Source organism: Cryptomeria japonica, chromosome 10 (assembly GCF_030272615.1).
Source record: "Cryptomeria japonica chromosome 10, Sugi_1.0, whole genome shotgun sequence".
NCBI classification, from domain to species: domain Eukaryota; kingdom Viridiplantae; phylum Streptophyta; class Pinopsida; order Cupressales; family Cupressaceae; genus Cryptomeria; species Cryptomeria japonica.
In genome coordinates, this window is record NC_081414.1 from 756,047,133 (window position 1) to 756,335,490 (window position 288,358).

Genomic DNA, 288,358 nt, shown 5'->3' on the forward strand with positions numbered 1-288,358 from the left:
CATGGTCATACGCTGATATGCCTGGATTAGATCCGGATCTGGTAATGCATCATTTGACAGTCAAACCGGGGGCAAAGCCAGTAAAACAGAAATTAAGGAAAATGCACCCGCAAGTGGCATTACTAGTCAAGGCAGAGCTGGAAAAATTATTGGATGTCGGTTTCATATGCCCAATTGATTATCCCGAATGGATCTCCAATCTAGTACCTGTCAGTAAACCAGATCGCAGCATAAGGATATGTACAGATTTCAGAGACATCAACAAAGCTTGTCCGAAAGATGACTTCCCATTACCAAACATTGACTTGATCGTTGATCTCACAGCAGGTCATGAAATGCTATCTTTAATGGACGGATTTTCTGGATATAATCAAATCAGGATTGCGCTTGAAGATCAACATAAAACATCATTCACTTGTCCATGGGGAACCTTCTGTTGGAATGTCATGCCTTTTGGGCTGAAAAATGCAGGCGCTACTTATCAAAGAGCGATGACCACTATTTTTCATGATCTCATGCACATAACAGTGGAAGATTATGTTGATGATCTCTTGGGAAAATCAATAGACAGAGATACACACTTGGACATACTTTCAGTTGTCTTTAATCGGCTGGAAAAATACAAAGTAAGATTAAATCCAAAGAAATGTGTCTTTGGAGTAACCTCAGGGAAGCTCCTAGGATTCATTGTGTCTAAAAGAGGAATCGAGGCCGATTCAGCAAAAGTCAAGGCTATCTTGGACATGCCGCCACCGAGGAATATCAGTCAACTTCGATCTTTACAAGGGAGACTCCAATCCATACGAAGATTCATAGCACAACTTGCAGATAAGTGTAATCCTTTCCAGCACCTGCTACACAAAAACATCAAGTTCAAATGGGATGAGAACTGTCAACAGGCTTTTCAGGCGCTCAAAGACTATCTTTTGAACCCACCAGTTTTGATGCCACCAATTCAAGATCAACCTTTGTTACTCTACATATCAGCTACTCCAACGGCATTGGGGGTACTCTTAGCACAACAAATACCTGACGGCAAGGAAAAAGCAGTATACTATATCAGTCGCACACTGGTGGGATATGAGCTAAATTACACACCAATCGAGCATGGCTGTCTCGCTGTGGTCTTTGCTTCACTAAAATTACGCCATTATATGCTCACTCACAAGATTAAGTTGATTGCTAGAATTGATCCACTAAAATATCTTCTCAACAAAGCTACACTTACTGGGCGGCTGGCCAAGTGGGTAATGATCCTAAGTGAATTCAACATCGAGTACATAGACAGAAAAGCAATAAAAGGACAAGCAATTGCAGATCAATTGGCAGATGCTCCCATGATAGATGATGTTCCTCTACAGTCAGAATTTCCAGATGAAGCAATTTTAACAATATCACATGTGAAGCCATGGCAACTATACTTTGATGGCTCATACACACAGCATGGAGCAGGAGTGGGTATTCTCCTTATAACTCCCCAAGGCGATTCTATACCAAAGTCATACCGCTTATCATTTCCTTGCACCAACAATATAGCGGAATATGAGGCATTAACAACTAGATTAAGAATTGCAGTTCAATGGAAGATTCAAGAACTTCGCGTTTTTGGGGATTCTCAACTGGTCATCCGTCAAGCAACTGATGATTACCAAACAAAAGATGAAAAGCTAATGCCTTACAAACAACTGGTAGATGATTTGAAACAACACTTCACAAAGATAGATTTTGAGCAGATACTAAGAGAATAGAATCGTGTTGCAGATGCCATGGCTACGATTGCTTCGCTCATTGATCTACCACAAAATGAGACCTGCTATGAGTTCCTGGTAGATAATCTGTTGATTCCTTCATACGAGATCACTCCTACTGAAATGATATGTGTTGTTGGTCCTGAATCCCAGTTATATGGTTCCATATTCACATACCTTCGCGACAATATCTTACCTCCCGATCTATCGAACAACCAACGCCGCACTTTCATTCGCCAATCCTCTCGATATGTCATTCTAGCTGATATCCTATACCGACAAGGTCTAGATGGCACCCTTCTTAGATGTTTAGAGAGTGATGAAGCTCAGATTGCGTTACGAGAAGTGCATGAAGGGATATGTGGTCCGCATACTAGTGGTCCTACCTTGGCCAAGAAACTCATCAGGACTGGATATTACTGGCCTACTATGGAAAAGGACTCATATCAGTTTGTCAAGAAGTGTAGGTAATGTCAAATTCATGGAGACCTTATACATGCACCAGCACAAGAACTACAACCACTCGCATCTCCTTGGCCCTTTTGTCAGTGGGGACTCGATCTCATAGGCAAGATTCACCCTCCTTCTTCCAATGGTCATAAATTTATTATCACAACCACAGAGTATTTCACAAAGTGGATTGAAGCCATGCCTCTCACACAAGTTACAGGGAAACAAATTGCTACCTTCATCCTGAACTACATCATTTGCCGATATGGGATTCCTACTTCCATTATTACTGATAACGGGCGTCCCTTCAAAAATCAGGATGTTCGTGAACTCTGTGACCGCTTCCATATCTCTCATCATTTCTCCACACCATATTACCCCCAAGGTAATGGCCAAGCTGAGGCGTCTAACAAAACAATTCTCAAAATCCTTAAAAAGACAGTCGACGACGCTGGCCGTAACTGGCATATCCAACTCAATCCTGCACTTTGGGCCTACCGTACAAGTGTCCGCACACCTACAGGAGCTACACCTTACTCACTTGTCTACGGCGCTGAAGCCATCTTGCCTATTGAGGTCAAGTTACCTTCTTTACGGGTCTCTTTGAGAAACATAATCAACGATGAAGATTACAGGGTCTCTCGCTTACAAGAACTAGAACTGCTGGAGGAACGAAGACATACTGCTTTTAATCATCTCAAGGCTTACCAACAATGAATGAGTCACAGCTACAATCACAAGGTCAAGCCTCGCACATTTGAGGTAGGTGACTTAGTCCTCAGAGAAAACCCCAAGAATCAGCAAGACAGAGATAAGAAGGGCAAGTTTGAACCAAACTGGCTTGGTCCTTACATCATCACAGCAGTATATGGATCTGGGGCATATCAGCTCTCTACTACAGAAGGTGAACCTTTGGAGGATCCTATCAACAGCATGCACCTTCGCAGGTTCTACACATAGCTCATCGGAATATCCTAATTCAAAAATACAAAAAAAATCAAAAAATTTCAAAAATACAAAAAAATTTATAAAACAAAAAAATCGTTACTTGGTGAAAACCTGGCAAACAAGCGCCTTGTGACACAAAAAACATTGAAAAATTGAAAAAAGTAAAGAGAAATAATTTCGTCCAACGGTGAAAACCACTTCGGTGGCGCCCTGGGCAAGTACCATGGTGAAAACTGGGTCACCAGCGCCATGCGTAGAGACTTTGCTCCTCTCTCCTTTAGGATTCTCTTTCATCTTTCACTTTACACACACTCACAACCTATTCGTTCATAATAAACTTACCCATTCCCATCATGGCTTGTTATTGATCTACCTAAGATTGGTTAGCCATTCATAATAAGCATTCCTTTTCATCCCTTTCCATCCATAATAAATCAGATCCTATCTGTGGCTAAGGCAAATCCTACGTCTAGTGATGGGTGTGGAACTGAGAACATCACATGTTTTGAGGAGTATAGTTTCTTCCAGCTTTCTTCAGTCTATTCGTGCACAATCCGCAATAAAGCAACATCTGCATCACAGATCCGCAATAAAGTTTCATCTTCTCCGCAATAAAGTATCAGTTTCATGGATTCAGTCAGTTTCAGATGAGACATAGCAAAAACAATGGGCTTCAACAAATCAAATCTTTCAACAGACTCAGACAACATTATGGTTTAGTGCTATCTATCCTTTATGTGAAAGTGAACATTGTGACCACAATCAAATAAGACTTATACAGGTGACAAGAGACACTAAACTTGAGGACTACAGTGGATGTTGGTGTCGAGTCTTGGTTTTCTTTTGATTTTATCTTTTGGTGACATGTCTTTTAGCTTTTCCAGGATGTCTTTGACTAGAGCTTCTATCTCCAGGATGTCTTTGACTAGAAAGGCGAGGATGGGGTATCGTCACCTAGTTGCATTTTCTGTATGTGGATTGTCTCTTAGTAATGCTATGACTTGTCCAAGGATATGAGGACACTGTGAGTCTAGTATGAACTGGGGCATTCCTTGTTTGTGACTGTCTTATCTCCATGCAAATAGGTACAATGACTTTCTGGGTCGAACATATGCCTCGATTGTCATAACCTATTTTGCCATAATAAAGCTCAATGATGATAACGCACAAGAAGCTCTTTCACTTTCATATCTTCTGTCTTCCATCCCCCTTTCTTGATTGACTTCCATCGTCCTTCTCGAGTCTGTGTAGTCTGCTATCACATGACTGAGTATAATGACACACCAAAAACATTTGCATTTCATGTAGCTGCACCTACATTACCACATATAAGAATTTCATACACACATATAGATATCACAACTGCGTCACATCCTGCACACAACACCTGTTAGCACAATTTACATTTGCATTATCATATTCATCTGCATGACATACATTCACATTTTCATCCTGCATACACATATAAAACAAAAAAAAAATAAAAAAAATATTGCATTGCATCATATACATATTTGCATCCATATCATAAGCATCACATAAGAACATCTCATCACATAGGTGCACATGCATATAGCTGCCGCAAAGATGCATCATCTCATATATATATATAAAGTGTCATGATACAATGATGTCAAAATCATATGGCTACAATCACCCGCAGGTGTCTACATCATTATACAAAATGATACAAAACTGATACAGAGGAACTCACTGATCACTCCTGCCAACACTATTGGTAGTGCTAATCCTATCCATGTCATGGTATCCCATGCCACGTGTCCTACCCTCATCTCCAATCTTGGATCCTAGAACACTCATCTAAGGGCATCCTTGTCTCCGTCTCGATCATACGGAATCAGCTCCCCATCAATCGGTATCTGCATAATCCTATATACATCCTCCAGGGTGACTATCATCTCACCCATCGGCAGATGAAACGTGCACGTCTCAAAGTGCCATCTCTCAGCCAGTGCAGTCAGCAAACCCATGTTTGCCTGAAACTCAGGCACATACAACACATGTCTCAAACCCATCTCCTCAATGGCAGCTCTGTCCTCGAACAACAACTCAGGTCGCAACCTCTGCGTCGACGGGAATCTCTCCCGTGACTCTAACATAGGTAAATACTCCTGCAGTCAAGCAACTCAATCATGTCAGTCATGGTGGCATTCACTGTTCATCACAAAATGCTACTTTTTATCTAAATGCATATGGTTATCTATCCTAGTGACACTCACTTTTCATCACACAGTGTTGCTATTTATCCTAGTGGTACTCACTGTTCATCACAAAGTACTACATGTGTGACACTCCTTGTTCATCACAAAGTGTTACTCACATTTGCACTCCCTGTTCATCACAAAGTGTTGCTCATACTTTGGGTACTCCCTATTCATCACAAAGTACTCTATCTTGGTACTCACTGTTCATCACAAAGTGCCTTGATCTATCCTAGTCTTCCTAGAGGACCTGCTTGAGTGTATCCCCTCAGCAGCTTATCCAATCGACAGCGTATGTTCATCACAGAACTGCCGATTTGACCTAGAAGATACAAATTCATACTTTTCAAACGCAAACACGCTTACATGACATAAACGTGCATTTATTACATTACCTAGCATGCATTAATGACAACAATAAATGTGTCAAAGTACGAGGAGGTTTGGTGGTACTTACTGGCTCTCCTGCCTCTGCTGGCCTCTGGAATCAGTGAACGCGGTCGAATCTGTGAACAAAGGCCATCGCTACTAACTGCTGCTGCTCTTTTCTCGCTCTGTACTGTGATCTTGTAAGGGTGTGGATGACAATGAGGATATCTTTTGCCTGTGGTCTATCTTATAGCCTACCCTAGCCCTCGCCCTCATTTCCCGAGTCAGTATTCTTCATCCTGTGACTTTGTCACTTTATTCGGTCAACCCATTCTAGCCTTTCTTTCTTATCGAGAGATTGTCTGCAATCTTTTCAGACATTTTCATCCAATCTCTCAAGGGGGCATATTATTCCCATACTGGGGCAACTCTGTATCAGTTCATCTTATCTTCTTTGAAACAACGCGACAAGCCGCATTGTCTCAAAGAGGGGCAAAATGTAGACACCTAAAATTGTCATGTTTAATTAAATAAATATTTTATTTATTTAATTATCTAAGCCTAATTCTTCTATTAATTAAATAAATCCTTATTTATTTAATTAATTCATTTATCCTCTTCTAGCCTTATTTCTTATTTAAATAAATACATTTATTTATTTAAATTACCCCTTTCCTAAATTAAATAAATATTTTTATTTATTTAATTGTCTTATTCTTCTATTAATTAAATAAATCTTTATTTATTTAATTAATTCATTATCTTTTTCTACACATGACACATGTCATTCATCTCTTAATTCCTACACTACCTACCTCTTTCATTATTTTGGTATTTCTTCTACCTACCCTCTAATCCTAGCCGACCTCTCTTTTTACACCTCTCAATCTTAACCCTCCATTTCTTATTGTGTCTTCTATTTAAGGAGATGATTCCTTCATTGTCTAACCCTAATGACTAATCAACAATTTTGGAGTACTTGGCTACACTACGATCCTACTTGCAACCACATTCCGTTCTTTGTTGAGCTCTTGTGCATATAAAAATCTGAGAGCAAATATATCAAGCAAGATCAATGGAGATAGGAAGAATGGAGATCAAAACCCTATTGGACATGTGATGGTATAATCTTTGTGATTTTGAGTTATTTGCATTGTCTTAGGTAATCTTCATATGTTATGGTGGATCTTTGTTTATTGTTAGGCTAGGGTTTAGTGGTTGGATTCATTTAGCCTTTCAATATTGTTATTATTGTTATCCATTTTCACCATAAATAGCTACTATAAAGACAGATTTAGCTTTCAAAGCATCAACATCATCTGCATCATCATCTGACAAATCTGATTAGAAAGCCTTTTATGCAAGAGAACTTGAGGAAAGTAGGAAAGAACTTGAAGAACTAGAAGAACTTGAAGCACTATTTGCAAGGAAAATACCTAAAGGTCCAGTTGGAAGTAAGTATGAAGTTAAAGCACCTTTTAAATGTTTTAACTTCAATAAGATTGGTCATATGGCTTCAAGATGCCCTGATAGACATTCTAGACTAAGAGAAGAAGCTAGAAGGACATACAAACCTAACCCTGAATATCAGAGATACAAATTCAAGAAAAATAAGGACAAATCTTGTTATGTAGCTCATGAAGGAGTCACTGATGATTTTGATGAAGATCCGACAGACAATGGATGGGTTTTTGTTGCTATAACAGAAGATCCACCAGCACCTGTAGTGCAACCGGTAGAATAGGCCTTGGCAGCTAAAATTGAGGTAAAAGATGAATGGATAATTGATTTTGGATGCTCACATCATATGATAGGTGACAAAGGAAAATTCTTGAAATTTCAAGAATACAATGGGGGTTTAGTAAGATTTGGAGATGACAAAGCTTGTCTGATCAGAGGTAAGGGTTCAACATCTCTTGTTGTTAAGCATAACACTGATAATGTCTACTATGTTGAAGGTTTAAAGCATAATATTTTGAGTGCTGGTCAATTAGTTGAGAAAGGATTTCAGTTACAATTTAAGAATGGAAAATGCAAAATCATGAATAGAACTAGTTTAGAAATTGAAACCGATAACCAGACTAGAGGTAATAACTTTCATTTGAATAACAGTGAAAAGACATGCTTGATTGCACATATAGATGAAAGTTGGTTATGGCATAGGAGACTCTGTCATGTAAACTTTGATTGCATGGTAAAGATCAGTACTACTAAGGCAGTTAGAGATTTACCTAAGATTGTCAAACCTCATAAGACAATATGTAAGGAATGTCAATTTGGAAAACAAGCTAGAGCTAGTTTCAAAAGTATTCTTGAAAAATCAAATAATGCTCTTGATTTAATTCACACTGATTTATGTGGTCCAGCTAGAACTAAAGCCTACAAGGTGATATATATTTCATGCTAATCATTGATGACTATTCCAGAATGTGCTAGGTTACTTTTCTTAGAGAAAAATCAGAAGCACTTGGAAAGTTCAAACTGTTCAAAGCAATGGTTGAAAATGAAACCGATAAGAAAATCAAATGTTTAAGGCTAGATCAAGGAGGAGAATTTACATCAAAGGAGTTTAATGCATTCTATGAAGTGAATGGAATCAGAAGACAGCTATCAGCACCCCGGACACCTCAGCAAAATGGAGTTGTTGAAAGGAAAAACAAAACTATCTTGGATGCTGCTAGAAGTATGCTATTAGAAGCAAATCTACCACATGTATATTGGAGAGAGGCAGTAACTATAGCGGTCTATACATTCAACAAAGTTCACATCAAAGGTGAAACCGGTAAGACCCCTCATGAACTATGGTTTGGTATTACTCCCACTCTTAAGTATTTCAGAATATTTGGAAGCAAATGCTACATTAGAAGAGATGAGTATATTGGGAAATTTGATCCTAGAAGTGATGAAGGTATATTTTTAGGTTATTCATCTAAGAGTAAAGCATATAGATGTTTTAACAAGAGATTGTAGAAAATTGTTGAGAGTATAAATGTAAAGATTGATGAACAATTCAGAGGAACTTCAAGGTACATAAATTTTGAACCGGCAACAAAAATTCTAATAAATGAACCTACACCGGTACAAAGTGAAGATCCAGTTACACCAGTATCATCTGAAAATTCCACTATGACTGAGGAACAGCAACAAACAAAGACACCCTGGTATGTAAGACTGAATCATTCTAAAGATCAGATAATTGGAAACAAGCATAAAGGAGTTATGACTAAAGGAAGATTGGCAAATGAAGAGGTATGTCTTATTTCTCAAATTGAACCATCATCAATTAATGAGGCATGTGAAGATAAGTATTGGACTAAAGCTATGGAAGAAGAGTTAGAACAAATTTAGAAAAACAATACTTGGACATCAGTTCCCCGGCCTAAAGATAAAAATGTAATTGGAACTAAATGGGTATTCAGAAACAAACTTAATGAGGATGGTAAGGTTATCAGAAATAAAGCAAGACTAGTGTGTAAGGGATATTCTCAAAAAGAAGGAATTGACTATAATGAAACCTTTGCACCAGTAGCTAGAATTGAGGTAGTTAAATTATTTTTGGCTTTTGCAGCACATAAGAACTACAAAGTATATTAGATGGATATTAAATGTGCATTTTTCAATGGAGATCTTGAAGAGGAAGTTTATATTGAACAACCTGATGGATTTTCTTTGATAGATGACAAAGATATGGTTTGCAAGTTAAGGAAAGCTTTATATGGATTAAAGCAAGCTCCAAGAGCTTGGTATGCAAGATTGGATAAGTATCTTTTGAAGATTGGTTTTTCTAAAGGTAATGCTGACAGTAACCTATACTATAAAATGACTAATGATGATATCTTGGCTATTGAAGTTTTTGCTAATGATATAGTATTTGGAGGAGAAGATGGATTGTGTAAAGACTTTTCTATCAAAATGCAACAAGAATTTGAAATGTCTATGATTGGTGAAGTAAGATTCTTTTTAGGATTGCAGATTTCACAGACTGAAAAAGTTATATTTTTTAGTCAATCAAAATACTTAAAAGAATTACTTAAGAAATTTGGAATGGAGAACTCTAAACCGGTAAGCACACCTATGACAACAAATGACAAATTATCACAAAGGGATGAGTCTACACCTATGAATCCAACTAGGTACAAATATATGATAGGAGGTTTACTGTATTTGACATAAACCAAACCTGATATTATGAATGCGGTATGTATTGTTTCAAGATTTCAGAGTAATCCTAGAGAAAATCATGAATCAACAGTAAAAAAGATTTTCTGGTACTTACAAAGCACCCCAAATCTTGGATTATGGTATCCTAGAGATGAAAATTTTGATCTATGTGCATACACAGATGCAAATTGGGCAGGAGACATTGATGATAGTAAAAGCACCACCAAAGAAGCATTTTTTCTTGGAAACAAATTAGTTTCTTGGTTGAGTAAGAAACAGAGTTGTACATCTTTATCAATAGCAGAATTAGAATATGTTACAGCAGCAACTAACTGTACACAGGTACTTTGGCTCAAATAAATGTTGAAAGATTTCAAGGTAAAATGCAAGGAACCTATAACTATCTATTGTGACAACACTGCAGCAATTGATATATCTAAGAATCCGGTATTACATTCTAAAACAAAACATGTTTCTATCAAACTAGATTTTCTAAGGGAAAAAGTTGAAGCAAAAGAAATACAACTAGTTTATGTGAATAATAAACAACAACTTGTAGATATTTTCACTAAACCTTTGCCTAAGGAGACTTTTGAGTATCTCAGAGAATAGCTTGGGGTCATACCCCAGCAGTAGGCACTTAGAGAGTTGATGTCTATCATCAACAGGTAGAATTAACAGAGATATATTTTACTCCAGCTTTGATGAGGAAGCTACTTCTCAAGGGGAGTAGTTGGTATAGTGAAATTGGTTGGTATTTTGTATGTAACAATTGGTATGTTGTAAAATTTGGCATTTGATGTCAAAGGGGGAGAGATATCTATGGAAAAATACATTATCTTTTGGGAAAAGAATTGGTATGGAAAATCTTTGAAAATCACATGTTGCTCCCAGGGGGAGAGATTTTAATTTCTGGTTATGATCTTTTTGGAGATTGTTGGTTTTTGGTACTTGGCATTTTTGTTTTGGCACTTTGATGGTTTTTCCATCTTGTGTTGCCATCAATGCCAAAGGGGGAGATTGTTGGTATTTTGGTATGGTTTTGTCATTGATGTCAACACCTACTAAAAGCACTTTGGAGATCCAGCAAACATTTACTGGCAAGGAAGTAACTATTACACAGTTATTGGTATATGGTACACTGGCAAGATATAATGATCACCGGCACTTGGAATGGCATGGAAGACACTTGGTAATGTCAAAGACATCATGTGGACATATTATCTTGGAGATTTGATCATTAGTATATTCATATTTGAATATTTGCTTTTACCGGCAAATAGATCCAGGGTTATCCAGGGTTACACCGACATGCTTATCTTTTCCAGATCAGCATGGCACACTATGGAGAAGATTAATTAATATTGTAAATGCATTAAGCCGACATGTTCAATCGATTATTGCATCAGATATTATATTGTTTGTAAAATGTTTTTATTGTAATATCTTTTAGAGCCGACCTACTAAAATTGGTCTTAGGTTATGGTATAAATGTAAGATCTTAATTGTAAGATCATGTGTGGAATGCGAAGAAGGTATATTGTGAAGGGATATGTGAGATTAAGAAGAGATATACACAAAGACATCATTTGAAGGTGAAGCTAGGTTTTTGTGAAGGCATATTAGCATTACATTGGTACTGAATCCATCATATGAAGATGCTTTTTTAAGCAGTACACTCTTATTGGATTTAACCATCCAACTGTAGTCAGTGTGACTCCTATTTGTGTTTGAGTAGTGAGCTCTAGGTGCTTGGCCTTTCTACATGTGCAGACCCCATTTATGTACACTTACTATCTGCAGTAGTATCATCTGATTATGGGTAAGGTTTCCCACCATGGTTCTTCCCCTTATAGGGTTTCCACATACAAATATTGGTGTCATGTGTTGTGGATGATTTGATGTTTTGATTTCATGCATTAATCTTTACTAGTATTACATTTATCTATTACATCTGTCTACCGGTATAACAAACTATCTTTACCGGTATTAAAGCAGTAATTGATTAAGTTGTTTTTGGTTTAAAGTTTTAGACAACTGATTCACCCCCCCCTCTCAATTGTCCCCGGGACCTAACACCAAGGACCATGTACCATTCTTTTCTATCTGGTCAAGTTCCTCTTCCATTGCCTTGATCCAGTCTTCATCTTTATGTGCCTCTTTAAATAATTTAGGCTCAAATTCAGAGATCATACAAGAATTTTCTCTGACCTTTCTTCTTGTAAGAATTCCTATATCCTTATATCCTATGATCTGCCTTGGATCATGATTCAACTTGACATACCTAGGGATGATCCTAACAGATTCCACTTGCTTTTCTTCATCATCCTCATCTTCATCAGCATCAGCATCTAAAGGTGTAGGAACACATTTATTGGTACTGGGCTATTTTGCAATCGGTTCCCAGAAGGTTACTACCGGTTCATCTCCTACTTGCTCACTGTCGATTTCCTCATATTTCTCAGAGGTTTCAAAAACTCTAACATTGATGCTTTCAACAATTCTCTGAGTCCTACTATTAAAACACTTGAGAGCTTTACTCTTGGTGTAGTACCCTAGGAATATACCCTCATCACATTTAGCATCAAACTTTCTCTGATGTTCACTCCTCTAGATATAATATTTGCTACCAAATACTCTAAAGTAGCTTACCACTGGTGTCTTACCAGTCCAATACTCATAGGGTGTTTTATCCTTACCCTTTTTGATCAATACTCGATTCATTGTATAGACTGCAGTGCTCACTGCTTCTCTCCAAAAGGTGTGCGCAACCTTCCCTTGGATCAACATAGTTCTAGCTGCTTCAACCATAGTCTGGTTGTTCCTCTCTGCTAGGCCATTCTGCTGTGGAGCCCGAGGGGTAGAAATTTGCCTCTTGATGCCATTCTCTTCATATTATTTGTTGAATTCACTGGAAGTAAATTCTCCACCTTGATCAGTTCTAAGGCATTTTATTATCTTACCACTTTCTCTCTCTACTAGTGCTCTGAAGGCTTTGAACTTTCCAAAGGCTTTAGACTTGTCCTTCAAGAATGTGACCCACATCATTCTTGAGCAATCATTAGTACGAATTATAAAATACCTATCTTCCTGCACACTCCTAGTTTTCATAGGACCACACAAATCAGTATGCACAAGATCATGTAAATTTTCTGCAGTGAAAGATTTACCTTTGAAGGTTGAGGAAGACATTTTCCCCAGTTGACACTCTCTGCATAAAGGATTTTCCGGTTTGCTCAGCACAGGCAATCCTCTAACTGCCCTGATCTTACTGACCTTCACTATGTTATCAAAATTCACATGACAGAGTCTCCTATGACATATCCAGCTATCATCAAACTTAGCCATAAGACATGTACTGATATTTGCATTCAGCTGAAATAGGTTTCCTTTGGTCTGCATACTGGTGGCCATCAGTTCACCATTCTTTCCTTTGATTTTGCACACTCCCTTTTTGAATTCCACAATGAGTCCATTGTCATTCAGCTGAGCAACACTCAAAAGGTTGTGTCTAAGACCTTCTACCCAATACACATTATCAGCACTGCTTTTTCCATTCAGAGAGATAGACCCTCTGCCTTTTACCATACATGGTGCATCATTGCCAAAACGGACCACACCACCATCATACTCTTCCAGAGATAGAAACTTACTCCAGTCACCAATCATATGGTGAGAAAACCCACTATCAATGATCCACTCATTGGAATGATCAAAGTGGGAGACAAGAGCCTTCTTGTTTGACACATCTTCCTTGACTGCCACAAACACAATATCTTCACTTTCTTCATCTTCCGATTCTTCATCAGTGACACCTTCATCAACTACTACGAAATAGTTAATCTGGTTTCCTCCTTTGAACTTATTGAACTTCTCCTATCTATCCTTGATATCACCATTAGGGTAGTTTACAACAATGTGTCCTATCTGGTTACAAGAAAAGCATTTTATAGGAAGCCTCTTGGCAAGAAGAGCTTCAAATTCCATCAGGATCTCCTCATCATCCATTTCTCTACTTTGTCTTGGTTCACCACTGGTACTAGCTTCTTTGCCTTTTCTAGATGGTGCAGCAAATGCTCTAAAGGTTGTTTCAGTCTTCTGAATACTACCATCATAATTATTTAGCTCATAGGCTGTCAACTTTGCAATGATGGAGTCCAGGGATACCTTTGTCTTGTCTACAGACCTCAACTCCTGAATAGCAGCAATCCTTATTGAATAAACCAATAATAAGGATCTCAGAACTTTGCTAACAATAGTGGAATCTTCTATTTTACCACCTGCACTCTTGATATCTCCTACAACCATTTTGATTCTTATTCCATATTATTGAATGGTCTCTCCTTCAACCATCTGCATGTCTTCAAACTTTCCCCTGAGACTTTCTTCCTTTGTTTTACATGCTCATCACCACCATAGACATTCTCAAGTGCATCCCATACTTCTTTGATTCTCTTTATCCTGAACATCAATAAACTCAATGTCAGATAAACTGCTGATTAGGGCTTCCATGACTTGCCCATTCTCTTGAATCTCTCTCTTTTGATCATCGATGAGAGTACTGGTAGGGATTACATAAGCATTCTCAACATAGCTCCAGTGTTGAGCACCCATGCTTCTGATGTATATCTTCATTCTATCCTTCCATATTTTAAAGTTATCTCTATTGAACTTTGGACCTTTCCTCTTCATCATTAGACTAGGATCTTTCCCTCAAGTGGTTAAGATTAAAACATAGAGGACCTAGAAGATGCTTTAATACCAATTGATGAATAAATGATGAATAGTTAGTACCAAACTAGTACTGAGAGGGGGGGTGAATCAGTATAAACAAAAATGACTCTTCCTAAACTGATTTGATTGCAGACAGTGCACTTGACTGAAAATCACTAAAACCGGTCTAAACCAGATTACTACCGATTAAACACAGTGAGACGGTGAAAGACCTAAACTGGTAACACTTAGCTTTCCACACAATCTAAAATCTTATTTCCACTTCACCCATATGCCTACACTGGTATTCTACAATAAGAAATATAATAACCTGCTAGTTCAACATGATTTACCACTTGACAAAAAATAACAAAGCATCACATGAAACCACATCACTCATGACACACATATTTTTCACATGGAAACCCAAATTGGGAAAAACCACAGTGGGGATGAATACCCACAAGTTGTTATTTGAACTCTTTTGAAGTCCGCTCTGTTAGGAGCCTGGTCCAGTTAAAGACTATTACAATAGGTTCTGTTAAGAACCAATCCTACTAGGGATCACCCAGTTAAGGGATGGATAAATACCTGGTTAAGGGTTAAACCCTGTCAAAGGTTACCTTGTTAGAGTATTTTAAGAACTCAATGATTTTGAGTCACCCTGTTAAAGGATTTACAACAAGCTAGTTAAAGATACCCTATTAATGGATTTTCCAACTGTTGAAGTGGTTAGAGATCAATAGATATTACAATGATCTGGTAACAACACTCAATGCCAATGCAGATCTGCTTCAGTTCCTTCCTTCTGCAATCACACTCTATAGGTATCTATTCACTTATCTGGTTTGGCAAGAATCGCTCATCTCTACTCTCAGATACACACACAACATTTTCCAACAACTTCAACATGAAACACAACATTGACCTTATAGGAAATAGATAGGTTGGTAGGATAAACCCTAAACCCTAAGCATTTGGATTAAGCAATTCAGTCAGTTCAATCCTGAGCATTGAACATTTTGCATTGAATACAACGATCTTGAATAGATCTCAAGACATTCTCCATTGTTCATTTTTTACTGCTTCTTGGAGGCAGATAACCCATCACGCGTTCTCCACCATTTACAGAGACTTCACACATTCTCGAGGTAGATAGGATCAATCTCCTTCATGCAAGATCCTTCACACACATAAGGGTGACATGGCAACACAATCTGTTCTCCATTACAATGCTAACTCATCGCACAACTTGATTGGTTGAATCACACAAACTAAGAACACTTCAACCAAAAACCCTGAAGCCAAGACTACCAACCAATAATCATACTATATGAAGCCTTGATATAAAACATTCCATATACCGGTTCACTTGAATAGACATTCCACTTCACTTTATCACATATACCGGTTCACTACATTATATCGGTTCTTTTCACTTTTTCACATATACTGGTTTACTACATCATACCGACTCACTCTTCAGCATATTGACATCAATGACAATCATACAATATCATCATGACATCAAACTCTGCACATATGCCAACAAGGATTTATTTAATAGGTTCATTTTCATAGTCCCCTTTGATTATTTAATTCAAATTAATTAATCCTCCCCAACTTTAAACTAGTTCTTCTAATCCTCTAATTAATTAAAACAAATCAATTTATGAGTTGTTGAGAATTAATTAGTCTTTTCCTATTATTTGAATTTTTAAATTCAAATTACCCACATGCCTCCTAACTTCTAACTACCTAACCTAACCATCCCTCTAACCTAAATCATTCCACCTAACCTTGGGTTTGCCTAACCCTATCCTATCTTGCACATTCTAACCTCCTTATCCTAACCTCCTATGGTGTGGATATTTTCTTCTTGAGACACATGGCACTTTGGCCACATGTCTCCTCTCTTGGACACTTGCCCTTTTATGAGCAAAGCTCCTTGACACTTGTCACCACAGAGATGACAAGTGTCTCTTCCTCCAACCTCTTCTTCAACCTCCTCCAATTTCACCTTTGATATCTTCAGACTCAATCTTGACCATTGATTCCTACCACCTCACCCCTGGCCTTGGAAATCCTATAAATATCCCCCATTTTGGAGCAATAAGGATCCCATCTCATTTTCATCTTATGCATTGTTACTATAGCAATATCATTTGAGAATTTTTATTTTAAGCAATTGCATCTTAGATATAGTTTAATTTGATCATTTTATAGCATAATTATTGAATCATGTAGCTTAATCAATCTCTTTTCTAGCTTAGTTGCATCATCATCATAGCTTAATCATGCATATCATTAGCTTAATTAGTCTCTTGGATAAATCTATCATAATCAATCTCATCTTTGCATATCATTATCATTTCAAATCCTCCATCTAGGTGTAGTCAAGTCATTGGGATTGCTTATCCAAATTTGAGAACAAATCCATACTTGCATCTCTTAGGAGGTGATAGGTCACTTTGTTATGGTTTATCTTTGTTTGCTTATTATTTGCTAACCATGCTTGTAATGATCTATTGAGTGTTTTGTGTTGCAGCTACAGGTATCACACATCACCGGCACGACATTTTGGCACCCACCGTGGGGCCAAAAATCTCATTTTTGGCCTCTCAAGCATCATCAAATCTTCATTTTTGGCTGGGTCAAAATCAAAATCTTGTATGAGTTCCTTTGTGCACTCAAACGAGAATTTGTTCTGACTCGTACGAGCTTTTAAGGATACTGAATTATCATATGAGCTCTATTTTGCACTCGTACGATCAGGTAAATAGTGTCATACGAAATTATGCTTCTGTGTTTTTAAATCAACTTGCATTTTAGGGGTTTCATACTTCAATTTGGTTATTACTAATGCTAACCCTAGTCTGTTTTGTGAGTTTTTCAGTAGCCTAACTAGTTTTTATACGATGATTGTTGAAGATTACACTTGGCAAAGCTTCATTTCATCCAAACATCATGACTACTAATGCATCTATTTTGCAGGTTGCCTAGGAGGAATCAACCAAACTTTATGTCTTCTTTAAACTTTCTAGGCACACTTATTTTTGCTAATGGAAATGAGAAATCATGTATTATGTGTTTTGATGATAAGCGAGTATGTTCTCACCTTTCTTAGGTGATTAGAAAGCTAGACTCATCCTTTTCTTTTATTAGTGCATATCTTTAGCGGACATGCCCTCCCAAGTAGCTAATAACTCTAAGCCATTAAGGCCAATGAGAGGGGAACAACCCAAGTGGGAATGGCTAATGCTAAGTACTTCAACACACTATAAAATAAATGTAATTTGATGAAAATCAAGTCAACAGAAGTGCTCAGGAATAGCTCTCCTCCGTACCTTCAGGTATATCAAACCTTGGTTTTCAAGGCTGGGATACTTCTTAATTGAGTATGATACCCCAACGCGCTGAATGGATCCCTTACTAGTTCTGCTTAAATTAGAAGCTACTTGATTCACCTCCGAAAGGGTGATAATATTTGTGCAAGAGAGATAGTATCTTTCCCAAGAAACTTTCCATATCGTGCCCCCATTAGCATTTGGAGTCGGATAATATGGTGTTGAGAATCCATTGCGTGAGACTTAGTGGTCATATTCTAATTAGCTATTGGGTGTGTACCTAAGCTTTTAAGAAAAGGTTCTCTCTCAGCTAACTTCCTTAGGTAGCATAATGTTCTTGAGGTCACTTATCATATCGCATTTTTTTGGTGTCTTCATCCCTAAAATAGAAAATCAGACATTTAAAACTGGAAAACATAAGCAAAACATCAAACTTCAATGATAAAAAATCTATCCAAACAACATTTTTTACCTTTGTTCTATCTTGAGTTGTATGAGCTTTTGTTTTATTGTACGATCCTTCTTATCTATCATATGGTTTAGAAAAAAAAAATCGTACGAGGCCTCTACTTTATCGTTTTGCTTAGTGGGAATTATCATACAAGCTTCTGCTTTGTCATATGAGATTCCTGATTTGTCGTATGGGCCTGTATGTATTATCGTCTGAAGCTACTTAAACTATCATACGATTTTTTGTGTTTGTTGGTCCAGAGTTGTCTTCTTGCACATCTTTTTTAGGTCTGTCATATTTACTCGGTCAATTTATAGTGATCATAAACACCTATTATCTATCATTTTGTGCTTAGATTGTCTTCTCTGTTCTCTTGGTCAAGTTATCATTTGTCAAAATGAATTCTAAAACTAAACACCTCAAGATTTTCAGTTACTCACCCTGAACAAGATGAAAATCTAAACATCTCAAAGTGCATCATCACCCCCTTTGATAAACTGATCACCCAAGATAGTTTATCATTAGCATCTATCATCCTTTATCACAAAACTACAATGTTTGGTCAGGATAATCTTGTCCCACATCGTAGGATATATCATTCCTATTGGACATGGTTTTTTATCAAATCATCATCATTGCACTCCAAACTTGAAGATCGAAAAACTTGCAAACTTTTAAATACTTGAACCATCTTTTTGTGTCATATCACTCTATCACATTACATTGACAGTTGATCCCTTATCAAAACAACTTTTAGACAATCGAATCCTAGCACAATATCTAAGACAAATGTATGCCCGTTTTAACCAGAGCTCAGAGATGAAAAATCGAAGAGACAAAAATTGAAACATTGGAAATAACTAAAGAGCATAGAACCATGGAACATGAAGATGAAATACAAGTTGAAGAAGAAAGAATAGAACAACATGTCAGAGACATCAAAAAAATCCCCAATTCGATAAATTTATGGAGAAAATATTGGAGGGAGACAAAGAAAAATACGTCCTAATGTTAGCAAGAATTGGTGCTACACTCCCCCAAGATTTTGATGTGAATAAATTGACACAAAAGAAAAGTGACCCTCCTCCTAGTAATGAACAATATGAGGATATTTTTTGTCTTAAAATGAATGACACATCAATTCCTAGTAACACCAGAACCAATGAAGAAACCTACATTCCCAAAAGAGATGAAGTAGAAATTTTGAATACCGTTCAACCCAATGAAGATACATGAAGGGATAGAGATGATACAAGAAGAGATCAAAATCCTCCTAGAATGCAAAATCATGGTTATGCAAGAATAAATCATGTTGACAATCCTATCACAACTCTCACGCAACAAATACAAACACTATAAACACAAATTCAAGATATGCAAAGAGGAAATGTTAGAAGATACTCACTTCAAGAAATCTATCCTTATCCATTCGACAAAAATCTAAACATGATACCATTTCCTATAGGTTTTTAAACTCATAGATACAAAAAATATGATGGAAGCACCGACCCTCAAGATCATATATGAGAATTTTGCACAATGAGTATGGAGTTTGCACATGAGGATACTGTTAGGATTCCCAAAGATACTGAGAGGGGGGGGGGTGAATCAGTATCTAACTGGTTATAGAATTTACTTGATTTAAAACATGTAAAGCATATCAATACTATGTATCGATAAACCAGAAATAACACAATAAACAAGAATAACAACATCCACATGAAAAGAACACCATAACACAGTAGTTTAACAAGGAAACCCGGTGTGGGAAAAACCTCAGTGGGATTTTTGACCCACAATATTCACTTACTGGCCAATAAGAGAATATTACTGTTTTACAAGAGGGGCCTGCACATGCAGGAAGACCAAGTGCCTAGACCTCACTGCTCAATTACAAAGGAAGTCACACTGACTTACAAAAATGGATTATACAAATCCAATGTCTTGTACTGCTTCAAATTACAATCTTCTATGCCAGATCCAATACCGGTTTTAGCTCCGCTTCATACATAAACCCTTAACCTATAATTCACATATTAGGTCTACATAATTTTGCCTATCACCTTATTACAAAATGTTCTACATTGATCTCATACATATATACGTCATGTTATAACTTTCCATGTCGGCTTACAATGATTTTCAATTAATTACAAAATATATTATAAATAAAATTCCTGTCGGCCTAGGTGTCGGTATCCTTCTTTCACTATCGATGTTCTATGTGTCGGTGTAGAGTTTGTCGTTGTTGGTGATGGTAAATTGTCTTACTGATATCATATGATTGCAAGGTTTCCATCAATGACAAAACCTTCAATCACCTACAATTTCTCATCAGAGTGTGCATTTTCCAACAATCTCCCCCTTTGGCATTGATGGCAACACTCATGAGAAAAATCCAAAAAGTGTCATCCAAAAAGAATTTGCCAAAATTGTCTTACCAAAAACTGTGTGCCAAACATATGTGCTCCCCCTGAGCTGATGGTGTCTTCTGCTAATCATTTTTCTCATTACCACTACTCCTCCTTTGGCATCAATGACAAAGGTTGTCAAGGTGTCAACTGAGTGTGGTTTCTAGCTTCATCCCTGTAACCGGTTGGTTACAATCTGAAAAAGGTCTGCCAGTACCAGATTCAGGGTCTCAGTGAACCATTCACTATCTTTTAATGCAGCCTCTGTCCTCTAAATTGTATCGATGAGGTGTTGCATTTACTGTTTTGGTGTCTTCTGTCCTTGAACCAATGCCTTAGATATCTCTTTTCTCAAGGAGGCGAGGTAGTCCAATTTTGGACTAAGTCTCCATTTTAGATCTTTTGCCTTTCCTTTTATTCTTTCCTTCTCTCTTTCAAATTTTTGAAGTTCCTCCTCAAAACCTATTATTTTCTGCTAAAAAACTGATAATGGTTCAGATGAATTAACGAAATTGTCAGCTAATTTTTTTATTTCTTCCTATTCCATACTGATCTTCTTATCTATATCTACTGTCAAAAAGTTTGTTTTACATGTATCTCTATACAAATTTCTAAATTATTTTAGTGTTTTACATAGTGCCGGTAAAAGAGTGTCAAATTGTCTCATGCACATCTTTATTTCCTCTTCAAAGAATTTATGTTTTTCTTTCTCAATTCTCTCTTTAAATGCTTCCTCATTTATTTGTTCAACTATCACAGTGTTGTCAGTAATATACTTAGACAATGTGTCAAGTTGATTTAAAGAATCTTTATTATCCACACTACACTTGGGTGCTATCATTTTCAAAATTGGGATTGTATCATCAATAGCTTTGTATGCTTGTGCACTGCACTGTTATTTTCTTGATTGAATCCAATAGAAATTATGTCAAATTTGTTGGTCTGAATTCTACCATGGAAGAACCAACAATCTGTATTCCGCTGGTGTGATTAACTTCTTTTCTCATAGTGACCTCTAGTAGGTCAGTTTGTGTTTGCATTTCTCTAAGCAAAGGTTTGGGTTTCTCAGTAGTTGTCGGTGGCGCTGTCTCTGCATGAACCTATTCTTGTGAGGGAGCCTGTTGCTCTGCCTGTTTCTCAGTGTTGTTCACTGCCGGTTTTTCTTCTATGTTGCTTGTTGTCAGTGGCTCAGTAGATGAATCATTATGTATATATATGGTTTTTGCCTTTCCAGTGTCTGAGGTCACTGTAATGTTTTCTACCGGTGGCTCTGTTGCCACATCTGATTTCCTAGTTGATTCCTTATCTACCACAATATTGACTTTCTGAGTGTCAATGTTCATTGTATATAACACCTCAGAATAAGGGTTTGTATCCTCATGTGGTGTGTCCATACTTTTAGTAGCCGATTGATTGTCAATAGTAACTACCGGTGGAGTATCTAGAGGCGATGGGGATAAGTTGTCTGTTATTTTTATACTAGGTGGTCCACCAACATTACCTTTTCCCTTATCCTTTTGATATACCTTGATGGGTTTAGGGCTTCGATACTCTTCCTACTTCTCCTTCTCTACAAGGAATATATCCCATGCATCAACAGTTTCTTTTGTTACCTCATTCACTCTACCTACCATTAGTGCTACATGTCGATGAGTAGTTGAAAATACTAACCGATTAGCCTCAGAGATTAACTAGTATATCTCATCAGGTGAGTTGACAAGATATACAACAAGTAGTTTTTCAATCTTTATTTTCTTATCAAGCTCAACAATAGCTAGCCTTCTAGCTTCTAGTCTTTTATACAGATCTACCAATATTTCATCAACAATTTGCATCAAAAATTTCTTAAAAAATATCTAAGTATAAGATTACATTGTTCTCTACTTTCTCCTTGTCATCAACCGATAGTGTGTCATATAATTTGTTAATGTTTTTTAGCTTTCCATACTCTATTATTTCATTGAGAAGTTTATCAATGGGAGCAATAGTTTGTTGAGTCTTCTTCTTAGGGGTCATCTTCTTCTTTGGAGTTAATTTCTTTGTTGGGGGCCTCACTGTTTGTTGCTTCTATTTTGTTTTTCTAGGAGAAGGTGAGGGTACCGGTGAAGTTTTTCTCTTTCTTTCAACTCTTTTGATATAGCTGGTATGTCACTTTCTGAAGAAGTTCCAACTGGTGAAAGGTGAGTTTCTGGTTGAAGTGCTTCTAACTCTTTTTCAGTAATACCAGTTCATTTTAGTACATCTTCCTTAATATATTTTGCTTGCCAGGTTCCTTTTCTAATAGTTGCCTCAACCTTCTTAACATTTTTCTTTGATTGAATTTGTTTTTCTATAGTTTCAGCACTACCAAATACTTTTTCTTTAGGTTCCTTAGGGACTTCCAGGAGGGCTTTTGCATAAGTTTCTATTATGTTGTCATCAGCTTCATACCCCATTTTAGTTACCCAGATGGTTCTAGGAATAACTGCTTCCATCCAAATCTCATCCTTCTTTATTACAAAACAAATTTCATCCTTATATTTGTCCACAATTGCTTGTGACAATCAAACTCTAGTATTCATTCGAGCCTTCAATGCCTGAAAATACTCATTTATGTTCTTTTCCCTATTCTCTCCCATGTTGTTCAATAAATCTAACAATTGTTTGCCTACTGGTATATCAAAAACAAAATTTCAAAATACCAATATCAGGTACTTGTTTGGTTATGTACAACATCAGACAAACAAGTAGGTTTCCAAATCTTCCAAATCTGAATGTTCCCTTTTTGTCTTTCTTTATCTTTCCCAAATTATCAATCAGTTCATCTTTAAGCCATTCTCACACATCTATTCTTGCATTATATTTTACCATATCATAGGCACTCTTAATGCATAGGCTAGAGACTGAGTTCAACCTATTAGCATGTGTAGCCTTGTAACCTAAGATCATACTGATAAATCTGAGGTTTACATCCTTCACATCGTTTACCCTAAGTGATCTCTTACCAGATGTTGCACTGGTTAGATTTATCACTAAGTCATTTGAGACCTTCTTAGTTTTGTCTGGTCTGTTACCAGTGGAAGGTAACCCTGTTACAGCTTTGACAGCTTCCTTAGTAATCTTGTGAATAGAGTCCAACCAAAAGAATTCACCATGAACCCTGCTTAACACAATTCTTATGATATCCTTGGGAAAATCTGGGATACTAAGAATTTTTGTAAAACCTAGGGTTTCTATTATCTTGTGTTCAGTTTTGACATTTCTGGATTCATCACAAATTACAGATTTATACATATTTTTGATTTCATCATCACCTAATTCCTCTATATGACAATGTATATACATTCTAGGGTCTTCAGCATAAACTACTCCCTTAAGGATTTTAGAGAATGCACCAATGTTATCATCTTTCTTAGCAATTTCGGGAACCAGTTTGAAGACGGGTCTAGGGCGCTTAACTACCTGAACAACAGTAGGGTTTGCAATGAATTCAGGAGTGGATGAAGAAGCCATGGTTATAAATACCTTTATCTGCCTTAAGGAATGATTGCTTGATGAATTTGCTTCACTAAGGGTGCCTTCGCTCAGAAATTTTCGTGCTCTCGAAAGTTTGAATGCTCGGTGAATGAAAATGGAGCCAAAACACTTTCTTTATAATGTTATTTTTGCCATTTACCACATTTAATGCTTGTCATTTAAGTAATGACTTAACATATCTACCGGTATAGAAGTAATTTCAACTTCTTACCATCAACCGAGGGAATAATGGCATGTTTCACATTTAGTTGCTAAACCCTCAAGGATTTTCTTTCAGTTAGATGAAGAGTCTCCTGCCGGTGGAGTGTTACTCTGTTCTACCGGTGGAGGAGTATTCACATCAACATTCTGATCTGACTTTCTAATCCATTGTTTTGAGAATTCTTTCTTAACCTCTTCAACCTTTTCTTTACCTTTCAAACTAGGACCTTTGTTATTTGCCGGTGGCACCTTACTTCTACAAAATTTTGCAATATGTCCAATCTTGTTACAGGCATAACAAGTCACATTGTTTTTCTGAATAGCTTTCCCATATCCTATGCTGGTATGTGTTCCGCATTGATTAGATAAATGTCCAAATCTTCCACAAACATAACATCTTACATTCATTCTACAATTCTTTGAATTATGACCAACTTTGTTGCATTTAGAACATTGACCGGTGGGTCTATTAGTGCTTTGATAGTTTCTAGATCTACACTGATTTTCTCTATGACCATACTTGTTATAATTAAAGCATTTGCCATTAAATTTGTAAGCATTTGGTTGTCTTACCAGTTTGCTATGATCATGTGTGTTTGTAGTACTGGAGCTTTCACCAACTTCAAAGCCAAGGCCATTAGTGTCACCATTAGGTTTCTGATTTTTAGCAAGTCACCAAGTTCTTTTGAGATTTTCTTGAATTTCTCCTCGTGTTGCTTTGCAGTAGCCAGTTCTCTTTCCAAGATACCTTTCTATCTCATGAGTTCATTTGAATCATTTTGTGCATGCATTAGATCTGTCTTCAACATATCATTTTCATGACTAAGTCTTGTGTTTTCATTTCTAGCATCATTCAATCTTCTAGTCAAGTCTTCTTCATTTTTCTTTCTATCTTCAATTTCTTTACAAAATCTCATAGTCATATCTTGCATCTCATTCTTTGTTGTACTGCTTTCTTGTCTTAGCTTGTTTACCAAATCATTAAGAGTTTCCTTTTCATCATTCTCATTCTACATCTTTTCACAAAGTTCTCTTCTCTTATTTCTTGCAATGGTAAGATTTTCTTGAAGTGCTTGAATAATATCCTGAGTAGCCTTTAGATCATCTTCAAGTTTGATATTTTTCAATTTTTTTGCATCATAGTCTGAAAGTGTTGTTTCCAATTGTTTCTTCAAGTTTCCCATCTCTACCGGTGTCAAGATCTTCCTAAAGCTGTTAGACTTCTGAAAATAGAGGACCAGGCTCTAATACCAATTGTTAGGATTCCCAAAGATACTAAGAGGGGGGGTGAATCAGTATCTAACCGGTTATAGAATTTACTTGATTTAAAACATGTAAAGCATATCAATACTATGTACCGGTAAACCAGAAATAATGCAATAAACAAGAATAACAACATCCACATGAAAAGCACACTATAACACAGTAGTTTAATGAGGAAATGTGGTGTGGGAAAAACCTCGGTGGGATTTGTGACCCACAATAATCACTTATTGGACAATAAGAGAATATTATTGTTTTACAAGAGGGGCCTGCACATGTAGGAAGGCCAAGTGCCTAGAGTTCACTGTTCAATTACAAAGGAAGTCACACTGACTTACAAAAATGGATTATATAAATCCAATGTCTTGTACTGCTTAAAATTAGCATATGCTATGCCAGATCCAGTACCGGTTTTAGCTCTGCTTCATACATAAACCCTTAACCTATAATTCACATGTTAGGTCTGCATAATTTCATCTATCACCTTATTACAAAATGTTCTACATTGATCTCATACATATATGAGTCATGTTATAACTCACCGTGTCAACTTACAATGATTTTCAATTAATTACAAAATATATTATAAACAAAATTCCTGTTAGCCTGGGTGTCGGTATCCTTCTTTCACTATCAGTGTTTTGTGTGCCGGTGTAGAGTTTGTTGTTGCTGGTGTCGGTAAATTGTCTTGCCGGTATCATATGATTGCAAAGTTTCCATCAATGACAAAACCTTCAATCACCTACAATTTATTATTGGAGTGTGCATTTGCCAACAGATACCTACTTAATGAGATTATTTCCGAAAAGCTTAACTGGACTAGCTATGGAATGGTTCTCCAAACTTCCACCTGGAATCAGATCATTCTCAAAATTGGTGGATAAGTTTGTTTCACAATACCCTTACAACATACAACATGAAGTAACAATGCTAGACCTATGTAACACCAAATAAAAGAGTGGAGAACCTTTCATGACATTTTTACAACGATAGAGATGGTTAGCTTCACAATATCCTTGTACAGTGCCAAAGTATGAAAAAATGGACATATTCATCGACAAAATAAATGATAAAATGAGTTATCATCTAAAAATGAAAGGAAATCAAAGTTTCGGAAAGATGATTGATAATGGAATCAGAATGAAAGAAGCCATGATAAAGAAAGGTGAGTTGAAATATACAAAGATGGAGCTCATCCTCCTAACAACACTAATAACAACAATCACAATGATAAGCCAAAGTTTTGGAATAGAAATCCTAATGTCGTCAATGATGGAATAGTGGATAACAATAATGTGAAACCAAAGCAATGAGTTTTTAATTTATCCCATCACTCAGTAGTGGCTCAGGAAAACAATCATCACCAAAAAGTAGCTATCAAAAATTTCTTTCGAAGGCAATTTACAAATATTGGTGAACCCCTTGGGTTAGCACTAAAGACACTTCTTGCACACAAATTGATTACTTTACTAGAAAAAAGGAACTACAAACCTCAATTAAAACCACCTTGGTGGAATGATAACCATTATTGTGATTTCCATTGAATCAAGGGACATCACACAGATAATTGTCAGCAATTGAAACATGTCATCCAATATTTGATTGATAATGGAGTAATAACTATGGATGGACATACAACAAACAAATCTCATATAGCTTTTAAAACTCCGCTTCCAAACTATGAGAAGGGTGAATCATCAACAACAAATAATGGTAAGGGTAAAGTGAAGGTAAACTATGCTCATACATATGATAATGTGGTAAATGTGATTGTAGTTAAAGTAAAGCAAAATCAAGAACTTGCTCATGCTATCAGAAGAAGAAAAGTTAAAGTTGTTTTGTTGGGTCCTACAACAAACATGTCATCCACTACCAAACAATACAATCTAGTGAATCAATCACAAAAAAAACCCGCCCAAATATCCATCTTGGAAATTTTAAAGCTTTCACCTGCACACAAAGAAATTTTTGAATGAGCATTGGTAGATACAAGAGTGTCTAAAGATCTGGATATAGATCAATTCCAAACCATGGTGGGACACCTCACAACTCCTCACTGCTTATCATTCACTGAAGAAGATGACATGTCCCTACAACATCCCCATAATGCTCCCTTGCATATCGAAGTCATCATTCATAAGACGCGCGTTAAACATGTCCTAATAGATGGTGGAGCTGGTTTAAATATTTTCTCTTTGAGTCTAGTCCATGCTTTAGGTTATTCAGAAGATGTAGTTGATCCCTAGATTAAGGTCATCATAAAAAGCCTATGATGAAGAAGAGTGATCCTCTAAAGGAATTGTGATTTTACCCATCAGAGTGGGACCTTTGCAGAAAGACACAGCATGCCAAGTTCTAGACTTAGACTTATCATATAACATACTCTTGGAGAGACCCTAGATACATGAAATACAAGTTATGCCATCAACATATCATCAGTGCTTAAAGTTTCCCTACAATGGGCAAGAAATCCCGATCTTAGCAGATTCAAATCCATTTCAGTATTGTAGTAATCTCAAACCATCTCAAGGAGTCATTGATCCTCATAATAGAGAGGCATCATTTTAAAACACACAATCTAAATAAAATTCATTTGCCTCAATTTTATCAAGTATGGAAAAACAAATGCAACTAAGAGATCGAGGGAATGGAGAATATTCAATATCACAATTACCCCTTTCTCCTAAATCCTTTGGAAAATCATCAATCTCTAAAAAAGAACCAATTGTAAAACATCTTCTGATATTTGATGGAACATTTGTTAGTGTTGGAACATTATCAGAGAAAACATAAGACAAAGATGTGCTACAGTGGTTGTACAAGGATGAAGAAGTTCAACAAAAGATCAACAATGTCCGCATACCTACAGAAAATTATGGAAAAAGATTTAACATTCTAAGAAAGATGGGATACACTGGAATAGGTCCTATAGGGAAAAGAAAAGAAGGTATATCAAAACCTATCCAACCTTACACTCAGTAGGCTATAGACAAAACAAGCTTAGGATATGGACTGTTAGGTCCCGAATACAATTGAGAGGGGGGGGGGTGAATCAGTTGTATAATAAATTCAAACCAAAAACTTATTAACCAACTTAATGCTTAATATTGGTAAACCAGTTAAGTATGCCGGTAGACAGTGTTAACAATAAATTGCTATACCGGTAATATTTAATGCATGAAACATAAACATAAACTCATCCACAACTCATGACACCAATATTTGTACATGGAAACCCTGTAAGGGGAAAAACCATGGTGGGAAACCTTACCCACAATCAAATGATACTACTGCAGATAGTAAGTGTACAAAGAGGGGTCTACACATGCAGAAAGGCCAACAGCCTAGAGCTCACTGCTCAATCACAAATGGGAGTCACACTAACTACAATTGGATGGTTAAATCCAATAAGAATGTACTGCTCAAAATAACATCTTCATATGCTGGATTCAGTACTGGTGTAATGCTGATATGCTTCTACAAAAACCTAACTTCACCTTCAAATGATGTCTTCGTGTATGCCTCTGCTTGATCTTGCATATACCTTTACTCAAATTTTTTTCGCATTCCACACTTGATCTTACAAATAAGATCTTACATTTATACCATACCCTAAGACCAATTTTAGTAGGTCGGCTCTAGAAGATATTACAATAAAAACATTTTACAAATAATATAATATCCGATGCAATAACTGATTAAACATGTCGGCTTAATGCATTTACAACAATAATAAATCATCTCCATAGCGTGCCATGCTGATCTAGAAAAGATAAACCTACTGGTGTAACCCTAGATAATCCTGGACCTATTTGCCAGTAAAAGCAAATATACAAATATGAATATACCAATGATTATTTCTTCAAAATAAAGTGTCCACATGATGTCTTTGATATTACCAAGTGTCTTCCATGTCATTCCAGGTACCGGTGAACATTATATCCTACTGGTTAACCATATACCAGTAACTATTGCACAAAAATCTGCTTGTTGGTGAATGTTGCTTGATCTCCAAAGTAGGTGTATTCAGTAGGTGTTGACATCAATGACAAAACTATACCAAAATACCAACAATCTCCCCCTTTGGCATTGATGGCAACACAAGATGGAAAAACCATCAAAGTGCCAAAACAGAAATGCCAAATACAAAAACCAACAATCTTCATTTCTCCCCTTGGGTGTAACAATACCAATTTCTCATACCAATTTTCTTTAAATGTGTTTTTCAAAATCTCTTCCTTAAAATCTCTTTTTCTTACCAAAAAGATAATGTGTTTTTCCATAGATATCTCTCCCCCTTTGACATCAAATGCCAAAGTCACAAAAGGTCAAGTTCATACAAAATACCAACCAATTCAATATACCAACTACTCCCCCTGAGAAGTAGCTTCCTCATCAAATACCGAGATAAAAGATTTGTCCATTTAGTTCTGTCGGTTGATGACAATCATCAACTATCTAAGTCTCTACCAGTGGTCGTATGACTCCAAGCTGATCTTTGAGATACTCAAAAGTCTACTTAGGCAAATTTTTTGTGAAAATATCTGCAAACTATTCTTTAGTATTCACATAAACCAGTTTTATCTCTTTTTCTTCAACTTTTTCCCTTAGAAAATTCAGTTTGATAGAAACATGTTTTGTTTTAGAATGTAATACCAGATTTTTAGATATATCAATTGCTGTAGTGTTATCATAGTATATAGTAAAAGGTTCCTTTCATTTTACCTTTATGTCTTTCAACATTTGCTTAAGCCAAAGTACCTGTGTATAGTTTGTTGTTGTTGCAACATATTCTGATTCTGCTGGTAATAAAGATGTACAACTCTGTTTCTTACTCACCTAAGAAACTAATCTCTTTCCAAGAAAGAATGCTCCTCCAATGGTGCTTTTTCTATCATCCACATCTCCTACCCAATTTGCATCTGTGCATGCACATAGATCAAAATTTTCATCTTGAGGATACCATAATCCAAGATTTGTTGTGCCTTGTAAGTACCGAAAAATCCTTTTCACTGTTGATTCATGATTTTCCCTAGGATTACTCTGAAATCTAGAAACTATACATACTACATTCATAATATCAGGTCTGGTTTGTGTCAAATACAGTAAACCTCCTATCATAGATTTGCATCTAGTTGGATTAACAGGTGTAGATTCATCCCTTTGAGATAATTTGTCATTTGTAGTCATAGGTGTGCTTACCAGTTTAGAGTTCTCCATCCCAAATTTCTTTAGTAGTTCTTTCAAGTACTTCGATTGACTCAAAAATATACCTTTATCAGTCTGTAAAATTTGTAATCCTAAAAAGAATTTTATGTCTCCAATCATAGACATTTCAAATTCTTGCTGCATTTCAAGAGAAAATTCTTTACATAATCCATCTTCTCCTCCAAAGATTATATCATCAACAAATACTTCAATCATCAAGATGTCATCATTAGTTACTTTGTAATATAAATTGCTATCTGCATTTCCTTTAGTAAAACCAATCTTTAAAAGATACTTATCCAATCTTGCATACCAAGCTCTTGGGGCTTGTTTTAATCCGTACAGAGCTTTTCTTAACCTCCAAACCATATCAGTGTCATCTGTTAAAGAAAATCCATCAGCTTGTTCAATATAAACTTCCTCTTCAAGATCTCCATTCAAAAATGCACATTTAATATCCATTTGATAAACTTTGTAATCTTTGTGAGCTGCAAAGGCCAAGAATAATCTAAGTGCCTCAATTCTAGCTATCGGTGCAAAGGTTTCATTGTAATCAACTCCTTCTTTCTAAGAATATCTCTTACACACTAGTCTTGCTTTATTTCTAACAATCTTACCATATTCATTAAGTTTGTTTTTAAATACCCATTTGGTTCCAATTACATTTTTATATTTAGGCCGAGGAATTAATGTCCAAGTATTATTTTTCTGAATTTGTCCTAATTCTTCTTCCATAGCTTTAATCCAAAATTTATCTTCACATGCCTCATTGATAGATAATGGTTCAATTTGAGAAATAAGACATACCTCTTCATTTGCCAATCTTCCTCTTGTCATAACTCCTTTAAATTTGTTTCCAATTATCTGATCCTCAAAATGATTCAGTCTTACATACTGGGGTGTCTTAGTTTGTTGTTGTTCTTCAATTACTGTGCAATCCTCTGATGATACCGGGGTAACTGGATCTTCATTCTGTACCGGTGGGTTCAGTGTAGGTTCATTTGTCACAATTTCTGTTGCCAGTTCAGAGTCTATATACCTTGAAGTTCCTCTGAATTGTTCATCAATCTTTACATTTGTACTCTCAACAATGTTCTGCAATCTTTTATTAAAACATCTATATACCTTGCTCTTAGATGAATAACCAAGAAATATTCCTTCATCACTTCTAGGATCAAATTTGCCAATATACTCATCTTTTCTAATATAACATTTACTTCCAAAAATTCTGAAATACTTAAAGAGTAGGAATATTACCAAACCATAGTTCATGAGGGGTCTTACCAGTTTCACCTTTGATGTGAACTTTGTTGAATGTATAGACAGTAGTGCTTACTGCCTCTCTCCAATACACATGTGGTAGATTTCTTCTGATAACATACTTCTTGCTACATCCAAGATAGTTTTGTTTTTCCTTTCAACAACTCCATTTCGCTATGGTGTCTGAGGTGCTGATAACTGTCTTTTGATTCCATTCACTTCATAGAATGTATTAAAATCTTTAGATGTGAATTCTCCTCCTTGATCTGATCTTAAACATTTAATTTTCTTATCGGTTTCATTTTCAACCATTGCTTTGAATAGTTTGAACTTCCCAAGTGCTTCTGATTTTTCTCTAAGAAAAGTAACCCAACACATTCTAGAATAATCATCAATAATTAGCATGAAATATCTATCACCTTGTAAGCTTTTAGTTCTAACTAGACCACATAAATCAGTGTGATTTAAATCAAGAGCATTATTGGATTTTTCTGGAATACTTTTGAAACTAGCTCTAACTTGTTTTCCAAATTGACATTCCTTGCAAATTGTATTATGAGGTTTCACAATTTTAGGTAGATCTCTAACTGCCTTAGAAGTACTGATTTTTACCATGCAATCAAAATTTACAGGACATAGTCTTTTATGACATAACCAAATTTCATCTATATGTGCAATTAAGCATGCCTTTTCACTGTTATTCAAATGAAAGATATTACCTCTAGTCTGATTACCGATTGCAATTTCCAAACCAGTTCTATTCATGATTTTGCATTTTCCATTTTTAAATTGTAACTGAAAACCCTTCTCAACTAATTGACCAACACTCAAAATATTATGCTTTAAACCTTCAACATAGTAGACATTGTCAGTGTTATGTTTACCATCAAGAGATATTGAACCCTTACCTTTGATTGAACAGGCTTTGTCATCTCCAAATCTTACTAAACCTCCATTGTATTCTTGAAAGTTCAAGAATTTACCTTTGTCTCCAGTCATGTGATGTGAGAATCCTGAGTCAATAATCCATTCATCCTTTGATTCAACTTTAGCTGCTAGGGCTTGTTCTACCGTTTGAGCAATAGGTGCCGGTTGATCTTCTATTATAGCAACAAAAACCCATCCATTGTCTCCTGGATCCTCATCTTACTCTACCAGAAGACACATATTTTAGCCAACAACAAGAAGAATATGAAAAAAGACAAGAACAACTAGAAATTGAAAGAGAAGAAACATCAGCTAAGCAACAAACACAAGAAAACATGAAATGGGAAAAGAAGCAAGCTTCAAATCAATAGGAAAAAAAAACTAAAAGCACCTCTCAAGGAGCATTAATTCTGAATCAAAACAAGCATGAACCTAGTACTAATCAAGGAGAGCTCATAGCAAGGTTAACATAACTCAATCTTAGTCCCGAGGAGGCTGAATATGAAAGAAGAAAAGATATAACAAGAAAAGCTAAAGAAACAAATCAAATACTATATGAACAAATCTGTAGATTGCAGGCTGCAAGCGATATAGATTCTAATGAATGGGAATGGGATTCCTATCACTCTGAAGAATCATCTGAAGAAAATTGCTTTGAAAAAGATGTAGAAGTCGATGTAGTTAACATGTATGTAGGGAAAACATTAGGAACTAGTTCACTTGAATCAGAATCACATTCGGTTGACTTGGACTTAATAGAGGATGATCAGGAACTTCTTGTGTGAGGTCATTATGATGAAGTACCATTCTAGACATTGACATACATATTGAAAACTTTGATACATCCATCATGACTCTTGATACTTTTGAAACATCTCAACCCAATGACCCCCTACCTCTAATCCACCCTGAACTTATTGATTGGGAAAATGAAAGACATACTGCCATTGATACCTTTCTGAATGACTATGTCATATCTGTATATCTTAATGCAATCAAATGCGCAACAACTCTCACCAGGAATTTCAACAAAGCATCTTCTAGTCAAGTGGGTGCCAAATCTCCTAGTCATAAATAAAGAAAACAATATTAGGTCTAATGTTGAAAACCATTTCTTGGCAACATTAGATCATGAAAAAGTAAAAAGAAAGGACGCATCGAATGGTGAAAACCTCCTTGAGGTGCCAGAAGATGGGAGATTTGACACTTTACCTACGCACTATCAAGAAAGGTCATCAATTTTGATCGAACCAATAGAGGTAGTTAACATTGGGACAACAAAGCAACCAAAGATCCTACATCTAGCAACTTCTCTATCAGAAGAAGAAATGCAACAATATATAGAATTATTGAAATGATGGCAAATCAATTTCAACTGGTCATATGCAAACATGTCAGGGTTGGATCCAAAGCTTATTATGCATCACTTGAATATCAGTCCCGGAGCTAAACCAGTCAAACAAAAGTTAAGGAAAATGTATGCACATATCGCTCTCCTGGTCAAAGTAGAACTAAAGAAATTATTGGATGTAGGATTCATCAGATCTGTAGCATATCCTCAATGGGTATCCAACATCATTCCTATTTCAAAACCAGATAAAAGCATCAGAATATGCACAGACTTCAGAGATCTTAAGAATGCATATCCAAAGAATAACTTTCCTTTTCCTAACATTGACATAATTGTAGATTTAACTACTAGACACTCCATGTTTTCTCTAATGGATGGTTTCTTTGGATACAATCAGATTAAAATAACACCTGAAGATCAAGAAAAGACAACTTTCACATGCCCATGGGGTACTTTCTGCTGGAACGTCATGCCTTTTGGACTAAAGAACGCAGGTGCTATATATAAGAGAGCTATGACAACAATATTCCATGACATGATGCATACATTCATGGAAGACTATGTGGATGACATGTTGGAAAAATCATACAACAAAGAAGACCATATAGGAATACTAGAAAAGATCTTTGATAGGTTAGAACAATTTAAGCTACAACTCAATCCTAAGCAATGTGCCTTTGGTTTCACTTCAGGCAAGCTATTGGGGTGCATTGTTTCAGCGAGAGGTATCAAAGTAGATCCAACTGTTGTTCACCAAATCTGGTTAACCCAAGAACACCTACAAATCTATCTATGAGATAGCCAATCTCAATCAATGAAACACTTCAGGGCCTAGACAACATAACATTGGACCCTAATTGATCCTCCTGCACTTTAGGTTCTGCTAGACATAGGGGGGGACACCCTTTTGATGTACTAAATACAACAATCACAAATATATGACTGCATCAACAATAAACAGATAGATCATTCCATAAACTCACCCAATTTAGAAACACACCAAAAATTGGCTAGATCTGTATAAATCATAGATGAAGACAGAGATTGGAATGAAAAGAACACACCCCTAAACATAAAGGGAAATAGATTTGTCTTTTAAAATGTTGATTTGAAACTATCCCCAAATATGCAAGACCAGTGCCTTGTTCATTGGGCCACAGAGTCACACACATAACTGCAAATGTAAATCATGTTAGGGTTCCCACAGATACTGAGAGGAGGGGGTGAATCAGTATCTGACCGATAATGAAATTTTCTTAAAATTGAATATGCAAAATATAAAGTAGCAGTATACCGGTATGCAAGAATTAATGCAAATAACAGATTCAAAAGCATCCACATGAAAAGAACACCAAAACACAAGATATTTAATGAGGAAACCTGGTGTGGGAAAAACCTCAGTGGGATTTGTGACCCACAATATTCACTTACGGGCCAATAAGAGAATATTACTTACAATAGGGGCCTGCACATGCAGGAAGGCCAATTGCCTAGAGCTCACTACTCAATAAGAAACCACACTTACTTACAATGAGGATTTACACAAATCCAATATTCTGTACTGCTTTACAATAGCATCTTCAATGCCAGATTCAGTACCGGTTCTTGCTTTGTTCTTTACATATACCCTTGACCTATAATTCGCACATTAGGTTTGCCTTATAATTTATTTATTGCTTTCTATCCATATCCTACAAATGCCTACAATGATCTCTTTTATATACAAGAGTCATTTTACAATTTGCCAAGTCGGCTTACAATGAAAAACAAAATATTACATATCAAAAATCCTGTCGACCTCTGTGCCGATATACATATTTCCTTCTGTACTGGTGTACATCTTTTGTGCCGGTGTACATCTTCTGTGCCGGTTCCAGTGTAGATTGATTTTGTTGATGCCGGAGCACTATTTTGTTTGAGTAATACTTTGCCAGTATAATGTCTTGCCGGTGCCATAGGATTGCAAGGTTGCCTAAGTAATGTTTTGCCAGTGCCATAGGATTGCAAGGTTGCCATCAATGACAAAACCTTCAATCACACACAATGTCTCATTGGAGTGTCCATATGCCAAAAATTTCCCCCTTTGGCATTGATGGCAACACTCATGAGAAATTTCAAAAGGATATCCAAAAATGTGTAGACCCAAAAAAATGTTACCAAAAATGTGAGAGCTCCCCCTGATCATGTGATCCTTGTGTTTTGAATTTTCTCATCTACTACTCCCCCTTTGGCATCAATGACAAAGGTTAGTAGATTTTGTAGTTGTACCAATTCATAACCTCAACCTTGTAGTTGGGTAGTTATTATCTGAAGAATATCTCCCAAAATTAAGTTTATGCCATCCATAAACTTCTTGCTCTCCTTTATTGCTATCTTAGTTCTGTATAGTGTATTGGTGAGATGTTGCAAGTGCTCTACTGGTGTTTTGCTACCTTGTGTTAGTGCCTCTGAGATTTCCTTACACAGAGATGCTAAATAGTCCAATCTTGGACTTAGTTTAGATCTCAAAAATTTTGCCTTGTTTAATATTTTCTCTTTTTCTCTTTCTAATTTGAGCAATTCTTCCTCAAAATTTGATATCTTTTCCTCAAAAACTGATAATGTATTAGGTGAGTTACCAAAATTATCAGCAAGTTTATTGATCTCTTCCTGTACCTTGCTCATCTTTTTGTCTACATCTGTGGTCAAAAAGTTTATCTTATAGGTATCTTTGTACAGAGTTTTGTACTCTTTCAATAAATTGCATAGTTTCGGTAGAAGTGTGTCAAATTCCCTGTTACACTTCTTTATTCCTTCCTCAAAGAATTTTTGTTTCTCTTTTTCTACACTTTCCTTCATAGTTTCTACCTTTGTTTGCTCAAAATTTCCAGAAATATATTTACAAAGTGTATCCAACTGGCCTAAAGAATCTTTGTTGGCTATATTACAATTGGGAGCTATTGATTTCAAAACTCGAATTGAATCATCTATCGCTTTATAGGCTTGTGAGCTATAATCAGTTATTTTCTTGATAGATTCGAGCAATACCTCTATTACATTTGATGGTGACCCAATAGACTGAGTGCCGGTGGAAGTGACCATGCTGGTATTGACCTCTGGTAGGTCTGTTTGTGTCTCCATCTCTTTAAGCACAGTTTTTCCTGCATCATTTCTTACATGTGGCATCTGTTCTGGAGCCTTTAGCTCTGTTGGTTGCTGTGTTTGTGTTCCAGATTCCACCTTTTTCTCTGAATCTGCTGCCGGTTGCTCTTTGTTTCCTGTTGCCGGTTGCTCTTTGTTTTCTGTTGCCGGTTGGTCTTTGTTATCAGATTTATCTGTGGTATCCTTATCTACCACTATGTTGATTTTTTGACTATCAACATTCATAGTATATAGGACTTCAGGATTAGGATTATCATCCTCTGTGTCCATGCTCTCAGCTACCGGTTGATCTTCTGCAGTTGTTGTTTTTATCGGTGGAGTATTTAAAGGAGGTGGGGGTAAGTTGTCTCTAATCTTGATACTTGGTGGTCCACCAACTTTACCTTTCCCTTTGTCCTTTTGATATACCAGAATAGGCTTGGGATTCCTATATTCTTCTTGTTTTTCTTTTTCAACCAAAAATATGTCCCAACCATTTTCTATTTCCTCTGAAACTTTAGTAACTCTACCTGCCATTAGTGATATTTGCCGGTGTGCAGTGGAAAAAACTGTCCGGTTGGCCTGAGCTATCAAATCATCAATTTCCTTAGGTGAGTTGACCGGGTATACTGCAAGTAATTTTTCTATTTTAATTTTCTTATCCAACTCAACTATTCCTTCTGGCCTCAAGTCTTTTATATAATTCATCAGGAATTTCATTTAGGACTTGCATCAAAAACTTTTTATACATGTCCATGTGTAATATAACACTTTCCTCGATTTGTCCTTTCTCATCACCTGATAGGGTGTCATAGATTTTCCCTATGTTTTTCAATTTACCTTCCTTTGTGATCTCATTCAATAATATATCAAAAGGGGCCAAGTTAGTGTTTGTCTTCTTCTTCCTTTTGGGGGTCAGCTTTTTCTTAGGTGTGGCTTTCTTGACTGGAGACCTCATAGCTTGTTGCTTTTGTCTTGTCCTTCTAGGTGAAGGAGTGGATACCGGTGAGGGGTCTCTTTTCCTAACAACTCTTTTGAAAGTTGCTAGCATATCTCCTTCTAAGGAGGTATCTACCGGTGATAGATGAGTTTCAGGCTGTTTAGCTGCCAACTCTTGTTCTGTTATGCCGGTTTTCTTTAATACATCATCTTTTATGGCTTTTGCTTGCCTGGTTCCTTTCCTCACAACTGCCTCAACTTTCTTTACTCTCTTTTTAGATTGAATTTGACTTTCGATGGTCTCAGCACTACCAAATACTTCTTCCTTTAGTTCATTGGGGGCTTCCAGAAGTGCTTTGGCATAAGTTTCCACTATGTGGTCATCTGTTTCATACCCCATCTCTGTAACCCAGATTGTTCATGGGATGACTGCTTCCATCTAGATCTCATCCTTTTTGATTACAAAACATATGTCATCCTTGTATTTGTTGACAATTTCCTATGATAGTCTGATTCTTTTATTCATTCTGACCTTTAGTGCTTGAAAATACTCATTGATATTCTTTTCTCTGTTTTCACCCATGTTGTTGAGTAAGTCAGACAATTGTTTTCCTACCGGTATGTCAAATCCAAAATCCTTATAGCCTATACCGGGAGCCTGTTTGGTTATATGTAACATTAAGCATACAATCAAATTTCCAAATCTAAAGGTTCCTTTCTTATCCTTCTTGATTTTTGCCAAATTGTCAATTAACTCATCTTTTAACAATTCACAGATATCAATTTTTGCATTGTCCTTAACCATGTCATAAGGACTTTTATGCATAAACTGGAAACAGAGTTAAGCCTATTTGCATGAGTTGCTTTGTAACCTAGAATCATGCTAATGAATCCCACATTTGTATCGGTCACATCATTAACCCTCAATGATCTTTTGTTGGATATTGCACCAGTTAATTTCATTACTAGGTCATTGGAGACCTTCTTGGTTTTGTCGGGTCTAGTACCGGTGGAAGGTAACCCTATTACTGCTTTCATAGATACCTTTGTAATTTTATGCACTAAGTCAAGCCAAAAGAATGAGCCATGTACCCTGCTAAGAACTATCCTAACCACTTCCTTGGGAAATTCAGGAATGCAGAGGATTTCAGTGAATCCTAGGGTTTCAACAATTTTATGTTCAGGTTTCACATTTCTGGCATTGTCACATATAACAGATTTATACATGTTTTTTATTTCTTCATCACCTAATTCCTCTATGTTGCAATGAATATACATTCTAGGGTCTTCTGCATAAAAAACACTCTTTGGAATTTGGGAAAAAACACCTGTATTGTCATCTTTCTTAGCTACCTCAGGAACTAGCTCAAACGCGGGCCTAGGTCATTTTATAACCTTGACTACTGTAGGGTTTGCTATGAATTCAGGTGCAGAGGAGGATGCCATGATGATAAATACATTTTTCTTCCTTTGGATGGATTGATTGCTAAAGTGCTTTGCCTCGATGCTCGGAATGCCTTAGCTCGGAAATCTTCGCGCTCTCTGAAAGTTTGAATTCACGGTGAAATGAAATGGAAACAAAAACCTTATTTTATAAAGTCTTTTCTACTACCTACCACATTAATTGTTTGTCGGTAATGTATTAACTCAACTTTATTTGCCGGTAATAAAGGATTTTCAACTTCTTTTCTCTAACCGAGGGAATAATAGCACATGTGTTATTAAATTGCCAAACCCTCAAGATAATGTTCTTGAATTTGATGAAGAACGTCCTACCGGTGGAGTATTGCTCTGTCTTGCCGGTGGAGCATCATATTGTCCTGCCGATGAAGCATTTGTTGGTTCTACCAGTGGAGGAGTAACCCCAATATTTAGATCACCTTTCCTAATCCATTTCTTTGAAAATTCTTGCTTAACCTCTTCAACCTTTTCTTTACCTTTCAAGCTAGTACTTTTGTTATCTACCGGTGTGCCTTTACTTCTATAGAATTTAGCAATATGACCAATCTTGTTACATGCATAGCAAGTTACATTATTTTTTTTAATAGCTTTCCCATAATCTATGTCGGTTTGTGTTCTGCATTTATTTGATAAATGACCAAATCTTCCACAAACATAACATCTTACATTCATTCTGCAATTTTCAGAGTTATGACCAATTTTGTTGCATTTGGTGCATTGACCGGTGGGAGGATTGATGTTCTGATAATTCCTAGATCTACATTCATTTGCCCTATGACCATATTTATTACAGTTAAATCATTTTTCATTGAATTTGTAAGTATTAGAGGGTCTTACCGGTTTGCTTTGATCCTGGGTATTTGCAGTACCGGAGCTTTCTCCAACTTCAAATCCAACTCCACAAGTGTCACCTTTGGGTTTTTGATTCTTCAATAATGTACCAAGTTCTTCTGAGCTTTTCTTGAATTTTTCTTTGTGTTGATTTGCAGTTTCCAATTCCCTTTCCAAGATCTCTTTTTGTCTCATTAGTTCATTCGAGTCATTTTGAGTATGCATCAGATCTGTCTTCAACATGTCATTTTCATAGCTAATTCTTGTGTTCTCATTTGCTGCATCACTTAGTCTTCTGGTCAATTCTTCTTCATTCTTCTTTCTGTCCTCAATCTCTTTGCAGAATCTCATAGTCATATCCTGCATTTCATTTTTTGTTGTCATGATCTCTTGTTTCAACTTGCTTATCATATCATTTAGTGATTCCTTTTCATCATTTTCATTTTGCAATTTTTCACAAAGTTCTCTTCTCTTGTTTCTTGTAACAGTAAGATTTTCTTGAAGTGCCTGAATAATGTCCTGAGCTGCTTTTAAATCATCTTCTAATTTGATATTTTTCAACTTCTCTGCATCATAGTCAGTAAGAGCTCCTTCAAGTTGCTTCATCAGATTTTCCATATTTACCGATGTCAAGATCTTCCTCAAGCTTTTAGGGTTCTGAAAATAGAGGACCGGGCTCTAATACCAATTTTTAGGGTTCCCACAGATACTGATTGGGGGAGTGAATCAATATCTGACCGGTAATGAAATTTTCTTAAAACTGAATATGCAGAATATAAAGTAACAGTATACCGGTATGCAATAATTAATGCAAATAACAGAATCAAAAGCATCCACATGAAAAGAACACCATAACACAAGATGTTTAATGAGGAAACTCGATGTGGGAAAAACCTCGGTGGGATTTGCGACCCACAATATTCACTTATTGGCCAATAAGAGAATATTACTTACAATAGGGGCCTGCACATGCAGGAAGCCCAACTGCCTAGAGCTCACTGCTCAATAAGAAGTCACACTGACTTACAATGAAGATTTACACAAATCCAATATTCTGTACTGCTTTACAATAGCATCTTCAATGCCAGATTCAGTATCGGTTCTTTCTCTATTCTTTACATATACCCTTGACCTACAATTCGCACATTAGGTCTGTCTTATAATTTATTTATTGCTTTCTATCCATATCCTACAAATGCCTACAATGATCTCTTTTATATACAAGAGTCATTTTACAATTTGCCAAGTCAGCTTACAATGATAAACAAAATATTACATATCAAAAATCTTGTCGGCCTCTGTGCCGGTATACATATTTCCTTCTATGCCGATGTACATCTTCTGTGCTGGTGTACATCTTCTATGCCGATGCCGATATAGATTGATTTTGTTGATGCCAGAACACTGTTTTGTTTGAGTAATGCTTTGCTGGTATAATGTCTTGCCGGTGCCATAGGATTGCAAGGTTGCCTGAGTAATGTTTTGCCGGTGCCATAGGATTGCAAGGTTGCCTGAGTAATGTTTTGCCGATGCCATAGAATTACAAGGTTGCCATCAATGACAAAACCTTCAATCACACACAATGTCTCATTGGAGTGTCCATATGCCAACAAATCATAGATGCAAGGTTGTTTTCCTCAAACAAGATATTCATGCATTAATACCTTATACTAATGCATTATTTGATTCATTCACAAAATTATCAGATCTGGATACATATTTCATCATTTATGACTGACTACAAAATTTAAAACCTTCATTGAAGGATACCTACAAACAACTACAACAATCTCCTTGAAATTGACAAATTTCATCCTCCTTAAGGATTCAATTCATGACAATAAAATACATGCCTAGAGACAATATTGTGTGGAATTTACTCATGCCTAACACAATTAAGACCTGCAACTAGAAAACATCTCCATGACTTCAATGTTATCCCTGTACCCTGAAACAAACCAAAGAATTTTACACATTTGGGTCAAGAAGTTCATGACTGGAAGCCATGAAAACTAGAGCCACTCTCATAGAATTCTGGAACCCTTAGAATGAGAAGAAAATGAGAGTAAGAAAGAAAAGGGAAAAAAATAGATCTGCATAACACACTGCCAAGTGTCCTTTTTTCTAACTGAATTTCAATCCCTTTCTCTTTCCCATGAAATATGCTCTGGAAATATCTGATGTTTGTTGAAACAAACTTCATAACTACATTCCTCATTCCGAGAGCTTTCCGGTGATATATTATACTTGCCATTTCGGACAAAAATGGACCTCTGGGCGAATTAATTTTGAATATGGCTTTGTCATTTAAATTTTTCGAATTTCTTGTATAGTTTCAACTATACATTTAATTTTAATTTTTCACCCATTTTTGCCTCTGATTTTGGCTTGACGCCCTGCCACATGGTAATCTCTGATTGGCTTGTGGGGTCCATTGGGCGCCACCTCAGATGACACCTCATCCATCTACCATGTGTCGGGCACCTGACTGCCTCGTCACTGCCACCTTATTGCCACTAGACTGCCCTCTGTGCACCACTGGGATGGGACCCACCTGTTGGACCGCCAACTCGACCTGCCACTTGGCTTTCGCCATTTCACAATGGCTAACCTTCAAGCATCTTCGGGTCACGAAGTCATGTGAGCCGTTGATCTCCATCAAACTTGTATGCTCTTTAACCCCTTCGCGATCTGCCTGGGTTTTTCGCTATTTTGTGAACCTTAACTCACGAGCATCTTTCCTTCGTGAAGTCGCGTCGACCATCGATCTCCTTCAACCTGCTCACCAATTAAGTCGGCCTTCCTCTGCAAAATTCTCTTGCCTCGGGAACTATGCCTGCATGGGGCCCACTTGTCATTGTTCAGTCAGCCTCCTCGGTGACCTTGGGATCCACACCCATGTGCATGGGGTCCGCTTGGGTGCCCATCAGCCTCTTGTGTCAAAATCCCTTTGTGGCTTTGACATATTAGATGGGTGTCTTATTTCTTATAAATAGGAAAAGTTCCTCTTGCCCAGCCAATGTGGGATTAAGGCTCTATGCCTGGAACTGCACGTTTTGAGGGTTTTCTGAGACTTTTCATGGTGTTTGTTTGAAACTACTAACGCTGCCCCCTTTACATTTACTTGAAGGCTTCAAACGTCTTTCTATTCTCCATGATTGCTAAAGAATTCATTTGCTACTCACTACATTTGTCTTAAAAGTTCCAAGTGTTGAAACACCATGCAGAGGGAGGAGGAGAGGATGTTGACACTTGCATTGAACTTGACACTTAATAACCTTTTCAACATGCCCAACACCACGCATGGTATCTTTCAATGTGCATTTTTCTCAGAGGTTCCCAGATTCCCTCTTCACCATCCACGCAAGGACTTCATTTTTGCTCATGGCAGGGAGGATTGGCACTTATTTGAAAAGCTTTTTGCATTTCAACACCATACCATGTACCACGCAGAAGGATGTTGTTGCTATAAGTTTGCATTTTTTAGTTGCTTTACAACACATACACCTGAATTTTGCATTAGTTGGAGTTCTTTTAAAATTCTACCCACACCCATGCCATGCAGAAGGAAAAGTTTTCTATAGCCCCTAAACTATACTCCATGTGAAGGGAGGATCGGCCTTCATTTGCTGATTGAATTTCTTCAAAATTTTAATGCACACTTACATACCACGCTGAGGAAGGAGAGGATTGCTGACCATTGCATTTGCTTGAGACTTATGCTACTACCAAACATCACGTGTTGCCTGTGATTGCCAATTTGTAATTTGTATAAATCTGAAAACCTTTTCACATGATCATGCGACACCACACCATGACAGAAACGGGGAAAAGAAGACAATTTACAATTCATTTGAAAGTCTCTGCAGTTGCTACAACGTTTCATATGAAGAGGATGTTAGCAAAATCACAGAATTTGGCTTTGAGCTGCCAAGGCATTTGCCAAAACTCTAATGGTCACGCCTTCCAATTCTTACATCCATCTGTAATGGATGAGACCCATACAGATTGAGACACCAACTTGTGCTTCCAAAATCGAACACAGTGATACATTGGCTACAGATCCTTCACCAATTTTAAGAATGTAGTGCTTTGGTGTGAGGCCAAATTTGTCCCCAATTGTAAAGGAAATAGTTGGCATGCTCGACATTTTGTCACAATAGCATCCTACTTCCAAACACGATTTCTCCTCCTTCCTTGTTTCACTTTATACTAAAATCATATAAACATATGGTTTAAGATATCAATTTAAACCTTGATTCAAAAAACATCGTGAAGCTACAAGTCAGGTCGGGCCCCAAAGTGGGTCCGACTAAAAAACAATTCGTTTTCATGCAACTAACCTTTGAAATGCTTCAGGAACCTTAAACATACCTCTGGAATCGATCGACACCATTTTCGGATCATCAAATTGAGTTTTGCAACTTTCAGGCACTTGCGCCACATTTTCCCATTTAATCGCGAAGACGTAATTTTCAAACCTGTCAAAACACCTTTTTGGACCTCGCCATCTGACAGGTGTGTACTCTGATATATAAGGATGAACTCTACCAAGCGGTTTCTCAAAATGATTCCCGAGTGGAGAAATATTAATTTCTGAAAATGACCAACTAGCTTTGTCGACACTGCAGACCTAATGAAGTCAATGTTCTGGCAACACATGATGCCTTTCTCAAAAATATCAAACGACCTCTGTAGACCCTCAAATCTGAGACATAGGTACCTTGAAGTACATATTAAATCTTGGAACTCTTAGTTTGACCAAAATTCTGACTGGGTGCAAATGGCGCGCTCATGAAAATGGCTACTTTAACTGATGCGGCAACAAAAGTACGGATAACTAAAAAAGATGGCTCAATAGACCCTTTTGAAAACCGATCAAACGGATTGGTAGATGCTTGAAATTTGAAACATGACTCATCATTTATACCAACAATAGCCCGGAATAAACATTTTGGCATAACACTCACTGAGGCTACTTTTACACTTATGCAAAACAGGGCTCCGACTAGGCGCTAAAACAGGGACTTGTCAAAACATGCAAACTGCAAACAGTTCAAGCTTGGTAAATTAAGCAAATGGATTCACGAAGACTTGAAATTTTGCATGCTGACTCAAATTTATACATACAATTCAATCCACTTATAAATTCTTCATGACGATCAACAAGGCAAAAGATGTAAACACCCAAAGTAGGCTACTCAATAAAATCTGCATTTGTGCCTAAAATGCACTTTCAACTCACCCCTTGAAATGGGTACCTGGTAAAATGATCCAAACTGAATTCTGAAAGTTGCACATCATTGCATAGGCCAAATGAAAGGTGTACAACAATTTTCCAAGCCTTACCCTCTGAAAATCAACTGGCTCCATTTTACCCTCTCTCTAACTAGGCCATTCAAACTAACTCATTTGGAAATGCAAAGCAAAAATTTGAATTGGGCCTCAAAACTTGACTCAATTTTAATAAGTCCCAACACCAACTAAGGTAAAAGCAATCATGGATATGGAATCTCCCAATAATATAAGTCAACTAAGATCACTCCAAGGAAGACTCTTGTCAATCAGAAGATTTGTTGCTCAACTAGCAGATAAATGTCAACCATTTACTCATCTATTGCATAAAAATGTTCATTTCAAGTGGGACCATCAATGTGAGGATGCATTCAACACAATCAAGGCATATCTCATGCAACCACCCATCCTTATGTCACCAATTCCAAGAAAGTCATTATTACTCTATGTATCGACCACCGAAGCATCATTAGGAGTTCTGCTTGCACATCAGGATAATGAAGAAAAATAACGAGCCATCTACTACATCAGCAGAACATTAGTGGGATACGAGATCAACTATTCTCCAACAGAAAAAAAAACATGCTTGGCGGTAGTTTTTTCTTCTCAAAAATTAAGACACTATCTACTATCTCACTCCATCAAGTTGATAGCTAAAATCAATCCAATAAAGTATTTACTTAGCAAGGCAACATTAACAGGATGATTAGAAAAATGGATCATGATCCTAAGTGGGTTTGATATTGAGTATGTTGATAGAAAAGCTATAAAAGGACAAGTCATTGCAGATCAACTAGCCGAGGCACCACTTCAAGATAATCGTCCTTTGCAGATTGAGTTTCTTGATGTTGATATCCTAACAGTCACAACAAAAACATGGCAATTATACTTTCATGGTTCATATACACAACATGGATCAGGAGCAGGTATTCTATTTATCACACCACAAGGTCATACAATCCCAAAAGCATACAAATTAAGCTTTCCATGCACCAACAATACAACAGACTTTGGTTACAGGTATCAAAATGGCTATAGAATGGAACATTACACAACTTCAAGTCTTTGGAGACTCTCAGCTCATCATCAATCAAATCAATGACGATTATCAAACAAAGGGCGAAATGTTGATGCCTTATAAAAAGATGGTTGATGATATCAAGAAATACTTTGTACAAATAACATTCCAACAGATTCTAAGGAATGACAACAAAGCAACAGACGCCATGGCTACACTTGCTTCTCTCCTTCAGACATAGGAAAATCAACAATGCTATGAATTCTTGGTAGAAGAGTTATTTTACCCTACTAATAATTGTCTAGATTCCCAAACTATCTATCACCTTGTTGGGCATGATTCCTCTCGTTATCATCAAACTTACACATACCTGAAAGATAATATCCTTCCTCATAACTTATCAAAAAATCAAAAGAGAAAATCTATTCGCCAATTCTCCCATTATACTCTCATCACAGATACCCTATTTAAACAAGGTCTAGACGGTACTCTTTTAAGATGTCTTGAACAAGAAGAATCTAAGAAGGCCTTACATGAAGTCCATAAGGGCATTTGTGGCACTCATTCAATGGACTTACCCTTTTGAAAAAACTCATACACTTGGGCTATTATTGGCCAGCTATGGAACAAGATTTTCTTCAGATAGCTAGAACATGCAAACAATGTCAGATCCATGGGAATTTGATTCATGCACCAGCACAAGAACTTCATGCTTTGGCAATATATTGGCCTTTCTATCAATGGGGTCTTGATCTAGTAGGAAAGATAAATCCTTCTTCATCTAATGGTCACAAATTCATCCTTGTAGCTACAAAATATTTCACAAAATGGATTGAGGTAGTACCTCTCACAAATATCACAGGAAAACAAATTGTTGCATTTATCTTGAACTACATCATCTGTCGCTATGGAATACCCATGACCATTATCACTGATAATGGGCGACCTTTCAAGAATCAGGATGTATAAGAGCTATGTGAGAAATTCAAGATCCAACACATATTTTCCACACCCTACTATCCACAAGGGAATGGGCAAGAAGAAGCATCAAATAAAACTATTTTGAAAATCCTCAAAAAGACAGTGAATGATATTGGAAGAGATTCGCATATTCAATTGAACCCTACTCTATGGGCCTACCATAACAGTATTTGCACACCAACAGGTGTCACATCTTTCTCTCTTGTTTATGGATCAGAAGAAATAGTGTCAATAAAAGTAAAGATACCTTCTCTACGAGTATCATTAAAAGGTCTTATTCCATATGAAGAACAACAAGTATCTAGACTGCAAGAGTTAGAATTGATCCATGAACGAAAACAAAATACCTTTGATCATTTATAGGTATATTAGTAAAGAATGTGCTGAAGTTATAATCACGGGATCAAACCACGAGTCTTTCAAGTTGGGGAACTAGTACTAAAGTAAAATCCACGCAACCAGGCAGATGGAGAAAAGAAAGGAAAGTTCAAACCAAACTGGTTAGGTCTGTTTGTGATTACAACAGTATTTGGGTCAAGAGCATATCATCTATCAACACAGGATGGAGATCAGCTTGAAGAACCCATCAATAGCATGCATTTGAAGAATTTTTATGTCTGAAAAAGAAGAAAAATAAAAAAATAGTGAAAAAGTAGAAAATCCAAAAAAAAGTGAAAAAGCAAAAAATCCAAAAACAATGAAAAAACAGAAAAATCAAAAAAAAAAGAGAAGAGAAAAAGCAGAAAATCCAAAACCAAATCAAATATGAGAAAAATTACAATAAAAACATATGGTGAAAACCTAGCAAATAGGCATTATCTGTTAGCTAGCTTTTCCATCTATTAGTTCATGCATCCTTCTGCTTGCATTCATTTCCATTAGTGTTGTTCATATCCATAATAAATCCTTTGTACATATGCATACATCCCGGGTGGCTTCTTGCCATGGTTTGGATCATTGGGTATATCATAATGAATTTGTTTCTAAGCTTGGGGCAACATCCTGCACCTAGTTGGGGATAAAAATTTTGATCATTTTGAGCTTAATGAAATAGGTAGAACAACAGTTAGACAACTCTTATCAAGCAAAAACTGATACATATCCAATATTGAACACGAGATCAAATTATCAACCATCAAAATATCACAAAATCAGTCTAAGTACATGGATGATATCTTTTGGATAATGATTTTAACATGATTGTTCAACTTTTCTATCTTAATTTTTGCTATCATGATTTCTGAGTGACTCCAGGATGTCTTTGACTAGAGAAACAAGGAAGGAACATGATATTTTTCTTATCTACTATCTGTAAATTAATCATTGATATGTGCAAATTTGTCTCGGGACATGATCATCAGAGTATCATCGAAGACATTTCTAATTTGCATATTGAAATAATTAATACTGCCTATTTTATGCAAGCAACACTTAGGTCATCTCAGTTCAATTATACCTCGATGCTTGTGCTAACTTGCCATATCAAAATCCAAGAAAGTCATGCTCAGGTCATCATGGTTTAATTATACCATCGATGTTTGCACTTACTTCCCATATTTAAAAAGCTCAATGATGACAAAACACAATAACCAAGTGACTGATCTAGTCGTCGCGTTGCATTTCATTTGCATTTAGCTTGCATTTCATTTTTGCATGGGATCCTACATGCTCATTATATCCAAGGTTCAATCTCTTGCAAGAATCATCAAGGTATCATCATAAGTGTATATGCAATCAGAATGATGACTCATCTCTATCCAGATATTATCGACTCAGCAAATATCTTATATTACTCTGCCCTCAATAGAACCAACATCAGCATATCTAAATTTTCCTGCAACTTGATATCAACAAACTGTCAGTTCTTTATCCAATCAACCTTATCAAATCTATCAATCGATCACATCTCATCTATTTTATCATGTCTTATACAGGATGTATCTTTCTTGGAACTAGACATTTTGATCATGTCTTATACAAGATATGTCATTCCTGAAACCAGATGCTTTGATCATCTTTGTCTTATATAGGAGGTGTCATTCCTGAAACCAGACTGAATCTCGATCTTATCAATATAATCAATCAATATATCTCAATAATCAAAAACCACATCACCGTGATCGTAGAACTCGCATTTTCATCAACCACAGTTGCAGAAATCAAATCATTTCTAATCAAGATATCAATTTCACAAAAATCTAAACACTCCAAAGATCAATTATCTCAATTGATCTGCTGAGGGGGCATCATTGTATCGCAATTTATCAATCAATAGCTAGGGCATCCTATCGAACCAATATCATCATCAAAATGAGATTATTCTTTGAATCAACGTGTCATCACACCTCGCTTCAAAGAGGGGCAAAATGTATACACCTACAAATGGTCTGAAATAATTAATTAAATAAGCAATTATTTAATTAATCCCCCTTCCTAATTTAATTGAGTTCATTAAGAAATTTGATTAAATTCCCCGTTTCATCTACTTATTAATAAATCTAAGGATTTATTTAATAGGTTCATTTTCATAGTCCCCTTTGATTAATTAATTCAAATTAATTAATCCTCCTCCACTTTAAATCAATTCTTCTAATCCTCTAATTAATTAAAACAAATCAATTTATGAGTTGTTGAGAATTAATTAGTCTTTTCCTATTATTTGAATTTTTAAATTCAAATTACCCACATGCCTCCTAGCTTCTAACTACCTAACCTAACCATCCCTCTAACCTAACTCATTCCACCTAACCTTGGATTTGCCTAACCCTATCCTATCTTGCACATTCTAACCTCCTTATCCTAACCTCCTATGGTGTGGATATTTTCTTCTTGAGACACATGACACTTTGGCCACATGTCTCCTCTCTTGGACACTTTCCCTTTTATGAGCAAAGCTCCTTGACACTTGGCACCACAGAGATGAAAAGTGTCTCTTCCTCCAACCTCTTCTTCAACCTCCTCCAATTTCACCCTTGATATCTTTCGACTCAATCTTGACTGTTGATTCTTGCCACCTCACCCCTCGCCTTGGAAATCCTATAAATATCCCCCATTTTGGAGCAACAAGGATCCCATCTCATTTTCCTCTTATGCATTGTTACTATAGGCATATCATTTGGGCATTGTTGTTTTAAGAAATTGCATCTTTGATCTAGTTTAATTTGATCATTTTCTACAATAATTATTGAATCATGTAGCTTAATCAATCTCTTTTCTAGCTTAATTGCATCATCATCATAGCTTAATCATGCATATCATAAGCTTAATTAGTCTCTTGGATCAATCTAGCATAATCAATCTCATCTTTGCATATCATTATCATTTCAAATCCTCCATCTAGGTGTAGTCAAGTCACTTGGATTGCTTATCCAAATATGAGAACAAATCCATAATCACATCTCTTAGGAGGTGATAGGTCACTTTTTCATGGTTCATCTTTTTTTGCTTATTATTTTCTAACCATGCTTTTAATGATGTATTGAGTGTTTTGTGTTGCAGCTGAAGGTATCACACATCATAGGCATGACATCAAGTACACTGCCTAGAGCTCATTCTTCAAAAACATTCAGGGCTACAAACCAGGGAAGGCTCAATATCTTACAATTAGATTTGTATCACATCTAGAAGATCTTGAATTGATAGAATAGCATCTTGGAATGCCTGGTTACAGTTCTGGTTAATAACATAACGAATTCCTCTTCTTCACACTTCTTATCTACCTCTAAAAGATTAGTACTTTATTCTCACATACACTCATCTAGAACACATTCAATTACAAAGATATTACATTTATATATACATGACATCAACATTGGCAAGATCAACAAGTTCGACTCAATACACACCACCTAATTAAAAAAATTTAATCACACATGCTACAATATCACATGCAGACCAAGGAATGTCAGCTAATACATAGCATAGACCCATATCACATGCCTCAAATGCAAAAAACCTCCAATAATTATGCATCAAAAATATGCAATACACTACAAGCATTTGGATGGCCACAAATATGAAGAATACTATCACACAAAATAAAATCATGAATTACACACAATGATCATTGCAAACCACCAACACAAAAGACATGATCCAAAAACATCCACAAGAATCATCAATTACTACCTCAACATCCACAACAACACCAATTACTAGAATCACATCATCATCATACCAAACTTCAAGAACACTAACTACAATGATTGACAACCTGGAAAAATAACTTGCAAGCTCTAAACCATGAACCATTTGAATTGAAGTCACACATCAATGTCCCAAACATATCTCTAGATCCACATATCAAGATATTGCAATGCGGATAAATGCAGATCAAAATAGTGACACACTGTATCCACTAAACAATTGAGAAACCAGCCATAACATAGATATCCATAACTAACTCAAATCTTCAAGCTAACCTCTAACAATTGCACTGAATCATCTATACACAATCCTCTACAAGTCCTTTAATCCTCAAACTAAGATCCTCAAAATGTTGAACAAACCAACATACTGAATTCACTAGATCACTATCACAGACGGAGAAATATGTTGACATCAATGACAACACATCTCTCATATATCATTAAAGCACATATTTGTGACATACAAATAGAAATCTATAGCAATATCTCCAATCATCCAACACCTTACTCCTCTATCCTACCTCAAGCCTCCATCCAATCTTAAACCTTCATCCTATCTCCACCCACCATCCACTTCATCCTACCTCAATCTTCCACAATCCACCACCTTCCACTCCATCATACACCAAAAGATATTCATATGACCCATCATACCTTAATTTACCATCATCCAACCCATCTTATCTCAATCCACTACCCTCCATTCCCTCCTCTAATCCACCAAATTCACTTCTAACTCCCACACCTATTTGTTAGGGTTCCCACAGATACTGAGAGGGGGGGGTGAATCAGTATCTGACCGGTAATGAAATTTTCTTAAAACTGAATATGCAGAATATAAAGTAACAGTATACCGATATGCAAGAATTAATGCAAATAACAGAATCAAAAGCATCCACATGAAAAGAACACCATAACACAAGATGTTTAACAAGGAAACCCGATGTGGGAAAAACCTCGGTGGGATTTGTGACCCACAATATTCACTTACTGGCCAATAAGAGAATATTACTTACAATAGGGGCCTGCACATGCAAGAAGGCCAACTGCCTAGAGCTCACTGCTCAATAAGAAGTCACACTGACTTACAATGAGGATTTACACAAATCCAATATTCTGTACTGCTTTACAATAGCATCTTCAATGCCAGATTCAGTACCGGTTCTTGCTCTGTTCTTTACATATACCCTTGACCTACAATTTGCACATTAGGTCTACCTTATAATTTATTTATTGCTTTCTATCCATATCCTACAAATGCCTACAATGATCTCTTTTATATACAAGAGTCATTTTACAATTTGCCAAGTCGGCTTACAATGATAAACAAGATATTACATATCAAAAATCTTGTAGGCCTCTGTGCCAGTATACATATTTCCTTCTGTGTCGGTGTACATCTTATATGTCAGTGCCGGTGTAGACTGATTTTGTTGATGTTGGAGCACTATTTGTTTCAGTAATGTTTTGCCAGTATAATGTCTTGCCATTGCCATAGGATTGCAAGGTTGCCTGAGTAATGCTTTGTCGGTGCCATAGGATTGCAAGGTTGCCTCAGTAATGCTTTGGCGGTGCCATAGGATTGCAATGTTGTCTGAGTACTACTCTGTCGGTGCCATAGGATTGCAAGGTTGCCATCAATGACAAAACCTTCAATCACACACAATGTCTCATTGGAGTGTCCATATGCCAACAATCTCCCCCTTTGGCATTGATGGAAACACTCATGAGAAATTTCAAAAGGATATCCAAAAATGTGTAGACCCAAAAAAATGTTACCAAAAATGTGAGAGCTCCCCCTGAGCATGTGATCCTTGTGTTTTGAATTTTCTCATCTACTACTCCCCCTTTGGCATCAATGACAAAGGTTAGTAGATTTTGTAGTTGTACCAATTCATAACCTCAACCTTGTAGTTGGGTAGTTATTATCTGAAGAATATCTCCCAAAATTAAGTTTATGCCATCCATAAACTTCTTGCTCTCCTTTATTGCTATCTCAGTTCTATATACTGTACCGGTGAGATGCTACAAGTGCTTTGTCAGTGTTTTGCTACCTTGTGTTAGTGCCTCTGAGATTTCCTTATGCAGAGATGCTAAATAGTCCAACCTTGGACTTAGTTTAGATCTCAAAAAATTTGCCTTGTTTATTATTTTCTATTTTTCTCTTTCTAATTTGAGCAATTCTTCCTCAAAATTTGTTATCTTTCCTAAAAAATTGATAATGTATCAGGTGAGTTAACAAAATTATCAGCAAGTTTATTGATCTCTTCTTGTACCTTGCTCATCTTTTTGTCTACATCCATGGTCAAAATGTTTATCTTACACGTATCTTTGTACATAGTTTTGTACTCTTTCAATAAATTGCACAGTTCCAGTAGAAGTGTGTCAAATTCCCTATTACACTTCTTTATTCCTTCCTCAAAGAATTTCTGTTTCTCTTTTCTACACTTTCCTTCATAGTTTCTACCTTTGTTTGCTCAAAATTTCTAGAAATATATTTACAAAGTGTATCCAACTGGCCTAAAGAATCTTTGTTGGCTATATTACAATTGGGAGCTATTGATTTCAAAACTGAAATTGAATCATCTATCGCTTTATAGGCTTGTGAGCTATAATCAGTTATTTTCTTGATAGATTCGAGCAATACCTCTATTACATTTGATGGTGACCCAATAGACTAAGTGTCGGTGGAAGTGACCATGCTGGTATTGACCTCTGGTAGGTCTGTTTGTGTCTCCATCTCTTTAAGCACAGTTTTTCCTGCATCATTTCTTACCGGTGGTATCTCTTCTGGAGCCTTTAGCTCTGTTGGCTGCTCTGTTTGTGTTCCAGATTCCACCTTTTTCTTTGAATCTGCTGCCGGTTGGTCTTTGTTATCAGATTTATCTGTGGTATCCTTATCTACCACTATGTTGATTATTATCCTCTGTGTCCATGCTCTCAGCTACCGGTTGATCTTCTGCAGTTGTTGTTTTTACTAGTGGAGTATTTAAAGGAGGTGGGGGTAAGTTGTCTCTAATCTTGATACTTGGTGGTCCACCAACTTTACCTTTCCCTTTGCCCTTTTGATATGCCAGAATAGGCTTGGGATTCCTATATTCTTCTTGTTTTTCTTTTTCAACCAAAAATATGTCCCAACTATTTTTTGTTTCCTCTGAAACTTCAGTAACTCTACCTGCCATTAGTGATATTTGCTGGTGTGTAGTGGGAAAAACTGTCTAGTTGGCCTGAGCTATCAAATCATCAATTTCCTTAGGTGAGTTGATCGGGTATACTACAAGTAATTTTTCTATTTTAATTTTCTTATCCAACTCAACTATTCCATGCCTTCTGGCCTCAAGTCTTTTATATAATTCATCAGGAATTTCATTTAGGACTTGCATCAAAAACTTTTTATACATGTCCATGTGTAATATAACACTTTCCTCGATTTGTCCTTTCTCATCATCTGATAGGTTGTCATAGATTTTCCCTATGTTTTTCAATTTACCTTCCTTTGTGATCTCATTCAGTAATATGTCAAAAGGGGCCAAGTCAGTGTTTGTCTTCTTCTTTTTGGGGGTCAGCTTTTTCTTAGGTGTGGCTTTCTTGACTGGAGACCTCACAGCTTGTTGCTTCTATCTTGTCCTTCTAGGTGAAGGAGTGGATACTGGTGAGGGGTCTCTTTTCCTAACAACTCTTTTGAAAGTTGCTGGAATATCTCCTTCTAAGGAGGTATCTACCAGTGATAGATGAGTTTCAGGCTGTTTGACTACCAACTCTTCTTCTGTTATGCCGGTTTTCTTTAATACATCATCTTTTATGTCTTTTCCTTTCCTGGTTCCTTTCCTCACAACTACATCGACTTTCTTTACTCTCTTTTTAGATTGAATTTGACTTTCGATGGTCTCAGCACTACCAAATACTTCTTCCTTTAGTTCATTGGGGGCTTCCAAAAGTGCTTTGGCATAAGTTTCCACTATGTGGTCATCTGTTTCATACCCCATCTCTGTAACCCAGATTGTTCTTGGGATGACTGCTTCCATCCAGATCTCATCCTTTTTTATTATAAAACATATGTCATCCTTGAATTTGTTGATAATTTCTTGTGATAGTCTGATTCTTTTATTCATTCTGACCTTTAGTGCTTGAAAATACTCATTGATATTCTTTTCTTTGTTTTCACCCATGTTGTTGAATAAGTCAGACAATTGTCTTCCTACCGGTATGTCGAATCCAAAATCCTTATAGCCTATACCGGGAGCCTGTTTGGTTATATGTAACATTAAGCATACAAGCAAATTCAAAAATCTAAAGGTTCCTTTCTTATCCTTCTTGATTTTTGCCAAATTGTCAATTAACTCACCTTTTAACCATTAACAGATATCAATTTTTACATTGTCCTTAACCATGTCATAAGCACTTTTTATGCATAAAATGGAAATAGAGTTAAGCCTATTTGCATGAGTTGCTTTGTAACCTAGAATCATGCTAATTAATGTCATATTTGTATTGGTCACATCATTAACCCTCAATGATCTTTTGTCGGATGTTCCACCAGTTAATTTCATTACTAGGTCATTGGAGACCTTCTTGGTTTTGTCGGGTCTGGTACCGGTGGAAGGTAACCCTGTTACTGCTTTCACAACTACCCTTGTAATTTTATGCACTGAGTCAAGCCAAAAGAATGAGCCATGTACCTTGCTAAGAACTATCCTAACCACTTCCTTGGGAAATTTAGGAATGCAGAGGATTTCAGTGAATCCTAGGGTTTCAACAATTTTATGTTCAGGTTTCACATTTCTGGCATTGTCAGATATAACAGATTTATATATGTTTTTGATTTCTTCATCACCTAATTCCTCTATGTTGCAAAGAATATACATTCTAGCGTCTTCTGCATAAACAACACCCTTTGGAATTTTGGAAAAGGCACCTGTGTTGTCATCTTTCTTAGCTACCTCGGGAACTAGCTGAAACAGGGGCCTAGGTCATTTTATAACCTTGACTACTGTAGGGTTCGCTATGAATTCAGGTGCAAAGGAGGATGCCATGATGATAAATACATTTTTCTTCCTTTGGATGGATTGATTGCTGAAGTGCTTTGCCTCTTTGCTCGGAATGCCTTAGCTCCGAAATTTTCGCGCTCTCTGAAATTTTGAATTCATGGTGAAATGAAATGGAGCCAAAAACCTTATTTTATAAAGTCTTTTCTGCTACCTACCACATTAATTGTTTGCCGGTAATGAAGGATTTTCAACTTCTTTTCTCTAACCGAGGGAATAATAGCACATGTGTCATTAAATTGCCAAACCCTCAAGATAATTTTATTCAATTAGATTAAGAACATCCTGTCGGTGGAGCATTACTCTGTCCTATCGGTGGAGCATCATATTGTCCTGCCAGTGAAGCATTTGTTGGTTCTATCGGTGTACGTTTACTTCTACAGAATTTAGCAATATGACCAATCTTGTTACATGCATAACAAGTTACATTATTTTTCTAAATAGCTTTCCCATAACCTATGCCGGTTTGTGTTCTGCATTTATTTGATAAATGACTAAATCTTCCACAAACATAACATCTTACATTCACTCTATAATTTTTAGAGTTATGACCAATTTTGTTTCATTTGGTGCATTGACCGTTGGGAGGATTGATTTTCTGATAATTCCTAGATCTACATTCATTTGCCCTATGACCATATTTATTACAGTTAAGGAATTTTCCATTGAATTTGTAAGTATTAGAGGGTCTTACCGGTTTGCTTTGATCTTGGGTATTTGCAGTACAGGAGCTTTCTCCAACTTCAAATGCAACAACAGAAGTGTCACCTTTGGGTTTTTGATTCTTTAATAAGGTACCAAGTTCTTCTGAGCTTTTCTTGAATTTTTCTTTGTGTTGATTCGCAGTTTCCAATTCCCTTTCCAAGATCTCTTTTTGTCTCATTAGTTCATTCGAGTCATTCTGAGTATGCATCAGATCTGTCTTCAACATGTCATTTTCATAGCTAAGTCTTGTGTTCTCATTTGCTGCATCACTTATTCTTCTGGTCAATTGTTCTTCATTCTTCTTTCTATCCTCAATCTCTTTGCAGAATCTCATAGTCATATCCTGCATTTCATTTTTTGTTGTCATGATCTCTTTTTTCAATTTGCTTATCATATCATTTAGTGATTCCTTTTCATCATTTTCATTTTGCAATTTTTCACAAAGTTCTCTTCTCTTGTTTCTTGTAACAGTAAGATTTTCTTAAAGTGCCTGAATAATGTCCTGAGCTACTTTTAAATCATCTTCTAATTTAATATTTTTCAACTTCTCTGCATCATAGTCGGTAAGAGCTCCTTCAAGTTGCTTCATCAGATTTTCCATCTTTACCGGTGTCAAGATCTTCCTCAATCTGTTGGGCTTATGAAAATAGAGGACCAAGCTCTGATACCAATTGTTAGGGTTCCCACAGATACTGAGAGGGGGGGTGAATCAATATCTGACCGGTAATGAAATTTTCTTAAAACTAAATATGCAGAATATAAAGTAACAGTATACCGGTATGCAAGAATTAATGCAAATAACAGAATCAAAAGCATCCACATGAAAAGAACACCATAACATAAGATGTTTAATGAGGAAACCTGGTATGGGAAAAACCTCAGTGGGATTTGTGACCCACAATATTCACATACTGGCCAATAAGAGAATATTACTTACAATAGGGGCCTGCACATGCAGGAAGGCCAACTGCGTAGAGCTCACTGCTGAATAAGAAGTCACACTAACTTACAATGAGGATTTACACAAATCCAATATTCTGTACTGCTTTACAATAGCATCTTCAATGCCAAATTTAGTACCGATTCTTGCTCTGTTCTTTACATATACCCTTGACCTACAATTCGCACATTAGGTCTGCCTTATAATTTATTTATTGATTTCTATCCATATCCTACAAATGCCTACAATGATCTCTTTTATATACAAGAGTCATTTTACAATTTGCCAAGTTGGCTTAGAATGATAAACAAGATATTACATATCAAAAATCTTGTTGGGCTCTGTGTCGGTGTACATCTTCTGTGTCGGTGCCAATGTAGATTGATTTTGTTGATGCTGGAGCACTGTTTTGTTTGAGTAATGTTTTTCTGGTATAATGTCTTGCCGGTGCCATAGGATTGCAAGGTTGCCTGAGTAATGCTTTGTTAGTGCCATAGGATTGCAAGGTTGCCATCAATGACAAAAGCTTCAATCACACACAATGTCTCATTGGAGTGTCCATATGCCAACACTATCATTTCTCTCCCACCTCCTACCACCATCTAAAACCTCCCATCTATTAAGACTATCCAATAATAATCCCCATCACCTACTCATACTCTCATTAAAACTCAATCCAATGAACCTCTCATCCTTTCATCCACTCCATCTAAAGAGTCTACCTAATCACCCCTCATCAAACCATCTACACCAATCCCATAATGCCAATATCTTGTTACAAAGCATATTGACATATTTATTAATCCAAATCAAGATCTATTGTTTCACCTCCCTAATCTAAATATCCCTTATCATCCCCCCATCCATGTCAAGATCCTCATGTCCCATATATTTCAATTTTTGATCCCCCATTTCCTCATATCCAAACCATTCCATCACGATCACTCTATCCCCTTTGTTCACTTATATTCATTCATGGCAGTTCACTCACAACAAAAGAACATCTCGTATACACCACCCTTTCTCCTCCATTTAATAAAGGACCCATATCTTGTTACATAGAGAATAAGTATCCTATTTTAGATAAAATGATCAAAAATGAACTATCAAGGTAAAGGCTTATGCCTACATGAGCAAGTTAGTTTGGAGCCCATCCATGTCAAAGCATATCTAGGATCTCACAGTCTTGGTTAAATATCTCAAGTCACATCATCCAAAAATGTTGGTATGTAATAAATATAAAATCTAAGTATGTTTCCAAAATATATCTCTCCCATCTTCTCTTCACTCCAAATAATTTTTTGCCATCCCCCCTCCATCATATAAACCCCAAAAATCCATCCATCTCTCTCGTTCATCCTTTGAATCCATTTTGGGTCCCTATATCCCAATATATCACCCACATGCTAAATCCATTTTGGTCCCTTATATACCACAACACGATGCTCAATCTTTCCCTACTCGTCCCCTCATACACAGATCTTGTATCCCCATCACCCATCATAAACATCCTACTCCTTTCATTCATAATCAGGATCAATAAAAGTACATATCCCCACACTCCATCCAACATCCTACATCCATCACTTCACCCATATTCCCTCCATCTCCTTCACCTTTGCACACTCCTTCCAAGGCTACTAGTAGTAGTTTGGATGCCAAGTCACAAATGAATAAAGATGATCATGTCCACTCAAAAATACATGCTCCAACAAATCAAAATCTGATACAAAAATACAATCAATCCCAAAGGCCACAATGGCCCACTAATGTAAAATTAAAAAACAATGTGGATCCCCAAGGAAAAAGCAGCAATGTGTCCAAAATAGAAATTCTTAATGGCATCCAAAGTTACTAATCCACTAGATAAACATTCTCCCCCTCCATCTCCTAAGTCTATTTTGGGTCCCTATGTCCCAAAGTTACCTATCATAATTCCTCCATCATATCCACATTCTATATCCATCTCCCCTCCACTCATCTCACATCCCCCACAACATGTTCCAATGTTGGTCCTGACAACATCCACACATCACACACTTTCCCTCATTCCATCCAAACACTTTCTATAACTATATCCCTTACACCACATAAATTCCCCATCAAAAGCATCTAATCCAAGCCTTTGCATAATCCACTCATTCCTAATAAAATCATATCAACATCTAGTGATCATTCTAAATGAACTCCTATTACCTTGATATGAAACTTGATGCTTGAGTCCTCTACCCATCTCCCTTATCACCTATCCACCAACTCCATTTATGTTGGCATATGTGCAGAGTTTGATGACATGATAATATTGTATGTTGTCATTGATGTCAATATGCTGAAGTATGAACTGGTATATTAAAGTAAGCAAACTAGCAAGGGAACCGGTATGATGATGTGAACTGGTATATGTGAAAAAGTGAAGCGGTATGTTTGTTCAAAGTGAACTGGTATGTTGGAATGTTAACCGGTATATGGAAAGTTTTGTATCAGGGTTTCATTTGGTATAACTACCGGTTGGTAGTCTCAACTTCAAGGTTTCAGGTTGATGTATTTCAAGTCTATGTGATTTGATCGATGACATCCTATGATGGGTTAGCATTGAAATTAAGATCAGATCGTGTTTGCACATCAGCCTTATGCACGTGAAGGATTTCCTTGAGGATCTTGCATGGAGATTGATCCTATCTACCTTGGGAGTGTACGAAGTCTCTGTAAACAATGGAGAGGGCATGATGGGTTATCAACTTTCAGAAGTGGCATAGAACGAACGATGGGGAACATCTTGAGATTTGTTCAAGACTATTTTATTCAATGCAATGTGTTTGAATGGTCAGGATTGGACTGACTGTATTGATAACCTAAATGTTTAGGGTTTAGGGTTTATGCTACCGACCTATTTGTTTCCTATAAGGTCGATGATGATTTGCATTGTGAAGTTGTTGGAAAATGTTGTGTGTATCCAAGTGAAGAGATACTTGATTCTTGTCAGACTGGAGAAGTGTGTTGATACACGCAGAGTGTGATTGCAGAAGCAAAGGAGCTAAAGTGGATCTACCTTGGAATTGAGTGATGTTATTAGATCAGTGTATTACCTGTTGACTTCTAACCATTTCAGCAGTTGGAAAATCCCTTAACCGGGTAGATTTAACAGGCTTTGTGTAAATCCTTTAATAGGGTGACCCAATTCAATGAGTTCTTCAAATCCTCTTGCGAGGTCACCTTTAATAGGGTTCTAACCTTTAACTGGGTATTTAGCCATCCCTTAACTAGGTGATCCCTAGCAGGATCGATTCCTAGCATAATCTATTGTAAAGTTCTTAACCGGACTAGGCTCCTAACAAAGCAGACTTCAAAAGAGTTCAAAGAACAACTTGTGGGTATTCATCCCCACCGTGGTTTTTGTCCCAGTTGGTTTTCCACGTGAAAAATCAATGTGTCATGTGTGATGCCTTTTCATGTGATGATTAGTATTTTCTGTTAAGTGGTAATGCATGCTGATCTAGTGGTCATTATATTTCTAATGTATTACGTGTTTATGCATATGGGTGAAGTGGAAAGGAGATATTAGGTGTGGTCAATATCTAAGTTTTAACTGGTTTATGTCTTTTACAGTCATTCTATGTTTTACCGATAGTACCATGTTTTAGATTGGTGATACTATTTACCAGTTAGTTCAATCTTTGCAGTTAAAGTGGTTTAAGGAAGTTTTTTTGTCTATACTGATTCACCCCCCCTCTTAGTATCTATTGAGTAATTTCTATTTATCATTATTCATCAATTTATCCTCATCCATCTCCATCCATAAATTTCCTCCCAAAAAGAAAATAAATAAATAAAGAGAAAAATTCATCCAATGGTGAAAACTTGGCAAATAGGTGCCTTGGACAAGTACCAAGATGAAAACCTAGCAAACATGAATCATGTGTAATTCCCTTCATCCTTTTTCTCTCCATTGTTGGGGGAAAGTTATTCTAATCATCTAGCCATTACCTCCTCCATATCCATCTCCCTACCATACCAAACATATCCTATCTACTTCACTTCCTCCATCCCCACTTGCATCTTGATAAAAAGAAAAGACAACCAAATATACATGCTTTGGACACCTCTTGGCCTCAATTTCCCCATCCTTCAGCATACCTTCATATTCCTTATTCACCCATCACCTTATGTTACATTTAGTTCCCTCAACTTCCTATCCTCCATCTTATCATATCCATCCACTGATCCTTATCTCCCAGTTCCTCTATCCCTTCATCCATAACCTAATCTTCTCCTAATCCTCATCTACCTCCATCCCTTCATCACTCATCCTCTCATCTCCTAGTTGTTGTAAATTTGGAATTGATTATGTGTTGCATTGATGTTTGGTCATTGATGGCAACACCGGTTGTTTTGGTTGTTTACCAGTTTTCGATTGATTTTGGTAGAGTGGTTGATTATGATATTGATCTAGTAGGATCCAGTATGTTTTTTTTTTTGTAATTGGTTTGGATCTATCATTCATGCTATTTAGATGTGTATCATGATCAATTGGTTTAGGATTTGATGACTCAGGAGCTATCATTTGTTCTAGTAAGACTTTTGCTCACCGGTAAAAGTTTTATCGACAGAGCTTTGTTGAAGATCTTTTGATTCACATGATAAGTGGTGTTTGTGTGACTTCTAGATGGCTTTCAGGATGTTGTTGGTTATCTTGTCCCTGTTTGATTTCATTAGTGGTGTTGGATTTAGTTTATGGTGACTTATTTTGGGTCCGGTGTTATCTAGGTTATGGACCGGTTTCTGTAACGTGTTGGAGGATGTTCCTGATGTGTCATTGGCGGGATTTAATGATTGGTTTACATTATTTTTGGCTTAAGATGACTTGGTTGATCATTGTCTTATGGTTTTATGTTATGAATTTATTGTATTATCTTTTAGGTGGCTGACTTAATTGTTTAGGTCCTGAGTTGGTATAAATATGATGTAAGATCTCTTTGCAGATAATATATAGGTCGATAGATCAAGGTTATTGGATGATATGTGTGTGAATAATGTTGTAATTATATGAAAAAGGTTTAGTAGATCATAGGTGATCGAATTTGGTTTGTAAAAGAGGTTTAAGGCCCTTGGTATTGAGCTTAACCAAAACTATACTTAGGCATAGGAGATGTTATACTTGCTATTCACTCATCTTTTTGGATTGTAGTCTAATGTTTATGTAGTCAGCAAGGCTCCTTTTTGTGATGAGAAGTGCGCTCTAGGTTGTTGGCCTTCCTTCATGTGCATGCCCCTCATATTGTAATCACATACTTACTGCAAAAGTATTATCAGATTGTGGATAGGTTGCCCAACATGGTGTTTCCCTTTACTGGGTTTTCCACGTACAAATATTAATGCCATGTGTTATGGATGAATGGTAACTACTCTGTGATTTATGTTTATGTTTAAATTCTTTATAAGTCATTCTGGTATTTGGTTTATGTATTTTGGTATTAAGTTTATGTGTTCCGATAATAACGATTTAAATGCTTAAAGTTCTATAATCTGGTGACAACTGATTCACCCCCCCCCCTCTCAGTTGTCCTTTGGTTATCTGAGATGTCTAACAATTGGTATCAAGGCCTGGTCATCTTTGCATAAGCTTAACCACTTGAGGAAGATCCTTTGGCACCTAGCAGTTCAAGTTCATCTAGTTCATTTGTTGCTATTCTTTGGAGAGAAATTCCTATGCTTGATGGAACAAATTATAGGGTATAGAAGATTCAGATGGAGACTCATCTAAGATGTCTTGGAAGAAGATGAAATGATTACTACTTTTGTGGAGAGAGTTAATGAGATTGTTTTGGGAATTCAATGTTTTGGTGGATCTTAGAGTGAAGCTGTAATAGCTTCTAAATTATTGAGAGCTTTGCCACTGGTTTATAAGATGAAGGCTACTACAATTAATGAGCTTAGAACTATGTAAAACACATTTGTTAATAGGGATACTTTGGTTGGGAAATTATCTACTTTTGAACTTGAGAAATTTGGATCTTCTGGAAATTTTAAATCTGAACTTGCTTTTCATGCATCTGCATCATGTACTGGTAAGAGTGATTGGAAAGCTTTATATGCAAAGGAACTAGAGGATATGAAAAAACAAGATGAAGAGTTTGAGAAAATTGAAACCTTATTTTCTAGAAGAGTACCTAAAAGACTAGGAGGAAGTAAGTATGAAGGAAAATCACCTTTTAAATGCTTTGCATGTAATAAGATAGGTCATTTGGTATCTAGATATCCTAAAAGGAATTCAAGATTTGAAAAAAGAGAGAAAATATTTTAGGTCTAACCATGATTATTAGAACAAGCATAAGTACAGGAAAAACAAAGACAAATCATGCTACTATGCAAATGAGGAAGGTGTGACTGATTCTAATGATGAACCGAAACAAGATTCAGCTAGTCGATCTGACAATGGAAAGGAATGGGTATTTTTGGCTATCCAGGAAGATGATCTGGTACCTGAAGAGAAAACCCTTACTGATAAAATTGAAGACAAGGTTGAATGGGTAATTGGTAGTGGATGTTCACATCATATGACTAGAGATAAAAGTAAGTTCTTATCTATGCAATAATTTGATGGTGGTCTTGTTAGATTTGGTGATGACAAAGCATGCATGATCAAGGGAAAAGGAACAATATCCCTGGACGGTAAGCATAACACTGATATGCTTATTATGTTGAAGGTTTAAGGCATAATATTTTGAGTGTAGGACAATTGGTGGATAAGGGATTTTAGTTACAGTTCAAGGATGGAAAATGCAAGATTATTAATAGATCTAGTTTGGAAATTTCAACCGGTACACAAACTAAAGGTAATATCTTTCATTTGAACTCCGGTGAGAAGACATGTTTGATTGCATAAATTGATGAGAGTTGGCTATGGCATAAGAGGTTGTGTCATGTAAATTTTGATTGCATTGTGAAGATCAGTTCTACTAAGGCAGCTAGAGATATACCTAAGATTGTAAATCCCTATAATCCAGTATGTAAAGAATGTTAAATGGGAAAGCAAGTCAAGATTTCTTTTAAGAGTATAGACAAGACAAATCTAATAATGTTCTTGATCTTATTCAAACTGGTTTGTGTGGTCCTACTAGAATCAAAAGTTTTCAAGGTGATAGATATTTCTTCCTAATCATTGATGATTATTGTAGAATGATGTGGGTTACTTTTCTAAGGGAGAAGTTTGAAGCATTTGCAAAGTTTAAAATATTTAAAGCTAAAGTATAGAGAGAAACATGATTGAAGATTAAATGCTTAAGTTCATATCATGGTGGAGAATTCACATTTGGTGAATTTAACAGTTATTGTGAGAAGAATGGGATAAGAAGATAGTTATCTGCACCCCGGACACCTCAGTAGAATTAAGTTGCGGAAAGGAAGAACAAAATTGTAGTGTCATAAATTGTACACCCTTGCTAGGGTAGTACAATTTCACACTTAGGTTAGCACCCACCTTAGTTTGTTTTGCATCTTGCATTTCTCATTCCCCTTTAAGAATTTAATTAATTAATTAAATTTAATTTAAGGTCATGTTTCATCACTTTACACATTATAAATTTGGGCCCTTTACCCTAGGCATGCCCCTTTACATCTTATTCCTTCAATGAATCATTTAATCATAAACCCTAATTATGTCTTATTTTGACTATTTAGGCGTGATTTCGCATATCAAAAAATCTTGAAATCACAACTTTGGGATGCACTCTAGTATCATCATATCTAACGACCCCAAAAAATTGGTGAAAAGTTGGTCAGACAGTGGTGGGAATGCACATGGTCCACGGATTTTTCCCCAAAATTTCTAGAGTATAATCCTATGATATAATAATTCTTAACCCCAAAATATCAGTGTGAAATTAAAATACTAGGTCAGCCTAAACATAAAATTCTGATCTAGGGTTTCATACTTAAGAGCTCTCTTTCTTCATTTGAAGGGATTTTCTTCTAAGGATCTAAGGGAAGGTTTTTTGGAGTTTTAGAGTCTTCTTTGTAGCAAAAGAGTAGATCTTTGAAGTCTTCAAAAAAATTCAACATTCATCCATCAAACATTCATCAAGCATTATTTTATCAATTGGGGGATTTTGAAGATGTAAAAGAATAATAGGAGATCATCGACTGATGAAGATCACCAACTAACAATTGGCTTGTACCTCTCCCTTGGGGTTGGGTATGGTTTTATGCTATTTTCATGTCTTTGCATAAGCTTCATTTTGATTCACATTCATGTTTTAGATCACTTTTCATTGTTGATTTAGATAATTTACTTTGTCAATTATAGGAAATTAGGGTTTACTCTTTAGGGTTTCTCCAAGTTGTTTACTTTCATTCTTAGGATCTTGCACACACAAAAGGTTCTTGCACACATATTTTCAGTACATTATTAGCTATTTGTTGAGGTTTAAATCACCAAAATGGGGGTTTTACTAAGGCAAAACCCTTTATAGACACTCCAAACCCTCTTTTTCATGTTCAAGTATAGGTTCAGATCCAAGCATCATTGGAATTTTTTTGGAGTGGAAGAGCACACAGGGATAGTTCTAGGTTGTAGAGCTTGGAGAAAACCACAAGGACAAGTGTGTGGTGTCCTGGTCCTACCTAGGATAATGGTGTGGCATCATGGTCCTGCCCTCTATCAGTAAGACTTGGCAAACGAGTACTTTGCAGGTCTCAAAATCCCTCCTGTTAGTTTCATCTCGAGAATTGTAGAATAGGGACAGTGGCATGGCACCCTGGTCTAGGACATTTTTCTCAAATATTAGACATAGGTGCACCTCTGATTTTTCCTTTTGATATGTACTTTTCAACAATGTATCAATTGTTCTTTGATTTGCATTCTCAAATTAGGTTTTGTTTACTTACTTGCTTTCTAGGTTAGATTGTATTTTGCATCATCCCTCTCTCTCATTTATAGTAAAGGAATAGAAAAACTAAGAGGTAATCCATGGCTCTCTCTTTCTCATAAGAAGTAGTCAATGTGCGCTACCTGTCTAGGCTCTTTTGTATCCATGAGTGTGTATGAGAGTGGGATTAGGGTTTCCATACTTAGTCTCACTTTTTCCCCTACACATCTTTAGTGAACCCGATGTGAAATCTAATTTTATTTGCATTGCATTGCATTGTTAGATATAGATCTAATTTATTTCATTTTCTTTAAAAACATATAAAAAATAGAAAAAAGAGATAGGTTTCTTTCATGTTCCTTGCATTGTGTGTTTGGGTTTCATGCAATTTTCATTTCAATATGTTAGATTTCTATTTGCAAGAAGTTCATGATTTTGAAGATGTATGCATTTTTTTTATTATGAGTTTCGTAAGGATGAACTAGATGAAGCTCTAGATGAGTTTTTGAATCCTAAGCCTTCTAAACCCTCATTTTGCCAAAAGTTAATAAACCTTGTTACTATGCCATTTCGCAGTGATGAGAAAGATAAGTTGAATGATTCCTCTTATGGGTACATTCCTATCAAATCCTCCACTAGATCTAGCAACGTAGCTGATTTCCATGATTCCCTCTATGATGGTAGGTCTCCTTTTGAGTCTAAAGATAATTCTTTCAATCAATTTGATCATACTTTATTGGATGATGCCCTTGATGACTTCATATCTTTGCCTAAAATTTCAAACAAGAATAAAGCATCTAAAAGGTTAATCAATATGATCAATGTGAATGAACATAGAAAACCACTTTTTGTTGTCCAAGGTGCTTGTCCTTCCCCAAGTACACCTCTTCCTAATCAACCTCTTTTCACGGTTCAAGGTGGAAATAGTTGTGATTCCTTTAGCACTCCGAACAAACCTATTGTAGACACCCAAAAATGGTCAACGCTTGCAAGGTCATACTTTAACATTTACGCATTGCCTCATTTTAGGTTTTTGCGTCGCATTAACATTTCTCCTATGTCACGCACTTGGTCTTTATCATTTGCGAACATCGAGTCATTCTTCTATATTCTTCAATCATCTCGTCCTCGAATTTGGTCTTGTCGATAACATTATCTAGTCATGATTCTGATCGATTTTACTCTGTCACATCAATATGCACATTCATTTGTCATCATTTTGGACATCGTCAATCCTAATTAGGGTTTTGTCCTCCTAGCAATCTTATCAATATTATCATCAATCTTATCATTTTGGACATCGTCAATCCTAATTAGGGTTTTGTCCTCTTTTCAATCTTGTCGATTTATCATCAATCCTTCAATCTTGTCATCAATCGCTGTCATGTGCAATCTTGTCATTTTGCGATCAATTTGTCATTGATCGTGGTCGTTATCAATCTTGTCATCTTGCAATCTATTTTGTCATCGATTCTTGTCCTTTTGTCAATCTTGTCATTTTGCAATCATTTTGTCATCGATCATTGTCTATCTCAATTATGTCAATTTGGATCAATTTGTCATTGTTCCTCGTCAATTGGCACATTCAATCAAATCATTTTGTCGCATTGGTCATTTATCAATCCAAAATCAAATCATGACATTAATTATCTTCAATCAAGACCTAATTGTCATTTTCGCATTTCTAATTCGTCTTCTAGGGTTTTATGAGTTAGTCATTTAACCTAATTCGCCATTTCTTCCTCTAGGATTACTAAATTACTTGTTAATCCTAAGTCTTCTTATTACAATTAAATCTTTATTTAATTGGCTAATTATTCTTCTTTGTGAATTGATTAATAAATGAAAAATTATTAATTAATTCACTAATTCCTAAATCCTATTTTTCATCAATTTCTAATTCCAATTTCCTAATTTGTCATCAATTTCATTTTCCTATTTTTTCAAATTTCTAATTTCTTTTCCCTCCTATTTCATCTCCTAATTCTATGGGAGTGGCATTTCAATTTGTCATAAATTGTCATAATTGACAATCAATCAATTTGACATAGAATGTGTCATAATTTTTCATCAAATTGTCAATCAATCAAATTGTGCATGGAAAGTGCATAATTTGTCATATTTTGTCATATTGATTTGCAATTTCCATTTGAATTGCATCATGCTAATCTTGTCATTTATCCAATTTCTCTATAAATTGGATGTTTTTTTCAATCAAAGCCCCTTGGAATCTTCGAATCCTTAATCCTTCGAATTCTTAATCAATAATCCCTTCTAATCCTTGGATCCTTAAACCCTTCAATCACTTCATGAATTCCGAATTGCTATCAAACTACCGAATTTTCGTTCTAGTACTCTTGAGCTTTTTTGCTTTCAATTGTGAGAGCACTTGTAGGTGAGATCCACAAACCCATTGAAGAGGAAAGAACAACAATGGAGCCACATGGAAGGAGTATTCAATCTTACATCTGGTTTGCATAATGTTTTCTTTTGAATGCTTCATTTTCATACCTCTATTGAATGTACTTTGGAATTAGGTTCATTTCAATGAGTTTTCTTATGATTGAGCTATCATGTCTAGTGTTTTGATCTACTTATCTTGTGATGATTCCTAATTTCTACGCTACATTAAATGGTGAACCCGACGTGAATACTAACCTTCTAACCATCTTACTGTGTTTTGGAGTGCTTCTAAGCTGATTTACAGGTCAAAAACTCAAAAACAGGGCCGTGCAGGGTATTCTGGAGACTTCTGCGCTTGTGTGAATCATCTTGCGCCTGTGTTGAAGAGTCTTGCGCCTGTGTCAAGACATTCTGCGCTTGTGTCAGACATCTTGCGCCTGTGTAATGTCTTCTGCGCTTGTGTAAAGTCCAGAACAGAGGTAAAAAATGCAGTTTTTACTTGAAAATTTTTATATGTTTTAGTAAATTGCAATTTTGAGGGTCTTCGGTGCATTTCTGGATAAATATGGTGTCCGTAAACATTATGAGACATCATTGATGTTTCTGAAATTTGGTTCTAGATTATTTGAATACCTTTCCAACGCATCAAACGGTTTGTAATTTGGAGCTAGGATGAGAAAGTTATGCCTTCTCAAAGTGGACTGAAATTTTGATAGTTTTCATAAATCAGATCATCTGTGCTTTGGATTTTGGTACTAATTATTTGTGCAGGATCTTGGCATACGCATGACAAAGACTAAAAATCAAACTACTAACATGTGTTATGCAGATTCGATGGTCAAAGACAACAAATCAAACTTCTGACATGTGTTTTGCAGGTTGCCTTGGAGAAACAACCAAATTGTGTGTTTGAGATTTTTAATTAGGCACTTAGTGATTTATAAATAGGTGGAAATGAACCTTTGTTTGCTTTGATTGTTAAGTATGACATTGGAGTAGGAGAGTATGCTCTCATCCTTCTTAGGGTGATCAGAAATCCAGATCTTCGGTACCATACTTGTGTTGTTGATTGTTTATCTCCATTAGAGGGCTTGCCTTCCCGACCACTTTGCTTTTGCAAGCGAGTGATAATCGTGAGAAGGGGATGACCCAAAGTGAGTATGGCTAGAATTCCTTGGCATTCTAACTCACTATAAAAAAATACCTGATGGGCGAAAGCTTTGAAGGAAGTGTTACGTGGGAGTTGTAGTTACTTGGGAAGTGATGCCCCTTGAAACTCTTTCTCATATCAACATCTAAGTAGGACCTCTTGGTCTAAATCGCACTTGCGTGACTACATTTGTTTGGTATCTTGATGGGCTTAATGTCTCAATCATGCTTGCATGACATCAAGGAGTAATGCTTAACAGAAATCCTTACTACATACCTTGTTTTTAGAGGCCAAAAACCCTTCTAGTTGCTTGAGAAGGACAAATTCGGATACTTGGAAGAGATACTAAGTTCGCCATGGGGAGATTCCATGGGGACTGATGCTTGGCTGCCCTGAGAAGTGAGTGCCGTGGAGGGGAGCCCGTGGGGTCAAGCATCTATGTATTCTCCTTGAATCTCATAATGAGTCTACCTCTCAAGTACCTAATGTCTTTGCCTACCCTAGGGAATGTGGAAATGAGCATGATTGTCTTGAGTCTAAATTGCAATATCTTGTATTCTTTGATTGTCAAAAGTTGAATCCCATTTCAAAAGCAAAACACATTGATCAAAACAAGTTAAGCACAAGAGACATTCATCCAACAAATATTCAACAAGATTCAAAGATCATATTCCTAAAGCATGGTTATCCAACATTGTTCAAAAACTTGTCTCAACTCTTATGTCACTTACATTTAGGTTCATCCTAGGTTGCATTTTTCAAAGTCATTATCAAGTATCAAAGTTAGGTTTCACCTAAGTCATACTTCTTTTGCATATCAATAAAAGTCATCCATTTGCATATGTCCTCTTGCATTAAAGTCATACCATTTTCATACATTTGCATTTGCATATCCCAAGTCTCTTCATTAAGCCTAAGTCATTGTCATATCATATTAAGATCACTTGCATATGTCCTCTTGCATAAGAGTAATATCATTTCATAATTAAACCTTAGGTTTCATCTTAGGTGGACATTGTCATACATTTGCATTTGCATATCCCAAGTCTCTTCATTAAACCTAAGTCATTGTCATATCATATTAAGATCATTTGCATATTAATTGTCCTTTTGCATATAGTGTCAAACCTAGGTCTTGTCATACTTGAGTAATCCAAATCTTTGATAAACCCTAAGTCATTGTTAAGAAGTCTCGACCTTATCAAGTCTTTTGTCCTTTTTGTCATCAATATCATTTTGTCAAACCTAGCTTAGTATCCAAGCATATAGGGGAGACATTGTCATTTTGTCCTTTGTCCATTAAGTCCTTTTGTCCTTTGAGGTCTAGACATCATTTCAATTTCCTAAGGGTCCATCTCCTAGATTTGCATTTCAAAAGTTTGTCAAAATCTTCAAAACAACCAAAAACATAGATTGCATTTTCATCTATTTAGTTCGCATTTAGTTACATATCATATATTGTCTTTGAAAAATTCCAAAATTTTTTTTTTTTTTTTTTGCATAAGTGACATGCCTGTTGAGATAAGATCAAGATCTAAGAAGATGAGTGAATCAATGTATCAATCCATGGATAACATAGCAAATTTGTAGTTTCAAACTAGTCAAACAGTGCAAGTTGAAGGTTCATTAAACACATCTCTACCACCATATGGAATGGTTCAACTTGGACCACCTCTATTATATGAACCAGTGTTTGTACCCATGAAACCAGGACATGGGAATGTTTCACCAACTCCAAGAGGAAATGCACCTTTCGATTGGAATCAGTCCAGCTTGCAACATGAAATACAAACATTGTATGAAGAACAAACTCTCTCACAAAGATTTATTTCAGATCAAGGCATTCAGCAAGAAACAAATCCAAATATTTTACCAAATTCTTCATCAGATTTCGATGTCTCTGATGATGTTGTTATGTACCTTAAGGATCCAAAGTTGACAAAAAAGATGGATAAATTCTTGAATAAGCTCTTTAAGAGGTTCCCACAAAAATATCTTGACATGATGAGTAATGTGACCTCCTCAAGTAAGCAAATTAATGTGCAAAAACGACAAGGCGGTGAGTTGTTAAGTTTCTCTCCGCATCCAAATGATGAAAATGTGCAACAAGAACTCCAACCCACCTTGATGAGTAAACGTGCTTCAAAGGCATTGACAGTGACTATTCCTCAAAAGTCCACACTCAAAATAATAAACAATCCATTGTTTAATGCAACACCTTTAACACCAGATCAAATGAAGGCCACACAAATGTTGATGACAGGTGTCCCTCAACAAGAAGTGATTCCTCGAATACCAAAAAGTGGACCCAAATCTAAGATGCAAGAAAGCTTTATGATTGGAATGTCTGATCTTGCAAATGTTCAAATTGCCTTTCCTTCATGCCAAAGCATTAAGCCCTTGCCAAAATCCTCCATGCATATCCAAAGTCCAACCTCATGTCAAGAGGATAATTTAGAGCATGAAGAAATGAGTCCTAAAGCAAATGAAGATCAAGATCCTGAAACCTTATCACCCCATCCAATTGTTGACCAAGATCCCATTTCCCCAGACACTCATAATGATTCTCCTATTCTTGTCCATCATATCCAAAGTCCTATTAACACTCCATTCCTTGAGCAAGATCAAGATATCCCAGTTCATCCAATCCCAAACGATCCCATTCCATTTCATGAACACGATATCCTTTCAAATCCCATTGACATTCCAGATATCCCTTCCATCCTTTCCGATGATCCCATTGAAAGTCAAGAGCAAAGCACCTTTAAAGAGGAATCCAATGATATTCTTCCTTGTCAAGATCAAAGTATCCTTCCAAATTCATTTCCAACACAAGACCCTATCATTCCTTTAGATCCTCCACAAGATCCACTTGTTCCTCCATCTCCTCATCCTAATCCAGCATATCCACTCCAAGAGTGCATTTCTTTTGGTGATCCCATTATTCCTCCCATTCCATCTCTTGAAGAGCCCATCATTGAACCATGTCCACTACATAATCCTAGTCCCCCTCATGATCCTAATCCCCCTCATGATTCTAACATGTCAGTGCAAGATGTTCATGAACCCTCGACATGCATAATGGGTTCTTCCACTTTGGTGCAATCCGATCCACTTCAAGATCTCATTGTTTCTCTCATATCATATCCACCTCATAATGGACTCGCGTCTTCTTCCCAAAGCAAAGAGTATCCTACAAGTCAAGATATTCATAAAGGCAAAGGAATAGATCTCCATAAGCAAGAATCCTTTCATGTGAAAGATTATACTAATGGTCATGGCTACAAAGCTCACACTCAAGGCGTTGGTATCCCTTCAAAGTCAAAATCCAAATGTCCACCTTCCCCATCATCGCTTCCATCCATTCTAGGTCCCTATATCCCTCCATCTCCTATGCAACATCAGCAAAGGCACACATCTTGGAGAACTTTCCATCAATCCCACAGGCCTCCATATCATTCCCATCCACACCAACATTCATTCCCTCTTCCAAGCAATTTGGATGCCAAGTATAAGCATCATAAGTCTAGAAATCCACATGTATTCACAGATCAACATGTCCAATCTAATCGACATGTCAAAACAAATAAAAATTTGATCTATAAAGAAAAAGAAATATCCCATAGGCCACAAAGGCCCACTGAGAAAAATAAAGCAAAGTCAAAATATATATGGGTTCCTAAATCCCTTGTGCAAGCAATGCACTCCAAGGAACCACAAAAGCATGAAAAATCAAAAACCATGTGGATCCCTAAGAAGCTCCTTGAAGCACAAAAAGAAATATCCAACTTGGCATCCAAAGTTGCTATTCCTCCATCCAAACATTCCAAGTCTATTTCTCCATCACCTCCTTCATCAATTTTGGGCCCTTATGTCCCAAAATCCCACGCTATTCCTCAATCAAAATCTCAATATCCAACACCCACTTTTCCTCCATCAGTCCATCACCCCTCAAGGTGTGTGCCAATGTCGATCTTGCCTTCATTTCCATCCACTCAAGCCCAATTCTTCCAATACCCTATCCATTATCCAATGCATATTTTCTATCCTTCCATCCAATCCTTTGCATAAATCCTTGCCTTAGTGTCATGTCATTTTCCATGTCCTTATCCTACCAACATCTTTGAGCATACTTTTAAAGGTCATGGTCTTTTTTTTTTTTTTTTTTCAAGGCTACTATCCAAACAAAAAGACGCTTGAGTCCTTCTTCCATCCCCTATCATTTGTCCATCTTCTATTGAAAAAGTCAAAAAAAATTCAAAAAAAAAAAGTGAAAAAAAAAAAAAAAGAAAGACAAAAGAAAAAAAAAAGTAAAGAAAAATAATTCGTCCACTGGTGAAAACCTGGCAAACAGGCGCCTTGGGCAAGTACCATGATGAAAACCTGGCAAACAGGCGTCATGTGTAATCTATGAACTTCTTGCACACCACACTTGGGGGCAGTTTTCCTCCTATCATATCCTTTTGTCCTTAATTGTTCCATTATCCTATCAAACCCATGTCATACTCCTTCATATCCTTTTGTCCTTCATTGTTCCATTATCCTATTGAACCCCTGTCATTACCCTTCATATCCTGTTGTCCCTCATGTCCAGTTTCCCTTTCCACTTTTGATCTTGACAAGGCTGACGATCATCATGAGCATCATGCATCTTGTTTGCAGCTTTTAGTCTATCATAGTTTTTGGTCATTTATCCATTTGCTTATTATAACCTTTCATCCATATTCCCTATCTTATTGCAACTTTCTGCCACTATCCCTTAGCCAATGTCGACTTTCAGTCCATGTCCCTTATCCATTCTTGGTCTTGCTTATCCTATCCATATCTTATCACTATCCATACACTCTTTTTCATTCCTTGATCTTGATCTGACGTAAGGACGTGAAATGCAAAATTTAAACATGGTTTCAAAAACCTCTTGACATGTCCATCATGCCATGTTCCTGTTATACATTGTCATATCCAGTCTCTTGTCCCATCACGCCATAGCCCTTGAAATTGCATCCGTATTGTCTCCATGATAAAAGGCCTTTGTCTTCTCTCTATCCACCATCATTGCAGCAAGCCTATTTATCCATTTGTCATATTCCTTGAATTGCTAGACGCTGGGGGCAAAATCATTCAAAAGATCATAAAAATTGAAAAATGTCATGAAAAATCTCATAAAAATTGAAAAATGTCATGAAAAATCTCATAAAAAATTGAATAATGTCCTGAAAAAATCCATAAAAATCAAAAAACGTCCTGAAATAATCCACAAAAAATCAAAAAACGTCCTTAAAAAAATCCAAAAAAATTGAAAAATGTCCTGAAAAAAGTCAAAAAATCAAATAAAGTCTTGAAAAAAATGAACACAAAAAAATTGTAAAACTCCAAAAACCAACATAAACATTTTGCAATAAAGTATTCCCTTTATGCATTGACAAACCACTGAGCATTCATCTAACGACAATCAATCCAACACTGCGCTTTAATGAAATCACGCTTTAACAGATGAACCTTTTCAATCAAACCAAACATTCAAATTGATCAAAATTGTCTTATCAATCGAATATCAGTATCCAAATCATTTGTCTTTGTTCCTATTATCATGGGTCTTATACAGGGTGTGGTATACTCGAAACCAGACTGTGTCTTGTCTTAGATGGGGTACCACATTTCCTGAAACCAGACAGCATGATCGTCCTATCAACACTTTCAACTTTTGACAACGAAGATCAAGATGTTTGTTTGTTTGTTTGAATTTGCGCATTTTATCTTTTTATTGATTTATCTTCGATCATGTTCCTATGTCGCTCGATGATGTCACTGAGTGATTTAGAGTGACCGGGATGGTTCATGATCCTTTTCTTTTGATTGTGATTGTCGTTTGTCTGTGATGTGTCTATCTTTCGCAAATCGGGTTGCATTTCAGCTCTGGCCTTCAATGCCATGATGCTACGCATCCATTTTGCTAAATAAAAATAAAGGTTCTCACCTACAAAGTGCATTACTGAAAGCAAGTTTTCATCATCTCTCACTGTCTTCTATCTCATTTCTTCTTACTAACACTTCTTCCGTCCGGTCGGATAGTCAGTTTGGTCTAGTGCTCCGATATCCACGCACATATGCTACATCCTGCATTCATTTGGTTAGTACATTTGCATTCCATCACATATTACATCAAGAATTTTTCATTTCATAAATACATCAAAAAAATACATAAAAATGCATCCATACATGTTCATAAACCAGTGCATAAGTCATCCATACATGCAAAAAACATAAGTCATAACATATTGCATCCATCATATCGATGCATATCATATCACATATCATAATAATATCGGAGTACAAAATCGGACTACCTGTCCTAAGTATGGCCCGCAGGCTAACTACAAAATGTCAAACTACATAATGTCCACTATCTGTCATAAGGAGTACGTGCCTCTGTCACTGGGTGCTCCCTCTGTCTTCCTCATCCCCGCAATGTCCCGCAAACGAGTCAAATTCATCAAATTGAAAACATGGGTTTTTGAGATCCATATCACTGCTCCCACATCATCCGATTGTTTGTACGTGCATACACGTTCTCCAAGGTGATCCGCCGTTGGAATGTTCGCCATCTGTCTGCAAGTGTCCTTGTCCAGAGCAACAAATCCTCCTCTTTAGCTAATGCAAATGAGTCATTTTCACCCTCTTGGTCCCATTTATAGCTCTTTGTCATTGCATAGATGGACGTGCGTCCTCTCCATCTTATGTTGGTCGTGGTCTTGTGCCCCTTAAATTGCTTGTCTGACATGCATCTGATCTCCGATTGTCAGTCTGTTCGATCCTGTCATTTTTATCGATCAATTGGCCTCTTTTCCACATGTTTCCGGCCAATTCCTTGAGGGGGCATGCATATGTCATTGTTATTGTCTGGGGCATTTAGTTATTGTTCTTTGAAACAACGCTCAGAATCGCATTGTCTCAAAGAGGGGCAAAATGTAGACACCCAAAAATGGTCAATGCTTGCAAGGTCATACTTTAACATTTGCGCATTGCCTCATTTTAGGTTTTTGCGTCGCATTAACATTTCTCCTATGTCACACACTTGGTCTTTATCATTTGCGAACATCGAGTCATTCTTCTATATTCTTCAATCATCTCGTCCTTGAATTTGGTCTTGTCGATAACATTATCTAGTCATGATTCTGATCGATTTTACTCTGTCACATCAATATGCGCATTCATTTGTCATCATTTTGGACATCGTCAATCCTAATTAGGGTTTTATCCTCCTAGCAATCTTATCAATCTTATCATCAATCTTATCATTTTGGACATCGTCAATCCTAATTAGGGTTTTGTCCTCTTTTCAATCTTGTCGATTTATCATCAATCCTTCAATCTTGTCATCAATCGCTGTCATGTGCAATCTTGTCATTTTGCGATCAATTTGTCATTGATCGTGGTCGTTATCAATCTTGTCATCTTGCAATCTATTTTGTCATCGATTCTTGTCCTTTTGTCAATCTTATCATTTTGCAATCATTTTGTCATCGATCATTGTCTATCTCAATTATGTCAATTTGGATCAATTTGTCATTGTTCCTCGTCAATTGGCGCATTCAATCAAATCATTTTGTCGCATTGGTCATTTATCAATCCAAAATCAAATCATGACATTAATTATCTTCAATCAAGACCTAATTGTCATTTTCGCATTTCTAATTCATCTTCTAGGGTTTTATGAGTTAGTCATTTAACCTAATTCGCCATTTCTTCCTCTAGGATTACTAAATTACTTGTTAATCCTAAGTCTTCTTATTACAATTAAATCTTTATTTAATTGGCTAATTATTCTTCTTTGTGAATTGATTAATAAATGAAAAATTATTAATTAATTCACTAATTCCTAAATCCTATTTTTCATCAATTTCTAATTCCAATTTCCTAATTTGTCATCAATTTCATTTTCCTAATTTTTCAAATTTCTAATTTCTTTTCCCTCCTATTTCATCTCCTAATTCTATGGGAATGGCATTTCAATTTGTCATAAATTGTCATAATTGACAATCAATCAATTTGACATAGAATGTGTCATAATTTGTCATCAAATTGTCAATCAATCAAATTGTGCATGGAAAGTGCATAATTTGTCATATTTTGTCATATTGATTTGCAATTTCCATTTGAATTGCATCATGCTAATCTTGTCATTTATCCAATTTCTCTATAAATTGGATGTTTTTTTCAATCAAAGCCCCTTGGAATCTTCGAATCCTTAATCCTTCGAATTCTTAATCAATAATCCCTTCTAATCCTTGGATCCTTAAACCCTTCAATCACTTCATGAATTCCGAATTGCTATCAAACTACCGAATTTTCGTTCTAGTACTCTTGAGCTTTTTTGCTTTCAATTGTGAGAGCACTTGTAGGTGAGATCCACAAACCCATTGAAGAGGAAAGAACAACAATGGAGCCGCATGGAAGGAGTATTCAATCTTACATCTGGTTTGCATAATGTTTTCTTTTGAATGCTTCATTTTCATACCTCTATTGAATGTACTTTGGAATTAGGTTCATTTCAATGAGTTTTCTTATGATTGAGCTATCATGTCTAGTGTTTTGATCTACTTATCTTGTGATGATTCCTAATTTCTACGCTACACCTATCATTATGGATAAAGGAAGGAATCCCACTAAGAGTCCTTATAGATATGCTAGACAACTAACTAAGGAAATTTACAATGCAGATGCCCATACCTATAACATAAGAAACAACAGGAAACCTAATCCTCCTCTACCTAATCCTCAACTCATTATTCCTCTAGAACCTTGTATTTCACAAACCCTTGGTAAGGAATATGTTCTTGTTGAACAACTTAAAGCTACCCCTACCAAGATATCTCTTTGGGATTTTCTTCAAAATTCCTTGACTCATCATGGAATGCTACAAGATGCCTTGAAAACATTGAATGTCTCACCTACAGTGACATCCAATAATATGGCTTCCTTGATTCAGTCTACTACATCACCTAAGGCTTAGATTGTGTTTACACAAGATGAGCTACCTTCTAATGAAATTCAATAATAGTATGATCTATTAATGATTGTGGTTATCATAAATGATAGTGCAATAAGATGAACACTAGTGGACAATGGTTCTAGCCTTAATGTTTTTAGCATTAATTTGTTGCATAAGATTGATATTGATATATCTCTTATTAAGCCCGATTCTCTCACTATCTATGGCTTCGATGTTGTTGCTAAATCTTCACTAGGTATCATCACCTTGCCTGTTAAGGTAGGTCCTATTACTTTACCCACTCCTATCCATGTTTTGTCTGGAGAGTTGACATACAACTTGCTGCTAGGGAGACCTTGGATTCATAGCATGCAAGTTGTTCCCTCTACATTGCATGGGCAAATCAAGTTTATTCACAACAACACAACATACAACTTGTTAGGTGACACAAGATTGTAGGCTTGTTTACAAACATCAAGTTCTAAATCCTCTTCAAACAATTATTCCCCATCTTAAAAAATTCCTCTAAATATTCTACTCCAATTAGTGTGACCAGTTCATCAAACCTATCTCGTATATCTGGATCGATCCATAATACTTCCTCAAGTGGACCTAAGGTTCTTGAGGAAGAGTCTTCTCAGCCCGACTCTACAATTGGTAACAATTTGTCTCCTGAGAAGATTCTTGCAGAAGATGATTAGGGATCCCTTGATTTCAATCCTTCTTTCATAGGGGAATACAAGATTCCCCTACAAAACCTAAGCTAGAAAAGAAGAAAGAAAAAAGAACCTAAAAATCAATCTACTTTGTCTGGGCCATTGAGTAATAACTTTGTTGTGTCTTCTCAGATTTCATCTCCCTTAGTTTTTGGCCTAGAGGATTTTGATCCTTCACTTTTTGAAAATCCTCCTTCTTCTTCAGAAATGACTAACCTTTATGGTCCTAGTTTTCACATCCTAGCTAGGTGTGGATATAATGGAAATGGATGTGGTGCTCAAGAACAAGGGATTAAGGTTCCTTTGGAAAACAAATTTCATGATATGACATTTGGGCTTGGTTATTACCCTTTCAAGCATAGTAAAGCCTCTAAGAGACCATCTATTAATGTTAATGTCATTTCTACTTCTCTCTCACTAAAATATCCAGAATATATTGACTGTGACCCTTCTTGTGTCTTTTCTTTGGATGTTTTTTCTACTGATGATTCCTTAGCTGAATTCTTGGGAGCTTATGACAACCTTCCTAGTTATCACTATAACAGTAGTTTTCCTTATTGTCTAAATGTGGAAGCTTACTTTGGGAAAGAAAGAAATAATGATGAGATAGTTAAAGAGTTTCCTCAATTAAAAGACACTCCTCAACAAATAAATCTCCTAATAAATGACACCATTGATATCAAGATGGATCCTTGTGTTGAAGACAAGATCATCAAGATAGGGAAATATCTTGACGAAGAAGTAAAAAAACAATATGTTGAGTTGTTACATGAATTCCCTGAGATCTTTGCTTGAATATATTCTGACATGCGGGGCATAGATCCTAAGATTGTCATCCATAACATTGTCCTAATTCCTAATGCTAAACCTATGAAGCAAAACATTTGAAAGATTCACCCTAAGGTGGCATTACTTGTTAAAGCTGAGAATGAAAAAAATTTGGATGCTCAATTCATCTGTCCTACCGATTATTCCCCATGGATCTCAAACATTGTGGTTCTAGCTAAAGCTAAAAATAAGATTAGTATGTGTACAGATTTTCATGATTTAAATAAGGCCTCTTTAAAGGATGACTTTCCTCTCCTGAATATCGATATAATAGTGGATTTGGTAGTAGGGTATTCTTTATTATCCTTATGGATGGTTTCTCAGGATATAATCACATCTTCATCAATCCCCAAGATCAATATAAAACTACTTTTATCACTCCTTGGGGTACGTTTTGTTGGATTGTGATGCCTTTTGGATTGAAAAATACAGGCGCAACCTATCAGCATGCTATGAATCTCATCTTCCATGATTATATGCATAATACCTTAGAATATTATGTTGATGACATCTTATCCAAATCCATTTTTCGTACAGATCATATTAAGATCCTTCGTCAAGTTTTTGAGAGAATTCGTAAGTATAATATGTGTTTGAATCCCCCAAAAATGTGCTTTTGGTGTGGATAGTGGCAAACTATTAGGATTCATAGTTTCACATCATGGCGTTGAGGTGGATATGAAGAAGATAGATTCTATTGTTAACATGCCACCTCGTAAGAAAGTCTTGCAACTAAAAAGTTTGCAGGGAAAAATCCAAGCTATTGGTAGGTTCATCTCTCAACTTGTGGATCATACCTTTCCCTTCACATAATTGCTTAAAAAGAATATCACTTTCCAATGGAATGAGGATTGTCGTCAAGCATTTGAAGACCTAAAAGCCTATTTGGCCAATCCTCCTATTCTTCAACTTGCTTATCCTACTAAGCCTTTTCTTCTATACATTGTTTCTTCCCCTCAAGCTCTTGCAACCTTATTGGAAAAATATGATAAGGATGGTAGAGAGTGCCTAGTTTATTACATAAGCCACACTCTACTCAATTATGAAGTCCAATATTCTACGATAGAAGGATAGTGCCTTGCTTTAATCTTTACAACCCAAAAGTTGAGGCATTATCTCTTGATTGTTGATATCCATGTTATCATTAAATTTGATCCTCTTAAACATATTTTCTCCAAAACTGACCTTTCCAGATGCTTAGCTAAGTGGGTTATGATGTTGACCAAGTTTGACCTTAAGATTTTCTGACAAAAGCCAATAAAGAGTCAAGCATTGACTGATCATTTAGTTGATACTCCTTCACCCTTCTTCCTACCTAATCCAGAGTCTTTTCTTGATGAATACATTCTTTCCATTGAAGTCGATGAGACTTGGGAACTGTACTTTGATGGCTCCAAGTGTCATACATGATTGGGGGTAGGGGTGGTCTTAAACTATCCTAAAAATAAGCCTATTCCTTTATCACATTGTCTCAATTTCTTATGTACCAACAACATTGTTGAAAATGAAACTCCCCTTATCGGCATCTAAATCATGAATTCTGGACAACAGGTTGATTCATCTCTACTGACTTAGTGTCTCCTTAGTATTAATGCCTAAAAACCTATATTCCTCTTCTACTAGTTGTTTATAACCTCTTAGTAAGAGTAGGACAGAACATGACATGATGAAACCTGAAAAAGTAAATAACATGACGAAACCTGACAAAGTACATGACATGACGAAACCTGACAAAGTAAATGATGGCCCTACGAAGTTCAATCCTCTTTATCCTAGGTTAATGGTATGGCTCGAATTAAAGAAGCCTTGGCATTGATTGTGAAACATCTACATATTTATGGAGATTCTCAACTAATCATAAGACAAGTGATAGGAGTTTATCAAGCTAAGCAAGACAAATTATCACAATATAAAGATCTAGATTTATCCTTGTTGTAAAAATTTGATTCTTATACCATGGAGCCTCTTCCTCGAAAAGATAATCAAAATGTTGATGCGATGGCATGTGTTGCCTCTCTGGTGTCTCTTGAGTACCCCTTGGTAGATCTTAAATTCACTATTCACAACCTTACTTCCCCGACTATTGTTGATAATCCTAGTGATGTGCCATATTGTTGCATTATAGATCTTGATGAATGGTATTCACATGTCATGATATATTTGAGTGATGGTACCTTTCCCAACTCTATGAATAAGAATGATCGGGCTAGGATTCATAATTTTGCCTGCTAGATACATTATCCTTTCTAAAGTTGTTTATAGGAGGAGTTATAACAGTCTTCTTCTTTGATGCTTAAACAAGGTTGAAGTCCCTATTTCTCTTGAAGAAGCACATTTAGGTTCTTGCGGGGAGCATTTTGGGGGTAGATCCTTAGTTCAAAGATTGCTACGAATGAGATATTATTGAAAAACCATAGAGAGGGATTCCTTTGCATTTGTTAAACAATGACATTAGTGTCAGTAACATAGAAATTTAATCCATGCCTCTTCCCAAGAACTCTGATCACGGGTAGAATCTTGGCCCTTTTCTACATGGGGTTTGGATCTTGTTGGTAAAATATCTCCTCCTTCATCTCAAGGACATACTTTCATCATAACTACCACTAATTACTTTACGAAGTGGGTGGAAGCCATTCCTCTTCGATCCACTACTACTAAAGTAATTTGTCAATTCATTTTGGAAAACATTATTTCTCAATTTGGGATACCTTCTGCCTTAGTTTCATATAATGGAACGTCATTAAAAAATAAAGATGTGAAGAAGTTTCTCAAGAAATATCATATTAGAAATAAATTTTCTACACCATATTATCCTCAATCAAATGGTCAAGCTAAGTCTTCTAATAGGATAATTGAACAAATTCTTCAAAAGACTGTAAACAAACATGTTAAGGATTGGCATACTCAATTAACCTATGCTCTATGGGCTTATCGCATGAGTGTACATGTTGCTACGGGTTGTACTCCTTATAGTCTTGTTTATGGTGTTGATGTCATTATACCTTTGGCATTAAAAATTCCTTCTTTGAGAGTTTCTCTTAGGGGTATAGTGGATGATGATTCCTATAGAGAGAAAATACTTGAACAACTTGAGATGCTTGATGAATGACATATAAATTCCCTTGAGCATATTCAAGCATCTCATAAAACTTTGCAATGAAGCTACAATGATAAGGTTATTCAACATTCCTTCTCTATAGGGGACTTAGTTCTTTACGAAAATTAGCGCAACATGAATGGCTTACCTGAGGAGAAAGGAAATTTCATCTCTAATTGGCTTGGACCCTACATCATTGTGGAGGTCTATGGATCAGGTGCTTATAGGATAGCAGATGTGGAAGGTACACCTCTCAAGGAACCCATAAATTCTATGCACCTTCATAGATACTATGCCTAATTTTTCTTCTTCTCTCTCTCTCTCTAATCTTCTTTCTATTATCTCTTTACGTCTTTTTCTTTAAAATTGGGTAATACGCTAGTATGTCTCCATTAAAAGTATGTAAGATAGAATGATGTTATATTGTTTGGTCTATATTACTTCATTTTTGACAAGAATATTTCATTACTTTATTGTTTGTCTAGGATTATTTTTATGTAGATTGTAATTGATTTACATTTCATATGTGCTAGCATGCTATACAATTTCTTATGTTTTGAGTAGAATTATATCATGTTGTGTTTAATTAAAGTTAATTAAATAACATTTGTTAAATAGTTCTTCAGCTTAATACATTCTTCTTTTACATCATCAAAGTAGCATTTGATTAAATACTTAGTTATTTAATTAAATCACACATGTATCAATTTAATCATGAAGCATTGAGAAATCAATCACATGGAAATTAAAATTAGAAATCCATGCTCATTACTCAATATGTTACTTATAATCTAAGTAATGCATATATTTTTAAAGCATTAAAAATAACATAATCATGAGTGTCGCCATATATACATCAATACATAAAAATCATCTCCTATCCCTAGGACTAGTAGTTGGAGGATGGTGGCTAATGAGTTGAGACATTGGCATATTCTTATCCTTAGAACTCTTGAGATTTTGTCATATTTTGATTTACATAGTAGTAATGATGTATCGGAAGTTTACTATATGTATTTCATATGTTAGCCTGAACCTATTAAAGAATGTTTTGTCTTTACCATTATATTCCTGCAGCCATGTGATTCATTCTTGTTGCCATGTGGATTGTTTAGGGCAATATCATGTGTGAAATTAATAGATGTCTTGATTAAATAAAATACATATGTATGTTCTTGTATGTTATTTCTTTTGAAGTGCAGGGATTAAATAATGTTGCGGTGGAAGCTCGCCTATCACACCAGTTGCAGGAAGAGACATTCTAGAAGATGACTGAAAGATCGAAAAGCAGAAATGCTGAAAAGCATAAGGAACGACATAGGAGAAGCAATCATGTGATACTACTGATGTCTAACTCAATTGAACATTGGTGTTGTAAATACTGCCATAGTATGTTATGAATATGGTTCGGTTTAAATCCACATTTTCAGTAGCTTAACTCCAGCTATCTCCTTTCTCGATTAGTTATCCACCTCTTCTCTTCGGCATGATTTGTGTTGTCTAAGTATATGATTTCTTTAAAAATAAGCTCTTCATCTCTTCTCAGAGGTTAGATAGAAAAAAGAGAGAAAGTAGAGCAGAGGATTTTCACAAGTGTTTTTGAGTTTCTTTTCATGTTGAATCATGTAATGACTTCCAAAGAATGATGAATAGAAATATGTTATTCTGAGCACCTGGAGTTGTTTTTGGGAAGCCTAGAATCACTCACCCAAGAGGGCCCACTTGGTGAGTGATTCCTATGCATTTGTTATGATTAGTCTTCTTTCCTTAGTTGCAGTAGATGTTCTTGCATTGACTATTCTTGTAGCCATTGGAAACAGATCCACTGACTGTTCCTGCAGCCAAACCAAAACAGAGTATTTTTTGTTTATCAGCATTGAACTTAGCTAGTATTTCTTGAATAAATTTATGTTAATGCAGAAGTTTTCTTGTAGCCTTTCAATAGTTTCAATTCTTTCTTATCTTTTCTGCATAATGTTAGTTGCTACAGTAATGCAGAGTAGTTGTTGTAGGAGCTTAGTGCATATATAGTGCAGACACATTTCAAGTATTACGTCCCTAGGTTGACAATCAAATGAACACTAGCTATATAAATAGTGGCTTTACCAAGTGAATGTCCAAACTTCGGGTTGAGACTTCAACTAGAGTTATTATTCTTATTGTTGGGTTGAACATTTTTGGCACCGTTGTCAAGGATGTTGTCAAACTAAGAACTTGTTATGGTTATTGTCTTTTCAGTTTTCAGTTAATTGTTTTTCTGGCATTCCTGATTGTTTGAATTTTTTTTATGAATCTGCATGCATAGGCGAAGAAGAGATGTTCTAGGTAGATTCTTGCCCAATCATCCTAATCATGCAGAAATTAATTCTTGAGATATAAATCCTTTACTGAACTTTATCAAACCCTAGAGCATTTGAACCACCCTAAATTTGAATTTCCAGAAGGCAGTCTTCAGGTCCTATTTGGACCCCCAGAAGAAGAATTTCATATAGTAACTCCCCCCACAAGTCCAATGCAAGGAAACCCACCTCCTGGTGGAAATAATCCACCACCACCACCTTTGGACCCAACGTTTGAGTTCCCCATATCTGATCAACATGATAATTCTAATCTCAAGAACAATCCAACTTCTTCCCTCCCTAAATTCTATGGATTAGTGACAAAGGATCCAAACACATTCCTATTTGAGTTTGATATTCTCTGTAGGAGTTTTGATTATACTACAGATTCCCATAGAGTCAAAATATTTCCTGGCACTTTGAAGGAATCATCTTTAAGATAGTTTATGAGCTTGGGTAGTAGCACAATCAATACATGGGATGAGATGAAATGATTGTTTCTTGCAAAGTATAAAGATTATTGTAGAGGCACTGATCGGCATGGGGATGATATCTTTAGAATGACACAAAAAGAAGATGAGAGTCTTGAATATTATCTGGAAAGGTTTCTGTTTAGTGTCAAAAAGTCCAAGCATAGTACTCTAAATGAAGATTCCCTCAAGTTGATATTTTTGAGGGGAATCAATGATGAATGCATTGATTCTTTGGATCTTATGGGAGGAGGTGACATTACCCAGTCCACATGGAATGAAATAGGACAAATTTGTAAGAAGTATTCTAGATCTGCTTCTAAAAAGAATAGGCGTTTCAAGCCAGGAGTGCCTTCATTAACATCTGGTACTAGAGTTTCTAGAATAAAACTTAGCCATTTGTTGAAGGATTTTAAGAAAGACATCATAAACAATATGGCTACTCAGTTGGATACACTCTCAACTAAGAAGAAGCATGAAGAAGCTGATGCATTTCTTGTAGAATTCTGCCCTCATTGTAGACAACGGAAAAAGGACTGCAGATGTAAAATGGTTGCAAATCTTGAGGTTCCTGACTTCAAGCCAATACAAGGTGAGGATGAGAAAGTTTTCTATGTTGCTCAAAGAAGGCCAAATTTCCAAAGACAAGCTATGCCTCCGGATCCACTTTCTTTTTCTGGTTATAGTGGAAATTCTTATGTACCAAATAATCAATGGCAATCACCATATGCTCAAAAATTTGGTAATTATCCAAATTGGTATGGTTCTCAAGGCCAAGGGCAACATTTTGCTAATCAAACACCACAGTGGTAGCAGCCATGGGGGAATTGGTATCTACCTCAAGGCCAAGAAAACCAGTTTCAAAGGAATTGGCAACCTACTCCTTAATGGAGGGGGAGTTAGCCATGGACCACCCAATCTTCTGGTTATCAACAACCTACTCAATAGCCACAAACACCTACAATAATGCCTCCCCATGCAACCAATATCGCTCCACCTAAACCAATGCAGTTTCCCACTTAGCCAATGCCAAATCCTAATATTAAATCTCAGCAACAACAAGAAGTTTATTCAGCTGACCCTAATCAATACCTAACCTATTCTCTATCTATAAGTGATATTCACCTCTGATCTGGGACAACTCTTCCTAATCTATCTCCTCTAGTTATCAATGAGGTACAAGAAGAACAAGAAATCTCTAATCCAATAGACACAATACCTCAGAAGCAGAGATTACCACCATTTCCCTAGAGATTGCAAGAAAAGGAAATTCTTACAGAACAGGAGTAAGGTTTTGATATCATCGATCAACTGAAACATGTATGTGTTAAAATTACATTGTTGCAAGAAATAAAAGATGTTCCTATATATAGTAAGGCACTTAGAGAAGCATGTCTAAAAAAACCTGGCAGGAAGAAGAAGGATCCACAAACAGTGCATGTGATGGGTCAACTGGTAGATATTATGTTAGGAAAGGTTTCTATTCCTAAATATTCTAATCTTGGTAGTCCTGTAGTGAATATAGTCATTAATGGTAGCCAGATAAGGAATGTTTTAGTTGATTTAGGTGCAACCATTAATGTAATGACAAGAGAAGTAATACTTCAACTTGAAATTAATAGTCTAAGGCCTACACCCACAATTCTACAGCTTGTTGATAGCTCTACAGTGCGACCAGATGGTATGATTGAAGATGTGGTTGTTATTTTGGATTCTTGGGAATACCTTGCAGACTTAATGATTATGTCTCCAAAGGAAACATTAAGGGGATATCCGGTGATTTTGGGCAAACCTTGACTTGCCATGACTGATGCATACATTGGATGTAGATCAAGGGATATGACTATTTCAGATGGGAACTCTACCAAAACATTAGCTTTGCATTCTTCTGCATAGCCCCAGTTTGATCAACAAAAAGTTGTTTGGCCTACTTTGGGAGAAGAATATGAGGGAATTAACTCTATTAATCACCTTATGATGATTAATCAGGGGCCATTCATGCAATTACATGATCAAGACTCAATTCTTTATAAAATTATGACAAATGAGTTGACACAAGAACAACAATTGTAGGAGTTGGTACCAAATATTGCAGATTTGGACTTTCCTGTAGCCACTGATATATTGCATACTCTATTGCCACATGAAGTTTGTACTTCCCATTTTTCTGATATATCCCAAATTGATCTTACTATCAAAATAGAAGTTTATTTGCATAAATGTTTAAATATTAATAGTGATCTTTCATATACTCAAAAGGTAGCACTAGTGGACTTGCATAAAATTTCATAAAAATGCCTTTGCATGGGATTACAAGGACATGCATGGAATAGATCCAACAGTTTGCACCCACCATATCTATATAAAATAAGAATGTTTCCCACTCAGACAACCATAAAGAAGAATCAATCTTGCATTAAAAGAAATAGTTAAAGAGGAGTTGCAGAAGTTGTTAAAGGATGGGTTTATCTATCCTATCTCTGATAGCCAATGGGTATCACATTTGGTAATAGTTCCTAAGAAAGGAGGAAAATGGAGGGTATGTGTTGATTATAGAGCTTTGAACTTACCAACAAGAAAAGATCATTTTTTATTGCCATTTGTGGATCAGGTGTTAAACTCTTTGGCTAGGAAGAAATATTTTTTCATTTCTTGATGGATTCAATGGTTACAATTAGACTCAGATAGCCCCGGAGGACCAAGAAAAGACAACATTTACTTGTCCTTGGGGCACATATGCATATTTTGTTCTTCCTTTTGGATTGTGTAATTCTCAAGCCACTTTTCAAAGAGCAATGATCAGTATCTTTTCAGATATTTCTCAAGACATCATGGAAATATATATGGATGATTTTACAACTTATTGTTTTGAATTTGAAGAAGCATTGGGGAACCTAAACAAAGTTTTACAGCGGTGTGAAGACTATAGTTTGTCATTAAATACTGAGAAGTACTTCATCATGATGGAGGAAGGAATAGTCCTTGGTCATCATATCTCTATAAAAGGAATACAGGTTGACCAAACAAAGATTGAAGTCATTCAGACTATCAATGCATCGGTGAAGCAAAAAGATGTAAGAAGTTTCCTTGGTCATGCTAGATACTAGATAAGGTTTATCAAAGATTTCAGTAAAATAAGTCCCTTATATTCTCTACTTACCAAGGATATGGAATTTAGATGGACCTCTTCATGAAATGAAGCTTTCTTGAAGCTTAAGCACGCTTTGACCCAAGCACCAGTTCTTAAAGGTCTGAATTGGTCTTTACCATTTCAAATTCATACAGATGCATCTGATTATGCAATAGGAGCAGTATTAGGACAAAAGATTGATAATTTGGAAAGTGCAATATATTATATTAGCAAGAACTTGTAGGGGCCTGAGTTAAATTACACAGTCATTGAAAAGGAAATGTTAGCAGTTATATATGTACTCAAAAAATTCAAGCACTATATCACAGGGTATCTCATATTTGTGCATACTGTTCATACTGCAATCAAATATCTCATGAATAAGCTTTTAATTACTGACAGATTAGCTCGTTGGTTATTGTTGATGCAAGAATTTGATATCACAGTTGTTGATAAACCAGGGAAGTCCAATGTGGTTGCAGAATATCTTTCAAGACTTCAGTTATAGGAAGATTCTATAGCCATAGATGATTCTCTTTCGGATGAACATCTATTCCTTATACAAGCCCACACTCCCTGGTATGCTGATATTGCTAACTATTTAGCTGCTGCTAAAATGCCACTTCATTTCTCTCCTAAAGAAAGAAGGTTGTTAGTAGAGAAAAGCTTTAACTTTTCATGGATTGTTGATTGTCTGTTCTATATTGGACCTGACCAAGTCATGAGAAGATGTGTAAGAGAAGATGAAACATATGATATCCTGCATGCATGTCATGATGAGCCGTGTGGAGGACATTTTGCTGCTAAAAGAACAACACTCAAAATACTGAATACAGGATATTATTGGCCCACATTATATAAGGATGCAGCATACTATACAAGAAAATGCGATAGATGCCGGCGCATGGGGAGACCTACTAAATTTGATGAGATGCCATTGTATCCACAAATATTAGTTTCACCATTTGATAAATGGGGATTAGATTTTGTTGGCCCAATTGATCCACCTTCTAATGGAAAATCCTACATTTTAGTATGTTCAGATTATGTAACCAAATGGGTGGAAGCTTGTGCCATGACACATGCAAGAGATAATAAAGTGGTTGAGTTTCTGTATGAGGAGATATTTACAAGATATGGAGTACCAAGGGAAATTGTATCAAACCAAGGCCCACAATTTACTTCAACATTGATTGCAGCCTTGGTCAATGAATACAATATAAGGCACAAAAAATCTACTCCATATCATCCACAAGCTAATGGACAGGTAGGGGTTACAAATAGGGAGCTTGAGGCTATTCTTACCAAGACAGTAGTTGTTCATAAAAAAGAATGGTCTCATAGGCTTTTTGAAGCAATTTGGGCATATAGAATAAATTGGAAAACACCACCTGGTTTTACACCTTTTGAGATGGTGTATGGGAAAACAATAATGATGCCTATTGAGTTTGAGCATAAAACTTTGAGGACAGCTTTGCAATTAAATATGACACTTTCTGAAGCACAAAAGAAACGTAGTCAACAATTGACTGCTTTGGATGAATGGAGAAAATTGGTTGTCCAACAGACAAAACTGATACAAAATTAGAGAGAAAAGTGGCATGATGAATACATCAAAGAGAAAAAGTTCAAAGCCGGTGACTGGGCAATATTGTATGACTCCAGATATAAAGATACTATGGGAAAGATGCAAACCAGATTGTTAGGTCCATATGAGATAGAGGAAGTTTTCAACAATGGAGTTGTTCATTTGACCACAATTGACACAGTTCAGTTTAAGCTTTTGGTACATGGTCACCAATTGCGTCTTTATCATAAGCCAACCAACAAAGAGGAGTTCCTGTAGCACTTTGCTAAAAAGGATCAAACACAAGTTCCTGCAGCCACTGATCAAGTTCCTTCAGCAATTAAGAAAATTAATGGAGGTAAGGTTCCTATAGCCACTACAGTGAACAAGCTTGCCACCTCATAATTCTCCTTGTGTCATTTCATATTTCCATGTCTTATGGAAATATTCTTCTCCAAAAATAAAATTCCCATCCACGTCATCCCATCTCATTTTCTTGTCTGTCATTTCATTTCATTTCGCCATTCTTCTTGTATGACTACAGGTATGTACATATTGTATTTTATTTTAATTACATATTTATGATTTCATTATGATTATTTCCTTTCCTAAATCTGTGTGCACTTGCCTACATCCTTTCCGCCCATGAGGACACGTGCCAAAGTAAGCTGGGGGGGTGTTTTATGGTTTGATTTCCAAAATTAGTAATTACTCATCCTTTTTGGTACCTTGATTTGATTACTTGCCATCATTTATTTAACAAGATATTCTTTGGCACAAGAAAGTAATAAACTCTACTGCCAAATTTGGAGATATGTAAGGAAGTTTTAGTTTTCAGTCTCAAAGAATATTTTGGTTCTCCATTTCTCAGCTGTAGAGTTTGCTACATTAACAGAGTAAGAAATGGGCAGAGATCCAATCCGCCATGAACCGACAGTCCATGATGCATTGCTACAAGATTATCTTTATGAGCATTATTTTAGGCAGCATAGTTGGATTGTTTACTTTCTGAAAATCAGGGATTATAATGAAGAAATTGTCGTGGAGTTTATGCATTCATTCAATGAAGGAGAAGCTACTGTTAAAGGATTAAGGGTCATTGCTATGGAGCAACGGATAGCTATGGTTACAAGGTTGCCGTAGGAAGGATAATTTTTTCTAGAATCAAAAGATGCCGGAAGTGCCAAAGCAGAGTTTACACTTCCCACAGATGGACCTCTAACAGTGGACAAGCAAGGAACTGGGAGGGTTTCCCTAGCAGCAGAGTGGCCCTAGGTGGCTTTATATGTAATGAAATACATTGCTTGTGAAGGGAGGTATTCAAATTTACATTCACTCCATTTCAAATTTCTTAGTCATTTACAGCATGGTCGGAGAATGAATGTCCCTAATTTTCTATACCACCTCATTTCCATAAGTGCCAAAGAAACACAGAAGAATGGAAATCATTTTGTCAGCCATCATGGTTTGATTAAATTGCTTGTAGAACATTCTCTTAGAGATGTTTCACAAATGGAATGAAGGGTATTTGAAGACATATTGCAGTTTTTGGGTTGAAGATGCTCCTATTGTAGATGATCCAGTAGTTGAAAAAGGAAACATTGAAGAACCCTCTTCTCCTATTATTTCTGTAGAGAATGAATTTCTCACCACTGAAGGAGTTGTGGCTATTATGGAGGAAGAGATGGTTGAGACAAATGTGGAGTAGCCCTCCACCTCTCTTCAAAGAGAATAACCATCTTCTAAAAGAAAAGGGAAGGAATTGGAAATTATTGATGTAGATGAAGAACCTATGGTTAAACCATAGGCAACTCAAGTTTCTCCTGCAGCCAAGAGGTGTAGCTCTAAAAGAAACACTCCTATAGCAAAGCCACAGGTAGAAACAATTCATGGAGCCACTCCAAAGGTTTATGTGAGAAGGACTCGGAGTAAAACCTAGAAGGCCCGTCTAGCAGGTGATCCGACAGAGGTTATTTCAGTGGAAACATTAGAAGGTGATAGTTCTGACACTAAATGTTTAGTACAGATTCCAAGCTAACAAGATGAGAGGGGGGGGGTGAATCATACAAACTTAATCTTCCATAAAAACAACAGATTTAACCTCAGTAACCTTATCAAAAAAATAGTAAAGCATGCAAACTCATAAACAGATAAGATCACAAAATATATAACACCAGATTTAATGTGGAAACCCAAATAGGAAAAAACCACAATGGGATTCCGGACCCACTAAGAAATATACTCTTCTAGAGTATGCTTAGTTAAAAGCAAATCCTGTTAAAGATTACAAACACATTGCCAGATGTGACCCGGTTAAGGGATTTCCCTCAGATCTGTTAGGATCTTCACTTTGTTAGAAGTGACCTTGTTAAAGGATTTCAAACACTCAATCAGAATGTCACCTTGCTAGAGGGTTTTACAAATAAGACTGTTAAGTCCACTTGGTTAAGAGATTTTCTGTTACTTCACAAAATAATAGTAGTAAAAATATATCTGCAACTTCACATCTAAAAATGCTAAAGAAGATTCTTGTTTGTTCAATACAATCTAGTCATAGGACTTATCTTGTCCTTCTGCTGGGCTCTATACTCTATTAATCAAACAGGTCTTCAAGCTTCTGTGTTTGGTAATCACTATGTAGCATTCATATGCTTACATTTGCCCACATACATTGTTTATCAACAATTCCTTATTTATAAACAATTTGCTAACCGCTTAATCTCCTTGATCACATTTCCCATGATCAATCATAGCCATCAGATCTTCAAACTTGACCAGGTTCAATGTATCCTTCGATCTGAAAATTTTTTACCTCACCTTGGAACTTGCATATATTTCTTGGAACTTGTGTTAAGGTATTGCGGTTCAATCTGAGATGTAGATCTTCCAGCCAATCTTTCATTGCCATAGATTCTTAACAAACTTCATAAACGTTGTATCAATCATTTAATCATATCCAGCTCATCAGCTTCCATCATTAAATAACGCTTTTATTCATTCAATGCATTCTGTTATTACTCGGTTGCAACTCGGTGAATACTAAACTTCACTTGGTAGACATTCCGCCTTCATTAACCGATAGCGATAACCTTAGGGTTTACCGACTAGGTTCTTTGCTCGGTAACATAGTATAGTATTAACCTTACAATTAATAACATATATAGGATATCAAAACAATCTAAACATCATGATCTCATCATTGTCTAACTCGGTAATAGTTGCCCAGTAAATAACTTATTCCTCCCCTTATTCATCATATTCTTTCTGTGTCTTTTACCGACATCTTAATTCTCTTCAAATCATACTTCTTAAGATATGGCAACATCATACTGAATTAGAAAATCAATTTCTTGACATCAATGACAAAATAATAATTTTAAGACAGTAAACATCCTTAATCAGTTATATCCATAATCATCAACAACCTTCTCAATATCCTCATTGAAATGCCAACAATCTCTTATTGTGATTGGAATGCCAACAATCTCCCTTTGTCTATTATAATGCCAACAATCTCCCCCTTTGGCATTGATGGCAAAACCAATTTATTTGACCTTATTGATTTGAATTTGGATTGCTGTGAAATGCTGAAATGCTCTCCCTTTTATCAGATTTCTCCCCCATACATCAGTTTTCTTCTCCTTTTAGTTCATCAGTCTTCTCCTTCATATAGCTTCTCCCCCATATAGTAGTCTTCTCTCCCTTTGACAACAATGCCAAAAAGTAAAGAACTAAAACATGATTTCTTCCACTAAGAAGTGAATTCCTTGCTGTTATGTATCTACTTAGTCTCATTTAGAGCATTTTGTCTTCAATTCCTATTCCCTGTCATATTTCCTGCACACCTTTAGAAAACTTCCTAAAGTGTGTAAATCAACATCAACTCCCAAAAGATATTATGTAGAGTCATCGAATTGATGCTTTCACCGAACTCGGTCAGTGAGTGGAAGATAGGGGTAGGACCCCTAACTTGCTTCTGAGATACTCAAAAGTGTCCCTTGACAGTAGCTTAGTGAAGATGTCTGCTATTTGTTCCTTTTTGCTAACATACTCCAACAACACTTTCTTGTCTTGAACTTCTTCTCTAAGATAATGATATTTGATAGAGATGTGCTTTGTCTTAGAGTGCATAACAAGATTCTTTGAAATGTTAATGGCACTAGTATTGTCAAAGAATATAGTTACTGGCTTGGTAGCTTTCTCATTTATACCTTCCAACAGTTGTTTGATCCATGCTATATTGGTACAATTCAATGCTGTAGCAACATATTCAGCTTCTGTTGTTGACTATGGAACACAACCTTGTTTCTTGCTAAGCCAACTCACTAGTCTTTCTCCACTTGTGCTTTTCCTGTCATCAATGTTGCCTGCCCAATCAACATCAGTATAGACTTTTAAATCAAAATAATTTCTCTTGTGATATACTAGGCCATAATCCTCAGTGCCTCTCAAGTATGTGAAAATGCTTTTGATTACTGTCATGTGTGTTTCCTTGGGATCTACAGAAAATCTTGCAACTATACCTACAACATGTGCTATATCTGGTCTGCTGTGAACAACATATTGCAACTTTCCAATCATAGATCGGTAAAGTGTCTCATCAACAGATGTAAATTCATCATTCTTTGATAGTTTACAATTGGTAGTCATAGGAGTGCTTATAGGTTTTGAATCCTCCATTCCAAATTTCTTCAAGATTTCCTTTATGTACTTGGACTGGGTAATGAAAATCTCATCTTTCATTTGCAGTATCTATATACCTATAAAATACTTTATTTAATTGATTAGTGACATCTCAAATTCTTTGCTCATTTCATTTTCAAAGTTCTTACATAAAGAGTAATTTCCATAAAATATAATGTCATCAAAAAATATGGTTGAGATCAGTATTCCATTATCATCATCCTTCATGCACATATTATTGTTTTCACTTGTTCTTATAAAACCAATTCTGATTAAATAAGAGTGCAATCAAAAATACCATGCTCTAGGTGCTTGTTTCAAACCATACAATGCTTTGTTCAATTTACATACCTGATCTTTATTGTCTTCAACAAATCCTTTAGGTTGTTCAATAAAAACTTCTTCTTCTAATATATCATTCAGAAATGCAGATTTGACATCCATTTGATATACCTTGAAATTCTTGTAAGCAGCATATGCCAACAATGTTCTTACTCCTTCAAGTCTTGCCACAGGTGCAAAAGTCTCACCATAATCAATTCCTTCTTCTTGATCATAACCTTTGCAAACTAGTCTTGCTTTATTTTGAATGACCTCACCTTTTTCATTCAGCTTGTTTCTAAAAATCCACTTAGTACCGATTACATTTTTGTCCTTCGGTCTTGGGACCAATGTCCATGTGTCATTCTTCTTGATTTGATCATTCTCTTCTATCATAGCATTTATCCAATCTTCACTATTAAATGATTCTTTCACTATTCTCGGTTCAAATTTAGATATCAGACATGTGTTCTGTCTCAGTTTATTCCTTGTCATCACTAGATCATCCTTATCTCCTATAATTTGGCTTGATGCATGATGTCTTCTGACATACTTGGCTAATATAGGCTCGGTAGGCTCTGTATGATCTTCTTCATCACTCAGTAACTGGATATTCTCTTCATTTCCTTCAGCAGTCTTCTCAGTGGAACTTCTCAGTTGAGCATATACAAATCCTTCATAATCTTCTAGTTCCTTGGAATTTCCTTCATCATTTTTTTCTGCAAATTCATCAATTTTCACATTTGCACTTTCTACTATTTTGTTAGATGATTTGATCAGACATTTAAATGATTTTCTTCTAGAAGAATAACCTAGAAATGTTCCTTCTTCACTTTTCTGATCAAACTTACCATTTCTGTCATCTTTGTGAACATAGCATCTACTTCCAAAGATTTTAAAATAACTTACATTAGGTTTCTTATCATACCAGATTTCGTAAGGTGTCTTCAAAGTTCCTTTCTTCAGTTGTACTCGGTTCAGGGTGTAAACTACTGTGCTTATTGCTTCTCTCCAAAATGTTTGTGGCACCCTCTTTTCAATCATCAGGGTTCTGGCACAATCCACAATAGATCTATTTCTTCTCTTAGCTATTCCATTTTGTTGTGGAGTTCTCGGTGCAGAGACTTGTCTTTTAATACCATGATCATTGCAGTATAAGTTAAACTCATCAGATGTGAACTCACCTACTCTATCTGATCTAAGACATTTTAGTTGTCTTCCTGTTTCATTTTCAACTCTTGCCTTGTACCATTTAAACATTTGAAAAGCTTCTGATTTTTCTTTTAAAAACATTACTGACATCATCCTTGAATAATCATCCACAAATAATATGAAATACTTGTCACCGTAATAACTTTGAATTTTCATAGGACCACAAAGATCAGTATGCACAAGATCTAAAATTCCCTTAGAAGTGTAGGACCTACTTGTAAAGCTTGATCTTGTCATCTTTCCCATCTGGCAACCTCGACACATAGCATTCTCAAGTTTCTCAAGAATCAATAGACCTCTTACTCAGTGCTTCTTACTTATTTTGATCAGATTATCAAAATTTACATGACAAAACCTTTTATGCCATAACCAGGTATCATCTACCTTTGCATAAAGACAATTCTTCCGAGTTGAGTCAAGGTGAAATGTGTTACCTTTTGTTTGTGTCCTGGTAGCAGCTAACTTTCCATGCTTGTCATGAACTTTGACAATTCCATTCTGAAACTCTAGTCGGTAACCTATATTGTTTAGCTGTGCTACACTCAAAAAATTATATTTCAAACCTTCAACCCAATAAACATCATTGCATTTAGCATTGTCAAGAAGTGTTATGGATCCTTTACCTTTTACTGGACATGGTGCATCATTACCAAATCTTACATATCCTCCATCATAATCTTCTAATATAACACACGTGTGTTTATCACCTATCATGTGATGTGAGCATCCACTATCTATGATCCAAGAATCATTAGTATTTATATGAGATATTAAAGATTTTTCTTCATACCTTTCCTCATCTGATCCATCCTTGATAGCCACATAAACAACCTCCTTTGTATCAGTTTCATCAGATTTATCTTCATTAGATTCCTCATCAGCTATTAGACATGTCTTTTTATCTCTTCTCCTGAAGGCTCGGTGTCCTTTGTAATGATTATCTTTCTGTCTATCATCTCGGTACTCTCTCTTTTCACTAGATTCTTTGTCAAGATAGTTAGAAGCCATATGTCCAATTCTATCATAGTTAAAACATTTCAAAGGTAGCTTTCCTTTATACTTAACTTTTCCTCTCGGTAGCCTTCTAGCTAATAATGCTTCAAACTCTTCTTGCTTTTTGATTTCCTCATACACTTTGTGCACTTTTTCCATATTCTTACGAAATCTTTCACTTGCTGCACTGTGATCCCCTTCAGAGTATTTACTCATTGTATCATTGTAGTCATCAGATTCATCAATATGAAAAGAACTGAATGCAGATTCAACTTTATTTACCGAAGACCCACTGTTATCAAAGTTACTTAACTCAAATGCATGTAGCTTATTGATAGTAGCATCTAAAGAAACTGACATACTGGGTACAGACCTCAATTCATTGATTGCAGATACTTGGATTGCATAAGCTAGTAGAAGGGTTCTTAACAACTTACTTGTTATATCCTTTTCTTCAATAGTTCCACCTGCTCCTTTGATTTGATTGACAATCTCTTTTAGTCTTGTACTATACTGGGTTATGTTCTCACCTTCATTCATCCTCATAGATTCAAGTTGTCCTCTTAGACTATCCACTTTTTCTCTTTGAACATGTTCATCACCACCATACACAGATATGAGCTTGTCCCACATTGCCTTGACATCATTGCAGCCTTCTAGATCATTAAACTCTGAGTCGGTCAATGCAGATGTTATTTCAATCATTGCTTGAATATGTTCTTGCTTTTCCTTTATCTCTTCCATTGTCAATGGATAGGTGCTTAGTGTAATGAAATCATTCTCCAGATAATATATAGCATACTCTCCAACTCCTGATAAGTGCAACTTCATCCTTTTCTGCCATGTAGAGAAACTTGACTTGTTCAGCTTCGGTGCATCCCTCTTATACATCTTTGGATCTTTGCCTCAAGTACCTTTAAATTTTTATTTCTAGAGTCCAAAGCTCTGATACTAATTGATAGTTATGATACTAAATTTTTAGTACAGATGCCAAAATAACAAGATGAGAGGGGGGGGTGAATCATACAAACTTAATCTTCCATAAAAACAACAGATTCAACCTCTGTAACCTTATCAGGAAAATAGTAAAGCATGGAATCTCATAAACAGATTCGATCACAAAACATATAACACTAGATTTAACGTGGAAACCCAAATAGGAAAAACCATTGTGGGATTTCGGACCCACGAAGAAATATGCTCTTCTAGAGTATGCTCGGTTAAAAGAAAATCTTGTTAACGATTACAAACACATTGCTAGATGTGACCTGGTTAAGGGATTTCCCTCAGATCTGTTAGGATCTTCACTTTGTTAGAAGTGACCTTGTTAAAGGATTTCAAACACTCAATCAGAATGTCACCTTGCTAGAGGGTTTTACAAATAAGAATGTTAAGTCCACTTGGTTAAGAGATTTTCTGTTACTTCACAAAATAACAATAGTAAAAATATATCTGCAACTTCACATCTAAAAATGCTAAAGCAGATTCTTGTTTGCTCAATACAATCTAGTCATAGGACTTATCTTGTCCTTCTACTAAGCTCTATACTCTATTAATCAAATAGGTCTTCAAGCTTCTGTGCTCCGTAATCACTATGTAGCATTCCTGTGCTTACATTTGCCCACATACATTGTTTATCAACAATTCCTTATTTATAAACAATTTGCTAACCGCTTAATCTCCTTGATCACATTTCCCATGATCAATCATAGCCATCAGATCTTCAAACTTGACCAGGTTCAATATATCCTTTGATCTAAAAATGGTTTACCTTGCCTTGAAACTTGCATATATTTCTTGGAACTTGTGCTAAGTTATTGCGGTTCAATTTGAGTTGTAGATCTTCTTGCTGATCTTTCATTGCCATAGATTCTTAACAAACTTCATACACATCTCAATCATTTAATCATATCCATCTCATCAGCTTCCATCATTAAATAATGCTTTTATTCATTCAATGCATTCTCTTAATACTCGGTTGCAACTCGGTGAATACTAAACTTCACTTGGTAGACATTCCGCCTTCATTAACCGATAGCGATAACCTTAGGGTTTATCGACTAGGTTCTTTGCTCGGTAACATAGTATAGTATTAACCTTACAATTAATAACATATATAGGATATCAAAACAATCTAAACATCATGATCTCATCATTGTCTAACTCAGTAATAGTTTCGCAGTAAATAACTTATTCCTCCCCTTATTCATCATATTCTTTCTATGTCTTTTACCGACATCTTAATTCTCTTCAAATCATACTTCTTAAGATATGGCAACATCGTACTGAATTAGAAAATCAATTTCTTGACATCAATGACAAAATAATAATATTAAGATAGTAAACATCCTTAATGAATTATATCCATAATCATCAATAACCTTCTCAATATCCTCATTGAAATGCCAACAATCTCTTATTGTGATTGGAATGCCAACAGTCTCCCTTTGTCTGTTATAATGCCAACAGAAGGGAGCCCTACAAATGTTGAAACTCAGAAGGAAGATTTTGTTGATAGACTCTCAAATCTAGCATATGTCACAGAGCAGCTTGAGGAACCTGTGCCTAAGGTAACACCTATTAGACCTCCATCATCCCTAAGCAGTTTATCTATTGCATTAACATTTTATAGACAATGGTAAATAGGGAGGGCTAGATTGCAAGGGGTTATTGACAAACAAAAAAGAGAAATTGAAAAGAGGGATAACAAAATTGAAGAATTAGAGGCTAAAGTTGATACAATCACTAGTATGGTCCTCGAATTGATGCAATGTAGGGCACTACCAAGGGTTTATAGTCTGCATTTAAAGGAGTAGTATTTAAATTTTAAATTGAACCACATTTTCAAGGACCTTAGCCCCTCTTTAGAAGCCCCTGAGGAATTCTATGATGCTTACCACACTTCTCTAGCAGCTATGAAATTTTTTTTTTGTGAATTTTATTTACATAACTATGTTGTAGCTTCAGATAATGAGTGGAATCCTTTGTTATATATTGGTGATATCCATATAAAAGTTTTAATGTCATGGATTCAAAATGAGATCAACATCAGGGCACAAGCCAGAGCATACAAGGATTTTGAGTTTGATTTTCCATTGCCATTGAGGAAGGAAGAAAAATAGCCAAGAGTTCTTTATTATGAATGGCAGAAGTTACTGGTAAGGCAAGATGTTAGGAATCTAGTGCTGTCGATGAGGGAAGAAATATACCAAGCATATGAGCATTTAGTTCAAACTAAAAGTGTAGCTGCAATTGATAGTTTAACTCAGTGCTGGAATAACTTGCCAGAAGAATTGAAGTAGAGAGAGCCTCATTCACTGCCAAATTTATAGGTAGCTATGAAAAGAGTCGCTAAATGTATACAACTGGGCAAAGAGAAAATTAATAACTGGGTACATTTGATCTTTCAGCTTCCTATTCTTATGTGGCCACTATTGGGATGTAAAACTATAGATAAGCCCTATGAAGTAGTGACAGAAGAAGCTAGATGGTCCAGGTTAGAAAAGATGAAAGGATTTTACTGGAATTTAGCTTTGAGAGGAATAGGTCAAGGAACCATTGGTGACCTAAGAGTTAGTGCAAGAATCAGAAATTTTCCTCTTGCTGGAGGATCAACATGATCTTAAAGTTGGGGGGCATGATGACTTGAGGCATTGGCATATTTTTATCCTTAGAACTCTTGATATTTTGTCATATTTTGATTTACATATTAGTAATGATGTATTGGAAGTTTACTATATGTATTTCATATGTTAGCCTGAACCTATTAAAGCATGTTTTGTCTTTGCCAGTTTATTCTTGCAGCCATGTGATTCATTCCTGTTGCGATGCAGATTGTTTAGAGCAGTATCATGTGTGAAATTAATAGATATCCTGATTAAATAAAATACGTATGTATGTTCTTGTATGTTATTTCTTTTTAAGTGTAGGGAATAAATGATGCTGCAATGGAAGCTCGCCTATCATGCTAGTTGCAGGAAGAGACATTCTAGAAGATGATTGGAAGATCAAACAACAAAAATGCTGAAAAGTGTAAGGAATGACATAGGAGAAGCAATCACATGATACTACTGATGTCTAACTCAAGTGGACATTGGTGTTGTAAATACCGCCATAGTATGTTATGATTGTGGTTTGGTTTAGATCTGCATTTTCAGTAGCTTATCCAACTATCTCCTTTCTCGATTAGTTATCCACATCTTCTCTTCAGCGTGATCTGTGTTCTCTAACTAGATGATTTCTCTTAAAATAATCTCTTCATCTCTTCTCAGAGGTTAGATAGAAAAAAGAGAGAAAGCAGAGTAGAGTATTTTTCACAAATGTTTTTGAGCTTCTTTTCATGTTGAATCATGTAATGACTTCCAAAGAATGATCAATAAGAATATGTTATTCTGAGCACTTAGAGTTGTTTTTGGGAAGCCTAGAATCACTCACCCAAGGGGGGCCACTTGGTGAGTGTTCTTATGCATTTGCTAAGATTAGTTTTATTTCCTTAGCTATAGTAGACATTCTTGCATTGACTGTTTCTGTAGCCACTGGAAATAGATCCACTGATTGTTCCTGCAGCCAAACCAAAATAGAGTAATTTCCATTTATCAGTATTGAACTTAGCCAGTATTGCTTGAATGAATATATGTTAATGCAGAAGTTTTCCTGTAGCCTTTCAATAGTTTCAATTCTTGCTTATCTTTTCTGCATAATGTTAGTTGTTCCAGTAATGTAGAGTAGTTGTTGCAGGAACTTAGTGCATATATAGTGCAGACCCATTTCAAGTATTACATCCCTGGGTTGACAATCAAAGGAGCACTAGCTATAGAAATAGTGGCTTTACCAAGTGAATGTCCAAACTTTGGGTTCAGACTTCAACTAGAGTTATTATTCTTATTGTTGGGTTGAATAGTGGCTAGATGCCCCCTCCTGATCTGGGCATGTGAGTGGCCCCATGGGGTTGTATCATGATACGGACCACGAGTGACTCCATGAGGAGATCCTGCAATCCATCTCCATCATGATCCCTTGGTATGTGGATGCCTCTGTCTGTGATGCCGCTAGGTCATGTTGTCCATCATAATATATCTCGTAGGACCTCAACCTTCATATGAATAGGGGAGAAAAGCTCCTTTTTGTTGGCAAATGCACACTCCAATGAGATATTATAGGTGATTGAAGGTATTGTCATTGATGGCAACCTTACAATAATGTGATACTGATAGGCAGACATAGGAACTGTCACCTGCACCGAAAAGGAATAATACCGACACCTTGGCTGACATCAATTTTGTATAAACATATTTTGTAATTAATTGTAAAATCTTTTGTAAGCTGACATGGTGGATTGTAGTATGACTCATATATGTATGAGATCATTATCAATCATTTAGTGAAGGATATTATGTGAAAGATGAATAGAAGGTAGCAGACCTAATATGCGAATTATTGGATAAGGGTTTATGTTTGTAGCAGAGCTTAAACTAGTACTGAATCTGGCATAGGAGATGCTAATCTGAAGTAGTACAAGACATTAGATTAGTATAATCCATTTTTGTAAGTTAGTGTGACTTCCTTTGTAATTGAGCAGTGAGCTCTAGGCACTTGGCCTTCCTCCATGTACAGGCCCCTATTGTAGCAGTAATATTCTCTTATTGACAAGTAAGTGAATATTGTGGGTCACAAATCCCACCGAGGTTTTTCCCACACCGGGTTTCCTTATTAAAATATTGTGTTATAGTGTGCTTTTCATGTTGTGGTTGTTATTCTTATTTGCTGCATTATTTCTAGCTTACCGATACACAGTTTTAATATGTTTTTCATGTTATAAGACAAGAAATCTTAATTACTGGTCAGATACTAATTCACCCCCCCTCTCAATATCTTTGGGAATCCTAACAATTGGTATCAGAGCCTGGTCCTCTATTTTCAAAAGCCTAACAGCTTGAGGAAGATCTTGACACTGGCAAAGATAGAAAACTTGAGAAAGCAATTGGAAACAACTCTTTTAGACAATGATGCAGAAAAGGTGAAGAATATAAAACTTGAGGATGATCTAAAGGCTGCTCAGGATATTATTCAAGCACTTAAAGAGAATTTTACTATTGCAAGGAACAAGAGTAGAGAACTTTGTGAAAAGATGTAGAATGATGAAGATGAAAAGGAAACTCTTAATGATTTGGTAAACAAGGTAAGACAAGAAATTAGTACAACAAAGAATGAGATGTAAGATATGGCTATGAGATTTTGTAAAGAAATTGAAGATAGAAATAAGAATGAAGAAGACTTGGTTAGAAGACTGAATGATGCTAGAAATGAAAACACAAGACTCAGTCATGAGAATGATATGCTAAAGACAGATCTAATTCACTTAAAACATGAGAAAACTGAACTCATGAGATAAAAGGACTTCTTGGAAAATGAATTGGCTACAACAAATCAACACAAGGAGAAATTCAAGAAAAGTTCAGAGGAAATTGATGACATGCTGAAGAATCAGAAACCTAATGGTGATACAAATGGCCTTGGCTTTGAAGTTGGTGAAAGCTCTGGTACTGCAAACAATCATGATCATAGTAAATTGGTAAGACAACCTAATGCTTACAAATTTAATGAGAAATGCTTTAAATGTAACAAGTATGGTCATAGAGAAAATTAGTGTAGATCTAGAAATTATCAGAACACTAATACACCCACCGGTCAATGTTCTAAACTCAACAAAGTTGGTTATAATTCAAAAAATTGCAGAATGAATGTAAGATGTTATGTTTGTGGAAGATTTGGACACCTATCTAATCAATGCATAACACATACTGGCATAGGGTATGGGAAAGCTATTTAGAAAAATAATGTGACTTATTATGCTTGCAACAAGATTGGACATATTGCAAAATTTTTCAGAAGTAAGGCATCACCGGTAAATAACAAAGGTCCTAGCTTGAAAGGTAAAGAAAAGGTTGAAGAGGTAAAGCAAGAATTCTCAAAACAATGGATCAGAAAGTCAGAATAGAATGTTGATGGGAATACTCCTACACTAGCAGAACAAAGTAACACTCCACCGACAAGAGACTCTTCATCTAACTGAAGGAAAATCCTTGAGGGTTTAGCAACAAAATGAAAAACATGCTATTATTCCCTCGGTTGATGGTGAGAAGTTGAAATTACTTCTATACCGATAGATGAGTTAAGTTGTGACTTAACTAACGAGCATTAAATATGGTAGTTGGAGAAAATAACATTATAAAGAAAGTGTTTCGGCTCCTTTTTCATTCACCAACCATTCAAATCTTTGAGAGTGCAAAAATTCCTAAGCGAAGGCATCCTTAGCAAAGAAGTGAAGCAATTCATCCAAGCACTCATCCCTAAGGTAGATTGAGGTATTTATTACTATGGCTTCTTCATCCACTCCTAAATTTATTGCAAACCCTACTATTGTTGAGGTTGTTAAGTGCCCTAGACCCGTATTCAAACTAGTTCCTGAAATAGCGAAGAAAGATGATAGCATAGGTACATTCTCTCAAATTCCTAAGGGAGTAGTATATGTTGAAGACCCTAGGATGTCTATACATTATAATATCGAGGAATTAGGTGATGATGAGATCAAAAACATGTATAAGACTGTGATTTGTGATAAATCTGGAAATGTCAAGCTAGAACACAAGGTAGTAGAAACCCTAGGCTTTGTGGGTATTCTTAGCATTCCTGATTTTCCTGAGGATATTATAAGAATTGTTCTAAGAAGAGTACATGGTGAATTCTTTTGGTTGGATTCGATTCATAAAATCACAAAAGAAGCGGTAAAAGCAGTAATAGGGTTACCTTCCACCGGTATCAGACATGACAGAACAAAGAAGGTAACAAATGACACAGTGATAAACCTAACAGGTGCAACGTTTGACAAAAGATCTCTAAGGGTAAACGATGTAAAAGACATCAATGCCAGATTTATCAGTATGATCTTAGGTTATAAAGCTACAAATGCAAATAGGTTGAACTCAGTTTCTAGCCTATGTATCAAAAGTGCGTATGATATGGTTAATGATAATACAAGAATAGATGTATGTGAATGGTTCAAAGATGAGCTGGTAGATAATATGAAGAAGATCAAAGGAGATAAGAAAGGAACATTCAAATTTGGAAATTTGCTTGTTTGTCTAATGTTGTACATAACTAAACAACTTCCCGGTATTGGTAGAAGCGATTTTGGTTTTGATATACCGGTAGGAAAGCAACTATTGGATCTATTGAGCAATATGGGAGAAAATCAGGGGAAAAACTTAAATGAACATTTTCAAGCATTGAAAGCTCGAATGAAAACAAGAGTAAGACTGTCACAAGCCATTGTAGACAAATATTAGAAAGAAATTTGTTTTGTAATCAAGAAAGATGAAATCTGGATGGAGGCAGTTGTCCCTAGAACTATCTGGGTAATTGAAATGGGCTATGAAACAGACGACAATATTATTGAAACTTATGCAAAACCCCTCCTTGAAGCACCAAAGGAACCCACTGAGAAAGTTTTTGGAAATGCTGAAATAATTGAGAGTGGAATTCAGTCAAGGAAAAGGGTTAAGAAAGTTGAGGAAACAGTAAGGAAAGGAACCCAATAGGCTAAAGCAATTAAGGAAGATGTTTTGAAGCAAACTGGTATATAGGAAAGTGAGTTGGAAAGACTTCAACCGAAAACTCATCTTTCACCGGTTGGAACTTCCTCTGAAAGTGATATACCAGCGATATTTAAAAGGGTAGAAAGGAAAAGAAAACCCTCACCGCTACCCTCACTGGTACCCTCACTTGCACCTAAGAGAACCAGAGAAAAACAATAGGCAGTAAGGCCTCCAGTAAAGAAAATGACTCCTAAGAAGAAGAAGGTAAAAAAAGACATTGCTCCACTATAAGCTTCTTAGTGAAATTACAGAGGATGGTATACACTAATAAATTTGGGGTCAAATTCTGATAGAGGTTTCCGATGGACTAGGAGCATTGTGTGAAAAGTTGATTTTTTTAAAAAAAAATGCCCGTGTTTGTCGGAATTCCGATGACCTATGCCCGTGTTTGTCGGAATTTCGACGACTTGGAGCATTTTATTAAAAAAAAAAACACAATGCATTTTCATTTTGAAAGCACAAGCGGCGATTGTCTTGCCTCCCTGCCCCCCACCGTCGGAGCTATCTCTGCACAAGCAAGGTAAGGTTTTATTTGCAATGAAAGGAACTCTATTTTGTGAATTAATCCATTTTGTGCATAATAATAGCGGTTTATTCCTTCCTTAATATATTATCGCTCAGGGCTGCGGGAACCATGCCCTCAAAATGTCTTGATTCCCACCCACCTTAGAATTGGACTATGCTATGATCGTTAATAAGCAGCAGATCTCTTTCTTTAATTGGTTCTAATCACCAGAATCATTTAGTCTACATGCAGTCTCGAACGGTAGATAGGTAAAGTTCGCACCAGATCAATCCAATCCAAATCTTACCTGCAATCTTAAAATTCCATGAAATGACATCTCTTTGAGGTATTCCATCATACAGTTCACATGCCATGTGTATGCCACCCCATTTTCCGATTTTTGTTATTGGAGCATTTGTAACTAATTTCTGACAAAAATCCCCTTCGATTATGCTTTGATGGATGTCCATACCTTGTTCGAAAGCTCCTATTTTGGCACACACAAGGAGGATGCTAGCAAACATTGCATTGAGATAAACATGACTATATTTCATTGAGATAAACATGATTGTATTTCCCTTTGTATTGATCTAGGGCTACTCATTAATGTATCTATGGATTTCCCTTATTCACTATGTTGTGACAGTCATTTGCAGATTTGGGACTATCATCTTTCATAATTTGATGTCTTTAAGATGTGGGTACATTGCTTGACAAGAAAAGCCCAAGCATTTGTGAAGTTCAAAGAGTTTAAACCCCTTGTTGAATGGTCATCCAATTGTTCTCTAAATGCAAAATTCTCAAGTAAATGAGAAATTCACTCAAAATGGTTTATCCACAACTAAAAGAAAACAACGAACCACTACATATATGCATCAACAAAAGAGTGTTGTATAGAGACCTAATCATGCCTTCATGGATATGTAGATCAAGTTCCTACATTTTGGACAAAAGCAATTCACACAATAATATATTTGTTGAACACACCCACCACAAAGATTTGGTTATGCAATAATATATTTGTTGTTAACTTTATCATGGAGGATTTGGTTATGCTTGTTACAATCAAGGTTTGACCAAACTAATTCTTAAATATACAAATGAAGAGTGTGGTTGGTTGGTGACTAATTACTCTTTTTAACACCATTTACAAGATCATATCTAAGTCAAGTGTCTCAAGAATAAAGCTACTACTAAGAAGATAGTTTGCCTAAAGCAAATGGGTTTCTTGGGTGGCTATTTATTGTAGATAACTTAGTTCCTTCATGAGAATCAATCAATTTGGAACATGTATAACTCATATTTGTGACATGTCACTAATGCAATTCCTTAGTACTTGTTTGAGTACTATCTCCTCTATTGTTTTCTATCCACTTTTGTGTCCTTCTTAGAACAAATAATAGATTAATGAGAAGGTGGAAAAGGTGGATTCACCTAAGAGGGAGTGGATTTTCCCAATAATATGTTAGATTCTCCCAAGGATGGATGGACTATACACTTGAAAGGTAGATGATTAAGGATGATGACAAGGTGAATTTTCCTTAGAATGATAGGGTTGATTTTCCTAAGAACAAGTAGATTCATGTAAACTAGAGGATACAAATTGGGACAAAATAATGGAAGGAGACAAAAACTAGATAGATTCACCTAAATGGGAGTGTAGTCATCTAAGGATAGGAAAAATTCACCATTTGTGTAAGAAAGATGGATAAGATAAATGATTTATGTGAAATAGATTCACCTAAGAGAAAGTAGATTCACATAAGGATAGGTGGATTTTCCTAAAGATGAAGGGATAAGACTTAACAAAAAGAGGACTTAGGATGATGACAAGGAGGATTCATTTAAGGATATGGCATATTCACCTAAGGGATAGTGTATTCTCCCAAGAAAATGGAAAATTTATTGATTGGTGGAATGACATACTAGATCAAGGAATGATACAAGGGTAGATTCACCTAAATATAGGGTAAATTTAGCTAAAAGGGTACCCATGAGATTGTGGTACTGAGTACCTATCTATGGATGGTGTATTTGGATACAATTATGATGAAACCATGCTTGTGTATGATGAAACAAAGTCCAGATCTCTATTATAGGTCCAACATAATCTCTATTATTTGAGACACCATTTTATTAGCATATCCAATTAGGGTAATTTATGGGTTTAATTATGGATCATGTTGTCTATTTCCATGCACTATTGAGCTTATTTTGATGTATTGTGATTATTTTAATTTTGAAGTTATAAATAAATTATGTTTGTACCTTAGAAAGGGTAATTCCAATTGATGTTTGGGCAGTTTATTTGAAAACTTATGGTGATTATTGCCCAATGTTATGTAATGGAGTTATTTTTACACTAAGTAATTAACTAGAAAAATGAATTTGTATTGTTGTACAAGTATGATGAAACCATGCTTGTGTGTTTACATGTTTGTGCATCCTATTGAGAACCAACCTCGTTGTTGAGGAACTCAATAAATGTGGTGTTAAGTAGAAGAATGGAAAACTCAAGAAGCTATGGTGACATATTGTGGCATTAGTAGGGATTATCTCTATTGACCACACCTTTCAAAGATAGTATCCCCTAGTTCTCCTCATAGAATGGACCATTGGATGGCTCATAGTGGTATCCTATCCTACATTTATCTTGATGGCATTGTCGATAGTTGGTATGTGGTTCTTGGTATGGGTTTCCTCTTACCCTATTATCTTATTTATATCTTTGTTCCAACATGTGGAGATTGATTTTTGTCATGCTATGATGATTTTCATGTTTGCATGTGTTTTGACATTATGCAAATAGATATGATGTCACACCATACTTATGTTTTGATATAGTGTAGGTGATGGTTACAAGTTGTTGATGGTAGCGATTTGGGTTCAAAGACACTATTCCACACACACACACAAATATTTGAAGATACATTTTATATTATTCCTTCTTAGTGGCGATTAGTGTTGGAAGATTTGCACACATGTAGAGAGGAACTCATGTTAGATACAATAGGTTGTGTTTGATAACATATGAATGTGCCTCATGATGTATACATATAGCTTTGGTGTGTGACATGCATGCACATTTTTCCATAAGACACATTGTTGTGTGGCATGTGCCCTATGCATGTCTTCTTTGTGAGGCACGTTGCTATGTGCAATGTGGCCCTAGGTATGTATTCTCTATGAGGTGTATTGCCATGATATGTTAGGATTTGTAGTGTGCAGGCCACAAATGCATGCATGAGGGACTATTATTATAGTCATGTTTTTTGGGCATGTAGCCTAGGCATGTCTTCTCCATTAGGTACATGGCCATGCCATGTGGGAGTTTTTGTGTTCATGCCACAAATGCACACATGAGGGACTATTATTGAAGTCATGATGAATCTTCACTCTATTTAGCCACAATTTATAGTCGTATAGTTATGTAATGTGCACTTTTAAGTATTGTGAAGTTTCCTTCAATTATTGATGATCTCTCATCTTTGTTGCATGGGCCAACAATTTTATTTTATCTTGTTTGAATTAGTTTAATCACTATTGTGAGTTTTCTCTATTGTGTAGTTATTGTGGCTATGTTTGATTTGCTATTGGAATTGAACACATTTATTTGACTTATTATTGGTACTATTTTTTCTTTCTTTCAATATTTATGATCTTTGGTAGTTTAGTGAAACTCTTGCTATTTTTAAATGTTGCCTTCTTTGTTCTGATGTGATTCCTCACCAAGATCGACATAGATAACCTTGGATGAGTGTATATAAGGAATCAAACATTGGGAAAATTTGAGGATAGGGGCAAGTGTTTGTTGTATGGGTAGCTACGATCCACTTGTACATTCTTAGTGATTATTGATGGCTATGTCTTGGAGGCTCATCCCATTAAACAAACAAGGGTTGCATGTGGATTCAAGACCATCATTTCATATGGTTCTTGGTTACTTTGTGAGACCATGACATCCTCTTAGACCAATATGTGAGCCTTGTATTGTTATCCTTGCAATGTGGATGAATAAGTGTATGTTAAAATAAATGCTTTGCATGCCATATAGTTGCATATGAGTTGTTCACATCATCAAATCATGATTTAGAATATGATTAATTGTTCCATTTTGATGTGATTGGATATGATTAGATATAATTTCATTGAAGAAACAAGAACTAAGCAAAATTATGCAAAATTGACAAGATTAAGCATAAACAAGCAAATAATAAAGAAAAAAGCTAACATAGAGGTACATATTTGGAAATAAGACTCTAAAATGAACCTAATCAGTTACCTATAGGGAGAATGAGGTTAGAGATAATCTACCTATATGGAAAGTGGTTAAACTCTACCTCTAAGTGGCTCATCTTGAGCATTGCCGGTATATGGGCATTGATGGCATATTATATTTGGTTCTATCATTTTTGTGGGTGCAAAATTAACAAGGCAAAATAGTATTAGTGGGATCATGATCTCATCAAAATGGTTTTGGCTTTGCATTTATAATAGCACATTGATCACACCTTACGAAAGGTTCAAATCTCATACATAGCATCCCAAAGTAAGGTCAATAATGATGTAACTTAATGCTTAAAATGGAGTTCTAGGTAGTCATATACCGATCATTTCCAGGATTGATGCTTAAACTAGAGTTCTGGGTAGTCATATACCCATGGCATAGGGTAGGGGTGACCTACAAATAATGCTAGTTCTAGATACCTGTTTGCTTGGTGTATAACTTGTCAAAATTAGATCGATTGGCTACAGGTCTGCCATAAAGTTTCCAACTTATCACCAATGAAAATACAAGAACCAAGGCTTAGAATACTCAAAAATGTCTCTCAGAAAGTCTGCAACAGGCAAACTTTTAGTAAGAATTTGCAGACACAATGCTCAGAAATTCACACAATTAGCTACCTTAAATACGTTCTCTAATAAGTTCAATGTTTTAAGATGAAAAAGAAGAGTTAAATGGTTTTGGTTCGATTTGCAATTTTTGTGAAGCTTTTGCACTGAAGTTTCCATAGCCTGATTTTTTTGCCTGTGAAGAAAGACCATGTCAGATAATATCATCGAAGAACAAAATAAGGAGACAATTGCTAGATTACGGTCTAACTTGAAAAGAAAAGGTGATGGGAAATGTTATTGTCCCTGCAAAATTTGTAAGGGCTTAAAGACTAGAAGACTTCTAATCAAAACAACTAAGAAACATTGTAGGCAGCATGGTCACATTGAAGGGGGACATGATTATCATCCACTGGTAAGTTGTTCATTATATCATTTTAACAATTTATATACATAATAAATCACTTGATAATGAGATCATGATCATGGTTTATTTATGTTGATCATTTTTATATAGGCCGAGCACCCCAGGGCACATGATATGGACCAACACAACCCGAAGAATATGGTTTTCGAAGTGGAGGAACATGGAGGTGTGAATATCGAAGCTGAAGATAATGATCCCATGGAAGATGACAATCATGCACCAGAAAACACAATTGAAGATGATGGTACAAATACATTGATCCATGACACATTTAGTACTGGCATAGCTGATCATGATGATCAGGATGACCTTGATGTTCATGATTTACCTCTTCTTAAGAAGGCATATGAGCCCCTTTACAAAGGCTCCCAAACAACTCTTCTCTCTGCTGTATTGTTGTTGGTGAACTTGAAGGTTATGAATGGTTTATCCAACATAACAATCTCACGTATGTTAAGGTGTGTCATACATCTCATTACAGTTAATAAATGGTGAATCATGTACCATTAATATTATTTATATTAACACCTCAAACTTTTTTTTTTTGCTGTAGATTGATAGGTGAGTTTTTCTTACCACCATCAAATATTCTACCTCGCTCATACCGAGAATTATCTGCCATTATGAAAGATATTGGAATGGAGTATCAAACAATAGATGCTTGTCCCAATGATCATATTATATATCATAAACAACATGAATTTGGAATAGAATGCCCTGAATGTCATATTAGTAGATATCGAACAGATCAAATAACAAAAAAGGTGTCTCGCAAGGTTCTTCATTATATTCCCATTATTCCATGTATGCAACGATTATTCAGGTGCACTAGCTTGGCATAATTTATGGATTACCATGCACGCAATAGAAGTCGAGATGACATTATTTGAATGCCTGTGGATGGTTCAACATTTATGGACATAGAGGAAAAGTGGCCACACTTTAAAGAAGAACCTCGTAATCTCAAGCTTTCATTGGCAGTGGACGGTGTCAATCCATTTGGAGAGTTGAGATCTGTTTACGCGGTGTGGCCTATTTTTGTTATCAACAATAATATTCCTCCATGGATGTCAATAAAGAGGGAGCACATAATGTTGGCAATGATTGTTCCAGGTATTTTATCATTTAATAGTCATCTACATTTAATTATAAATATTGCAGTAAAATGGTCATAATAATTATGTAATGTTTTTGTTCATTCCACTAGGCAAGTACCAAGTTAAAGATATGAATGTATATATTGAGCCTCTTATCGACGAGTTGCTGGAGTTATGGAATGGTGTGACCATGTATGACATCTCTAGACCAATAGGACAAAGACAATTTCAATTCCATGCAATGCTTGTATGGACAATACATGATGCCCCAGGGCTAACACATTTTTGTGGTACGTTATAGTGTTCAAGTTGCGCATGATAATTATAATTATAAAAATTAACAGATTTAATAGAATTATACATTATCTTGTAGGTCTTCAAACAAAGGGAAAATTTGCATGTCCAGTTTGTGGTCCAAAGATGAAATCCCGTCATTCAAAAAGTTTAGGAAAGCAGGTGTTTGATGAGTATAGGCACTTTCTTCACAAAAATCATAAGTACCGGAATACTGAAAAAAATCTTTTCAATGGGAAAGAAGAGACTACATCAAAGCCATGAAGAATGACTCCTCACTTATGGAAGTTGGGATATAATAGAATTAATCGTCAAGGTAATGTCATTCCATCTAATGGTTTATGTTTGGAATTTGAATTTTTCTATCGTGTTTTGTTTACTAATGATGTAATTGATGATACTGAAGGTCGTCAAGGCATGGATGACCACCTTCCAAAGGGACTAAAAAGTTATCCCAGACAATTCAGTAGGTTGCCTTACTATGAGTAGCTACAAATTGTGCATTTGTTTGATACAATGCATATTGGAAAGAATATAGCAGAGACATTATGGAAAATATTGGATGGAAGGTGTGACAAAGAAAAAATTGTCAAAATTTGTAGTGATATTGTGGAATCCAATCATGAAATGAAAAATGTCATTCAATCAAATAGCAATGGAGATCAGATTAATATAAGTGCCCTTCCTTGGTTATTAACGGAGCAAAAAAGAAATTCTATAAAAGAAGTCATACAAAAAATTCGATTTCCCACAGGATTTGCTGCAAACATAAACAATCTCATATCAAAGAAGAGTGAATTTGGGCCAGGGATGAAAACGCATGATTGGCATACCTTCATTAAGGTAATTCGTGTTCTTGTGTATTTACTATATATTTGTATATTGCGCATGTACTTTTCATTCTATTATGTTAGAAAACAATGAAAAGATCATTTTATAATTGTTGCAGTATGTTCTACCTCTATCTCTCCCAGACCACTTCGACAATAATATCAAGCAAGTCATATATGATCTTGGAAAATACATGAGGTAAGTAGTGATTTTTGTTCAATTTGTTGTATAGATATTATATTTGCCATTTGTTTTACTTGTTATGCAATATATTATATATTATTTTGTAAAGTCTCATTTATATATTTTTGTGTCTTCAATCTCTTTTAGGTGGTTGTCATTTAAAGAAATCCACAAGGAAGATATAAAATATTGGAAGAGAAAAATCCCTCATATAATGTGTGAAATGCAAAAGTGTCTACCTTCAACGTTTTTCAATGCACAAGAACACTACCTCATACACCAAGTTGAGGAGATCAAATTGTGTGGACCTGTACACACTAGGACAATGTGGATGGTTGAGAGGCACTTGAAATTTTTGAAGGCTTTGGTTCGACAAAGAGCACATCCTGAGGGTTCTAAGGTGGCGGGATATATGGTATACCAAACTATGGTGTACATTACTGAATATCCTCCTAAGTTTGCAGCAAAAATCCATGTAGATCGCATTTGGGATCCCAACCCCATTAATAAATTCGAAGGGGAGTACTTGATGGGGAAAGGTAGATTGAAGAAAGTGAGAGGTAATTATAAGATGTTATTGTAGTAAATTATTTCTTCATCTTATAAATAAATCAGTTGTAAGTGGTCTATTAATTATTTGTATAGTTGGTCGGGAGTGGGATGCGCTACATTTGTATATTGCAAACAATCTTGATTGGATGATGGTGTGGATTGAACAATGTCAACATTCTAGTCGCACATTAACATGGGATGGTGTCACTTCATTGGTTAAAGAAGCTCATCGTAATGGAGATTCCAATGTTACACAAAGGGAAATTGATTTAGCATATGGTTTAAGAGATCAATAGGTATGTATAATTTTATTAATCACCCGTATGTTTATCAACTCATGATGCAATAATTTTAATATGTTAGACATATTGCAAGTCAAACACCACAAGGCTATGTGCTGCAATGGTCATAAATTTTGCATCAAACAGTTGGATGACACGAAGAAAACTTGTGATTTTGGGATAACTGCAGTCTTTGAGGTGACCAATATTTCATCTAGAAATGACATACATCCTCAAGAGTCTCAAAATCGATACTATGGCATTTTGGATGATATACATGAGTGTGACTTTAATTCCTTCAAATTAGTTCTATTCGTCGTCAAATGGTATAGGCTACGACTAAATAAAAATGATCCTGATAGAACTATTATCGAACATGATAATGGATTTACAATGTTTAATACAAGGTCGTTTGAACGAGTTGGGGATGAGCCCTATGTTCTTCCAAGTCAATATGAGCAGGTATTTTACTAAGAGGTTCCACATAAACCGGGTTGGTCATTTGTTGTTAGACATGATCCAAGAGGAAGGCCGATAATGTATAATGTGATGGAAGAAGAAGATACCGAAGAAGTAGAAGATGATATAGATGATGATCATGATAGACAATTAGTTGATGATGTTCTTGACTAAAATGTACACGAAGAAGAAGTTGATGATGATGATGATACTGCTGCTAATGATGATCGTGATGGTGATGGTGATGGTGATGGTGATGGTGATGGTGATGGTGATGGTGACGGTGACGGTGATGACGATGGCGATGACGAACTCAATGGCGATGACGACGACGATGACGATGACGATGATGATGATGATGATGATGATGATGATGATGATGATGATGATGATGATGATGATCATCATCATCATCATCATCATCATCATCATCATCATCATCATCATGATCATGATCATGATCATGATGGTCATGATGATGAGTTGGATGAAGAAGAAGATCAATGACATGAATGAAATGTATGGGATGCGATTATTATATTATCTATTTAATATTGATATCTTGATAGAAATTGATTTGACTTATATGGTTACATAAATAATTCATATGTTTTGAATTCTAATGCCATTACTTAATTAATTCCTGATGCACCTCTAGCTATGTGATAGATGGTGATTTAAAATACATATGTGATGGATTACATGCTTATGATGATACATGTGACATTTTTTGAACTTTGTGTTTATTTATGGAATGTGGAATACTTATTAGCTATGTGATGGATGCTGATTTATGATACGTATGTGATGGATTACATGTTTATGATGATACATATGTGATTCTTATGATGCTCAATTACATATATGATGATACATATGTGATGCTTATGATGCTTATGATACTGCAATATTTATTGTTTATCAAATTACAAATGTAATGCTTATGATGCTCAATTGTTGGTGCAGGAACCTAAACCCCTTTGACGAGGATCCTGCATAGTCTCATGGATCAATAGGTATAAGTCAATACACCTTATAGAAATAATATATTTTTTAAAAATTACAAGAAACAAAACTTCCTCCGTTTTTCAAACCTCAACATTAGCAGCAAATCTAATACAGTTATCAATACTTGAGGCCCTAGTTGGACTTACTCAAATTTTAATCTCAACAACAACTTTATGGCCGACTTCTTCATCAATATTACCCTCATTTGCAAAATATCTCTCTCATTACCAACTAACTCTCTCATTTGATGGTGCACAGGTATCACCAAATAGGTATTTGTCAGATGTGTCTTCCTCGAGTGAGGGAAATGCAGGAATAGAAGAGGAAAGTGAGACATGTAGTAGATCTCAAATAGGGAGATCAACTAGAGGTCAAAAGATTAGAAGAAAATTCAATAAACGCATGAAATTTTTTCTTGCTCAAGGGGGGTCATGTTCTTATGATGATGAGACCAAAGGCGACATTGAGGTGCCCTTGAGGTACAAACATCTACAGAAACAATGTGTACCCAAGGAACTTCCTCCAATAAACACTAATTTTTGTGTTAATGAGAGGATATATCGCATAGCACCTTCATCGTTACATGGTTTAGGCTTATTTTCCATGGACATCATAAAGGTCTGTTACAACGAAGTTGCTGAATTGATGGAGTTTGTTGGACCTTGTTACAATTATAATGATTGGATGCGGATTGTTCAATATTAAAAAAGTATGTGTAGGTATGCACTATCAGCCAATTATATACAACAAAAAGATAATGATCAAAGTAAACGAGTGGCTGTATACATTGATGGAAGGCCAAAAGCAGCAGGGAATATTGCAGGTTTTACAAATAGTACATGACCTAGGTCAACTAATAAGCAACCCAATTGTATATTTGAGGCACGTGAGGGAAATTGTGTGTTTATATGTGTGATAAAATCAATAAGTGCAGGGGAAGAGCTGCTAATCGATTACAATTTGAATCATATAGATACAAACAAAGTTACTATCATGGGGGTGGTAAGTACTATATATATACCATTTAAGCCAACTTCCAATGGTAAGTACTATATATATACCATTTAAGCCAACTTCCAATTAATGAATCCAATAAACCATTGTATTATTAAGTTTTTTTGCTAAGTCTATTGGTTCATTTCGCTAACGTTTTTATATTTTTTCTTTGTCACAGGGCCACATGGATCCACCACATAGCACAGATAGGGGTGTAGGTCCCGACACTTCTACGGAGCAGGTAAACCTCATTGTAATTGTACAAATTAGATAGAAGCAAACTGTTACATTATGATCTTTTCTTTTGTGTTTTGAAGTAATTTTGATAGTGTTAATTATATTCTTGTCACAAACAAATGTTCGGGATAAGGGAAAGGATCCTACAGTACCTCAGCACCTCCATAGGGATGTGGGGCGCTTGATAGTGTTATGTGCTGATGACATCGCACTTAGCGCAAACCCTATACAATTGGTACAAACAAATATTAGAAAAATTAGCCAAGAGATTATTGATTTGGCAACCATAAGCCCTTAGACTGATGAGATAACAGAGAGGGTGCAACTATTGTTGCAGACAGTGGAAAACTTGCAAGTAAGCAGTAATGAAAGCTTTAATCATAACAAAAGTTCAATAATGGTTTATATTTTTTTCTCTTTTGTGTCATTAACTAAAATGTGTATGTGTTGTTTTTACAGAAATTTATAAGGCCTCATCATCCTGGTGGCGATGATTAGGGTATTGCGGGTATTTCAGGTGATGACCATGTTCTATATATTAAAACCACTCCTTTGGACTTGTGAACTTGCTTTTTTAATGTTTTATATATTTAATATATTACTCTTCAGGTGCTGACATGGGTCTGAGGTCAACCCCAACTGTATTGCCGACTGCAATGTCGGCAACATGTAGCATGCAGACATCATCTGTTGCACCGGCTCGTGTTGACCCGCCCACTAGTGGTAGATCCCTCTTTTTCTCTCTCTTTCGTTATGTGTTTATTACCCTTGAAGTGTTCTTTCTTGGAGGCATTTCATAGTGGATTCATTTACTGTGGCAGGAGATGCACATGAGGATGCGCCAGAGGCGACTACTGGTGATAACATACCATCATTTCCTGGATCTTCCTATATTGCTAGTATGGGAACGTTGCAAGCCACATTGGTACTTTAAAATTATTATTATATATAGTCTAATTGTAATTTACTTACTAATCACTCATTTTGGACTAAGGATCCCATGTTTTTTTTTGCAGGAAATGATATTTTTTATAAAAATCTTAATGACATTACATTGCAGATATTTGGGCCCACCGTACGTAAAAGGTGGAACATCATACTTGAACTAACCCTTATCCACTATTTTGATTTCATATCATTGCTAGAATATTTTTCCTTTTATCCATTTCTTGAACTGTATCAAAGGTAGCTTCAGTTTCTTTCTAATTCTAATAGGTTTGTTTTTGCTTTAAAGGTGGAATGACCAAGAAAAAAAGTTAAAAGATGAACTCACAAACCGTATGGTAGGGCTGTTTGGAAATGACACATTTGACAAGACTAAGCTCTTGGAAAAAGCTGGCACATATCTAAAGTATGTGAGGGACCAATACAGGACACATTTAGAGAAGAACCTAAAGTATGAGCGTCCCCCCATGATTCTAGGGAGGGAGTGGAAGGACCTGATTTTGGATGCAAAGGAAAGAATTGAAAGGAAAAAAGGAAATACACCACCAGACGCCAGAAGAAGGTATGTGATACTATTAAGAATGTGAATATGTACTAATTATTCATTATATTTATATAATCTAACATATTTCAAACTTTTCATAGATTGAGTAACACGTCAAAGGCAACCAAGGCAAGACAAGAAAAGCATGGGCAACACAAACTTGGCTCTGGTGGTTATATGAAACTTGCCGCACAAATTGTAAGAATCAGTAAATTAAGTATCACATCAAAATATTTATAAATTGTAAACAATTTTTTTTTTATCAAACAATACACGCAAAATTCACAATACTAAGCAAAAATGCAGGGCTCTGAATTCAATAGAGCACCCATAGAAGATGACAAGAGAATTGGCTACTAGCAAGGCTATATAGCTGTGGCTGAATGGCTACAAGAATTGAGTGGGCAAACACAAGATTCTGATGCATCTATCACAATGGTAAATAAGCTAAATGAAAATTATTTCAAATTGAATACTTAACCAATAATCTATTTGATGTTAAGTTTCAACATAAAGTGACTATATTTTTTTTAAATAAGCAAGCAATGATAACATTGCGCGTGACATTGGAAGTCTGGATGTGCATCCTAGTAGTGGAGATATTCATTTGCTATTCAAATTTTTTTATGTAATTATTAATACAATTAAACATCTTAAATTGAAAATTAGTGTAGTAATTAATGTAACCTTTATTGTTAATATTTTAGAGCATGTAGTCAATGGTGACCAAGTGGAGCATGATCTGGGTAGACAACATCAGGAACGTGATGTTCCCCAATCAGGTAAAGAGGACCACTATTATTCCTTTAAACAAATTTAATTGCAATTGGTGTATTGATTAATGTAACGTTTTGTATTTCAACTCCAGAGGATCTAGAGGGTGTTCAGCATGTCGAGGTTGAGGCTAGACAAAATGATGTGGAAGATGATGTGGCCCTATCAGGTAAAGAGTATAACGGTTGTGTTCTTTAAATTAATGAAATACTTGTAACAATAATAAAAAAATATTTTGAATTTAACCCAATTCTTTGTTATTGCAGAGGACCCCCCTTTGGTTCAGCATCCTCATCCTTTGTATAGGACTAGGCATACATCAAGAGCATGAGAAGAGGGTAGAACATCCAAAGATGGGGGAAATGATGAAGAAGACGATGCTCCACTTAGACTTTACATAGCTTCAAATAAAAAACAAAGAAAGAAATGATTGTAATCTACCTTATTTGTTAATGATTGATTTTTATGTGTTAATGAATGTAATTATGTGCTAGTGAATGTTTATGAATGATATGTGTTGATGATTATTGATGAATGTTGCGTGTTAATGATAGTTAATGAATTTTATGTGTTAATGAACGTTATGTGATAATGAATGAAAGAATGAATGAATGTTAGATGTTAACGGGGAATTTAGAGTGATGTTAGGGGGGGGGGAGGGGCCAAATGAGCTTCCACCTTCACGTGGTTGGCCCTGTTAAGTAGAGAATATTAAATTATTCTTGAAACAAAGCAAAGCTCAATAAGATAACACACTTTTCAATATTTCATTATGTTGCACAGTTAATCTTATTGAATAATGTACGTATATTGAATCTTAATTGCAGGGTCCAACAGAGCCAACACGAACAACACCATGGTGTGACTGCAAAAGTTGTGAATATGCCTCATCATGAATAAAGTTGAATTAGTGCATTCTCTGTAAAATCTCAAATGCTCTATACTTTGGAAGTTTTGAAATTTTTATGATCATATCGGTCCCCTGCCTAAAAGGTTTTTTCCTTGATTTGTTTGTGATACACATTGAGAGATTTTTGTTTTCCTTTTATTTATGCATGTCTTAACCATTCTCCACATGCTTCCCATTCTTATTTAGATTGTTGTATTTTTACATATGTTGGAATTTGTAGTTCCACGTACATGTTTTCTATGTTCTTTGTAACTATATGAAAAGGTGTAAAATGTGGATATAGTCCAAAATCTTGATTACCAACGAGCTATTGTTGTTTAATAGTTCCAGTGTTTGTATTAATTGAAATAGTTTAACCCTTTTAACATGTTTCATAGCAAACCTGCACTTTGTATGCAATCTTATTGTTATAGTTCAATTACTGAGGTAATGTTATTTTCAAAAGTATTCTGATGAAAACAAAATTGGTTTTCATTTATGTATTTTATTAAAATTTTAGAGTTTCCTCATGAACATTTAAACTTAGAAGGATTTAAAAATTCAATACAAGAGTACTGGACATAATTTCTGGAGATAGAACTGAAACTCTCTCCCATGACTTCAGATTGTTTCCATGCTCTCTAGGCTAGTAGCTTTCAAACACAAAACATAGGTCTTCTAAATTCTATCCCAACATTAATTAGTTCCTTTCTCTTCTTTTTCATCCTTTTGGAAAGAGAATTGGAAATTTTTAGGAACAAAATCACCCTCTCATTGTATTCAAAGTAGATGCATAGCAAAGCTAGATGCATCAATCGTTAAATCATAAACAAACACAAGCTCAAAAATTGTGTTACCAAGTACACTTGGAACCTAGCCTGTAACTAACTAGTTCATACTAGATATTGTTTGTGCATGGTATTCAATTCTATTAGAATCTACAAAATAAATATTAACCTAGAAATTAATGTAAGTGATAAGATTTTTAAAATTGTTAAATATAAATGATAATAAAATCAAAATAGCATAACATAGTTGATTTCATAAGAGAGAAAATGAAAAAGTTCACAATATCTTCACTCGATATCCAAGATTTTTAATCCCATGAGGATGAAGATGAGGATGAGATAGAAAACCAAAAGACAAGGAATTGTTTATCCAAGTTTCCAAATTTTTGAGGATAAGGAAAAAAACATAATCCTATGAAAGAAGGAGAATGTGCAAGTCATTATCTCAAGTTAAAAGAAATTAATTAAGTAAACTAAACAAACAAATGCAATATCATACTTACGATAAAACATATCCACTTGGTGAATAAAATGGTACATTGGCACACACCCTTAAGTGCAATTGAGGTAAGAAGAAATGGGTCACAAGGTTAGGTATCCATGTAAAATATGAAATAACCCCAAATTATAAAGAGAGTGTACCCTCTCGAAGTAGAGACTAGAAAATCCATAGGACAAAACTCCATCCCAAGTGACATATGTGAAGGATAATATAGACCCACCCCATCCCCTAAAGTTGGTGCCTCCACAAAGAAGAGAGAAAAGCAATGCAAAATGTTGAATGGTGAATGTTGTAGTAGGTTCATTTGCAACAAATGATGCACCTTCCTTTCACAATATGGAAATCTTGAGTTGTCAAATTGTTGAATTCCCATTCAAGTGGAATGTAGAAAGGAATTCAGATGTATGGTTTTTGAAGCGACTCATGTGTCTTGATGTTGATGTTAAGCTGTGATTGTTCCATAGAGGATTCAGGGACTACAATCATTGAACTGTGAGACCTTAATTAATGTGAAATAGAATGTGTCATGTTGCATGATATGGTGGGGATAGAACAAATGAATTTACAATGGGAGATGATGTAACTCGATGGACATTGTCATCAATGAGAAGACAAATATTCTCAATTGTTTCATCAATATTTAAAAGGTGAGAGTCCACAAACAGATGTGAAATGTTTAAGTAGGCCTCGCAATGAAGTGGATCTCATAGACACGAAGAATCCTATATAGAGAATCATTGAGAGCCCTTGAAGAAGAAAATTTGAACTTCGATGAAGCAATACATGATGGAGGAATATATTGCAAGAGGAAATCAAAGTCATTATGGTGTCATCTAGATCTGAAATGTGGTCTACTTTTCAAAAAAGTAAAGATGCTTGATAGGAATGTGTCCTAGTGGGGTGAATCTAGAAGACATATAATCCTATTGCAAAGAATCATGGAAAGTTCTAGAAGAAGCAACTTTTAATTCTGAATAGCAACGTGTATAAGAGATGTTCTCATTTGTAGATGGATTATCAAGAGGAGGATCACTAGTCCATGGACCATGTCATTGTTGTTAAATACCTATGCTTTTGTTCATAGTCACTTGGTGTAGGAATGAATTCAATGAGATAGGGTAGGAGATCCTACATAATGTAATTTTTCACTATCCCTTGTTTCGAGTACAAATGGTTCTCTGAATTTATCTTGACAATAGAATGTCGGAATTTAATACCATAATCCATGATGAAAACTGCCAAAAATGGAAATTTATCTTAGTTCGTAATTACAAAATGCTTTTTTATAGGCCTCTCGAAGATTAAGTACATCAAATTGAGACTTTATAAATTGAGTGTATGTATTAGCAATCTCCCAAATTGTTCAATGGTCTCCAAACCTTGTCAATTTTTTATTTTTATTTTAACTCAAATATGTATGGTATAGGCATATCATTGGTTGTGTGATTTTTTTTTTCCTTAAATGCTTCTACAACCAAAAGAGACAAGTTTTAGATGAAAATTGGGTCTTATGGGCTTTTTTGACACAATGGTAGGTTCTTTAGACCTGAAAATGCCCCAAAAACTAGTCAATTGCCTTAAGTTACAAACAAATCCTTGTTTGTGAGCATGCTTCTTGATCTCCAATTTTGGTGGAATGAAAGATAATATTGAATTTCTCAAGCCTTTTGGATGCTTTGAAACCACCAAAAAAAAGCTACTTTGATCATAGAAATGTTGTAGTGACTTGGATAAAAAAAGAAAACTAAGTCTAAACTTTAGAAGTTAGTTTTTTCTTGTCAAATTGTTTTCAATTTTCAAATCATCCAAGGATGCACGAGGAGTATATTTTGTTATGAAAAGATAAAAAAAAAACTTAGAATCTTTTGAAACCATTGAAACATGGGGACCCCTTCCCCCCCTCCAAAATCCCTATTTTTTCAGGATGAAATACTTAGGGGAAACATCCCCTTGCCACACCACTTAGGGACGTCCTAGGGATTCCAAGGAGTATCTTGACCATCTTGAGGATGCCTATGAGTCTCCCATGGCCCCCAATTAGAAACTCCAATTCTAAACAAAAATGGTGAAATTATTGTGAAAATGTCATCCATATTAAAGGTTTGGCAATGCCCCCTAACCTTGATGGGGGCTCTGCCCCAAACCCCCCACAAGGGGCACTACCCATTGACCCCAAACCTCTACCCACCATTCTTATTGTTAATGTAATCATTTCCATTTTTTTATGTTGACTAGTTTAAACACTTAGTATGCCAAAGTTTCATTTGCAATTCTTATACTTATTCCTAGTTTGTTCCCAAAGTTCCAAAACTCTACCACCATTGTTAATGTTCAAATTTCAATACAATCATTGACATATTTTTAATGTTTATTGTAAAATTTACATAGTGTGGAAAAGTTTTATTTATAGTTGTTATACTTATTCTATACACATCCTTTTATAATTAATTTTTTAAGTTGTATATATATTTGCATCCCAACCTACCCCCTTCGTCATCCCCCTGTCGTCCCCAAACTTAAGCCCTTGGTATGTTAAGTTATGAAAGCTCACAATAGTTTCATTTGATATGTTAATCAAGGAAAAACCTACAATATATAGCTTCGAAGATTCCAAATCCATGAGGATCATGAAGAGGTAGAAAACCAAAAAAAGAAATTGCTTATCCAAGTTTCCAAATTTGTGACAAGGAAAAAGTAGAATCTCAATCAAAGAAAGAGAATGTGCAACTCATTATCTTATTCTACCTAAGTAAAAATATTACCTAATTAAGCTTTTTAATACTGGAATATCACACTTAGGATAAAACATATCCAAGGTAAATAAAATATTACATTGATAGGCTTCTTTGGTTGCTCTAAAAGTGGTGCCTTATGAATTATGTTCTTGGATACTAAAGTTTCCAAATTCTGGGCACTCTTGATAGCTTCTTGTAGAGATTGTGATTCGAAGGCTTTAACCAAACCTTTCAATGGTTTCTGTTGATGTGTTTTTTATGCACTATGCAACACAAAATAAAATACTAAGTATTCTATCCTCTCTTGAACAAAATCCTCCCAAGTGCTAAACTACATGATCAAATGGGATGACTCCAAGATTCCAATAGTCAGGTCTTGACTTTATATTGCAGATAGACTCAATGATTGTGATGTGATATCTATTGGAATCACAAGGGGGACTTACATTGCTTGGGTCAAGACCTATCCATTCTCATGTTTCATGATTGATTTACACTTCATGATTTAGGTCATCCTTGAGCAACATCTTGACTTAGCCAAATTTTGTTTTTTGTACCCTAATTCTTTAATTTTGACCCATTACTAGCATTGCCTTAGGTTTTATTGGAATTCTTGCTTCTCTAGTATGGGCACATTTCTAGGGTTCATTCACACAAATTGCTCTTGATGAGCAAGCTAGTATCATGACCATGACTTAAACAAAATGTTAACTTAGTCAAATTATCTCCTCCAAACTTCTATGAGTTCATTGCCTTCATTCTTCATCATTTGGATGTCTTTTGTCATTGGAAGGTAATTCTTGACCACCATACCTCCATCTTGACCTATGCTATACCCTAAAACCCTAGAAACTAGTCATGTTTACAATTGAGATCTTGGTGACTTGATCACTTAATACAACTTAATCATGCAGGTCTCATCTAACTCCGACTCCAACACTTAAGAAAATCAACCCTAGCAACCAAGTACTTTGGGAAATATCTTGCAACTTGACAACATGGGTAATGATGGAGGAATGGAAGGTGAGACCTATAGAGGTGAGAGAGAGAGAGAGGGGGTGAGAGGAAGAGATAATGACCTGGAGAGGGTAGAAAAAGAGAAGTAGAGAGGGAGAGAAGAAGAGAGGGATGGAGAAAGAGACCTAGAGAGGGGAGAGAGAAGAGAGATAGTAGAGAGGGATAGATAAGAGAGATAGAAGAGAGATACCAATGTCAATCTTTTTCTATAAAAAAAATTTTTCCGAAAAATCGGCCTATAGTCAAAATTTTGACTCCAAAGGGTAAAATTCCGACAGAGGGGTGCCATCAGATGCTGTGACGGCCTCCAGGAGAGTTTCGACAAGGATGTTGTGCATCCAATGACACCCCTCTATCAGAATTTTACCCTTTGGAGTGAGAATTCTGACGATAGGCCGAGATCGCGACGGTATTCTTTCGGGGTATGAGCATCCATGGTGGCCATCAGAAAGGTTGGAGGTGATGTCGGAATTGTGACAACCACAAGGATAGTCGGAACTTCTGACACAAAGTTTTCGATGATATTTTTTGTCAGTAGTGTGATAAAATTGTGTCAGAATTTCGACGATTTGCCGTCAAAATTTTGACCCAAATGTACTAGTGGTAAGTTGAAGAACATTAGCAAACTGTATAATACACTTTCTGCTGATGACAAAGAAAGCATTGAAAACAGTGTAATTTTACACTTAGATATTTATAAGAAATTTTTGATGGAAATAGTTGATGAGATACCAAATGAGTTGTATAGAAGACTAGAAACCTAAAGGGTAGCCATCGTTGAACTAGATAAGAAAATTAAGATTGAGAAACTACTAGCAGTTCATCCAATTAACTCACCAGAAGAGATTGATCAATTAATCAATGAAGCTAATCGAATTATATTTTCAACTGCTCACTGACATGTAGCATTGATGGCTTGCAGAGTAAAAGAAGTTTATGAAGAAACAGTAGATGGATGGGACATATTCTTTGTAGCAAAAGAGGAACAGGAAGAACTAAAAATACCAAAGACTATTAGAGTATACCAAAAGGACAGGGATAAGGGGAAAGGTAAGGTAGGTGGTCCTCCAAGTCTTAAAATAACCGATAGTGTGCCCCCACCTCCCTTAGATACTCCTGGTATATACTACTAATAGTCAACCAGCCACTAAGAGTATGGAGACTCCATTAGAGGATACAAATCCTAAGTTTGAAATTTTGTATATTGTAAATATAGATACTCAAGAAGTAAATGTTGTGGTTGATAGATAAACCACTAAGGAAAAGAAGAAAGATGTGACTACTAAGTCACCAGCTGAAGATGTTGAGGTTGAGGTAAATGAAACTGTAAATATAAACATACAAAAACCTACTCAGACAGAGCAACCAACAGAGGATACCACTAGTAAACCATTAGAGAAACCGATCGATACAATTGAGAAATAGTCAGGAGAACCGGCAATAGACCGTGTAGGGGTACAAACAGAGAAACTGAAAGTACATACAGAGGCTATAAACTGACTATTGAGAGCACAGAAAATCCTTCTGAGACACAGATGGAGAAACTAGAATAGGTACAGGTTGAGACACAAGTTCAGACAGAAACAGTGCCACTGGCTAAAACTGAAAATCCCAAACCTTTACTTATAGAAATGCAAACATAGACTTACCTACCATAGGTTGAATCAAGAAAGGTGATTACTACAACCAGTAGCATGGCTATTGTGAAGATAGTTGGATAGACATCTGGTACTTCTATGGCAGAATTCTGACCTACAAATGTAACAGAGGTATTATTGGATTCAATAAAGAAGATCACAGAATGTAATGCACAAGCCTATAAGGCTATTAATGACACCATCCCCATTCTTAAATTGATAGCACCAAAGTGCATTGTTGATAATAAGGATTCTTTAGGTCAACTAGACACATTGTCCAAGTTCATCACTGGCAACATATTGACTGTTGATCAAATAAATTAGGACACATTCAAGGAAAGGATGATTAAAGAAAAAGAAATCATTTGAGGAAATTGTGAAGAAGGATAAGGAGAAAATGGATACATTATTACCAGAACTTGGAGAGAAAATTTTTGACCTCAAGAAACTATATAGAGACACTTGTAAAACAAATGTTCTAATAGAAGACCTAGACAAGGAAATCAACAAAGCACAAGATAAGATTAACAATCTTACTGACAATCTGATAGGTACATCGGACTCATTTTTGGAGATAGAAAAGAAAATTGCTGAGCTAGAAGAGAATATCAAGAAGTTAGAGAAGGACAAAGAAAGAATAAAGGATAAAGAAAAGGACTTGAAATGTAGACTTGGTCCCAAACTAGATTACCTCATTTTTTTGAGAAAAGAAATATCTAAAGCTCTGGTTCCCGGACTTAAGACACTAGAAGTGAAAATGCACATACTCACCGATACAGTGTAGAGAACTCAAGAGGCACTAAAAGATAGCAAATCATTCAGTAATGGTTTAAATTTGGTTTTGATAGATATTTTTCAGATTGTAACCCACCAACTTCAAGAATCTAGGTAGGACTTCACTAACAGCGAATGACAACCTTTGTCATTGATGTCAAAGGGGGAGTAGTAGAGATGAGAAAAATCCAAAAGTAGAGATCATCTGCTCAGGGGGAGCACACATCTGGTACAATTTTTGGTACAGTGTTTGGCAAGATTTTTGGACTTCAATTTTTAGATACATTCTTGAATTTTTCTCATGAGTGTTGCCATCAATGCCAAAGGGGGAGATTGTTGGCAAATGCACACTCCAATGAGATATTGTAGGTTATTGAAGGTATTGTCATTGATGGAAACCTTACTATCATGTGACACTGGTAGGAAGACACAGGCACCGTCATGGGAAAACTCTACATCGACATACATAACACTGACACCAAAAAGGAAGAATACCACCACATTAGTGAACAACAATTTTGTATAAACATATTTAGTAATTAATTGTAAAATCTTTTGTAAGCCGATATGGTGGATTTTAATATGACTCATATATGTATGAGATCATTGTAGATCATTTAGTGAAGGATATGATGTGAAATATGAATAGAAGGTAGCTGACCTAATATGTGAATTATTGGATAAGGGTTTTGATAGATCTGATACTAAATGTTTAGTACAGATGCCAAGCTAACAAGATGAGAGAGGGGGGGTGAATCATAAAAACTTAAACTTCCATAAAAACAACAGATTCAACCTCGGTAACATATACTTCAGTAATAAAACCAAAACTGTTAAACATGCATACTTAAAAGCATATAAACATCATAACACTCATAACACCGGATTTAATGTGGAAACCCAAATAGGGAAAAACCACTGTGGGATTTCGGACCCACTAAGAAATATACTCTTCTAGAGTATGCTTGGTTATAAGCAAATCCTGTTAAAGATTACAAACACATTTCTAGATGTGACCCGGTTAAGGGATTTCCCTCAGATTTGTTAGGATCTTCACTTTGTTAGAAGTGACCTTGTTAAAGGATTTCAAACACTCACTCAGAATGTCACCTTGCTAGAGGATTTCACAAATAAGACTATTAAGTCCACTCAGTTAAGAGATTTTTTGTTACTTCACAAAATAACAATAATAAAATATATATGCAACTTCACATCTAAAATGCTAAAGCCGATTCTTATTTGCTCAATACAAACTAATCATAGAACTTGTCTTGACCTCCTACTTGGCTCCTCTGTTATTCAAAATAGATCTTCAAGCTTCTATGCTTGGTAATCACTATGTAGCATCCCTGTGCATACACTTGCCCGCATACATTGTTTATCAACAATTTTCTATTTATAAACAATAGCTAACCGCTTAATCTCCTTGATCACATTTCCCATGATCAATCATAGCCATCAGATCTTAAAACTTGTTCAGGTTCAATGTATCCTTTGATCTGAAAACATTTTACCTTGCCTTGGAACTGGCATACATTTCTTAGAACTTGTGCTAAGGTATTGCAGTTCAATCTGAGTTGTAGATCTTCCTACCAATCTTTCATTGCCATATATTCTTAACAAACTTCATACACGGCTTACCAATCATTTAATCATAGCCAGCTCATCAGCTTCCATCATTAAATAATGCTTGTAATCATTCAATGCATCTTGTTATTACTCGGTTGCAACTCGATGAATACTTAACTTCACTCGGTAGACATTACGCCTTCATTAACCGATAGCAATAACCTTAGGGTTTATCGACTACGTTCCTTAGGGTTTACCGACTAGGTTCTTTGCTCAGTAACATAGTATAGTATTAACCTTTCAATCAACAACATATGTAGAACATCAAAACAATCTAAACATCATGATCTCATCATTGTCTAACTCGGTAATAGTTGCCCAGTGAATAACTTATTCTTCCCCTCATTCACCATATTCTTTCTGTGTCTTTTACCGACATCTTAATTCTCTTCAAATCATACTTTTCAAGATATGGCAACATCATACTGAATTAGAAAATCAATTTCTTGACATCAATGACAAAATAATAATATTAAGACAGTAAATATCCTTAATCAGTTGTATCCATAATCATCAACAACCTTCTCAATATCCTTATTGAAATGCCAACAATCTCTCATTGTAATTGGAGTGCCAACAATCTCCCCCTTTGGCATTGATGGCAAAACCAATTGATTTGACCTAATTGATTCGGATTCAAATTGTTGTGAAATGTTGAAATGCTCTCCCCCATACATTAGTCTTCTCCTCTTTGTCTTCAGTCTTCTCCCCTATAGTAGTCTTCTCCCCCTTTGACAACAATGCCAAAAAGTAAAGAACTAAAACATGATTTCTTCCTATGAGAAGTGAATTCCTTGCTATTATGTATCTATTCAGTCTCGGTCAGAGCATTTGTCTTCAATTCCTATTCCCTGTATTTTTTCCTGTACACATTTAGAAAAATTCCTAAAGTGTGTAAATCAACATCAACTCCTAAAAGATATTTTGTAGAGTCATCGAATTGATGCTTTCACTGAACTCGGTTAGTGAATGGAAGATAGGGGTAGGACCCCTAATTTGCTTCTCAGATACTCAAAAGATCCTTTGGTAGTGGCTTGGTGAAGATATCTGCTATTTGTTCCTTTTTACTAACATACTCCAACACCACTTTCTTGTCTTGAACTTCTTCTCTAAGATAATGATATTTCATAGAGATGTGCTTTGTCTTAGAATGCATAACAAGATTCTTTGAAATGTTGATAGCACTAGTATTGTCACAGAATATAGTTATTGGCTCAGTAACTTTCTCATTTATACCTCCCAATCAACATCTGTATAAAATTTTAAATCAAAATCATTTCTCTTGTGATATACTAAGCCATAATCCTTGGTGCCTCTCAGGTATCTAAAAATTCTTTTGATTGTTGTCATATGTGTTTCCTTGGGATCTGCAGAAAATCTTGCAACAATACCTACTGCATGTGCTATATCTGGTCTGCTGTGAACAACATATTGCAACTTTCCAATCATAGATCGATAAAGTGTTTCATCAACAGATGTAGATTCATCATTCTTTGAGAATTTACAGTTGGTAGTCATAGGAGTGCTTACAAGTTTTGAATCCTCCATTCCAAATTTCTTCAAGATTTCCTTTATGTACTTAGATTGGGTATTGAAGGTCTCATCTTTCATTTGCAGTATCTGTAAACCTATAAAATACTTTATCTCACCAATCAGTGACATCTCAAATTCTTTTCTCATTTCATTTCCAATGTTCTTGCATAAAGAATCATTTCCACAAAATATAATGTCATCAACAAATATGGCTGAAATCAGTATTCCATTTTCATCATTCTTCATGTACATAGTATTGTTTTCACTTGTTCTTATAAAACCAATTTGGATTAAATAAGAGTGCAATCTCTCATACCATGCTCTAGGTGCTTGTTTCAAACCATATAATTCTTTGTTCAATCTACATACCTTATCATTATTCTTGTCTTCAACAAATCCTTCAGGTTGTTCAATAAAAACTTCTTCTTCTAATATACCATTCAGAAATGCAGATTTGACATCCATTTGATATACCTTGAAATTATTAAAAGCAACATATGCCAATAATGTTCTTACTCCTTCAAGTCTAGCCACAGGTGCAAAAGTCTCACCATAATCAATTCCTTCTTCTTGTCCATAACCTTTGCAAACTAGTCTTGCTTTATTTCGAATGACCTCACCTTTTTCATTTAACTTGTTTCTAAAAATCCACTTAGTACAGATTACATTTTTGTCCTTCGGTCTTGGGACTAGTGTCCATGTGTCATTCTTCTTGATTTGATCAATCTCTTCTATCATAGCATTTATCCAATCTTCATTGTTGAATGCCTCTTTCACTATTCTCGATTCAAATTCAGATATCAGACATGTATTATGTCTCAGTTTATTCCTTTTCATTACTAGATCATCCTTATCTCCTATAATCTAACTTGATCCATGATTTCTTTTGACATACTTGGCTAAAATAGGCTTGGTAGGCTCTGTATGATCTTCTTCATCACTCGGTAACTGGATATTCTCTTCATTTTCTTCTGCAGTCTTCTCAGTAGAACTTCTCGGTTGAACATAGACAAATCCTTCATAATCTTCTGGTTCTTTGGAATTTCCTTCATCATTCCTTTCTGCAAATTCATCAATTTTCACATTTGCACTTTCTACTATTTTGTTAGATGATTTGATCAGACATTTAAATGCTTTGCTTCTAGAAGAAAAACCTAGAAATGTTCCTTCTTCACTTTTCTGATCAAACTTACCATTTCTGTCATCTTTGTGAACATAGCATCTACTTCCAAAGATTTTAAAATAACTTACATTAGGTTTCTTATCACACCAGATTTCATAAGGTGTCTTCAAAGTTCCTTTCTTCAGTTGTACTTGGTTCAGAGTGTAAACTACTATGCTTATTACTTCTCTCCAAAATGTTTGGGGTGCCTTCTTTTCTATCATCAAGGTTCTAGCACAATCCACAATAGATCTATTTCTTCTCTCAACTATTCCATTTTGCTGTGGAGTTCTCAGTGTAGAGGCTTGTCTTTTAATACCATGATCATTGCAATATAAGTTAAACTCATCAGATGTGAACTCTCCTCCTCTATCTGATCTAAGACATTTTAGTTGTCTTCCTATTTCATTTTCAACTCTTGCCTTGTACCATTTAAACATTTGAAAAGCTTCTGATTTTTCTTTTAAAAACATTACTGGCATCATCCTTGAATAATCATCCACAAATAATATGAAATATTTGTCACCATAATAACTTTGAACTTTCATAGGACCACAAAGATTAGTATGCACAAGATCTAAAATTCCCTTAGAAGTGTAAGACTTACTTGTAAAGCTTGATCTTGTCATTTTTCCCATCAGGCATCCTCAGCATATAGCATTCGCAGGTTTTGCAAGACTTGGTAGACCTCTTACACGGTGCTTCTTACTTATTTTGATTAGATTATCAAAATTTACATGACAAAACCTTTTATGCCATAACCAGGTATCATCTATCTTTGCATAAAGACAATTCTTCAGAGTTGAGTCAAGGTGAAATGTGTTACCTTTTGTTTGTGTCCTGGTAGCAGCTAACTTTCCATGTTTGTCATGAACATTGACAATTCCATTCTGAAATTCTATTCGGTAACCTGTGTTGTTTAGCTGTGCTACACTCAACAAATTATATTTCAAACCTTCAACCCAATAAACATCATCACATTTTGCATTTTCGAGAAGTGTTATGGATCCTTTACCTTTTACTGGACATGGTGCATCATTACCAAATCTTACATATCCACCATCATAATATTCTAATATAACAAACTTGTGTTTATCACCTGTCATGTGATGTGAGCATCCACTATCTATGATCCAAGAGTCATTTGTATTTATATGAGATACTAAAGCTTTTTGTTCATACGTTTCTTCATCTGATCCATCTTTAATAGCCACATAAACAACTTCCTCTGTATCAGTTTCATCTGATTTATCATCATTAGATTCCTCATCAGCTATTAGACATGTCTTTCTATCTCTTCTCCTGAAGTCTTGGTGTCCTCTATAATGCTTATCTTTCTGTTTGGCATCTCGGTAATCTCTCTTTTCACTAGATTCTTTGTCAAGATAGTTAGAAGCCATATGTCCAATTCTATCACAGTTAAAACATTTCAAAGGTAGCTTTCCTTTATACTTACCTTTTCCTCTCGGTAGCCTTCTAGCTAATAATGCTTCAAACTCTTCTTGCTTTCTTATTTCCTCATACAGTTTGTGCACGTTTTCCATGTTCTTACGAAATCTTTCACTTGCTCCACTGTGATCTCCTTCAGAGTATTTATTCATTCTATCATTGTAATCATCAGATTCATCAATATGGAAAGAATTGAATGCAAACTCAACTTTATTTACCGAAGACCCACTGTTATCAAATTTACTTAACTCAAATGCATGTAGCTTACCAATAGTTGCATCTAAAGAAACTGGCATATTGGGTAACGACCTCAATTCATTGATTACAGATACTCAGATTGCATAAGCTGGTAGAAGGGTTCTTAATAGCTTACTTATTATATCCTTTTCTTCAATAGTTCCACCTGCTCCTTTGATTTGATTGACAATCTCCTTTAGTCTTGTACTGTACTGAGTTATGTTTCACCTTCATTCATCCTCATAGATTCAAGTTGTCCTTTTAGACTATCCATTTTTTCTCTTTCAGCATGTTCATGACCACCATACACAGATATGAGCTTGTCCCACATTGCCTTTGCATCATTGTAGCCTTCTATATCATTAAACTCTGAGTCGGTCAATGCAGATGTTATTTCAATCATAGCTTGAATATGTTCTTGCTTTGCCTTTATCTCTTCCATTATCAATGGATAGGTGCTCAGTGTAATGAAATCCTTCTCCAGATAGTATACAACATATTCTCCAACTCCTGATAAGTGTAGCTTCATCCTTTTCTGCCATGTAGAGAAACTTGGCTGGTTCAACTTCGGTGCATCCCTCTTATACATCTTTGGATCTTTGCCTCAAGTGCCTTAAAAAAAAATTTCTCTTGGAGTCGAAGGCTCTGATACCAATTGATAGATCTGATACTAAATGTTTAGTACAGATGCCAACCTAACAAGATGAGAGGGGGAGGGGTGAATCATACAAACTTAAACTTCCATAAAACCAACATATTCAACCTCGGTAACATATACTTCAGTAATAAAACCAAAACTGTTAAACATGCATACTTAAAAGCATATAAACATCATAACACTCATAACACTGGATTTAACATGGAAACCCAAATAGGGAAAAACCACTGTGGGATTTTGGACCCACTAAGAAATATACTCTTCTAGAGTATGCTCGGTTAAAAGGAAATCATGTTAAAGATTACAAACACATTGCTAGATGTGACCCGGTTGAGGGATTTCCCTCAGATCTATTAGGATCTTCACTTTGTTAGAAGTGACCTTGTTAAAGGATTTCAAACACTCACTTAGAATGTCACCTTGCTAGAGGATTTCACAAATAAGACTGTTAAGTCCACTCGATTAAGAGATTTCTTGTTACTTCACAAAATAACAGTAATAAAATATATTAGCAACTTCACATCTAAAATACTAAAGCAGATTCTTATTTGCTCAATACAAACTAGTCATAGAACTTGTCTTGACCTCCTGCTGGGCTCTATACTCTATTATTCAAAACAGATCTTCAAGCTTCTGTGCTCGGTAATCACTATGTAGCATCCCTGTGCATACACTTGCCCGCATACATTGTTTATCAACAATTCTCTATTTATAAACAATAGCTAACCACTTAATCTCCTTGATCACATTTCCCATGATCAATCATAGCCATCAGATCTTCAAACTTGTCCAGGTTCAATGTATCCTTCGATCTGAAAATGTTTTACCTTGCCTTGGAACTTGCATACATTTCTTGGAACTTGTGCTAAGGTATTGTGGTTCAATTTGAGCTGTAGATCTTCCTGTCAATCTTTCTTTGCCATAGATTCTTAACAAACTTCATACACGACCTACCAATCATTTAATCATAGCCAGCTCATCAACTTCCATCATTAAATAACGCTTGTAATCATTCAATGCATCTTGTTATTACTCGATTGCAACTCGGTGAATACTAAACTTCACTCGGTAGACATTACGCCTTCATTAACCGATAGCAATAACCTTAGGGTTTACTGACTACGTTCTTTGCTTGGTAACATAGTATAGTATTAACCGTTCAATCAACAACATATGTAGAACATCAAAACAATCTAAACATCATGATCTCATCATTGTCTAACTCAGTAATAGTTTCCCAGTGAATAACTTATTCTTCCCCTCATTCATCATATTCTTTCTGTATCTTTTACCGACATCTTAATTCTCTTCAAATCATACTTTTCAAGATATGGCAACATCATACTGAATTAGAAAATCAATTTCTTGACATCAATGACAAAATAATAATATTAAGACAGTAAATATCCTTAATTAGTTTTATCCATAATCATCAACAATCTCTCATTGTAATTGGAATGCCAACAATCTCCCTTGTCTGTTATAATGCCAACAGGTTTATGTATGTAGCAGAGCTTAAACCGGTACTGAATCTGGCATAGCAGATGCTAATCTGAAGCAGTAATATTCTCTAGGCAGTAACCTCTAGGCATTTGGCTTTCCTGCATGTATAGGCCCCTATTGTAGCAGTAATATTCTCTTATTGGCCAGTAAGTGAATATTGTGGGTCACAAAACCCACCAAGGTTTTTCCCACATTGGGTTTCCTCGTTAAAATATTGTGTTATGGTGTGCTTTTCATGTTGTGGTTGTTATTCTTATTTGTTGCATTATTTCTAGCTTACCGGTACACAATTTTAATATGTTTTTCATGTTATAAGACAAGAAATCTTAATTACTGGTCAGATACTAATTCACCCCCCCCTCTCAATATCTTTAGCAATCCTAACACTTGTGTCATCCTGCACTCCTCTGGGATTTGTATGCTATCTGTGAGGAACTAGGAATGTGCACAATCACAATAAATTTTGTCACTACATTCTGAATTAAAGAACGCCACTCCTGGATGGTAGATGCAAGATAGAGAGAAGTTTTTCATCAGTAACATTCTATATCATCAAATCTAAAATAGGTAAGATACATAAGTTAATCAAAAAAAGGGCACCTTACTTTCATCTCCCTCTCGCTAGTAGGGATCATGGAAAGGGATCTCCTAAGACAGGAAACTGCTAGGCTCTCCAAGCTCATACTATCTCTGTACACTTGGTGTGGGCCGATAGGGATCAAGATGAGAACCCCTTATGGGGTCTCTCTTCACCTGCAGTGGGAAAATTGGTGGATCTAGGGCTCTGGTATCCTCCCTAAAGTGATGAGGAACTGTACCTGACTCATCCTCCTCCTTGTCCTCCTTGTCCTCCTCCTCATCATCACCTCCATCCCAATCTCCCTCTCTAGTATCAAGATCGTCTCCATCTCTTCCTGCCTCCTTCTCCTCTGTGTCGTCAGCCTAATCCTTTGAATCCTCTTGGGATGCATGGGATCCCTCTCCATTTCCTGACTATCTCCATGGTCTGGGGTTCCCTCCAGGGAAGTCTACTTGGAAAATGGCTCCAGGGTATGTCCTTCCCCACCATGTGATGTACTGTTGGTGCATGCTTGAATCATCTCTATAATTTGTCGCTATGTCTTGATCTAACCTATCTGAATCTATGATTTCGATCTCATCACTTGTAGGCCTAGGAATGGCTCCTAGCCTTCACATCACTCGTGAGTGTTAGATGTATACAAATGTGTTAGTAGGAACACATTGCTCAAACCCAAATTGCCACAAGACTTGGTCAAAGTAGAAGGGAATGACTATGTGGTTGTATTGTCCCTCTAGTGGATGGTTCCTCTACATGTTGAACATCTGTCTATGTATCCCTGCCCACATGGGCATCCTAAGGTAGGGTCTCCATATGATCTTTCCTGCTATCAATCTATCCAAGCTCAACCTCCAATATAGGAGATCATTGAATCACCACTCACACATAAGAGGATAAGCATATATCCTAGGCTACTCTGGGACTAGCTCTATGGGGGCTCCACTAGGCCTAGTGTAGGTAATATGCTCAAACATCCCCACCTATAGTAGCATGCATGTTATTAGGTTTCATCCTTGTGCGAACACATACTCCCCAAGGTCATGATAGAGATGCACAAGAATTCTCTGACCCCAAGAGTATACTCTCCTATGTCTCTCCATAGCTTGTATGGTGTAGATGAGTCCTCCATGCATATGTGTGTTGTACCCATTAGGCCACACAGCTAATGCAAGGGTCACAATATGTTGGCATGTGTGCAAAGTTGGATGAAATGATCATATTGTATGTTATCATTAATATCAATATGCTGAAGTATGAACCAGTATATTGAAGAAAGGAAATTGGCAAGAGAATTAGTATGATGGTATGAAGTGAACCGGTATGATGATGTGAACCGGTATATGTGAAAAGGTGAACCGGTATATGCAAAGTTTGTATTGGGGTTTCATTTGATATGACTACTAGTTGGTAGTCTCAGCTTCAAGGTTTTCAGTTGATGCATTTCAGGTCTGTGTGATTTGACCGATGATATTCTGTGATGAGTTAGCATTGAAATGAAGATAAGATCATGTTGCCACGTCAACCTTGTGTGCGTGAAGAATCTCCTTGAGGATCTTGCACGAAGAAGATTGATTCTACCTACCTCAGGAATATGGAAAATCTCAGTAGATGGAGGAGAGTGCGTGATGGGTTATCAGCTTCCAGAAGCGATGAAGAACGAACGATGGAGAATGTCTTGAGATTTGTTCAAGATTATTTTATCCTATGTAATGTGATTGAACAGTCAGGATTAGACCGATTGTATTGTTAACCTAGATGCTTAGGGTTTTAGGTTTTGGCTACCGACCTAATTGTTGTCTATAAAGTCGATGATGATTTGCATTGTGAAGTTGTTGGCAAATGTTATGTGTGTATCCAAATGAAGAGACACTTGATTCTTGCCAGACCGGTGTAGTGAGGAGATCTCTAGAGTGTGATTGCAGATGTAAAGGAACTAAAGTGGATCTACCTTGGCATTAAGTGTTGTTATTAGATCAGTGTATTACCTGTTGACTTCTAACCATTTTAGTAGTTGGAAAATCCCTTTACCAGGTAGCTTTAATAAGATTTTCGTAAATCCTTTAACAGGGTGACTCAAAATCATTGAGTTCTTCAAATCCTCTTACGAGGTAACCTTTAACAGGGTTTTAACCTTTAACTGGGTATTTAGCCATCCCTTAACCAGGATCCCTAGCATGATCGGTTCCTAGCAGAAACTATTGTAAAGTCCTTAACCAGACTAGGCTCCTAACAGAGTGGACTTCAAAAGAGTTCAAGAACAACTTGTGGGTATTCATCCCGACCGTGATTTTTCCCAGTTGGGTTTCCACTGTTGGCATTTTTGATGATTATGTTGTGATTATCATTAATGGACACACACTTGCCTTGAGATCACTTTTTGTATGTATGAGTTATGCTCAACTGGTATTTGTTCCAAACCGGTATTATGTATTATAGTCTTTAGACTATTAGTGTTTTTGCAGAAAGTGTTTACCGATCTCAAACGGTATGAAGAGCCAAGCGGTATGAAGACCTCAAGCGGTTCGAGGATCTCAAGCAGAATGAAGGAACTAAAGCGATAGTTATCATTTTCCCAGTCTTCATTTTTGTCAACTGGTAATCGGTTTAATATTTAAACTGGTATTACTCTTTGATGAGTTACCAACCAGTAATTGGTAAAAGTTGTATGAACCTGTAATACTTTGTGATGAGTTACCATCCACTGACACTTTGACAGTGATTTTGTTCCGTATTACCAAATGAGTCTAGATGCAATGAACCTAGGAACTTGCAAAGTAATCCTATTGGACCAACATGAAATCAGATTCCTTTTTAAGGACATCATGTCTAGGGTTTTAGATGAGAGAGTTGTTAGGGTTTTTGGTGGTTGATGAGTATTTGTATGTGTGATATTAAAAGAGAAGATCAAGTCTATGTGCTATAGCAGAGTGTGGATTTACTGAAGACTGAAGTAATCTTGAAATGTATTAGCAATGAGCTATCATGGATCTAACCAAGCAGACTATGCTATTTGCTAGATCATTCACTTGTTGATTACTCACATCTTTGATAAGTCTGAAACCCTTAACTGGGTAGGCCCAGAAAATGCTTTGCAAATCCTCTAACAAGATGGTTCACAACTGTGGATCTGAAATCCTCTCACAAGGTAGTCTTTAATTGGACTTATCTCCTAATAGAGATTGAGATTCCTAATAGGATCTCTTCTGGTGAAGAACATTGTATGACCTTAACCGGTCTGGTTACTATTCTACAGATAGTTACTTGTGAGTTTCATCTCACCATGGTTTTTCCCATTTGGGTTTCCATGTCAAAATCTATTGTGTTATGGTGATTGTGCTTCTATGGGTGAATGCATTATTTGTTGTTTGGTTTGCATTTGTGTTAACCAGTTTGTTAGTAAAACTGTTATACCGGTTTACTGCTAAACTGTTTAAGTGTTTGAGTTCAGTAATTTTTGGTATACTATTTCACCCCCCCCCCCCTCTTAGTATTCATCATCCACGTGAAAAATCAATGTGTTATGTGTGATTCTTTTTCATGTGATGCTTTAGTGTTTTCTATCAAGCGGTAATGTATCCTAATCCAGTGGTCATTATATTTCTGATATATTACCTATTTAAGCATATGGGTGAAGCGGAAATAAGATATTAGGATTTGTGAAGATCTAAATGTTACAAGTTTATGTCTTTCACAGTCTCACTATGTTTTACCGGTAGTGCCCTGATTTAGATCGATGATGTTGTTTACCAGTTAGTGTAGTCTTTGCAGTTTAAGTTGTTAAAGAAGTTTTTGTCTATACTGATTCACCCCCCCTCTCAGTATCTATTGAGCATTTACTGTTCATCATTATTCATCAATTGGTATTAGAGCGTCCTCCAGGTCCTCTGTTTTATAAGCTTAACCGCTTGAGGAAAATATCCTACTCTAATGATGAAGAGGGAAGGTCCTAAGTTCAACAGAGATAACTTTAAGATATGGAAGGATAGAATGAATATATACATTAAAAGGATGGGTTCTCAACACTGGAACTATGTTGAGAATACTTATGTTCTCCCTACCGGTACTCTCACCGATTATCAAAGGAGAGAAATTCAAGAGAATGGGCAAGTCATGGAAGCTCTTATCAACAGTCTACCTAATATTGAGTTTATAGATGTTCAAGACAAAGGCAATCCCAAGGATGTATGGGATACTCTGGAGTCTATCTATGGTGGTGATGAGCATGTAAAGTAGGCTAAGGAAGAAAGCCTTAGAGGAAAGTTTGAAGATATGCAGATGGTTGAAGGAGAGACCATTCAACAATATGGGATAATGATTAAAATTGTTGTTGGAGACATCAATAGTGTAGGAGGTACAATGGATGATTCCACCATTGTTAGCAAAGTTTTGAGAACCTTATTACTGGTTTATGCAATAAGGGTTGCCACTATTCAGGAGTTGAGATCTATTGACAAGACAAAGGTATCCCTTGATTCTATCATTGCTAAGTTGACCACATATGAGCTAAACAGTTATGATGGCAGTGTTCAGAAGATTAATTCAGCCTTTAAAGCATCTGCTACACTATCTAGAAAGGGAAAAGAGGTTAGTACCTATTGTGAACCTAGACAAAGCAGAGATATGGATGATGAGGAGATCCTGATGGAATTTGAAGCTCTTTTTGCGAAGAGACTTCCTAAGGGAACTGGAAATTACTGAGGTAAGCTGTCTTTGAAATGATTTTCTTGCAATAGGATAGGACACATTGTTGTCAACTATCCTAATAGTGATAATAAGGACAAACCGGAGAAGTTTAAAAAGTTCAGAGGAGGAAATAGGAGAAATTGTCTTGTTGCAGTTGATGAAGGTGTCACTAATGATGAATCAGAAGATGAAGAAAGTGAAGACATAGTATTTGTAGCAATTAAGGAAGATGTGTCAGACAAGAAGGCTCTCATCTCTCGCTTTGATAATTCTAATGAGTGGATTATTGACAGTGGTTGTTCTCACCACATGACTGGTGACTAGAGAAAGTTTTCATCTCTCGAAGAGTATGATGGAGGTGTAGTCCAATTTGGTAATGATGCACCATGTATGGTAAAAGAAAAATGGTCCATCTCTGTAAATGGAAAAGCAACGATGATAATGTGTATTGGATAGAAGGTCTCAGGCATAACCTTTTGAGTGTTGCTCAGTTGAATGATAAAGGGCTCACTCTAGAATTCAAAGATGGAGTATGCAAAATAAAAGGAAAGAGTGGTGAATTGATGGCCACCGGTATGCAGAACAAATGTAACTTATTTCAGTTGAATACAAATATCAGTCAATGTCTAATGGCTAAGTTTGATGACAGTTGGATATGGCATAGGAAACTCTACCATATAAATTTTGATAACATTGTGAAGGCCAATAAGATCAAGGCAGTTAGAGGATTGTCTGTGCTAAACAAACCAGAGAATCCTATGTGCAGAGAATGTCAACTAGGGAAAATGTCTTCCTCAACCTTCAAAGGTAAATCTTTCATAGCAAATAATTTACTTGATCTTGTGCATACTAATTTGTGTGGTCCTATGAAAACTAGGAGTGTTCAAGGAGATGGATACTTTATGATTCTTACCGATGATTGCTCAAGAATGATGTGGGTCATATTCTTGAAAGACAAGTTTGAAGCTTTTAGAAAGTTCAAAGCCTTCAGAGCACTAGTTGAAAAGGAAAGCGGTAAGAGGATCAAATTCCTTAGAACCAACCAAGGAGGTGAGTTCACCTCTAGAGAATTAAATAAGTACTGTGAAGAGAATGACATCAAGAGGTAACTATCTGCCCCCCAGACTCCAAAGTAGAATGGCCTAGCAGAAAGAAACAACCAGACTATGGTTGAAGCAACCAGAATGATATTGATTCAAGGGAAGGTTGCTCACACTTTTTGGAGAGAAGCGGTGAGCACTGCAGTCTACACTATGAACCGGGTACTCATCAAGAAAGGTAAGGATAAAAGTCCTTATGAGTATTGGACTAGTAAAACTCTAGTAGTTAGCTACTTTAGAGTGTTTGATAGCAAGTTTTATATCAACAGGAGTGAATACTAGAGCAAGTTTGATGCAAAATGTGATGAGGGAATATTCCTAGGATATTCCACCAAGGGCAAAGCTATCAAGTGTTTTAACAATAAGATTCAGAGAATTGTTGAAAGTATCAATGTTAGAGTTAATGAAACCTTTGAGAAACCTGAGGAAACTGGTAGTGAGAGAGTTGTAGATGAACCGGTTGCAAAACAACCTAGTACAAGTAACAGTGGACCTACACTAGTAGATACTGATGTAGATGTTGATGAAGATGAGGATGAAGAGGAAAAGAAAGAGGAGTCAGTTAAGATCATTCCTAGGTATGTAAAGCTGCATCATGATCCAAAGAAGATCATAGGGGATAAGGATGTAGGAATACTAACAAGAAGAAAGGACAGAGAGAATTCTTGCATGATTTCTGAATTTGAGCCTAAAACATTTAAAGAAGCACACAAAGATGAATACTAGATTAAGGCTATGGAAGAGAAACTTGACCAGATAGAAAAGAATGGTACATGGTCTTTGGTACCCAGACCGGAGCATAAAAATGTTATTGGTACCAAATGGGTTTTTAGAAACAAACTGAATGAAGATGGGATAGTGGTAAGAAACAAAGAATGATTGGTATGTAAGGGATATGCTCAAGAAGAAGGAGAAGACTATGGAGAAACCTTTTCTCCAGTAGCTAGATTGGAAGGAGTTCGAATGCTTCTTGAATATGCAGCCTTCAAGGGATTCAAAGTGTATCAGATGGATGTGAAATCTGTATTCCTGAATGGAATACTTGAAGAGGAAGTGTATATAGAGCAACCAAATGGGTTTACCCTATCAGAAGACAGTGATATGGTGTGTAGGCTACATAAAGCCTTGTATGGATTGAAGCAAGCACCTAGAGCATGGTATGAATGTTTACACTCACATCTTGTGAAGATTGGATTTATAAGAACAAGTGAAGATAGCAATATCTATCTGAAGTTAGGAGGAGATCAGATTCTGATTTGTGAAGTGTTTGTTGATGACATAATTTTTGGTGGAGATGACAAGATGAGTCATGCATTTGTAGATCAGATGAAGAAGGAATTTGAGATGTCACTAATTCGAGAGATTAAGTTCTTCATTGGACTACAAATTCAACAAATGAAAGATGGTATCTTTATCACTTAGTCCAAGTATGTCAAAGAGGTGTTGAAGGCCTTTTGCATGGAAGAAAGCAAACCGGTTGGTATACCGATGATGACCAGTTGTAAATTGTCAAAAGAAGATGACTGTGCATTGGTGAATGAGAAGGATTACCGGTCAATGATTGGTAAGTTGCACTATGTAGTATATAGCAGATTGGACATTGCACATGTAGTGGGCATTGTTGCACATTTTCAGAAAAGTCCAAGAGAATCCCACTTGGTAGCAGTCAAGCGGATTCTTAGATATTTGAAGGGAACTATAGATTATGGACTGTGGTATCCATACAGTAATGATTTCAATCTCAAAGTGTTTAATGATGTTGATTGGGCTGGTAATGTGGATGACCGAAAGAGCACAACCGGTGGTGCATTCTTTCTTGGTGGTAGACTAGTCTGATGTATGAGTAAGAAGTAGAGTTGTATCTCTCAGTCTATAGTAGAAGTAGAATATGTAGCAGCATTTATGAACTACACTCAGACAATTTGGATGAAGCATGTATTAAGTGGTTTCAAAGTCCCTGTATCTGAACCGGTAAGTATATTTTGTGATAACACAAGTGCAATTAATACTTCCAAGAATCCGGTATTGCATGCTAGAACTAAGCACTTCAAGCTCAAGTATCATTTCTTGAAGGTCAAAGTTTAGAACAAAGAGTTTGTATTGGAACATGTTTCCAATAAGGAGCAGTCAGCAGATATATTATCCAAGCCTCTACTGAAGGCTACATTTATCTATTTAAGAGGTGAATTAGGGGTGCTAACCCTTCAAGAGGTGAACTAAAGGTATGTGCTCCACATCAGTCAGGTATTCAATTGTCAAATATTTTTAGGATCGGTGTGTTGAAGGATGATACTCCTCAGGGGGAGAAGCATAGTGGATCATGGATGTTGTACCTCCACTTTGGCATTGTTGTCAAAAGGGGAGAAGATGTGAAGAAAAGAAGATATCTACAGTATTGGCTACACATAATATGGAAGAGATTGGGAGAAGATGTCAAGCGGAGAGATATCTTTGTATATTGCCATGTATATTACCATCAATGCCAAATGGAGAGATTGTTGGCATATGTGCAAAGTTGGATGACATGATGACATTGTATGTTGTCATTGATGTCAATATGATGAAGTATGAACTAATATATTGAAGAAAGAAAATTGGCAAGAGAAGCGGTATGATGGTATAGAGTGAACCAGTATGATGATCTGAATCGGTATATGTGAAAAGGTGAATCGGTATATGCAAATTTTGTATCGAGCTTTCATTTAATATGACTACCAGTTGGTAGTCTCAGCTTCAAGGTTTTCGGTTGATGCATTTCAAGTCTATGTGATTCAACTGATGACATTCTGTGATGAGTTAGAATTGAAATGAAGATGAGATTGCATTGCCACGTCAGCCTTGTGCGCATGAAGAATCTCCTTGAGGATCTTGCATGAAGATTGATTCTATCTACCTCAGGAATATGCAAAATCTCAGTAGACAGAGGAGAGCGCGTGATGGGTTATTAGCTTCCAGAAGCAGTGAAGAACGAATGATGGAGAATGTCTTGAGATTTGTTCAACATTGTTTTATCCTATGTAATGTGATTAAACAGTCAGGATTGGACCAACTATATTGTTAACCTAGATACTTAGGGTTTTTGGTTTTGGCTATCGACCTAATCGTTGTCTATAAGGTCGATGATGACTTGCATTGTGAAGTTGTTGGCAAATGTTATGTGTGTATCCAAGTGAAGAGACACTTGATTCTTGCTAGTCCAGTGCAGTGAGTAGAGATTTGCAGAGTGTGTTTGCAGATGTAAAGGAACTAAAGTGGATCTTCCTTGGCATTAAGTGTTGTTATCAGATCAGTGTATTACCTATTGACTTCTAACCATTTGAGCAGTTGGAAAATCCCTTTACCGGGTAGCTTTAATAGGATTTTCGTAAATCCTTTAACAGGGTGACTCAAAATTATTGAGTTCTTGAAATCCTCTTGCGAGGTAACCTTTAACAGGGTTCTAACCTTTAACTGGGTGATCCCTAGCGGGATTGGTTCCTAGCAGAACTTGTTGTAAAGTCCTTAACTGAACTAGGCTCCTAACAGAGTGGACTTCAGAAGAGTTCAAGAACAACTTGTGGGTATTCATCCCCACCATGGTTTTTCCCAGTTGGGTTTCCACGTGAAAAATTAGTGTATTATGTGTGATGCTTTAGTGTTTTCTATTAAGAGGTATTGTATGTTCATCTAGTGGTAATTATATTTATGATATATTACCTATTTAAGCATATGGGTGAAGTGGAAATGAGATATAAGGATTTGTGAAGATCTAAATGTTACTGTTTTATGTCTTTCACAATCTCACTATGTTTTACCGGTAGTGCCCCGATTTAGATCGGTGATGCTATTTACCAGTTAGTGCAGTCTTTGCAGTTTAAGTTTTTAAAGAAGTTTTTGTCTATACCGATTCACCCCCCCTCTCAGTATCTGTTGAGCATTTACTGTTCATCATTATTCATCACAATCATGAGTAGCCTCACTAATGGAATCTTTCTAGTAGGTTGTAGGAGCCAACAAAACATAATACGACCCCTTGTCTCACTGCATATCACTCTCCTCACAACATATACCTACTCTCTCCTATAATCCTCCTTGGTCTGGTCGGATCAGTATCTCACTATTTCTCCTCTAATGGGAAGGTGCAAAATATGGTATACATCCTCAAGGGTGACTGTCATCTCCCCCATAGGTAGCGACAATGTTGAGGTGTCTGTATCCCACCTCTCCATTAGTGCCATTAGCATCACAGAATGGAATTGGATGGCCAACATGGTCATCGCATCCCACAACCCCACTATGTGTAGAAAATCCCTCTCACCTACTGTCAATCTTAGGATCTTCTCTCGAAGGCTCCAAAAGGTGAGACCGGTAGTATGCTCACAGATGTATGGTAGTGTCTCCAAAATGCAAAGAAATCTATCATGGGTAATCGATCAATCATATATCATCATCTAACCAATACAATCATTCTATAAACTCTAGCATTCATTGTTGGTCGCCTGGAATAGGGACCAGGGCGCCATACTGAAACCATGATGCTCTACTAGAACCATGGAACCCCCTTGGGACCATGGTGCCCTAGGAGGACCAGGGCACCCTAGGACCCCTAGTTGTTCAAAGGGGGGCCCTGACCTGGACTAGGTGATGACATCATCACTTCTAACAATATAGAAACATGAAAAAGTCAAATGCAGTCAACGAAAGGTGTTCACCTTGTCCAGCAGTCGACCGATGAGTATAGACTGGCACAAGATCTCCATCCACGTAGGTTGCTCAAGTTAGCATCAATGCATGATGGCTTGAATGTGGGCTCCTTTGTAGTGAATAGTGCCAAAAAGTCAGAAAGTGACAAATGAAAGTGTCACTTTCATATTTATGTGTTATGCACTTTTTGACTTTATGTTGTTAAGTGAAAACCCTAATTTCTATATTTTTTTCTTCAATCTATCATATCTTGAGCTAGGAAGCTTCGATTTTCACACTGTTGGTGGCATTGGAATCGTGAGTTCACCCTCTCACTCTACATTAGTTCCATAATATGCTTGAATAAGTAATCAAGCCTTGTTGCAAACTTGCTTCGTCAAAATATCACAATTTGTTATGAAAAACATGATACCCTGTTTCACCTCACTAATAAGCAAGCCAAAATAGGGAGCATATAGCTACCCATGAATTTCATCACCTTCCTTAATAAGAATTATGTGATTTTGTGATCTAACATGTGGTTTTGTAGGGTGTGGTTCCTAACTGTGTACTACAGATACCATTGTGGGATTCATTCTACAACTTATGGATATATCCTTTTTCAAATGATGTTTACTTTTATGTACTTTATCTTTCATATGCACATAGTGTCATATGACCACTAAAGTGGGGGCTAAATATAGTTTCATAAATTGTACACCCTTGCTAGGGTGGTACAATTTCACACTTAGGTTAGCACCTAACTTAGTGTGTTTTGCATCTTGCATTTCTCATTCCTCTTTAAGCATTTAGATAATTAATTTAATTAAATCTAAGGTCATGTCTCATCACTTTACACATTATAAATTTGGGCCCTTTACCCTAAGCGTTGTTGGTATTTTGGATGTGTTGCATTGGTTTTGTCATTGATGTCAACACTTGTTAACACTTGTCAACACTTACCAATACTTGGAGATCTTTGGTTATGTTCACCGACATGTTCAGTGACTTATGCACAGTCACTGGTATCTGGTTCACTGACATGTTATATTGTTCACCGGCACTTGGAATGACTTGGAGATTACTTGGTTATATCAAAGACATTATTTGATTACTTGGTTTTGGCGATTTTGTTATTGATCTAATCAGATTTGTATATTTGCTATTACTGGCAAATAGGTCCAGGATATGCACTGGAAAGAATATCTATTCCTGATCAGCACGACATGTTATGAAGATGATTTATTATTATTATAAATGCATTTGAGCCAACATGATGCATCACATATTGATTTATTTGTAATTAATTTTATTGTAATATTCTTTGTAAGCCGACCTACACATTTGGTCTTAGGTTTCAATATATATGTAAGATTTCATTTGTGAGATTGACATGGGAATGTAAGAAAGTGAGAATAAGGTATATGCGAATATAAGCAGAGCTATACATGTAGACATCATTTGAAGATTGAAGGAAGGTTTTGAGAAGATAATCAAAGCTTAACCGGTACTGAATCCAACATATGAAGATTCTATTTTGAGTAGCACATTATCATTGGATTTAATCATCCAATTGTAGTCAGTGTGACTCCCATCTTGTGTTTGAGTAGTGAGCTCTAGGCAGTTGGCCTTTCTGCATGTGCAGACTCCATATTGTACACACATACTATCTGTAGTAGTATCATCTGATTGTGGGTAAGGTTTCTCACTGTGGTTTTTCCCCTTACAAGGTTTCCACGTAAAAATATTTGTGTTATGTGTTGTGGATGTTATTGTATTTCTATTTCATGCATTAAAATTTACCGGTACTATAATTAACTGCTAAACTGTCTATCAACATTAAAGTTTAGTTTACCGGCATTAAGCATTAAGTTTGGTTAAGTCATATTTGGATTAAAATTAATTGACAATTGATTTACCCCCCCCCCCCCCGCCCCCTCTTAGTTGTCTCCGAGACCTAACAATTGGTATCAGAGCCTAGTCCTCTTTTTGCGGAAGTTTAACAACTTGAGGAGATCCAATGTCTACTAGCTATTTGAGGAAGGATAGTCCAAAGCTTGATGGAACTAACTATGGTATATGGAAGATCAGGATGGACACACATTTTAATTGCATTGGAAAGGAAATTTGGGATGTTACAAAGAATGGCTATGCTGTTCCTACTCAAGGTCAACCTAATCCACCAACCTTGGCTAAAGATGAGGAAAATGATTGCAAAGCAACAAAAGCACTTTTGAGTGCATTGTCAGATCAGGAAATCATAGGATTATCAGACATATCTATTGCTAAATCTATTTGGGACAAGTTGGAAACATTGAATGAAGATGATACCATAGTCAAAATTGCAAAACTAGAATTCTTCCGGGTCAAGTATGAAAATCTAAAAATGGAAGAAGCTGAAAGAATCTCTGCTTTTATGGAAAGAGTAAATGAAATTGTTTTGGGTATACAATGTTGTGGAGGAACCTTAAGTAAAGATGAGATTGTTTCTAGAGTTTTAAGAGCTTTGTCACCGACATATTAAATGAAAGTTACTGCTATAAATTAATTAAGAACAATGCCTAATGCATTAGTATCTAGAGACACTTTGGTTGGAAAACTTTCAGCTTTTGAACTTGAGGAATTTGGTCTGGTTGCTACTATTAAGATAGATTTAGCTTTCAAAGCATCATCATCACCAGCAACATCATCATCATCATCTAAAAAATATGATTGGAAAGCCTTTTATGCAAGAGAACTTGAAGAAATCTGAAAGGAGAATGAAGAACTGGAAGAGCTTGAAGCACTATTTGCAAAGAAAATGCCTAAAGGTCTAGTTGGAAGTAAGTATGAAGGTAAAGCACCATTTAAATGTTTTAACTGCAATAAATTGGTCATATGGCTTCTAGGTGTCCTGATAGACATGCATGATTAAGAGAAGAAGCTAAAAGAACATATAAGCCTAACCCTAATTATTAGAGATACAAATTAAAGAAGAATAGAGACAAATCATGTTATTATGTTGATGAGGGAGTTACTGATGATTCTGATGAGGAACCAACAAACAATGAATGGGCTTTTGTTGCAATAACAGAAGATCAACCGACACCTATTGTTCAACTGGTAGAGCAGGCCCTAGCAGCTAAAATTGAAGATAAGGATGAATGGATTATTGATTCCATATGTTCACGTCATATGATTGGTGATAAGATTAAATTCTTAACATTTCAGGATTACAATGGAGGTCTAGTAAGATTTGGAGATGATAAAGCTTGTTTGATCAAAGGAAAAGAAGCTATATCTTTTGATGGTAAGCACAATACTGATAATGTTTTGGTTTGAAGCATAATCTTTTGAGTGTTGGTCAATTAGTTGAGAAAGGATTTCAGTTACAATTCAAGAATGGCAAATGCAAAATCATGAATAGAACTAGTTTGGAAATTGCAACCGGTAATCAGACTAGAGGTAATATCTTTCATTTGAATAACAATGAGAAAGCATTCTTGGTTGCACATATTGATGAAATTTGGTTATTGCATAAGAGACTTTGTCATGTAAACTTTGATTGCATTGTAAAAATTAGTACAACTAAGGCAGTAAGAGATTTACCTAAAATTGTTAAACCTCATAATTCGGTATGTAAGGAATGTCAATTTGGAAAGCGAGTTAGAGAAACATTCAAGAGTATTCCAGAGAAATATAACAATGCTCTTGATTTGATTCATACTAATTTATGTGGTCTAGCAAGAACTAGAAGTATACAAGGAGATAGATATTTTATGCTGATCATTGATGACTATTCTAGAATGTGTTGGGTTACTTTTCTCAGGGAGAAATCTAAAGTATTTGGAAAATTCAAACTATTTAAAGTAATGGTAGAGAATGAAACCGGTAAGAAAATCAAATGTTTGAGATCAGATCAAGGAGGTGAATTCACATCTAAGGAATTTAATACATTCTATGAAGTGAATGGAATCAGAAGAGAGTTATCAGCACCTCAGACACCCTAGTAGAATGGAGTTGTGGAAAGGAAGAACATAACTATTTTGGATGCAACTAGAAGCATGATATTAGAAGCAAACCTACCTCATACGTATTGGAGAGAAGCAATCAATACAACAGTTTATACATTCAACAAAGTTCACATCCAAGGTGAAACTGGTAAGACCCTTCATGAACTTTGGTTTGGTAATACTCCTACTCCTAAATATTTCAGAATATTTGGAAGTAAATGCTATATTATAAGAGATGATTATATCGGAAAATTTGATCCTAGAAGTGATGAAGGAATATTTCTTGGTTATTCATCTAAGAGCAAGGCATATAGATGTTTTAACAAGAGATTGCAGAAAATTGTTGAAAGTGCAAATGTGAAGATTGATGAGCAGTTTAGAGGTAATTCAAGGTCCATGGACTCTGAACTAGCAATAGAGATAATCATAAATGAACCTACATTGAGTACACCAGTACATAATGTTGATGTAGTCACACCGGCATCATTTGAAAATTCCATAGTGACTGAATAACGGCGGCAAGTGAATACACCTAGGTATGTAAGTTGAATCACTCTGAAAGTCAAATAATTGGGAATAAATATCAAGGAGTTATGACTAGAGGAAGACTAGAAAATGAAGAGTAATATCTAATTTCTCAAATTGAACCTACAACTATTAATGAGGCATGTGAAGATAAATATTGGATTAAAGCTATGAAAGATGAATTGGAACAAATTGAAAGGAATAACACTTGGTCATTGGTTCCCCGACCTAAAGACAAAAATGTAATTGGAACTAAATGGGTTTTTAGAAATAAACTTAATTAAAATCGTAAGGTAATTAGAAATAAAGCAAGATTAGTGTGTAAGGGATATTCACAGAAAGAAGGAATTGGTTACAATGAAACCTTTGCACTAGTAGCTAGAATTGAGGCAGTCGGACTATTATTGGCTTTTGCAGCTCACAAGAACTATGAAGTATATCAAATGGATGTTAAATGTTCATTTCTGAATGGAGATCTTGAAGAAGAAGTTTACATTGAACAACCTGATGGATTTTATTTGACAGATGACAAAGATATGGTTTGCAGGTTAAGGAAAGCTTTATATGGATTGAAGCAAGCTCCTAGAGCTTGGTATGCTAGATTGGACAAATATCTTTTGAAGCTTGGTTACACTTAAGGTAATGCTGACAACAATCTATATTATAAAGTGAGTAATGATGACATCTTGGTTATTGAGTTTTTTGTTGATGATATAATCTTTGGAGGAGAAGATGGATTGTGTAAAAACGTTTCTAATAAGATGCAGGAAGAATTTGAAATGTCTATGATTGGAGAGATAAAATTCTTTTTAGGATTGCATATTTCACAGACTCATAAAGGTATCTTCATCAATCAATCTAAGTACTTAAAGGAGTTACTTAAGAAATTTGTCATGGAAAACTCTAAACCGGTAAGTACACCTATGACTATAACTGATACACTATCTTTGAAGGATGAATCAACACCTGTTAATTAGACAAGATACCAATCTATGATAGGAGGTTTACTATATTTGACACAAACAAGACCTGATATTATGAATGCAGTATGTATTGTTTCAATATTTAAGAGTAATCCTAAAGAAAATCATGAATCAACAGTGAAAAGGATTTTTCGGTATCTACAAGGCACTACAAATCTTGGTTTATGGTATCCTAAAGATGAAAATTTTGAGTTATGTTCATATACAGATGCTAATTAGGCATGAGATGTAGATGACAGAAAAAGAACCACCGACAGAGAATTTTTTCTTGGTAATAGATTAATTTCTTGGTTGAACAAGAAACAAAGTTGTACATCACTATCAACAACAGAATTAGAATATGTTGAAGCAACAACTACTTGTACACAGGTATTATAGATTAAGAAAATGTTGAAGGACATAAAGGTAAAATTGAATGAACCTATAATCATTTACTATGATAACATGCCAGCAATTGATATATCTAAGAATCCGGTATTTCACTCTAAAACAAAATATGTTTCTATCAAATTAAATTTTCTGAAAGAGAATGTTGAAGCAAAGGAAGTGAAATTGGTTTATGTGAATACTAAAGAGTAGATTGTAGATATTTTTACCAAGCCTTTGACTAAGGAAGCCTTTGAATATCTCAGAGAGTAGCTTGGGGTTATACCCACATCGGTAGAGATTTAGAGAGTTGATAATTGTCATCAACCGACATAATTAACAGAGAAAAACGTTTTCGGCTTTGATGAGGAGAGCTACTTCTTAGGGGGAGTAGTTGGTATTTTGTAACAGTTCTATTTACTATTGTATCTTTTTTTAATATTACTTTGGCATTTGATGTCAAAGGGGGAGAGATATTATGGAAAAACACATTATCTTTTTGGAGAGATTATTCCTAGGTGGAGAGATATTATGTATTTTGATTTCTGGTTAATGATCTCTTTGGGAGATTGTTAGTTTTTTGGTTTTTGGCATTTCTACTTTGGCACTTAGATAGTTTTTCCATCTTGTGTTGCCATCAATGCCAAAGGGGGATATTGTTGGTATTTTGGATGTGTTGCATTGGTTTTGTCATTGATGTCAACACTTGCTAACACTTGTCAACACTTATCAGCACTTGGAGATCTTTGGTTATGTTCACCGACATGTTCAGTGACTTATGCACAGTCATCGGTATCTGGTTCACGGACAAGTTATATTGTTCACTGGTACTTGGAATGACTTGGAGATTACTTGCTTATGTCGAAGACATTATTTCATCACTTGGTTTTGGCGATTTGGTTTTTGATCTAATCGGGTTTGCATATTTGCTATTACCAACAAATAGGTCCAGGATATGCACCGACAAGAATATCTATTCCAAATCAGCACGACACGTTATGAAGATGATTTATTATTATTATAAATGCATTTGAACTGACATGATGCATCGCATATTGGTTTATTTGTAATTGATTTTATTGTAATATTATTGTAAGATGACCTACACATTTGGTCTTAGGTTCTTGTATATATGTAAGATTTCATTTGTGAGATTGACATGGGAATGTAAGAAAGTGTGAATAAGGTAGATGTGAATATAAGCAGAGCTATACACATAGACATCATTTGAAGATTGAAGGAAGGTTTTGAGAAAATAATCAAAGCTTAACTGGTACTGAATCCAGCATATGAAGATGTTATACATTATCATTGGATTTAATCATCCAATTGTAGTCAGTGTGACTCCCATCTTGTGTTTGAGTAGTGAGCTCTAGGCAGTTGGCCTTTTTGCATGTGCAGACTCCATATTATACACACATACTATCTGTAGTAGTATCATCTGATTGTGGGTAAGGTTTTCTACCACAGTTTTTCCCCTTACAAGGTTTCCATGTACAAATATTTGTGTTGTGTTGTGAATGTTATTGTCTTTTTGTTTCATGCATTAAACTTTACTTGTACTATAATTAACTACTAAACTGTCTACCGACATTAAAGTTTGGTTTATCGGCATTAAGAATTAAGTTTGGTTAAGTCATATTTGGATTAAAATTAATTAACAATTGATTCACGCCCCCCCATCTTAGTTGTCTCTGGGACCTAACAAGTGCACCCCTTTTCATCTTATTCCTCCAATGAATCATTTAATTATAAACCCTAATTATGTCTTATTTTGACTATTTAGGCCCGCTTTCTCATATCAAAACATCTCAAAATTAGATGTAAGTTTGGGATGCACTCTAATATCATCATATATAATGGCCCCAAAAATTTGGTGAAAAGTTGGTCGGACCATAGTGGGAATGCACATGGTCCGCGACTTTTTCCTAGAAATTTTTGGAGCATAGTCATATGATATAATATTTCTTAACCCCAAAATATCAGCAGGAAATTCAAATACTATGTCGACCTAAACATGAAATTAAGATCTAGGGTTTCATACTTAAGGTCTCTCTTTCTTCATTTCAAGGGGTCTTCTTCTAAGGATCTAAGGGTAGGGATTTGGAGTTTTAGAGCCTTATTTGTAGAAAAAGATTAGATCTTTGAAGTCTTCAACAAAATTCATTATTTTGATAGTTCTGATACTAATTGTAAAGTATAGAAGCCAAGCTATCAAGATGAGAGGGGGGGCTGAATCATACAAACTTAATCTTTCATAAAATCAACAAATTCAACCTCGGTAGCTTTAATAGATATATGTAACCAAAACTGTAAAACATGCAAACTCATAAACAGATAACATCACAACACATTCAACACCAGATTTAACATGAAAACCCAAATAGGGAAAAACCACTATGGGATTTCAGACCCACTAAGAAATACACTCTTCTAGAGTATGCTCGGTTAAAAGCAAATCATGTTAAGATTACAAACACATTGCTAGATGTGACCCGGTTAAGGCATTTCCCTCAGATCTATTAGGATATTCACTTTGTTAGAAGTGACCTTGTTAAAGGATTTCAAATAGTCAACTAGAATGTTATCTTGCTAGAGGTTTTACAAATAAGACTGTTAAGTCCACTCGGTTAAGAGATTTTCTATCACTTTACAAAATAACAGTAATAAGAATATATCTGCAACTTTACATCTAAAATGCTAAAGCGGATTCTTATTTGCTCAATACTTCTTAGTCATAGGACTTATCTTGTCCCTCTATTGGGCTCTATACTCTGTTAATCAAACATGTCTTCAAGCTTCTGTGCTTGGTAATCACTATGTAGCATCCCTATGCTTACATTTTCCTGCATACATTGTTTATCAACAATTCCTTATTTATAAACAATTTGCTAACCATTGAATCTTCTTGATCACATTTCCCATGATCAATCATAGCCATCAAATCTTCAAACTTGACCAAGTTCAATGTATGCTTCGATCTTAAAACATTTTACCTTGCCTTGGAACTTGCATACATTTCTTGGAACTTGTGCTAGGGTATTGTGGTTCAATCTGAGCTATAGATCTTCCTGCCGATCTTTCAATGCCATAGATTCATAATAGACTTCATGCACGGCATACCAATCATTTAATCAACTCCATCTCATCAGCTTCCTTTATTAAATAACACTTTTAATCATCCAATGCTTTCTATTACTGCTCGGTTGCAACTCGGTAAATACTAAACTTCAGTCAGTAGACATTCCGCCTTCATTAACCGATAGCGATAACCTTAGGGTTTACCGACTAGGTTCCTTAGGGTTTACCGACTAGGTTCTTTGCTTGGTGACATAGTATAGTATTAACCTTACAATTAACAACATATTTAGGATATCAAAACAATCTAAACATCATGATCTCATCATTGTCTAACTCGGTAATAGTTGCCCATTGAATAACTTATTCCTCCCCTTATTCATCATATTCTTTTTGTGTCTTTTACCGAAATCTTAATTCTCTTCAAATCAATATTCTCAAGCTATGGCAACATCATACTGAATCAGAAAATCAATTTCTTGACACCAATGACAAAATAATGTTATTAAGACAGTAAACATCCTTAAACAGTTAAATCCATAATCATCAACAACCTTCTCAATATCCTCATTGAAATGCCAACAATCTCTCATTGTAATTGGAATGCCAACATATTCATCCATCAAACATTCATCAAGCATAATTTTATCAATTGGGGGCTTTTGAATATGTAGAAGAAGAATAGGAGATCATCGACTGACGATTGGCTTGTACCTCTCCCATGGGGTTGAGTATGGTTTCATGTTGTTTTCATGTCTTTGCATAAGATTCATTTTGATTCACATTCATGCTTTAAATCACTTTGCATTATGGATTTAGAGCATTTACTTTGTCAATTGTAAGCAGTTAGGGTTTACTCTTTAGGGTTACTATAGGTTATTTAATTTCAGTCTAAAGATCTTGCACACACACAAGGTTCTCACACACACATTTTCAGTACATTATCTGCTATTTGTGGAGGTGGAAATCACCAACACAGGGGTTTGACTAAGGAAAAACCATATATAGCCACCCCAAACCCTCTTTTTCTGCTTCAAGTATAGGTTTGGATCCGAGTGTCGCTAGAAGTTTTAGGACCAGAAGAGCACACAGGGATAGTTCTAGGTTGCAGATCTTTGTTGAAACCCCAAGGATAGGGGCATGGTGCCCAGGTACTACCTAGGATAGAAGCATGGAACTATGGTCCTTCCTTCTATCAGTAGGACTTGGCATAACAACACTTTGTAGGTCTCAGAATCCCTCCTATCAGTTTAAGCTCCAAAATTACAGAATCGGGACACTCGCATGGCACCTTGATCCTGGAAATTTCTGCTTAGATTTTATACATAGTTGCACCTCTGATTTTTCCTTTCGACTTGTAATTTTTCAGAAGTGTATCAATTGTTCTTTGATCTGCATTCTCAGATTAGGGTTTTCTTGCTCCTTTTCTTTCTAGGTTAGATTGCATTTTGCTTCATTTCTCTCTCTCATTTACAACAAAGGAATAGAAAACCTAAGAGGTAATCCATGGCTATCTCTTTGTCATAAGAAGTAGTCAACGTACATTACCTCCCTAGGCTCTTTCATATTCCATGAGTGTGTACAAGAGTGGGATTAGGATTTCCATACTTAGTCTCACTTTTTCCTCTACACAAGAACTATCTTGGATGTAGCTAGAACCATGATGATGGAAGCTAATCTGCCTCATATCTACTAGAGAGAAGCTGTAAATATGATGGTATACACATTCAACATAATTTATATTAAAAGATATACCAATAAGACACCTTATGAGTTATGGTTTGGTCATACACTGACAGTTAAGTATTTTAGAATCTTTGGTAGTAAATGTTACATCAAAAGAGATGATTCCATTAAAAATTTTGATCCTAGATTTGATGAAGGAATATTTCTTGGTTATTCTAATGAAAGCAAAGCATATAGATGTTATAACAAAAGATTGCAGAGAATTGTGGAGAATACAAATGTCGAAGTGGATGACTAGAACAAGTGTCAAATCAGAACTTATGAGAGAGAACCAATAGTGGAAATGATCATAACTGACCTGGTAGCACCTATACCAGAATAGAATGTTGAACGAGTTACTTCGATAGTATTAAAAAAATCAACAGTAACTAAAGATCAGGAGAGAGGAACAAAAAATGAAAAGACTCCTAGGTATGTAAGGTTGAATCATTCTGAAGATCAGATCATTGGAGACAAACACAAAGGAGTGATGACAAGAAGAAGGTTGACATCTAAAGAGGTGTGTTTTATTTCTCAAGTTGAAGGCCAACATCAGTAACTGAAGCTTGTAAAGATGAATATTGGATGGAAGCTATGAAAGAAGAATTAGATCAGATAGAAAACAATAATACATGGAATTTAGTTCCCTGACCTATAAATTATAAGAATGTTATTGAAACTAAATGGGTTTCTAGATATAAATTGAATGACGATGGAAAATTCATGAGGAATAAATCTAGATTGGTTTGTAAAGGATATTCTCAAAAGGAAAGATTTTCTAATGGTGAAACCTTTGCACCGGTAGCTAGCATTAAATTTGTGAGATTATTTATTGCTTATGCTGCTCATAAGAATTACAAGGTTTATCAGTTGGATGTTAAGTGTGTAATTCTGAATGAAGATCTTGAAGTTGAATTTTATATTGAGCAACCTGGTGGATTTCACTTTCAAATGACAAAAACATGGTTTGCAAGTTAAGGAAAGCTTTATATGGATTGAAACAAACTCCTAGAGCTTGGTCTGCAAGACTGGATAAATATCTTTTGAAGCTTGATTTCACTAAAGGTAATGCTGACAGTAATTTATATTATAAGATCACTAATGATGGCATAATTGAGGTCATTGTTGATGATATCATTTTTGGAGGTGAAGATAACTTGTGTATGGAATTCTCTAACAATATGAAGAATTAATTTGAAATGTCTATGATTGGGGAGATGAGATTTTTCTTAGGTTTCCAAATTACTCAAATTGATAAAGATATTTTTATCTGTCAAACTAAGTATGCTAGAGAGTTGTTGAATAAATTTGGCATGAAAAATTGTAAACCGGTTAGTACTCCTCTAGTTACAAGTGAGAAATTGAAAAAGAAAGTTGTATCTACATCAGTAAATCCCATTAGGTACAAATATATGATTGGTGGTTTGTTATATTTGACTCAGACTAGACCCAATATAATGAATGCAGTTTGTATTGTGTTAGGATATTAGAGTGATCCTAGAGAAAATCATGAGAATGGAGTGAAAAGGATTTTCACATATTTGCAGGGAACAATTGAATATGGTTTGTGGTATCTTAAAAATAATGACTTTACATTATGTGCATATACAGATGCAAATTGGGTTGGAGATGTTGATGACTAAAAGAGCATATCCAGTGGAGCTTTCTTTATTTGAAAGAAACTTGTTTCATGGATTAGCAAGAAGAAGTCATGCACTTCTTTATCTACTGTTGAAGCTGAGTATGTTGTTGTTGCTATTAATTGTACACAAGTTCTATGGATGAAGCAAATGTTGAAGAAAATGAAGGTGGATTGTAATTAACCGGTAGTTATTCACTGTGATAAATCTGTTGCTATTGATATATCAAAGAATCTGGTATTTCATTCTAAAACAAAGCACATATCTATCAAGTATAACTTTTTGAAGGAGAAGGTGGAAGCAAATAAAGTTGGATTGGTTTATGTGAATACTAAAGAGAAGATTGCAGACATTTTCACTAAACCTTTGTCTAAAGAATCATTTGAGTACTTCAAAAATAGGTTGGGGGTTTATGCCCCTCTGGTAGAGACCTAAGTGATGTTGATTGGCATTAGTCCAATATGCATTACCCGAATTATTGCTCATTCAGGATTGATGTGGTGGTGCTACTACTCAGGGGGAGTAGTCAGCTATATGTTTCAGAGGATTTATGATCTTTCATTGATATTTTAAGATAGATATTTGGAATTGATGTCAAAGGGGGAGAGATATATGTAAAAAAAAGAGCTTAACAAAATATTGTTAGGTCCCAGAGATAACTGAGAGGGGAGAGGGGGGGGGGGGGTGAATCAGTTGTCAAATAAATTCAAACCAAAAACAACTTAACCAACTTGATGCTTAATACCGATAAACCACTCTTTTATGCCAGTAGATAGTTTTACCAGTTAATTACAATACCGGTAAGGATTAATGCATGAAACAAAAAGATAAAGTTATCCACAACACATAACACCAATATTTTTACGTGGAAACCCTGTAAGGGGAAAAACCACGATGGGAAACCTTACCCACAATCAAATGATACTACTACAGATAGTAAGTGTATACAAATGGGGTCTGCACATGCAGAAAGGCCAAGCACCTAGAGCTCACTGCTCAAACACAAAATAGGAGTCACACTGACTACAATTGGATGGTTAAATCCAATAAAGATGTACTGCTCAAATTAGCATCTTTCTATGCTGGATTGAGTACCAGTGTAGTTTTGATTGTCTTCACAGAAACCCTCCTCCAACCTTCAAATGATGTCCGCATGTATAGCTCTGCTTGTTCTCTCATATACCTTCACACAAATCTACTTCACATTCTACATTCGATCTTACAAATAAGATCTTACATTTATACCATACCCTAAGACCAATTTTAGTGGGTCGGCTCTAAAGGATAATACAGTAAAATTAATTTATGAATAAATTAATACCTGATGCAATAACCAATTCAACATGTCGGCTTCATGCATTTACAACAATAATAAGTCATCTCCATAGCATGCCATGCTGATCTAAAAAAGATAAACTTGTCGGTGTATAACCTGGACCTATTTGCCGGTGACAGCAAATATGCAAATACGAATATGCCAATTAACAAACCTTCAAGACAAGATGTCCAAACAATGTCTTCGTCATAACCATGTTTCTTCCATATCATTCCAAGTGTCGGTTATCATTATATCCTGCCAATGTACCAGATACCAGTGACTGTTCATAAGTCATTTACTTGCCAGTGAATGTTGTTGATTCTCCAAAGTGCCAGAGTTGATAAGTGTTTAGTAGGTGTTGACATCAATGAAAAAACCATACCAAAATACCAACAATCTCCCCCTTTGGCATTGATGACAACACAAGATGGAAAAACCATCAAAGTGCCAAAACAGAAATGCCAAATACCAAAAGCCAACAATCTCCAAAAAAAGATCATAATCAGAAATCAAAATATAGATACAGATAGTAATAATCTCTCCCCCTGGGAGTGACATGTGTTTTTCTTGTGTTTTTCCATATCAATCTCTCCCCCTTTGACATCGGATGCCAAGGTAAAAAAAGATACAAAATACCAACCAATTCAGTATGCCAACTACTCCCCCTGAGAAGTAGCTTCCTTATCAAAGCCAGAATAAAAGATTTCTCTATTAATTCTATCGGTTGATGACAGTCATCAACTTCCTAAGTCTCTATCAGTGGGGGTATGACCCCAAGCTGATCTCTAAGATATTCAAAAGTCTCCTTAGGCAGAGGTTTAGTGAAAATATCTGCAATCTGCTCTTTCGTATTCACATAAACTAGTTTTATCTCTTTTGCTTCAACATGTTCCCTTAGAAAATTCAGTTTGATAGAAACATGTTTGGTTTTAGAATGTAATACCGGATTCTTAGATATATCAATTGCTGTAGCATTATCAAAATAGATAGTAATAGGTTCCTTTCATTTCACCTTTATGTCCTTCAACATTTTCTTAAGCCATAATACCTGTGTACAGTTAGTTGCTGCTGCAACATATTCTGATTCTGTTGTTGATAAAGATGTACAAGTTTGTTTCTTACTCAACCAAGAAATCAATCTATTTCCAAGAAAAAATGCTTTGTTAGTGGTGCTTTTTCTATCATCCAAATCTCCTGCCCAATTTGCATCTATATATGCACATAATTCAAAGTTCTCATCTCTAGGATACCATAATCCAAGATCTATGGCACCTTGTAAGTACCGGAAAATCCTTTTTACAGCTGATTCATGATTTTCTCTAGGATTACTCTAAAATCTTGGAACAATACATACTGCATTCATGATATCAGGTCTGGTTTGTGTTAAATACAGTAAACCTCTTATCATAGATTTGTACCTAGTCGGATTAACAGGTGTAGATTCATCCCTTAGTGATAATTTGTCATTTGTAGCCATAGGTGTGTTTACCGGTTTAGAATTCTCCATCCCAAATTTCTTTAGTAACTCTTTCAAGTACTTGGATTGACTCAAGAATATACCTTTATCAGTCTGAGAAATCTACAATCCTAAAAAGAATTTTATTTCTCCAATCATAGACATTTCAAATTCTTGTTGTATTTCAATAGAAAAGTCTTTACATAATCCATCTTCTCCTCCAAAGATTATATCATCAACAAAAACTTCCATAACCAAGATGTCATCATTGGTCACTTTATAATATAAATTTATATCTGCATTACATTTAGAAAAACCAATTTTTAAAAGATACTTATCTAACCTTGCATACCAAGCTCTTGGAGCTTGCTTCAACCCATACAATGCTTTCCTTAACCTGCAAACCATATCTTTGTTGTCTGTCAAAGAAAATCCATTAGGTTGTTCAATGTAAACTTCTTCTTCAAGATCTCCATTCAAAAATACACATTTAATATCCATTTGATATACTTTGCAGTTCTTGTGTGCTGCAAAAGCTAAAAATAATCTAACTGCCTCAATTCTAGCTACCAGTGCAAAGGTTTCATTATAATCAATTCCTTCTTTCTGAGAATATCCCTTACACACTAGTCTTACTTTATTTCTAATTACCTTGCCATCTTCATTAAGTTTGTTTCTAAATACCCATTTGGTTCCAATCACATTTTTGTCTTTAGGCTGGGGAACTAATGTCCAAGTGTTATTTTTCTCAATTTGCTCTAATTCTTCTTCCATAGCTTTAATCCAGTATTCATCTTCACATGCCTCATTAACAAATGATGGTTCAATTTGAGAAATAAGACATACCTCTTCATTTGCCAATCTTCCTCTTGTCATAACTCCTTTATACTTGTTTCCAATTATCTGATCTTCAGAATGATTTAGTCTTACATACCGGGGTGTCTTTGTTTGTTGATGTTCCTCAGTTAAAGTGGAATTTTCAAATGATACCGGGGTAACTGGATCTTCATTCTATATCGGTGGGTTTAGTGTAAGTTCATTTGTCAAAAATTTTGTTGCCAGTTCAGAGTCTATATACCTTGAAGTTCCTTTGAATCGTTCATCAATCTTCACATTTTTACTCTCAATAATTTTTTGTAATCTTTTGTTAAAACATCTATATGCCCTACTCTTAGATGAATAACCAAGAAATATTCCTTCATCACTTCTAGGATCAAATTTACCAATATACTCATCTCTTTTGATATAACATTTGCTTCCAAATATTCTGAAATATTTAAGAGTAGTAGTAATACCAAACCATAGTTCATGAGGGGTCTTACCAGTTTCACCTTTGATGTGAACTTTGTTGAATGTATAGACCGTTGTACTTATTGCTTCTCTCCAATATGCATGTGGTAGGTTTTCTTCTGGTAACATACTTCTGGCTGCATCAAAGATAGTTCTATTTTTCCTTTCTACAACTCCATTCTGTTGTAGTGTCTAAGGTGCTCACAGCTATCTTCTGATTCCATTCACTTCACAGAACGTATTAAATTCCTTAGATGTAAATTATCCTCCTTGATCTGATCTTAGACATTTTATTTTCTTACCGGTTTCATTTTCTACCATGGCTTTGAATAGTTTAAACTTTCTAAGTGCTTCTGATTTTTCTTTGACAAAAGTAACCCAACACATTCTAGAATAGTCATCAATGATTAGCATGAAATATCTATCACCTTGTAAACTTTTAGTTATAGCTAGACCACATAAATCAGTATGAATTAAGTCAAGAGCATTATTGGATTTTTCTGGAATACTTTCGAAAGTAGCTCTAACTTGTTTTCCAAATTGACATTCCTTACATACTGTATTGTGAGGTTTGACAATTTTAGGTAAATCTCTAACTACCTTAGTAGTACTGGTTTTCACCATACAATCAAAATTTACATGACAGAGTCTCTTATGCCATAGCCAACTTTCATCAATATGTGCAATAAAGCATGTCTTTTCACTGTTATTCAAATGAAAGATATTACCTCTAGTTTGATTACCGGTTGCAATTTCCGAACCAGTTCTATTCATGATTATTTATTTTCCATTTTTGAATTGTAACTGAAATCCTTTCTCAACTAATTGACCAACGCTCAAAATATTATGCCTTAAACCTTCAACATAGTAGACATTTTTAGTATTATTCTTACCATCAAGAGATATTGCAACCTTACCTTTGCTCAAACAAGCTTTATCATCTCCAAATCTTACAAGACCTCCATTATACTCCTCAAAAGTTAGGAATTAACTCTTATCACCAGTTATATGATGTGAGCATCCTGAATCAATGATCCATTCATTCTTATCTTCAACTTTAGTTGCCAAGGCTTGTTCTATCAGTTGAGCAGTAGGTGTCGGTTGATCTTCTGTTATAGCAACAAAAACCCATCCATTGTCTGTCGGATCCTCATCATAATCATCAGTCACTCCTTCATCAGCAATGTAACAAGATTTGTCTTTATTCTTCTTAAATCTGTATCTTTGATATTCAGGGTTAGGTTTGTATGTCCTTCTAGCTTCTTCTCTTAGTCTAGCATGTCTATCAGGGCATCTTGAAGCCATATGACCAATCTTATTTCAATTAAAACATTTAAATGGTGCTTTACCTTCATACTTACTTCCAACTAGACCTTTAGGCATTTTCCTTGCAAATAGTGCTTCAAGTTCTTAAAGTTTTTCATTTTCTTTCCTGCTTTCTTCAAGTTCTCTTGCATAAAAGGCTTTCCAATCAAACTTGTCAAATGATGGTGTAGATGATGTAGATGCTTTAAAATCTAAATCTATCTTTATAGTAGTAACATGACCAAATTCTTCAATTTCAAAAGATGAAATTTTTCCAATCAATGTATCCCTAGTTACTGATGTATTAGGCATTGTTCTTAACTCATTTATAGTAGTGAATTTCATTTTATATGCCAGTGGCAATCCTCTTAAAACTTTTGAAACAATTTCATCTTCACTTAAAGTTCCTCCACAACATTTAATAGCCAAAACAATTTCATTTATTCTTTCCATAAAAGCAGAATTCCTTTCATCTTCTTCCATTTTCAGATGTTCATACCTGACCCAGAAGCTTTCAAGTTTTGCAATTTTGACTGTGGAATCCCCTTAATTCAGTGTTTCCAAATGATCCCAAATAGCTTTAGAAGTAGACCTATCTAATAATCCCATGATTTGCTGGTCTGATAATGCGCTCAAAAGTGCTTCTCTTGTTTTGCAATCATTTTCTTCATTTTTTCCCATGGTAGGCGGATTAGGCTGACCAGGAGTGGGAGAAGTATAGCCATTCTTTGTAACATTCCAGATGTCCTTTCCAATAAAATTTAAATGTGTCTCCATTCTGATCTTCCATATGCCATAGTTGGTTCCATCAAGTTTAGGAGTGACCTTCCTGAAATAGTTAGTAGACATTAGATCTCCTCAAGTTGTTAAACTTTTGCAAAAAGAGGACTAGGCTTTGATACCAATTGTTAGGTCCTGGAGACAACTGAGAGGGGGGGGTGAATTAGTTGTCAAATAAATTGAAATCAAAAACAACTTAACCAAATTAATGCTTAATACCGGTAAACCAGTCTTTTATGTTGGTAGACAGTTTTACCAGTTAATTGCAATACCGGTAAGGAGTAATGCATGAAACAAAAAGACAAAGTTATCCACAACACATAACACCAATATTTGTACGTGGAAACCTTGTAAGGGGAAAAAACTTGGTGGGAAACCTTACCAACAATCAGATGATACTATTGTAGATAATAAATGTATACAAATGGGGTTTGCACATGCAAAAAGGCCAAGCACCTAGAGCTCACTGCTCAAACACAAAATAGGAGTCACACTGACTACAATTGGATGGTTAAATCCAATAAAGATGTACTGCTCAAATTAGCATCTTTCTATGCTGGATTCAGTACCAGTGTAGTTTTGATTGTCTTCACAGAAACCCTCCTCCAACCTTCAAATGATGTCCGCATGTATAGCTCTGCTTGTTCTCTCATATACCTTCACACAAATCTACTTCACATTCTACATTCGATCTTACAAATAAGATCTTACATTTATACCATACCCTAAGACCAATTTTAGTGGGTCGGCTCTAAAGGATAATATAGTAAAATTAATTTATGAATAAATTAATACCTGATGCAATAACCAATTCAACATGTCGGCTTCATGCATTTACAACAATAATAATTCATCTCCATAGTGTGCCATGCTGATGTGGAAAAGATAAACCTGTTAGTGTACAACCTAGACCTATTTGTCGGTGACAACAAATATGCAAATACAAATATGCCAATTAACAAACCTTCAAGACAAGATGTCCAAATGATGTTTTCGTCATAACCATGTGTTTTCCATTTCATTCCAAGTCTCGGTGATCATTATATCCTGCCGGTGTACCAGATACCGATGACTATTCATAAGTCATTTGCTTGTCGGTGAATGTTGTTGATTCTCCAAAGTGCCAAAGTTGATAAGTGTGTAGTAGGTGTTGACATCAATGACAAAACCATACCAAAATACCAACAAATATCAATCAAAAGGGATTTTGGTTCATAACTTCATTGCTATATCATTTTGTGGGAGGTTGTTGGTTGTCTTCCATTGGGGGAGACTTGTTTGGCATTTCTTGGCACTTGGATGTTTTTCACATATAGTGTTGCCATCAATGCCAAAGGGGGAGATTTTTGGCAATTTAGAATTAATTATGTGTTGCATTGATGTTTTTTCATTGATGGGAATACCGTTTGTTTTGGTTGTTTACTAGTTTCCGATTGGTTCTAGTAGAGTGGTTGATTATGATATTGATCGAGTATGATCCATTATGTTTTGGTTTATGGAATTGGTTTGGATCTATCATTCATGCTATTCAGATGTGTATCACGATTAGTTGGTTCAGGATTTGATGACTTAGGAGCTATCATTTGTTCTAGTAAGCATTTTGGTTACCAGTAAGAGTTTTACCGGCAGAGCTTTGTTGAATATATTTTGATGGACGTGATAAGTGGTGTTGGTGCAACTTCTAGATGGCTTTAAGGATGTTGTTGGTTATCTTGTTCATGTTCCAGTCTATTAGTGGTGTTGGATTTGGTTTATGGTGACCTATTTTGGGTCCGGTGTTATCTAGGTTATGGACCGGTTTCTATAACATGTTGGAGGATGTTCCTCATGCGTTATCGACAAGATTTAATGATTGGTTTATATTGTTTTTGGCCTAAGCTGACTTGGTTGATTATTAGTTTATGGGTTTATGTTATGAATTTATTGTAATATCTTTTAGGTGGTCGACCTAATTGCTTAGGACCCGAGTTGGTATAAATATGATGTAAGATCTCTTTGTGGATCATATATAGGTCGATAGATCAAGGTTATTGCATGATCTATGTACGAATAATGTTGTAATCATATGTAGAAGGTTTGGTCGATCATAGGTGATTGAATTAGTTTTGTAAGAAAGGTTTAAGGCTTTTGGTATTGAGCTTAATTGGAACCATACTCAAACATAAGAGATTCTATACTTGCAATTCACTCTTCTTTCTAGATTGGAGTCTGATGTTTATGTAGTCAGTGAGGCTCCCTTTTGTGATGAGAAGTGTGCTCTAGGTTGTTGGCCTTCCTGCATGTACAGGCCCCTCATATTGTAATCACATACTTACTATAGAAGTATTATCTGACTGTGGGTAGGCTTCCCTAGGCTTCCCACCGTGGTTTATCCCTTTATCAGGTTTTCCACATGCAAATATTGATGTCATGTATTATGGATGGATGGTAACTATTGTGTGATTTATATTTATGTTTACATACTTTATCAGTCATTCTGGTATTTCATTTATGAATTCTATTATTAAGTTTATTTGTAGTAGTAATAAGGATTTAAATGCTTAAAGTTGTATAATGCAGTGACAACTGATTCACCCCACCCCCCACCTCTGAGTGGTCCTCTAGTTATCTGAGCTTTCTAACACTAGAAACATCCCTAATGCTTCCATATCTAAATATTTGTCATCCTATCCTCCATCCTTCCATCCCTCCTCTTTTATCACTCCATCACCTCTTGCATGTTGTGTCATTGGTATCTAGCTCTAAGATACCCCCACACAATCCAATGCCATCCATCCAATCAATCCATCTATTTCTTGCAATCCACCATCGCATGCAAATCCTATCCATATCCCTTAATTATCCAAGGTCAATAACTAATCTATTCACCTAATTGTTAGGACCTGGAGGCAACTGAGAAGGGGGGGTGAATCAGTTGTCAATTAATTTCAACCCAAATATAACTTAATCAAACTTGATACTTAATACTAGTAAGCTAAACTTAATGTCGGTTGACAGATTAGTAGTTAATATTAATACCGGTGAAACTCAATGCATAAAATAGAAAGAGAAACAACATCCACAACACATAACACAAAGATTTGTATGTGGAAACCCTGTAAGGGGAAAAACCATGGTGGGAAACCTTACCCACAATTAGATGACACTACTTCAGATAGTATGTGTATACAAATGGGGTATGCACATGCAAAAAGGCCAACCTCCTAGAGCTCACTACTCAATCACAAAATAGGAGTCACATTGAGTATAATTGGATAGTTAAATCCAATGATAATGTACTGCTCAAAGTAGCATCTTCAATGATGGATTTAGTATCGGTTAAGCTCTGATAATCACCTTCAAACCTTCCTTGAACCTTATCTATAGTCTGCTCATATGATCTTTAATATTTGCACTTACCATGTTAGAATACCATAACCTTACCTATAATATTCTTCTATATCTCCATCTCACAAATGAGATCTTGCATATATACCAAAACCTAAGACCAAATGTGTAGGTCAACTTACTAAGAGTATTACAATTAAATCAATTACAAATAAGTAAAGATGCAATGTATCATGTGGGCTTAATTAATTTATAACAATATCCAATTAATAAATCATCTCCATAACGTGTTGTGCTGATCTGGAATAGATAATGCATGTCGGTCCATAACCTAGACTAATTTTTTGGTAACAACAAATATATCAACCCAATTAGACCAATAACTAAAATACCAAAACCAAGTGTCTAAACCATGTCTTTGATATAACCAAGTGATCTCTAGATGGTAACAAGTCATCCTTAGTGCCGGTGAACAATATAACCTGTCGGTGAATAATATAATCTACCAGTGAACAATATATCGGTGACTGTGCATAAGACACTGAACTTGCTGGTGAACATAATGTGTCGGTTCAACATAACCAAAGATCTCCAAAAGGATAAGTGTTGACATCAATGACAAAACTAATGTAACACATCCATAATACCAACACCAATCACATCCTTCATCTTGTTCCTAGCCCTATTGCAAGCCTTGATCGTAATTTAATCATCATCATTGGGATGCATCATTCCTAATCCTTGTGTTGTTTTGGAATTTATCATTATTACATAGAAAAACCCCATCAATTATTAATCTCTCATGGTTCTTCATCTTAACTAGGGCAACATCATGATTATCCCTAGGTCCTCATCCATCATCCATAGTTGTTGTATATCTTGTAAATAGTGTCTTGTACATAATGTTGGTCGTGTGTCTCCATCAATGTCCACTTGTACATATGAGTCCTTAGGTCTCATCCATTTTTTTATGTTGTGCATACTCCTCCCCTCCATTTTTTCTGATTTGAAAATGTGGCTCCCCCTTTTAATTTTCTTTTTCACTTTTGTGTATTTTCCATGTTTACTTTGAAACCCTGAAAACTCAGGATTCTAGAGTGTTCTTTTGTTACCTTGTTTTCTTTGTTTCAAAACCCAAGATCTTGAAGCTCTTTCTATTAGATTCAATGATAGTCCCAAAGACACTAAGAGGGTGTGTGAATCAATGTCTAAATGATGTAATGAATATTTAAACTTATTTATAACTTTGTAACTCAAAACAGTGTACTGGTAAACAAGAATTAATGCAATAAACACAAATAGCAGAGACAGCATAGCATAGAAACACACCATAACACAATATTTTTAATGAGGAAACCTAGTATGGGAAAAACCTCAGTGGGATTTGTGACCCACAATATTTACTCATTGGCCAATGAATAAATAATACTTACCATAGAGGCATGCACATGCAGGAAGGCCAACAACCTAGAACTCACTGCTCAGAAGAGTCTCACTGACTACAAAATGGATAATTAAATCCAATACAATGTACTACTCAAAATAGCACCTCCAATGCCAAGTTCAGTACCAGTTTAAGCTTAGATAGATACCTTAACCAAAAACCTTGTTTTTACTATATAATAACCTTCTTACAATATTCACTATTACATCTCCATCTCTATGTCTTTCTTTTTCATTTCTAATACATACAAAATGACCTATGAGACTTGGTACTTATATGAGTCATTACAATATACCATGTCATCTTTACAAAATATAATTACATAATAATACAATAAACAAAAGTTCATTCCATGTCGGCCTGAGTGCTGGTATGCTTTGTTGCTAGTGAAATTTGAATGTCGGTGTAAGCACCTGCTGGTGCCGATGCCGATGAATAACCTATTGCCGGTGATCCTATGTAACCCAATACCGGTTGGTTGACATCAATGAAAACATCAACCAATCTCATATGAGTGTAGAATGCCAACAATCTCCCCCTTTGGCATTGATGGAAACACTCATGAGAAAAATCCAAAATTGTCATCCCAAAACTCAAATCCAAAAAGATGTGCTCCCCCTAAGCAAGTGATCTCCTTTGTACATGTATTTTTCTCTCCACTACTCCCCCTTTGACATCAATGACAAATGATGTCAAAAATAATAAAGGAATACAAAATTGCTACCTTAAAGTCTGTAACCGGTTGAGTACAATTTGAAAAATGTCTGCCAAGACTAGGTTCAAACTCTGCATAAATTTGTTGTTGTCTGATAGAGTTGCCTCAGTCTGCTGGATCATGCTGATGAGATAGTGCATTTTCTGCTTCGGTGATCGCTCTCTAGGGATAGTTGCCTAAGTTCAACCCTCTAAGTTATCAGACTATCCAACCTCAGACCAAGCTTACTCTTTAGTTCCCGACCCTTAAACCTTATTCTCGCATTTTCTTTCTCCAAGTTTTCCAACTTCTCTTCATGCACTGCCATTTCTTTCTCAAAAACTGATATAAGTTCAGATGAACCTATCATGTTGTTGGCAATGTCATTAATTTCCTATTGTGTCCTTTTTATTTCCTCATCTATATCCTCTGTCAAATAGTGAGGTTTGCATGCTTCCATGTATAGTTCCTTATACTCCAAAATTGTAGAATTAAGAACTGGTAACAGTGTATCCAGGTGATCGGTACAATTCTTTATTGTATTTTCAAAGAATGTATTTTTCTCCTTTCAACTCTCTCCTTAATGATATCCTCATTCACCTTTTCTAAAGTTAAAACATTTTCAGCAATAAATTTGGACAATGTGTCCAATTTACCTATAAAATCATTAATGTGATTTGTTTTACATGTACGTGCAAATAGTTTCAAAATTGGTAGAGTGTCATCAATAGCCTGAAATGCTAAGGCATCGCAATCTATTATCCTCTTTATGGAATCCAATAGAACCTCTGTTATGTTAGTAGGTCTAAATTCACATGTAGATGTGCTCGGTTCTGTTATGGGTTTCTTCTCAACAAATGTATGTCCAATTAACTTCACTATATCCTCTTTATTTCCATCAAATGCTTCCACTTTACTTACATTCTCTTTTGGTGGATCTTTCTGTGTTTGTACTTCTACCTTTCATGGTTTCTTAGTTTGATTAAGCACCTCTGCAACTGCTAGTTTCCCAAACTCAACATGAACCTTTGCCTCAGATTGTTTCTCAGTCTGTACAACTATTAGTTTCTCTGATTGCTCTATGTTAGTTTACTTGTCCTCTATTGGTTTCTCAGTCTCTGGTTGTTCATCTTGTGCTAGTATCCCAGTTTCCTAAGAGTCTATAATGTATGTCAGTATCTCAAAGATGTTGTTGTCCTTAACATTATCTACCTTAACTTATACAATCTCTTTGTCCACAACAATGTTTATGTCCTGTGTATCCACATTCATTGTGCAAAGTATTTCACACTCTGGGTTAGTGTTATCAAGAGTTATACCTTTAATATCTATAGCTGGTGGATTATCTATGTGTACCAAAGGGGTATCCAAAGGTGGAGGTGGAAGATTATCTGTAATCTTTAAATTAGGAACACCACCAACTTTACCTTTACCCTTATCCTTTTGATATACGTTGAATGTCTTCTCCATTTTTGGTCTGCTTCTTTCCTCTTGATTTTCCTTTTCAACAAAGAATATGTCCCAGTTGTCTGCAGTCTCATCAGCTATCTCTTTGACTCTCCCATCCATTAGGCTTACCTGTTGGTGTCCACTAACAAATAATGTCCGATTTGCTTCAGATATAAGCTCTGCTATCTCTTCTTTATAGTTTATTGGATGTATAGCCAAAATTACTTCAACTTTTAGTTTCTTGTCAAGCTCCATTATAGATAGCCTTTTAGCTTCCAATCTCAAGTAGAGATCATTAAGTAAGTCATCAATCAATTCTATCAAAACTTTCTTGTAAATATCCAAATGTATAATAATACTTCCTTCAATGGTTTCTCTGTCAGAATTGTTAAAAGAATGATACCATTTATTTACACTTACAAGATTACCTTCTTGAGTTATTTCATCTAGTAAATCATCTAGAGTAGGAGTAATCGGTGTCTTTTTCTTCTTCGATGTAAGATTTTTTGCGGTTCCCTAACTTCTTGTTGTTTCTTTCTCTGTGATCTTGTTCTCTTAGAAGAAGGAGAAGGTACCAGTGGAGTCTTCCTTTTCCTTTCCACTCTCTTAAACTCGACAACTTTACCACTGTTAGTATCAAAAGATGTCACAACCGATGAAACATGTGCTTCCGGTTGTAGTCTCTTAAGCTCACTAGTAGCTATACCACTAAGATTCATGACATTCTCTTTGATTTCTTTTTCTTTCTTGGAGGCATCTCTTATAAGATTATCTCTTTTTTTCCTTTATTTCTTCATAGATACTTTACTTACAATAGTCTTAGCATTACCAAATATTTCTTCAGATGGATCCCTTGGTGCATCAAGTAAAGCTTTTGCATATGTTTCTAGGATAGGTAAATCTACCTCATAACCCATCTCAGTAACCCAAATAGTTCTAGGGCTTACTGCTTCCATCCAAGTCTCATATCTCTTGATGAAAAAGCAGATTTGTTTGTTATATTTATCAACTATGCTTTGCGGTAATCTTTCTCTAGCTCTCATCTTGGTTTGAAAAGATTTAAAGTAATCTTAAATGATCTTAACATAGTCACTCCCCATACTGGTGAAAGCTTCTTGAATTTGTTTTCCTATCGGGATGTCATAACCAAAATCTTTGTGTCCTATGATAGGTATCTCCTTGGTAAAGTATAACATTAAGCATACTAAAAGGTTCCCAAAATGGAAAGTACCTTTCTTATCTCCCTTAATCTTTATCAAGTTGGCAATCAGTTCATCTTTGAGCCATTCACAAATATCAATCTTAGCATTATTGTTCACCATCTCATATGAACTATGAATGCAAAGACTGGAAACAAAATTCAGTCAATTAGCATGTGTATCTTTGTATCCAAGTATCATACTGACATATCTCACATGCATATCCTTAATATCATTTACTCTAAGTGATCTGTTATCAGATGTGGCTCTGATTAAACTTTTCATAGTCTTGTTAGGGATTTTGTTTTTTTTATCAGGCCTACTACTGGTTGAAGGTAAACCAATAACTACCCCAATTGCTTCCTTGGTGATTTTACAGACTGACTCCAACCACATGAACTCTCCATGTACTCTACTCAACACAATGCGTACCACTTCCTCCAGAAATTTAGGAATGTTCAATATTTCAACAAAACCTAAGCTTTCCACAATCTTGTGTTTGGGTTTAATCACTCCTTGTTCATAAATAATGACCTTAATAAATATTTTCATCAAATCCCCAGATCCTAGGTTTTCTATGTTGCAATGGATGTACAATCTAGGGTCTTCAGCAAAAGCGACACCCTTCAAAAAAATTTAAAAAGCTCCAATGAAACCATCCTGATTCACAATCTTGGGGATAATATTAAACATGAGTCTAGGGCATTGGATGTTTTCAACAATGGAAGGGTTTGAAATAAAATTAGGAACAAAAGATGAAGTTGCCATTTTTGAAAAATACCTCTTAGCTGAAATTCACTAAATGCTTGAAAGTCACTTTGCAGCTTCTCCTTAGAATGCCCTTTCTCGGTTTCATGCTCTCTGAATGTTTGAATGCTTGGTGAATCAAAAAAGAGGGATTTCCAGTGTTATGTAACAAAATGTCTTCCAAAAACCACATTAAATGCTTGCCAGTTAAGTGAAAACTTAACATATCTGCCGGTAAAGAAGAAATGTGACTTCTCACCATCAACCAAGGGTAGGATGCATGCTTTTCAATTTAGTGCTTGTTGGCATTTTGGCACTAAGTTGTCAATGATGTCAACCAAAATGATGGAGATCCACATAAGGGTGAACATAAAGAATGAAGGTCTACCGGTAAAGTAAAAATCGGCCTAAAGGATGGTTGCTTGTTTATGATGAAGAGGCAGAATGTTAAAAGTAGTATCACACCACTAGAGGTGAAGATGTGCAACTGGTACAGGATGCTCTACCAATTAACAAAATAAGAACACTCTACTAGAAAAGGGTTTTACTGGTATGTGTTTGTCAGACCGATTGCATGTTGGTAGGTCATGTCTTGATCGGTGTGATTCCATATGGAGTTGAGGTGGCAAGTGTGTTTTGGTTGATGAAGCCTCATCGATAGGGTTGATGAAACAGATAATCACCATAAATGAAGGAGCCACTATTCACGGGATTGCATCAGAATGATTGCAACTCAAGGAAGAAGGAATGATAGAGGAAGATCAGGGAGTAGTTGGCGCCTGAATCAATGCAAAGGAATTCCGATTTAGGATGTTCTCATAAAGGAAACTTCTGGAGTACTTTATGTGTCGTTTGACTTCATGATAGAAGATCTGATTCATGATTGCCACGTAGAGGAAAACGTGCATTAGATAATGGAAACTATGTGTAGGAGAAGTCTTTAAGGACAGGTGATTGATCCAAGATAGGAAGGATTGGATCTCATGAAGATTGTGTCAGAAAAAGGAAACCCTTATCGCTCAGGTTTTTGAACTATATTTTGGCAGGAAATCACTCTATAAGTGATGAGAGCTCTGGAGAGAAAAATTTGTTGATGTTGTGAAGATTGTGGAGTGAAGAGAAGTGAGAGGGAGAAAGGAGAAAACTTCATAAGGTGATCTAAGCAAGTTGCACTATGAGTGAGCAAGCAAACCGGTGAGAGGATTCTACCAACAGTATCATAGTCTGGAAGTTGAGCCTAACTAGTAAGGTGTGGTAGAGAAGGCAACATCCTAGTGTGAAATAGTGTGTTGAAAGACTATGTGTGAGAGGGAGAGAAAGATAACAGAGCTTGAGAAATAGAGACAGCGAACTCACAACTGGCAGTGTGAGTTCTAGTGGAGGAGAAAAGACTGTAAACTGACAGAGAGTTATTTGATTCAAGAGTTACAGAATTCATTTGCAACAAGAAGCCTTAATTGTATTCAAATAGTATTTCATTATACATCTCCAAGTTGAAGCTTGGTGCTCCTTGGGTTGGTGCCCTAAAAGTGTAGGGGTTGGTCCTCAAAATCTTTGTAAGTCTATGGTTTACCTATGATGCTGGATTGGAGCAGTAGTCTCTAGCAGCTCTTCTCACCGAGGTTTTTCCCATATTGGTTTTTCCTCATAAATCAGGTGTTGTGAGTTTCTTGTGTGTGAATGATCTCATTGGTTTTGTATCTTGCATTACCGATATGACTGTTTAGTGGTTAAGTAAATAGTTGATTGTCTAAAGTTAGATCAGTAAGAAGAAATATTTAGGAACCACTAATTCACCCCCCTCTTAGTGGTATTTAGTGTTCAACAATTGGTATCAGAGTGAAGGTTCCTGGTTATCTCTAAACATTGGGTAGATTCTAAACTTTGAGCACAATGGCAAGAAGTGAGTCTGCTTCCTCAAAATCCCCCATGTTTGATGGATCCAACTATGCTTTTTGGAGCAGAAGAATGGAGACCTATATTTCATCTCTTGGCTTTGATGTGTGGATGTCAGTCAAGAATGGGTATGTTGTCCCTAATACTCCTCCCTCTGATCCAGATGCAAAAAAGGAGTATGAGAATAATTCAAAGGAAAAACATGCCATCTTGAGTGGAGTATCTGATAATGAATTTGTCAAAGCCATGCATTATGTTTTAGCAAAGGAGACATGGGAAAAATTGTAGAGGTTGTTTGAGGGAGATGCAAAGGTCAAGGAAGCCAAGCTACAAACACTAAGGAGCCAACTTGAAAGCATAAAAATGAAAGATGATAAAAATATTGCAGACTATCCTCAAAGATTTAATGAAACTGTGAATACTAGTAGAGGACTTGGAGAAGAGATTACATATGAGATTCTTGTCAAAAAGATACTTAGATCTCTCACTCCCAAATATGATACTAAGGTGTCAGCCATAGAAGAAGCCAAGGATCTAAAGAATTTTACAATGGATGAACTATTTGGCTCCCTGACAACCTATGAGATGAGAACAACCGGCAAGACTTCATCAAGGAAAGAAGTAGCTATCAACATCACCAAACAGGGAAAAGAAGCTATTACTCATAAAGAATCTAGTGAAGACTCTAATGCTAAAGTAGAAAACTTTGTCAGGAAGCTCAAAAGAGGATCCAATCGGTACAAAGGAAAGCTACCACTTAAATTCTTCAACTGTGGGAAGGTAGGACACTTCGCTGCAAGTTGTCCTCACAAAGAAACTAGTGGAGATGAGTCAAGAGAGTTCAAAAGAGCTATCGGCAAAGACAGAGAAAGGAATGACTACCAGCAGGGAAGAAGAGGCTAGTGGAACCTAAACAACCTATATACCATTGAGGATGACACAACAAATGATGAAGATGCATCAAAAGATGATGACCATGAAAACGTTAGAAAAGTAAATCCTTTCATGGCACTTGATAGAATTGCTGATGAACATGAGGAAGAAGAGGATATTGAGATTGAAGTGGATTTGGAGAGTGAACTTATCAATGCACTTGAAGAATTGAGTAAAACAAGAAGAGAACTCAAGAGGGTTAAGCTTGTTATAGTAGATGAATAAGATCTCTTGAAGTAGTTTCTGGAAGAGTCCGGTCAAATCATATTTGACTTGAAGCTACAACTGGAAGAAACTAAGAGGATCAGTGAAGCTACAACCCTTGATCTGACAAAGAAAGAAAAGGAGCATCAAGAGCTAGAAGCATAAATAATAAAGCTTAGAAAGGAGATTGAAGAAAGCAAGGAAGAAGTAAAAATAAGAAGTAAGTATGAAGGTAGCATTGAGGCTTCGGATAAGATGTTGATAAAACAAAAGCAATCCAAAGACACCAATGGCTTAGGCTTTGAAGTTGGTCAAGGTTCAACCCGCAAAGGTAAATCTGATAAAGAGATAATGTTCACTTCTTCAAATGAAGGTGAAGAAAAGAAGACATTCACTATAGGCAAGGATACTGGCATAAAGACATATGCAGATGCTGGTGGAAATCGACCTTTAAACCGGTATGTAGAAATGAACGGGAGGCCACATTTCATGCATAAATATGCAAACCCAAGGAGGAAAGCTAGAATTGACTGAGAAGTATTCACCAGATTCAACAACAAGAATGGAAGACCCCCAATGAGGCAATTTCATTCAGGACCAAGACAACCCAACCGGTATGTATCAGACTTTCATGGTTATTGTTACTAGTGTAATAAATTTGGGCATAGAATAGCTAAATGTAGGTTAAACAATAAGTCTTCTAATAATAATGAAAGTAGAAATTCATTTAATGCACTCCGAGATATGAATGTTGTCTATTATCAGATCAGTGCAATGGATATGGACATAAGAGTTTTTATTGTAGGAAGAACAAACCGGTACCCTACAATGATTTTAAGGATGTTCCTTTTAATGAAAATATTAAATGCTATAACTGTGAAGAATTTGGACACATAGCAAAGCTATGAAAAAACAAGAAGATCAAGCAAATGAAGGAAAATCCAGATCAAGAGTCAACAATTGAACCAGACCTCAATATAGTGGCAGACAAGAAGAAGAAAATCAAACCAGTCTGGGTTGAGAAAGAAAAGGAACAGGCAAAATCAAGTCTCTTAGTACATACAACCTTGCATGCTGAAAGGAAAAATCTATGGGTGGTAGATAGTGGTTGTTCAAACCATATGACTGGTGACAAAAAGAAATTCATCAAACTTGAAGACTGGAATGGTGGATCAGTAAGGTTTGGAGACAACTCCTCCATCAAAATAAAGGGAAAAGGAACTCTAAGAATTGATGGAAAACTTAAGGCACATGATGTATATTATGTGGAAGGCCTCAAGCTAATCTTCTGAGTGTGAGTCAGATGTGTGACAAAGGTTACAAATTCATCTTTGACTCAACCAGTTGTCAGATAAAGAAAGACAGTACCGGTAAAGTTGTGGCAGAAGGAAAAAGAACCGATGGAAATGTTTATAATTTGAAGGAATGCTATGAGTCCCAATGTATGTTAGGTCAAGTGGATGAAAGTTGGTTGTGGCATAGAATATTAGGTCATAACAAGTTTGATAACTTAGATAAACACATTTTGTGATGATTGTGTAAAAGGTAAGCACATTTTTTGATGAATGTGTAAAAGGTAAGCAAACAAAGTGAGTTTCAAGACAAAGGAGAACAATAACATGATGTCAGTGATCTTGTGTAACCCAATACCGGTTGATTTCCGTCAATGACAACATCAACCAATCTCATATGAGTGTAGAATCCCAACACTTTCTTTCTTTCCTATTTTCTTTTAGTGTTCTTTGAAACTCTAGGTTCTTGGTGTCTCCAATTTTCCTTTGTTTTCTTTTGTTTTCTATGAGGCCTTAGAGCCCTAGGATCTCAATGTCTTGTTTGTTTCCTTTTGAAGCCTTGGGGTCTCGGAAGTTTGAAATCCTCGGTTCTTTTTTTTTCATTCAGTTGGAAAATTTCAAAATCCTAGAATCTCGGGATCTCGAAGTCTATTGGTTGTTCTTGCCTTTGAGCCCCAAGATCTCGGAACCCTGAAGTCTCGGGTTCTCTATCTTTTTTTTGTGTATCACCTCAAAATTTCAGAACCCCAGAGTCTCAAGGTGGTGATTTCATCTTTTTTTTTTCAGGGCTGGAGATCTTGAAACCCCAGAATCCCAAGTTTCATTGTGCTTTCTGTTAAGATCCTAGAACTTCAAAATCTCAAGGTTGCATGCATTTAATGGGCCCGTACAATCGCTTGAATGGAGTATAAATAGGGTCAAGTGAGTTGTTTTAACTCATTTCTATACTCAGTCTTTGAAAAATCAGAGCTCTCCTTCGATGATTTCCTCCCTTGAAGTGCATGAGTTTGTTGTCCACCTTCCTTGTCCAGGTTGGTGTTTTGGTGTTTTTCTCATTTTTCTTTTGTTTTCTATTTTCCTAGTCTAGGGTTAGAGTAAATTTCATGTTTTCAAATAAGAGTTGATCTTTCAACCCCATAATAGTGTGGCCTTAGGTCACCTTCTTTGGGATCCTAGAATCCTAAAGTTTTGATTTGCCCAACCTTAGAACCCTGGAACCCTGAAGTTCCAAAGCTCCCTTTTTGCCCAAGTTTTCCCACTTCAGGATCCCAAAACTCTAGAATCCCAAAGTTTTCTTTAACGATGAAATTTTCCCACTTTCAGATCTCAAGATCTCAAAACCTGTCTTACCAATAGATTTTATCTCACTTTGGGATCCTAGAACTCTAGAATCTCGAAACTCTCTTTTGAGTGCGCAAAATTTTAAACTGGGGATCCTAAAACCCAAAAATCCTGGAAGTTGTCTTTACATTGTTTTAAGCACCCCGAAATCCCACAGTTCTTAAATGCCCTTTTTAATAATTAATTTTGAATGCCTTGGAACCCCGAGACCCAGGATTTTTGGAATCAATTATCTGAGTGCCTTTTCTCACCTCGGGATCCTTGAATCCCAAAACCCTGAAGCAAGTCCTTATTCTTATGTTCAACTCAGGATCCTGGAATCCCAAAATTACTTATAAATGGTACTTTTATACCTCGAAACCACAGAATCTTGGAATCCTGAAGATTATTGAATTTTGCTAAAATGAGTAAATTAATTATGTATCTTTTCTTGCAGAGTAAAATAGACTTATGGAAGCATCTACATCCAATGGAAAGAAAACAAGAGAAGATACAAAGCTAGATAAAAACCCTCCTACAATGAAGTACCAATACCATGGTCAAACCTCAGTGTCCAAGCTTGATAATGAGGTGCAGTGGGTGACCGATACTAACCCAGACTAACCCAGAAGCACTATATAGAGAGATTAAGAGATCCAGACTGGTCGAAGCCACAATCTTCCTAAAGGTTGTACAATCCCCTGAGCTAATCCTCACAATAGCTCAACATTATAATCAGGAAACTAGAAAGTATGTAGATGTGATGGGGAATGTGATAGTTGATTTGTCTCTCGAGATTATTGGGATGATATTTGGGATCTCAGAAAGGGATGAGGTTCATCAAACTATATAAGAAGAGGTAGCCTCTATATTCCATAAGAATGTTTCTAATTACAAACACCATATCAATGAATCTTGGTAGGAAGAACCCAGAAAGATGGGTTTAAAGGCAACAAGTATCCTAAGGGAAGATTTCAAGGATGCACCAAATGATTTGGTGATTATGCTAAGTCATTCCTTTGGTAAGCCAGATTGATGGTATTTCCACCTATGGATGTTCCACTACATGCACACAATCCTAATAGGTAAAGAATATTCTGATTGGCTGTACATTATCTTTGATAATATTCATAAATAGCTAACTATAATTATGCAAATGAAAAAGTTTTTCTTGACTTCTTCTATCATATGGGTAGTAGCCTGAGCTGGTAAATACCTAGGTCTAATTAAAGAAGGTAAATTGGAAGAAGAGCTAGGACATAAAAAGGCGTGGGAACATTACATTCAATTACTCATAACATAGGCTAAGTTTAATTTCAAGATGATAAATGATGCATTCATATATATAGTCATATGCAAACTAATGGGTGATGTAGGGTTTAGAATCTCACTGGAGGCTATGAATATGGTGAGTGAGTGGGGTTGTTGGTTCCTCCAAAATCAATGCTCTACTTACATAAGAGTAAGTGGATAATTTACTAGAAGGTCATTCCTCCTTCCCAGGTTTTGCAGTAACATGATAATTATTCTTGAGTATACCAAAAAAGTTATCAGTTTCCAAGCACTCCTAACCCTTAAGCATAAGACTAGGATCACATTCCCTATTTCACTTGATAACTATTCATGTCAGAATTCACAAGCAACTAAGGTGGGCTGAATGGGAGCTACATGACCTTAGTTTGAAAGATTTCAATTATGCAAGGGAGAAATATGATCTCATGGGAAAACCAAAGAAGATAATGCCCGTTGCATATACAGGTCACCAACCCACTTTGGAAGATTTTTGGGTAGACATGTAGGATATATTTTAGGCTGGTGAGAAAAGATACCACAGATTGACAGTTCCTCTGATTAGGAACTTTAGAATAGAAACCAATCTTCCTTAGGATCTTAGAGATGACAAGGAGATATTAGATCCAATATACAAGGAAAAAGAGATTAACAAGATGTCACTTTCCCCTATTTGGTGGTTAGACCAAGAAATTGCTTTTGATTAGGATAAATAGCTTTTGAGGGGACCAGAAACCTCATACAACATGTTTTGAAGGGACTTGAAACCCTCATATTTTTCACAGATCTAAAACCAACAAAGGGATGTTGCAAATAGATACAACCAAGATAAATAATAGTAAAGACACAGTCAAATAAGAAGGAATAAACATAACAACTCTTGAGGCACTAATGGCTGCAAGACAGAGAGAAGCCAAAACAAAACTATCGTCAACCAAACACAAAAGAAAGACAATACAAACCAGGCTAGTAACAATAACAAATCTAAACCACCTTATAGATCTTAGATACAGAAAATGAGTGTTTATTTAGCACCCCTAGCTAAACATCAAGGTTTTAATAGGATCCCTTATCCTATAACAAAGTCTCGAACTCACCAGCAACAAAACCTAAGCCTAACCAAAACCACAAGCTGGCCAAACTGGGCCCCTAAAAATTGCCAGCATCTAGCCTTTCCATGATAAAAACAAAAAACCAAGGGCTTTCTCAAATCCCCTCAACCTTGAAAGGGGGTTTTAAAAGGCTCCCACAACCTATAAGGTTCCCACAATCTGAAAGAATGGGGTTTTGAAATGATCCCCTGACCTTATTCTTGAGACTGAACAGATCAACATAGATAATATTCTTTGATCTCCACCTCAATAGGGGAAAGAGTAGGAGAAACAAAAATAAGACCATCATCTATTCTATAGAAGTTAAAAAATAGGGCTTAAACAACCCTCTATCGATACATCCCAGCATCAACAACAATGCCCAACTCCACCTCAATAGAAGAAGGTTGAGCTTCAACATTAACCTCAAATAGAAAATCCACCTTGAAAGGAAAAACAACCTTAACCAGCACAACAAGAATAGTCATAGGTCCCATAAACATATCCATGAAACTAAGCTTAAGCTTGCCATCGAGTATCTCCACCTCAATAGGAGATATAGTGAAAAATATAGCACAAAAGATGGCATCAGCTCCCTTAAAAACAAGAGTCGGCATTCTATTGGACCCCCAAAAGCATATCTAGCCAAATTTGATAGCATCTAGTTCCACCTCACAAGGAGAAGGGACAACTCTAGCCAGATCCATCTCCCCCTTAATAGGAGACAGGACCAACTCCATAAGAAAGACCAGATAAACCTAAAGATGCATAAAATGAATCCTGAAAAGCACAACCACAGAAGCAAGTGGATAGAGGACAACAAAACCCACAACACTGGGGCTAGAGGGAACCAAGAAATTCACCTAGAAAAAAATAGATCTCTTCCACCAGGGGAATCTCTAAAATAGAGAGTACTAAAAAACACTAGAAGAAGAGCCCCCAAATGCTACCAAGGGGAATTCTGAGGGGAACCTAGCAAGAAAACACTAGGAAGAAAGAATCTTACTGCCAAAGACACACCACCAAAATTAACCCCAAGATGGTGGAATAATAGAAAGGACAAGGAATTCCCCGCCATCATAGATAAGCATCTCCCCAAAAATGAATGTGCTCACCCCATCGTAGCTCAGAGACTACTCACCTAACAAAGTCAAACAAGTATCACCACATAAGCCACAAGCTCCACATAGGACAACATCTATACACACATACACAACAAAGAAAAATCCGCATAGATATGAGGGAGAGCATAGACAATGGACCGAAAAACCCAAAACCTCGTCAACTGTGAAGCCAACAACTCTGACCAAAATAGAAGCAAAGAACACCCAACCAAGCACAGTGCAGACCAAACCCGAACCCATCACAACACAAAGAAAATCACCAACCACAGAAGTCCAAATGGATAAAAAGGCATCATCAATGGCTCCCTCTACCACCCCTCCAATATCAAAGGAAAAAACAACAACAGGCTTTGCAGAAAATGGAAACAAAGTCTGCAGACCCACAAGAGGAAGGGACAAGCCAACCACGCCCAACACCGCACACTCCGCTCTAGCAAAAAACTGGACCATCTCTAGTAAGGAACCTTCTATAATATTCATCCCTACAAAAAATCAATCCTCCCCATCTCCATCATCTTCAAATTCGGTCTCCTCCTCCCCTAAGGAAACCCTAGCGCCTCCACAATCACTTCTCCCACCTTCGCTCATTCTAATTTGACATTGTTGCATTAGAATTGTTATCCCTCTTGTTATTATCAATTGTTGATATCAAAATAGTCTCAGAAAAGGTGATAGAAAGGACAAGAAAGTAATTGGGTTTGAGGATTAGGCCAAGAATGAAAGAAGAAAAGAATAAAGGAAAAGCTACTGACAACCCTCAAACCAAAACAACTAATTATTATATTAGAAGGACAAGATCAGAATCAAGAAAAAATACTCCTATTGATCTTGAAACTATTGCACAACAGTTGATGATCAATATCTCATGACGTAGTTGGATGTGAAAATGAAAGAGTCTCAATTACTTAAAATAGCTACTAAGAAAAGGATGACCACTAGACTACAAGTGGTCCCTCAAGATTCTATTCATCCCAAAGACTTCCTGAAATTCATTAAATTTAGAATTAGCACTTGATGTGCATTCTTGCATCTTTCTAAAATTTTCTCTTGCAAATTTGATTCAGTAAAATCTTCCTTCACATTAGAGTCATCACCTTCAAACATTTTCTCAACAATAATTTCAAAAAGATCCTCTAAAAGATGATCAACAACATTAGTAGTAATCATATAATTCCCCTATTCCAACACAAGAGAAGTTAATTATTCATAATGTTGAAACTGAATTTGACTGGGATTATGAGCCTATTTCAATGATATCTTAGAAGAAAAGGGGTGAAACAATGAAAAGGCAACCCAATACAACTCATGCAACACCCAAGGCTCAAGAAGAACCTGTGATTCAAGTGTAACCCATGGAGGTACAAGTGCAAATGATGGAGGATGAACTAGATGAACAAGATGAACAAGATGAAAGGATGGTTCTCACTCCTCAAGACTAGGAGAACCTACTAAGACACTTAGAGGGAGGTGAGGAGAAACAAATAGATGAATCAAAAAGGGTGTTTGGAGAGGAAGTTACTGAAATATTGGAGGATTTGTTTAAGAAACAACAACTAACTCCTGATTAGGTTCTTTAGGCAAACCTTTCTCAATAGGTATCTCAACTTCAACAACAACAACCACAAAATCCTCCAGTTGAATAGGAACAACATGTAGAGACCCATGGGATCACTACAAAAGTAATAGTATAGGGAGAGGAACAAGATGATAGTATGCCTCAATGGTTGAATTTTACTTTAAAGAAAAATGAAGAGGTCATCCTCCCAAATATCACCGTACAACAAGCGATTACCGATTCTCCAAGAAAGGCCAAGAGGGCTAAAACAATTCATCATCTTTCTAGAACTAACTTGGGAGATGTAATCATAAGTGGAGAAGAATCTATATAGGATTCTAAAGGACAACCTCAAGCCACTCTAAAATATCAAGTGTCAGAGGTCAATCTGGGTAAGCAAACCAAGTGGGGAGAAATTTCCACTTTAGTTGCAGCAACTTCTATTGTTCAGACTAGAATGGAGAAAGAGCATAAGACAAAATAAGAAGTCAAAGTGCAATTGAGGAAATACAAACAATAGATCATGGAGATAGTTATGCCACTTGATTCTAAGGTTCACGACACCTTGTTATCTAGGTTATCTCTCTCGTAGGATGATATAAAAGCATTATACTAGATGAGGAAAGTGGAAATAATTGTAAAGGCATGGGCATAAGATCAGTTAGATAAAACCAAGATGTTCTTTCAAGACATAATGGATATATTTGAGGAAGCTCATTTTAATGAGAATGCTCTTATTTACTATTCAACACAATGGGAACAACATCTCCTTGGGTTCTCAAAACAACATAAGATACTCAAGAAAATCTGAAGACTAGGACAGGAAGTGATTGCAAAAGAAGACCTATTGGGAGAAGAGAATATCAGCAACTTGAAATCATGCATAGATATTTTGGATTTGAAGATGGAGATAATGGAGCAGTGTTGTATCAAGGTTCTTAAAGAACATCCTCCATACCTCAATGTGCTTGAACAATATGAGTAGCTCATGGTTAAGTTGTTAGCAAAGTATGGTTACAGTCTCAAGAAAAATGGGTTATTACATCAAAAGACTATACTCAATAAATGGGACTCATACACGACTGACCACTTCTCATCCATCACTGAGTTCAATATGGAAACAATGAATAGATACATGTATGTGGTATTCCAATTTTGGGGAGCTGAGGCGATAATGGATGAAATGATCAATAGGCTCGAAAGTACGAATGAGTCACTTAGGGTATCTAAATTCAGACTCTAGTATATTGCTGACCCATCTCCTGCTTTCGTTGATTGCTTCATCACAACTACCAAAAGTACAAGGAGAATAGAAGAGAAAATAGGTAGTTAACTACATGGTGTGTGAAAAGTGAATGATAGAGAGATCAAGAGGAAAGCTTTTCTTCCCTCTAAGGAAAGATGAAAGTTTCACTACGGATCTCATTTCAAACACTTTATCCACATTAAATTTAAAAGGGGGGGGGGGGGAATTCACTAGATCCAACCTCTTAGGAGAGAGATTGAATACTAAATAAATTGATAATAGTGTGAAGATGACAAGCTAACCCTTCTTTTAGAATGATTAATCGTTGAATTATGTGTTTTGAGACTTAAGTGTAAAAGTAGTAAAGAACTGGTTATAACTTGAAATAGAAGCATGAGATGAAGTTGTGTACCTGCATCTGGCTATAATATGTCGAGACGAACCTGCCGTATGAAATTGAGGAAAATTTGTCTAGACCATGTTCACAGTGCACATGGTCCTCTGAAAAAACCGTGAAATGAAAAGGGTTTTTCTGCCTTTGTGAATGGAATCCAAATCTGGAAATATAGTTGGACACCTACAACCTACACACAGAGAAGAGAGGAAAAGGGGTTGGCATTGGGGGTTTGCCTTCAAGTCAAACCCTAGTTTTGGAATTAACCAAATGATGAAAGAAAGTACTTGCAAGTAAATGTAAATGAAAGACTTAAATGTAAATCACCTCAAGGGAGGTTGTAGATAGAATTTATTGTGTGAAATTGAATGTTGAGAGGGGTCTCATCTTTAATGGTTGAAACCTTGACTTGAATGCAACACCTAGCCTTGAAGGGAGACTTGAGAATGCTCAATGCTTGAAAGAAATTCTTGAATGCCCTTGAATGCATGATCTCATGTATTCCCACATTATGCAAATGGGAGGGCAAATGCAATATATACATTCATCAATTAGGGCTAATTGACTAATTTTTTGTCATAGGCTGACACATGGCATTTTTTCCTGTTGAAAATACAAAGACCAATACAAAGATAGGATAGAGGGGACTCCAAAATAGGGTAGGTACAAGGGCACCACACCCTTGTCCTTAGGGGGATAAAGGTGTCACACCCCTATCCTACCCTTATCTCAGGACATGAAGCAGATTCAATTAGTGCACGGGTAGAAAAAGGGCAATTTCTGGGGATTGAGCAAGTCTCAGATCTCCAATCTATTGGCATTCTACACTCATATGAGAATGATTGATGTTGTCATTTATGGAAACTAACTAGTATTAGGTCTATAAACACACACCGGCAACAAGATCAACACCGACACCATCTACCAGCACTGACAGGCACCTTCACTGACATCCAGATTACACCGACAATGAAGTATACCGACACTCAGACCAACATGAAACAAAGTTTTATTTATATGAATTGTATTGTAATATAATTATCATTTGTAAGTCAACTTGGTATATTGTAAAGACTCATATTTGTATGAGATCTCATAGGTCATTTTGTATGGTATGTATGCGAGAAAGAGAGAAATATGAAATAATTGTAATTAAGGAGATTATTGTATGTATGAGGTGATATAGTGGATAGAGAAAGGCTTTTGTTAAGGTATCCATATAATCTTAAACTGGTACTGAACCAAGCATTGGAGATGCTATTTTGAGTAATACATTATCTTTGATTTAATTATCCTTATTGTAGTCAGTGAGACTCTTTTGAGAAGTGAGCTCTAGGCTATTGGCCTTCCTGCATGTGTAGGCCCCTATTGTAAGTAATATTTATTCATATTGGCCAGTGAGTAAATATTGTGGGTCACAAATCCTACCAAGGTTTTTCCCACACCGGGTTTCCTCATTACATCTCTTGTGTTATGGTGTGCATTTATGCTGTCTCTGTTATTTATGTTTAGTGCATTATTTCTTTCTTATCGGTACATTGATTTGGGTTACAAAGTCATAAATAAATTCAAATATTCCATTAACCGGTTAGACACTGATTCACCCCATTCTTTCAGTGTCTTTGGGACTATCATTGCATCTAACAATTGGTATCAAAGCCTGGTCCTCTATTTGAAAAATTCTAATAGCTTGAGGAAGATTATAAAACTCATACTGATGGAGAGTCTGAGAAAATAGTTGAATGGAGCTCTTGAAGATTTTGATGCAGAAAATTTGAAGAATATCAAACTTGAAGATGATCTAAGGACTGCAAAGGAATTGATTAAAGGACTTTAGGAGAACCTGGTTATAGAACAAAAAAAGAGGAAAGAAGTTCATGAGAAAATACAAAATCATGATGATGAAAATGAAACTCTTAGAGATATTACAGAGAAGCTAGGACAAGAGAACAGTAACATGAGGAATGAAATGCAAGATCTGACAATGAGACTATGTAAAGATATTGAAGATAGGAAGAAGAATGAAGAAGACTTGATTAGGAGACTTAATGATGGAGCAAATGAAAATATGAGACTTGGTCATAAAAATGATATGCTAAAGACCTACCTGATCCACATGCAACATGATAAGGCAGAGCTTATGAGACAAGTTGAAATTCTGGAAAATGAGTTGACCACTGCAAATGAGTACAAAGACAAATTCAAGAAAAGTTCAGAAAGGCTTGATGACATGCTGAAAAGACAAAAACCTGATGGAGATACAGTTGGACTTGGATTTGAACATGGAGAAAGTTCCAGTATTGCAAACAATCAAGATTAGAACAAAATGGTAAGACAACCTAATTCTTATGAATTTAATGGGAAATGTTTTAATTGCAACAAGTTTGGTCATAAAGAAAATCAGTGCAGATTTAGAAATAATTAGAATAACTTACCCACCGGTCAATGTTCCAAATGCAACAAAGCTGGTCATAATTCAGAAAATTGCAGAATGAATGTGAAATGTTATGTTTGCGGTAGATTTGGGCATTTATCTAATCAATGTAGAACATAATCTGGTCAAGGATATGGAAAGGCTATTCAGAGGAATAATGTAACTTGTTATGCATGTAACAAGATTGGACATATTGCAAAATTTTGTAGAAGCAAGACTATACTGGCGAACAATAAAGGATCTAGTGTGAAGGGAAAAGAAAAGGTAAACAAAATAAAAAAAGATTTTTCAAAACAACAAATTAAGAAGGGAGATCAGAGAGTTGATGAAACTGTCTCTGCACTGGTAGGAGATTCTTCATCCGACTAAGGAATAATCCTTAGGGGGTATTGCAGCAAGCTGAAAATCATGAATTCTACCCTCAGTTGATGGTAAGAAGACACTATTGGCAAATACACACTCCAATGAGAAATTGTAGGTGATTGAAGGTATTTTCATTGATGGAAACCTTGCAATCATATGATACCAGCAGGCACTGGCACCAATAGACTCTACACCGACACACAGTTCACCGGCACCGAAAAGAAGATTACCGGCACCATGGCCGACATAAATTTTGCATAAATGTATTTTGTATTTAATTGTAAAACCCTTTTTGTAAGCTGACTTGGTGGATTGTAATATGACTCATATAAGTATGAGATAATTGTAGATGATTTAGGTAATGAAGATGGAAGGATTATTGCAGACCTAATATGCGAGTTGTAAGGCAGATTTTGGATAAGGGTTTATGAATATTGCAGAGCTTAAACCGGTACTGAAACTAGCATAATAGATGCTGATCTGAAGTAGTACATGATACTAGATTTGTATAATCTATTTTGTAAGTCAGTGTGACTTCTTTTGTAACTCAATAGTGAGCTTTAGGCACTTGGCCTTCCTGCATGTGCAGGCCCCTATTGTAACAGTAATTTTCCCTTATTGGCTAGTAAGCGAATATTGTGGGTCACAATTCCCATTGAGGTTTTTCCCACACTGGGTTTTCTCATTAAAATATTGTGTTATGGTGTGTCTTTCATGTTGTGGTTGTTATTCTTATTTATTGCATTATTTTTTTTTTCCGGTACACAGTGTTGAAATGCTTTTCATGTTATAAGTTAAGAAAATACATATACCGGTCAGATATTGATTCACACCCCCCCCCTTAGTATCTTTGGGAATCCCAACAATTGGTATTAGAGCCTGGTCCTCTATTTTCAAAAGCCTAATGGCTTGAGGAAGATCTTGACAACGATAGAGATGGAAAAATTGAGAAAGCAATTGGAAACAATTCTTTCAGACTATGATGTAGAAAAAGTGAAGAATATCAAACCTGAAGATGATCTGAAGGCTGGACAAGATATCATTTGAGGACTTCAAGAGAATATCACTATTCCAAGAAACAAAAGAAGAGAACTTTGTGAAAAGATGTAGAATGATGATGATGAAAAGGAAACTCTTAATGATCTGGTGAACAAGCTGATTCAAGAAAATAGTACAATGAAGAATGAGATGCAAGATATGACTATGAGATTTTGTAAAGAAACTGAAAATCGAAAGAAGAATGAAGATGACTTGACTAGAAGAATCAATGATGCTGCAAATGAAAATCTAAGACTCGGTCATGAGAATGATATGCTAAAGACATATCTAATTCACTTAGAACATGACAAACTTGAACTCATGAGATAGAAAGATTTCTTGGAAAATGAATTGGCTACTGCAAATCAACACAAGGAGAAATTCAAGAAAATTTCAAAGGAACTTGATGACATGCTGAAGAATCAGAAACCTAATGGTGATACAAATGGCCTTGGCTTTGAAGTTGGTGAAAGCTCTGGTACTGCAAACAATCATGATCATAGTAAACTGGAAAGACAACCTAATGCTTATAAATTTAATGGGAAATGCTTTAACTGTAACAAGTATAGTCATAGAGAAAATCAGTGTAGATCTAGAAATTATTAGAACACTAATGCACCCACCGGTCAATGTTCCAAATGCAACAAAGTTGGTCAAAATTCAGAAAATTGCAGAATGAATCTAAGATGTTATGTTTGTGGAAGATTTGGACATCTATCTAATCAATGCAGAACACATACCGACATAGGATATGGGAAAGCTATTCAGAAAAACAATGTGATTTTTTATTCTTGCAACAAGATTGGACATATTGCTAAATTCTTTAGAAGTAAGGAATCACCGACAAATAACAAAGGACCCAACTTGAAAGGTAAAGAAAAAGTTGAAGAGGTAAAAAATGAATTCTCAAAGCAATGGATTAGAAAGTCAAATCAAAATGTTGATGGGAATACGCCTCCACTGGCAGAACAGAGTATCACTCCACCGACAGGAGACTCTTCATCTAACTGAAGAAAAATCCTTTGGGGGTTTGGCAATAAATTGAAAAACATGCTAATATACCCTTGGTTGATGGTGAGAAGTTGAATTACTTCTTTACCAGAAGATGTGTTAAGTTTTGACTTAACCGACAGACATTAAATGTGGTAGTTGGAGAAAATAACATTATAAAGAAATTGTTTTTGGTTCTTTTTCATTCACCGAGCATTCAAATCTTCGAGAGTGCGAAAATCCTAAGCGAAGGCATCCTTAGCGAAAAGTGAAGCAGTTCATTCAAGAAAATCATCCTAAAGGCAGATTGAGGTATTTATAACTGTGGCTTCTTCATCTGCACCTAAATTTATTGCAAACCCTACTATGATTGAGGTTATCAAGCACCCTAGACCCGTATTCAAATTGATTCCCGAAATTGTGAAAAAGGATGATACCCTAGGAGTATTTTCAAAAATACCTAAGGGAGTAGTTTATGTAGAGGATCCTAGAATGTATATACATTGTCATATTGAGGAATTAGGAGATGATGAAATCAAGAATATGTATAGGACTATAATTTGTGATGCAAATGGAAATATGAAACCAGAACACGAGGTTGTAGAAACCCTAGGTTTTGTGGATATTCTTAACATCCCTAAATTTCCTGAAGATGTGATAAGAATAGTCCTAAGTAGAGTCCATGGCAAATTCTTTTGGTTAGATTCCATCCATAAGATCACTAAAGAAGTAGTTAGGGCAGTAATAGGCTTACCTTCCATTAGTAGCAGGCCTAACAAGACTAAGAAAGTTTCTAATGACACTATGACAAACTTAACTGGTGCAACATTTGATAAAAGATCCCTAAGAGTAAATGATGTGAAGGACATCAATGTCAGATTTGTCAATATGATTATTGGTTATAAGGCCACACATGAAAAGAGGTTAAAATCAGTATCCAACCTATGTATTAAAAGTGCATATGACATGGTAAATGATAATGCTAGAATCGATGTGTGAATGGCTCAAAGATGAATTGATAGACAACCTAAAGAAAATCAAAGGTGATAAAAAGGGAACTTTCAGATTTGGAAATCTGCTTGTATGCTTAATGTTATATATTACCAAGGAAGTACCCGATATTGGTAGGAAAGACTTTGGCTTTGATATACTAGTAGGAAAGCAATTGTTGGATATATTAAACAACATCGGAGATAACAGGGAGAAAAACATAAATGAATATTTTGAAGCACTGAAAGCTAGAATGAAGACAAGAGTAAGGCTATCCCAAGAAATTGTGGATAAATATCAAAAGGAAATATGTTTTGTAATCAAGAAAGATGAAATCTGGATGGAGGTTGTTATCCCTAGAACTATTTGGGTAACCAAAATGGGATATGAAACAGATGATAACATAATTGAGACCTATGAAAAATACCTCCTTGAAGCACCAACAAAACCATCTGAGAAAGTTTTTGGCAATGCAAAAACAATTGAGAGTGGTAAAAACTGACCAGATAGTAAGGAGAGGTTCAAGATAAGCTAAAGCAATTAAGGAAGATGTATTAAACAAAACTAGTATCAAGGAAAGTGAGTTGGAAGGAATTCAACTGAAAGCTCATCTTTCACCAGTTGCAACTTCTTCTGAAAGTGATGTACCGACTGAGTTCAAAAGGGTAATAAGGAAAAGAAAACCCTCACTGGCACCCTCACCTACACCCAGAAAGGCAAGACAAAAGCAATAGGCAGTTAGGGCTCCAGTTAAGAAGTTGACTTCGAAGAAGAAGGTAAAACAAGATATTGCTCCACTAGACAAACTCCTAAGTGAAATAATAGAGGATGAAAGATTGAAAAATATTAGCAAGCTATATAATACACTTTCTAATGATGATAAAGAGAGCATAGACAATAGTGTAATTTTACACTTAGACATATACAAGAAAGTTTTTATGGAAATTGTTGATGATATACCCACTGATTTATATAGAAGACTAGAAGCTAGAAGTGTAGCTATTGTTGAGCTAGATAAAAAGATAAAAATAGAAAAATTACTTGCAGTTCACCCAGTGAACTCCACTGAAGAAATAGATCAATTAATTAGTGAGGCCAACCAGACAGTATTTTTAATTGGTCACTAACATGTAGCACTAATGGAAGGAAGAGTGAATGAAATTTTTGAAGAAACTACAGATCAATGGGACATATTGTTTGTTGAAAAGGAGAAACAAGAAGAACTTAAAATACCTAAGACTATCAGAGTCTACCAAAAGGACATGGATAAGGGGAAAGGTAAGGTAGGTGGACCTCTGAGCCTTAAGTTAACTGATAACTTGCCCCCACCTCTTTCTGATACTCCACCAGTAGAAACTGTTGACACACAACCAACAACAGAGAGTATGGAGACTCCTCATGAGGATACAAATCTGGAGTGTGAAATTTTGTACAATATGAGCATAGACACCCAAGAGGTAAATATTGTGGTGGATAAGGAATCAGCTGAGAAGACAGAAGTGGTTACTAAGACATTGGCTGAAAAAGTTGAAGTTGGAAACATTGGAATTAGGGAAAAACAACAAACTAAACAATCAGTTGATCCCCTATCTACTGGAATGGTGACTGATACAAACATTGCTAAATCCACTGAGCTAGAACAACTAGTTGACAACTCAGAGAAACTAGTTGAGATTTTGGCAGTGGACAGTATAGAGGTGTATACAGAGAAACCGACAATAAATACTGAGACTTCTTTAGAGAAACCGACAGTAGATACTACAATTAAATCTTCAGAGGCATAAATAGAGACACCTTCAAGAAAGGAAACTGAGAAACTAGTAGAACAATATGTTCCATACTAAAGAAAACACAGAGAAATAGGGAGAGAAACATGCTCCTTCTCAGGTACCTACTCAGACTGTACCACCGGCTACATCTGACAAGCCTAAACCCTTGGTAGCTGAAATACAAACACAAACAGATCCTCTTGAGAAAGAGGAAAGCAAAGCTATCACTACAACTAGCGGACTATAGATTGTGCAGACAATTGGACAGTCATCTAGCACATCAATGACTGAATTCCAACCTACAAATGTGACTGAGGTACTCTTGGACTCAATAAAGAAAATAATAGAATGTAATGCACAAGCTTACAAGGCTATAGATGATACATTACCAATTTTGAAAATGATAGCTCCAAAGTGTAACATAGATAATAAAGATTCCTTGAGCCAATTAGATACATTGTCTAAGTATATAACCGACAATCTAATTACACTAGACCAAATAAATGAAGACACATTCAAAGAGAAAATGAATAAGGAGAAAGAAAAATTCTTTGAGGAAATAGTGAAGAAGAATAAGGAACAAATGGAAACCTTATTACCCGCACTAGGAGAAAATTTTTTGGATTTCAAGAAATTGTATAGAGATACCTACAAAACTGATATTTTGATAGAGGACATAGATTTAGAGATCAGCAAAGCTCAAGAAGAAATCAACAATATTGTTGACAATTTAATAGGAACATCAAATTCATTTTTGTAAATTGAAAAGAACATAGCAGATCTTGAGGAGAAAATTGAGAAGTTAGAAAAAGATAAAGAAAAGATAAAGCATAAGGCAAAAGACTTAAAATGCAAACTAGGTCCTCAACTAGATTACCTCATTTCTTTGAGAAAAGAAATTTTTGAGGCTTTGGTTCCCGGACTTAAGACACCAGAAGAGCGAATGCACATACTCACCGATATAATTTAGAGAACTGAAATGGCATTAAAGGACAATGAGAGATTTAGCGACAGTCAAAATTTTGCATTGGCATACATCTATCAGATTGTAACCCACCGGTTACAAGGATCTAGGTAGGAACTGCACTTCATTGACAGTGAATGGCAACCTTTGTCATTGATGCCAAAGGGGGAGTAGTAGAGATGAGAAAAATCCAATGACTTACAAATCATCTGCTCAGGGGGAGCACACATCTGGTACAATTTTTGACAAGTTTTAGGCAAGATTCTTGGACTTCAATTTTTGGATACATTTTCTAATTTTTCTCATGAGTGTTGCCATCAATGCCAAAGGGGGAGATTGTTGGCAAATAAACACTCCAATGAGAAATTGTAGGTGATTGAAGGTATTGTCATTGATGGAAACCTTACAATCATATGATACCAGCAGGCACTGGTACCGATAGACTCTACACCGACACATAGTTCACCGGCACCGAAAAGAAGATTATTGGCACCATGGCCGATAGGAATTTTGTATAAATGTATTTTGTATTTAATTGTAAAACCCTTTTTATAAGCTGACTTGGTGGATTGTAATATGACTCATATAAGTATGAGATCATTGTAGATGATTTAGGTAATGAAGATGGAAGGATTATTGCAGACCTAATATGTGAGTTGTAAGGCAGATTTTAGATAAGGGTTTATGAATATTGCAGAGCTTAAACCGGTATTGAACCTGGCATAATAGCTGCTGATCTAAGCAATACATGATACTAGATTTGTATAATCCATTTCATAAGTCAGTGTGATCCTTAGCATTGGTATGTGATTGAGCATATTTTTCTCCATAAGACTTCCATAATGGTCTGCGAAGGTAAGTATCATATGTTTGACCATGTGTATGTGGGACCTCTAGTTTTTGAAGCAAAGCTGATGGTGATTCAGGTACCATATGTGGTCCTCTATTTCCTCCACTATTAGGTCTCCTTTGATCCATACTGGAGTGAGGTTGTTGCAAAGGTCTATGTTCCATTATTTGAGACATGTCAAAATCATGAGGTATCTTGGCTCCACTTTGTGCCATCATTTGTAAGAAGTATTGTCTATCCCTCCTCATTATTTCCTCAACCAATCGATTGAAATGGGGATTCATAATGGATTCTTCCACATATGTTGAATGTACTGAAAAGTTGTCCACATTGTCATTGTGTGTAGCATTGTTGTTTATAGTGTCCATGTTCTCAACATTTGGATTGTTTCTATAGACATCCATGTCAGGTAATGTAGTATGATCAGAATTGAAAAAGATATCATTGTCATACTCATAAGAACTCATGTTTGCGGACTCTTGAGCCTCTTTAGTTTCTCTCCTATATTTTTGAAGATGGGTTTCAACCATGAACTAGGTATTGACCAAGATGTGAGAGACTAGATGAAAAATGGAAAAAGCATGGAAGACCAAGAGTTGAATGGAATGTAAATGAATCTGAAGTGTACTTGCAATGCCCAAAGTGTAAGACCAAGTATGTATGTAGTAGAGTAGGTGTGACTTCCAAAGAGAGGATAGTTTCTCTTGATGAGGTAAGTTGACCTTGACTCTAAGTAAGACCAAATGAGACCCAAAGGTAAGAAACCTTGATGAGGGACCACTTAGCAAAGTGTTGTTGTATGTAGTGTGTTGACAAAGTATGATGAGGACAAGCAAGTGACCTTTTGACTCAAGTTTAAACAAATGTGAATGTAAAGTGAGATGTAAAGCAATGATGGACTTTGTGAGACCCAAAGATAGGTTGAATGCTAAATGAAACCCTGGAGAAATGACCTAGGAAGCTCAAGAATTTTTAAACTGACTATGTTTGTTTGCTGGACTGTAACAGTTTTTCAATTCTAGACACAGACGTGCCTATATACTTCACAGATGCAGTTTCCCGACACAGGCGCTACTCTGTTTAACACAGACACGCTTCTGAGATTTTTTTGTTTATGTTTGCTGGACTGTAACAGTTTTTCAATTCTGGACACAGAAATGCCTGTATACTTCACAGACGCGGTTTCCTGACACAAGCGCTGCTCTGTTTAACACAGACACGCTTCTAAGATTTTTTTGTTTGCCAAATGCAATGTTGACTGTTGGAACATAGACGCGATTCTGTCCTTCACAGACGCGGCTAGACAACACAAACGCTATTATGCCCGACACAGACGCGTTTCTGCAAATTTTGTGCAATTTTTCCAATCTGTGAAGTTGTTTTGTTGTGACCCAATCTGACTGCTTGACTATTTTTCATGACAAGAGGACATAGTGTTGATGAAGACCCAATGTTTGCAAGTGTTTAGACTCAAAATGACTCCAAGAAAAGTCTATTGTTTGATGTAAAAATGTTTTGCATACACTTGAAGACACAAAAGACACAATGTTTTGCTGTGTCTTGAATGTTTTGAATGTTTAACATAAGTCAAGCACAATTCTTATGGCTGGCCAAGACAATAGTTGTTGATCCCACATGGGGTTTTACCCCCGAGGCTACGCTATTCAGAGCGGATTCTTAGATGCTTGACCTCATTGGCTCCACCCTCGGCAATCACTTCTCGGGTCAGCCAAGCATCAGTCCCCACGAAAACTCCCCGTGGTGAACTTTGTATCTCTACTAAGAACCGTATGTGTGTGGGCCGCTACCAGAGGTCCGACCTCCTGCCCCAACAACTAGAAGGATTTGGGCTTCTAAAACAAAAAGGTGCTAGTAAGGGCATCCGCTCGTGTGGCCATACATGTGGCACTTTTAGCTCTGTAAATACAGAAGGCTCCCAGCCGGTAGGGGTTACACCCTACAAATGATCAAATAAATTTGATCAAACGGGTTTATGGGGAGACATAGTGTCAGTATGAACTAATCAGCACATGTTATCCATAGTTTTCACCATGAATATAGTTGTTTAAAGTGGTTCGGAAGAAGATGGCTTTTCTTTTGCTACCACTTGGGTCGTTCTCTTCTCACTAGTAGTCCTAATGACCACATGGGAAGACAGGCCCTCTAAAGATTAAACAAAAAGAGCCTATTTCTCAAGACACCAAAGACAATGATTCAATTTTAGTGCACCAATGGAAGTGTTTGCTAGTCTATGAAAACAAGGCACACAATAAAAATCCAAAAAAACCTTGCCAAGGACCTACACCAAAGATTTGTTAGTAGTTTGGGTTTTTTTCAAATGATCACCCCTTCCTGCAAGCACACAAGTTAGGTAAATTTTAAAACCCAAAAGACTTTGTGAAAATAGGGGCCTTCAACCAAATGATTTCGCTTCCAAGACAAGCTGCACCAATTTTGTTAGCTATATCTGAAAATGTTAGTCCAAAAATAAACCAGATCTGAAACCCTAAATGAAAAATCCAAAAACTGAATCAATAAAACTTCAAAATTTTGGAACAGGCGATACACAGACGCGATTACCCTTGACACAGATGCGACTCTGCGACACAAACACGGTTCTATGTGGCACAGACGCGGATAAAAACCACAGACGCAGATAAAAATGACACAGACCTGTTCCCTTAACACAGACACACCTTTCGGAAACCTGCAAAATAAAAATTTGTCGAAAACACGGACGTGATTACAGATGTCGCAGACGCGCCAGAAAATCAAAAACGCGATCCGAAAGTATGCAGACGCAAAAATGTCAAAAATGTTGTCGGAAATGCCAGATCTGCAACTTCAAACACAAAATCTGCAACAAAAGGTTAAATGCAAAAGGGACAAGGGTCCCACCGGGCGTGCCAAAATGTATATGGTGAAAATGGATAACAATAATAACAATATTGAAAGGCTAAATGAATTCAACCACAAAACCCTAGCCTAACAATCAACAAAGATCCACCATAACATATGAAGATTACCTAAGACAATGCAAATCACATGAAATCACAAAGATTATACCATCACATGTCCAATAGGGTTTTGATCTCCATTCCTCCTATCTCCATTGATCTTTCTTGATATATTTGCTCTCAGATTTTATGTGCACAAGAGCTCAACAAAGAACGGAATGTGGTTGCAAGTAGGATCGTAGTGTAGTTAATTGATCAAGTAGTTAGCTCATTAGGGTTTGATAATGAAGGAAGCATCTCCTTATATAGAAGACACTATATGAAATGGAGGGATAAGATTGAGAGGTGTAAAAGGAGGTCGGCTATGATTAGAGGGTAGGTAAAAGAAATAATAAAATAATGAAAGGGGTAGGTAGTGTATGAATTAAGAGATGAATGACATGTGTCATAGGTAGAAAAGGTTAATGAATTAATTAAATAAATAAAGATTTATTTAATTAATAGAAGAAGTAGGATAATTAAATAAAGAAGAATATTTATTTAATTTAGGAAAAGGATAATTTAAATAAATAAATGTATTTATTTAAATGAGAAATAAGGCTAGAAGAGGATAAATGAATTAATTAAATAAATAAGGATTTATTTAATTAATAGAAGAATTAGGCTTAAATAAATAAATAAATAAAATATTTATTTAATTAGACTGGACAATTTTAGGTGTCTACAAGTGGTATATCAGCAAGTGAACTTGAAGGACTAAAACTGGAAGCACATGTTTCACCGGTTGTCACTTCTTCTAATACCGACTGTGGAAAAGTAGTTGAGTTTAAGAGAGTGGAAAGGAGAAAGAGGAAAACTGCACCGGTACCTTCTCCTTCTCTCAAGAGAACCAAAACATTAAGTAAGAAGCATCAGGCAATTAGGGAACCTAAGAAGAAGCTTACACCGAAGAGAAAACAAACACCGGATACCCCTACTCTGGAAGAACTATTGAATGAGATAACACAAGAAGGAAATCTGACAAATCGTAACAAATTGTATCATTCTTTTAAGGATTTTGACAAGGAAACAATAGAAGAGACCATTATTTTGCATTTAGATATCTATAAGAAAGTTTTGATTGAAGTGATAGATGATTTACCAAACGATTTGTATATGAGATAAGAAGCAAAAAGATTATTAGTAATGGAACTTGATAAGAAGTTGAAAGTTGAAGCATTATTGGTAGTACATCTTCTAAATTCAAAAGAGGAAATTGATGAATTAATATCTGAGGCAAATCGGTCAGTTTTTATTAGTGGACACAGGCAAGTGAGCCTAATGGCTAGAAGAGTTAAAAAGATTGCTGATGAGACTGCAGATAGTTGGGATATATTTTTTGTTGAAAAGGAAAAGCAAGAAGAAAGGAGAAGACTGAAAATGGACATAAATTTTAAGGTATATCATAAGGATAAGGATAAGGGAAAAGGTAAAGTTGGTGGTGTTCCTGCAATAAAGATTATTGATAATCTTCCACCTCTAGCTCAGAATATCCCACCGGTACATACAGTCAGTCCACTTGATATGGGAACTGAAGATGTTACTCTTGATAATACTAACCTAGATTCTAAGATTATTTTTTCTATGAAGGTTGATAAACATGATATTAACATTATTTCAGATAAGGAGACTGCAGAGGTTAAGGTAGCCGATGGTGAGAATATCAAGATCTCTAAGTCACCAGAAAATACTACTGACTCTCAAAATACTGAGACACCGACAGAAGATAAAGGAACTAATGCTGAGAAACAATTTGAGGCAGAGTTTCATACTGAGATAGAAAAACTGGCGGAAAATGTGAGTAAAGAGGAATCAATTGTTGGTAATAAGGAAGATATAATTAAGGTTATTGGAGAAGTGTCTATTGAGAGGAAAGCTATTACTGAACCGAGCACATATACAGGTGAATTTAGACCTACTAACATGACAGATATTCTTTTAGATTCTATTAAAAGGATAACAGATTGCAATGCCTTATCATTTAAGGCTATTGATGACACACTAGACCTATCTTGAAGATGATTGCACCAACATGCAAGATAGATCACATTGATAATTCTTTGGGTAGATTGACCGTATTGTCCAAATTCATTGCTGAAAATGTTCTAACTCTAGAGAAGGTGAATGAGGAAACAATTAAGGAGAGAGTTGATAAAGAGAAGGGTGAATTCTTTGAGAGGATTCATTATTACCGGTACTCAATTCTACAATTTTGGAGTATAAGGAGTTGTATAGAGAAGCTTGTAAGCCTCACTATTTGACAGAGGATATTGATGAAGAGATTAAAAAGACACAAAAGGAGATTGATGACATTGCGGACAATATGAGAGATTCATTAGAACTTATATTAGTTTTTGAACAGGAAATGGCAGTGTTTGAGGAAAAATTGGAGAACTTGGAGAAAGAAAAGGCAAAAATAAGGCTGAAGGCGTTGGAGCTAAAGAGAAAACTTGGTCCAAGATTGGACAGTCTTATTACTCAACGAGTTGAATTAAATAAGGCAACAATTCCTGGAGAAAGATCACCGGAGTAGCAGATGCACTATCTCACCGGTATGATCTAGCAGACTGAGACAATTCTTTTTGAAAGTAACAGGTTTATGCAGAGTTTGAATTTAGTTTTGGCAGATATCTTTAAAATTGTAAGCAATCGGTTACATACTTTGAGGTAGACATTTTTTATTATTTGATTCTTTTGACATCCTCTATCATTGATGTCAAATGAGGAGTAGTAAGGAGAAAAATATATGCACAAAGGAGATCACTTTCTCAGGGGGAGCACACTTCTTTTTAAATTTCAATTTTGGGATAACAATTTTGGATTTTTCTCATGAGTGTTGCCATTAATGCCAAAGGGGGAGATTGTTGGCATTCTACACTCATATGAGAATGGTTGATGTTTTCATTTATGACAACCAATTGGTATTAGGTCTTTACACACACACCGGAAATAGAATCAACACCGACACCATCTACCAGCAATGGTAGGCACCTTCACCGACATCTAGATTACACTGACAATGAAGTATACCGGCACTCAGGCCGACATGAAACAAAGTTTTATTTATATGAATAGTATTGTAATATAATTATCTATTGTAAGCTGACTTGGTATATTGTAAAGACTCGTATATGTATGAAATCTCATAGGTCATTTTGTATGGTATGTATCCGAGAAAGAGAAAAATATGAGATAATTGTAATTAAGGAGATTATTGTATGTATGAGGTGATATAGTGGACAGCGAAAGGTTTTTGTTAAGGTATCCATCTGAGCTTAAATCGGTACTGAACCAAGCATTGGAGATGCTATTTTGAGCAGTACATTATCTTTGATTTAATTATCTTTATTGTAGTCAATGAGACTCTTTTGAGCAATGAGCTCTAGGTTGTTGGCCTTCCTGCATGTGCAAGCCCCTATTGTAAGTAATATATATTCATATTGGCCACTGACTAAATATTATGGGTCACAAATCCCACCAAGGTTTTTCCCACACCGAGTTTCCTCGTTAAATATCTTGTGTTATGGTGTGCATTTATGTTGTCTCTATTATTTTTGTTTACTGCATTATTTCTTTCTTATCGGTACATTGATTTGGATTACAAAGTTATAAATAAATTCAAATATTCAATTCACCAGTTAGACACTAATTCACCCCTCCCTCTCAGTGTCTTTGGGACTATCATTGCATCTAACACGATCAGGCTTGGAAATTCAATTCGTGAACGTGAAGACCATAATGTGGCTAGAAATTGCAAGGGTCACAATTTTATGACGCTACATTTAGCCCCCACTTTAGCAAGAGTACAAGTGTACACCAATACTACCTATAAAGTACAAGGAAACAAGATTGAAATACTTCTACCACGTCAAGGAGGCAAGATGTACTAAGCCTCTAGTGGCCCAAGGATCTTATGACATCGATCGACAAAGTAAAAGGGAAGATCAAGAAGGGAAAACCATGACTGCAAGTAGCAAGGTTCCCCTCACTATGAGTCATGAAAAAATAAGGATAGAGAAAATTACAAAGCAAAGCCCAATCCACTAAGTAATTTTAAGTATCAAGAAGGAAAATATGAGTAGAGTGTATTCCCCCATGTTAAAGTGATTGTGCATGCCTTATTAGGAGTTATTTCTTTAAGGTAGGATACACCCAAGAGAAAGAGAGAGAGAGGGAGCATGCTATCGCAAGGATTTAGCCCCCAATTGAGGAATAAACCCAAGGATAATGAACACAAAACATGAGGTAGTTTCCTTTTCCTCGAGGTTAGTATTCTCTATGATAACTCATGTATATTATATATGTATGTACATATAATAATCATCCTTCCCAAAGAAAGGACACTACCTTGGAAGAAAGGGAATAGTGGATATCTTTTTGAGTCAACATGAAATAGACAAAAAGAGATCTTAATGCTTTATATCATCCACTAGTGGACATTAAGGAAACAATAGAAGAATAGGGATACACAAAGAAGAATAGTTACAAAGAGAAAGAGAGGAGAGAAGGAGAAGATCTACAATGATAATGTTGCTAATATAGCACGTTATCCACCTCCCGATCTTGCTAATCACTATTTCAGTGAGGTGGGAAACATGCCAGAGGGGCAACATCAAGCACAACAGATGGAGCTATCACAAGATCAAAACAAGGAATATGCTCATGTGCTAAGTCACTTTGTTTGATTCTAGGAGCTAGGATTAGGGTTTTTCAAAATTCAGCTGATAAATGCTTGTCCACATCAACATATTCATAATCACTATGAGAAGAATTAGGATTTATCTTTCCATCATGAATAAGATTTTTAATCATTTCTTCATCAAGATTTATAGAAAGAGGAATGCGAACATGAATAGGATCAAAACCATTACATTTTTTTGCAACTTATGATTTGGAGATGTAGGTTCAACATCTTGCTTAGGATAAAAGGCAATCATATCAACTATTGGATTCTTGGGAGATTGAATATTTTGAGGAAAAACTTCACGAGCTTGAGCATGACATTTTCATCGGCGATGATTTCGTCAAGTCTTAGTGGAAGGTTGGGAAGAAGGAAGAACATTTGTTGAAGGAGGAATAGTCTCCTCTTTGATAATTCAAGGTTTAGGTTGAGGTCTTTTAGGTTGGACAAGAGGAGAGGTGGGCCTCTTCTCTCTATAAGAGGAAGGAGGTGGAACTATGCCATATAAAGGAGGAATATTAGGTGTAGGAAGGAGATGAGGTCTATCGTAGGGAGGTGGTACAAGTATAACCTTAGAAGAAATATTGTTGTTCTTTTCAAAAGGCATAGTCACATCTATAGGAATAGGTTTAGGAAGATTAGTCCTATCCGTTAGGGGAAGGATTTCATCTTCAAGAAGGATGGGAATGTCAATTGTTGGGGATCTCAGTTGACTTAAGGATAAGATCATATCTTTCTTCCATTTTATATAATATTAGAAAAGAGCATCGCTCCTTTGTGGAAGAGATTAAAATTTATTAGGCCAAAAGAAATCAATAGGGATACATGGGCTTCTCTCGGCTGGTCGAAATAAGCCATGGTTAATAGTTGTGATTTCTCAATTGTGAGGAAATTTCAAAACACTTATGGATTGGAGAAGTAATGTCCTTCGTGGAAGATAGTTAAGGATAGCCCAAATTCACATGGAATTTCTCAGAAGAAGGAATGATAACAAAGTTGACATCCATAGATTTAGTATGAACTTCAACAAGAAGGGTGATAGAACCAATGGTAGGACAAGAGAATCCATCAAATAACTCCACAACCACATTAGAGTCAGCATAGATTGGTTTATGAAAATGTAAAGTGAAAAGATACTCCTTAGTGATGACATTAACCATGCAAGAGGGATCGATAAGCACACCACGACAAGGCATATCATGAATCTTCGCAAATATGTATAGAGGCCCATCGGGTTCTCTAATGGTCTCACTAGGGTCAAATGTGATACATAAGTCCTAAGGTTTCCTTTGTATCTCTACCATATTCACCAAATTTTGAACTATAGTAGTCAAATCAGAAGGATAGAAAGAGGAATGTTCAGTCTCAATCACGTTAGAGGTATGAGAAGGAAACGATCAATGAAAATCTTAAGATTGTGATTAGGAGGACCTACTGATTTGTTTCCTTTATCATTCACACTTGCCACATATATAGTATTATTATCAATCAAATCTTGAATCTTACTTTTCAATGAAAAACATTTCTCAGTGTCATGACTTGGTTGACAATGAAATTGACAAAAAGAATTATTATCAAAGTAGGGTGAGGCTACCCTAGAAGGGTCATCTGGTTTTATGGGAGAAAGTTTAATAACATTTCTTTGTAACAAGTGAGGCATAATTCTATGTAAAGATTCATTCAAAGGAGTAAGTTGTCTCTCTCTTTTAAAAGATTTAGAAATAGGAGGCACACCTGTTGTAGCATTCACATTGTTATTGTTGATGTTGTCATTGAATTTGATGAATCATTTACTTGGTTTGAACTTCGCAAATAGTTGTTGAGCACTATCACCCTTATCACTCGGAGCCATAGGAATGGATTGTTCTAGTTGACTCATAGTCAGTTGATAATTGTGAAGTGTTGCGCACAACTATGGAAAGGAAGTAAACTCAGAAAGGAGAAGTTTGTCTCTAAAATATTTTTGCAAATTAGAAATGAAAATTCTTTGAATATCATTATCAGGCATTTGAAAAGAAAATTGAGAATACAAATGCTTATATCTACCAATGAAATCAATCCCTTTTTATTTAACACCTTGTTTACAATGCATTAAATCAGTCAAAGTGATCTTTGGACCTATTTTGTTTTGAAATTATTGAATAAAAGAATTCTCTAATTGTTGAAAATAAGTAATAGAATAGGAAGGTAAAGAGAAATGCCATTGTAAAGCCTTATCTCTCAATGTTCTAGTAAACAATTTTGCAAGCAATCTTTGATCATAAGCAAAGTTGGTACACAAAGTTTGGAATGTCTTGACATGTGTTAAAGGATCACCTTTTCCATTATAGAGTTCCAATTGAGGGACTACTCTAACAATATCAAGAGAAAGTGGGCTCGCAACATCGAACATGGGTACACTAAACTTCAGTTGACTCATAGAAGCGATTTGTTGTTGTAATGATGACACATTTTGAGAAAGATTGTTAATGGTCACTTCGGTAGAAGAATTGATGTTAGACATGGTTGATTGAGAAGGTGGTGTAATTTTATTGAATGAAGGAATTGATTTAAAATAAGGCAGTGGAATATTATGATAAGTAGGCATAAGTGATTATTGAGTAGGTAATGGGACACTTAAAGGAGGGATAAAATTGTTGAGTGAATTCCTCCTTGTGTCATATTGATTGGTTGAGGGATAACATGAATTCTTATTGAAGACATAGGTAAAGATGGAGGATTAAATGAAGAAGAGGGATTTCCCCCATGACTAATGGTTGTAGGTATGACAGGTTGAGTTGATGTAGCCATGATATTTGAAGTGAAAGTAGGAATACTAGCCATAGGATTAGTCAAATGAATAGAAGGATTTGAAGGTTGTGAATAACCTAGGGTTTCACTAAAACTCTTTATAGGCATGACATTCGAATCAACAATAAGAGAAATGTCACACAATATATCAATTCCATTCTTATCACTTTGAATAATGTGTTTAAGGCCTTCAATTAATGGAAGAGATTCACTATTAGGGTACACTTGGGACATGCATTGTTGAAAGTTATCAAAATGGTTGTCCAATTTTGAAAGTTGATCTATGGAAACTCTAGTCAAAGCTTCTTCTTGTTCATCATAGGATTCATCAATTGGAAAAATATTGACATGATTAGGATGGGAAGAAATACCATTATCCTCAATAAAGAAGTCACCTAAATTATGCTCCATATCCTCCATAATTAAACCTTGGGAAGCCTCAATTCTACTACTTAGTCTAACGGGGATAGTATAGGTAAGACTAATAGTGGTAAAACTCATGCACTAGAGGGAAAAATTGAAATTTTGGATTTGAATTTTGAATTATAGGAACAAAGTGCACAAAAATTGAATAAGGTGAAATTTGGGAAAATAATGATAAAAAAATTTGAACTTTGTTAAAAGAAGAAAATGACACAATTTCCAACAATAATCATATGATAAATGAAAGGAAATTGGAATTTAAAATTAGGGCCAATGGGATACCACTTAATTTTAAAATTGATAAAATCAAAATTTTTAAAATCAGGGCAGATTATAGTTAACCCCTTAATTTTAGAAATTTTCTTGAAATTTGAGATGTTGAATTTTGAAGGTATTTTTTATTTTAGAGAGATCAAAAATTGACAAAATCATCCAATCTTCTGGATTTAAGATATTAAATTCAGTCATAACAACCTCCTGAAATTTCGGGAAAAAAGTTGAGGATCGTGTTGAAAGTGTACATGGTCCGACCAAATTTTTTTGAAATTTTTCAGGGATGAAAGTTATGATGTTTTTAAAGCTAACCCCCCAAAATTGGTGGATTTTACAATTTCTAGATAAGCAGAAACAAGATTTGAATGTGAAAATAGGACCCTATTAGGGTTTTGAAAAAAAATGAGGAATTGAATTGCAAATTTGAAATGGGTCAAATCTAATGGATAGGGACACCTTGAAAAATGTTTAGAAAACTAAAATTGATTGAAATTGATTGAAATGTGTACAAAATCCAATTAAATTTGAAAATCAGGGTTTGAGGACCTAACCACTTATTTTTGAAATTTTAAATTTTGAAAATGGAGGGAAATTGAAAATTTGAATTTTAGGAAATAGGATAAGTTTGAAAACAGTCACAAATCTAAAAATTAAATGGAAATTGAATTTTTGCACAATTTCAAGATGTTTTTTGAACATTGGGGTTGTGACAATTAACCTCTTAATTTTGTGAATTTGATTTGTAAATTGAACAAGACAATGAAGAAATTGAATTTGACAAAGAAAGCAATTTTCAAATTTAAGACAATAGAAAGCAATTTTTACAAAGCACAAGTTTGATAAACTTATAAAGCACCAGTCAGGGGATTTAACTATTGTAGTAATTAGAAAACAACAGGTGGTATGATCTAATAATAGCATATTCTGCTTGTTTAGATCCTTTTCTGCTCACACATTACTGCATCACTGACATACTCTCCAACTCCTTCAACAAATCACATTAACTCCAACTCATAACATCACTTGTATCATCTATATCAAATAACTCATCACAATGTCTTTTTATAGATATTAGATCTCATGTCGGCTCCTAAACCTTGACACAATTTACTAGGTTCAATGAATCTAGACAATCTTCCTTAACACAATAAAAATCTCTGCCAAAGTGTCGGTTGGTGGTAACACATCACAACCAGTGACAAATCATCACAAAATCTAGAAAACCGGTTGGAACACCGATACCAGTTGAGTGTTAACCACATAAAACTCATAGAATGGTTATCTCCATGTGCCTCCTTATCTCTTTCCTTTGTATCTCGAAACTGGTAACAGTGGACCTGACCAAAACTAATTGTCTTAGCTGCATATACCGGTTTAGACATCTTCATACTAGTTGAACTTACTCTATACAAATGATACCGGTTTAACCTTAACTAAGATGACTATGACAATCAAAACATATGTGTGTCATCAATGACAACACATAAAGTCATCAAATACATAAATTATCATCATGCCAACATTCTCCCCCTTTGGCATTAATGGCAACACTTGGGAAAGTTTTGACAACTAAGTGTGCTTACAAAAATGTAGAAACTCCCTCTTAACAATACATACAAAATTTTGACTCTTAAACTAATTCTACTCCCCCTTTGACAACAATGCCAAACAAAAAAGTAAAATACATACATTACATCAAGATTTGCCATCAAAAATTGCATATATAGATAAATATAAGAGTTTTGAAGTCTTTACAATGCAATTGTCAAGAAAATATCACTGAAATGAAACTTCAACTATGTAAGGTCATTGTCCCATGTTTCTAATAGTGTCTCAGTGATCTCAACATGTGTCAAAATTTGTGCAGAAAACTCTTCCATACCATCAACAGTGCTCATCTCTGGGGTAGCCAAAATTGCTTCATAATCCTTGTATGCCCTCTATAAGATTTTAACTTTCAGAATTAACTGATTCTTCAGCTGCTTCAATGATCTTATTCACTTCACCTATTCAAAATCATAAACTTCTAATAGGTGTTGTAAGTCATCAATAGATTTACCAAAATTCAAAGCAGAATCTTGTACTGGTAGGTATGCATCACTTATCCTCTCAAGTTCCTTCTCTATATCTTCTTTCTTTTTCTTCAAATCAAAACAAAATAATGAAAATTTAGATATAGTGACCAAAATCTTACTGCCAATTTCTATACCCATTTTTAACAGATCTCTGTTTATTGTTAAATAATCTTACCTTTATCAATTTCTGAAATCAATTGCTCTCCCCTTTTCTTCATGTAATCTTTTTCTGCTAAGGCATAAGTTGCCTCTTCAAGTGATTTTATTTGTTCACTAGCATCAACAACTAACTATCCAAGCTTAGCAATAGGGGTAGATAGATTACCTGTATCAGTCTCCGGTAAGAGACTTGACAAAATGTTAACAACAGTTTGAATGGTCTTTGCTTCTTGTTTCTTCTCTTTCAACCTCTTCTTTTGTGCACGAGATTGCATAATAGTAGTAATATCCATTAACTCAAAGGCACTCAGATTGTCCATATCTATAATACCTTTAATGTTGATTGAGTCATCATGATCATTAGCTATTATTTTCTCCTTCTTCTATGTTTTCTTCTCTGGTTTCTCTTTCCCTATCTCTGTCTATTCCTCCTGTGCAGGTGGAATGACTGGTGGCAATTGACTCTCAACATTATGTTCTTTTTCTTGTGGTGGTTGTATGACCACACTTTGTTCAATAGCCAGTGCTTCTTCTGCTTTTTGTTCCTTAACCATATCTGGTTCATGTTCTTTATCTTTAACCGGCTCAATATAGGTACTGGTTGTATCAATAGTATTCTGAACATCTTTAGTTTCATCCACAAAGAATATGAAAGGTGGTGAAATAGTGTTTTCTTAATCCTTGACAGGCTAGACTACATCCGGTGGAATAATTTCTTCAGTGTCTAACTCTGGTGGAGCTCCAGTATCAATCTGATGAAACTTATTGTGATATTTGTTTAATTGATCATTCATTCCTTGAATAAAATTAGCTACCTGATGGGTATCATCTTCAACTTCCTAATTTTTTCCTCCCAATAGTTTCATTCTCCTTGATCTTGTATGAAATTGTCCTTTACTTTTAGCAAGCATTGCTAATAATTCTTCATGAGATAATTCGGGAAAATATTGAACAAAAATTCTATCAATCATCTCATGTTCCTGATCAATAATCAACTTCCATTTATTTTCTAAAATTAAATTTAAAGAATCAGATATTTCCTTATGAATCTCATGTGGTAACCGGTTATATTGACATAGGTAATTCATTACCTCTTGTACCACTTCTTGTTTCTGAACTTCATCAAAAGAATAAAAATATTCTTTTACATCACTAAATTGCTTTCTCTTTAATAGTTTTAGTCCTCTCAAAATGAATCATTGGTTTGAAAGATGCAACATCGATAGAAATATTTTGCGTAGGGATTTCCCCTACTGATTTAGATTTCTTATCGGTTGCCTTTAGCTTCTTCTTCTCTTCCTCAGAATTAGTATCCTGATATTCTTATTATAGGATGATATGTTTTCTTCTCTTTCTAGTGGAAATCTACTTCTTTTTATACACCATAGGTACTAGTTCCTTCTTGATTTGAACACTCCTTGTTACTCTAGTATTGGTTAACACAAAAGTTGCTTTCTCGTCTTTCTTATTTTTCCCTTTCACACTACTGGGTTTTTTTGGTGCAATCCTTTCTTGATAAGTACCGAGTTTCTTCTTCTTTGTGTCCTTAAGAGATGCCAAAAGGTTGTTGGCATAACTGATCAACAAGTCAAATTGACTTCATAGCCCATTTTCTCCATATCTTCTTCTCTTGGTTCAACAACCTCCATAAGGCAAAAATTGGTGGTTACAGTGAAACAGATGTCTTTTTCAAAGTGTTTCACCACTTCATCTGATAACCTTAGTCTCATGCTCATATTCTTTTGGAATTCATTGAAATACCTGTTCATAGTGACTGGGAATGTGTTCTTTACAGCCTTTATGCTATTCTTAATCTAGATTGAGATAGGTGTATCATTAGACCATTGTATACCACCAATACCTAGAATAAAATTTTGGAAATAGAAAAACAAATTGATCAAAAGTTGTCCAAACTTAAACTTTTGATTGTTGTCCTTCTTGACAGATTCAAGATTCAGCATTAGGTGACTTTGCATAGCCTCACACAGATCATAATTTGCATTTTCCTTAATTATCTGGTAGGTGGCATGTACCACAGCAGATGGCACACTATTCATCCTGCTAGAATGAAATATCTCGTAACCAATAATCATTGTAGCATATATGACTACTTCATCTTGAATGTTTCTAACAGATATGGCACGACCGTCACAAGTGGTCTTTGTCAATTCAATGATAGTTTTTTGCAATATTTTCCTCAATTTAGTAACTTTGTTGGTTTGACAAAAACTGGTCATAGCATGGATAGCCTCCTTTGCGATAGTGTGTAACCTATCTAAATACATGTTCCCTCCATGGGCACGATTGAGGATAATCCTAACATGTTCTTCCTCAAAATCCTCAAGAAAATAGACCGCATTATGAAAACCTTTTTCATAATCCCTAATGTGTTCGGGTTTGATCTTCTCGATCTTTTCACACATAGATTTTAACTAGGAATAGATTGCCAAAGATCCTAAATCTGTTATCTTACAATCTATGTAACTGGAAAAGTCACCCTTAATCAAAACTTGTTGGGGTACCTATGATAATGCATTGTATGACTCTATCTTGTTTGACTCCATTAACTCTGAAGATTCAGTGGTGATAAAAAGACTCTTTGATGATGTAGAAGAAGAAGATGACATTCTAATAACCTTGATTCAAGAAAGAAGATTGACCAATCCCCTTGTTCCCTTTGCGTCGCTAGGGTTTTCTATTTCTCTCTCTCTTTAACACTTGATTCGCCTTTCTTAGCTTGAAATCTTATTCAACGTCTTAGTCTATACCACAAATTCATTCACAATCTACTAAGGATGCTTTGATTCGCTCTGCAAGTGCTCACAAAATGCTCTTCAAATGCAAGTAGGGTAAAAATGACTTAGTGAAATTGATTTTTATTAACTTTATCGACTTCATTTAATGCACTACAGATAGGGTGAAAAACACTAATTACCATTTGACAAAACTCACCTTTACTGGTAGGTATACTAACCGATTGATAATCCTTTAGAAAACTGATAGATAACAATATCAAAAATTATCATATCCCAATTCAAAATGAATAATTTATTTACTATACGCTCTTCAAGGGGTCCAAAAATAGATTTATCGATATGCTCCCCCTTAGCATATTGAAAAGATCAGTTTGTTGGTGAAGGATTATCCACACTAGGTGAAATATTTGATTCTTCTAATGGCTTGTCCTCACTTTTCTTCTTCCAAATCCTATTCATCTCATCTCTAGTTTCTTCAACATCTGCCTTCTTCTTTCCTTTTAGATCTGTGTTGTGACTTACCGGTTGGTTCTTCTTTATTCTGCAAAAATTGGCAATGTGTCCTAGTTTGTGACAATGATAGCAAGCCATTCTAGATGCTCTCTAGGGTCTTGCATTTCCTCTTATAGTTATTCTTAAGTAGGTTCTATAGCCATCTCTCTATATCTCATATCCCCCCATAATGGCTTTAGGGTTCCCTTCCAAGCGGTTAAGCCTTAAGGAAGTTAGGCTCTGATACAAATTGATAAACTTATAAAGCACCAGTTAAGGGATTTAACTATTGTAGTGATTAGAAAACAACAGGTGGTATGTTCTAATAATAGCACATTCTTCTTGTTTAGATCCTTTTCTGCTCACACATTACTGCATCGCTGACATACTCTGCAACTGCTTCAACAAATCACATCAAATCCAACTCATAACATCACTTGAATCATCCATATCAAATAACTCATCACAATATCTTTTTATAGACATTAGATCTCATGTCATCTCCTAAACCTTGACAATTTCCTAGGTTCAGTGAATCTAAACAATATTCCTTAACATGACACAAATATCCACCAAAGTGTTGGTTCATTGGAACACAATACCACCCGTGATAACTCATCACACAAATTAGAAAAATGGTTGGAACACTGAGACCGGTTGAGTGTTGACTGCATCAAACTCACAGACCGATTGTCTCCATATGCCTCCTTGTCTCTCTTCGCTACATCTCAAAATTGGTAATAGTGGAACTGATCAAAACCAATTGTCTTAACTTCATATATCGGTTATCAAAATATACCAGTTTAGACATCTTGGTACCGATTAAACTTACTCTATACAAATAATACTGGTTTAACCTTAATTAAGAGGACTATGCCAATCAAAACATATGTGTGCCATCAATAACAACACATAAAGTCATCAAATACCAAAATTTCAATTTCAACTTTTAAAAACTAAGGTTTAGAATGAATTAACCACTAAGTTTGTGGAAAAATTAAACTTTTAAATGAAAAATATGCAATGATTTTTCAGAATAAAGCATGCAAGACGTCGGGTTCACCAAAATGTAATGAGGTGAAAAGTGAATGATGGAGAGATCAAGAGGAAATATTTTCTTCCCTTTGAGGAGAGATGAAAGTTTCACTTGTAGATTTCCCTTCAAACACTTTATCCACATTATATTTAAAAGAGGGGGGGAATTCACTAGATCCAACCTCTTAGGAGAGAGATTGAATACTAAATGAATTGATAATGGTGTGAAGCTAGCAAGCTAAGCCCTCTTTTAGAATGAGTAATGGTTGAATTATGTGTTTTGAGACTAAGAGTAAAAGTAATAAAGAAATGATTAAAAATTGAAATAGAAGCGCGAGATGAAGTTGTGCACCTGTATCTGGTTATAATGTGTCAAGACGAAGCTACACTGTGAATTTGAGGAAAAGTTATCATGATCGTGTTGAAAGTGCACACGGTCCTCCAAAAAATCCGCAAAATGAAAAGGGTTTTTCCACCTTTGTGAATAGAGTCTGAATATGTAAATAGAGTTGTGCACCTCTAACCTACACACAAAGAAGAGATGAAAAGGGGTTGGGATTGGGGGTTTGGCTTCAGGTCAAATCCGAGCTTTGGAATCAACCAAATGATGAAAGAAAGTACTTACAAGTAAATGTAAATGAAAGACTGAAATGTAAATCACCTCAAGGGAGGTTGTAGATATAATTTCTTGTGTGAAATTGAATGGTGAGAGGGATCTACTCTTCAATAGTTGAAACCTTGACTTGAATGCATCACCTAGCCTTGAAGGGAGACTTGAGAATTCTCAATGCTTGAAAGGAATGCTTGAATGCTTGAATGCTCTTGAATGCTTGAATGCGTGATCTCATGTATTCCCACCTTATGCAAATGGTAGGGGAAATGCAACATATATATTCATCAATTAGGGTTAATTGACTATTTTTTTGTCATAAGCCGACATAGGGAAAGTTTTCCTGCTAAAAATGTAAAGACCAATACAAATATAGGACAGACGGGGCCCCAAAATAGGGTAGGGACAGGGGTTCCATGCCCCTGTCCTATCCTTATCTCAAGATAGGAAGCAAGTTCAAGTAGTGTGGGGGGCAGAAAAAGTTTTGTTTCTAGGGATTGCGCAAGTCACGGGTCTCCGATCAGGCTTGGGGATTCAATTTGCCAACATGAAGACCCTAATGTGGTTGGAAATTGTAAGGGTCATAATTTTATGACACTACAACCATAAATCACTATAATTCACCAACTGGCACTTTTGTTATGTTTCTCTTGTTTTGCACCACCATTGCATGATTCAGAGGTCCTAGAGCTGAAGCACCATCAACACGTGGACTGCAAGCACCAGTTTAATAATAGTTAAGTGGAATTCATAGGAAATGACTTGCATGTCAACTACGACTCCCACCATTTTGTAGTTGAATCTTAGGCATGATTTATTCCTAGGATGTAGGGATAAAACACTATATATTATAAAGTTTGGGTCATTTAGAGGGTCCACGAACTGATGATTCAAGGCCAATTAGCTAGTGAATTTAGTTTTAAGCAATTTCTTTCTCATGAACTCTTGAAATGCTTCCTTTCATTTTACAAAGTTTAATACAAAAACAACTTGTGGATTGCTTGATCTATAGTACATGTTCTCTTGGTTACTATTCTTCATAGTCTAGTATCTTCTTCCATTTGAATAAGCACTTGTCCTTTGAAATTTATTGCTTTGTGAATCATATTACATGTTAATGGTATATGAGGAATGAAATGATAAAGTAGTTATACAATTTAGTGATATTATTCTCTATTCATGTGTAAGTTGTCTAAATTTACATATTTTTTGGACTGTTACATTGAATGCTAGTCAAATATTATTGATAATACCTTTCTATGACAAAATAACTTTGTAGTTCATCCAGTTGTGTATTTATCTCCTTATATTCTATCATTACCTTGATATATATCTTTTGGCCTTTTTTTGGATTGAAGTTAAAATTTTAAGATACAAAAAAAGAAAAAGGGGGAACTTTATTTGTAAGTGCAACCAGTAGGCCCCTTGACAAGTATAGTCACATCAACCATTGAGTAACCTGACTATGAGAGCTTGAAGTTGTCAATCTTTGAGGTTGATTTATTTTTAGAAGAGGTGGTGAGTGAATTAATGTTCTACCTACCTGTTGGTGAGTGTGTCAAAACACCCGTCAACACTTTCCATTAGTCATGTCCTTGAGATCATGTCCCATCAACTTGTTCTTCAACAATCATCCTTGAGCATCTTTGTCATCATGATTGTAACAAGTATATTTTGTCATCCCATCATCATCAATTGTATTCAATCACTAGTCTACATAGGATGTATCCTTCCTCAATTCAAGCATCATCAAATCTAGTCCACCAATTATCCTTCTAGCAAAAGATATTTGAGACACTTGTGTTGGCTTTGGCTCCTTTTTATTTTTCTTTATCTTTTTACAACTCCTTGGGTTTTTTTCCCTCTTGGTCACCGTGATCTTTTATATCATGGTGCGTTGGAAACAACAAGGCTCAAGATGTGATCCTTTTGCTTTTGGTTTTTGCTTCATGTGTATTTTTGTATGTGTCCCTTATTGTACCCTCATGAGGTCTTGGCTATCTCAAGTTGCATTGGGGCATATCTTCTTCTTGGGGTTATTCTAGCATTTCCTATAGCTTCTCTATAACATTGTGTGGTGCTATATTAGCCTTGTGTATCTATTTATATGTGTCAATCCATGCATTAGTTGTTAAATTTCATCTTGGTTCCTTATACATTGGTGACTCACATACAATGCTAAATCAAAATAATTTCTCACTACATGGTGTGACCCTCTTTCATAAGCACTCACACTCTATGATGTTCCATCTACATATTTCTACTACATTTATATTTTCTCCTCTTCCTGTCTACTTGTCTTTCATCATGTCCATTGGGGAATTGTTTCTTCCAAGAGGTTGCATGGGCCTATGTTCCCATGTACCCTCTTTAGGGGCACCCCTTCCCTCATCCTTCATCCACTGTCAATCCAGCCTTGGGCATTTTTTTCTTACTCATTTTTCTTTGAGTCGTTGGTGTCTTATTTTCTTCACATCGACACTATTCAAGGGACACCGCAAAGAGGGGAAAAATGTAGACACTTAAATTTGACTAATCAACTTAATCAAATTCAATTCCCTTAGCTTCTCACATTAATTAAATAATCCATATTATTTAATTATATCTAGCATCCCATCCTATCTAGCTAAACTAATTTAATTAATAGGGCCATCCCCAATTAATTGATTAAATATCTTAATTAATTCATTCTCCTTTTCCTCCCCTCCTTTATTTAAATTTAATTAATTCAAATATTTCAATTGAGTCACATGCCTCCTAACTTTAACCCTTCTTCTAACCTAACCTCTAACTAACCCTATCCTTTCCAACCTCCACCCTCATATGTGTGTGCATATTCATAATTTCCTAAATATAAGGAAATTGAAACCAATTTTGAGTGCCCTTATTGATATTTGTCCCTCTTGGGGACACATTTCATGCACCTTCTTAACATTTGTCCCTCTTGGCAACAATTATCCTTCCTTTCTGAGCCACTTGTCCTCTTTGAGGAAAAGTGTGGAATCCTATTCCACATGGCACCCTTTCGATTGCCACTTGTCCTCCTTGAGGAAAAGTGTTGCATTTTTAGGGTCCTTCATCTCCCTTCCTTTCCTATTTAATCCTTCCCTTCTTTAAGTCATTCATCCACTTTCATACACCCATAACTCCATAATGTTTAATTTCATCTATGCTATTGCAGCCATACCCTCATAATGCGCAAATCGCATCCATCTTTTCATGCTTTTGAACCCCATTTACATAATCATGCCTATTTTCATACTCGCATCCCATCATCCCACACTCATATCTTGAATCCATTTTGAATAATCCCACATCATGGAGTAGAATCAAGCATTCACGACATCATCTATCACACATCCAATCAGAGAACAATCAAATCTAAGAGACATTGGTTTGCATTTATTTAGTATTGTTTGATGTTTCCAAATTCCTTTTCTAACAATGTTTTCAATCCTGAGGTGTTTGAATGAATGTCATGTTAGCTTAGGTTTTAATCATTTTTATTTGTGTACACTTTCATCCACACACTTGTTTTACATTTGAACATGGTCATTTATCTTTGAATTAATGCCTTGTTTAGAAATATTTTTTGTTTAGTGGAGTTAAAATATAAGAGGATAGTTTTTTAGTACCAAATGAATGTATTATATCATTTCTTTTTTTCACATAATTTGTTTTCATGGTGATGAGAAAGTGTTAGTACCTTTACTACTTTCAAGTTAAAATTCTACCTTAATTTATTTAAAAATTAAAAATAAAATTATGTTAAAAATGAGTTGTACATTTTTTATTAAATTCAAAGGAAAATTATTACTAGTTTACACAATTGTTGCTTAAATGGTTAGATCTTGCTTTGGGTATAGAGTCTTTATTAGAAATCATTTAGAAAAAGACCAATTTGTTAACCAACATATGTTTGGCAGCTCTAGTAGGGATAAATGACTTTGAGATTAGTTGCCTATAATAAACTAAAATGGTCCTTCCACATGAAAATTTGTTTCCAGTTCTTCAAACTAGTCTAGATTGGATGTGCATGCAGAAGAGGAAGATAATATTTCCCAGTTGAACACCCTTGTATACAAACATAGGAGGAATGTTGTTGAATACATGCAAGTCAATCTTGTATTGAAAAGACAATAAGAACAATTACAACAACCCATTACAACTTTTGAAAGGGTAGAACTTTGAAAGTATTCTTTTAGTATGGATTGAAGGGAACCCTAGAAGGAATCTTAACCGAACTCAAAACAGATGCCCAAGTCAACCCCATGACCTACAAAGATAGGAAAATATAGCAATAGCTGATAAAACATCCTAGAAACTAAAAGGTTTAAAAGAGGTGAACATAGCAGAGGGTTAAATGATCCAATATTTACAAGGTTACAAAAGGTAAACTTCTCACACATACTTCCTCTAAGGAGAGAGAAAAGTAGACTTCCCCCACCTGCCAAGAAGGTCACATACTCTCCAACTTGTAGTATTATTTCTACATGGCATTATTCTTCCAAATTCAATTGTTCTCTTTCCAACTATGGCTCAACTAGTATCGTAGGGAGTAACAATTGGCCCCCTAAATTTTGGAGCAAATATGAATGAACTACCTAAAGCCTTAAGGAAAAATCCACCTAAATTTAAGGGATATGGAAAAGTATCAATGGATGAACACCTTACTGCTTTCTTCTCTGCATGTGGAGTTTTGGGTGTATAACATGAATATATTGTGATGCAATTTTTTTGCAGAATCACTATTCAAAGGTGTTGCAGAATGGTTTTATCACCTTTCAACCTCTTCTATTGATTCATGAAATTCTATGAAAACTTATTTTGAAGCTAGATTTAAGAGTGTTGAGGATGAACATTCATTATTAGTACAACTTACCTAGATAAAGAAAAAAATTCATGAACACATGAGGGAGTTTGTGGAAAATTTCAACAAAATTGTAAATAAAATTCCACAAGACAAGAAATTGACGACAAAAAATTATAATTTTTTATTCATTAATTCAATGTCACCATATATAAGTTTCCACTTAAGGTGAACTAGGGTAGCAGATTTGACAATTAGTCAAAATATTGTTATAGAGCTTGAGGATGATTTTATCACTATTAAGAAATGGAAGAAGAAATTGCAATCCAGTAATTCTCACCCAACAACATCTTGAATCCCTATGATCTAAAGGGGTAAAAACACATACCTTTGTCACATTTTAGGATAGCTAAAAGGTTATAGTTGGAACCCTTTCAGCCAGAAAGGTTCCGACCGAAACCTTTTCAGACAAAACAATGTGGCTTATATAGGGCCCACAAGGTTTTGGTCGAAAGGGTTTCAACTGAAACCCAAATTCAAATTTTTTTCTTTGTGGAGTTTTGGTGAGCATGAAGATTTTTACTTATATAGTTTTGGCTCGAACTATCTATGTGGTTGTCTACTTGGTAGCTACCTCATCATTTTTTAGAATTTTTTGAAACTTTTCACTTCCACTAAATTTTACTATAGACAATATAAGTTTTTGAAATATCTTAAAGTACCCTTTTGTAGATCTCAAAGTCAATAATCTAGATAGATAATTTTTTATATTTTAATTATGTTTAATATGGTTTTTTTCTAAAATATTGTATGTAGATTTTTGAAACTAAAAAAGGGATTGATTAGAAATTAGATGAAGAATATTAAAACATATTATAACTTAAAAAAAAAAGGTGCACTAGAGGAGAGAATCTTCTCCAAAAGGGTATAAATGGTTTTTCTATAATGATAATCTATTAGGTAAAATGGAGGGTCAACTGAAAACTATCAAATTCTGGTATCGTGAACTTTAAAATATTATTACAAATAAAATATACATCAATTTTTTTTATTTTTTTTTCATGCACTAGATATTGATGTTATCTACTTGAAAACCATAAACTAGAGAAAAATAAGTTTTCTTTGATTTATTTTGGAGGGGTTAATTAGAACACCTTTTCTTCTGATTTTTTTAACAATAAAAATTATACCTTTGATTATATAAAAAGATCAATTTTTTTCTTAACATTTTTTTTTAAATAATAGAAATAAGGTTCATGAACATTTCTATTATAGTTTTATGCTAGGCATGCTCCTTTTTTTCTTCTAAACTCACCTAAATGTTTAGAGTCATACCATAGTGGCACTATCCCTTAAGTGCCCTAACTTCAAAAATTCTCAAACTTTGATGGGTTGTTTCTTTGAATCTAGGAAACATACAAATGAATAAATTGAACTTACAAGGTCACATAAGGCCCCTTTAAAATTTTTGTCTTATATTTTCAAGACTTAGAGTGATTTTCTTAGGGAAACCATTATTTTGTTGATACAAAAATCATTAGATGCATACAACTAAAAGTTGCAAGGTAGCCAATTTTTTTGTTATGTTCATTGTAGGCACAAACCATCAATGTCAAAAACCTCCGAGTAGGTGGATTTATACTAGTCATTCTATTTTTTCCATCCCAACTTGCTTGAATGTTTAGGGCCATACAGTTGCAACACTATCCCTTAAGTACCCTAAGTTCAAAATATTGTCAAAATTTGAATGGTTCTTTCTAAAAATCTAGGGTACATACAGATGATTTGTTTGAGCCTACAGGTTCATGTGAGGCCTCTCTAACATAACCTATCTCATATTTTCAAGACTCGGAGCCATTTTATTAGGGAAACAATTAATCTATTGATGCAAAAATCATCAAATGCATGCAATAAAAAATTGCAAGGTAGCCTAATTTTCATTTTGTCATGAGAGAATAGTTATGGATAGGCTAGTATAAGGGTTGGAGATAACCCATAGGAAAAACCTAGATGTGTTAATTTGATTGTAGGTTATCCATACAAAAGACATATATAAAAATAAGAGGTGATCAAAATTAAAAGGAAAAATATGATAACGATGATATATAAATGTTGGAATATGAAGTTAGATTTTGTTATCCCAATAGTAATGAGTAGTCGACAATGAGTTTCAATGGTAGTACACCCACATTTTCTAGTTTGGGAAAGTATTTATCATATTGGACTCAAAGACTTGAGTTTTTTTGGGGGGGGGGCTTTCTTGGAGTTATTTTTTTGCTTAATGCATTGTCATGCTTTTCTAGTAATAGTGGATTATCTTTTGAGAAAAAAAAAATTGAGAGACCTTTTCTTTTTTTTTTGTTGTTACATGACTAGGTTTTACATGTAAATTTTGTGTATTATATGAATTCATCATTATTTTTGTGATTGAATTTATTTATGCATATTTTTTATTTAAAAGTGAACAACAATAGAAGATATATATTTCAAAAGTCAGTAAAGACTTGTCTAGGAACCATGTCATGAGGAAGATTCTAATTTAGGAGAAGAAGTCAATGTAGAAGATTGATTTGTTACAGAATTGATGAGACCAAGAAACAAACCAAAGTAAATAGAATGCCTTGTCATTTGGGTAGTCAAGGTCTTGAAGAATTATTGGATTGGGTCCACACCTTGTATTACTTTGCATTTGAATTTATTAGGAACCTAGGAGTTTATAGCACACAAAAATCAAATTAAATGGGCATTTAACCATATTATGCGAACTTATGGGTAAAAATATATGGTGCAAAATAAAAACCTAAATATCTCTAGATGGTATCAAATGATGAAAAAATCAAATGAGAAGTTATTTATTACAAGTTATGATTTATATTTTTTATAGAAAATTATATAATAATGGTAAAGGGGTGTTGGCATTACACACTTAGATGAGAATGGTTGATGTTGTCATTGATGGCAACCAACTGGTAACATGGTTCTACAAGATTATACTAGCAACAGACTTCGCATACTGGCACCGACAACTACACAAAGTTCATTCACACCGGCATCTAGTTTACATAGGCATTGAATCATACTGGAACCCAGGCCGACATAAGATAAAGTTTTGTTTATGAAGATTATATTGAATATAATTAATTATTTGTAGCTGACATGATGTATTGTAAAGACTCATATATGTATGAGATCTTGTAGGTCATTTTGACATAGGAGATTATGTAATTAGGTAATGAATATGAGAGTGAATATCTGTATATGCATTTTGATGTAATTGTTTTATGAGCGAATAAAAGCAGAGAAGAGCGAAGCAAGGTTTATGGTAGAGGTATCTGAGAGATATTAAACTGATACTGAATCCAGCATTGCAGATGCTATTTTGAGCAGTACATTGTCATTGGATTTATCCATCCAATTTTTTAGTCAGTGGGACTCCAGTTTTGTTGCTGAGTAGTGAGCTCTATGTTGTTGGCCTTCTTGCATGTGCAGGCCCTTATTGTAAGTAATATTTATTCATATTGGCTAGTGAGTAAATATTGTGGGTCACAAATCCCACCGAGGTTTTTCCCTTACCGATTTTCCTCGCTAAAATATCTTGTGTTATGGTGTGCAATAATGTTGTCCCTCTTATTTCTCTTTTTTGTATTATTACTTGTTTACCGGTACATTAATTTGAGTTATAAATTCACAAATAAGTTCAAATATTCCACATAATGGTTAGACACTAATTCACCCCCCCCCCCCCCTCTCAATGTCTTTGGGACTGATCATGTATCTAACAATTGGTATCAGAGCCTAGTCCTCTATTTGCAGAAGCCTAACAACTTGAGGAATATTTGGAAACTGATACTGATGGAGAGTTTGAACAAACACTTGGAAGGAGCTCTTGAAGATTTTGATATAGAAAAATTTAAGAATATCAAACTTGAAGATGATTTAAGGACTACCTAAGAATTCATCAAATCACTTCAGGAGAACCTGGTTATAGCACAAAATAAGAGGAAGGAACTTTGTGAACAAATGTAGAAACAAGATGATGATGAAAATGAAACTCTTAGAGATATTGCAGAGAAATTGAGACAAGAGAACAGTAACATGAAGAATGAGATGCAAGATTTAACCACGAGACTATGTAAAGATATTGAAGATAGGAAGAAGAATGAGGAATATTTGGCCATAAGACTTAATGAAAGTTCAGATGAATCTCTAAGGCTTAGTTATGAAAATGATATGCTTAAGATAGATTTGATTCACATGCAACATGATAAAGAGAAACTTTTGAGACAAGTTAGCACTTATCAACACTTATCCTTCTCGAGATCTTTGGTTATGTTCACCGGCAAGTTTAGTGACTTATGCACAGTCACCAGTATTTGGTTTACCAGTAGGTTATATTGTTCACCAGCACTAAAGATGACCTGATATCATCTGGAGATCACTTGGTTATTTCAAAGACATGGTTTGGACACTTGGTTTGGGTATTTTGATTATTGGTCTAATCGGGTTGACATATTTTTTGTTACCGGCAAATTGGTCTAGGTTATGGATCGACATGAATTATCTATTCAGAACAGCACGACATGTTATGGAGATGATTTGATCAATTGGATATTGTTGTAGATGCATTGATCTGACATGATGCATCGCATCTTAACTTATTTATAATTGATTTTATTGTAATATTCTTTATTATCTGACCTACACATTTGGTCTTAGGTGTTGGTATATATGTAAGATCTCATTTGTGAGATGAAAAAAGTAAGGAAGAAAAAGATAGAGAGACGGTATATGGTTATGGTATTGTAACAGGGTATGTGTGAATATTGAAGATCATATGAGAAGACCATAGAGAAGGTGATTATCAGAGCTTAACTGGTACTGAATATAGCATTGGACATGCTAATTTGAGGAGTACATTATCATTGGATTTAATCATCCAACTGTAGTTAGTGTGACTCGTATTTTGTGATTGAGAAGTGAGCTCTAGACGGTTGGCCTTTCTGCATGTACAGAACCCCATTTGTATACACATACTATCTGTAGTAGTATCATCTAATTATGGGTAAGGTTTCCCACCATGGTTTTTCCTCTTACAAGGTTTCTACGTACAAATCTCTATGTTATGTGTTGTGGATGTTATTTCTCTTTCTGTTATATGTATTGAGTTTCACCGGTATTAATATTAACTGCTAAACTGTCTACCAGCATTAAGTCTGGTTTATCAGTATTAAGTATCAATTTTATTTAAGTTATATTTGGGTTGAAATTAATTGACAACTGATTTAGCCCCCACCCTCTCAGTTGCCTTTAGGTCCTAACAATTGGTATCAAAGCTAAGTCCTCTTTTTGCAGAATTTTAACATCTTGAGGAGATTCTATGGCAACTAACTTTTTTAGGAAGGACAGTCCAAAACTTGATGGAACTAACTATGGTATATGGAAGATCAGAATGGAGATGCATATGAATTGTATTGGAAAATACATATGGGGTGTTACAAAGAATGGCTATGTTGGTCCTACACCGAATCAACCTAATCCACCAACATTGGGTAAGGATCAAGAGAATGATTGCAAAGCAAGAGAAGCACTCTTGAGTCCCTTGTCAGATCATAAAATCATGGGATTATCAGATCGATCTACTGCTAAAGCTATTTGGGATAAATTGGAGACATTGAATGAAGGAGATACCACTGTCAAAATTGCAAAGCTGGAATGCTTCTAGGTCAGGTATGAAAATCTGAAAATGGAAGAAGATGAAATATTTTTTGCTTTTATGGAAAGGGTTAATGAAATTTTTTTGGGAATACAATGTTGTGGAGGTTCCTAAAGTGAAGATGAGATTTTTTCTAAATTTTTGAGATCATTGCCACTAACATACAAAATGAAAGTAGCTGCTATTAATGAGTTGAGAACAATGCCTAATATAGCAGTATTTAGAGATACCTTAGCTGGAAAACTTTCACCATTTGAGCTTGAGGAATTTGGTCCTATTTCTACAATTAAGATAGATTTGGCCTTCAAAGCATCATCATCTGCATCATCATCATCATCATCTAATAAATCTGATTGAAAAACACTTTATGCAAGAGAGCTTGAAGATATCAGGAAGGAAAATGAAGAACTAGAAGAACTTGAAGCACTATTTGCAAGGAAAATGCCTAAAGGTCCTATTGGTAGTAAGTATGAAGGTCAAGCACCATTTAAATGTTTTAACTACAATTAAATTGGTCATACGGCATATAAATGTCTTGATAGACATGCAAGATTAAGAGAAGAAGCTAAAAGAACAAATAAGCCTAACCCTGAATATCAGAGATACATATTTAAGAAGAATAGAGACAAATCATGTTACTATGTTGATGAAGGAGTTATTGATGATTCTAATGAAGAATCGACAGACAATGGATGGGATTTTGTTGCAATGAAAGAAGATCAATCGGCACCTACTGTTCCACCAATAGAGTAGGCCCTGGCAGCTAAAATTGAAGAAAAGGATTAATGGATTACAGATTCTAGATGTTCATATCATATGATTGGTGATAAAAGTAAATTCTTATCTTTTCAGGAATACAATGGAGGTATAGTAAGATTTGGGGATGACAAAGCTTGTTTTATCAGAGGAAAAGGCAATATATCTTTTGATGGTAAGCACAATATTGACAACGTTTATTATGTTGAAATTTTGATGCATAATCTTTTGAATGTTGGTCAATTAGTTGAAAAGGGATTTCAGTTACAATTCAAGAATGGTAAATGCAAAATCATGAATAGAACTGGTTTGGAGATTGCAACCGGTAATTAGACTAGAGGTAATATCTTTCATTTTAATAACAATTAAAAGACATGCTTGATTGCACATATTGATGAAAGTTGGTTATGACATAAAAGACTCTATCATGTGAATTTTGATTGCATTATAAAGATTAGTTCATCTAAGGCAGTAAGGGATTTACCTAAGATTATAAAACCTCATAATCCGATATGTAAGGAACGTCAAATGGGAAAACAAGTTAGAACAACTTTAAGAGTATTTCTGAGAAATCTAATAATGTTCTTGATTTAATTCATACTGACTTGTGTCGTCTGGCCATAACAAAAAGTCTACAGGATGATAGATACTTTATGCTAATCATTGATGATTATTCTAGAATGTGTTGGGTTACTTTTCTCAGGGAGAAATCAGAAGCTTTTGGGAAATTCAAAATATTCAAGGCACTGGTAGAGAATGAAACCGGTAAGAAAATCAAATGTTTAAGATCAGATCAAGGAGGTGAATTTACATCTAAAGAGTTCAATACATTTTGTGAAGTGAATGGAATTAGAAGACAACTATCAGCATCCCAGACACCTCAACAAAATGGAGTTATGGAAAGGAAGAACAAAACTATTCTAGATGCAGCTAAAAGCATGATATCGGAAGCAAATCTACCTCATGTGTATTGGAGAGAAGTAGTGAATACATCGGTTTACACTTTCAATGGAGTTCACATCAAAGGTGAAACTGGCAAGACACCTTATGAATTATGGTTTGGTAATATTCCTACTCTTAAATACTTCAGAATATTTGGAAGCAAATGCTACATTATGAGAGATGAGTATATTGATAAATTTGATCCTAGAAGTGATGAAGGAATATTTCTTGGTTATTCATCTAAGAGGAAATCATATAGATGTTTTAATAAGAGATTGTAGAAAATCATTGAGAGTGCAAATGTGAAGATAGATGAACACTTTAGAGGAAATTCAAGGTCTATGGATTCTGAACTGGTAGTTGAGAAGATCACAAATGAACCTATACAGAGTGCACCGGTACAGAATGTAGATCCAGTCACACCAACATCATCAGAGAATTCCACACTGACTGAAGAACAACAGCAAGTGAACACACCTAGGTATGTAAGATTGAATCACTCTGAAAGTCAAATAATTGGGAATAAGTATCAAGGAGTTATGACAAGACGAAGACTGGAAAATGAAGAGGTATGTTTAATTTCTCAAATTGAACCAGCATCTGTTATTGAGGCATGTGAAGATAAACATTGGATTAAAGCTATGGAAGATCAATTAGAACAAATTGAAAAGAACAATACATGGGCATTGGTTCCTCGGCCTAAAGATAAAAATGTAATTGGAACTAAATGGGTATTCATAAATAAACTTAATGAAGATGGTAAGGTAATTAGAAACAAAGCAAGATTAGTGTGTAAGGGATATTCACAAAAAGAAGGAATTGATTACAATGAAACCTTTGCACCGATAGCTAGAATTGAGGCAGTCAGATTATTTCTTGCATTTGCAACACACAAAAACTATAAAGTATATCAAATGGATGTAAAATGTGCATTTTTGAATGGTGATCTTGAAGAGGAAGTTTACATTGAACAACCTAATGGATTTTCATTGACAAATGATAAAGATATGGTTTGCAGATTAAGAAAAGCTTTATATGGATTGAAGCAAGCTCCTAGAGCTTGGTATGCTAGATTGGACAAATATCTTTTGAATCTTGGTTACACTAAAGGTAATGCTCTCAAAAACTTATATTTCAAAGTGACTAATGAAGACATCTTGGTTATTGAAGTTTTTGTTGATGACATCATTTTTGGAGGAGAAGATGGATTGTGTAAAGACTTTGCTAATAAGATGCAGGAAGAATTTGAAATGTCTTTGATTGGGGAGGTAAAATTCTTTTTATGATTGCAGATTTCATAGACTAATAAATGTATATTCATATGTCAAACAAAGTACTTGAAGGAACTACTGAAGAAATTTGGTATGGAAAACTCTAACCGGTAAGTACTCCTATGACTACAACTGATAAATTAGCATTGAAGGATGATTCGGCTCTTGTTAATCCGACAAGATACAAATCTATGATTGGAGGTTTACTGTATTTGACACAAACAAGATCTGATATAATGAATGCAGTGTGTATTGTTTCAAGATTTTAGAGTAATCCTAGAGAAAATCATGAATCCATAGTGAAAAGGATTTTCTGGTATTTACAAGGTACAACAAATCTTGGTTTATGGTATCCTAAAGATAAAATTTTTGATTTATGTGCATACACCGATGCTAATTGGGCAGGAGATGTACATGACAAAAAGAGCACCACCGATGGGGCATTCTTTCTTGGTAGCAGATTGATTTCATGGTTGGGCAAGAAACAGAGTTGTACATCATTATCAACAACAAAATCAGAATATGTTGCAGCAACAACTAATTGTACTCAGGTATTATGGATTAAGCAAATGTTGAAGGACATAAAGATAAAATGCAAAAGCCTATAATCATTTATTGTGATAATTCAGTAGCAATTGATATATCTAAGAATCTGGTAGTTCACTCTAAAACTAAACACGTATCTATCAAATATAATTTTCTGAAAGAGAATGTTGAAGCAAAAGAAGTGAGATTGGTTTATGTGAATACTAAAGAGTAGATTGTAGATATATTTACTAAGCCTTTGCCTAAGGAAACTTTTGAACATCTCAGAGAGAAGCTTGGGGTTATAACCACACTGATAAAGACTTAGACAGTTGATGAGTGGCATCAAACTGACAGAATTAACAGAGAATTTTTTTTCTATCTTTGATGGAGGAGAGCTACTTCTCAGGGGGGGTAGTTGGTTCTAACAATTGGTTATTGTAATTGGTTCTATGAATTGTTTGTATCTGATATTTGTATTGCTTTGTCATTTGATGTCAAAGGGGGAGAGATATCTATAGAAAAACATACACTATCCTTTGGGGAGAGATTATTCATTGGGGGAGTGATATATACTTGTTAGAGTAATTGGGTCTTTACTTGATTAATTAAACAATATTTGTTTAATTCTTTAAGTCCCCTATTATGTTTTTACACTTAAGCTAACATTAGGTGCATAATAATTAATTCTTTTATTAATTATTATGTGCAAGCCTAGGGTTTCCCTTTTTAGGGTTTCTTGACATATTAGAGGTTAATTTTTCTTTTCTTTGTATTATTATCACAATACATTTTTGGTGAATATTGAGCTCTCATCTTTTGAGCATATTTTCTTGTGTTTTTTGTTCTTGAAATTATTGTGCTCCCTTGCTTCCCCTAGTAACAGATTATTCAGCTTGAAGAAGATCTTTGAGCTCCTATGGGGTTGTTTTTCTCAACTCTCACATGGTATCAGAGCTTAGATCTGCAACTATCTGTTCTTGTTTTGAGAATCTTTGCATTGGAAGCAGATCTGGGGTTTTCAGGAAGTTTTTCTTTTGTACTTAGGGATAAGTCCTTTTTTCTGAGCACTTTGGGCCTAAACAGACCTCGCCATCATGCTCAAAAGGCCCAAAAACCCCTATAGTCATATAAAACTTGCCTAGTTTTGACTCCTGAGCATCTGGGGGTTATTTTTCTCCAAAACTAAGTCGTACAACCTTGGCATGCAAATTGGAAAAAAATTTCAAAAAAAAAATATTTTTGCCTTTTTACGGCATGTAGGCCAAATTTTTTATTTAAAAAAAAAAAAAAAAAAAAAAAAAGGCCATCGAAAAAAAAAAGGAGGGTTTCAAAAAAAAATTTGGGGGATTTGTTTTTTCAGGGTACCGAATCTGACAGTCCGGCCGCCATACGGCCCCTGTCGGACCTATTAGTCCAGCCCTTGTAGGCCCCTTTTGGCCCCCACCAGACCTCCCACCTCTCATCGGTTGTTTGTCAGCCCTGTCGGCTTCCACAGGCCCTCCAACCACCTCGACCCCCACCCGGCCCAGCCCACCACCGCCACCGCCGCTCAGCCCAGCCCACCAGCGTCGCTCCACCTGACCTCCTCCTCCAGCAATCACCACTTCATCACTCCTCCCCTAAGAATCTAAGGAGTGCCAATGGAGCACCATCGGAGTGCCACTCATGTGCCACCTCCTCTTGGCTCCTCCACTGGACCACCACCCTCTTGCCTTTTTGAGGGGGGGTTCGGTTTTTGGTCATATCTTGAGCATCTGGAGTCATTTTTTAGAAAATGAATAGGCATCGGAAAGCTAGTTCTGAGTCGGACCTTGTGGTGTGGGATTTTGTTTTTCTAATCTATTGTTTGACTATACTTTTTATAGTCAAAATTGGGACTCTTTTCTACACTTCCAGGACCGCAGAATGGGCAAACAGACTTTGTTTTTCAAAAACGAATAGGTGTTGGAAATCTCTCAGCATGCTCTATTTAGATTTGTGATATTTTTTCTCAAAAATTTCATCAAGTACATGAGATATCAATTTGAATTCTTTTTGCTTATGCACTACTTCCTTCTCATCAGTATGTACTATGGTTTGGGTTTATCTATTGTGGGGGGTGTTTCTTCTCATTTTTTGTCATTTATATTAGAAATAAAGAACACCCAAACTCTCAAAAAAACCAAACCCTTTTGCATCTTCTGTCTATTCTGAAAGATCATATAATAAAAAAAACCAACAAGCAGGTGCAGGTGTAGAGTTTTGTTCTCATGGCAGATCCTTCAGCTGAGTTGTTGACTTCACACAACTATCACACTTGGAAGCCCCGCATCATGAGGCTTCTTCGAGAACGGGGGTTGTAGTCTTGCTTGGATGAGGTTCATCCTTTATTGTAGTGTCCTTATGAGCTTCTTCAACATAGGAACAAGATAGATGAGGCCATGGGATTTCTCTCCTTGCATGTCTCTGACAGTCTTTTGCTTCACCTTGATGAGTTACTCACTCCTTGAGCTATGTGGTTGAATTTTGAGACTCTCTTCGAGAGGGTCAATGAGATTTAGGCATTGCAGATTGAGGTAGAGTTGGTTTCCTTGTCACCTGATTCCTTTCCCACCATTGAGGATTTTTGAACAAGTTCAAGACTACCAGATCTATTCTTCAGGGATGTGGCAAGATCAAGATAGACACAGAGTGCATTCACTTGATTCTTTCAAAGCTTTGGGGTCATTTTTAGTTTTTTGTCTTTGCTTTCTACTCCACCATGGATGGCTTCGGTGCTCGTTTCAACATGCCTACCTTTGATGTCTTTTGTGAGCATTTGTCTCGTGAGCAGTCTCATCTTTCTCAGGTGGATATGCTTTTGGGATCCAAGAGCAAAGCATTGGTTGCTCAGTCCTCTAAGGAGAAACAAAAGTAGAAACCGCAGCTAAAGAAGCCTTCTGCAGGTAGTGAGCATTCCTCCAAGCCTGCTCCTAAGTCTTAGTCTAAACCACCATTTCCTCCCAAACATGGGAAATCTTCACAATCTGGTGAGTCTTCCTCCAAGACTAAGAAGAAATCAGGAGACACTTGCAGTTTTTGTGGCAAGGAAGGACATCCAGTTTCCAGGTGTTGGAAACATTTAGAGGCTTTAGAGGAAGCCATGCAGCAGCATCACATTTCCTCACCTCGGGCATCTTCTCCTTCCATAGGGAAAGGTCATGCTCTCACTACTCGAGCTTCAACCTATGGGTCTACATGGATACTAGATTTTGGTTCTTCTCACCATATGACTCACACTCAGCAGTTGGTTACTTCTCTTGCCTCTTGTGGTACTTCATAGATTGCAGTGGGTGACTTAGTTCAGCTTTCAGTCTTGGGTTCAAGTTCTATCTCATTGGATGGGGGTACTCTGTAGGATGTTCTGGTTGTCCTTGACATCTCAACAAACCTCCTATCCATTTATCAGATTGGCCACTCTAGCTCTGGTAAGACAGTTGAGTTCTCACCACATGATGTGGTTATTCAGGACCTCCATGACTTTGATTTAGTTGTCGCTACTGGGAGTGTTGATACTACATCTCGTCTGTATAAATTTGATGGATTTGAGCCCTCTAAGGGTGTCGGTTCCTCTCTTATAGAACATGCATATTCCGTGAGTAAGCTTTGGCATGAGCACTTGGGCCATGTCAATTACAGATATCTTCAGCAGATGAGTACACAAGCGCTTGTTCTTGGGCTCCCACAGATTTCATGCACTGATGGTGTTTGTCATGGTTGTGTGCTTGGCAAGCATCATAGAGATCCCTTTCCCAAGGGAGGATCCTCTCATGTTTTGGCACCCTTGGAGTTGATTCATAGTGATCTCATGTCATTTTCCACTCCTTCTTTTTCTAGGGCCAAGTATGTACTCACTTTTATTGATGACTTCTCCAGATGCACATGGGTGTACTTTCTTAAGTACAAGTCTAATGTCTTTGATTCATTTTGAATCTTCAAGATATTTGTAGAGAAGCAGTCTGGTTGTTCTATTCAGTGGATATGCATAGATAATGAGGGGGAGTATGTGAATCAGGCTTTCAGAGATTTTTGCACCAAGCATGGTTTGCAACATCAATTTACTGTTCCCTACACCCCTCAACAGAATGGTGTAGCTGAGCACAAGAACAAAACTTTATAGGAGATGGCAAATTGTATGATTCAGTCTAGGTCCATGGATTCATCTTTTTGGGTTAAAGTAGTCAATTGTGCCAATTATATTCAGAATCAGATGTCTCACAAGGTGATTTGACATATGACTCCTGAGGAGGATTGGTTTCATGACAAGCTTGATGTTTCTTTTTTCTGAGTGTTTAGCAGTGAGGCATGGGCTGTCACTCCTGATGCTCAGCAGAAAGCCATGGAGTGGAAGAGCCGACCACTCATTTTTGTTGGCTATTATGAGGATGTTAAGGCGTATAGGTTGTTTGATCCTGATTCCAGAGAGGTCATGTTTCGATGGGATTTTCAGTTTGATGAGTGCCTTCCCACAGTGGATACCCTAACTCCAATGTCTACTCCTCTGCCTACTCAGACCACTACATCTCTTTAGGATCTTTTTGAGGATGATTCTGATGATAGTGTTGATGATCCACCATCCCCCCTCCATCTGCTCCACCTCAGATTCCCAAGTGGGCTTGCTTTACTACCGAGGTGGCAGGTTTTATGGCTGGTGATCCTTCAGATACTCATCGCACCCATTCTCATATTGTGGGTTCTAGTCTTTTGAGTCATGCTATTTCAGATGATCCTTAGAAGTTTTCAGAGGCTACAGGACACCCCGAGTGGGATTGTGCTATGGAGGAGGAGTATTCTTCTTTGATGAGGAATCATACTTGGGATCTCTATCCTCTTCCTAAGGTCAAAAAGATGGTTAGGTGCCACTGGTTGTATCACAATAAGTATGTTGTTGATGGTTCCATTGATAAGTACAAAGCACGTCTTGTTGTGAAGGGTTTTTCATAAGTTGAGGGTATTGATTACTCTGAGACATTTTCCCCTATCGCCAAGATGAACTCCATTCGCTTTATACTATCTCTTGCACCTTCTTGGGGATGGCCTATTTTTCAGATGGATGTGAAGAGTGCCTTCTTGCATGGGGACCTACATGAGGAAATCTACATGGATCAGCCTCAGGGATTTGTGTAGGATAGTTCTCTAGTTTGCAGACTTCGATGTTCATTGTATGTTCTCAAACATGCCCCTCGGGCTTGGTATGAGAAGATGGATTCTTTCTTGCTCTCCACTGGTTTCAACCGCAGTTATTTTGATTACACTATGTATATTCAGCTTCTTGAGGGTGACATCCTGATTCTTGTGCTATATGTTGATGATCTCCTCATCACAGGTAGCTCATCCTCTATGATTCAACATACTCAGCGAGCCTTGATGGACTAGCTTGAGATGATAGATCTCGGTCTTCTGCACTATTTCCTTGGTCTTCAGGTGATTTAGTCTTTTGATGGGATCTACATTTACTAGCAGAAGTATTCTCTTGACATGCTTCAGTACTTTGGCATGCTTGATTGCAAGCCTGCTCCCATTCCTTTTCAGTCAAGGGTTGTTTTGATTACTGCTTGTCCCACTCCTTCAGTAGATTCTACATTTTACAGGTAGTTGATTGGCAGTTTGTTGTACTTGACTCACACTCATCTTGATATTTCCTTTGCAGTTGGCCTTGTCTCTCGATTCTCCCATGATCCTCATGAGATTCATTGACAAGCCACCAAATGTATTTTGTGGTACATTCAAAGATCTAGTTCTCATGGCCTTCACTGCACATCAAGGGATCCTCACATTATTGGATACATTGACTCAGATTGGGCTGGTGATGTCACCGAATGAAATTCTACGTCTAGATTTGTTTTTTGTCTTGGCTCTAGTCCTATCACATGGTCTTGCAAGAAGTAGACTGCTCATGCATTATCATCTACAGAGGTTGAGTACCAAGTTGTGCTCGCTAGTCAGAAGATCTTATGGCTTCGACGGTTGATGACTGAGTTTGGTTTTCCTCCTGATAGTCCCACTATTCTTTGCTATGATAATCAAAGTACTATTCATATTTCCTGTAGCCCGGTAGAGCATCAGTGGATGAAGCACATTGAGCTTCACAGGCATTTCATCCGCCAGTTGATTTAGGATGGTTCTCTCATTCTGGAGTACATTCCCACTGCCGAGCAGGTTGCAGACATCTTCACAAAACCTTTTGCCTCGTCGCGCTATCTTTAGTTGCGCTCTATGCTTGGGGTGAAGGAAGTTTTCCTTGGGGGGTCTTTATGAGGCCTTCCTTCCTTCTTCTTCTTTCAGCATGTTCTTTTATCTCTGTTTGGAGAGGAGTTTTTTTCCACTGGGTTTTCTCCTTTCTCTCCATTTCATAGAGATTTCATTGTATTTTGGTACCTGATCAGGCCTTGTTGTCGAGGCCCATCTTTCCTGCTTTCAGTAGTTGTTCTAAGTTTTAGCTTCTCCCTAAGTCTAGCTTAAGGGGGGGTGTTAGAGTAATTGGGTCTTTACTTGATTAATTAAATAATATTTGTTTAATTCTTTAAGTTCCCTATTATCTTTTGACACTTAAGCTAACATTAGGTGCACAATAATTAATTCTTTTATTAATTATTATGTGCAAGCCTAGGGTTTCCCTTTTTAGGGTTTCTTGACCTATTAGAGGTTAATTTTTATTTTCTTTGTATTATTATCACAATACATTTATGGTGAATATTGAGCTCTCATCTTTTGAGCATATTTTCTTGTGTTTTTGTTCTTCAAATTATTGTGCTTCCTTGTTTATCCTTGTAATAGATTATTCATCTTGCAGAAGATCTTCACACTCCTATGGGGTTGTTTTTCTCAACTCTCACAATACTCTCTACATTTGTATTTTGATTTCTGGTATTGATCTATTCTGGAGATTGTTGGTTTTTGGTTTTTGGCATTCTGTTTTGGCACTTAGATGTTTTTCCATCTTGTGTTGCCATCAATGCCAAATGGGGAGATTGTTGGTATTATGGATGTGTTGCATTGGTTTCGTCATTGATGTCAACACTTATCCACACTTATCCTTGTGGATATCTTTGCTTATGTTCACTGACAAGTTTAGTGACCTATGCACAGTCACCGATATTTGGTTCACCGTCAGGTTATATTGTTCACCGGCACTAATGATGACTTGATATCATCTGAAGATCACTCGATTATGTTAAAGACATGGTTTGGACACTTGGTTTTGGTATTTTAGTTATTGTTCTAATCGGGTGGACATATTTGTTGTTACTAGCAAATTGGTTTGGGTTATGGACAAACATGCATTATCTATTCAGATCAGCACAGTATGTTATGGAGATGATTTGATCAATTGGATATTGTTGTAAATGCATTGAGCCGACATGATGCATCACATCTTGACTTATCTGTAATTGATTTCATTGTAATATTCATTATTAGCTGACCTACACATTTGGTCTTAGGGCTTGGTATATATGTAAGATCTCATTTTTGAGATGAAAATAGTAAGGATGAAAAATATAGAGAGACAGTATATGGTTATGGTATTGTAACATGGTATGTGCGAATATTGAAGATCATATGAGTAGACCATAGAGAAGGTGATTATCAGAGCTTAACTGGTAATGAATCCAACATTGGAGATACTACTTTTAGGAGTACATTATCATTGGATTTAATAATCCAATTGTAGTCAATGTGACTCCTATTTTGTGATTGAGCAATGAGCTCTAGGTGGTTGGCCTCTCTACATGTGCAAAACCCCATTTGTATACACATACTATCTGTAGTAGTATCATCTAATTATGGGTAAGGTTTCCAACTATGGCTTTTCCCCTTACAGGGTTTCCACTTACAAATCTTTGTGCTATGTGTTGGTGATGTTGTTTCTCTTTCTGTTATATGCATTGAGTTTCACCGGTATTAATATTAACTGCTAAACTATCTACCGACATTCAGTTTGGTTTACTGGTATTAAGTATCAAGTTTGTTTAGGTTGTATTTGGGTTGAAATTAATTGACAACTGATTCACCCCCCCCTTCTCAGTTGCCTTCGGGTCCTAACATTAGCACTTTGGAAAGTGAGTTGGTCACTGCAAATGAATATAAAGACAAATTCAAGAAAAGTTCACAAAGGCTTGATGACATCCTAAAAACACAAAAACCTGATGGAGATACAATTAGACTTGGATTTGAACATGGAGAAAGTTTCGGGACTGCAAACAATCAAGATCACAACAAACTGGTAAGGCAACCTAATACTTATAAATTTAATGGGAAATGTTTTAATTGCAACAAATTTGGTCATAGAGAAAATCAATGCAGATTTAGAAATAATCAAAATACAAATTTACCCACCGATCAATGTTCCAAATGCAATAAAAATGGTCATAACTCAGACAATTGCCTAATGAATGTGAAATGCTATGTTTGTGGTAGATTTGGACATTTATTTATTCAATACAGAACACAAACTAGTCAAGGTTATGAAAAAGCTATTCAGAGAAACAATGTAACTTGTTGTGCATGTAACAAGATTGGGCATATTGCAAAATTTGGTAGAAGCAAGAATTCATCGGTGAACAATAAAGGATCTAATGACAAAGGAAAGGAAAAAGTGAATGAAATAAAGCATGAATTTTCAAAACAATGGATTAAGAAGAGAGATCAGAGAGTTGATGAATCTGTCTCTCCACCAATAGAATAGGGTAACCCTCCACCAGCAAGAAATTCTTCATCTAACTAAGGAATAATCCTTAGGGGGTATGGTAGCAAATTGAAAATCATGTATTTTACCCTCGGTTGATGGTAAGAAGTTATATTTCTTCTTTACCGATAGACATGTTAAGTTTTCACTTAGCTGGAAGAATTTAATGTAGTTGTTGGTGACCTTTTTGGTTATAAAGCACGAAAAACCCTCATTTTGAATCACAAAGCATTCAAATTTCAGAAGAGCGTGAAGAGAGCAAAGGCATTCAAGAGGCAAAGCAGCTAAGACATTTTTATGGCATTTTTCAGAGGATTTCATGTATAGAAAAGCTATTTATTTTAGTATCATGGCTACTTCAACTTTTGTTCCCGAATTCATTGCAAACCCTATTGTGGTTGAGAATGTTAAGCGTCCTAGACCCATTTTTAAGATCATTCATGAGATTGCTAAGAAAGATGATTCCATTGGAGCCTTTTCTAAAATTCTAAAGGGAGTTGCTTTTTGCTTAAGGTCTGAGGATATATATTCATTGCAACATAGATAATTTAGGGTCTAATGATTTGAAAAACATATACCAGAATGTTATAGCTAATGAACAAGGTTTAATCAAGCCACAACATAAGATTGTTGAGGATTTAGGATTTGTTAAAATATTGAACATTCCTGAATTTCCAGATGAGATAGTTCATCTTGTACTTAGCAAGATTCATGGTGAATTTATGTGGTTAGATTCTGGTTTCAAAATTACTAAGGAGGCAATCAAGGCAATCACTGGTATACCCTCAACCAGTTCTAGGTCGGACAAGAAGAAGAAGATTCCAAACAAGGGGGTTATGAACCTAACCGGTGCTACATCTAATAGTAGATCCGTTAGGGTTAGTGATATCCCTTATGTGAATGTGAAATATGTGAGTATGGTGATTGGTTACAAAGTTACTCATACAAATAGGTTGAATTTTGTTTCTAGTTTATGTATACATAGTGAATATGAAATGGTGAAGAACAGTGCAAAGATTGACATCTGTCAATGGCTAAAGGATTAACTAATAGACAATTTGAAGAAGATCAAGGGTGATAATAAAGGAACCTTCAAATCTGGTAACTTACTTGTATGCCTAATACTTTATTTCACAAAGGAGATTCCTGACATTAGTCACAAGGACTTTGCTTATGACATCCCTATTGGAAGACAGATCATGGAAGCAATTACCGCCATAAGTGCTACTAGTGATGAAATAGTAAAAGATTATTTCAAGAACTTTCAAACTAAGATGAAGGCAAGGGAAAGGATTCCTCAAAGCATTATGGACAAATATGACAAACATATATGTTTTGTAATAAAGAGAGATGAGATATGGATGGAGGTTGTTACTCCTCGAACCATTTGGATAATAGAGATGGGATATGAAGTAGATTTGAACATTCTTGAATCTTATGCAAGGATACTTCTTGGTGCACCAAGGGAACCGACTGAGAAGATATTTGGCATAGCTAAAACAATTGAGAGTGATGTATCTATGCAAAAGTAGAGAAAGAAAAGAGAAAAAATCATGAAAGATGTACCTAAGCTGGTTAAGGAAGTAAAATAAAATATAATGAATATCAGTGGTATTACTATGAGTGGACTAGAAAGGCAATCAAAGCAGGAACTGATAACTCATGTTTTCCTAGTTGTTACTTCTTCTGAGACAGAAAGTCATAAAGCAGCATAATTTAAAAGAGTTGAAAGGAAGAAAAGGAAACCTTCATTGACACCTACTTCTTCTCCAAAGAGGACAAGAACACTAAGGAAGAAACAACAAGCTACAAGAGAGCCCAGCATTCAGAGAAAGAAACTTACACCAAAGAAACCAACGCCTAAGGTATCAGATATTCTATCCCTGGAAGAACTTATAAATGAAATTACCCAAGATGGAAACCTTAGCAATATCAACAAATGTTATCATACTTTCAAAGATTCAGATAAAGAAACAATTGAGGAAAGTATCATTCTACATCTTGATATTTACAAGAATGTTTTAATTGAGGTCGTTGATGATTTTCCTAATGATCTTTATCTGAGACTTCAGGCAAAAAGAAAATCTATAATGGAACTCAAGAAGAAATTAAAAGTTGAAGCATTGTTGGTGGTTCACCTTGTCAATTCCCAACAAGAGATGGATGAATTAATTGCAGAATCCAACTGATCAGTTTTTGCTAGTGGTCACTGGTAGGTTAGCTTAATGGTAGGTAGAGTCAAAGAAATTGTTGATGAAATGGTTGACAAATGGGAGATATTATTTGTAGAAAAGGAAAAGAAGGAAGAGAAGGATAGACAGAAAATAGACAAATCTTGCACTAAAGTATATCAGAAAGGTGATAAGGGTAAGAGCAAAGTTGGTAGTATTCCTGATTTGATTATCAAGGATAACCTACCCCCACCAACTAAAAACACACCACCGGTAGTGGTATAAAAACAAGTTGAGGAATAGGTTGAACACGAGTTTGAGAAAACACAGGAAGTGAACACTGAGAATATTGATCTAGAGTGAAACATTTTGTTTACCATGAATGTGGACACTCGGGATATCAATGTAATTATAAATAAATCTTTTGAGAATGTTGAAGAAAAGAAAACTGAACCTATAAATGTTGACACCCAGTAGAAGGTAGAGAAACTGATAGAGAAGGAACCTGAATAGATCACATCTGAACCGGCAATAGGAAAAGAGAAAGAGGAAATTGTGAAGACAGTTGAACAAGTTTTTGTTGAAGCGAAAAGAAAAATAATTACAGAACCCAATAAATCTTCTTTGGACTTTAGGCTAACCAAAGTGACAGAAGTTTTATTAGACTCTAATAAGAAGATAACTGAATGCAATGCCTTAGCATTTAAGGCTATTGACGACACCTTACCTATTTTACAATAGATAGCACTGGCATGTAAGGTAGATGATGTAGTAGGCTCTATTGGTAAATTAGACACATTGTCTAAATTTATTTCATTTAATATTCAGTCGATTGATAAGATTAATGAGGAAACAATTAGAGAAACGGTAAATAAGGAGAAGGCAGATTTATTTAATAAATCTATTAAGGACTGTATAGGAAAGATGGATTCCTTAATACCGACACTAAATTCAATAATTTTGGAGTTTAAGGAACTGTATAGAGATGTTTGCAAGCCACATCATTTGACTGTTGATATTGATAATCAGATTAAATAGAGTCAGAAGGAAATTGATGATATAGCAGACAACTTGATTGGCTCTTCTGAATTCACTTCAGTCTTAGAGCAAGAAATGGCAGTATATGAGGAGAAAATAGAAAATCTTGAAAGGGAGAAAGCTCAATTAAGGTTAAAAGCCCAGGAGTTAAAGAACAAACTTGGTCCTAGATTGGACAATTTGTTGACACACCGAAATGGAATATCTAAGGCTACTATTCCATGAGGAAGATCAGCAGAGGAACAAATGCATCATCTAACCAGCATGATCCGATAGACTAAGGATACCATTTCTGACAGTTCTAAATTTTTGCAAGGACTTAATCTGATTGTAGCGGATATCTTTCAGATTGTACATAACTGGTTATAGGCTTTTAGGTAGAATTTTTGAATATTTGATTCTTTTTGACAACCTTTGTCATTGATGTTAAAGGGCCAGTGATAGAGAAAAGGGATACTGAAGAAGATCATTTTCTCAGGGGGAGCACTTTTGGTTTTGGCAATTTTGGTTTTTGGTTTTTCTCATGAGTGTTGCCATCAATGGCAAAGGGGGAGATTGTTGGCATTACACACTCAGATGAGAATGGATGATGTTGTCATTTATGGCAACCAACTAGTAACAGGGTTCTATGGGATTATACCGGCAACAAACTTCACATATCAGCACCAGCAGCTACACAAAGTTCATTCACATCGGCATCTAGTTTACACTGGCAATGAATCATACTAGCATCGAGGCCGACATAAGATAAATTTTTGTTTATGAAAATTATATTGAATGTGTAATACCCTAAAAATGGTCATCTAAACCATGAGCCCCTAATCTCAACAACGTCACCAAGGTCCTAACTAAAGGCAATTAAATAAATCTTGAGCACACAATTAATTTCTAAATCATCAATGTCACATGGAAAAATTAATCACTCAATATTAATTAAATATTTATTTAATTAATTAAATCATTCCAAGTAAATCATTTTGATCAATTATCCTATTTATTTAATTAAATATCCTAGCATATTTAATTAAATCATCAAAAAAGAGGAATTAATTTGAAAAATAAATAAAAAATACCACAAATCTTCAAAAAAGGAAACAAATCAAGAAAGAGGAATTGGAAATTATGACCACAAATCTTCAAAAAAGGAAACAAATCAAAAAAAGAAATTAATTGGCAAAAAAGAATTAGAAAATGAGAAAAGAAATCAATTGGAGATAATCTTGAAAAACAAATTAAAAATTGATAAATAATCTCAAAGAAAAGCAATTAAAACAATTAAATCTCAAAATAGAATGAAATGGACAATAAATCAATTTTTTCTGATTTTATCTTAGTTTTAGTTCAATTTCCTTTAAAACAGAGAAAAACATCCAATCACATCAATTCACCTGTATTATGCTTCCTCTTGGAAAATCTTGACTGCTCATCATCATTTGATCTCAGCCTTTGGTTTCTTTCTAAATTTTCTATAAATTTAGGCTCTCATCTCTCATTCAAAAATCCTGGAGAATATATTTGTAGACACCTAAAATTGTCATGTCTAATTAAATAAATATTTTATTTATTTAATTATTTTAGCTTAATTCTTCTATTAATTAAATAAATCTTTATTTATTCAATTAATTCATTTATCCTCTTCTAACCTTATTTCTCATTTAAATAAATACATTTATTTATTTAAATTATCCTTTTCCCTAAATTAAATAAATATTTTATTTATTTAATTGATCTCACTTCTTCTATTAATTAAATAAATCTTTATTTATTTAATTAATTCATTAGCCTTTTCTACCCATGACACATGTCATTCATCTCTTAATTCCTACACTACCTACCCTTTCATTATTTTCTTATTTCCTCTACCTACCCTCTAATCATAGCCAACCTCTTTTACACCTCTCAATCTTATCCCTCCATTTCATATGGTGTCTTCTATATAAGAGGATACTCCCTTCATTATCAACCCTAATCAATCTATACATCCTGACTAACTCAATTACGCACTCAACTACGCTACGCTTTGCACTTTCATATGCGATCTTAGCAACCACATTTCCGTTCTTTGCTGAGCTTTTGTGCACATATAAAATCTGAGAGCAAATATATCAAGCAAGATCAATGGAGATAGGAAGAATGGAGATCAAAAACCTATTGGACATGTGATGGTATAATATTTTTGATTTCATTTAATTTGCATTGTCTTAGGTAATCTTCATATGTTATGGTGGATCTTTGTTGTTGTTAGGCTAGGGTTTTGTGGTTGAATTCGTTTAGTCTTTCAAAAATGTTGTTTATCCATTTTCACCATATACATTTTGACACGCCCCATGGGACATGGATTTTTGTTAGATCTATGTTTTTTGTAGATTTTTCTAACCCTATATTACTGTTTTGTAAAACAATTGGGAGAATAACCTTGTGCAGCTAGGGTTTTGGACACAAAATCAAGATCTTGGAGATATTTGATCATATCTCACAAACAACTTGGAAATTTTGCACCAAATTTTTTTTACAGATTGAAGATAGTATCAAGAGCTCGCAAAGAAAAATTTAGATCTATTGGAGCATATTTTAATTTTCTATGAATTTTTTATGAATTTTCATAAAAAATTAATTTTGAGAGCAAATGAGAGAATTTTTTGGATTTTATTACATTTTTGGAAATCTCTCATAATTATACATAGGATATATCCTTTGTTATTTTAATTTTGATGCAAAATATTTCCCTAAAAATTGGATCTTTATAAATTAGGGTTTTTCCTTATTTTGATCATATCTCACAAACGACTTTGAATTTTGGCATCAAATTTTTTGTGCAAGTCAGGAAAAGTATCAAAAGGATTTAATAAAAATTTCAGATTTGTTGGATCAAATTTTAAGTTTATATGAATTGTTTATGAGTTTTCATAAAAAAATAATTTTGAGAGAAAATTAGTGAATTTTTTGGATTTTCTTACATTTTTGGAAATATCTCAGAATTATACATAGGATCTATTCTTTGTGATTTAAAATTTTATGCAAAATCATTCCTCAAAAATCGGATCTTTGAAAATTAGGGTTTTGCATTATTTTACTTATATCTCACAAACTGCTTGGATTTGTTGCAGAAATTTTTTTATGCAAGTTTTAAGACCGTCAAGAGTTTCCAGTAAAAATTTCAGATTTTTTGGATTGATTTGGCATTTTATGTAAAATTTTTATGATTTTTCATAAAAAATTAATTTTTGGAGAAAATTAGCAATTTTTTTGGATTTTTTTACATTTCTGGAAATCTCTTAAAATTTTACAGGTGGTCTTTTTTTATGATGAATCAAATCTTTGAATTGGTCAACAAAATGCATTGTTGAAGGCCCCTATTTCACAAAGTCTTTTGGATCTAAAATTTACCTAACTTGTGTGCTTGCAGGAAGGGGTGATCATTTGAAACAATCTAAACTACAAACAAATCTTTGTTGTAGGACCTTGGCAAGGTTTTTTGGATTTTTCTTTATTGTGTGTCTTGTTCTCATAGAATAGCAAACACTTCAATTGGTGCACTAAAATTGAAAAATTGTCTTTTATGTCTTGAGCAATAGGCTCTTTTTGTTTCATCTTTAGAGGGCTTGTCTCCTCGTGTGGTCATTAGGACTACTAGTGAGGAGAGAACGACCCAAGTGGTAGCAAAAGAAAAGCCATCTTCTTCCAAACCACTATAAACAACTGTATTCATGGTGAAAACTATGGATAACGTGTGCTGATTAGTTCATACCGACACTATGTCTCCCCATAAACCCGTTTGATCAAATTTATTTGATCATTTGTAGGGCGTAACCCCTACCGGCTGGGAGCCTTTTATATTTATAGAGCTGAAAGTGCCGCATGTATGGCCACATGAGTAGATGCCCTTACTAGCACCTTTTTGTTTTAGAAGCCAAAATCCTTCTGGTTGTTGGGGTAGGAGGTCGGACCTCTGGTAGCAGCCCAAACACATACGGTTCTTTGTAGAGATACAAAGTTTTCCACGGGAAGTTTTCATGGGGATTGATGCTTGGCTGCCCCAAGAAGTGAGTGCCGAGGGTGGAGCCAATGGGGTCAAGCATCTAAATATCTGCTCTGAATAGCATAGCCTCAGGGGAAACTCCATGTCAGATCAACAACTATTGTCCTGGCCAACCATAATAATTGTGCTTGTCTTATTTTGAACTATCAAACATTCAAGACCAAACATTAAAACATTGTGTCTTTTGTGTCTTCAAGTGTATGCAAAACAATTTTACATCAAACAACACACTTGTCTTTGAGTCATTTTGGGAGTCTAAACACTTGCAAACATTGAGTCTTCATCAACACTGTGTCCTCTTGTCATGAAAAACAGTAAAAAAATTTCAGATTTGGTCACAACAACAACTTCATAATTTGGAAAAATTTACAGTCCAACAAACAAGAGCAATCAGTTTCAGAATTCTTGAGCTTCCTAAGCTATCTCTTCAAGTTTTCATCTAGCATTCAACCTATCTTTGGGTCTCACAAAGTCCATCACTGCTTTACACCTTACATTACATTCACATTTGTCTAAACTTGAGTGAAAAGGTCACTTGCTTGCCCTCATCATACTTTGTCAACACACTACATACAAACAACACTTTGCTAAGTGGTCCCTCATCAAGGTCTATCACCTTTGGGTTTCATTTGGTCTTACTTAGAGTCAAGGTCAACTTACCTCATCAAGAGAAACTATCATCTCTTTGGAAGCCACACCTACTCTACTACATACATACTTGGTCTTACACTTTGGACATTGCAAGTAAACCTCAGATTCATTTACATTCCATCCAACTCTTGGTCTTCCATACTCTTTCCATTTTCATCTAGTCTCACACATCTTGGTCAATACCTAGTTCATGGTTGAAACTCATTTACAAAAATCTAGGAGAGAAACTAAAGAGGCTCAAGAGTCCGCAAACATGAGTTCTTATGAGTATGACAATGACGTCTTTTTCAATTCCGATCATACTACATTACCTGACATGGATGCCTATAGAAACATTCCAAATGTTGAGAACATGGATACTACAAACAACAATGATACACACAATGACAATATGGATAACTTTTCCATACATTCATTAGAAGTGGAAGACACCATTATGAATCCCCATTTCAATCGATTGGTTGAGGAAATAATGAGGAGAGATAGACAATACTTTCTACAAGTGATGGTACAAAGTGGAACCAAGATCCCTCATGATTTTGATATGTCTCAAATAATGGAAAATCAACCTTTGCAACAACCTCACCTGAACATGGATCAAAGGAGGCCTAATAGTGGAGGCAATAGAGGACCACATCTTGTACCTAAATCACCATCATCTTTGTTTCAAAAACCAGAGGTCCCATACACACATGGTAAAGCATATGATACTCATCTTTGCAGACCATCATGGAAGTCTTATGTAGAAAAATACCCTCAATCACATGCTAACGCTAAAGACCTACCACCAAAGCAATTGGATATCCAAAGGCATGCTCAAAATTTGGACACAAGGAAACCCCACGTCAAATTTGGGGGCAACACATTAGAACATGACATGCCTGTAGAGTATGGTATACATGGACAAAGAAGATATTCCATTCCTCACCATGACTCTATACCAAGTGGTCCATATACGCAACATCATTATAGACATCCTCCATATGAACATGTGTATGATCAATATCATCCATATATGCAACATGCTCCTCCTCCACCCAGTGGTTCAGGCATGTGGTATGGTCCAAGAAGTCGGTCCCCACCTAAGAATAATTTGGAACAACAAATCAAGGACTTACAAAACAAAATGGAGGATATAAATGCACCAAAGCCAACTTACACAATGAGGGACATATGTCCCTATCCATTTGACAAAAGCATTCCAATGTCTCCATTTCCTACACATTTCGTGACACCTAAGTTTGATAAGTATAGAGGAAAAGGGGATCCTAAGGCACACATAAGATAGTTTTTCACAGCTTGCATTGAGGTAGCTTCAGAAGAGACATATTTGATGAGATTATTCCCACAAAGCCTAGGTGATCAAGCTATGGAATGGTTCTCCCAACTTCCACCTGGTATTAAGTCATGGGGTGACTTAGCAGAGGCATTTATTCAACATTTCTCCTACAACATAGAGACAGACATATCAGTCACTACTTTGTGCAACACCAAGCAAACCCATACCCTCAATGGCAGCTTTGTTCTTGAACATCAACTCTGGTCACAACCTCTGAGTCGATGGGAATCTCTCTCGTGACTCCAACATAGGCAAATACTTCTACAGTCAAGCAAATTAGTCATGTCAGTCATAGTGGCATTCACTGTTCATCACAAAATGCTACTTTTTATCTAAGTGCATATGGTACTCTATCCTAGTAACACTCATTATTCATCACAAAGTGTTGCTTCTACTCTAGTAACACTCACTGTTCATCACAAAGTGTTGCTGATTATCCTAGTGGTACTCCCTATTCATCACAAAGTACTACATGTTTTGCACTCATTGTTCATCACAAAGTGCTGCTCATATTTTAGTACTCCCTATTCATCACAAAGTACTATGTCTTGGTACTCACTATTCATCACAAAGTGCCTTGATCTATCCTATCCTAGGGCCTCTACTTGAGTGAATCCTCTTGAGTAGTTTCCTAATTGGCAACATATGTTCTATCACAGAATTGTCAATCCTAGCCCTATTTGCTACCCTCGTCTTCCCTAGAGGACCTTCTTGAGTGTATCCTCTCAGTAGCTTATCCAATCGATAGCGTATGTCTATCACAGAACTGTCGATTTGACCTTGAAGACATAAACGCACCTTCATGACATAAACGCGCTTATAGCCTACATAAATGCACCTGCTCTGCATAGATGCGCCTGAAATACATAGATGTGCCTATGCTCTACACAGACGTGCCTGCCCTGCACAAATATGCCCACATTTCACAAACACTCCTGAACAATGCAGACACGCTCGCATTTGGCATAGACACTTTTTCCCAGCATAGACGCACCTGGCACAAACACAGACGTGCCTAGCCAATAGAGATGTGCCTGGCACCTACATAGACGCGCCTACACATTTTTGGACATTTTTGACATTTCCTAAACATGCATTTATTGCGCTACCTATGATGCATTTATGACAATATTTATTGTAACAGAGTACAAGGAGGTTTTGTGGTACTTACCGGCTCTCCTACCTCTGCTGGCCTCTGAAATCGACGAACGCGATCGAATTTGTGAATCAATGCCATCGCTGCTGACTGCTTCTGCTCTATCTCACTCTGCACTCTGATCTCTTGGATGTGTGGATGACAATGAGGATGTTTTCCCCTCGTGGTCTATCTTATAGACTACCCTAGCCCTCGTCTCCCGAATCAGTCTTCATTATCCCATGACTCTGTCATTCTATCTGGTCAGTCCATTCTATCCCGTCTTTCTTATCGAGAGATTGCCTGCGATCTTTCCAGACATATTCATCCAATCTCTTGAGGGGGCATATCATTCCCTTCTTGGGGCAACTTTGTATCAGTTCATATTATCTTCTTTGAAACAACGCGACAAGCTGCATTGTCTCAAAGAGGGGCAAAATGTAGACACCTAAAATTGTCATGTCTAATTAAATAAATATCTTGATTTATTTAATTATTTTAGCCTAATTCTTCTATTAATTAAACAAATCTTTATTTATTTAATTAATTCATTTATCCTCTTCTAGCCTTATTTCTCATTTAAATAAATACATTTATTTATTTAAATTATCCATTTTCCTAAATTAAATAAATATCTTATTTATTTAATTGATCCCACTTCTTCTATTAATTAAATAAATCTTTATTTATTTAATTAATTCATTAACCTTTTCTACCTATGACACATGTCATTCATCTCTTAATTCATACACTACCTACCCCTTTCATTATTTTATTATTTCTTTTACCTGCCCTCTAATCCTAGCCGACCTTTTTTACACCTCTCAATCTTATCCCTCCATTTCATATAGTGTCTTCTATACAAGGAGATACTTCCTTCATTATCAAACCCTAGCTAATCAATCTATGCATCCTAATCAATTGATTACCCTCACTATGCATTCAACCCTGACTACACTACGCTTTGCACTTTCATATGTGATCCTACTTGCAACCACATTTCCATTCTTTGTTGAGCTCTTGTGCACACATAAAATCTGAGAGCAAATATATCAAGCAAGATCAACGGAGATAGGAAGAATGGAGATCCAAAACCCTATTGGACATGTGATGGTATAATCTTTGTGATTTCATTTGATTTGCATTGTCTTAGGTAATCTTCATATGTTATGGTGGATCTTTGTTGTTGTTAGGCTAGGGTTTTGTGTAAGGAAGTTAAGTAGCGGAAACAACTTCCTACACTAACCTTGAGAGGAGGGTAATGCAAAACTTTTTCAGATCATTACAACAATTACAGAAAATAGAAATAGATATAATAGCAATCATACCACAACACAATGATTTACGTGGGGAAAACCCTTTCAGGAGAAAAACCCCACCCTCCAAAAGCAGCTCAATATTTTATTCAGCAATCAAAAATAGATTACAACATACTTGCAGAGCAAGCTCTTCGCAGGAGTACCACTAATCAGAGATTCAGAGGCAACTCAATAGCCATAAGACTCTTACCCACAACCTCTATCTCACACACCTCATAAATAGGAGATACAATACAAGAAACCGTCAAACGGTATTACAAAACCATGGGCTAAAACCACCCAATAAGGTGTAGCTAACCTTATCTCCCTTCTATGACATGTTAAAGCACACATCAACACATGTCGCTCCCTTTTACAGCTCATTTATGTATCTGATACAAATTATTTTTCTTATTTCAGGAGTACAAACTTCCGGAGGCCATAACTTGAGAACCGGGTGTCCGTTTGACGAACCGTTTGAAGCGTCGGAAAGCTCGCAAAGTTCTCTATCACCTCATAACCTGTTTCACCGGTTACGACCACTTTTCAGGGCATTTCAGAGCCTCTAAAGTCCCCAAAATTAAATTTAAACATTTTATTGCACCCCTCCAAGATGAAAACATTAATATCTTCAAAACTAGTTGTGACCTTGCGACGCAACTTTACCGGAATGCTTATCTAACCAACCAGAAGCTTTAGGGAGAGTTTCGCACCATATTTTGCTCAAATGAAAACTTACTATAAATAGTAACCTCGCATAAATGCAAGGTTGAGACACCATTTTTCCTAACAAATCTCCCACTTGTCGAACACCTTGCAAGAGCGGAAGGGAATGTCAACACAATGAATCAATTGCTAGGGGCCATAAGGCCCATAGACTCTGAACACCATCTGAACTTCTCTGTGCTCATAGCCTTAGTTAAAGCATCTACAAAATTCATCAAAGTTTCCACCTTAACCAGCTTCACCCTACCATCTTCGACCATATCTCTAACAAAATGATACTGAACATCAATATGTTTGGTCCGGGCATGAAATGTCGGGTTCTTAGCTAGGCTAATTGCACTCTGACTGTCACAGTAAACTGTCACTGTACCTTATTTTATTCCAATATCCGAACACAGTCTCTTAAGCCAAATGGCCTCTTTACAAGCATGAGTAGCTGCCATATACTCTGCTTCAGTAGTGGATAAAGCAACCACAGCCTGTCGCTTACTCATCCAACTAATTGCACCACCAAACAAAGTAAACACATAAGCACTGGTGGATCTTCTGCTATCAATATCACCTGCCCAATCTGAATCCACATAACCATGGATATCAAGGGAAGTCATGTCTCCAACTGAATTACCATGATAACACAAAGAATACTCTGAAGTACCCTTCAAATATCTGAAGACTCTTTTGACTGCATCCCAATGAACTCTACCAGGATTAGACATATATCTAGAAAGTACTCCCACTGCTTGGGCAATATCTGGTCTAGTACAGACCATAGCATACATCAAGCTTCCAACCGCACTCTGGTAAGGCACTCTACTCATGTCTTCCATCTCCAATGGGGATGTAGGACAATCTGAAATAGATAGTTTCATTCCAACTGTAAAAGGAACACTCAATGGTCTACAATTCTGCATGTTGAACCTCTGTAACACTGAATTCACATACTTACTCTGGCCTAGCCATAGCTTTTTGTTCACCCTATCTCTTCTAATTTCCATCCCAAGAATGTGCTTTGCTGCACCAAGATCTTTCATTTCAAATTTAGCAGCGAGCTGAGACTTCAGTTCTGAAATCATACCTTTCCCTTTACCAATGAATAACATATCATCAACATACAATGCAATGAATAAGAAATGATCACCATAAGATTTATAATAAACATAGTGATCTGATTTAGAACGTTCAAATCCCAAACTCAACACATATGTATCAAATTTCTGGTACCACATCCTAGGACTTTGTTTGAGGCCATACAAAGATTTCTTCAATTTACAAACCAAATTACTTTTGCCTTTCACCACATAGTGCTCCGGCTGTGTCATATAAATATCTTCCTCCAAATCACCATGAAGGAAAGCAGTTTTCACATCCATTTGCTCAACCTCTAAATCATAAGCAGTAGCAATAGAAAGCAAAAATCGAATGGACGTCATTTTTGCAACAGGAGAAAATATCTCACCGTAATCAACACCCTCAACCTGAGAGTAGCCTTTTGCAACCAACCTTGCTTTATACTTCTCAATGCTTCCATCTGAACCAATCTTTTTCTTGAACACCCATTTACAACCAACAGGTTTTCGTCCTTCAGGCAATGGTACAAGATCCCATGTATCATTCTTTTTCAAAGCTGCCATTTCTTCCTCCATAGCAATCTTCCAGGATTCTGCATCATTCATACCTAATGCCTCTTCTACAGATTTCGGTTCATCCACACTAGTATTTAGAGCAAAAATACATCTCCAATCATCAGGTGAATACCTTTCAGGTGGTTGTCTATGTCTTGTAGACCTTCGAACAAGCTGAGTTGGAGGTTCTTCCTCCTCTTCTGAAGATTCAGAGCTAGACGAGCTCTCCTCAAATTCTTGCCTATCTAGGGGTCTCGATTCAACTCTTTCAGGTGTAGAAGGAAGTTGAATCACATCTTCTTTTTTAGTCTGTTCTGGCTGCAATGTAACAGAAGGAGACTTAATTTCTCTAAAAATAACACTTCTACTGTGAATTACCTTTTGTGCAACAAGGTCCCAAACCTTGTATCCTTTCACAAAATAACTATACCCGATGAAGATACATTTCACAGCCTTGTTCTCCAACTTTGTTCGCTTCTCCTTTGGTACATGTGCATATGCCTCGCAACCAAAAACTCTAAGATGTCTCAATGAAGGCTTGTGACCTGACCATGCTTCCATAGGCGTTTTATCAACAAGAGCTGATGTAGGAGACCTATTAATCAGGTAGCAAGCAGTGGCAACAGCTTCAGCCCAAAACTTTTGTTCGAGACCAGCACCACTCAACATACTCCTAGCCTTCTCCATCAGTGTCCTGTTCATTTTTTCTGCAACTCCATTCTGCTGTGGAGAATACAGAGTTGTCTTCTGCCTGTTAATTCCACAGTCTTTACAAAATCTATCAAAATCATTAGAGCAAAACTCACCGCCATTATCAGTTCTCAAACATTTTATTTTCTTTCCAGTCTGCAACTCAACCATTGCTTTAAATTCTTTAAAATGACTAAAAACTTCAGATTTACTCTTTAGAAAATAAACCCATGTCCTTCTACTAAAATCATCAATAAATGAAACATAATATGTGGATTTTCCAATCGAAGAGACATCTACTGGACCAAACACATCAGAATGGATAAGATCCAAAACACCACAAGTTTTATGAGAACTCGAGTAAAACTGAACGCGGTTTTGTTTTCCATAAATGCAATGCTCACAAAAATCAAAATCAAGATTACAGTCATTCAAACCTTCAACAAGGTTTTTATTTTTCAAGGTTCTTAGACCCTTTTCTCCAATGTGGCCAAGTCTCTGGTGCCATAACATAGTCTTCTCTGCAGGTAACTTTGCTTCAGACGAAAGAGCACCCTTAGGTACCCAAAAACCATTTCCATCTGCTGAAGGTGAAACCTTCAAATCTTCCAGTGAAGTATCCGCAGATTTTCGTTTTACAGAAGTGCTATTACATTCAACAGTGTATGCTTCAAGCTTATACAAAGTGCCAAGCCTGACACCTCTAGCAACTACCATAGCACCCTTAATCATCTTACATCCTGCTTCAAAAAAGACTACCTGCACACCCGCATCTATCAGTTTGCTCACAGATAACAGGTTTCATTTTAATCCAGGGATATGCAGCACACCATTAATCCTTTTTATTCTACCATCAGAAAACCTGATTCTAACTTTACCTCGACCAACAATGTCTAGATGTGAATCATCACCCAAGTACACCTTACCTCCATTAAATCCTTCATATTCAGAAAACCAATCTCTATTGGAAGTCATATGAAAAGATGCACCTAAGTCAATTAGCCAGGCATCATTACCTCCATGAGTCGCCAAAGCCGCAATAAATGCATCACCATCTTCCTTGTCGGACTCAGAATCAGAATCAAACTTTTTCTTTTTCTTTTTCTTTTTCTTCTTCTTCTTTTCTTCTTTGCAGTCCTTACGGATGTGACCCGGTTTACCGCAGTTCCAGCAAATGAATTTGGACTTTCCAGGAGATTTCGATCTCCCTTTGGATTTGGACTTGTCGCACTTCTCATTCTTCTTGCCTTTCTCCTTAGGTCTTCCACGAACGGTTAGGGCTTCCTTTGAACTGATGGATACTTTCCTTCACATCTCTTCACCGAGTAGGGCACCCACCACGTCTTTAGATTTCAAAACAACAGAAGTACTACCAATAGCCATAACAAGAGAATCCCACGAATCAGGCAAAGAACAAAGCAAGATCTGACATTTCTCCTCCTTGTCCATCTTAACACCGACGGATACTAATTGAGCCACCAACATATTGAATGCTTCCAGGTGGTCTGCAATTCGTCCACCCTCTTCCATCTTTAAGGAATACAATTTCTTTCTTAAGAAAATTTGATTTAATAAAGATTTCACTTGATACATCTCACCAAGCTTAGTCCATAGCTTCTTTGCAGAGTTCTCTTCATGGACATTGATTAGAATAGAGTCTGCCAGGCACAGTCTGATTAGACCCTTGGCTTTTCGGTCCATAACATCATACTGAGCTGCCGCAGTAGGATCTGAGGGCCTTTGGACATTCGCATCAACAGCATCCCAAAGATCTCGATCTATTAGCAGATCTTCCATCTTCAGCTTCCACATCTCAAAATTACTTCCATTAAATTTCTCCACCTCTATTCTCCCTGACGAACTCGCCATCTGAATATTCCTACAACAAGATCAAAAAGTGTCTTCTGCACAAGCTCCCACTCAAATCTGGATTAGTTCAAAAAACCCAACTGCCCACAATTGAAACCAAAGGTGATCAGGCTCTGATACCACTTGTAAGGAAGTTAAGTAGCGGAAACAACTTCCTACACTAACCTTGAGAGGAGGGTAATGCAAAACTTTTTTAGATCATTACAACAGTTACAGAAAATAGAAATAGATATAATAGCAATCATACCACAACACAATGATTTACGTGGGGAAAACCCTTTCGGGAGAAAAACCCCACCCTCCAAAAGCAGCTCAATATTTTATTCAGCAATCAAAAATAGATTACAACATACTTGCAGAGCAAGCTCTTCGCAGGAGTACCACTAATCAAAGATTCAGAGGCAACTCAATAGCCATAAGACTCTTACCCACAACCTCTATCTCACACACCTCATAAATAGGAGATACAATACAAGAAACTGTCAAACGGTATTACAAAACCATGGGCTAAAACCACCCAATAAGGTGTAGCCGACCTTATCTCCCTTCTATGACATGTTAAAGCACACATCAACATGTGTCGCTCCCTTTTACAGCTCATTTATGTATCCGATACAAATTATTTTTCTTATTTCAGGAGTACAAACTTCCGGAGGCCATAACTTGAGAACCGGGTGTCCGTTTGACAAACCGTTTGAAGCGTCAGAAAGCTCGCGAAGTGTTCTATCACCTCGTAACCAGCTTCACTAGTTACGGCCACTTTTCAGGGCATTTTAGAGCCTCTAAAGTCCCCAAAATTAAGTTTAAACATTTTATTGCACCCCTCCAAGATGAAAACATTAATATCTTAAAAACTAGCTGTGACCTTGCGACGCAACTTTACCGGAATGCTTATCTAACCAACCAGAAGCTTTAGGGAGAGTTTCGCACCATTTCGTGTTCAAATGAAAACTTACTATAAATAGTAACCTCGCATAAATGCAAGGTTGAGACACCATTTTTCCCAACATTTTGTTCACCATATACAATATTGTTATTATGTTGTTTTTGCTCTAGATTCATTGAGAATTTGCTTTGAGATATTGCATATAAGTTATTTTATATTGCTTAAATCATTTAGCTTAAATATTCATATATTGCTTAAATCATGTTAGATTAATCTTGCATATCTTGCTTAAATCTTGCATCCATTTAGCTCATATTCGTGCTCATATATATATATTTAAAAATCCTTCGTTTAGGTGTTGTCTAGTCACTGGATAGCTTAGCAATCAGAGAGAAATCTAAACTCACATCTACTAGAATGAAATGGGTCACTTTGTAATGGTTTATTATTCATTGATTATTGATTTACTAACCATGCATCTAATGACTTAATTGAAGGGTTGTGTATTCTAGATACAGATACAGGCCCACTTTTCACACATAGAATGTAATTAATTATTTATATCCAACATGATGTATTGTAAAGACTCATATATGTATGAGATCTTGTAAGTCATTTTGACATTAGAGATTATGTAATTAGGCAATGAATATGAGAGTGAATATTTGTATATGCATTTTGATGTAATTGTTTTATGAGTGAATAAAAGAAGAGTAGAGGGAAGCAAGGTTTATGGCAGAGGTATCTGAGAGAGCTTAAACCAGTATTGAATCCTGCATTGCAGATGCTATTTTGAGCAGTACATTATCATTGGATTTATCCATCCAATTTTGTAGTCAGTAGGACTCTAGTTTTGTTGCTGAGCAATGAGCTCTAGGCTATTGGCTTCCCTGCATGTGCAGGCCCTTATTGTAAGTAACATTTATTCATATTGGCTAGTGAGTAAATATTGTGGGTCACAAATCCCACAACCGTTTTTCCCTTACTGGGTTTCCTCACCAAACTATCTTGTGTTATGGTGTGCATTAATGTTGTCTCTCTTATTTCTCTCTATTGTATTATTACTTGTTTACCGATACATTAATTTGAGTTATAAAGTCACAAATAAGTTCAAATATTCCACATACCAATTAGGCACTGATTCACCCCACCTCTCAGTGTCTTTGGGACTGATCAAGTATCTAATAAGGGGAAAATAATTGTGAAGGACATCAAGGAGTTTTATAAACTTAATATTTAAGAGAGTCGCATGGATGGTGATGTAGAGAAGTTGTCTCAATATTTGGATGGTTTTAAAAGTCAAATTCAAGAGGAGATTTCTTTTATTTAACCAGAATAAAATATTTTGAATATATGTTAATATATATTATAATTTGAACAAAAAAGAATTACATAAACATATATGAATTTAATTAAACAAATATCTCTTTGTTGACATCCACATGGGAAATTACTTAAAAGATTTGACAAATTATCAATTAAATATGAAAGTCATCAAATTTGACAATTGCAAATCTATAACAAGCAAAAAAAATTCAAGAATTAGTTAACTGTCAAATTCCAATGCATTTCAATCATTTGAAGTCAAATAAAACAAAAAGATCTCTTAAATTGTCCAAAATAATTGCACAAAAAGTAGATCAACATATAGTGGGACCTTCAACACTATTTTCATGTAATTTTCGGCCATTCAAAATCAATTTAGACATAGCAAAACATGTACGCATTATGTTTCCATTTCATGTTTGTGTTACCAATTCCATAAATTGGTGTTTTGCTTCCTTCAAAATTTCTATAAGATAAAAAACACTTAGGTGTTATGTTTCAATAACACGTAAATATTGTTAACATTATAAACATTCTCAAGTTGTTGTGTAAGGGAATTAAGGGACCAAAAATGCATACATATTATGGAAAAATAATATGTATGTGTTTTTGTTCCCTTAATTCATATTTTAAAGGTACAAATTACACGGTCAATTTTACGGACCAGTTATACATGCTATAGAAACATAACACATACTTTTTTTTATCCCTAAACTTAATTTTGCACTTAGGCCTTTTATTAAAATGCCTATATAGCCAAAAACATATGTGTTTTGTTAAATTTTGGAGTTATAATGGATTTAAAGAGAAGCAGGGTGGGTTTAAGTTTTATTTTCAACCATATAACTTTATACTATTGACAATAAATCCTATACCTTATTGTAGTGTCATTAAATTGTGATCCTGGTAGTTTTCAATTGCATTAGGGTCCTCATGCACATGAGTTCAAATCCTCTAGCCTGATTGGAGATCGAAGATTACTAAGCTTGCAAAAACAACTTCTTCCTTGGCCTCCACATCACCTAGTCTGCACACTGCCCTAGAGAAAGGAGTAGGACAGGGGCATGGTGCCACTATCCCCTCTTGGCTAGGGGTGTAGCACTCTTGTCCTCCTAGGACAGGGGCATGGGGCCCCTATCCCTGCCCTATTTTGGGGCAAGACCCTTCTTAGGGTTGCATTGTTGGTTGTGCATCAAGCGGGAAACTCCCTTGATGTCGACCCATGATGAAATTCAGATCCACTAACCTATATTTAAGGGGACATTCATCCTCTTATTTTCATAATTTGGATAGGTCAAAGTTGGATAGATTCAAGTTGCATAAGCGATCAAGAATTCAAGCATTCAAGCATTGTTTTCTAGCATTGAACATTCTCAAGTCTCCTTTCAAGGCTAGGTGTTGCATTCAAGTCAAGGATTCAACCATTAAAGAGGAGATTGATTTCAACATTCAATTCCAGACAAACATTTCTATCAACATTGCTGCTACAACCTCCCTTGAGGTGATTTACAATTCAGTCTTTAATTTACATCTACTTGCAGGTACTTTCTTTCATTACTTGGTTAATTCAAAAACTGGGGTTTGACCTAAAGGCAAACCCTTTTGATTTCATGGATTCTTCGAAGGACCGTGTATGTTCCCGCCATGAGCCAAGCAACTTTTCCTCAAATTCACAGGCCGAATTCATCATCCCATATTCCAATCTCAAGTTATAATCAATTCTTTGTCACTTTTGCACTACATAATTCAATTAATTTCCTTTCTATTTCAAACAAGGAAGAGGGGATCAACTTAACATTCGTAATTCATTCAGAATTCAATCTACCATCTTCATGTGAAGAGATTGAATCTAGTGAATTATCCTCTCCTCTTCCTAATGTAACATGGTGAAAAATGTTTGAAGGGTAATCAATAGCGAACCTCCCATCTCTCTTTGAGGGAAAGGGTAGTTTCCTTCTTGATCCACCATTCACAATTTTTCCACCATTACATTTTGGTGAATCCGACATCTTGCATGCTTTTCTTGGAATAAAATTGCATATTTTTCATTTACAAGTCTCAAATTTTTGCAAACTTAGTGGTTAAATCATTTAAAACCCTATTTTTTAATTAAAATTGAATTTGTAATTTATAAAAAATTTCTTGTGGTTATCTTAGATCTGAAAATTGTTTTGATTGTCAAATTCAATTTCCTCGTTGTCTTGTTCAATTTGTAATTAAATTTAGAAAATTGAGAGGTTACTTTTTAAAACCCTAATTTTCAAAAATCATATTGAACTTGTGCAAAAATTGGATTTCCATTTTAATTTTTAGATTTCTGATATTTCTTAGACTTGTCTTCAATCCTACAATTCAAATTTTCAATTTCCCCCCTTTTTCCCAAAATTCAAATTTTAAAATTAAGTGGTTAGGTCATCAAAACCTAATTTTCAAAACTAATTGGATTTTTTACGAATTTCAAATCAATTTTATTTACATTCAGATTTCTAAACACTTTCCAAGGTGTCCCTATCCATTAGGTTTGACCCTTTTCAAAATTGCAATTCCTCTTTTTCTTCAAAACCCTAATAGGGTCCTATTTTCACATTTGCGCCTTCATTTCACTCATCTAGAGATCATAAAATTTGCCAATTTTGGGGGGCTAGGTTTAAAATCATTGTAATATCCATCCCTAAAAAAATTTGAAAAAAGTTGGTCGAACCATGTGCGTTCTCGCCACGGTCCTCGACTTTTTTCTTAAAATTTCAAGAGACTATTATGATGATATTTACTAGCCTAAATCTAGAAGATTGGCTGATTTTATCAATTTTTGATCCCTCTAGAATAAGAAATGCCTCCAAAATTCAACATTTCAAATTTCAAGAAAGTTTTTAAAATTAAGAGGTTAATTATAGTCTTCGCTGATTTTGAAAATTCTGATTTTAAAATTAAGTGGTATTCCCTTGGACCTAATTTTAAAATTCCAATTTCCTTTCATTTTAGGAAATTGTGTCATTTTCTTCCCCCAACAAAGTTCAAATTGTGTAATCATTATTTTCTTAAATTTTGCATTAATCAATTTTGTAAGCTTTGTCCCATAATTCAAATTTCAAATTTCAAATTTTCCCTCTAGTGCATGATTTTTACCATTATTAGTCCTACCTATGCTATCCTTGATAGACGAAGCATTAGAATTAAGGCTTCTGAAGGTTTAATTACTGAGGAGATGGAGCCTAATTTGGGTGACTTCTTTAATGAGGATCATGTTAATTCTTCCCATCCTAATCATGTTCCTATTCACCCCATTGATGGATCCCATGATGAAGAAGAATCTTTAACTAGGGTTTCTTTGGATCAACTTTTTACAGTGGACAATCAATTTGATAGCTACCAACAATGGATGTCCCAAGAATACCATAATAGTGAAGCTCTTCCATTAATTGAAGGTCTTAAGGACATTCTTCAAATTGATAAGAATGGAATTGATATATTGCATGACATTGCACATATTGTTGATTCTAATGTCATGCCTATCAAGAGCTGTACCGAAACCCTAGGTTACTCAAAAACTTCAACACAAGTCAATTCTTCTATTCCTTTGACTACTCCTATGACTAGTATTCCTACTTTCACATTTATCATCATGGCTACTTCAACTCAAAATTTCATCCCTAAAACCATTGGTCATGGGGGAAATCCCTCTTCTTCATTTAGTCCTTCATCTTTACCCATGTCTTCCATGAGTGTTCCTATTATCCAACCAATCACTGTGACACAAGGGAGAAATTTCTTCAACAACTTTATTCCTCCTTTAAGTGTCCATTTTCCTACATAATCATCACCTATGCCTACTTATCAAAATGTCCCACCACCTTATTCTTAGTCCATTCCTTCTTTCAATAACATCACACCACCTTCTCAATCAACTATGTCTAACATCAATTCGTCTACCAAGATAAAAATTAACAATCTTCCTCAAACCATGTCTTCCTTACAGCAACAAGTTACTTCCATGAGTCAATCCAAGTTTAGTGTGTCCACCTTGAATGTTGCGAGCCCACTTTCTCTTGATATTGCTAAAGTTGTGCTAGCTAAACATGTTGAGATCCCTCAATTTGAACTCTATAATGTAATAGGTGATCCTCTTACGCATGTCAAAACATTTCAAACCTTGTATATCGATTGTCCTTATGATCAAAGATTGCTTGCAAAATTGTTTACAAGAACACTAAGAGATAAGGATTTACAATGGTATTTCTCTCCGCCTTCTTATTCTATCACTTCCTTTCAACAACTAGAAAATGATTTCATCCAAAAATTTCAAAACATTGGTCTAAAATCAGTTTGATTGATTTAATGCATTGTAAACAAGGTGCTAAAGAAAAAGTGACTAATTTCATTGGTAGATATAAGCATTTGTGTGCTCAAATTTCTTTTCATGTACCTGATAATGATATTCAAAGAATTTTCATTTCTAATTTGCAAAAAGATATCAAGGAAAAGCTTATTTTGTCTGAGTTTACTTCCTTTCCGTAGTTGTGTGCAACACTCCACAATTATCAACTAGTTGTGAGTCAAATGGAGCAATCCAATCCTATGGCTCCGAGTGATAAGGGGGAGAGTGTTCAACTACCGTTTGCAAAGTTCAAACCAACAAAAAGCTTCATCAAGTTCAATTATCCAATCAACAACAACCATGTGAATGCTACAACAGGTGTGCCTTCTATTTCAAAATTATTCTAAAGAGAAAGACAATTTACACCTTTGAATGCATCTTTACATAGTATTATGTCATAGTTGTTGCACATAAATGTTATCAAACTCTCTCCTATAAAACAAATTTATTCTTCTAAACTCGCATCCCCTTATTTTGATAATAATTCCTTTTGTCAATTTCATCGTCAACTTGGTCATGATACTGAGAAATGTTTTGTATTGAAAAATAAAGTTCAAGACTTGATTGATAATAATACTATATATGTGGTAGGTGTGAATGGTAAAGGGAATAAATCAATATCTCGTCCTAATCAAAATATTAATATTTTCACTGATCCCTTTCCATCTCATACCTCTAACGTTATTGAGATTATGCCTAATTCTCTCTCTTATGAAGAATTCACCTTTATGGCTCCCAACTTGGTTAATATGGTAGAGACACGAGATACACCTAAGGATCCTTGTATTACATTTAACCCTAGTGAGACCATTAGAGCACCCGATGGCCCTTTATACATAGCGGCAAAGGTTAAGGATATCCCTTTCCATGGTGCCCTGATTGATCCCTCTTGCATGGTTAATGGTTAATTGATCCCTCTTGTGAGATGTTCAACCAACATCTCCACATCATAAGTTGCATAAAACATGTGACGGTTTTACTCCTATTTGTGTTCTTGCTCCACAAATAGGAGTAAATGTTATTCATAATGGTAATACAACTCCTAATGCTTCTGATAGTGAGTATGATTATGTTGATTTGGACAAGTGTTTATCAGATGAGTTTTCACAAACCCTAATCCTAACTACTCGAATTGAATAAAGTGACTTACTACATGAGCATAGTCCTTGTTTTGATCTTGTGATAGCTCCATCTATTGTACTCGATATCTCTCCTCTCACATACTCCTCACCTTCCCGAGATAGTGATCAGAAAGATCAGGAGGTGGATGTCATGCTAGATTAGCAATATTAGCACTGTAGATCTTTCTCTCTCGCCTTTCTTTCTCTTCTCCTCTTGTTCACCCAAAAAGACTTCAACCTAAACCTTCAACTACCAAGGAGAGAAACATTCCTACTTGTTCAAATGTTCCTCCTCCTTCTCAGCCTTCCACTAATACTCAATGGAATCGTTGTGCAAGAGAACATCGATGAAGAAATCATGTTTGAGCTCGGGAAGCTATCCCTCAAAATACTCAATCTCCTCAGACTTCAACAATTGACATGATTCCCTTTTCTCCTAACCGAGATGTTCAACCAACATCTCCACATCATAAGTTGCATAAAACATGTGACGATTTTACTCCTATTTGTGTTCTTGCTCCACAATTAGGAGTAAATGTTATTCATAATGGTAATACAACTCCTAATGCTTCTGATAGTGAGTATGATTATGTTGATTTGGACAAGCGTTTATCAGATGAGTTTTCACAAACCCTAATCCTAACTCCTCGAATTGAACAAAGTGACTTACTACATGAGCATAGTCCTTGTTTTGATCTTGTGATAGCTCCATCTACTGTACTTCATATCTCTCCTCTCACATGCTCCTCACCTTCCTGAGATAGTGATCAGCAAGATCAGGAGGTGGATGTCATGCTAGATTAGCAATATTAGCACTGTAGATCTTTCTCTCTCGCCTTTCTTTCTCTTTTGTGACCATTCTTCTATATGTATCCATGTTCTTCTATTGTTCCCTTAATGTCTACTTGGGGACAATGCAAAGCATTGAGATCTTTTCCTTGTCTCTTTCATGTTGACTCAAAACACATCCTCTCTCCCCTTTCTTCTAAGGTAGTGTCCTTTGGAGAATGAATATTATTAAATGCATATACATACATGATATAAATGAGTTATCATACAACATACTGACCTCGAGGAAAGCGACACTACCTCATGTTTTGTGTTCATTATCCTTGGGTTTATACCTCGATTGGGGGCTAAATGCTTGTCATAATGTGCTCCCTTCTTTCTCTCTCTTGGGTGTATCCTACCTTAAATAAATCACTCTCGATAAGCCACATGCAATTTTTTTAATATGGGGGCATACACTCCACTCATACTTTCCTTCTTGTGATACTTAGAATTACTTAGTGAACTTTGCTTTGCTTTGTAATCTTTTGTATCCTTGCTTTCATGACTCGTAGTGAAGGGAACTTTTCTACTTGTAATCATGGTTCTCCCCTTCTCGATCTTCCCTTTTACTTTGTCAATTGAATTTGTAAGATCCTAAGTTCACTAGGGGCTTGGCACATCTTGCCTCCTTGATGCGGTAAAAGTCTTTCAATCTTGTTTCCTTTAACTTTATCGGTAGTATTGGCGTATGCTTATACTCTCACTAAAATGGGGGATAAATGTAGTGTCATAAAATTGTGACCCTAGCAATTTTTGACTGCATTAGGGTCCTCACACATGCGATTTCAAATCCTCTAGCCTAATCAGAGATCGAAGATTTTTCAGCTTGCAGAAACAACTTCTTTCTTGGCCTCTACATCACCTCATTCGCACTTTGCCTTAGAGAAAGGGGTAGGATAGGGGCATGGCTCCACTATCCCCCCTTGGACAAGGGTGTGGCACCCTTGTCCTCCTAGGGTAGGGGTGTGGCACCCTTGTCCTTATAGGACAAGGACATGGCGCCCCTATCCCTACCCTATTTTGGGCAAGACCTTTCCTAGCATTGCATTGTTGGTTGTGCATCAGGCAGGAAACTTCCCAATGTCGGCCCATGAGAAAATTTACATCCACTAACATGTATTTAAGGGGACATTCTTCCTCTCATTTTCATAATTTGGATAGATTCAATTTACATAAGTGATCAAGCATTCTTTTCCAGCATTAAGCATTCTCAAGTCTCCCTTCAAGGCTAGGTGTTGCATTCAAGTCAAGGATTCAACCATTGAAGAAGAGATTAATTTCAACATTCAATTCCACACAAGAATTTCTATCAACATTTCTAATACAACCTCCCTTGAGGTGATTTACAATTTAGTCTTTCATTTACATCTACTTGTAAGTACTTTCTTTCATTACTTGGTTAATTCCAATAATGAGGTTTGACCTAAAGACAAACCCCTAATTCTAGCCTATTTTCCTCTCTTTTCTATGTGTAGGTTGCAGGTGCGCAGCTGTATTTTGGATTCAGACTTCATTTGCAAAGGCAGAAAAACCCTTTCCATTCTGCAAATTTTTTGGAGGACCATGTACATTCCCACCACGGTCCGAGAAACTTTTTCTCAAATTCATAGGGTGACTTCATCTCAACATTTCTGCCAGGTCTAGGTGCACAACTTCATCCATATTCTGATCTCAAGTTATAATCAATTCTTTGTCACTTTGGCACTACATAATTAAATCAATTTCCTTTCTATTTCAAACAAGGAAGATGGAATCAACTTAACATTCCTAATTCATTCAGAATTCAATCTACCATCTTCATGTGGAGAGATTGAATCTAGTGAATTATCCTCTCCTCTTCCAAATGTAACATGCTGAAAAGCATTTGAAGGGTAATCAATAGAGAAATTCTCATCTCTCTTTGAGGGAAAGGGTAGTTTCCTTCTTGATCTATCATTCACCATTTTTCCACCATTACACTTATATTGTCTCAGATGTTAACCCCATACCCTCAAACTTAAACCCTACACCCTCAACCTAGGTAAATAGGGTGGGAACACAAGAAGTAGAGAAATAAGAACAATTATTGGGAGGGAGGGAGTGGGGGTGATAAAGAGGGTAAATATGAAAGGGTCATAGAGAGAAGAGGGGGGAGAAAGAGGGGAGGATCACTATCTAGAGAGAGGGGGGAGAAAAGTAGAGAGGTGAGAGAATTACACAAGGAGAGATAAGTGAGACAAATAGAGGGAGATAGAGATAGATGGGTAATGAGATAAATATGAAGAGGAAGAGAGGGATAAAGAGACCTACATAGGATAGAGAGAGATGGTGGGGAGAGACCTAAATAGGGGAAAGAGAATAGGAGAGAGAATATGAGAGGGAGACAAAATAAGACATAATGGGGGAAGGAGGGAGGGAGGGAGGGAGAGGTAATTATCAACAAAGGGAGAGGGGGATAGAGAGAGAGAGAGAGAGAGGGGGGGGGAGAAGTATCAACAAATGGAGAGAGGAGTGTAAGGGTGAGAGAGAAGATGAGAGAGTTCACAAGGGGAGAGAGAATTGGGGTAATTGGGGGGGTCAGGGAGAGGAGAGAAGTATCAACAAAGGGGGGAGAGAAAGAGAGAGGGAGAGAGAGAGATAGAGATAGAGAGACAAAGAGAGAGAGAGAGAGAGATTCCAGAATGTCAATTTCTTAAAAGAGAGAAGAAATGCTTACTTATTATTTTAAATTACAGTCATCAATATACACGATTAAAAAAATTGGAGTAACATGAAAAATTCATAATCATAGAGTTGACACCAAAATTCACATGGGTAAACCTTTATGGGTGAAAAATCCATACACCAAATAAAGTCACTTATATTACAATAAAATTGATTACATACAAAATATAGACTTGAATTATTTGTTCTAGTCTTTTTTCAAGTAGCATTACAAACATCAGATTGCGTCCAATCCACAGAGCACAGTCTTAGATCTCTTTGTAACTAATCGCATTCAACATCCAATTGAATCATCAATCGACCATCATCGTCATCATTATGGCAACCATTTTTCATATGTTTATATTTCTCTTCTTGCAAACCGGTTCTATTCAGTTTCCATAGCTTTCAATAGCTAATGAAGACATAAAGAACTCACAATGAATTCCCAATCCTCCATCTTGGATGAATCACCAACAGAAAACTCAGTGAATCAAAACAATCCATCATGGTCCCCACTTAGTCTCGCAATTTAGCAACAAGAGGCTCAACCTAGGCAATGAGTTAAAACTATTTTTTCAAACTTCATTGTTACACCGAAAACATATCCTATCACCAAGACCAGGTTCATATATTATTGATAAACTTGATGCTTTATTGGAAAATACTATCCCTTTGATATCCTTCCTAAAATAATTTATCTAATTCTCAAGTTATACTAAAAAACCCCTTTGTCACCAACACCAAACACGTGCTACAACAAAATCGATCTTATTGCTACGAAATAAGTCTTCGTGAACTCCTTTGGATGACTTACCAAAATTTGAAGCTACATTAAAGTCTTAGTTTTTGCTAAGACTTAGGCCCAAGATAATTCAAAATAGACCTCATTGTTGTAGCAACATAACTTTAGCTAATTGTTGGGGAAGACATATCAAACCCATAAGTTATACTAAAATGTCATTTGTCGCCAAGACTCACCTAAGGCTATATTAAAGTAGATTTCTTATCACTATCATAGTTTGTCGATAAGAAGGGTGACTATAGCTACAGGTTTAAAATGTCTTACCAACATCGCATGTTACATAGAACTCCCTGACATTGACAAGACCCAACAAATGTCTCATCGATATCATTAAAAGGTATGGTCTATGTGAATTGCTTAAAGAATCTTTCTGAACACCAAGGTCACACTGAAATCACTGTTCTGGTTGATTTCACCAAGATACTGAATAGGTCACACTAAACTTTCTAAAACTAGTCATTTATGAGACATTTCAATTACCAAGTTTGAGTTATACTTTCTCAACATTCTCCAACTTGATGAAGAACTTGCTGGTACCTCTTGAATACTTAGAGACTATTAAGAATCATGGGCTCCAAGGCCCATAGAGTTAGCATACCATTTAAACTTAGTTGCACTCACAAAATTGCCAATGCATCTACAACAGTCTTTAGAGTATCCACCTTTCCCAGATTAACCTTTCTATCTTCCACCATGTCATGAACAAAATGGTAATACACATCAATATGTTTCATCCTAGCATAGAAAGTGGGATTTTTTGCTAAACAAATGGCACTCTAACTATCACAACAGATAGAAATCTACCCTGCATTAAATCCGACATCAAATTACAAATGCTTAAGCCAAACAACCTCTTGGCAGGCATGAGTTCCTTGTTAAGGTTTCAAGCAGATCCGAAGCAAATATGAACTAACAATTATATGCAGATTTAAATACATAGATAACATAGAGATTTAACATGGTTCACCTAGAATGGGTTACGTCGACCATACACAGCCATCCAATCTTTCTTATTATCCAACAAAAATAGTACATCAACCCTTACAATGCCTTAAGCATCCCAGTCGCCACATTTCAACAATCTCCCACTTGGAGACTGATCAGGCTCCACACCGAACAATCTCCCACTTGGAGACTGATACTACATGGCACCACTGTACATGCAACATCCACTGGATAAAACACTAGGACTTGACTAGTATAAATTCCACAATTATCAATCAAGAAGACCAACAAAAACTGATGAAGAAATCAGCTTCTCCTGTGGAACTACCTTTGTGAACATATCGGTAGGATTCTCACTTATGTGAATCTTCTCAAGCCGTAACTGACCCTCCTCCAAAATAGTCTGGATGAAGTGGTACCTGAGTTGAATCTGCTTTGTCCTTGAATGAAAAGCAGAGTTCTTCGCAAGATGAATGGCACTCTGGCTATCAGTATACAATGGGCTATCCTCTTGTGTCTGACCCAATTCCTTCAGAAAACATTGCAACCAAATCATCTCTTTGCTGGCTTGTGTAGCAACAACATACTCAACTTCAGTGGTTGAAAGTGCAACAACCTTTTGCAGCCTAGAAATCCAACTGACTGCAGTTCCCCCTATAGTAAAAACATACCCTGTAGTACTCCTCTGTGAATCAATATCACCCGCCAGATCAGAGTCAACAAATCTACTTAGAGCAGCATTAGATCCTTTGAAACATAATGCCTTCGTAGTAGTTCCTTTCAAATACCGAAGAATCCATTTCACAGCATTCCAATGTTCCATACCCGGATTACTCATAAACCTGCTCACAACTCCCACTGCATGTGCAATATCTGGCCTTGTGCATACCATTGCATACATCAGACTGCCAATAGCTGATGAATACAGGATGTTAGACATTTTATTAACCTCTTTCGGTGCCTTTGGGCACATCTCCTTAGTCAATTTGAAATGACTAGCCAAAGGTGTACTAACTGCTTTTGCATCCTGCATGTTAAATCTTTTCAACACCTTCTTTATATACTCACTTTGGGACAAATTCAAGGTTCTATTTTTCCTGTCCCGTGTAATCCTCATACCGAGAATTTGCTTAGCTGCACCCAAATCCTTCATAGCAAATGACTTGGCTAATTTCTATTTAAGATCATTTATATGTTGCATGTTAGACCCAGCAACAAGCATGTCATCAACATAAAGCAACAGGATAATATAACTGCCATTATCAAATCTCTTAAAATATACACAATGATCAAAATGACATCTATGATAACCGTGTTCAGCCATGAAACTATCAAATTTTAAATACCATTGTCGGGGTGCTTGCTTTAGGCCATACAGACATACAGACTTTTCTTCAACCTGCACACCAAGTTCTCCTTACCTTTGACCTCATATCCTTGTGGTTGCAACATGTAAATTTCCTCCTCCAAATCTCCATGGAGAAAAGCTATTTTGACATCTAATTGTTCAAGATGTAAATCATCTGCAACCACAAGACTAAGTACAATTCTAATTGAAGTCATTTTTACAACTGGAGAAAATATCTCATCATAATCTATACCCTTTTTCTGTGCAAAACCTTTTACCACAAGTCTGGCCTTATATCTTTTCTAACCTCCTTCCTCCTCCTTCAGCTGATAAACCCATTTGTTAGGCAAAGATCTTTTTTCTGCAAGTAAAGGGACTAAGTCCCAAGTCTTATTTTTCATCAAGGAGTCCATCTCCTCTTTCATGCCTAGCTGCCACTGTTGTTTGGCATCCACCTGCATTGCTTCTTCATATTCTTCTAGTTCACCAGAATCAGGTAATAAAATAGAATACAAAGAAGGAGAAAATCTTTCAGGGGGTCTACTTGTCCTCGTAGAACGTCTAACATTTGCAGGAGTTTGTGGGACAATCTGTTGTTGCTGAGCATCAGGTACCTATGGCATTTCATTTTCAGGAATCTCATCCAACACCACATATTCTTGTTTGTCCTATTCATTCTTCTTTTCCTGCATCTGTTCTTTATACATAACCTTCTCATTGAATATAACATCTCTACTTCTAATTATTTTCTTATTTTCAAAATCCCATAACCGATAGCCATATTCATCTATCCCATATCCAATGAAGGTACATTTCTGAGATTTAGCATCAAGCTTGGTTCTGTTTTCTTTATCAACATGGACAAAAGCTTCACAACCAAAAGTTTTTAGAAAAGAATAATTTACCTTTTTACCAATCCATGCCTCCTCTAGAATACCACCATCCAAAGGGGTTGAAGGTCCTCTATTTATCAAATAGACAGCAGTATGTACAACATCTGCCCAAAAATGTAAGGGCAATCCAACATGCAATCTCATGCTCCTCGCACGTTCCATGATGGTCCTATTCATTCTCTCTGACACACCATTTTCCTATGGAGTTCCTGGAACTGTCTTCTGCTTTTGAATCCCATTTAAGGAACAGTAATCTTCAAATGCTTTGCTGCAATACTCACCTCCATTATCCGATCTGAGACACTTCAACTTTTTTCCTGTCTCATTCTCAACCAAAGCTTTCCATTTCTTAAAAGTTTCAAAAACATCTGATTTTTGTTTTAGGAAATATACCCATGTTTTTCTGGTTGAGTCATCAATAAAAATAACATAATAACAAGAGCCACCAAGAGATGATACTTGAGCCGGTCCCCATACATCTGAATGTACAAGCTCTAACTTCTCACTCTTCTTCTCTTTCCCAACCTTGAGAAATCTGACTCTTTTCTGTTTACCATAAACATAGTTTTCACAAAACTCTAAATCAATCTTCTATAGTCCTGGCAATAGATTTTTGGAGTGAAGGATTTTCATCCCTTTCTCACTCATGTGCCCAAGCCTATGGTGCCACATTATCGAATCTGTTCTTGCAACATTTATTGTTGTTCTCCCCGCAGTAACTTTATCTGTAGCAGCTAAGGTAGAGTAAGTGTTACCAGTACATAGATATAATGTGCCTACCTTCGCACCTTTAGCTACTACTAATGATCCTTTAGTGACCTTCCACATACTGTCTGAGAAGGTAACTATGCAACCTTCACTACCTAGTTGCCCTGCAGAAATTAAATTTCTTCTTAAATTAGGAACATGTCTTACCTCCTACAGAAACCAGTCATTACCATTCTGCAACTTGATCTTTATCTTTCCTTTTCCAACAATTTGATAGGGCTCATCATCACCCAAATATACCTGTCCAAAATCACCTTGAACATAATCTAGAAAATATTTTCTATGGGGTGTAGCATGAAATGAAGCCCTAGAATCTATTACCCAGGAATCATTAACATTATCCAAACATAAGATTAAAGCATCTTGTAAAGTATTACTTGCAATATTAGCTTCCTTACTGTCATTTTCATTTTTGTCTCCTTCTTTGTTTTTCCGAGACCAACAGTCTTTCTTTAGATGACTAGGCTTTCCGCAGTACCAGCAATCTTTCTTTCCTCTAGATTGAGAGCATCCTTTCTTTGACTTCCCTCGTGACTCCTCATTCCCAGGGCCTTTTCCTCTTTCCTTTGATCTTCCTCTATTCTCCACATTCAAAACACTACCATATGATGTTGGAGTCTCACCTATGCTTTTCCTTCTCATTTCCTCGCTTAGGATAACACCAACAATATCATCAAATACCAAAGTATTTTTACCAGAGACAGAGTTACTTACAGCCATAACCAAGCTATTCCAGCTTTCTGGCAAAGAACATAAAATCAAGAGAGCCCTAACCTCTTCTGAAAAGGTAATTTTTACCGAAGACAATTGACTGGTAATTGTATTAAATTCATTTAAGTGCTCCACTATAGATCCTCCCTCACTCATTTTCAAATTAAACAAACGCTTCATAAGAAATACCTTATTCGAAGCCGAGGGTTTCTCATACAGCTTAGCCAATGTTGCCATCAAATCTAAAGTCATTTTTGCTTCTGTTATATTGAATGCTATAGACGACGCAAGGCACAATCGAATGGATCCCAATGACTTTCTATCTAAAATGTCCCACTCTTCATCTGATATTGTGGTCGGTTTCTTTGCCTTTCCTTCCAATGGCCGCCACAAATCCTTTTGATACAGGTAATCCTCCATTTGCATTTTCCATAACTGATAATTCTAGCCGTTAAACTTTTCGACCTTGAATTTGGAATCCTCCATTGCTCCCACTCAAATCTGAAAGTTCTGCCAATTTACAGAAAACCTCGCTCTGATACCAATTGTTAGGGTTTCAAGCAGATCCGAAGCAAATATGAACTAACAATTATATGTAGATTTAAATACAAAAGATAAAGAAATAAAATAGGACACAGATAACACAGAGATTTAATGTGGTTCACCCAGAATGGGTTACGTCCACCATACACAGCCGTCCAATCTTTCTTATTATCCAACAAAAATAGTACATCAACCCTTACAATGCCTTAAGCATCCCAGCCGCTTATAACATGTGTTTTTAGGGCAACAAACAAAGTCGGCCTTTTTAGGGTTTTATTACAATGTTGGTTTTCATCAACAAAAAATGGCAAAAAAATTTCAACATTACTTTGCTGAGTGTACAGTACTTTGTTGATCAGTCACCACATTTCAACATTCCTACCATGCACTCTTCCTTGAGTGGACAAAGTGACTACAACTTACTGCATTCTCATCCAACTAATTTCACCACCATTCAACGTAAATACATATCCATTGGTAGATCTTTTGTTGTGAATGTCCCCTACCCAATCAAGATCCACATATCCTTGAATGTTGATATTTCTCTGCAATCTAACCAAGTTTCCATGGTAACACAGAACAAATTGAGAAGTTCCTTTCAGGTATCTAAACACTTTGTTTACAACATCCCAATGTGGTCCTAGATTTACCATAAACTGACTTAATACTCCCACTACTTGGGAAATGTCTAGCCTACTACAGACCATTGCATACATGAGACTACCAACTACATTTGCATAAGACACCTTGGTCATGTCCTCCATCTCAGTAGGATATTTTGGACAATCTTCAATAAAAAGATTTGTTCCCTACAACATTGGAACAACTAACTTCTTGAAATCTCACATGTTAAATCTCTTAAGGATAGTACTAATTTCCTTACTCTCAGTAACCAAAGATTCTATTCTTCCTATCCCTATTGATTTTCATCCCTAAAATATACCTAGTTGCACCTAATTCTTTCATTTCAAAACATGCTGAGAACTGAGACTTTAAATCATAAATCACACTCTTATCATTCCCAATGAATAACATGGCATCCACATATAGAGCAATGAGAAGAAATGACCATTTAAGTTTTGTAATACATACAATAATTTAATTTTGATCTTACAAATCCTAATGACAACACAAAGGTGTCAAAATTCTAGTACCACATTCTAGGTGACTATTTTAAATCATAGAGAGATTTTTCAGCTTATAAACCAAAGATTCTTTACCTTTCACCACAAAGTTCTCAGGTTAGGACATATGGATTTGTTCCTCCAAGTCACCATGAAAGAACATTGTCTTCACATCCATCTGCTTGATCTCAAAGTCATATGTTGTTGCAAGTGACAAAATAAATCTAATAGATGTTATATTTTTTATAGGAGAAAATATTTCTCCATAATCAATTCCCTCTACTTGGGAATAACCTTTCGCAACCAACCTAGCTTTGTACTTTTCCACAATGCCATCTAGACCAATTTTATTCTCAAATACCCATTTGCAGCCAACTAGTTTTCTACCTTCATGCAAGGGCACTAGATCCCAAGTTTTATTCTTCTTTAGTGAAGCCATTTCTTCATTCAAGGGCACTAGATAACATCGAAATCACTATTTTGCTCGACTTTGCCAAGATACTGAATAAGTCACACTAAACTTTCTAAAACTAGTCCTTTATGAGAGGTTTCAACCAGAAATTTTGAGGCATACTTTCTCAGAACACACACAGAGTTGGCGTAATTAGAGGGAGGGGTAGAGAGGTAAGTATCAACAAAGGGATAGGGGGAGAGAGGGGGAGAGCATTAAGGAAAGAGAGAAGGGATGAAGAGAGTATACAAAGGCAAAGAGTAAGGGGGAGGGAGAGAGACATGGAGGGAGAGGGAGAGAGAAATCTAGAGAGGAGAAAGATAGAGAGGTGAGAGAACTTGAAAGGGAGAGAGGTAATATTAATGTAGATAGGAAGGGAGAGTTGAGATTGATGCATATAGGGATAGAGAGAGAGGTGTATAACGAAACATGGATGGATACATGAAGAGAGGTAGAGTGGGAGGAAGAGAGAAACCTATAGAGGTAAGAGAGAGAGGGAGGATGGGAGCCTTAGAAGGAGGGAGTGAGAAAGGTAAGGTATAGATGGTCATGAAGATTTTGTACTCTTATACATAGTCAATATTGCAAGAATGGTGATATCGATATGCTAAGATCACTGAACTTTCTATTCCAAGTTTTAGTACAATCATCTTTTGAAGAAGATAAGGAATATAGAAGTGAGGAATTAATAATAGAGAGAGGTAGGAAGAGAGGTGGAGTGGTGAGAAACCTAAAATAACAAAGAGAGGTTAGACAAATAGAGAGAGATAGAGAGAGGTGGGTAATGAGACAAGGATGTAGAAGTAGAGAGGGAGGGAAGGAGAAACTTGGAGAGGGACAAAGATTATAGAAGTGAGCAACCTAGAGAGAGAGAGAGAGAAGGGGGAGAGGGGGAGAGAGATGAGGAGAGAGAGAGTTCACAAATGTAAAGGAGTAAGGGGAGGAGGAGAAATATGGAGAGGGAGGGACAAAATACATAAGAGAGAGGTAGAGAGGTGAGGGACTGCTGCAGGAGCACCTAGATTCATTCTCAGCTTCATTTTCATCATAGGTTTGATTTTTGTTAGTTTTAAGTTAGAAAGTTGTCTTAGATGTTTTTGAAGTTGTTCTAGGTTGTTTGGATGAGTTTTGAACTCATTGTGTGGTTTTGGTTTCTTGTTTTCATCTTCTTGCTCAAAGTTACTAGTTTGGTGTTGCCTGGCAAAATGATGGAAAAATGAGTTTTTAATGTGGTTTTTGTTTTAAAAGGTCTTAGACATGTTTTTTGCTTGGGTTTTAGGTGTGAGAAGTGTTTTTAGGTGATTGTTAGTCTTGGAGGTCAATCTTACATTTTCTAGGCACCAAAAGTTGTCATTTAGGCATCAAAATGTCAAATTTAAGTGCCCTTGGACATGTACCTATCCATGCAGGAGGCTAACTAACTTGGAGAGGTATTTAATCTCCTATTTTAACTATTGTAAGGGTTGATCATTCGAAGTTATGAAGCATTTTTGCAACTTGCACTAGTTTTACTTGGTTTTTCTCTAGTTTTTAACTCCATGTGAACATCAGTCCGTACACCTGCTGTACTTGGCCATATTGTTCTTGCATTTTTTCTAAAGCTTTTCCCTTTGGTCTCATCTAATTTTATCAAGTTATGAGTTTGATTTGACAGTTTCACTACCTTGTCTAGGAATTGGCAAGGATGCTTGACCAACTTGGCTTATTGGAGTCCTAAAATGTTCATGGCTTCCCAAGAACTAGTTGGTCAACTTGTAAATTATTTAAATACATGTTTTATCTTCAAGAATGCAGGTGTAAGGAGTTTTGTGGCCATGGATCCCTAGGCAAGTGTGCTATTTGGCTAGGGTCTTGAAGAAATTTGATACTTTTCTCTTCTATAGCAAGTGCATTTAATAGTTGAACAGACTTGCCTTGATGTTTAAGTTTGTTTGTCAAGGAAAAGAGGCTTTCTAAGCCATAAGGAGAATGTTTTCATGTTTAGTTTGTGAAAATAATGTAAAAGACAGTGAGTCACTGTTTTAGAGTAAATTTCCTTTCATTAGCCTACTCTCCACCATACATTGGAGCTTGTAAGGTTTTGTACCTCCTTCTAATTTCTTGAAAACAAGAGAAAGGAGTGATTTTGGGTGTTATCTATGGGTTCGAAGTTGCCAAGATCAATCAATGATCTTTGAGGCAAGATTGTAATGCCAGTTGGTTGTCACAGTCAACTAGGATTGAGTTTTACATTTTCTTTTGAAGTTATAAATGTAATCTTCTCCTTCAAAATGATAGGTATGAAGGTCAATAAACCATCAATGATAGAGCCTTGTTAAGGAGCACAAAATAGACTTTTTCTAAAGAGTTTTAACAATGAAAGTGCGGGAATGAAGTGAAAAAAACAATGAAAAGAGGAAAGTGTAGTGACAGTTAGTTGATAGCGGATACTTCAATGCTTTGTAATTTTCTTAATGCCTTTTGTGTAGGGCTAACATGATCCCTTTCTTTCCATTAATGATAGCCATGTTCACATGCTTTGTATTTCACTTGGTTCTCATGCAAAAGTTGTGTTTGTAGAAAGCAAGATTTAAAAGTTATCAATGTTGCTCACTCCATAAGAGCATTTTTGTAAATTCTTGGTCTCCAACCCTTTGAGGGTGCAAAACTACTTAATTTTATTCTAAATAGCATGATACATGGTAGTAATAAGGCTTCGTGGTTCCCTTTGAAGATTTCCAATTTACAAATTGATTCTTGCCTCCAAAACCCTTCCAAACCCTCCTTTTTGCACTCATTTTTGGGACAGTCATAGAGAAGGCTTAAGGGACCCTAAACCTTAGAAAATATTCAAGTATTCTAAAAAGGGTATCCATATATGTAAATCTTTTAGTCTGGAAGTCCATCTCTTGAGTAGGGTGAGCACAAAACCCCAAATGGAGGGCTAATTCCTTGTAGCCCATTTTACGCCTAAAAATTGAGTTTTTGACAAATCGGGTACAAAAATGAAGGATGTAAGGCATGAAGTTCATCAATAATAGTTGAAATAAGTTGTCCTTTTATGAATTTAACCTTTTTGGTCGGGAAGACTCTGAAACTTAGGTTGCAGCACTTGTGAAAGCTTCTACACTCCAAAACGTAGAAGACCAAAAGAGACACCCAAGGAAACAAAACTTGTCTCAAACTTATAACTCACTAAGAGGAGTCCTTGTGCAGTTAGAGAGTAGATCAGGGATAGAAGATTTAATGCCAATTGGGTGAGTAAGGAGTTGGATTACCATTCCAAAGTGATTATGGAGTTGAAACCCTTGAGTAGCAAAGGAGAGTTTGACATAGGGAGGTGGAACAAGGTGAGTTGTTAGATTGCCTTTGAGTTAATTTGCACTCTATCCTTGTTGACTACATCTTGAAAATAGTAAGGCACTATCACTTAGCAACCATATTAGTCTCTTGACAACCACCTTGCACTACCCTCCCTATCATAGTGGTATCAGAGCCCAGTTACACTTGGGAAGAAGTAGCAGTTTGGCAACCATGGTGACAAATGTAGAACTAGCAAAGAAAGTGGAAGACCAAGAAGAAGAAAATAGGTTACTCAAAGTGAAAATAGACCTCTTAGAACAGAAGTTGGGTGAAGTAGAAGTGAAGGCAGATAAAGCCAGCAATAAGATAGAGGGAACATAAGGTAAGGGTAAGCTATTAGCTATAGAGGATGAAACCCCTATACCAGACCCTATGATAGAGAATGAACCCTTTTTGAAAGCCTTGAAGGCTATGAGTGGGAGAACACTAGAAGGAGTCCCACTATTTAGTGGTAAAATGGACTCAGAAGTGGTCATGGAGTGGATTGAGGGGCTTGAGAACCATTATGAATGTGATGGTGTGACAGAGGCCCAGAAAGTGAAGGTGGCTAAGTCTAGGTTGAGAGGAGCTGCCTTAACATGGTGGAAGTTCATTCAGGATGAACGTGAGAAAGAGGGCAAAAAGCCCATAGCAACTTGGAAGGGAATTTTGTCCAAGATTAGAGAGGCTTACATTCCAGAGGACTTTGAAATACAACTCCATAAGAAAAGGAAAAACCTTAGGCAAAAAGAGTTAGATGTCAGCACCTACACCGAGGAGTTTCAAAAGTTGTGCCTTAGGTCAAAGATCCAAGAGGATGAAAATGTCAAGGTTGCTAGGTATCTCAATGGCTTGAGATGGAACATATTGGAAGAGTTAAGTTTGTTGTGCCCTACAACAGTCCAGAAGTGCTATCAACTTGCACTCAAGGTAGAGGAAAGGAGTAGGAAGAAGCAAGAGCAGCATAACAGAGGTAGGGGAAGAGGCAGAGATGGTTGAGGCCATCGAGGCAATTTTGGGGGAAGACACATAGATCAAAGGTCCCAAGGGGAATCTAAGCTTATAGAGCAAAGCGGGGATTCTCAGAGCAAACCTAATTATAGGGGAAGGGGATCAAGCAACCCAGGAAGGGGTAGGTCTAGTGGCCCAGGTAGAGGGTCTTACTTCTCCACAATGAAATGCTACAACTGTCAGAAATTGGGTCATCCTGCTTATAGGTGTCCAGAAAAGCCTAGTTCTTCCCATGGAGGTGAAAAAAAAGTGAACTATGTTCAGGAGGAAGGAAGTAGTACAAGAACTCCAGCAATGCACCTAGCACCTGAAGATGGTGAAAGTCTAATGATGAGGAGAGTATTGGTGCAAGAACCTCATAAGTGTGAAGTGTCTCAGAGAAGAGAATTGTTCAGGATAAAGTGTAAAATCTTGGGCAAGGTATGTAAGGTTGTTACAGATTTAGGTTCCACAGATAACATTATCTCAGAGGAGGCAGTTAGCAAATTGAACCTACCTAGAATGAAACACAGTGAACCCTACATGGTAACCTAGTTAAACAAGGGGCAACATGTCCTAGTGAATGAACAAGCATGGGTAGACTTCAACATAGGTGAATACAAGGATAGGATACTATGTGACATCCTTCCCATGGATGCTTGCCATCTACTATTGGGTAGACCTTGGAAATTTGACAGAAGGGCACACCATGATGGTGAAAAAAACACATATTCCTTTCAGAAGAATGGCATTGTCTACAAAATTTAGTCCCTTAGTGAAGAGATAGAGAACAACAAACCACAGGCACCTAAAGTGTTATTATTCAATGAAAAAGAGTTCATCCAAACCATGAAAGAGGGAGATGGGATTGGTTATGCACTTGTAGTGAAACCTAAGGAGGAGAAGAAAGAAAAACAATTGAGATCCCACAAGAAGTGCAGCAAATTCTTGATAACTTTAAGGGCATCATCAGTGATGGGCAACCAGCAACATTACCTCCTCCTAGAGTTATTAGTCATCAAATTGACTTTATACCAGGAGCTTCTTTTCCAAACAAAGCAGCATACAAGATGACTCCTGAACAGAACAAAGAGGTAGCGAGACAGATTCAAGAGTTATTGGATCAAGGATTAATAAGAAAGAGTATAATTCCTTGTGTCGTACCCATTGTGCTAGCACCTAAGAAAGGGGGCACATGGAGACTATGCATAGACTCCAGAGCTATCAACAAAATCACAATAAGATACAAATTCCCTATTCCCAGGATAGAAGATTTGATGGATTGTTTAGGGGGTGCGAGGTATTTCTCCAAAATAGACTTAAAAAGTGGTTACCACCAGATAAGAATAAAAGAGGGTGATGAGTGGAAAACTGCTTTCAAAACAAATGAGGGTCTTTATGAATGGTTGGTTATGCCTTTTGGACTCTCTAATGCTCCTAGTACCTTTATGAGGTTAATGAATGAAGTATTGCAGGATTTTCTCAGTAAGTTTGTGGTAGTCTACTTAGATGATATTCTCATTTTTAGTAAGACTAAAGAGGAGCATTTGAAACACTTAGCTATTGTTTTGCAAAGATTATCTGATGAGCAGTTAACCATAAATCTTGAGAAATGTGATTTTATGCAGCAAGAGCTAGTCTATCTTGGTTTTGTTGTGTCCAATGGAGATCTTAAGATGGATCAATCTAAAGTTGCAGCCATAACAAGTTGGCCAACCCCACAATCAGCCAGTGAAGTTAGGAGTTTTCATGGTCTAGCCCAGTTTTAGAGAAAGTTTATTAGAGGTTTCAGTGAGATTTGTACACCCATGCTAGATACAATAAAAGGTGGCCATAAAGTCAAGTTTCAATTGACAGAAGCAGGGTTTGAGTTACTCAAAACTAGAGTTGCTACACAACCAGTGTTAATCCTTCCTAGTTTTGATAAACTCTTTACTATAGAATGTGATGCCAGTCATCTTGCAGTAGGTGCAGTCTTGAGTCAGGATAATAGACCAGTTGCTTTCTTTAGTGAAAAATTGAATGATGCAAAGAAAAAGTATTCATCTTATGATTTAGAGTTATATGCATTGGTGCAGGCACTCAGAAAGTGGAGGCATTAATTGCTTCCTAAAGAATTTGTTGTGTATACAGACAACCAAGCAGTCAGTTTCTTGAATTCTCAGGATAAACTCAACCATAGGCATGTGAAATGGGTAGAGTACCTACAAGCATATACCTTTACTCTTAAGCACAAGAAGGGCCAATGTAACAAAGTAGCTGATGCTTTAAGTAGGAGATTGTTGACTATTCAGGAGATCCAAGTTAAGAGTATTGGGATTGATTGCTTTCAAAATTTGTATCCTAATGATGATGATTTTGCTACTGCTTATAAATTTTGTCTTGCTTTTGAGAATCATTTCCATAGTGAGTATGCTGACTATACATTGCAGAATGGTTTTTTATTCAGGGGAGGACATCTGTGTGTTCCTAAAGGTTCCATGAGAGAAAATCTCATCCAAGAGAAACACAATGGGTGTTTGAGTGGCCATTTTGGTCTCAATAAGACCTTAGAGTTGGTTCAACACTTTTATTACTGGCCTAAGATGCAGAGAGATGTCCGGAGGTATATTAAACAGTGCATGGTATGTCAAAAGGCTAAAGGTAATAGCACTAATGCTGGTTTATATCAGCCACTTCCCATTCCTTCTAGGCCATGGGAGTGCATCAGCATGGATTTTGTTGTAGGTTTACCAAAGACAAAAATAGGGCATGACAGTATCTTTGTGGTTGTTGACAGATTTAGTAAAATGGCTCACTTTATACCTTGCAAAAATACTAATGATGCTAGTCATATTGCTTTCCTTTTCCTTAAAGAAGTTGTCAGAATACATGGTTTGCCATCTAGCATTGTATCAGATAGAGATGTTAAGTTTTTGGGTCATTTTTGGAAGACTTTGTGGAAGAAATTGTGTACTAACTTGTCTTTTGGCTTATCTTACCATCCATAGATAGATGGCCAAATAGAAGTGGTGAATAGAACATTGGGTAATCTACTCAGATGTTACACCAAGGAGTATGGACAAAGCTGGGATCAGCTCATCCCACAGGAAGAGTTTGCCTACAATGACAGTGTAAACAGATCCACTGGTAAGAGTCCATTTCAGGTTGTTTATGGTATGCACCCAAGAGGTGTTTTTGAGTTACATGATGTGACTAACTTGCAACATGTTAGTGGGATAGTAGAAGATATGGCACAATCTCTAAAAGAGATACATGAATAGGGTAAGCAGTCTTTGCAGGACACCACAACAAGAGTCAAGGCAAGGGTGGATGCTTCTAAGAGGGATGTCCAATTCTCAGTTGGAGATTTTGTGATGGTACATCTCAACAAGTCTAGATTGCAAAAGGGAGTTTCTACCAAGTTATAGATGAGAAGAATTGGACCTTGCAGGATTTTGGCTAAGTATGGTCCAAATGCTTATAAAATAGATTTACCTACTGATGTTTCCTTGTCTCCTATCTTTAATGTTGTAGATTTGGTACCTTTCAAGGGGTAGCCTCCAGAAGAGACTCAGAGAGCTTCAAACATTTCTCTTTCCCTTTCTGATCTATCTATCCCCTCTTCTTCTTCTCCCATTCCTAAATAGGTACTTGATTCCAGAATCATCAAAAAGACTAGAAAGCATGACTACCTTGAGCATTTGATCAAGTGGAAAGATCAACCAGCTTCTGAAGCCACTTGGATACCTGAAAGTGACTTCACCAATGCTATTATTCCTCTCTCTTTTCTGCCCAAAGGAGTCACATGACTTCTTTGTCACTGGGGGAGTATGGTGCAGGAGCACCTAGCTTCATTCTCAGCTTCATTTTCATCATAGGTTTGATTTTTGTTAGTTTTAAGTTGGAAAGTTGTCTTAGATGTTTTTGAAGTTGTTCTAGGTTGTTTGGATGAGTTTTGAACTCATTGTGTGGTTTTGGTTTCTTGTTTTCATCTTTTTGCTCAAAGTTGCCAGTTTGCTGTTGCCTGGCAAAATGATGGAAAAATGAGTTTTTAATGTGGTTTTTGTTTTAAAAGTTCTTATACATGTTTTTCGCTTGGGTTCTAGGTGTGAGAAGTGTTTTTAAGTGATTGTTAGTCTTGGAGGTCAATCTTACATTTTCTAGGCACCAAAAGTTGTCATTTAGGCATCAAAATGTCAAATTTAAGTGCCCTTGGACATGTACCTATCCATACAGGAGGCTAACTAACTTGGAGAGGTATTTAATCTCCCGTTTTAACTATTGTAAGGGTTGATCATTCGAAGTTATGAAGCATTTTTGCAAATTGCACTAGTTTTACTTGGTTTTTCTCTAGTTTTTAACTCCATGTGAATAGCAGTCTATACACCTATTGTACTTGGCCATACTGTTCTTGCATTTTTAGGTTCTATGATTTTTTCTTAAGCTTTTCCCTTTGGTGGCATCTAATTTTATTAAGTTTTGAGTTTGTAGTAAAATTAGTTTGATTTCACAGTTTCACTGCCTTGTCTAGGAATTGGCAAGGATGCTTGACCAACTTGGCTTCTTGGAGTCGTAAAATGTTCATGGCTTCCCAAGAACCAGTTGGTAAACTTTTAAATTATGTAAATACATGTTTTGTCTTCAATAATGCAGGTGTAAGGAGTTTTGTGGCCATGGAGCCCTAGGCAAGTGTGCCATTTGGCTAGGGTCTTGAAGAAATTTGATGCTTTGCTCTTCTATAGCAAGTGCATTTAATAGTTGAATAGACTTGCCTTGATATTTAAGTTTGTATGTCAAGGCAAAGAGGCTTTCTAAGCCATAAGGAGAATGTTTTCATGTTTAGTTTGTGAAAATAATGTAAAAGATAGTGAGTCACTATTTTAGAGTCAATTTCCTTTCATTAGCCTACTCTCCACCATACATTGGAGCTTGTAAGGTTTTGTACCTCCTTCTAATTGCTTGCAAACAAGAAGAAGGAGTTATTTTGGGTGTTATCTATGGCTTTGAAGTTGCCAAGATCATTCAATGATCTTTGAGGCAAGATTGTAATGCCAATTGGCTGTCACAGTCAGCTAGGACTGAGTTTTACATTTTCTTTTGAAGTTATAAATGTAATATTCTCCTTCAAAATGATAGGTATGAAGGTCAATAAACCGTCAAAGATAGAGCCTTGTTAAGGAGCAAAAAACAAACTTTTTGTAAAGAGTTTTAACAGTGAAAGTGCAGGGATGAAGTGAATTAAACAATGAAAAGAGGAAAGTGCAGTGACAGTTAATTGACAGTGGATACTCCAATGCTTTGTAATTTGCTTAATGCCTTTTGTGTAGGGCTAACATGATCCCTTTCTTGTCATTAATGATATCCATGTTCACATGCTTTGTATTGCAATTGGTTCTCATGCAAAAGTTGTGTTTGTAGAAAGCAAGAGCTAAAAGTTGTCAATGTTGCTCACTCCATAAGAGCATTTTTGTAAATTCTTGTTCTCCAACCCTTTGAGGATGAAAAACTACTTAATTTTGGTCTAAATAGCATGATACATGGTAGTAATGAGGCTTCATGGTTCCCTTTGAATATTTCCAATTTACAAATTGATTCTTGCCTCCAGAACCCTTCCAAACCCTCCTTTTTGCACTCATTTTTGGGATAGTCATAGAGAAGGCTTAAGGGACCCTAAACCTTAGAAAATCTTCAAGTATTCCCAAAAGGGTATCCATATATGTAAATATTTTAGTGAAGAAGTCAATCACTTGAGCAAGGTGAGCACAAAACCCCAAATGGAGGGCTAATTCCTTGTAGCCCATTTTAGGCCTCAAAATTGAGTTTTTGACAAATCGGGTACAAAAATGAAGGATGTAAGGCATGAAGTTCATCAATAACAGTTGAAATAAGTTTTCCTTTTATGAATTTAACCTTTTTGGTGGGGAAGACTCCAAAACATAGGTTGCAGCACTTGTGAAGGCTTCTACACTCCAAAACGTAGAAGACCAAAAGAGACACCCAAGGAAACAAAACTTGTCTCAAACTTATAACTCACTAAGAGGAGTCCTTCTGCATTTAGAGAGCAGATCAGGGACAAAGGATTGAATGTGAATTGGTTGAGTAAGGAGTTGGATTACCATTCCAGAGTGATTATGGAGTTGAAACCCTTGAGTAGAAAAGGAGAGTTTGACATAGGGAGGTGGAACAAGGTGAGTTGTTAGATTGCCTTTGAGTTAATTTGCATTCTGTCCTTGGTGACTACATCTTGAAAATAGTAAGGCACTATCACTTAGAAACCATATTAGCCACTTGACAACCACCTTGCACTACCCTCCCTATCAGGGACCTATAGGGTGATATAGAATTGAGAGATGTAGATACGAAGAGAGAGGTGAGAGAGATAGAGGGGGATAGAGAGAGGTGTGTAGGGAAACATGGATGGATAAATTTAGAAAGGAGGAGAGGGAGAGGGGGAAACCTAGAAAGATAAGAGAGAGAAGGTGGGAGCTCGAGAAGGAGAGAGGGATAAAGGGGAGGTATAGATGGTCATGAAGAGTTTGTGCTCTTATAAATAGTCAAGATAATTGTAGGAATGGCCACATCGATATTCTAAGATCACGAGAGTTTCCTTTTAGGTATTTTTCCAATATAAGACTCACTTTAGCTATATCAACTGATAAAATATCAAGGATCTTCTAGTAGGGGAAAGAAGACAATTTCTAGGTGGGCCAGCTAAGTCACAACAACATCCTTGGTTTTATGAAGAAACACATACATATACAGACATATAAATACATATACATGCATACATATGTACATGTATATATACATATATGTATGTATGTATGTATGTATGTATGTATATGTGTGTGTGTGTGTGTGTGTTGGAGGGACAATATTAAGTTCCATGGTCTGCATTCCTTCCTTGAGTGCCTATATAATTCTCACATACCTTCCATTAAGTACAACCAAATTAGCTTTCTCACCCAACTCCGTCTGGAATTGTAGCTCATGCAAAAGATAAGAAAAAATGGGGGTGATTCTGTGTCTGTTGATTGCGTCAAGGCTCACGAGCTATGACCAACTCTTCCACAGGAGAATAAAATCAATGAAGAGAACGAAGTAGCCCAGTTTGTTGCCTATGCTTATTCTAGCAGGCTGATTAATTTAGTGGGTGGTGGAACTTTACTATGGAACTCCCACTCCATATATATATATTTGTGTGTTTCTGTGTGTAGATATATATATGTATAGATATACATATGTATATGTATATGTATATGTATATGTATATGTATGTATATACATATATACATATATACATATATAGATACATACATACATATATATACATATATAGAGAGAGAGAGTATATATATATACGTATATATATATATATGTATATATATGTATACATATATGTGTATATGTATATGTATGTATATATACATATATGTATACATATATATACATATATATATATATATATACGTATATATATATATACTCTCTCTCTATATATATGTATATATATGTATGTATGTATCTATATATGTATATATGTATATATGTATATATGTATATATGTATATATGTATATATGTATATATGTATGTATGTATATTTGTATGTATGTATATATATATACACATATGTATATATATACGTGTGTATATGTATATATATATATATACCTATGTATATGTACACACACACACACACACACACACATATATATACATGTACATACATACATATATATAGATATGCATGCATATATATACATACATATATACATATGTATGTATATGTATATATATATAGGTGTATGTATATATATGTGTATGTATATATATGTGTGTGTGTGTGTTTGTGTGTGTGTGTATATATATATATATGTATGTATGTATCTATATATGTGTATATATGTATACATATATATACATATATATAGATACATACATACATATACATATATATGCATACATATATGTGTGTATGTATATGTATACACACACATATATGTACACACACTCACATATGTGTGCGTGTGTGTACATAGACATACATATATAGGCACATATATGCACATATTTGTGTGCGCGCACATATATATACATGCATATATACATATTGTTGGTAAATAGATTTGTTGCTTTAAGTATTCTTCTTGAAGAACCCTGTTTCGCCCTATAATCAACAACAAAGTGTTCACAACAGTTGAAGAATTGCAAAACAATAACAATTCCTTTCTGTGTTTGAGAGGGGCAGCTCCCTCATATGATGGGGGTATATAGATTTTCTAAAATTTGATGAACAATATGATTAGTCAAAACTGATCTAGAAATAAGATACAAACTTATCAATTTTAAATTCCACACATTCAAGTTAAGATACCAAAACTTGAAATGATAATCTTCCTCACATGCAGTGCTAAAGGAAAGCAAATGGTTATCAATGATAGGTCATAAGAACATTAACAATAACACTAAAGATGAATTGAACACACATCCAAAACATTTCTCTATTGCTTTCTTGCTTGAATAGTACTATTCGAGTCCTTCATACAATGCCTTGTGAAAAAGCGGAACCCCCTTTGATTGAATTGCAATGAGGTATATATAGATGAGGTTAGCAACCACTTACGATAACTACCTTAACACTAATACATT